The sequence below is a fragment of the Melozone crissalis genome, unplaced genomic scaffold (assembly GCF_028551555.1).
Source record: "Melozone crissalis strain CALT ecotype California unplaced genomic scaffold, PUWL_Pcris_2 ptg000048l_1, whole genome shotgun sequence".
Taxonomy (NCBI): domain Eukaryota; kingdom Metazoa; phylum Chordata; class Aves; order Passeriformes; family Passerellidae; genus Melozone; species Melozone crissalis.
In genome coordinates, this window is record NW_026535826.1 from 1 (window position 1) to 209,313 (window position 209,313).

General features: G+C 55.1%; 8 protein-coding genes and 4 non-coding genes across 18 annotated transcripts; 7 read left to right on the top strand and 5 right to left on the bottom strand.

Moving 5' to 3' along the window:
• The first annotated feature begins 59,700 nt into the window (after positions 1-59,700).
• Positions 59,701-59,772, top strand: TRNAC-GCA (transfer RNA cysteine (anticodon GCA)). Its single transcript has one exon. It is a non-coding gene; the product is annotated as a tRNA-Cys (tRNA).
• Positions 59,773-60,175: 403 nt separating this feature from the next.
• Positions 60,176-60,247, top strand: TRNAC-GCA (transfer RNA cysteine (anticodon GCA)). Its single transcript has one exon. It is a non-coding gene; the product is annotated as a tRNA-Cys (tRNA).
• An 896-nt stretch (positions 60,248-61,143) lies between these two features.
• On the top strand, positions 61,144-61,215 carry TRNAC-GCA (transfer RNA cysteine (anticodon GCA)). The gene has a single exon. It is a non-coding gene; the product is annotated as a tRNA-Cys (tRNA).
• A 1,384-nt stretch (positions 61,216-62,599) lies between these two features.
• CWC25 (CWC25 spliceosome associated protein homolog) lies at positions 62,600-69,826 on the top strand. Its single transcript, XM_054286483.1, has 10 exons — positions 62,600-62,643; positions 63,260-63,432; positions 64,288-64,518; positions 65,231-65,300; positions 65,819-65,946; positions 66,158-66,227; positions 66,657-66,784; positions 67,529-67,615; positions 68,632-68,793; positions 69,161-69,826. The coding sequence occupies exons 1-10, from the start codon at positions 62,626-62,628 to the stop codon at positions 69,273-69,275; spliced, it is 1,182 nt and encodes a 393-aa protein (XP_054142458.1). The 5' UTR covers positions 62,600-62,625; the 3' UTR covers positions 69,276-69,826.
• An 839-nt stretch (positions 69,827-70,665) lies between these two features.
• PIP4K2B (phosphatidylinositol-5-phosphate 4-kinase type 2 beta) lies at positions 70,666-88,169 on the top strand. Its single transcript, XM_054286471.1, has 10 exons — positions 70,666-70,853; positions 78,392-78,489; positions 79,670-79,766; positions 82,234-82,386; positions 83,178-83,324; positions 83,698-83,736; positions 84,882-84,995; positions 85,757-86,015; positions 86,504-86,607; positions 87,415-88,169. Exons 1-10 carry the CDS (start codon positions 70,674-70,676, stop codon positions 87,493-87,495), a joined length of 1,272 nt encoding a protein of 423 aa, XP_054142446.1. The 5' UTR covers positions 70,666-70,673; the 3' UTR covers positions 87,496-88,169.
• A 4,293-nt stretch (positions 88,170-92,462) lies between these two features.
• On the bottom strand, positions 92,463-95,533 carry PSMB3 (proteasome 20S subunit beta 3). Its single transcript, XM_054286472.1, has 6 exons — positions 95,395-95,533; positions 94,940-95,124; positions 94,311-94,418; positions 93,563-93,740; positions 93,155-93,249; positions 92,463-92,568 (listed from the first exon to the last, which is right to left on the bottom strand). The coding sequence occupies exons 1-6, from the start codon at positions 95,395-95,397 to the stop codon at positions 92,520-92,522; spliced, it is 618 nt and encodes a 205-aa protein (XP_054142447.1). The 5' UTR covers positions 95,398-95,533; the 3' UTR covers positions 92,463-92,519.
• Positions 95,534-96,771: 1,238 nt separating this feature from the next.
• On the bottom strand, positions 96,772-96,845 carry TRNAN-GUU (transfer RNA asparagine (anticodon GUU)). Its single transcript has one exon. It is a non-coding gene; the product is annotated as a tRNA-Asn (tRNA).
• Positions 96,846-98,813: 1,968 nt separating this feature from the next.
• Positions 98,814-106,888, top strand: PCGF2 (polycomb group ring finger 2). The gene is made up of 10 exons (XM_054286473.1): positions 98,814-98,861; positions 101,325-101,511; positions 101,706-101,802; positions 102,613-102,668; positions 103,134-103,184; positions 103,397-103,505; positions 103,677-103,725; positions 104,277-104,393; positions 104,967-105,047; positions 105,411-106,888. Exons 2-10 carry the CDS (start codon positions 101,400-101,402, stop codon positions 105,735-105,737), a joined length of 999 nt encoding a protein of 332 aa, XP_054142448.1. The 5' UTR covers positions 98,814-98,861; positions 101,325-101,399; the 3' UTR covers positions 105,738-106,888.
• Positions 106,889-107,444: 556 nt separating this feature from the next.
• Positions 107,445-108,798, bottom strand: CISD3 (CDGSH iron sulfur domain 3). Its single transcript, XM_054286499.1, has 2 exons — positions 108,558-108,798; positions 107,445-108,218 (listed from the first exon to the last, which is right to left on the bottom strand). Exons 1-2 carry the CDS (start codon positions 108,768-108,770, stop codon positions 108,039-108,041), a joined length of 393 nt encoding a protein of 130 aa, XP_054142474.1. The 5' UTR covers positions 108,771-108,798; the 3' UTR covers positions 107,445-108,038.
• Positions 108,799-110,267: 1,469 nt separating this feature from the next.
• Positions 110,268-130,165, bottom strand: MLLT6 (MLLT6, PHD finger containing). 2 transcript variants are annotated; one of them, XM_054286476.1, is made up of 20 exons: positions 130,038-130,165; positions 127,378-127,457; positions 126,420-126,474; positions 125,728-125,837; positions 124,942-125,045; positions 124,460-124,553; positions 123,872-123,976; positions 123,597-123,695; positions 122,055-122,229; positions 121,002-121,592; positions 120,519-120,697; positions 119,989-120,106; positions 117,428-117,494; positions 116,962-117,104; positions 116,515-116,703; positions 116,268-116,356; positions 115,606-115,943; positions 115,113-115,221; positions 113,402-113,719; positions 110,268-113,112 (listed from the first exon to the last, which is right to left on the bottom strand). In XM_054286476.1, exons 1-20 carry the CDS (start codon positions 130,144-130,146, stop codon positions 113,068-113,070), a joined length of 3,117 nt encoding a protein of 1,038 aa, XP_054142451.1. In that variant the 5' UTR covers positions 130,147-130,165; the 3' UTR covers positions 110,268-113,067. The 2 variants fall into 2 exon arrangements, with proteins under 2 accessions (XP_054142451.1, XP_054142450.1); XM_054286475.1 differs by having other exon boundaries at positions 123,872-123,979.
• A 6,716-nt stretch (positions 130,166-136,881) lies between these two features.
• EPOP (elongin BC and polycomb repressive complex 2 associated protein) lies at positions 136,882-139,940 on the bottom strand. Its single transcript, XM_054286474.1, has one exon. The coding sequence runs from the start codon at positions 139,938-139,940 to the stop codon at positions 137,979-137,981; it is 1,962 nt and encodes a 653-aa protein (XP_054142449.1). The 3' UTR covers positions 136,882-137,978.
• A 10,659-nt stretch (positions 139,941-150,599) lies between these two features.
• SRCIN1 (SRC kinase signaling inhibitor 1) lies at positions 150,600-208,639 on the top strand. 6 transcript variants are annotated; one of them, XM_054286469.1, is made up of 20 exons: positions 150,600-150,804; positions 155,959-156,021; positions 174,050-174,333; positions 183,468-183,491; positions 192,210-192,402; positions 192,744-192,942; positions 193,288-193,381; positions 193,727-194,535; positions 195,019-195,111; positions 195,223-195,266; positions 195,941-196,119; positions 196,768-196,943; positions 197,367-197,497; positions 197,924-198,071; positions 199,025-199,319; positions 199,970-200,219; positions 200,342-200,496; positions 200,668-200,820; positions 205,255-205,392; positions 208,100-208,639. In XM_054286469.1, exons 3-20 carry the CDS (start codon positions 174,073-174,075, stop codon positions 208,223-208,225), a joined length of 3,468 nt encoding a protein of 1,155 aa, XP_054142444.1. In that variant the 5' UTR covers positions 150,600-150,804; positions 155,959-156,021; positions 174,050-174,072; the 3' UTR covers positions 208,226-208,639. The 6 variants fall into 6 exon arrangements, with proteins under 6 accessions (XP_054142444.1, XP_054142442.1, XP_054142445.1 ...); XM_054286467.1 differs by having other exon boundaries at positions 150,600-150,763; XM_054286465.1 differs by lacking the exons at positions 150,600-150,804; positions 155,959-156,021 and adding exons at positions 165,116-165,182; positions 165,386-165,555.
• The last annotated feature ends 674 nt before the right edge of the window (positions 208,640-209,313 follow it).

Sequence of the window (209,313 nt, forward strand, 5' to 3'; positions counted from 1 at the left end):
ACCCCCACCCCTCACCCCCCACCCTCCCCACCCCACCCCCACCCCCACGCCCTCCCCCTCCCTCACCCTCCCCCACCCCCTCACCCTACCCTCACCCTCACCCTACCCCCTCACCCCCTACCCCCTCACCCACACCCACCCCCACACCACTCCCCTCCCCCTCCCCCACCCCACCCCCTCCCCCTCCCCCTCCCCCCTACCCTCACCCTACCCCTACCCCTCACCCCACCCCCAACCCCTAACCCTCACCCTACCCTACCCTACCCCTAACCCTTCCCCCACCCCCTAACCCTAACCCTAACCCCTACCCTCACCCCTAACCACCCTAACCCTAACCCCTGAACCCTAACCCTAACCCTACCTACCCTCACCCTAACCCCTAACCCTAACCCTAACCCTACCCCTAACCCTCACCCTAACCCTAACCCTAACCCTAACCCTAACCCTAACCCTAACCCTAACCCTAACCCTAACCCTAACCCTAACCCTAACCCTAACCCTAACCCTAACCCTAACCCTAACCCTAACCCTAACCCTAACCCTAACCCTAACCCTAACCCTAACCCTAACCCTAACCCTAACCCTAACCCTAACCCTAACCCTAACCCTAACCCTAACCCTAACCCTAACCCTAACCCTAACCCTAACCCTAACCCTAACCCTAACCCTAACCCTAACCCTAACCCTAACCCTAACCCTAACCCTAACCCTAACCCTAACCCTAACCCTAACCCTAACCCTAACCCTAACCCTAACCCTAACCCTAACCCTAACCCTAACCCTAACCCTAACCCTAACCCTAACCCTAACCCTAACCCTAACCCTAACCCTAACCCTAACCCTAACCCTAACCCTAACCCTAACCCTAACCCTAACCCTAACCCTAACCCTAACCCTAACCCTAACCCTAACCCTAACCCTAACCCTAACCCTAACCCTAACCCTAACCCTAACCCTAACCCTAACCCTAACCCTAACCCTAACCCTAACCCTAACCCTAACCCTAACCCTAACCCTAACCCTAACCCTAACCCTAACCCTAACCCTAACCCTAACCCTAACCCTAACCCTAACCCTAACCCTAACCCTAACCCTAACCCTAACCCTAACCCTAACCCTAACCCTAACCCTAACCCTAACCCTAACCCTAACCCTAACCCTAACCCTAACCCTAACCCTAACCCTAACCCTAACCCTAACCCTAACCCTAACCCTAACCCTAACCCTAACCCTAACCCTAACCCTAACCCTAACCCTAACCCTAACCCTAACCCTAACCCTAACCCTAACCCTAACCCTAACCCTAACCCTAACCCTAACCCTAACCCTAACCCTAACCCTAACCCTAACCCTAACCCTAACCCTAACCCTAACCCTAACCCTAACCCTAACCCTAACCCTAACCCTAACCCTAACCCTAACCCTAACCCTAACCCTAACCCTAACCCTAACCCTAACCCTAACCCTAACCCTAACCCTAACCCTAACCCTAACCCTAACCCTAACCCTAACCCTAACCCTAACCCTAACCCTAACCCTAACCCTAACCCTAACCCTAACCCTAACCCTAACCCTAACCCTAACCCTAACCCTAACCCTAACCCTAACCCTAACCCTAACCCTAACCCTAACCCTAACCCTAACCCTAACCCTAACCCTAACCCTAACCCTAACCCTAACCCTAACCCTAACCCTAACCCTAACCCTAACCCTAACCCTAACCCTAACCCTAACCCTAACCCTAACCCTAACCCTAACCCTAACCCTAACCCTAACCCTAACCCTAACCCTAACCCTAACCCTAACCCTAACCCTAACCCTAACCCTAACCCTAACCCTAACCCTAACCCTAACCCTAACCCTAACCCTAACCCTAACCCTAACCCTAACCCTAACCCTAACCCTAACCCTAACCCTAACCCTAACCCTAACCCTAACCCTAACCCTAACCCTAACCCTAACCCTAACCCTAACCCTAACCCTAACCCTAACCCTAACCCTAACCCTAACCCTAACCCTAACCCTAACCCTAACCCTAACCCTAACCCTAACCCTAACCCTAACCCTAACCCTAACCCTAACCCTAACCCTAACCCTAACCCTAACCCTAACCCTAACCCTAACCCTAACCCTAACCCTAACCCTAACCCTAACCCTAACCCTAACCCTAACCCTAACCCTAACCCTAACCCTAACCCTAACCCTAACCCTAACCCTAACCCTAACCCTAACCCTAACCCTAACCCTAACCCTAACCCTAACCCTAACCCTAACCCTAACCCTAACCCTAACCCTAACCCTAACCCTAACCCTAACCCTAACCCTAACCCTAACCCTAACCCTAACCCTAACCCTAACCCTAACCCTAACCCTAACCCTAACCCTAACCCTAACCCTAACCCTAACCCTAACCCTAACCCTAACCCTAACCCTAACCCTAACCCTAACCCTAACCCTAACCCTAACCCTAACCCTAACCCTAACCCTAACCCTAACCCTAACCCTAACCCTAACCCTAACCCTAACCCTAACCCTAACCCTAACCCTAACCCTAACCCTAACCCTAACCCTAACCCTAACCCTAACCCTAACCCTAACCCTAACCCTAACCCTAACCCTAACCCTAACCCTAACCCTAACCCTAACCCTAACCCTAACCCTAACCCTAACCCTAACCCTAACCCTAACCCTAACCCTAACCCTAACCCTAACCCTAACCCTAACCCTAACCCTAACCCTAACCCTAACCCTAACCCTAACCCTAACCCTAACCCTAACCCTAACCCTAACCCTAACCCTAACCCTAACCCTAACCCTAACCCTAACCCTAACCCTAACCCTAACCCTAACCCTAACCCTAACCCTAACCCTAACCCTAACCCTAACCCTAACCCTAACCCTAACCCTAACCCTAACCCTAACCCTAACCCTAACCCTAACCCTAACCCTAACCCTAACCCTAACCCTAACCCTAACCCTAACCCTAACCCTAACCCTAACCCTAACCCTAACCCTAACCCTAACCCTAACCCTAACCCTAACCCTAACCCTAACCCTAACCCTAACCCTAACCCTAACCCTAACCCTAACCCTAACCCTAACCCTAACCCTAACCCTAACCCTAACCCTAACCCTAACCCTAACCCTAACCCTAACCCTAACCCTAACCCTAACCCTAACCCTAACCCTAACCCTAACCCTAACCCTAACCCTAACCCTAACCCTAACCCTAACCCTAACCCTAACCCTAACCCTAACCCTAACCCTAACCCTAACCCTAACCCTAACCCTAACCCTAACCCTAACCCTAACCCTAACCCTAACCCTAACCCTAACCCTAACCCTAACCCTAACCCTAACCCTAACCCTAACCCTAACCCTAACCCTAACCCTAACCCTAACCCTAACCCTAACCCTAACCCTAACCCTAACCCTAACCCTAACCCTAACCCTAACCCTAACCCTAACCCTAACCCTAACCCTAACCCTAACCCTAACCCTAACCCTAACCCTAACCCTAACCCTAACCCTAACCCTAACCCTAACCCTAACCCTAACCCTAACCCTAACCCTAACCCTAACCCTAACCCTAACCCTAACCCTAACCCTAACCCTAACCCTAACCCTAACCCTAACCCTAACCCTAACCCTAACCCTAACCCTAACCCTAACCCTAACCCTAACCCTAACCCTAACCCTAACCCTAACCCTAACCCTAACCCTAACCCTAACCCTAACCCTAACCCTAACCCTAACCCTAACCCTAACCCTAACCCTAACCCTAACCCTAACCCTAACCCTAACCCTAACCCTAACCCTAACCCTAACCCTAACCCTAACCCTAACCCTAACCCTAACCCTAACCCTAACCCTAACCCTAACCCTAACCCTAACCCTAACCCTAACCCTAACCCTAACCCTAACCCTAACCCTAACCCTAACCCTAACCCTAACCCTAACCCTAACCCTAACCCTAACCCTAACCCTAACCCTAACCCTAACCCTAACCCTAACCCTAACCCTAACCCTAACCCTAACCCTAACCCTAACCCTAACCCTAACCCTAACCCTAACCCTAACCCTAACCCTAACCCTAACCCTAACCCTAACCCTAACCCTAACCCTAACCCTAACCCTAACCCTAACCCTAACCCTAACCCTAACCCTAACCCTAACCCTAACCCTAACCCTAACCCTAACCCTAACCCTAACCCTAACCCTAACCCTAACCCTAACCCTAACCCTAACCCTAACCCTAACCCTAACCCTAACCCTAACCCTAACCCTAACCCTAACCCTAACCCTAACCCTAACCCTAACCCTAACCCTAACCCTAACCCTAACCCTAACCCTAACCCTAACCCTAACCCTAACCCTAACCCTAACCCTAACCCTAACCCTAACCCTAACCCTAACCCTAACCCTAACCCTAACCCTAACCCTAACCCTAACCCTAACCCTAACCCTAACCCTAACCCTAACCCTAACCCTAACCCTAACCCTAACCCTAACCCTAACCCTAACCCTAACCCTAACCCTAACCCTAACCCTAACCCTAACCCTAACCCTAACCCTAACCCTAACCCTAACCCTAACCCTAACCCTAACCCTAACCCTAACCCTAACCCTAACCCTAACCCTAACCCTAACCCTAACCCTAACCCTAACCCTAACCCTAACCCTAACCCTAACCCTAACCCTAACCCTAACCCTAACCCTAACCCTAACCCTAACCCTAACCCTAACCCTAACCCTAACCCTAACCCTAACCCTAACCCTAACCCTAACCCTAACCCTAACCCTAACCCTAACCCTAACCCTAACCCTAACCCTAACCCTAACCCTAACCCTAACCCTAACCCTAACCCTAACCCTAACCCTAACCCTAACCCTAACCCTAACCCTAACCCTAACCCTAACCCTAACCCTAACCCTAACCCTAACCCTAACCCTAACCCTAACCCTAACCCTAACCCTAACCCTAACCCTAACCCTAACCCTAACCCTAACCCTAACCCTAACCCTAACCCTAACCCTAACCCTAACCCTAACCCTAACCCTAACCCTAACCCTAACCCTAACCCTAACCCTAACCCTAACCCTAACCCTAACCCTAACCCTAACCCTAACCCTAACCCTAACCCTAACCCTAACCCTAACCCTAACCCTAACCCTAACCCTAACCCTAACCCTAACCCTAACCCTAACCCTAACCCTAACCCTAACCCTAACCCTAACCCTAACCCTAACCCTAACCCTAACCCTAACCCTAACCCTAACCCTAACCCTAACCCTAACCCTAACCCTAACCCTAACCCTAACCCTAACCCTAACCCTAACCCTAACCCTAACCCTAACCCTAACCCTAACCCTAACCCTAACCCTAACCCTAACCCTAACCCTAACCCTAACCCTAACCCTAACCCTAACCCTAACCCTAACCCTAACCCTAACCCTAACCCTAACCCTAACCCTAACCCTAACCCTAACCCTAACCCTAACCCTAACCCTAACCCTAACCCTAACCCTAACCCTAACCCTAACCCTAACCCTAACCCTAACCCTAACCCTAACCCTAACCCTAACCCTAACCCTAACCCTAACCCTAACCCTAACCCTAACCCTAACCCTAACCCTAACCCTAACCCTAACCCTAACCCTAACCCTAACCCTAACCCTAACCCTAACCCTAACCCTAACCCTAACCCTAACCCTAACCCTAACCCTAACCCTAACCCTAACCCTAACCCTAACCCTAACCCTAACCCTAACCCTAACCCTAACCCTAACCCTAACCCTAACCCTAACCCTAACCCTAACCCTAACCCTAACCCTAACCCTAACCCTAACCCTAACCCTAACCCTAACCCTAACCCTAACCCTAACCCTAACCCTAACCCTAACCCTAACCCTAACCCTAACCCTAACCCTAACCCTAACCCTAACCCTAACCCTAACCCTAACCCTAACCCTAACCCTAACCCTAACCCTAACCCTAACCCTAACCCTAACCCTAACCCTAACCCTAACCCTAACCCTAACCCTAACCCTAACCCTAACCCTAACCCTAACCCTAACCCTAACCCTAACCCTAACCCTAACCCTAACCCTAACCCTAACCCTAACCCTAACCCTAACCCTAACCCTAACCCTAACCCTAACCCTAACCCTAACCCTAACCCTAACCCTAACCCTAACCCTAACCCTAACCCTAACCCTAACCCTAACCCTAACCCTAACCCTAACCCTAACCCTAACCCTAACCCTAACCCTAACCCTAACCCTAACCCTAACCCTAACCCTAACCCTAACCCTAACCCTAACCCTAACCCTAACCCTAACCCTAACCCTAACCCTAACCCTAACCCTAACCCTAACCCTAACCCTAACCCTAACCCTAACCCTAACCCTAACCCTAACCCTAACCCTAACCCTAACCCTAACCCTAACCCTAACCCTAACCCTAACCCTAACCCTAACCCTAACCCTAACCCTAACCCTAACCCTAACCCTAACCCTAACCCTAACCCTAACCCTAACCCTAACCCTAACCCTAACCCTAACCCTAACCCTAACCCTAACCCTAACCCTAACCCTAACCCTAACCCTAACCCTAACCCTAACCCTAACCCTAACCCTAACCCTAACCCTAACCCTAACCCTAACCCTAACCCTAACCCTAACCCTAACCCTAACCCTAACCCTAACCCTAACCCTAACCCTAACCCTAACCCTAACCCTAACCCTAACCCTAACCCTAACCCTAACCCTAACCCTAACCCTAACCCTAACCCTAACCCTAACCCTAACCCTAACCCTAACCCTAACCCTAACCCTAACCCTAACCCTAACCCTAACCCTAACCCTAACCCTAACCCTAACCCTAACCCTAACCCTAACCCTAACCCTAACCCTAACCCTAACCCTAACCCTAACCCTAACCCTAACCCTAACCCTAACCCTAACCCTAACCCTAACCCTAACCCTAACCCTAACCCTAACCCTAACCCTAACCCTAACCCTAACCCTAACCCTAACCCTAACCCTAACCCTAACCCTAACCCTAACCCTAACCCTAACCCTAACCCTAACCCTAACCCTAACCCTAACCCTAACCCTAACCCTAACCCTAACCCTAACCCTAACCCTAACCCTAACCCTAACCCTAACCCTAACCCTAACCCTAACCCTAACCCTAACCCTAACCCTAACCCTAACCCTAACCCTAACCCTAACCCTAACCCTAACCCTAACCCTAACCCTAACCCTAACCCTAACCCTAACCCTAACCCTAACCCTAACCCTAACCCTAACCCTAACCCTAACCCTAACCCTAACCCTAACCCTAACCCTAACCCTAACCCTAACCCTAACCCTAACCCTAACCCTAACCCTAACCCTAACCCTAACCCTAACCCTAACCCTAACCCTAACCCTAACCCTAACCCTAACCCTAACCCTAACCCTAACCCTAACCCTAACCCTAACCCTAACCCTAACCCTAACCCTAACCCTAACCCTAACCCTAACCCTAACCCTAACCCTAACCCTAACCCTAACCCTAACCCTAACCCTAACCCTAACCCTAACCCTAACCCTAACCCTAACCCTAACCCTAACCCTAACCCTAACCCTAACCCTAACCCTAACCCTAACCCTAACCCTAACCCTAACCCTAACCCTAACCCTAACCCTAACCCTAACCCTAACCCTAACCCTAACCCTAACCCTAACCCTAACCCTAACCCTAACCCTAACCCTAACCCTAACCCTAACCCTAACCCTAACCCTAACCCTAACCCTAACCCTAACCCTAACCCTAACCCTAACCCTAACCCTAACCCTAACCCTAACCCTAACCCTAACCCTAACCCTAACCCTAACCCTAACCCTAACCCTAACCCTAACCCTAACCCTAACCCTAACCCTAACCCTAACCCTAACCCTAACCCTAACCCTAACCCTAACCCTAACCCTAACCCTAACCCTAACCCTAACCCTAACCCTAACCCTAACCCTAACCCTAACCCTAACCCTAACCCTAACCCTAACCCTAACCCTAACCCTAACCCTAACCCTAACCCTAACCCTAACCCTAACCCTAACCCTAACCCTAACCCTAACCCTAACCCTAACCCTAACCCTAACCCTAACCCTAACCCTAACCCTAACCCTAACCCTAACCCTAACCCTAACCCTAACCCTAACCCTAACCCTAACCCTAACCCTAACCCTAACCCTAACCCTAACCCTAACCCTAACCCTAACCCTAACCCTAACCCTAACCCTAACCCTAACCCTAACCCTAACCCTAACCCTAACCCTAACCCTAACCCTAACCCTAACCCTAACCCTAACCCTAACCCTAACCCTAACCCTAACCCTAACCCTAACCCTAACCCTAACCCTAACCCTAACCCTAACCCTAACCCTAACCCTAACCCTAACCCTAACCCTAACCCTAACCCTAACCCTAACCCTAACCCTAACCCTAACCCTAACCCTAACCCTAACCCTAACCCTAACCCTAACCCTAACCCTAACCCTAACCCTAACCCTAACCCTAACCCTAACCCTAACCCTAACCCTAACCCTAACCCTAACCCTAACCCTAACCCTAACCCTAACCCTAACCCTAACCCTAACCCTAACCCTAACCCTAACCCTAACCCTAACCCTAACCCTAACCCTAACCCTAACCCTAACCCTAACCCTAACCCTAACCCTAACCCTAACCCTAACCCTAACCCTAACCCTAACCCTAACCCTAACCCTAACCCTAACCCTAACCCTAACCCTAACCCTAACCCTAACCCTAACCCTAACCCTAACCCTAACCCTAACCCTAACCCTAACCCTAACCCTAACCCTAACCCTAACCCTAACCCTAACCCTAACCCTAACCCTAACCCTAACCCTAACCCTAACCCTAACCCTAACCCTAACCCTAACCCTAACCCTAACCCTAACCCTAACCCTAACCCTAACCCTAACCCTAACCCTAACCCTAACCCTAACCCTAACCCTAACCCTAACCCTAACCCTAACCCTAACCCTAACCCTAACCCTAACCCTAACCCTAACCCTAACCCTAACCCTAACCCTAACCCTAACCCTAACCCTAACCCTAACCCTAACCCTAACCCTAACCCTAACCCTAACCCTAACCCTAACCCTAACCCTAACCCTAACCCTAACCCTAACCCTAACCCTAACCCTAACCCTAACCCTAACCCTAACCCTAACCCTAACCCTAACCCTAACCCTAACCCTAACCCTAACCCTAACCCTAACCCTAACCCTAACCCTAACCCTAACCCTAACCCTAACCCTAACCCTAACCCTAACCCTAACCCTAACCCTAACCCTAACCCTAACCCTAACCCTAACCCTAACCCTAACCCTAACCCTAACCCTAACCCTAACCCTAACCCTAACCCTAACCCTAACCCTAACCCTAACCCTAACCCTAACCCTAACCCTAACCCTAACCCTAACCCTAACCCTAACCCTAACCCTAACCCTAACCCTAACCCTAACCCTAACCCTAACCCTAACCCTAACCCTAACCCTAACCCTAACCCTAACCCTAACCCTAACCCTAACCCTAACCCTAACCCTAACCCTAACCCTAACCCTAACCCTAACCCTAACCCTAACCCTAACCCTAACCCTAACCCTAACCCTAACCCTAACCCTAACCCTAACCCTAACCCTAACCCTAACCCTAACCCTAACCCTAACCCTAACCCTAACCCTAACCCTAACCCTAACCCTAACCCTAACCCTAACCCTAACCCTAACCCTAACCCTAACCCTAACCCTAACCCTAACCCTAACCCTAACCCTAACCCTAACCCTAACCCTAACCCTAACCCTAACCCTAACCCTAACCCTAACCCTAACCCTAACCCTAACCCTAACCCTAACCCTAACCCTAACCCTAACCCTAACCCTAACCCTAACCCTAACCCTAACCCTAACCCTAACCCTAACCCTAACCCTAACCCTAACCCTAACCCTAACCCTAACCCTAACCCTAACCCTAACCCTAACCCTAACCCTAACCCTAACCCTAACCCTAACCCTAACCCTAACCCTAACCCTAACCCTAACCCTAACCCTAACCCTAACCCTAACCCTAACCCTAACCCTAACCCTAACCCTAACCCTAACCCTAACCCTAACCCTAACCCTAACCCTAACCCTAACCCTAACCCTAACCCTAACCCTAACCCTAACCCTAACCCTAACCCTAACCCTAACCCTAACCCTAACCCTAACCCTAACCCTAACCCTAACCCTAACCCTAACCCTAACCCTAACCCTAACCCTAACCCTAACCCTAACCCTAACCCTAACCCTAACCCTAACCCTAACCCTAACCCTAACCCTAACCCTAACCCTAACCCTAACCCTAACCCTAACCCTAACCCTAACCCTAACCCTAACCCTAACCCTAACCCTAACCCTAACCCTAACCCTAACCCTAACCCTAACCCTAACCCTAACCCTAACCCTAACCCTAACCCTAACCCTAACCCTAACCCTAACCCTAACCCTAACCCTAACCCTAACCCTAACCCTAACCCTAACCCTAACCCTAACCCTAACCCTAACCCTAACCCTAACCCTAACCCTAACCCTAACCCTAACCCTAACCCTAACCCTAACCCTAACCCTAACCCTAACCCTAACCCTAACCCTAACCCTAACCCTAACCCTAACCCTAACCCTAACCCTAACCCTAACCCTAACCCTAACCCTAACCCTAACCCTAACCCTAACCCTAACCCTAACCCTAACCCTAACCCTAACCCTAACCCTAACCCTAACCCTAACCCTAACCCTAACCCTAACCCTAACCCTAACCCTAACCCTAACCCTAACCCTAACCCTAACCCTAACCCTAACCCTAACCCTAACCCTAACCCTAACCCTAACCCTAACCCTAACCCTAACCCTAACCCCTAACCCTAACCCTAACCCCTAACCCTAACCCCTAACCCTAACCCTAACCCTAACCCTAACCCTAACCCTAACCCTAACCCTAACCCTAACCCTAACCCTAACCTGGTACCCCAACCCTAACCCGGTACCCCAACCCTAACCCGGTACCCCAACCCTAACCCTAGTACTCCTGAAAAAATTAATACTCCCCAAAAAATTAATACTCCTGAAAAAAGCAGTACTCTTGGAAAACAAAGTACTCCTGGAAAACTAGTACTCCTGAAAAAAAGGGTACTCCTGAGAAAAAGGTACTCCCGAAAAAAAGGTACTCTGGAGAAAATGGTACTCCTGGAAAAATGGTACTCCAGGAAAAGGGGTACTCTGCAAAAAATGGTACTCTTGAAAACCCTAGTACTTAGGGTTAGGGTTAGGGATTGGGGCTGGGGTTAGGGTTAGGGTAGGGGATTGGGGATGGGGTTAGGGTACTAATTAGGGTTAGGGTAGGGAAATGGGCAGGGGGGGTCGCATTGAGTTCGGGTCCTAATTAGGGTTAGGATAGGGAATGGGGAATGGGGATAGCTACTCTGCGTACTAATTAGGGTTAGGTAAGGGAAATGGGGTTGGGGATGGCATTAACTAGGGGGTGGACCCCACCCCCTAATTAATTAGGGGGTGTGCTCCACCCCCTAATTAGTTAGGGGGTGGGGTCCACCCCCTAATTAACTGGGGGGTGGGGTCCACCCCCTAGTTAAATGCAACCCTAGTTGTTAAAATTAATCGGTAAAATTAACCCCGATCCAAGATGGCGGCCCCCATGTCGTCACGTGACGTTTTTCTAAGATGGCGGCGGTCACGTGAGAAGGAGCAACATGGCTGCGCCCATGTTGTCACGTGGGTTCCGGTTACAAGATGGCCGCGCCCGGGTCTGGTTTCCGGCAACAACATGGCGGCGCCCAGGCGACCACGTGGTGGGGGGGACAAGATGGCGGCGCCCATGCTGTCATGTGGTTTCCGGTGGCAAGATGGCGGCGCCTTGGTGTTGGTTCCGGCAACAACATGGCCGCGCCCGGAAGGTTGCTTCCGGCAACAACAACATGGCGGCGCCCAGGGAAGCACGTGGTTTCCGGGGACAAGATGGCTGCGCCCAGGATCAATTTCGTCACTTCCGGTAACATGGCGGCCGGCCGGGACCGGGGGGTTTTTTTCGGGGTTTGGGGGATTTTTGGGGGTTTTGGGGGTGCGCGCGGGGCGCGGAACGCTGTTCCGGTGCGGGCCCGGCCTGCGGCGTGGCGGGGAGGGGCTTCCGGGGCGCGGGGTGGGTGTCGGGGTTTCGGTCAGGCACTGGGAGGGACGGCTATTGCGCGGGGGGGTCCTTCCTGGGGGTGTGTCGCTCTCGTGACGTCACGCGGGGGCGCTGTGTAGTGCAATGCGGTGCGGTGGACGGCAGGGGGCGCTGTATTGGGGGGCGCTGCAATTGCAGTAGCAGGAGCACAACAGCAGGGGGCGCTGAAACAGCAGGGGGCGCTCAAACAGCGGGGCGGGGGGCAACAGGCGCCGGGGGGGGATCGGCGACGGCGGGCAATGCCTCGGGGTGGGTGCTTGGGTACGGGGGAGTGGCGTGCAGGGGGAGTGGCAACAGGGGGGTGGCAGCTAGGGGTGGGGGGGGAACAACAGGGGGTGGGGGGGTGCAATACCCCAGGGGGGGATAGGGGCCCGGGCGCACAAGGGGGAGGGGGTGCCGGGGCGGGGTGCAACACGTGCCGGGGGGGGCTCAGCGACGGAGGGCAATGCCTCGGGGTGGGTGCTCGGGTACTGGGGAGTGGCGTGCAGGGGGAGTGGCAGCTAGGGGCGGGGGGACAACAGGGGGGTGGGTGCTTGGTACTGGGGGTGGTCTGTAGGGGTGCCTGATGAGGCTTGAGTGGCAGCACCTGGGTGGGGGTGCTAATTAGGAGGGGGTGCAGTTTCTATATACTGTATATAGTAAAAAGAAGAAAAACTATATGTCTGGTGCAGCAGTAGAAAATTTCAGGCTCCCGGGGAGTAAATGCTTTGCTTTATAATTTTTTTTTTTTTGCTTTACTCCCAGGGAGCCTGAAAGTTTCTACTGCTGCTTTTTTAAACTAAAGCTAGAAAGGAAAACAAAGTTAGAAAAAGAGAGAAGAGAGAAAAGAGAGAGAGAAGAGGAGAGAGAGGGAGAAGAGGAGAGAGGGAGAAGAGAGAAGAGAGAGAAGGAGAGAGAAAAGAAAGAGAGACAGAAAAGAAAAAGAGCGAAGAGAGAGAATACAGGAAAAAAAAAAGAGAAGAGACAGAAAATAAGACAGAGGAGAGAGAGACAGAAGAGAGAAAGGAAAGAGAGAGAGAGAGAAGAGGGAGAGAGAAAGAAAGAAGAGAGAGAAAAGAGAAGAGACAGAAAAAAAAGAGAGAAGAGAGACAGAAATGAGAGAGAAGACAGAAAAGAAAGAGAGAAAAGAAAAATAGATACAAGAGAGGGAAAAGAAAGAAAGAAAGGACAAAGAGAAAAGTAAGAGAGAGAAGAGAGACAGAAGAGTAGACAGAGAGAGAAAGAAAAAGAGAGACACAGAAGAGAAGACAGAGACAAAGGAGAAGAAAACACAGACAGAGAAACCAAGACAGAGACAGAAAACAAAAAGAGTTACAGGGAAAAAAAGTGGTTAGGGTTAGAGTTAAAGTGAAAACTCAGGGGAGAGTGAAAAAGGAAAAGACTAAGAGCAAAAAAAGACAAACTGAGGCAAAGAACACAGAGAGAAAAAGAAGCAAGAAGAGCAAGGGTGAAAGTTATAAAGGAAAAGAAATAAGGTGCAAAGCAATAGAGAGAAAAATAAAACAGGGTTACAGAAGCAGAAACAAAGGGTTAGAGACAGATGGAAGTTAAGTGAGAAATAGAAAGCAAAGTGAGGAGCAAAAGGAAGAAATACAGCAGAAAGAAATTACAAAAAAAGACAGGAGCCACGGGGGGGGGGGGATAGGGAAGGGCAGGGGTATCTTTATTAGGGGTGATTCAACTTTATTACATGAATGTTCTTATTTACACATCAGCAAAAGACATAGAAACAGCGTACACAAATGCAAGCACAAATACAATGCATAGACACACTGATAAAATCTACATGCAATACAAAGCAATACAAAGCAATACAAAGCAATACAAAGCAATACAAAGCAATACAAAGATTAACACAAACTGATAACCTTTTGCTATTTCCAGGACATTTTAAATTTATGGTTACAGGAAACCCAAAACAACAAAACCACAGAGAAAACAACACTCACCTACCACAGAACACTCCCTTCAAATAGCACACAAACCCACCGGCCCTCTCATCACAACTACTAAATTACACCCCAGCAAGCATTGGTCCTGGGGAACATGGTTCCCGGGACCCTCCAGAAAAATCCTCCTGCCTGACGAAAACCCCGGTCCCTGGACGGTCTGCGCCCAAACTTTGGCGATGAACGTCGCCTCGCGGACCGACCGGGACCGAGGAAAAAAAAACCCAGCCGGGGGGAAAAAAAAAAAAAACCCCCCGGCTGGGGATTTTTTATTCTAAATTTAAAAATGAATTGAAAAACCTGAAAAGCAAAACTCATACAAGGTTACAACCCTACAGCCCTTCAACACACACACACACACACTTCATTCAGCTTACACACAAACCCACACCGATTCACACCTCAACCGCTCTGCTAACGCTCGGCACGCGTTCACGCCGCTCCTCGGGAACGTGGTTCCCGGGAGCCCTCAAAAAAATCCTCCTGCCTGACGAAAACCCCGGTCCCTGGATGGTCCGCGCCCAAACTCTGGCGATGAACGTCGCCTCGCGGACCGACCGGGACCGAGGAAAAAAAAAACCCAGCCGGGGGGAAAAAAAAAAAAACCCCCCGGCTGGGGATTTTTTATTCTAAATTTAAAAATGAATTGAAAAACCTGAAAAGCAAAACTCATACAAGGTTACAACCCTACAGCCCTTCAACACACACACACACACACTTCATTCAGCTTACACACAAACCCACACCGATTCACACCTCAACCGCTCTGCTAACGCTCGGCACGCGTTCACGCCGCTCCTCGGGAACGTGGTTCCCGGGAGCCCTCAAAAAAATCCTCCTGCCTGACGAAAACCCCGGTCCCTGGACGGTCCGCGCCCAAACTTTGGCGATGAACGTCGCCTCGCGGACCGACCGGGACCGAGGAAAAAAAAAAACCCAGCCGGGGGGAAAAAAAAAAAAACCCCCCGGCTGGGGATTTTTTATTCTAAATTTAAAAATGAGTTGAAAAACCTGAAAAGCAAAAGCCACACACACAAGGTTAAATCAACTCACCATGTGCTCACACAGTCACACACGAGCAGACACAGACAGACACAACCACAAGCTGTCACACATGCTCACGCACTCTTCCCGCTTACACGCTCGCTGCGGCCCTTACCTCAGACGCTGAAGATTGTGCTTCAAGACATCTTCTGGCTGCCCCTCTCTGACATCAAATGGTAGATTGGGGAAATCGGGAGCCTCGGGGACCTGTGAGACAACAGGAAGTAGTCAACAAGTGGCTTGCTGACCCAAAACTTGTCCCCGCTCTGAATTGATAAATTTTCTACCCAAAATCCCACAAAAGACAGATGAACGGGAAAATTTCTATAACAGTTCTACCTAACTGTGACTACCTGCCAGGGCAGGGCAGCTCCGACCGTAAGTGGTACGACATAAGTACGCACACTATAAGCCACTGCATACGGCGCAAGTACAGACAATATAAGGCAATGCACTTACATACATTATAAGTACATACAGTATAAGGCAACACAGGTACATACAATATAAGCCAACACAGGTACATGCAAGGTAAGTACATACAGTATAAGCCAACATAGGTACATGCAACATAAGCACATACAGTATAAGCTGACGCAGGTACACACAATATAAGCCAAGACAGGTACATGCAACGTAAGTACATACAGTATAATCCGACACAGGTACATACAATATAAGACAACACAAGTACATGCCATGTAATAACATACAGTATACCCCAACATAGATACACACAACATAAGTACATACAGTATAAGCCAACACAAGTACATACAATATAAGCCAGGACAAGTACATGCAGTATAAGCCAACATAGGTACATGCAACATAAGTACATACAGTATAAGCCAACACAGGTACACGCAACCTAAGTACATACAGTAAAAGCTGACACGAGTACATACAATATAAGCCAACACAGGTACATGCAATGTAACTACATACGGTATAACCCGACACAGGTACATGCAATATAAGCCAACACAGGTACATACAGTATAAGTACATACAATTTAAGCCAACACAGGTACATGCAATATAGGTAGATAGAGACAATATAAAACGGGACTTAACATAACTCTGGAAGATGAATTCCTGAGACCTACACCCTTTCAGAAGATGGAACCTATAGAACTACTGCAGTCACGTGAGGAGGGTATAAGACACCGCTCTAGAAGTCCAAGAAAATGTCGTGGGAAAAAAGGCACTACCGAAGCTGGTAGTGAGAAGGAAGACAGATGAGAACATCTTCTGTAATCCTACCTGGCTCCAAGAGTAAAAATACAAAGAGGGCAGAATAAGGAAGATCCAGAAAGGCACATGAGTAGAATATAAGCGATATGGCACAGAATACTGCCGATAAAGCATCGAGATGTAAGAAAGGCCTACGACGTGAAAGACAATGGACACAGACTACGTAACACAGACACGGACAAGGTAACGCAGACGCAGATGACCTACCACAAAGACGAGTGGGAACTTTCCCCTTCGAGATCTGAGATTGCTAGCACAAGATGAGCCAGAAGCTGACGATGCCAAAGGAAAGGAAGCCCTATGATGATGGCACGTGATGATGAAATGTAGCTCACGAAAAGAAGTTAGTGTCAAACTAGTTAGGAAGTTAGGAAGACGCTCGAGAGGCTCGGCAAGCCTAGAGAAGGAAGCGGACTGCGGGATGACTGCGGCGATAGATCCGGACCCGAAGGCGAGCCCCTCGGGGGAAAGAGCCGTGACGATGCCGAGTCGAGGAAGGCAGATGACGCAAAGTTCACAAGAATATGGAGATGGGTCGGAACTGCCCTGCCCGGCAAAGGCTCTGATGAGGCTGAGGACAGACCCTCTCTCTTTACTTGCAGAGGGCCTGTCCCGCTACAGACCTCTCCGCTAAGCTGACGTGAAACTGCCCCCTGTGATAGTAAAGGCTTTTCCCCTTCTCCCGACCGCTGGCCCCGATACTTAGCTTTTGGAAGACGAGCGGACAAAATCCAGCCTCGGTCGGACATGGACGTTGAGATGTTCCCAATGCGTGTCCTTCGGTGCTGCCGCTTCCAAGCTGTGGCTACGAGCCTCCTCAGAGTACCTAAGACACAACAGAAAATGTGACTATTGCCCTCAAAAACGCTAATCGCCAGGACTCCTCCGCACCGCTGCCTCAGCTCACCTCAAAACTTGATTTGACTCCAGAGGCTGCCCAGAAGACACCTGCAAAAAGAAAATGTACACGCTTAGCATGCTGCTGCATAATGCTAGCCTATGAGTCAGCCTGCCTAAACACCGACTCACCTGCCCTCCTCTGTTCCTTGGTCACGCTTAGGGCAGCAACAGCACCTGCAAAGACACAAAGCAAAAAAGCATGCTGAGATACTATGAAAACACAAGCTCCCTACCGTGACAAGTATGCCACACTGATACCTTAAGGTTGCACCAACCTGGCATGGGCATGCTCAGCCAAGATAGATCACAAGTGGACCACCTAAAATAATAATAAAAAAAAAAAAAACCACAAGAGGAGATAGTTAGAGCTGCACCAGAAACTGAGACCTCAGCAATAAAACTGCTTCTGTACACTACGCAACACTCACCTTGCCCACTGGCCTGGACTGCTGCTCTCTGCCTTGACTTCCTAAAAGCAAAGGCAACAGAGCTGTGACAGCAATCATTTATGCTTCCTCTACCAAAGAAAACAGTGACTGACCTGCTTGTGGGAACCCCCTCATCCAGAATGAGCTACTCTGCCACGAATGCAATGCATCTGCACCTGAAAAAAAGTTACAACATACGTCAAACACCCGCACGATAACTCAAAAGCTGTAAACGCCTTATGACAATCTAGGAATAGCATCTAGAGTTCAGCTACACCCCACATTACAAATTCCAAGTCCCTGGGACTTCTCCTACTGCAGCAGGCTATGGAGCAGGGCAGAGCAGCTCCGGCACAAATGTGTGCTGACACCCGTGACACAGGACAGACCGGACGTGACAAACAAAGGGCACAAGACACAGACAGAAATCTCTTAGCAAGGAAAATGACTGCAAGGACTGAGAGAATGCAAAAGGAGATGACCGAGCTGAGATCGATGGTGAGCTGATGAGGCTCAGAGAACCCTGCAGGAAGAAGACACTAACTGAAAGATTTATTCGACGAACAGCAAAGATGGATGCCTAGGAACCCTACAATCAGAATCCTCTACCTAACCTCATATTATTACAAGTCCTAATCCACCATAATGGATCCAGGTGGGACATAGCTGTCCATACAGCTCAGAACAAGACCTGAAAAGACATCTGACTGCATGCTTCTAAAGAGAGAAGAGAGTCTGACGCCTGTCTGAGCTCCCGAATCAAAAGTTCTATGGCCTGGGTGCCAGGCCAAGGAATGCAGACATCACAGATGCTAACGCTGATGCCAGGGTTCCGACAGGCCCCCCAAAGGGCTAAGGTAAAAGACATAACACATAAGGCACAATAGACAAGTGACACGATACACACCGGGACTGCTCTGCCCGGCTGCACACCTCAGCACTGTCATCAAAAGTGAGACTTTGCTTTCATGGGGCCTAAGGGGCCACGTCATGAACACCGGCCACCTCCAATGCGGACTCAAAAACCTCTCCCAGTAATTCCCAAACCAGCACCCTGCCTCCATCCCCTCTGTGGGTCATGGCCCTCAACTTATCTCTCAGACATCGGGGGATGCTGGTCCACGTCAGGTGCAAAAAAAGGCCGCCTCGTCAGCTGGGAAGGTGTCACCTCGTCACCATGCTGGTGTCTCTCAGACAGCTGTATTAAAGAGAAAACAAAACATCAGTCCCTGAGCTTGGCACCGCATCACCCAAAACCCCACCAGTCTGCTACTCACCGTCCTCCTATGAAGGCCCAGCACATCCTAACTCTGACCCTCTGCCACACATGCAATGCATCTGCACCTGAAAGAAAGTGAGAACATATGTCAAACACCTGCAGGACAACTCACAAGCTGCAAACACCTTATACCAACCTAGGAATAGCATCTAGAGCCCAAGTACACCCCACATTACTAATTCCAACTCCCCAGGCTTGTCCTATTGCAGCAGGCCATGCGGCAGGGCAGAGCAGCTCCGGCACAAACGTGTGCAGACACCCGTGACACAGAACGTGACAAACAGGGGGACGTGAAACACGACACACCATGCTTGATCTGAGGGGTTGGAGGGGGGAAGGCAAAAGGGACCCCAAAGACACACCAGGGAACACGGCACACCGGACACCACCAGAAAGACCAGAGCTGTTCTGCACTGCATGCCTGAAAGCTGCCATCAAAAGTAGAGCCTCTCCCTTTAGCTGTCCTAACAGGCCCTTGCAGAAGAACGCTTTTCCGTTTGCTAATTTTTAAGTCTGGCCCAAGAACTCCCAACTCCCTACCCTCCCATCATCCCAGCCCCAAGCCATGGCCCCCGACTTATCTTTTGCATGATTGGTGATGGGAATCCACGTTGCACCTGAAATGAGTCTGCCTCGGAGGGCCCCGTGATGGCCTGTGAGCCTCTCGTTCAGCTACAATAAAGAAAACCAAAACCAAAGTATGAGCACAGACTTATGTGGGCCAAATCCCACCAAGGCAGCTACTTGCCCTCTCCTGACCTTGCCTGGCTCCTTCAGGCTCCAGCTTCATCCTGATTCCAAGGCTGTGGCCTTTATTAGGAGTGGCACCTGGGTTAGAGAAGGACAAAGCTAAATGGCATTGCTGTGAGTGCAGTGCATGACCTTGCGTGCTGTAAGACATGGCAATGCCTCTGCTAGGCTTCTGAACAGCCTTGTGTGGGGGGAGGTCCTCAAATAAACAAATAAACACCCTTTCTCACCCTGCTGCCTTCAAACCTCCCCCCACCCACAATAACTCCCAACTGGATACCTGCTCACCCTCCCTCTCCCAGTCACAATCCTCAACTCACCTGAAGCCTCAACCTCAAACAGCATCCTTGACACTGGGCAGATCCCTCTTGTGACATGATGAACCTGCAGAAAAATTGTTCTGCTTGAGACGTGAGCAATAACAACCACTTCTCTCCACTGCTCACCTTGGCTGCTGGTATCCACATTTACTTCCTAAAAAGAAAGACAAAGAACAGAGCTGTAACAGAGTTGCCATAACACTTCTGCCGCAGAGACAAATGGGGCCTCACCTGCTAGGGGCAATCCCCTCACCTGGGATGGGGCCCTCTGGCAGAAATTTAAGCCATCTGAATCTGAAAAGAAAGTTAGGACAACAGTCAAACGCTTGCAGGATAACTTAAGAGCTCCAGAGACCCTATGTCCATCTAAAAATCCCATCTAGATTCCAGCTACACCCCACATTACAAATTCCAAGTCCCTGGGACTTCTCCTATTGCAGCAGGCTATGCGGCAGGGCAGGGCAGAGCAGCTCCGGCACAAATGTGTGCTGACACCCGTGACACAGGACAGGACGTGACAAACAAAGGGCACAAGACACAGACAGAAATCTCTTGGCAAGAAAAACGGCTGCAAGGACTGAGAGGATGCAAAAGGAGATGACCGAGTTGAGACCGACGGTGAGCTGATGAGGCTCAGAGAAGCCTGGAAGATGAAGATGCTAAACTGAATGATTCATTCCAAGAACTACAAAGATGGATAACCACGAATCCTACAGTTAGAAGCCTCTACCTAACCTCACATTCTTGCAAGTCCTAACCCGCCACAATGGATCCTGGTGGGCCATAGCGGTCCATACAGCTCAGAACAAGACCTGAAAAGACATCTGACTGGATGCTCCCAAAGAGAGAAGAGAGTCTGATACCTGACTGAGCTCCCGAGTCAAAAGTTCTATGGCCTGGGTGCCAGGCCAAGGAATGCAGACATCACAGATGCTAACAACGGTGCCAGGGTTTCTGACAGGACCCTCAAAGGGCTAAGGCAAAGAACAGGAGACACACAAACAACACATAACACACAACAGACAAGTGACACGATACACACCGGGACTGCTCTGCCCTGTTGCACACCTCAGCACTGTCATCAAAAGTGAGACTTTGCTTTCATGGGGCCTAAGGGGCCACTTCTTGGACACCCTCCAAACTGGACTCAAAAACCCCTCCCAGTAATTCCCAAACCAGCACTCTGCTTTCATCCCCTCAGTGGGTGGTCATGGCCCACTACTTATCTCTCAGACATCAGGGGATGCTGGTCCACGTCAGGTGCAAAGAAAGGCCATCTCGTCACCTGGGAAGGTCCTGCTGGCACCCGGCTGGTGTCTCTCAGAGAGCTGTATTAAAGAGAACCAAACATCAGGGCCTGAGCTTGGCACCGCATCGGCCAAAACCCCACCAGTCTGCTACTCACCGCGCTCCTAAGAAGGCCCGGCACCTCCTAACACTGACCCTCTGCCACACATGCAATGCATCTGCACCTGAAAGAAAGTTAGAACATATGTCAAACACCACCAGGACAACTCACAAGCTGCAAACACCTGATGTCAATCTAGGAACAGCATCTAGAGCCCAAGTACAGCCCACATTACTAATTCCAACTCCCCAGGCCTGTCCCCATTGCAGCAGGCCATGCGGCAGGGCAGAACAGCTCCGGCACAAACGTGTGCAGACACCCGTGACACAGAACGTGACAAACAGGGGGACGTGAAACACGACACATCATGCGTGTGGTGAGGGCCTCGAGGGGAGAAGGCAAAAGGGACCCCAAAGACACACCAGGGAACACGGCACACCGGACAACAAGACACAGACCGGAGCTGTTCTGCACTGCCCGCCTGAAAGCTGCCATCAAAAGTAGAGCCTCTCCCTTTAGCTGTCCTAAGAAGCCCTCGGAGAAGATTGCTTTTCCCTCTGCTAAATTTTAAATCTGTCCCAAGAACTCCCAACCCTCTACTCTCCCATTATCCCATCTCCAGGCCGTGGCCCCCGACTTATCTTTTGGATGACTGGTGATGTGGATCCACGTTGCACCTGAAATGAGTCTGCCTCAGAGGGCCCCGTGATGGCCTGTGAGCCTCTGGGTCAGCTACAATAAAGAAAACCAAAACCAAAGTGTGAGTCCAGAGTTATGGGGGCCAAATCCCACCAAGGCAGCTACTTGCCCTCTCCTGAGTGTGCCTGGCTCCTTCAGCCTCCAGCTTCATCCTGATTCCAAGGCTGTGGCCTTTATTAGGAATGGCACCTGGGGTAGAGAAAGGCAAAGTTAAATGGCATTCCTGTGAGTGCAGTGGATGACCTTGTGTGCTCTAAGACATGGCAATGCCTCTGCTAGGCTTCTGAGAAGCCTTCATGTGGGGGGTCCTCAAATAAACACCCTTTCTCACCCTGCTGCCAGCACATCCCCTCCCAATAACTCCCAACTGGATACCGGCTCACCCTCCTTCTCCCAGTCACAATCCTCAACTCACCTGAAGCCTCAATCTCAAACACCATCTTTGACACTGGGCAGATCCCTCTTGTGACATGATGAACCTGCTGAAAAATTGTTCTGCTTGAGACCTGGGCAATAACAACCACTTCTCTCCACTGCTCACCTTGACTGCTGGTATCCACATTTACTTCCTAAAAAGAAAGACAAAGAACAGAGCTGTAACACAGTCACCATATACACTTCTGTTGCAGAGACAAATGGGGCCTCACCTGCTCGGGGGAAACCCCTCAGCCGGGATGGGACCCTCTGGCAGAAATTTAAGCCATCTGAATCTGAAAAGAAAGTTAGGACAACAGTCAAACGCTTGCAGGATAACTTAAGAGCTCCAGAGATCCTATGTGCATCTAAAAATCCCATCTAGAGTCCAGCTACACCCCACATTACAAATTCCAAGTCCCTGGGACTTCTCCTATTGCACCAGGCTATGCGGCAGGGCAGAGCAGCTGCGGCACAAATGTGTGCTGACACCCGTGACACAGGACAGACCGGACGTGACAAACAAAGGACACAAGACACAGACAGAAATCTCTTGGCAAGGAAAACGGCTGCAAGGACTGAGAGAATGCAAAAGGAAATGACCGAGCTGAGACCGATGGTGAGCTGATGAGGCTCAGAGAGCCCTGGAGGAAGAAGATGCTAAACTGAATGATTTTTTCCAAGAACTGCAAAGATGGATGCCTAGGAATCCTACAATCAGAAGCCTCTACCTAACCTCATAGTATTACAAGTCCTAATCCACCATAATGGATCCTAGTGGGGCATAGCTGTCCATACAGCTCAGAACAAGACCTGAAAAGACATCTGACTGGATGCTTCTAAAGAGAGAACTTTTGACTGGGGAGCTCAGACAGGTATCAGAATCGCATCTATGGCCTGGGTGCCAGGCCAAGGAATGCAGACATCACAGATGTTAACAATGGTGCCAAGGTTTCTGACAGGACCCTCAAAGGGCTAAGGAAAAAGACATGAGATACACAAACAACACATAATGCACAATAGACAAGAGACACGAGACACACCGGGACTGCTCTGCCCTGCTGCACACCTCAACACTGTCATCAAAAGTGAGACTTGGCTTTTACGGGGCCTAAGGGGCCACTTCATGGACACCCCCATCTCCAAAGGGACTCCAAAACCCCTCCCAGTAATTCCCAAACCAGCACTCTGCTTTCATCCCCTCAGTGGGTGGTCATGGCCCACTACTTATCTCTCAGACATCAGGGGATGCTGGTCTCAGGTGCAAAGAAAGGCCACCTCGTCAGCTGGGAAAGTCCTGCTGTCACCGCGCTGGTGTCTCTCAGACAGCTGTATTAAAGAGAAAACTAAACATCAGGGCCTGATCTTGGCACCACATCACCCAAAACCCCACCAGTCTGCTACTCACCGCGCTCCTAAGAAGGCCCGGCACCTCCTACTCCTAACCCTGACCCTCTGCCAGGGATGCAAGGCATCTGCACCTGAAAGAAAGTGAGAACATATGTCAAACACCTGCAGGACAACTCACAAGCTGCAAACACCTTATACCAACCTAGGAATAGCATCTAGAGCCCAAGTACACCCCACATTACTAATTCCAACTCCCCAGGCTTGTCCTATTGCAGCAGGCCACGCGGCAGGGAAGAACAGCTCCGGCACAAACGCGTGCAGACACCCGTGACACAGAACGTGACAAACAGGGGGACGTGAAACACGACACACCATGCTTGATGTGAGGGGATGGAGGGGAGAAGGCAAAAGGGACCCCAAAGACACACTAGGTAACACGGTACACCGGACAACACGACACACACTGGAGCTGTTCTGCACTGCCCGCCTGAAAGCTGCCATCAAAAGTAGAGCCTCTCCCTTTAGCTGTTCTAAGAGGCCCTTGAGAAGATTGCTTTTCCCTCTGCTCATTTTTAAATCTGGCCCAAGAACTCTGAACCTGCTACTCTCCCATCATCCCATCTCCAAGCTATAGTCCCCAACTTATCTTTTGGTTGATTGGTGATGTGGATCCGCGTTGCACCTGAAATGAGTCTGCCTCGGAGGGCCTCGTGGTGGCCTGTTAGCTTCTCGGTCAGCTAAAATAAAGAAAACCAAAACCAAAGTATGAGTCCAGAGTTATGTGGGCCAAATCCCACCAAGGCAGCTACTTGCCCTCTCCTGAGTGTGCCTGGCGCCTTCAGGCTCCAGCTTCACCCTGATTACAAGGCTGTGGCCTTTATGAGGAATGGCACCTGGGTTAGAGAAAGGCAAAGTTGAATGGCATTCCTATGAGTGCAGTAGATAACCTTGTGTGCTGTAGGACATGGGAATACCTGTGCTAGGCTTCTGAGAAGACTTAGGGGGGTCCTCAAATAAACATCCTTTTTCACCCTGCTGCCTTCAAACCTCCCCCCACCCACAATAATTCCTAACTGTATACCTGCTCACCCTCCCTCTCCTAATCACAATCCTTAAGTCACCTGAAACCTCAATCTCAAACATCATCCTTGACACTGGGCAGATCCCTCTTGTGACATGACGAATCTGCTGAAAAAAGCATTGTACTTGACAAAGCCAGGAATCTCTGGAAGCTGCACTCCTTCTAAAAAAAAAACAGAAAACAAAACAAAACAATAACTAAACCAGAAATTACAAATGCACTTTACCACCCCTGAACACAAAACCCAAAATCATGAATCTAAATACTCCCTGTATTCCATGCTGGTTACTTCACAGAATCTTCAAAGCCTCTGTTCTTTAGATGCCCAGAAACACCCGCTGAAAAGAAGCTGAGATAAGCTGAAAGTGCCTCTTCACTGAAATGAGAGGAGAGCTCTTACCCCAGCACATCCCAGAGAGGGAATGAAGCCCCTCAGCCAAGGCTGGGGTTAATATACCCCTGATTGTGCCCGCCCCTCGTTCCCATGGCACCTGGGAAAAGGGAGGGGGCAACTCCCACTGGGTATAAAAGCCCTCCGAGCAGCTGCAGCTGCTTGGCCCCTCTGACTTGAATTCAAGGGGAGTGAAGGGCTTGTTCTAGAAGAAAACTCTTCAGAAAAATAACAGCACTTTCTTTTTTGCAACAACAACTTGGAGCACAAGTGAAGAAAACTGGTAAGAAATAAAACTTTCTGTTTAGGCAGCATAACTAGATAAATTGGGGAATTTGCTGTTAACTTACATAGCTATTCCTTAGTGGCTACTAAGTAGTACTTCCCATGTGATTAAGCTGGGTGGAGAAAAATACTAATGATATGAATAGTCTAAGTCTCCTTGGGACCTCTAATTTAGGCTATCTACATTATAAGTAAAAATAAGAAAAATAAAAGCCTCCCAGGCAGTGTAAGGGTTAAGTGCATGCCAGGCTCATCCTTTTCTGAGATACTTGGTCCTACGGCACAGAAAGAAGTGCCCTGAAATGGAGTTTTAAACCCTTAAAATGCTGAAAAAGGCACAGCTTCCTTCCAGTGAACTCCTTAAAAAGAGGAAACGGGGCAGTTACCTCTACTGAAGGTAATACAATGGCAAATAAATAGTTTCTGCTGTTTAATTTGCTCTCCTTAAATACTGGGAAAAGAGGGACTTTCCACACTTTAAATCTCTCCAGTGAGGAAAAAAGGATTTTTCCCTCAGTTCAAACCCTTAGGATGGAGGGATAGCTGGGCTTCTCCCTCAATTTGGGCCTCAGGACAACAAAAAGGGGGTGGCTACCTTTAATTCAAACCCATAAGAAACATTGTAAAGATTTTCCCCTTCTTTTTAAACGGCCAAATAATACAAAATGGGGACTCACTGTCAATTAACACCCCTAACAGCATAGAAAAGGCAGGGATTCTTTCAACTGAGACCATTAAAATTGCAGGGGAATCCGAGTCCCTACCAGTTTGAACACAACAAGTAATGGAAAAGGAAGCTTTTTCCCTTTTCTCTAAACCCTTTTTCTCCTAATAACCCTTCTCCTTTCTGGGAGTGCTCTGGAGGGTCTGGGGCTTTGGAGAGGGACTGACACAGTAAAAGGGGAAAGTTGCAAGCCCTCTCCTGGAACCCCACATGCTGCCTGGCCTGCTCAGATGCTGCCCCTTGGCAAAAGGGCTCTTCCCTTGGCGTTTTCTCAAAGTGATGCTCTGTGCCCGGGTGGGTCTGGCTGCTCCCTAGTCTGTGCTGGATGCTCCGACCATAGTTCCTGAAGCGACACTTGGGATACCCCTGTTAGCCCCTCTGGCCTAGCAGCTCCCTGTGCGAGTGTGCCCGGGTAACCCTCTGAAAGCAGCTGGTCGCACGGGGGGCTGCTAGACCTTGGAGTGGGTGTTGAGATGAAGAAAGGTCCTGTCAGGAGCTCCTTCCCCTACACAGCCCTTTGTCTGCCCCTTAAACCATGGGCTGCCAGACTTGCCTTTCTAAGGAAATTAACAGCCTTTCCTCTCCGTGTGCCCGTGGCTGAAACTGCGATTCGGCCTCCAAAACTGCAGAGAACAATTTCTCACAGCCCGCAGCTGCCGACACCAAGAACTCTGGCTGCCCTTGCAGTGCCACGTGCCTCCTGCGGATGGACGTCGACACGCAGCAGGGGTGAGTTTGGTTTTCCAGGGAAGACGGCCGGCGCAGGATTTCTCCAGGAGCAAAGCTGCCCCCACCGAGAACTCGGGCTGCCCTGGCAGTGCCAAGCACCTCCTAGTGCAAACTGGCATCAGGAAACTCAGGGGGTGAGTTTTTCTGTGCAGAAATTCTCCCAGACCAAACCTGAGAGCATCTAACCCTAACCACAACAACTTAAGTGGGTCTAAAACTTACAACCTTTGGACTGGCAGTGTGGGACCCGACCCGCTGTGCCACCGCTGGCCCCTTTCTAAAGCATTCCACTGCAGTGCTAAAACTCTGCCTTTTCAGAGGGTGTTTCCTCTGACCCTGACCATAATCTTCAAAATATGCTAAAAAATCATAGAATGGCTTTGAAAAAGCCCCAACAATACCCTGAAAAGTCCCTTCCAAAATCTCCTAAATACCTTTAAAAGTCCTAGAAAAAAACTCAAAAAGACGTGCTCCGTCTCCGAACTCCACCTCTCGCTGTCTAGCCCACAGTCGTCACCCCTACCTTTTTGCAGTGGGTCTGTTTTTCTCTGAGGGTTCTGTCATTGACCTGGTGTGTGAAGGTTGCTGTCTGGTCTCGCTGTTAGGGTTGCTGTGTTGTGCTGCTGCTGTTGGGGGGAAAGGCCGTTTTTAGGGGGGCTGGTTAGGCTGAGGTTAGGGCTGTCTCCGTCTAGCCGCCTGGCCCGCGGCTGCTCCGCTGGCCGTGCCGGGGGGGGGGGGGGGGGGGGGGGCGTTCCTGCCGTGTGCACCGTGGTCACCGCACGGAGCGGGGTCCCGTCTGTCCTCACTCTGCTCAGCTCCCTCCGCTGCAGCCGGGGTCAGTCCCGGCTTTGTCTCTGCCGGATCAGCCGCCGTGAGCCAGGCGGGAGCCATGCACGCTCCACCTCGGTCTCCACCAGGACGGCCCCTCCGCCCACCCCGGCTGCAGATCCCGCGTCTGGAGGACCGAAACCTGAGCTGTGCCGATCCCCTCGGGCCATCCCGGCTGCAGATCCCGCCTTTGGAGGACCGAAACCTGAGCTGTGCCGAGTTCCCCCGTCCCGCCCTGAGCTCCGTTCCCTTGGTAACCACAGCTCCGGCTGCTCAGGGGAACTTTCTAAAGGAATCACCTTCTCGAAACACTGCAAGTTCAGTTAAAAGAAAGCCCTCTCTTGCTTCTTCCTAAAAATACGGGAGAAAAGCTATAGAGGATAAAAATCAAAAAAGAATGGGATAAAGGAATTGGTCTATTTCCATTAAAAGAGCTTCCCATAGGAGGGGGCGGACCAGGTAAGCAACACTCAGCCCCCCATGTTCCTTGTTGCGATTTCTGGAGCCATTTGGGACCCTAAAACCAGGCTGACTTTACGGTGGTGGCAGCTTGGGTCAGCGAGGCATCCTGCACAATGCGGAATTTCTGCAGGCTGATGGCCACGAAGGGCCCCTGGGCCCTGAACGTGAATACCAGCCCTTTTCTAAGGTAAGCCTGACTCAGCTTACCAGGTTCCTGATGGGAGATAGCAGGAGACACGTGCCGAGGCCAAAGCAGCTGGAGTTGGGATAGGTGCCAACTGGGTCTGGGAGGCAGATTGGGAAATGCAGAATTTCAGAAGGCAAACAACGGGCCACTCCGGGCCACAGGCCCCTGAACACTAGTGCTGACCCTTTTCCCAGGTAAAGAAAACTCAGCAACCCCGGTTCCTGATTTCAAATTGCTGGAGGCGCTTGGGAGTCTGAAACCAGCTCGACTCAGCACAAATGGCAACTTGGATGTGGGAGGCATCCTGAGCAATGGGGAATTTCAGGACCTAGCCGTCCACTAAGGGCCCCTGGCCCCTGAACATGGAGGCCAGCCCTTTTCTCAAGAAAGCGTAACTCGGACACCCTGGTTCCTGATGGCAGGTAGCAGGAGACACGTGGCGAGGCAAAAGCAGCTGGAGTGGGAACTGGTGCCAGCTTGGGTCTGGGAGGCACATTTGGCAATGCAGAAATATCAGCAGGCAGCCAGCCAGTCCAGGCGAGGCCTCCTGAACACCAATGCCAGCCCTTTCCCAGAAGAAGAAAACTCAGGAGCCCCAGGTTCCTGATGGCAGATTGCTGGAGCCCTTTGAGACCCTCAAACCAGCCTGACTTTGCAGTGGTGGCAGCTTGGGTCCGCGAGGCATCCTGCGCAATGGAGAACTCCAGCAGGCAGACGGCCGGCTGCTCGGGCCACAGGCCCCTCAACATTAGGGCTGACCTTTTTCCCAGGTAAGCAAAACTCAGCAGCCCAAGTTCCTGGTGGCATATTGCTCAAGGTGCTTGAGACTATCAAACGAGCTCAACTCGGCTGAGGTGGCAGCTTGGGTCTGGGAGGCATCCTGTGCAATGTGGAATTTCAGAAGGCACACAGACAGCCACTCCAGGCCACAGGCTCCTGAAAACTAATGCTGACCCATTCCCCAGGTGAGCAAAACTCAGCGCCGCAGGTTCCTTGTTGCAGATTGCTGGTGGCGCTAGGACTCTCAAACGAGCTCAACTCGGCTGAGGTGGCAGCTTGGATCCGGGAGGCATCCTGCGCAATGAAGAATTTCAGCAGGCAGCCGGCCACGAAGGGCTCTGGGCTCTGAACAGAAATGCTGCCCTTGACACAGGTAAGTGTAACTCACCAGCTCAGGTTCCTGATGGCAGGTTGCTGGACTGATTTGGAACCCTCAAAGCAGCCTGACTCTGCGGTGGTGGGAGCTTGGGTCCGGGAGGCAATGCATAATTTCAGCAGGCAGACATCTGGCCACTCAGGGCCACAGGCTCCTGAACAATAGTGCTGACCCTTTCCCCAGTTAAGCAAAACTCAGCAGCCCAGGTTCCTGGTGGCATATTGCTTCAGGGGCTTGGGACTCTCAAACAAGCTCGACTCAGCACAGGCAGCAGCTTGGGGCTGGGAGGCATCCTGCACAGTGCAGAATCTCATGAGCCAGCCGTCCACTAAGGGCCCCTGGACACCAATGCCGCCCTTTACACAGGTAAGTGTAACTCACCTGCTCAGGTTCCTGATGGCAGATTGCTGGAGCCCTTTGGGACCCTCAAACCAGCCTGACTTTGCGGTGGTGGCAGCTTGGGTCCGGGAGACATCCTGCACAATGGAGAATTTAGCAGGCAGCCGGCCACTAAGGGCCCCTGACCTCTGAACAGAAATGCTGCCCTTAACACAGGTAAGTGTAACTCACCAGCTCAGGTTCGTGATGGAATATTGCTGGGGCCATTTGGGACCCTGAAACCAGACAGATCCTGCGGTGGCGGCAGCTTGGGTCTGGGAGGCATCCTGCGCAATGCAGAATTTCAGCAGGCAGCCTGCCACTAAGGGCCCCTGATTCCTGGACACCAATGCCGCCCTTTACACAGGGAAGTGTAACTCAGCAGCTCAAATTCCTGATGGCAGATTGCTGGACACATTTGGGGCCCTCAAAGCAGCCTAACTGTGCAGTGCTGGCAGCTTGGGTCTGGGAGGCATCCTGCGCAATGTGGAATTTCAGCAGGCAGACGGCTGGCCACTCCGGGCCACGGGCTCCTGAACACTGGTGCTGTCCCTTTTCTCAGCTAAGCAAAACTCAGCCGCCCAAGTTCCTGCTGGCATATTGCTCGAGGTGCTTGGGACTCTCAAACGAGCTCGACTCGGCTGAGGTAGCAGCTGGGGTCTGGGAGGCATCCTGCACAATGCGGAATGTTAGAAGGCAAACAGACAGCCACTCCGGGCCACGTGCTCCTGAAAACTAATGCTGACCCATTCCCCAGGTAAGCAAAACTCAGCCCTCCAGGTTCCTTGTTGCAGATTGCTGGAGGCACCTGGGGCTCACAAACGAGCTCGACTCGGCTGAGGCGGCAGCTTGGGTCCAGGAGGCATCCTGTGCAATGAGGAATTTCAGCAGCGAGCTGGCCAGTAAGGGCCCCTGGGCCCTGGACACCAATGCTGCCCATTACACAGGGAAGTGTAACTCAGCAGCTCAGGTTCCTGATGGCAGATGGCAGGAGACACGTGGCGAGGCAAAAGCAGCTGGAGTGGGAACTGGTGCCAGCTTGGGTCTGGGAGGCACATTTGGCAATGCAGAAATATCAGCAGGCAGCCAGCCAGTCCAGGCGAGGCCTCCTGAACACCAATGCCAGCCCTTTCCCAGAAGAAGAAAACTCAGGAGCCCCAGGTTCCTGATGGCAGATTTCTGGAGCCCTTTGGGACCCTCAAACCAGCCTGACTTTGCAGTGGTGGCAGTTTGGGTCCGTGAGGCATCCTGCGCAATGGAGAACTCCAGCAGGCAGACGGTCGGCTGCTCGGGCCACAGGCCCCTCAACATTAGGGCTGACCTTTTTCCCAGGTAAGCAAAACTCAGCAGCCCAAGTTCTTGGTGGCATATTGCTCAAGGCGCTTGGGACTCTCAAACGAGCTCGACTCGGCTGAGGTGGCAGCTGGGGTCTGGGAGGCATCCTGCGGAATTTCACCAGACAGCCTGCCACGAAGGGCCCCTATGTCCTGAACACCAATGCTGACCTTTCCCAGAAGAAGAAAACTCAGCAGCCCAGCTTCCTGATGGGAGATCGCTGGACACATTTGGGGGCCCTCAAACCAGCCTGACTTTGCGGTGGTGGCAGCTTGGGTCTGGGAGACATCCTGCGCAATGGAGAATTTAGCAGGCAGCCGGCCACGAAGGGCCCCTGACCTCTGAACAGAAATGCTGCCCTTAACACAGGTAAGTGTAACTCACCAGCTCAGGTTCGTGATGGAATATTGCTGGGGCCATTTGGGACCCTGAAACCAGACAGATCCTGCGGTGGCGGCAGCTTGGGTCTGGGAGGCATCCTGCGCAATGCAGAATTTCAGCAGGCAGCCTGCCACTAAGGGCCCCTGATTCCCGGACACCAATGCCGCCCTTTATACAGGGAAGTGTAACTCAGCAGCTCAGGTTCCTGATAGCAGATTGCTGGACACATTTGGGGCCCTCAAAGCAGCCTAACTGTGCAGTGCTGGCAGCTTGGGTCTGGGAGGCATCCTGCGCAATGCGGAATTTCAGCAGGCAGACGGCTGGCCACTCCGGGCCACAGGCTCCTGAACACTGGTGCTGTCCCTTTTCTCAGCTAAGCAAAACTCAGCCGCCCAAGTTCCTGCTGGCATATTGCTCGAGGTGCTTGGGACTCTCAAACGAGCTCGACTCGGCTGAGGTAGCAGCTGGGGTCTGGGAGGCATCCTGCGCAATGCGGAATGTTAGAAGGCAAACAGACAGCCACTCCGGACCACGTGCTCCTGAAAACTAATGCTGACCCATTCCCCAGGTAAGCAAAACTCAGCCCTCCAGGTTCCTTGTTGCAGATAGCTGGAGGCGCCTGGGACGCACAAACGAGCCAGACTCGGCAGAGGTAGCAGCTGGGGTCCCGGAGGCATCCGGTGCAATGCAGAATTTCAGATGACCGACAGCCGGCCCCTCTGGACCAGAGGCTCCTAAACACTTGTGCTGTCCCTTTTCCCAGGTAAGCAAAACTCATCAGTCCAGGTTCCTCATTTCAGATTGCTGGAAGTGCTTGGGAGTCTCAAACAAGATCAACTAGGCACAGGTGGCAGCTTGGGGCTGGGAGGGATCATGAGCAATGCAGAATTTCAGCAGACAGCAGGCCACTACGGGCCACTCAGGGCCGTGGACACCAATGCTGCCCTTTACACAGGTAAGTGTAACTCACCAGCTCCAGTTCCTGATGGCAGATTAATGGGCCCATTTGGGACCCTCACAGCAGCCTGACTCTGCGGTGGTGAGAGCTTGGGTCTGGGAGGCATCCTGCGCAATGCAGAATTTCAGCAGGCAGCCAGCCACAAAAGGCCCCTGGGCTCTGAACCGAAATGCTGCCCTTTACACAGGGAAGTGTAACTCACCAGCTCAGATTCCTGATGGCAGGTGGCTGGAGCCACTTGGGACTCTCAAACCTGCCTGACTTTACAGAGGTGGCAGCTTGGGTCTGGGAGGCATCCTGCACAATGCGGAAATTCTGCAGGCAGCCGTCCACTAAGGGCCCTTGGGCCTGAAGACCAAGGCTAGTCCTTTAAAAAGGTAAGTGTAACTCAGCGGCCCAGGCTCCTGATGGCAGGTAGCAGGGGACACGTGCCGAGGACGAAGCAGCGGGAGTTTGAACTGGTGCCAGCTTGGCCCTGGGAGGCATCCTGCGCAATACAGAATTTCAGCAGGCAGCCAGCCAGTCCAGGCGAGGCCTCCTGAACACCAATGCCAGCCCTTTCCCAGAAGAAGAAAACTCAGGAGCCCCAGGTTCCTGATAGAAGATTGCTGGAGCCCTTTGGGACCCTCAAACCAGCCTGACTTTGCAGTGGTGGCAGCTTGGGTCCGGAAGGCCTCCTGCACAATGCAGAGTTTCAGCAGAGAGCCGGCCGCTCCGGGCCACAGGTTCCTGAACACTAGTGCTGACCCTTTTACCAGGTAAGCAAAACTCAGCCCCCCAGATTCCGTGTTGCAGACTGCTCAACTCAGCTGAGGTGGCAGCGTGGTTCTGGGAGGCATCCTGCACAATGCAGAAGTTCAGATGGCAGCCAGCCAGCCCCTCTTGGCCAGAGGCTCCTAAACACTAGTGCTGTCCCTTTTCCCAGGTAAGCAAAACTCATCAACCCAAGTTCCTGGTGGCATATTGCTCGAGGCGCTTGGGACTCTCAAACGAGCTCAACTCGGCTGAGGTGGCAGCTTGGATCCGGGAGGCATCCTGCGCAATGGAGAATTTCAGCAGGCAGCCGGCCACGAAGGGCCCCTGGGCTCTGAACAGAAATGCTGCCCTTAACACAGGTAAGTGTAACTCACCAGCTCAGGTTCTTGATGCAAGATTGCTGGGGCCATTTGGGACCCTCACAGCAGCCTGACTCTGCGGTGGTGGCAGCTTGGGTTGGGGAGGCATCCTGCGCAATGCAGAATTTGAGCAGGCAGCTGGCCAGTGAGGGCCCCTGGGCCCTGGGCACCAATGCTGCCCATTACACAGGGAAGTGTAACTCAGCAGCTCAGGTTCCTGATGGCAGATGGCAGGAGACACGTGGCGAGGCAAAAGCAGCTGGAGTGGGAACTGGTGCCAGCTTGGGTCTGGGAGGCACATTTGGCAATGCAGAAATATCAGCAGGCTGCCAGCCAGTCCAGGCGAGGCCTCCTGAACACCAATGCCAGCCCTTTCCCAGAAGAAGAAAACTCAGGAGCCCCAGGTTCCTGATAGAAGATTGCTGGAGCCCTTTGGGACCCTCAAACCAGCCTGACTTTGCAGTGGTGGCAGCTTGGGTCCGGAAGGCCTCCTGCACAATGCAGAGTTTCAGCAGAGAGCTGGCCGCTCCGGGCCACAGGTTCCTGAACACTAGTGCTGACCCTTTTACCAGGTAAGCAAAACTCAGTCCCCCAGATTCCTTGTTGCAGATTGCTTGACTCGGCTGAGGTGGCAGCTTGGGTCTGGGAGGCATCCTCTAACCCAGTAAGAACCAAAAAAAACCCCAACCCTTTCTTCTAAAAAATATTTAAAAATATATATCCTTATGTTTTCATATTTACATTCACAGTAATATGCATTATAAATATAAATGTATATTGCTTACTTATACGTTTATCTTTATCAATGTCAATGTATAAATAAATTTTTATTCTATATTATATCTACTGCAAGCACTTATTTATCTATTTCATACATATTTTTATATATTGATTATCTATTCCCCTGTCAAGATTTTTACTTCTGTAACACTTAGGTTTTATTTTAAATAACATTTGCCTCTACTTAATTAAAAGCCTAAAAATTCCCTTTCCTTTGAAATATATTTACTTATATTTATATTTATATTCCTATTTATAATTTATAGTGCCGTATAATGTTATTTATATTCTATATTACAAATCTGCATTTTACTTACTTATGTTTATATTTAAATTTATATTCGTAGTTTAGCAATTTCTCTTTATATAATTATTATATATTTCTTAAGATTCACATTTTTATAAGACTTATAGTATTTAAAATAAAACTCCTGCCTCTAACCAAACAAAAACCGAGGACACCCCTTGATTTAAACAATAGTTAAAATTCTATTCACATCTACATTTATAATATTTATTTATTATATTTATAGATATATATTAGATAGAATACCTTTTATTATAATAATAGATGTATTATTTTTATATTATGTATTTCTTTTACTTATATTTATTCATATTAAATATTTATAGATATCGGTATATAAATTATATATTTGTATATCTGGATTTCTACTTTTATATTATTTCTATTTATATTATTTATTTAAAAAAAAGCCTATAACCTAAAAAAAATGAAAAAAATCTCCAATGTATTTTAACCTTTTTATATTTACATTCTATGTTTATATATCTTTCTTAATATATATAAATTATACTCCACTCTATATATAATGTTACAATTATATGCCATATATTATACTTTTATGTATGTATCTGTTATCTATATTTATGTCTACCACTCTAATTTCATATTTATTTTTTAATTCATATTTATTTCTGTTTTCATGTATATGTTAGACCATATAAGTTCATTAACCCGACACATCAGAACCACAACAATACTGTACCTTTGTCAGCACCTGTACGCAGCCCGCGCTCATCCCATTGCAGCACATCAAAACAAAACCTATTTCTATTACTAACGGAACAAACATTCCACAACATTGAACCCTAATAAAAACTCAAATAAACCTAACTGTAAATAAATTTTAAATCCCACTATAAGCAGCCCAAAGCCTCCACACATTCTCATCATAAACTTCCTCCTAAACCAATATCTCAAACACCCAAAAAACTCAAATACACCTTGAAAATGACACAACTACTAATAAAAACAAACACCCATTAAAAATTAAATCAAACCAACTCACTAGACTCAAAACTGTACAACTGACCCAAAACAGTACTAACACAAAAAAGCTCTACGTTTATGCACACATAATAACCAATAATCTGGAAAAGTTATTTGAAAAAATTTTACAAATTAATTAAAAGCATGAAAATAAAAAAATCTAAACTATTAAAATACTACAAAATATCACTAACTAAATTTAAAAAATATTGTCTATAAAAACCCACCATATAAATGCCCCTCTCCCCAACAATAAAACTAAAAACACCTAACGAACCAGAAAGAAATCAGAACTTACGAACACTAAAACCATAGCGTTCAAGAAGTCACACCACATCCCTTATCATACACCAACTACAAACAACAGAAAACAATACAATGAATTCTTAAAAACCACCTTAAAACCACTACATTGAAAAACATTTCAAAAATGAAAAACTGCATTTAACAAAAGCCATCTAATAAATTCACACCCAAAACTCCAGCAGCCCAGCTGGCCCTACCAAAGCTGTATGTTTATACATACATTAAACAAAACCAAAATGCCAGTAATACCTATCAGAAGTCTATGAAAGAAACCCCTTGAAATTAATCCTACCTCAAATACAAACCAACCCATCCAGAAAGTCAGCTTCACTCAAAAACCAACTTACACAGAGTTAATAATACCAAGAAATAAAACAACACACCATATACCACCAATGAATATAATAGTGAAGGAAAAAAAATACTCCACATTTTTTTCTTTTTTTTATTTAAACTAACTTCTTTTATTAGCTAGAACAAAAGCTTTTGCCAAGACTGTAACAACAACTTCTTTTTCTTCTTCTCCTTCTGAAATATCCCTTCTCACTCCCAAATTCCTCACGACTTCTGAGTTTAAATCCAAGCAAAAAGCAAAATTCGTGCACTTGTGCGTTCGATGCTCCTGCCAGATTCTCTGTTTCCCTCCACATCTTCTTACACTTTAATGTCTTCAGGCTGTCCTGCCGTGATGAGTTTGTCGGAAGAATTGGTAAAGGTAAAGAGAGGATTTCCCTGCCTCCCTCCCCAGAGCTGGTTTCCTCAGCCATTTCCCTCCATCCCAAGCCGGCAATGATGCACGCTCACCTGAAGCAGGGGAATAAATCTCTAAATGTCACTGAATACATAAAATGTACATAAATAAAAATACATAAATGTCACTATATACATAAAAGCGCATCCCCATTGCTCCAACACTCAGCAGCCCATGCGGCCAAGGTCAGAACTCTCTGACCCCCGAGGACACGGCAACCAGCAGGGCCCTTTGTCCCACTCTCCAGCATGGACCTGTGAAGCCAGAGAGGAGTTTACAGAGACCGGGAGGCGGCGGGACGGGGCGCGCGCCCGGCCCGACCTTCCAAAGCTGGCGGCAGCGAGGGCGGGGAGCGCCACGGCCCCGCTCCGCCGCCTGCCCGCCGCCCCGGGGCCGCCCCGCCGGGATTGTCCGGCCCGCGGTCGCTCCCAGCGCCTGGAGCGGGGCGGGCGCGGGCTCGGGGGCTGCCGCCCTGTTCCGACGCCGCTCGCCCGCCCCCGCCCGCTGCCCCGGCCCGCGGAGCGCTGCGACGGCGCCTCCGCCGCCCGCCGAAACCGGCCCCGCCCGGCCGCCCCTGCCGCGGCCGTTCTTCTCGGCCATCGCGTCCCTTTGCCCTACCGAATGTCCTTCACCCGTCCCCGCCATTTACAGACCCTGGCCCGACCGCCGCTGGCTCCCGCCCCTCGCCCTTCCCTCGCTCGGCAGCCGCGTCCTTGCCCCGCCCCCGGCACTCAGCGGCGAGGGGCAGGGCGCTGGCTCGGGGGGGTGCGGTCCCGCTCTGTGGCCACAGGGGGAGGAGATTTATCGGGGTGTGCTATTTCCCCCGCCCATTTCGCCGCCATCTTGAGAAGGTCAAAGAAAGTCCGCGACATTTGCGACGCGCCCTTCCCAAGATGGCGGCCGAGCAGGACCCTCGGAAGAAATAGGGGTTTACGCAGATGCCTCTCAGCAACCCGCCTAAATATGCCCGCCCGCAGCGCCGCTGACCACATAGTCCGTGTCTTATACACTTAAAATGCCACATAAAAATCCGTCGGGGCCGCCATGGCGTTGGTGTTCCATGCAGGCAGCCGATTAAAACCGAGGCGGGCCCTCGACTTCCCCGCCCTTCTCGCTGCCATGTTGAGAAGGTCAAGGAAAAGTCCGCGACACCCGCGACTCGCCACTCCCAAGATGGCGGCCTGGCGGCTGCCGGTAGCGACAGAGCTGCAGTACCGCGCTCTGCCCACAAGGCGGCAGCACTGCCGCCCGCCCCGGCCGGGGGCGCAGCGCGCCTCGGGGCTGCGGGCAGGGAAGACAGCAAAAAAGAACAGGGGCGACCCCCGCCGAAAACTGCTCTGAAATAAATGCCAAAAACCTGCCTCTTACCCCACCAGAACCAAACAAGCCCCCTTGATTTAAAGCCATGTTTAAATAAATTTTTTATTTCTATTTTCATATTTATATTCACATGCATATCTATAGTGGACAGTGATGTAGCATGTAATTTATATAATATATTCTGTGTATTTCTATTATTTATATTTACTTATACAATCAATATAGAAAGATATTTATAAAAGCACAAAATATATTTCTATGTTTAAAATTACATTTCTATCATGCTTTCATTATTTAAAATAAAAATCCCATCCTAACTAAATAAATACAAAAAAGCTCTATTCTTTTAAACTATATTGAAATATTTTTATATTTATAGCTCGCATGACTATATTCACATTTATATTTATAGTTTATATTTAAGCATTATATTAATCATTATATATAATATGTATCCTATTCAAATAATAGAGATAAATTTTTTTTAAATTATGTACCATATCTACTGCTACAACTTATTTTTTCTTACATTTTTAATTTTTATATTAACCTTTAGCTATTTATGATCTATTTCTATTCTTAGATTTCTACCTTTAAAAATTATAAATACGAATAATGTACACTAAAACACCTGCTGTTGCCAAATAAAAAACAAAACTCCTCTTTATTTTAAACTACTTAAAAAAACCTAGAGTATATCAATATGGTGTAACATATAACAAACGATAGATATGATAGATGTAAAATTGATATAAATATTGTAGTGTATTATAGGAAATAAACATAAATCAATACGATCCATAATACAAGTAATACTGTATATATCTTATATAAAGATTTGTTAAAATATTTTAAATATAAAATAACATAAATATATCTGCATATACTTGAAAAACATTTCTATATTTATACTTTGGTTGCGATTTCTTTCTGGGTGTTTTCTGGGTCTTTTCCTGCCCTTCTTGGAATTTTTTTCTGGGTTATTTCTTGTCCATCTTGGGGTTTTTTTCCGGGTTTTTTCTTGCCCATCTTCAGACTTTTTTCTGGGTTTTTCCTTGCCCATCTCAGGGTTTTTTTCTTGGGGTTTTTTCTGGGTTTTTTTCTTGCCCATCTTGGATTATTTTCTGGGGTTTTTTTCTCATTTCTTTCTTGCCCATCCTGGGCTTTTTCTGGGTTTTTCCTTGTCCACCATGGGTTTTTTTTCTGGGATATTTCCTGCTCATCTTCATATGTTTTTCTGGGTTTTAAGCCAACATAGGTACATACCATGTCAGTTCATGCAATACAACCCGGCTGGGGATTTTTTATTCTAAATTTAACAAGGAGTCGCAAAACCTGGAAAGCAAAAGCCACACACACAACGTTAAATCCAGTCAGCATGCGCTCACACACGCTGAGGCGAGCAGACAAAGACAGACACAGTCACGTGCCCTCACACACGCTCACACACTCTTCCCACTTACACGCTCACTGCGGCCCTTAGTCGAGACGCTGAAGAACGTGCTGTGACACATCTTCTGGCTGCTGCTCCCTGACGTCAAATGGTAGATTCTGGAAAAATCAGCAGCCTCGGGGACCCGTGAGACAACAGGAAGGGTCAACGAGTGGCTATCTGACAGCTAGGACTTGTCCCCACTCTGGACTGATAAATTTTCTACCCAAAATCCAATAGAAAACAGATGTATAGGTATATACAACATAAGCCACCATAGGCAGATACAATACAAGCCAGGACTTGCAATAATTCCCTGGAAGATGAATTCTTGAGCCCTATTCCCTTTGAGAAGAAGGAACCTAAAGAACTACTGCAGTCATCTGAGGAGGTGCATCTGAAAAAAAAGTTAGGACAAGAGTCAGACTGTTGCATGATAACTGAAGAGCTCCAGATATCCTGTGTCCATCTACAAATCCCATCTAGAGTCCAACTACACTCCGCAGTACACATTCCAAGTCCCCAGGACTTCCCCTATTGCACCAGGCTGTGCGGCAAGGCAGAGCAGATCTGGCACAAATGCGTGCAGACACCCGTGACACAGGACAGACAGGACAGGACAGACAGGACAGACAATGGGGACACAACACAGACAGAAACCTCTAGGCAAGGAAAATGGCTGCCAGGACTGAGAGAATGCAAAAGGAAATGACCGAGCTGAGACCGATGGTGAGCTGATGAGGCTCAGAGAAGCCTGGAGGAAGGAGATGCTAACTGAAGGATTTATTCCAAGGACAGCAAAGATGGATGCCTAGGAATGCTATAGTCAGAATCCTCTACCTAACCTCATATTATTACAAGTCCTAATCCACCACAATGGATCCAGGTGGGGCAGAGCTGTCCATACAGCTCAGAACAAGACCTGACAAGACATCTGACTGGATGCTTCCAAAGAGAGAAGTGAGTCTGATGCCCGTCTGAGCTCCTGAGTCAAAAGTTCTGTGGCCTGGGTGCCAGGCCAAGGAATGCAGAGATCACAGATGCTAACAATGATGCCAAGGTTTCTGACAGGCCCCCCCTAATGTAAAACACATGGGATACACAAACAACACATAATGCACAACAGACAAGTGGCACGATGTACACCGGGACTGCTCTGCCCTGCTGCACACCTCAACACTGTGATCAAAAGTGAGACTTGGCTTTTACGGGGCCTAAGGGGCCACTTCATGAACAACCCCCCACCTCCAAACTGGACTCAAAAACCCCTCCCAGTAATTGCCAAACCAGCACCCTGCTTTCATCCCCTCTGTGGGTCACAGCCCTCTCTCTCTCAGACATCTGGGGATGCCAGTCTGTCTCAGGTGCAAAGAAAGGCCACCTTGTCACCTGGGAAGGTCCTGCTGGCACCCGGCTGGTGTCTCTCAGTCAGCTGTATTAAAGAGAACCAAACATCAGTGCCTGATCTTGGCACCGCATGGGCCAAAACCCCACCACTCTGCTACTCACCGCGCTCCTAAGAAGGCCCGGCACCTCCTAACCCAGACCCTCTGCCACGGATGCAATGCATCTGCACCTGAAAGAAAGTTAGAACATATGTCAAACACCTGCAGGAAAACTTACAAGCTGCAAACACCTTACGTCAATCTAGGAATAGCATCTAGAGCCCAAGTACACCCCACATTACTAATTCCAATGCCCCATGGTTTGTCCTGCTGCAGCAGGCCATGCGGCAGGGCAGAACAGCTCCGGCACAAACGTGTGCAGACACCCGTGACACAGAACGTGACAAACAGGGGGACATTAAACACGACACATCATGCTTGTGGTGAGGGCCTGTCCTGGTTTAGGGCAAATTTGTTGAAGAATCTGGAAAGGAGGGCCCCTCCAGAAAGCAAAACCCACACGGCCCCTCCCCCCAACCGGTTCGGGAAAAAATTCCTTGGAGAGAGGTGGAAAGAACCTGTTTATTTGACTGGCACAGCACCCCCCGCACACTAAATGAACAATACCAGCTGACACCGCTCTGAGAAAGATGACAAAATCAGAAAGTCTCTTTTGGGGGTGGTTGCTCTGTTCTCAGTCCCTCCGGCGCTGGGCAGCTGCTGCAGCCGAACGGTGTTCCCGGGTCCCAGTCCAGAGCAGGTTCGAGATGGTCACAGGAACAGGAGAGGAGAAACAGTCCGGGAAGGAATTTGGACTGTTTAGCTAAACTAGCTAACAAGCAGAAGCAAAAGCGAGAGCAGAAGCAAGAGCAGAAAAGCAAGCAAGCAAAGCAGCAACCTGCAAGCTAGAAGTGTTGTAGTTGAAGTACATACAGCCCTATGTACTGCTCATTTCTGTGTCCCTGATAAGGAAAACCCAAACAAAATTTCCACTCTTCAGAGTCGGTCTTAAAGGCACAGAACAGATAAATGGGAATACAAGCATCATAACGTCACCCCAGGACAGGGCCTCGAGGGGAGAAGGCAGAAGAGACCCCAAAGACACACCAGGGAACACGGTACACCAGACAACAGGACACAGACCAGAGCTGTTCTGCACTGCCCGCCTGAAAGCTGCCATCAAAAGTAGAGCCTCTCCCTTTAGCTGTCCTAACAGGCCCTCGGAGAAGAATGCTTTTCCCTCTGCTCATTTTTCAATCGGTCCCAAGAACTCCCAGTCTGCTACTCTCCCATCTCCAGGCTGTGGCCCCCAACTTATCTTTTGGATGATCGGTGATGGGAATCCATGTTGCACCTGAAATGAGTCTGCCTCAGAAGGTCTCGTGATCACCTGTGAGCCTCTCGGTCAGCTACAATAAAGAAAACCAAAACCAAAGTATGAGTCCAGAGTTACGTGGGCCAAATCCCACCAAGGCAGCTACTTGCCCTCTCCTGAGTGTGCCTGGCTCCTTCAGCCTCCAGCTTCATCCTGATTCCAAGGCTGTGGCCTTCATTACAGGTGGCACCTGGGTTAGAGAAAGGCAAAGTTAAATGGCATTCCTGTGAGTGCAGTGGATGACCTTGTGTGCTGTAAGACATGGCAATGCCTCTGCTAGGCTTCTGAACAGCCTTGTGTCAGGGGTCCTCAAATAAATAAATAAACATCCTTTCTCACCCTGCTGGCTGCAAACCCCCTCCCAAGAACTTCTAACTGGATACCTGCTCACCCTCCCTCTCCCAGTCACAATCCTCAACTCACCTGAAGCATCAATCTCAAACATCATCCTTGACACTGGGCAGATCCCTCTTGTGACATGATCAATCTGCTGAAAAATTGTTGCGCTTGAGAGCTGAGCAATAACAACCACTTCTCTCCGCTGCTCACCTTGGCTGCTGGTATCCAGATTTACTTCCTAAAAAGAAAGACAAAGAACAGTGCTGTAACAGAGTCACCATATACAGTTCTGCTGCAGACACAAATGGGGCCTCACCAGCTCGGTGCAATCCCCTCACCAAGGATGGGGCCCTCTGGCACAGATTTAATCCATCTGAATCTGAAAAGAAAGTTAGGACAAGAGTCAAACTGTTGCAGGATAACTCAAGAGCTCCAGATATCCTTTGTCCATCTACATATCCCATGTAGAGTCCAACTACGCCCCACATTACAAATTCAAATTTCTCAACTCACCTGAAGCCTCAATCTCAAACATCATTTGGGACACTGGGCAGATCCCTCTTGCGATATGATGTATCTGCTGAAAAAAATGTTGTGCTTGACACAGCTTGGAATTTCAGGGAGTTGCATTCCTCAATTTAAGAAAAAAAAAAAATAAACCCCCAAAAAACCAAAACCAACCCCAAAAACAAGCAAGCAAAAAAAAGCAAACAAAAAAACCCCAGAAAAACAACAACCAAAAAAACCCCCAAAACACCTAAATCACCACAAAATCAAAAAAACCCCACAGAAACCACCAAAAAATCCAAAAAAACCAACTAAAACCAACCAAAAACCACAAAAAGAAGCCAAAAAACCAGAAAGTATTTACGGCACCTTTTACGACAGTCGCGCTTTACGGCCCCTTTTACGACAGTCGCGCTTTACGGCACCTTTTACGACAGTCGCGCTTTACGGCCGGTTTTACGACAGTCGCGCTTTACGGCCCCTTTTACGACAGTCGCGCTTTACGGCACCTTTTACGACATTCGCGCTTTACGACACCTTTTACGACAATCGCGCTTTACGACACCTTTTACGACAGTCGCGCTTTACGGCCCCTTTTACGACAGTCGCGCTTTACGACCCCTTTTACGACAGTCGCGCTTTACGGCACCTTTTACGACAGTCGCGCTTTACGACACCTTTTACGACAGTCGCGGTTTACGGCCGGTTTTACGACAGTCGCGCTTTACGGCACCTTTTACGACAGTCGCGCTTTACGACACCTTTTACGACAGTCGCGCTTTACGGCACCTTTTACGACAGTCGCGCTTTACGGCCCCTTTTACGACAGTCGCGCTTTACGGCACCTTTTACGACAGTCGCGCTTTACGGCCGGTTTTACGACAGTCGCGCTTTACGGCCCCTTTTACGACAGTCGCGCTTTACGGCCGGTTTTACGACAGTCGCGCTTTACGGCCCCTTTTACGACAGTCGCGCTTTACGACCCCTTTTACGACAGTCGCGCTTTACGGCACCGTTTACGACAGTCGCGCTTTACGGCCGGTTTTACGACAGTCGCGCTTTACGGCACCTTTTACGACAGTCGCGCTTTACGGCCGGTTTTACGACAGTCGCGCTTTACGGCCGGTTTTACGACAGTCGCGCTTTACGGCACATTTTACGACAGTCGCGCTTTACGACACCTTTTTACGACAGTCGCGCTTTACGGCACCTTTTACGACAGTCGCGCTTTACGGCACCTTTTACGACAGTCGCGCTTTACGACCCCTTTTACGACAGTCGCGCTTTACGACCCCTTTTACGACAGTCGCGCTTTACGGCACCTTTTACGACAGTCGCGCTTTACGGCACCTTTTACGACAGTCGCGCTTTACGGCACCTTTTACGACAGTCGCGCTTTACGACACCTTTTTACGACAGTCGCGCTTTACGGCACCTTTTACGACAGTCGCGCTTTACGGCACCTTTTTACGACAGTCGCGCTTTGCGGCACCTTTTACGACAGTCGCGCTTTACGGCACCTTTTACGACAGTCGCGCTTTACGGCCGGTTTTACGACAGTCGCGCTTTACGGCACCTTTTTACGACAGTCGCGCTTTACGGCCGGTTTTACGACAGTCGCGCTTTACGGCACCTTTTTACGACAGTCGCGCTTTACGGCCGGTTTTACGACAGTCGCGCTTTACGGCCGGTTTTACGACAGTCGCGCTTTACGGCACCTTTTACGACAGTCGCGCTTTACGGCCCCTTTTACGACAGTCGCGCTTTACGACACCTTTTACGGCAGTCGTGCTTTACGATACCTTTTTTGCGACAGTCGCGCTTTGCGGCACCAGAACATACCTAGAACTGCGCCTAGAACATGATCTAGAAGTTCCCTAGAACGTACCTAGAACGTGATCTGGAACCTACCTAGAACATGATCTAGAACGTACCTAGACCATGACCTATAGCTTACCTAGGACGTACGTAGAGCATGGTCTAGAACGCACCTAGAGCATGATCTAGAGCGTACCTGGAACATGACCTAGAGCTTACCTAGAACATGATCCGGAACATGATCCGGAACGCACCTAGAACATGATCTAGGATGCGATCTGGGATGTACCTAGAACGTGATCTGGAACGTGTCTAGAACGTTGTCTGCCAACTACCTAGAGCATGATCTGGAGCTTACCTAGAACGTACCTAGACCGTGATCTAGATCATACCTAGAACGTGATCTTGAACGCACCTAGAGCTCTATCTAGAACTGTATCTAGAACATACCTTGAACCACACCTGGAACCTTTTACAACAGTCGTGCTTTACGGCACCTTTTGCAACAGTCGCGCTTTACGGCTGGTTATACGACAGGTATTTCTTGCCCATCTTGAGGTTTTTTCCTGTGGTTTTTTCTGGGTTTTTTCTTACCCATCTTGGGATTTTTTTCAGGCTTTTTTCCCTGTTTTTTTTTTTTTTCCTGGTTTTTTCTGGGTTTTTTCCAGTCCATCTTGGGGTTTTTTTTCTGGGATGCTTCTTGCCTATCTTGGGGGTTTTTTTCTTGGTTTTCTGTGGGTGTTTTCTGGGTTTTTCTTGCCCATCTTGAGGTTTTTTTCCCTGGGATTGTTCTGGGTCTTTTCTTGCCCATCTTGAAGTTTTTTTCCTGGGTTTTTGTGGGGTTTTTTTGTTGCCCATCTTGGTGGTTTTTCTGCATTTTTTCTGGGTTTTTCTTGCCCATCTTGGGGTTTTTTAGCTTTTTTTCCTGGGTTTGCTCTTGCCCCTCTTGAGGTTTTTTCCCTGGGATTGTTCTGGTTTTTTTCTTGCCCATCTTGAAGTTTTTTTCCTGGGTTTTTGTGGGGTTTTTTTGTTGTCCATCTTGGTGGTTTTTCTGCATTTTTTCTGGGTTTTTCTTGCCCATCTTGGGGTTTTTTGGGTCTTTTCTAACTTATCTTGGGGTATTTTTCTGGGTTTTTTCTTGGCCGGGACCAAAAAAAAAAAAAAAAACCAGCCAGGGTGGAAGGCAGCTGGGGATTTTTTATTCTCAATTTAACAATGAGCTGCAAAACCTGAAAAGCAAAAGTCATGTACACAAGGTTAAATCCAGTCAGCATGCGCTCACACACGCAGAGATGAGCAGACAGACACAGCCACGTGCTCTCACACACACTCAAACACTCCTTCCACTTACACGCTCGCTGTGGCCCTTACCGGAGATGCTGAAGAAGGTGCTTTGACACATATTCTGGCTGCCGCTCCTTGAGGTAAATGGCAGATCCTGGGGAAATCAGCAGCCTCGGAGACCTGTGAGACGACAGGAAGGGTCAACAAGTGGCTATCTGCCAGCTAGGACTTGTCCCCACTCTGGACTGATAAATTTTCCACCCAAAATCCCACAAAAGGCAGATGAACAGTAAAGTTGTTATAACTGTTCTACCTAACTGTGACTACAGGCCAGGGCAGGGTAGCTCCGATCATAAGTGGTACAGTGTAAGTACACACAATATAAGCTGACGCATATAGTGCAAGTGTACATAGAGTGTAAGTACACACAATATAAGGCGACACGCTTACATACACTGTAAGTACAGACAATATAAGGTGACGCACTTACATACAGTATAAGTACATACAGTATAAGCCAACATAGGAACATAGAATATAAACCACGACTTAAGATAACTCTCTGGAAGATTACTTATTGAGCCCTATACCCTTGGAGAAGATGGAACCTGTAGAACTACTGCAGTCACGTGAGGAGGGTGTAAGATGCTCCCTCTAGAAGTCCAAGAAAATGGAAAAAAAGGCACTACCAAAGCTGATAGTGAGAAGGAAGATGGATGAGAACATCTTGTCCCTGTGAGACATTCCTGTCTCAACGAGTAAAAATGTAAAGATGCTGGAATAAGGGATATCTGGAAAGGAATGTGAGTAGAACACGGCCTATGTGGCACAGAAGAGTGCCGATAAAGCATCGAGATGTAACAAAGGCCTGTGACGTGGAAGATAATGGACACAGACTACGTAACACAGACACCATAACATAGACACAGATGACATAACACAGAGACAAGTTGCTACTGCTTGGCACTTTCCCCTTAGGGACCCGAGAGTCCTAGCACAAGATGAGCCAGAGGCCGATGAGGCCAAGGGAAAGGAAGCCCTATGATGACAGCACGTGATGATGAAATGTAGCTCATTAAAGGAAGTTAGGGCCAAAGCAGTTAAGAGGATGCCCTAGAGGCTCGGCAAGCCTAGAGAAGGAAGCGGACTGCCGGGTGACCGTGGCTATAGCTCTGGACCTGAAGGCGAGGTCCTCGGGGGAAAGAGCCTTGACGATGCCGAGTTGAGGAAGGCTGACAACGCAAAGTTCATGACACTGTGGAGATGGGTCGGAACTGCCCTGCCCGGCAAAGGCTCTGGTGAGGCTGAGGAGAAACCCTCTCCCTTTACTTCCAGGGAGCCTGTCCCACTACAGACCTCTCCTCTAAGCTGACATCAGATTGCCTCCTGTGATAGGAAAGGCTTCTCCCCTTCTCCCAACCACTGGCCCCGACATTTAGCTTCTGGAGGACGAGCGGACAAAAGCCATCGTCGGTCAGACAGGGACGTTGAGATGTTCTCAATGTGTGTGCTTCGGTGCTGCCGCTTCCAAGCTGCGGCTACGAGCCTCCTCAGGGTACCTAAGGCAAAACAGAAAAGGTGACTATTGCCCTCAAAAAGAGTAATCCCCGGGACTCCTCCGCACCCCTGCCCCAGCTCACCTCAAGTCTTGATTTGACTCTGGAGGCTGCCCAGAAGGTACCTGCAAAAAGAAAAGGGACACGCTCAGCATGCTGCTGCATAACGCTCGCCTATGAGTCAGCCTGCCTAAACACCGACTCACCTGCCCTCCTCTGTTCCTTGGCATGCCTAGGGCAGCGACAGTACCTGCAAAGAACAAAGCAGAAAAGCATGATGAGATACTGTGAAAACACAACCTCCCAACCCTGACAAGTATGCCACACCAATACCTTAAGCTTGAACCCACCTGGAACAGGCATGCTGGGCTAGGATAGATGGCAAGCAGACCATCTAAAATAAAAAGAAGAATAATACATACTTAGAGCCGCACCACAAACTGAGACCTCAGAAATAACAACAGCTTCGGTACCCTACTCAATGCTCACCTTGCCCACTCAGCCTTGACAGCTGCTCTCTGCCTTGACTTCCTAAAAAGAAAGACAAAGAGCAGAGCTGTAACAGCCACCATTTATGCTTCCTCTGCAGAGACAAACAGTGACTGACCTGCACGGGGGAATCCCCTCACCCAGGATGGGTGGCTCTGCCCTGGATTTTATCCTTCTGCAACTAAAAGAAAGTTAGGATGAAAGTCAAAGGGCTGCAGCATAACTTATGGGCTCCAGATATCCTGTGTCCATCGACAAATCCCATCTAGAGTCCACCTGCACCCCACATTACAAATCCCAAGTCCCCAGGACTTCTCCTATTGCACCAGACTATGCGGCAGGGCAGAGCAGCTCCGGCACAAATGTGGGCACACACCCGTGACACAGGACAGACACGATGTGACAAAAAAAGGGCACGAGACACAGACAGAAATCTCTTTGCAAGAAAAAGGGCTACCAGGACTGAGAGAATGCAAAAGGAGATGACCAAGCTGAGACCGACGGTGAGATGAGGCTCAGAGAACCCTGGTGGAAGAAGATGCTAACTGAAGGATCTCTTCCAAGAACTGCAAAGATTGATGCCTACGAATCCTACAGTCAGAAGCCTCTACCGAAACTCACATTCTTACAAGTCCTAGTCCACCATAATGGATCCAGGTTGGGCACAGCTGTCCATACAGCTCAGAACAAGACCTGAAAAGACATCTGACTGGATGCTTCCAAAGACAGATGGAAGTCTGATACCTGTCTGAGCTCCCAAGTCAAAAGTTCTATGGCCTGGGTGCCAGGCCAAGGAATGCAGAGATCACAGATGCTAACAATGATGCCAAGGTTTCTGACAGACCCCTCAAAGGGCTAAGGTAAAACACATGAGACACACAAACAACACATAATGCACAAAAGACAAGTGACATGAGACACACCGGGACTGCTCTGCCCTGCTGCACACCTCAGCACTGTGATCAAAAGTGAGACTTGGTTTTTATGGGGCCACTTCATGAAAAACCCCCCCCTCAAAATCAGACTCAAAAACCCCTCCCAGTAATTCCGAAACCAGCACCCCGCATCAATCCCCTCTGTGGGTCACAGCCCTCTACTTATCTCTCAGAAATCTGGGGATGCCAGTCTGTCTCAGGTGCAAAAAAAGGCCACCTCATCACCTGGGAAGGTCCTGCTGGCACCGCGCTGGTGTCTCTCAGACAGCTGTATTAAAGAAAACCAAACATCAGTGCCTGAGCTTGGCGCCACATGGGCCAAATGCCCACCAGTCTGCTACTCACCGTGCTCCTAAGAAGGCCCGGCACCTCCTAACCCTGACCCTCTGCCACACATGGAATGCATCTGCACCTGAAAGAAAGTTAGAATATACGTCAAACACCACCAGGATAACTCACAAGCTGCAAACACCTGATGTCAATCTAGGAACAGCATCCAGAGCCCAAGTACACCCCACATTACTAATTCCCACTCCCCAAGGCTTGTCCCATTGCAGCAGGCCATGCGGCAGGGCAGAACAGCTCCGGCACAAATGTGTGCAGATACCCGTGACACAGAACGTGACAAACAGGGGGACGTGAAACAAGACACATCATGCGTGTGGTGAGGGGTTTGAGGGAAGAAGGCGAAAGGGACCCCAAAGACACACCAGGGAACACGGCACACCAGAAAACATGACACAGACCAGAGCTGTTCTGCACTGCCCGTCTGAAAGCTGCCATCAAAAGTAGAGCCTCTCCCTTTAGCTGTCCTAACAGGCCCTTAGACAAGAACGCTTTTCCCTCTGGTCATTTTTAAATCTGGCCCAAGAACTCCCATCCTGCTACTCTCCCAACTCCAGGCCGTGGACTCCAACTTATCTTTTGGATGATTGGTGATGTGGATCCACGTTGCAGCTGAAATGAGTCTGCCTCGGAGGGCCCTGTGATGGCCTGTGAGCCTCAGGGTCAGCTACAATAAAGAAAACCAAAACCAAAGTGTGAGTCCAGATTTATGTGGGCCAAATCCCACCAAGGCAGCTACTTGCCCTCTCCTGAGTGTGCCTGGCTCCTTCAGGCTCCAGCTTCATCCTGATTCCAAGGCTGTGGCCTTCATTACAGGTGGCACCTGGGTTAGAGACAGGCAAAGTTAAATGGCATTCCGGTGAGTGCAGTGGATGACCTTGTGTGCTGTAAGACATGGCAATGCCTCTGCTAGGCTTCTGAACAGCCTTGTGTGGGGTGGGGGTCCTCAAATAAACAAATGAACACCCTTTCCCACCCTGCTGCCTGCAAACGCCCTCCCAAGCACTCCTAACTGGATACCTGCTCACCCTCCCTCTCCCAGTCACAATCCTCAACTCACCTGAAGCATCAATCTCAAACATCATCCTTGACACTGGGCAGATCCCTCTTGTGACATGATAAATCCGCTGAAAAATTGTTGTGCTTGAGAGCTGAGCACTAACAACCACTTCTCACCGCTGCTCACCTTGGCTGCTGGCATCCAGATTTACTTCCTAAAAGGAACGACAAAAAACAGAGCTGTAACACAGTCACCATATACACTTCTGCTGCAGAGACAAATGGGGCCTCACCTGTTTGAGGGAATCCCCTCACCCGGGATGGGGCCCTCTGGCACAGATTTAATCCATCTCAATCTGAAAAAAAAGTTAGGACAAGAGTCAAACTGTTGCAGGATAACTGAGGAGCTCCAGATATCCTGTGTCCATCTACAAATCCCATCTAGAGTCCAACTACACCACACATTACACATTCCAAGTCCCCAGACCCTCTCCAATCGCACCAGGTTATGCGGCAGGGCAGAGCAGCTCCGGCACAAATGTGTGCAGGCACCCGTGACACAGGACAGACAGGACAGGACAGACACTGGGGACACAACAGGAACAGAAACCTCTAGGCAAGGAAAATGGCTGCCAGGACTGAGAGAATGCAAAAGGAAATGACTGAGCTAAGACCGATGGTGAGATGATGAGGCTCAGAGAAGCCCGGAGGAAGAAGATGCTAACTGAAGGATTTATTCCAAGAACAGCAAAGATGGATGCCTACGAATCCTACGGTCAGAATGCTGTACCTAACCTCATATTATTACAAGTCCTAATCCACCACAATGGATCCAGGTGGGGCAGAGCTGTCCATACAGCTCAGAACAAGACCTGACAAGACATCTGACTGGATGCTTCCAAAGAGAGAGGGAAGTCTGATACCTGTCTGAGCTCCCAAGTCAAAAGTTCTATGGCCTGGGTGCCAGGCCAAGGAATGCAGAGATCACAGATGCTAACAATGATGCCAAGGTTTCTGACAGGCCCCCCCTAAGGTAAAAGACATGGGATACACAAACAACACATAATGCACAACAGACAAGTGACACGAGACACACCGGGACTGCTCTGCCCTGCTGTACACCTCAGCACTGTGATCTAAAGTGAGACTTGGCTTTTATGGGGCCTAAGGAGCCATTTAATGAACAACCCCCCCTCCAAATTGCACTTAAAAACCCCTCCCAGTAATTCCCAAACATGCAGCACGCCTCTTCATCCCCTCTGTAGGTCGTAGCCCTCTACTTATCTCTCAGACATCTGGGGATGCCGGTCCAAGGCAGGTGCAAAGAAAGGCCACCTCATCAGCTGGGAAGGTCCTGCTGGCACCGCGCTGGTGTCTCTCAGACAGCTGTATTAAAGAGAAAACTAAACATCAGTGCCTGAGCTTGGCACCACATCACCCAAAAACCCCACCAGTCTGCTACTCACCGCGCTCCTAAGAAGGCCCGGCACCTCCTACTCCCTACCCAGACCCTCTACCATGGATGCAATGCATCTACGCCTGAAAGAAAGTGAAAAACATATGTCAAACACCACCAGGATAACTCACAAGCTGCAAACACCTTATGTCAACCTAGGAACAGCATCTAGAGCCCAAGTACAGCCCACATTACTAATTCCAACTCCCCATGGTTTGTCCCATTGCAGCAGGCCATGCAGCAGGGCAGAACAGCTCCGGCACAAATGTGTGCAGACACCCGTGACACAGAACGTGACAAACAGGGGGACGTGAAACACGACACATCATGCGTGTGGTGAGGGCCTCGAGGGAAGAAGGCGAAAGGGACCCCAAAGACACACCAGGGAACACGGCACACCAGAAAACACGACACAGACCAGAGCTGTTCTGCACTGCCCGCCTGAAAACTGCCATCAAAAGTAGAGCCTCTCCCTTTAGCTGTCCTAACAGGCCCTTGGACAAGAATGCTTTTCCCTCTGCTATTTTTAAAATCTGTCCCAAGAACTCCCAACCCGCTACTCTCCCATCTCCAGGTCGTGGACCCCTGACTTATCTTTTGGATGATTGGTGATGTGGATCCACGTTGCAGCTGAAATGAGTCTGCCTCGGAGGGCCCTGTGATGGCCTGTGAGCCTCAGGGTCAGCTACAATAAAGAAAACCAAAACCAAAGTGTGAGTCCAGATTTATGTGGGCCAAATCCCACCAAGGCAGCTACTTGCCCTCTCCTGAGTGTGCCGGGCGCCTTCAGGCTCCAGCTTCATCCTGATTCCAAGGCTGTGGCCTTTATTAGGAGTGGCACCTGGGTTAGAGAAAGGCAAAGTTAAATGGCATTCCTGTGAGTGCAGTGGATGACCTTGTGTGCTGTAAGACATGGCAATGCCTCTGCCAGGCTTCTGAACAGCCTTGTGTGGGGGGGGTCCTCAAATAAACAAATGAACACCCTTTCTCACACTGCTGCCTGCAAACCCCCTCCCAAGCACTCCTAACTGGATACCTGCTCACCCTCCCTCTCCCAGTCACAATCCTCAACTCACCTGAAGCATCAATCTCAAACATCATCCTTGACACTGGGAAGATCCCTCTTGTGACATGATCAATCTGCTGAAAAATTGTTGTTCTTGAGAGCTGAGCAATAACAACTACTACTCTGCACTGCTCACCTTGACTGCTGGTATCCAGATTTACTTCCTAAAAAGAAAGACAAAGAACAGTGCTGTAACACAGTCACCATACACACTTCTGCTGCAGAGACAAATGGGGCCTCACCTGTTTGAGGGAATCCCCTCACCCGGGATGGGGCCCTCTGGCACAGATTTAATCCATCTCAATCTGAAAAAAAAGTTAGGACAAGAGTCAAACTGTTGCAGGATAACTGAGGAGCTCCAGATATCCTGTGTCCATCTACAGAGCCCATCTAGAGTCCAACTACACCACACATTACACATTCCAAGTCCCCGGGCCCTCTCCTATTGCACCAGGCTGTGCGGCAGGGCAGAGCAGCTCCGGCACAAATGTGTGCAGACACCCGTGACACAGAACAGACAGGACAGGACAGACAATGGGGACACAACACAGACAGAAACCACTAGGCAAGGAAAATGGCTGCAAGGACTGAGAGAATGCAAAAGGAAATGACCGAGCTGAGACCGATGGTGAGCTGATGAGGCTCAGAGAACCCTGGAGGAAGAAGATGCTAACTGAAGGATTTATTCCAAGAACAGCAAAGATGGATGCCTACGAATCCTACGGTCAGAATGCGGTACCTAACCTCACATTATTAAAAGTCCTAATCCACCACAATGGATCCAGGTGGGGCAGAGCTGTCCATACAGCTCAGAACAAGACCTGACAAGACATCTGACTGGATGCTTCTAGAGCGATAACTTTTGACTGGGGAGCTCAGACAGGTATCAGAATCGCATCTATGGCCTGGGTGCCAGGCCAAGGAATGCAGAGATCACAGATGCTAACAATGATGCCAAGGTTTCTGACAGACCCCTCAAAGGGCTAAGGGAAAGGACAGGAGATACACAATAGACAAGAGACACACCGGGACTGCTCTGCCCTGCTGCACACCTCAGCACTGTGATCTAAAGTGAGACTTTGCTTTTATGGGGCCTAAGGGGCCACTTCATGAACACCCCCCACCTCCAAAGCGGATTCAGAAACCCCTCCCAGTAATTCCCAAACCAGCACCCCGCTTTCATCGCCTCTGTGGATCGTAGCCCTCTACTTATCTCTCAGACATCTGGGGATGCCAGTCTGTCTCAGGTGCAAAGAAAGGCCACCTCGTCAGCTGGGAAGGTCCTGCTGGCACCCGGCTGGTGTCTCTCAGACAGCTGTATTAAAGAAAACCAAACATCAGTGCCTGAGCTTGGCACCGCATCGGCCAAAACCCCACCACTCTGCTACTCACCGCGCTCCTAAGTAAGCCCAGAACCTCCTAACCCTGACCCTCTGCCACACATGGAATGCATCTGCACCTAAAAGAAAGTCAGAACATATGTCAAACACCACCAGGACAACTCACAAGCTGCAAACACCCTATGTCAACCTAGGAACAGCATCTAGAACCCAAGTACAACCCACATTACTAATTCCAACTCCCCAGGCTTGTCCCATTGCAGCAGGCCATGTGGCAGGGCAGAACAGCTCCGGCACAAATGTGTGCAGATACCCGTGACACAGAACGTGACAAACAGGGGGACATGAAACACAACACATCATGCTTGTGGTGAGGGCCTCGAGGGGAGAAGGCAAAAGGGACCCCAAAGACACACCAGGGAACACGGCACACCGGAAAACACGACACAGACCAGAGCTGTTCTGCACTGCCCGCCTGATAGCTGCCATCAAAAGTAGAGCCTCTCCCTTTAGCTGTCCTAACAGGCCCTTGGACAAGAACGCTTTTCCCTCTGCTATTTTTTAAATCTGTCCCAAGAACTCCCAACCCGCTACTCTCCCATCTCCAGGTCGTGGACCCTGACTTATCTTTTGGATGATTGGTGATGTGGATCCACGTTGCACCTGAAATGAGTCTGCCTCAGAGGGCCCTGTGATGGCCTGTGAGCCTCAGGGTCAGCTACAATAAAGAAAACCAAAACCAGAGTGTGAGTCCAGAGTTATGTGGGACAAATCCCACCAAGGCAGCTACTTACCCTCTCCTGAGTGTGCCTGGCTCCTTCAGGCTCCAGCTTCATCCTGATTCCAAGGCTGTGGCCTTCATTGGGGTGGGACCTGGGTTAGAGAAAGGCAAAGTTAAATGGCATTCCTGTGCGTGCAGTGGATGACCTTGTGTGCTTTAAGACATGGCAATGCCTCTGCTAGGCTTCTGAACAGCCTTGTGTGGGGGGGTCCTCAAATAAACAAATGAACACCCTTTCTCACACTGCTGCCTGCAAACCCCCTCCCAGGAACTCCTAACTGGATACCTGCTCACCCTCCCTCTCCCAGTCACAATCCTCAACTCATCTGAAGCATCAATCTCAAACATCATCCTTGACACTGGGAAGATCCCTCTTGTGACATGATCAATCTGCTGAAAAATTGTTGTTCTTGAGAGCTGAGCACTAACAACCACTTCTCACCGCTGCTCACCTTGGCTGCTGGCATCCAGATTTACTTCCTAAAAGGAACGACAAAAAACAGAGCTGTAACACAGTCACCATATACACTTCTGCTGCAGAGACAAATGGGGCCTCAGCTGCTCGGGGCATTCCCTGACCCGGGACGGGGCCCTCTGGCGCAGATTTAATCCATCTCAATCTGAAAAAAAAGGACAAGAGTCAAACTGTTGCAGGATAACTGATGAGCACCAGATATCCTGTGTCCATCTACAAATCCCATCTAGAGTCCAACTACACCCCACATTACAAATTCCAAGTCCCCGGGCCCTCTCCTATCGCACCAGGTTATGCGGCAGGGCAGAGCAGCTGCGGCACAAATGTGTGCAGACACCCGTGACACAGAACAGACAGGACAGGACAGACAATGGGGACACAACACAGACAGAAACCACTAGGCAAGGAAAATGGCTGCAAGGACTGAGAGAATGCAAAAGGAAATGACCGAGCTGAGACCGATGGTGAGCTGATGAGGCTCAGAGAACCCTGGAGGAAGAAGATGCTAACTGAAGGATTTATTCCAAGAACAGCAAAGATGGATGCCTAGGAATCCTATGGTCAGACTCCTCTCCCTGCCCTCACACTCTTTCAAGTCCTAATCCACCATAATGGATCCAGGTGGGGCAAAGCTGTCCATACAGCTCAGAACAAGACCTGATAAGACATCTGACTGGATGCTTCTAGAGCGATAACTTTTGACTGGGGAGCTCAGACAGGTATCAGAATCGCATCTATGGCCTGGGTGCCAGGCCAAGGAATGCAGAGATCACAGATGCTAACAATGATGCCAAGGTTTCTGACAGGCTCCTCAAAGGAGTAAGGTAAAAGACATGAGATACACAAACAACACATAATGCACAACAGACAAATGACACAATACACACCGAGACTGCTCTGCCCTACTGCACACCTCAGCACCTTAATCAAAAGCGAGACTTGGCTTCTATGGGGCCTAAGGGGCCATGTCTTGGCTACCCTCATCTCCAGAGCCAACTCAAACCCGTCCACCCATCCCAGGGAGTCCTGACCCAGCACCCTGCTTCCATCCCCTCTGTGGGTCACAGCCCTCTATTTATCTCTCAGACAACTGAGGATGCTGGTCTCAGTTGCAAAGAAAGGCCACCTCATCACCTGGGAAGGTCCTGCTGGCACCGCGCTGGTGTCCCTCTGACAGCTGTATTAAAGAAAACCAAACATCAGTGCCTGAGCTTGGCACCACATCACCCAAAACCCCACCAGTCTGCTACTCACCGCGCCCCTAAGAAGGCCCAACACCTCCTAACGCGGACCCTCTGCCACACATGGAATGTATCTGCACCTGAAAGAAAGTGAGAACATATGTCAAACATCTCCAGGACAACTCACAAGCTGCCAACACCTTATGTCAACCTAGGAATAGCATCTAGAGCCCAAGTACACCCCACATTACTAATTCCAACTCCCCAGGCTTGTCCCATTGCAGCAGGCCATGCGGCAGGGCAGAACAGCTCCGGCACAAATATGTGCAGACACCTGTGACACAGAATGTGACAAACAGGGGGACATGAAACACGACACATCATGCGTGTGGTGAGGGGTTTGAGGGGAGAAGGCAAAAGGGACCCCAAAGACACACCAGGGAACACAGTACACCAGAGAACATGACACAAACCAGAGCTGTTCTGCACTGCCTGCCTGACAGCTGCCATCAAGGCTAGAGCCTCTCCCTTTAGCTGTCCTAAGGGGCCCTTGGAGAAGATTGCTTTTCCCGCTACTAGTTTTTAAAACTGTCTCATGAACTCCCAACCCACTACTCTCCCATCATCCCATCTCCAGGCCATGGCCCCTGACTTATCTTTTGGATGATTGGTGATGGGAATCCACATTGCACCTGAAATGAGTCTGCCTCGGAGGGCCTCGTGATGGCCTGTGAACCTCAGGGTCAGCTACAATGAAGAAAACCAAAACCAAAGTATGAGTCCAGAGTTATGTGGCCAAATCCCACCAAGGCAGCTACTTGCCCTCCCCTGAGTGTGCCTGGTGCCTTCAGGCTCCAGCTTCACCCTGATTACAAGGCTGTGGCCTTTATTAGGAGTGGCACCTGGGTTAGAGAAAGGCAAAGTTGAATAGCATTCCTATGAGTGCAGTAGATAACCTTGTGTGCTGTAGGACATGGGAATACCTCTGCTAGGCTTCTGAGAAGCCTTAGAGGGGGGCCTCAAATAAACATCCTTTTTCACCCTGCTACCTTCAAACCTCCCCCCCCCCCAATAATTCGTAACTGTATACCTGCTCACCCTCCCTCTCCTAATCACAATCCTCAACTCACCTGAAGCCTCAATCTCAAACATCATCCTTGACACTGGGCAGATCCCTCTTGTGACATGATCAATCTGCTGAAAAAAAGCATTGTATTTGACACAACCAGGAATCTCTGGAAGTGCACTCCTTCTAAAAAATAGTACAAAACAAAACAAGAAGAAAACCAGAAATTACAAATGCACTTTACCACCTCTAAACACAAAACCCAAAATCACGAATCTAAATACTCCCTGTATTCCATGCTGTTTACTTTACAGAATCTTCAAAGCCTCTGTACTTTAGATGCCCAGAAACACCTGCTGAAAAGAAGCTGAGATCAGCTGCAAGAGCCTCTTCACTGAAATGAGAGGAGAGCTCTTACCCCAGCACATCCCAGAGAGGGAATGAAGCCCCTCAGCCAAGGCTGGGGTTAATATACCCCTGATTGTGCCCGCCTCTCGTTCCCATGGCACCCGGGAAAAGGGAGGGGGCGACTCCCACTGGGTATAAAAGCCCTCCGAGCAGCTGCAGCTATTTGGCCTTTCTGACTCAAATTCAAGGGGATTAAAGGGCTTGTTATAGAAGAAAACTCTTCAGAAAAACAACAGCGCTTTCCTTTTTGCAACAACTACTTAGCACAGAAGACCAGAAAACTGGTAAGACATAAAAAATTTTTTAAAAGTTTCTAAAAATACCCTCAGTAGTCTTAAAGGGCCTCTGAAATTACCCTAAAAATCCTCAAAGTGCCCTGATAAGACCCAAAAAATACTCTACTGTCTCTGGGCTGGAATCCAGAATGGGGAATAACCGGGACAGGATTAGAGGCAGGATCCCAAAACCCAGACTGGATCGGGGTCAGGAAATGGAAGAGAGGAACACTTGGACAGGATTTGGATGTGATAGGAATAGAAGAAAACCCAGACTGGATCGGGGCAGAGACCTGGAAAACCTGCACTGGATCATGCCTGGAATATGGAGTTTTTGGTGAAAACCTGGACTGAATTGCAGCCGATAGATGGAATGGGTGAAAACCTGGATTAGATTAGCGTGGGATATGGTCAGGAGGAAAACCCGGACTGGATAATAGCCAGTATACAGAATGGGAGGAAACCTGAGCTTGATCCGGGCAGGAGATGGAATGGGGGAAGTCCTGGACTGGATCAGGAATGGGAAATGGAATGAAAGGAAACACACTCGCCATCTTTTATCCCATTTAACTCCCTTCACCAGGGACATTGGGCTGCACAGGGGCTGTCAAGGACAGGGATCCAACCTACATAAGGAAAGACTTCCTCTCTTTCCCAGGAAATGCTTTTTAATCTTTCTGATGACCCCTCAGCCATAGGGGGTATAGCTCAGTGGTAGAGCATTTGACTGCAGATCAAGAGGTCCCTGGTTCAACTCCAGGTGCCCCCTTGTTTTCTTCCTTCTTTCCACCTGTCTTTTGCCAAAAATTTGCCACAGGAAAAATCGATGGAAAGCTCTGAGCTTGTGCTGTGCGCTCCGAGTTGGTTCTGAGCTCCAGCATGTAAGGAAGGAGGCCCTGAGTGTTGGGTGAGGGCAGGGGTTGCTCTATGTCTGAGTGACCACTCACTGTCTGTGTGAGTTTTGCTGGTCTTTAATTCTCTACAGACACCAGATCTACCAGAATTTCTCATTTTTACCACCATTTCTCACATTTAACTCCATGTACAGCCTTTGGTAGGTACATTAAGGTGCACAGGGGGGTGTCAAGGAAAGAAATCCAATTTGTGGACAATAGAAGACTTTTCTTTCCCAAGAAACATTTTATAATCTCCCAAGAACACATGCTGCATCAGGGGGTGTAGCTCAGTGGTAGAGCATTTGACTGCAGATCAAGAGGTCCCTGGTTCAACTCCAGGTGCCCCCTATCCCTTTTGCTGCTTTTCCCTGGGGATTTTGGGGGTGTGGTCGCTGGAATGGCAGCTCAGCGTCTTCTCCTGCTCATTCTTTTCCCTGTTGCAGACTGAAATGAAATCTGGGGGAAAATGTCAGGGACTCCAAGGTTCAGAGCACTCAGGGGACAGACTGGGACTGGGAAGGTATCGGAATAAACCACTCAGGACTCCATTTTCTTAATGATGGAAAATGCCCATTCTTTATTCACATAACTAATAAAGTTATGTTTTTATACATTTTATACATTTTTATACTCTTTTATGTATTTAATACCGTTTTTATACAGTTTTACAGATCTCATGTGTGACTCTAACTGGTCAGCAGCTCTTTTGCCAATTATTGGTTAGTATCAAGTTGTTATTCTGTATTGATTGGTAACTTAAACCCCCAGTGGGTACATGCAGGAAAAGCTGTTTGTGAGACATAATTTTCATTTTTCTAACAGTGTAAAAACAGTTTATTCAGGTGTAGGTTGTTTTTCCACCCAGGAATAGGTTGTTATGGTAAACAACTACTCACAGAGGATTGCTTTGACATGGGAACCTGCAAGGTGCAGGCTTTCCTTAGAAGAAATTACAACATAACAGAGCAGACCTGATTTTATGAGACCATTTTCTTATAATTTTTCCCCTTTTTTTCTACTTCTTATAATTTTTGCCCTTATTTTTCATTGTTTCTTATATTTTTTCCCAGGAAGAGAAGGCGCTAGGAAGGAACTGGGCCAAGGACCCACGCTGGAATGCAGTGACTCTGTGGCTGCTGCTGCCCTACAGGTTCTGCAGCATGAACCAAATCCTCAGGCATAGAAAACTCAGGGATTTGGGGGAAAACATCCTTGGAGTGTTTTATTCTGGCAAAAAGGGAACAGGGGGTATAGCTCAGTGGTAGAGCATTTGACTGCAGATCAAGAGGTCCCTGGTTCAACTCCAGGTGCCCCCTTTCTCTTTTGCTGCCTTTTCACCCTTTTTTCTGCCACAATTTTCTCATTCACAAAGCACAGAGGGCTTTTCTTACCCCCCCCTCTGAAGTGTTGGATATTACTTGGCAATGTTTTGCCAAGCCTGAACTCCCATTTTTCCATTCTGTTCGCCTGAGTTCTGCAGGAAACACACAAACTCAACAGCTGCAGTTCGAGTTTTTCCTGTAGGAGTAATTACCCTTAATTTACACAGTGAATGATGTGCATAACGCGTTCCTAGCAGTCACAGCCGCGCTGAGCTGTTTCCTCCAGGCTCTGAGCTCCAGGCCAGGCCGCTTGGGCGGCTACGATGCCACAGCTCAACATCTAGGCAGCCCCGGGGCTCGAACTAGAGGTTCGAGCTGCCCCTGAGCCACGCCCCGGCCGCGGAGATGGGGGCGTGGCGGGGGGCGCGCCGCGAGGACGGCGCAGGGACAGCGCTCTGGGCCGGGAACCTCAGAGTTACAGGTTCGAGCCCCGCCTGGCTCCAGAATGGTAAATGGCAATTCTGTCGCAGGAGATCACAAACTCCAAACTGGGAGATCACGGCTGTCACCCCAGGAAATCAGTGCTGTTGTCCTGGGGGCTTACTGCTGTTATCCCAGGCGATCACAAGTTCCAAACTGGGAGATCACAGCTGTTATCCCGAGAGAATACTGCCGGTATCCTGGGGGATCACTGGCTCTATCTAGAGGTTCGCCAGCTCTGTCCAGGGAAATCGCCAGCTCTGACCCGCCCCGGCACAGGAAATCCTTCCTTGCGCCCGACCACGGACTGGGAGGTGCCAGATTCCGACCCAGCCGGGCACCACCGCAGTTGACGGCACCGGCCGGGCTCTGCCCCGGAGCAAGCTGTGCGTAACTGGACTCGGGGCCGGAACGCTTCGACCCTGAAGATCCGACCCAAAGGCGCTGCTCTCCCGCTCCGCGCGTCGCCGTGACGGGCACAGCCGGACAGACTCGTCCCGTGGCTTTAAGTGCTTTTCAAATTACTCACTTCATCATTTCCAGGCGTTTCTTTGGTATTGCTGTAACCAGCCTCATTTGAAACAGGCTCAGATCTTGTCTGAATTCCCTGGCAGCGTCCAAGGCCAGGTAGATGGGGCAACCTGGGACAGTGGAAGGTGTCCCGTCCCTAACTATGGCAGAGGTGGAAATGGAGAGCTTTGGGGTCCCTTCCCACCCAAACCATTCTGGATTCCATACACGGAATGAAAACATTGTGCCAGGCTCGGCACGGAGGGGCATCTCCGCCGCTTCTTTCTCTTCCCCCCCCCCCCCACCCGTGACGCACTGAGGAGGAAGCGGCGCAGAAACCCGAGCGGCGGCGCGTGTCGGTGACGTATTTCCTGTCCCGGTAGCGGCGGGGGACGCGCTCGCCCGGCGGCCGCGATGGGGGGGGGAGACCTGGTGAGGGGAACCGGGGAGATTCGGACGGAACCTGAGGACGCAGAGGGAAAAATGAGGGGTGACGAGGGAGCTGAGAGGGGCCGGGTGATGTGAGGGGGAATGAAGGAACCGGGGGGGGTTCACAGGGGCCGGGGGAGCGTGAAGGGGGTCGAGGGGCTGACAGAAGGCGGGCGGTGAGAAGGCACTGAGGAGTCTGAGGGAGGCCGGGGGGGCTTACAGGGTTCGGGTGGCCTGAGGGGAACTGAGCCTGAAGGGGGTTGGGCCGGTGACGGGGAGGGAGAGGGCCTGGAAGGGCTGAGAGGAGCTGGGGAGGGGAGAGGGGTCGGGAGGAGGGCGTGGGTCTTCTGAGGGGGGGAGACTGAGAGGGGTCAGTGGATGCTGAAGGGGCCGGGGCTGTGGCAGGGGTCAGAGGGGGGGAGTTTGGAGGGGTCCTGGGGGGCTAAGGAGGGGCTGCAGGGCCAGGATGTGCCGCTGCCCCGGGACTGAGGCCGCTCGCGGGGCCAGTGGGAGCCGCGGGTCCGTTCTCTGGGCCCAGCTGCCGGCATCGCTGGGCTGCCCTGGCCCCTCGGTGCCGGTCCTGGTACCAATCCCCTGTGCCAATCCCCTCTTTCCACAGAACCTGAAAAAGAGCTGGCACCCACAGACACTGCGCAATGTGGAGAAGGTGTGGAAGGCAGAGCAGAAGCATGAGGCCGAGAGGAGGAAGATCGAGGAGCTGCAGCGGGAGCTGCAGGAGGAGCGGGCACGGGAGGAGATGCAGCGCTATGCCGAGGACATGGGCACCGTGCGGTGAGGGCACAGGGACAGGGGCACCGACCGTGTGGTGAGGGTGCAGGGATATGGGCACAGGGACAGGGGCACCGTGCGGTGAGGGCACCGGGACATGGGCACAGGGACTCCGTGCGGTGAGGGCACTGGGACAGGGGCACGGGGACAGGGGCACCGTGCAGTGAGGGCACGAGTACAGAGGCACCATGTGGTGAGAGCATGGGAACACAGGCACAGGGACATGGGCTGGGCACCATGTGGTGAGGGCACGGGGACACGGCCACCGTGCAGCGAGCAGGGACACGGGGACATTGGCACAGGGACATGGGCAGTGTGTGTGACAGCACAGGGGCACGGGCACCGTGCTGTGAGCCAGGGGACAGCATAGGGACTGCATGGGGACAGTACAGGGAGAGCGTGGGGAGAGCATGAGGACAGCACAAAGGTTGGGGTGGAAGGGACAACAAAGCCCCTCCAGTGCCTCCCCTGCCATGGCAGGGACATCTCCCAGTGTCCCAGTGCTCCAAGCCCCAGTGTCCAACCTGGCCTTGGGCACTGCTAGGAATCCAGGGGCAACCACAGCTGCTCTGGGGTTTCTGTTCCATCCCCTCCCCTCCTTGCCGGGGAGGAATTCCTTCCTAAAATGTTATCCCACCCTGCCCTCTGTCAATTCAAATCCATTCCCCCATTCCCAAATCCTTCTCCAGTTCTCCTGGAGCCCCAGTCAGGCACTGAACAACCCCAAAACTTTCCCAGGCTGAACAATCCCATCCTTGGGGCCATGTCCCACAGTCCAACCCCAAACTGTCCCTGCTCACCTTCCAGCCAAGCCCTGGAGGCAGCAGGAGGAGGAATGAAAGTTTCTTTTTGGCACAGGAAGCGTGAGGAGAAGCTGGAGTGGATGTACCAGGGCCCCGGGGGGATGGTGAACAGGGACGAGTACCTGCTGGGTCGCCCCGTGGATAAGTTCATCCTGGACAAGGTTGGGGACAAGGACAGCACTGGGGACACGGGGCTGCTGCCCGGCTCCATCTTCGCCAGGGCAGGGGCCAGCTCCGTGCTGGACATGGCCACCAAGATCCGTGAGGACCCCCTCTTCATGATCAGGTGTGCAGAGACGAGGGCACTCAAAAACTACAAATTAGCCTGTATCAAAAGCACTTAAATTGACATTATGTATTATATTATCCTGTGTATATATATATATATCCTTTAATATATATGTCCTATTAATATATATACTGTCCTGTATCAAAAACAGTTGAATTGATTAGAAATATCATATCCTGTATATATATATCTTTTAATATATATCTATCCTATGAATGTTCTAATATATATGTCTCCTATATATCATATAAATATATATATATTATCCTGTATGAAAAACAATTGATTATAAATATTATACTGTCCTATACATATATATCCTATAATCTATAAATATCCTAATATATATATCCTATAAACACATATATTATCCTATATCAAAAGCAATCCAATTGATTATAAATATTATCCTATAAATATATATCCGATTTTATATATATCCTATAAATATCCCAATATATATATATATCTTATATATCCTATAAATATATGTATATTCCTATATCAGTAGCAGTTGAATTGATTAGAAATGTTCCTATATCAAAAGCAGTTCAATTGATTATAAGAAAAGGGGCAACTCCTCTTCAGTTTTGCTAAATACACAACATTTCTCTTTGTTCCTGCTTTCTCTGTTTTTAGAGCTTGCACTTGCTGTATCCTCTTTGTGCAAATGTGATTGAAAAAACTGATTTTCTTTTTCCTGCTTTAGGAAGAGGGAGGAGGAAAAGAAAAGAGAAGTTTTAAACAACCCGGTGAAAATGAAGAAAATCAAAGCCTTGGTAGGTGTGAGGCAGGGGAGGAGCAAAAGTCAGAATTTTTATTGTCAAGGACAAGGAGCCAAGCTCTGTTTGCTCCTTACACTCCTCAATTCTGAGAGAAAATCTTCATTAAACGAGATTTATATGCCTATTAATTTAAATTTATATATCCATACATTTAAATTTATGTATCTGTAGATTGCAATTTATAAATGGCTATAAAGATGAGTTTCCCCTTTTCTTATAATCAAAAATTCCCATTTATAAATTGCTGTAAATTTATAAATCTCATTAAATGAGATTTTCTGGCTTGAAATTTATAAATGGCTGTAAGTTTTTATAAGCATCTCTACATTTCTATAAAGACATTTCTCTTGTAAATACTGCAAAAACATTTTTACACCTTTAAATATGAAAAAATAATTTTTAGAGATTTGTTTGGCTTCAGGTTTTGTGCTTTTCCACACATTGGAAATGTGTGGAAAATGTGGAATTGTGGTGTTCTCCGTGTGGTCCCGAGGGAATTTTTGGCTTTGCAGCTGCAGAACAGTTTGGATAAAAAGGAGAGGAAGAAGAAGAAGGCGAAGAAGAAGAAGCACAAGAAGCACCGGCGGCACAGCTCCAGCGTGTCCAGCTCCAGCTCTGAGGAGGAGAGGCCCAGAAATAAGTGAGTTTTACTTTTTTTTTTTTTTTTTTCTAAAACCGCCCCCATTCCTGCTGGTTTTTCACCTGCTCTCAGATTTTTCTATCTAATTAATGCTTTTAACTAAGTATTTCATTAAATTGTTGCTTCATTGGTTTTGCATCATTAATGTGTGGTAAAAATGGATTTATTCTTTCCATTTGCTTGCTTCAAAAGGGCTTTATTTTCTTTCTAGGTCTCAGAAGAGGGTGGATAATTCCTCCTGGAAGGCTGCTCCTTCCAAAATCCCGGGATACGGCTTACAGGTACACCCTGGGGAGGGGGGAGAACCAGGGGTTTTGGGAATAGCTGCAGCAGCTGGAACAGGAATGAATAAATTTTAAATTCAATTTCAGGCCATCTAAGCCTTGAAATTCAAATTATTCCAAGCTCAGCCAGACTTTTGCTTGGAATTTGGGATAAGGAATTCAGGATGAGGTTGTTCAGATGCTCCTCATTATCCATGGAATGGGTGGGAAGGGACATCAAAACCCATCCTGTCCCATGGGCTCCCACTGTCCCAGGCTGCTCCAGCCTGTCCTGGGCCACTTCCAGGCATCCAGGAGCCGCCACAGCTCTTCTGAGAATGCCACCCCAGGGAGGAATTCCCTCCCTCAGCTGTGCCGGCCACAAACTTCACCCCCTGTGCCCTGTGTGGGGGCTGCTTCCACCCCTGTGTTCCCTCTGGATTCCAGGTGAGGGACCCCGAGGCGGGGCCACGCCCCCGGGAGCGCTCCCGGAGCCCATCCCGCTCTCCCCAGAGCCATTCCAGCAGGAGGAAACCCCAGAGGAGCTCAGCATCCCCCTCCAGGCACAGCAAACAGTGAGTGGGTGAAAGCACGGGAGTTCCCTGCAATCCTGTGGCGTCTCTGCTCCCCTTTTCTGTCTCTGTCGGGGTCGGGATTGAAGGCACTTGAGACAATGGTTCATGTTCAGACTCAGGAGTTTATTGTTTATTATCAATGTTACAGTCTCACAGCAGGGAGTTCTGCAGTCTCTCATTAACTAGGCACAAAATGGCCAACTATCTCTTGTTACAAGGTCTTTTAAGGCTAAACTATCCAATTAAGAAATTACACCTAGATTATTTTCACTCCTAACCCAATAACTGGTCACTCGAAGCCCGCAGTGTGGACGTTTCTGTCCAATTACAAAATACCGCCCAAACCCATGAAGAAAGAAAAAGGTGAAGAACAGCTTGCTTCTGCCCTAAAACAACCATCTTGCTTCATATTGATTACTACATTCTAAAACCCCAAACTCTAATTTTTCCCCCTGTGATGTTACACACTTCTAACCAACTCCACACCCATAATCCCAGTGCTATCTATCAGTTTTGGAAGCCTTCACAGTCTCAGGTCAAATGCAGTGCTCTCTTGGGAGACAGAGTCTGTCAGTTTAGGATTGTTCCCTAGAGTGGCCAGGTAACAGCCCTGCAGCTGTGGGAGCCACCTCAGCCTCAGGATGTGTTAAAACCCCCAGGAATGTTTATAAATGTTTATAAATGTGATCAAGATCTAGTCAAATGTGGATTTTGGTGTTAATGAGGGTAATTCTGGGGTTGCAGGCACAGCAGCCGTGAGGAGAAGGGCAGAGCCAGGAGCCCTTCCCCCAAAAAGAGCTTCCGGCGCCAGCACCCCCCGGGCTACACCAGGTCAGTGGCACCCTGTCCTGTCCCCTCTCCCTGTGCTGGGGGACAGACCCCTGGGAGGCACCTGGGCACCAGATATCCTCTGGTGGTTGGAGTGGGACAGGGGCCTCATGGCTCACCTGGCGCTGCTGGCTGGTGGGTGGCACCTTCCCACAGCAGTGCTCGTGGTGCTGCTTCTCCTGCAGGGCGGGAATGGGAATTGGTTAATTGGTGGAGTCACCATCCCTGGGAGTGTTTAACAAAGCCTGGATGTGGCAGTGGGTGCCAGGGTTTATTGAGGTGTTGGGCTTGGGTCGGACTCAATGATCTTGAAGGTCTCTTCCAACCCAGTGTTTCTGTGAATTCTCTAATTAGGAGGTTCTGTTCCGTCAGGCGAGAAAAGGATCCTGACAGCATCATCTTGGAATTAAAACCAATTAGGAGATCAATTAAATCAAAGAGGGATTAAAATTAAGTTCAAGAGAGAGAAAAGAGCCTCCTGCTGGGATGTGGGGAGGTGGAATATTTTAAAAAAGAGGGAAATTTTTAAAATGTCCTCACAAGCTCGGCTGCCAAAGGCAAACCTGTGTTAAATCCCCCTCTGAGGAATGTGAACCAGCTTTGGTTGATCTGAGCCTTTTCCAACATGAACAATTCTTCCTCACAAAGTGAGGAAGATGAGGGGCCTGGGGTGCTGCTGCTTCACAGAAAAATATCTCCAGAAATGTTTTCCTGTATAGATTATGTCCTATAACCTTTGGCCTCTTTTGTGGCTACCGTCAATTGCTCTTTTATTTTGATATTTACATCAAAATAAATCCCGTTCTCATTAGGATATTAAAGGGTGGTGGAAATTCTCTATGTGATGGTTCTGCTCCCTCTCAGAATCTAACTAAACAATCACTAATTTTCCTTTTTTAATTAATCTTACTCCAGCAGGTGCCTTACTTCAATTTATAGCTTGGCAGAATTTTGTCTCTGCCAAACTCTGGTCGTTGTGAAAATGGTTTTATGAAGTGTGTCTCTCTCTCTCCAAACAGAAAGATCTCTCCTGAGGAGCTGGAGCGAAAACGTCAGGAAATGATGGAAAATGCCAAGTGGAGGGAAGAGGAGAGAGCAAACAACCTCAGGAAGCACCGCAAGGAGGAGGAGCTGGAGAAGGAGCTGGAGAAACTCGACTCCAGGGATGGGAAATTCTTCCAGTGAGTCTTTTACCCCCTCCTCATCCAAGGGGAATTCAGTTTCTGAGGGATGGCCTCAGTGTTCAGATCATGGGATTGCATATCTCCCCTGTGGATGACAGAGCTGCTGTTCCCGAATTTTCCCCTCCGCCCAAAAAATGGCTCTTGCTGATTGGGAGTCAGACCCAAGCTGGGCATTGCTGATGTTCTGCCACTCTGGGAGTGTTTTATATGCAGATAATAATTCAGAAATAATATAAAAATTATATATTATGTTTATTTAAATATATTTATTATTATATTTATAAATTATTAAGAATAACGTAGAAATTGTGTGCTCTCCTTCAGTCAGGGTTGTGATTTCTGTCTCTGCTCCTGTTCCGTGCAGCCGTTTGAAGCTGGAGAGTGCGTCCACCTCCAGCCTGGAGGATCGGGTCAAGCGCAACATCCACTCCCTGCAGAGGACTCCTGCTGCCCTGGAAAAGAACTTTATGCAGAGGTGAAGCCTGTCCTGGTCCTACCCTGGGCAGGAGCTCAGTGGATGTTTGTTCCCAGAGGTGAGAGCTCTCCGGGAACAATTCCAGCTCCCTCAGACGATCCCGGAGCTGAGCCCTTGGAGCCCTCTGCATTTGGGGCCTTTGTGTTCCATTTCTAACCTATTGCCAGAGCTTCTCCTCCTCTCCCCATCCCGACTGATGTCACTTTTGTACATCATTACCAAGCTCTGCTTCCTCCTGTGCCAGAGCTGAAGATCTACTTTTGCTAATCCTTAAAATCCAGAGCAGAACCGATGCACATGTGAGGTAGTCCCATGGAATTTGACAGAACTACACCAACCCTGTTCCACACTCACCCTTTGCACCCACACTTCACAGTGGGGTGTCTGTGGCTGGCATTTGGTGGCTCACAGATTTATTTCATTGATCTCTGACCCAAAAGAAGCAGTTTCTGAGGGGGAAAAAGGGAATGAGCAGAGCGTAGCTGACACAGCAAACATTTCTCTGGGATTTTTTAATGTAAGTAATGTGTATATGTACAGCAGTGTAGATTTATTTTACCTTTTTAATTAAGAAACTTCACTGTCGTTTGTTAAATGTCCTTTGTGGTCTGGGGGAGGTGGGAGGGGCAGGGGTGGATTGGCTGTGGGAGGGAAGGATCGATGAGGGTTCGGGAGGCCGCAGCAGCCCCTTCCCGGGTATGTCCAGCCCGCAGGCCGCGCCCCGGGGCCGGGGGTGTCCCCGTTGTCCCCCCGAGGGTCCCGGCGGGGACCCCAAGCGGCTGCGGGCCCTTTAAACGGCGGCGCATGACGTTGTAACACTCCATTCATAATTCCAGCCGCCTCGCTGCTGAGTGGTCCGTTCCCAGAGGGGCGTGGCGTTGGCCGGCGCGTCACGTCGACTGGGCGAGACCATCTCCGGGAGCGGGAGGAGGAAATAGGGCTTTTTCCCCTCTGTCTCCTCCGTCCGCTATCCCTCTCCGTTGTTCCTTCTCATAGCCCAGTGCGTGCCGCGTCTCTCCCCGCTCCTGCCGCAGCCCAAGCCGAGGGGCTCCCGCCGCCAGCTCCCGCCGTTCCCCCAGCTCGGGCGGGACATGGCACCTCCCGCTCCCCACCCCCTCAGCCCGGCGCCATCTTGGTGCCTCCTCGGCGCGGGGCCGGAGCGGGCTCGGCCGGCCACGGCGGAGCGAACCACGGCGGGGGGGGGGGGGGGGGGGGGCAAGGACCGAACCACCGTGGCAGCGGCGGGGGGGGGCGGGGGCAGAGCCGGCGAGGAGAAAGCTTAAGGGGCCGGGGCTGACGGGGCCGGGCGGTACCACTGCGGGAGGGGGGGCGAGCCGGGCCGGGCGGAACCATGCGGAGGCGCTGGTAGGGGGGCGCGGGGAGGGGGTCGGTCGGGTCCGCCATGGCCGCGAACTGCGCGGGGGCCGCGGGGACGGCGGCGGGAGCCGTCGCCGCCGTGGGCTCGGCCCTGAGCGCCAGCAAGACCAAGACCAAGAAGAAACACTTCGTGTGCCAGAAGGTGAAGCTGTTCCGGGCCTCGGAGCCGCTGCTCAGCGTCCTTATGTGGGGGGCGAACCACACGGTGAGAGCGAGCGGCGCGGCCCCCCAGCCCACCCCAAACCCCCGCCCCTCAGAGCACCCCGGGAGCGGGGCCTCGCCCTCTCATCCCCCTTAGCAATGCTCGACTCCCTCAGATCCGACCCTTCCCCGCTCCCCCTCGGTCTGGGCCTTTTCCCTCTCAACCCCGCTGAATCCCAGCCTGCCTTCCCTTTGCATCCCAGCCCTGATCCAGCCCTCTTTGGGCTCTATGGTCCCTTTTTGCTGGCTCTGTGTCTCCAGGCGGTTTGGGGATCCCCAGGTCGGGGTGTCCCTGCCAGGCACGTCCCTGTGTCCCCACCCCGACACCTTTTCCACACCCATTTTCTCGGACTGGGCAGGGGGACTGATACCTTTTTGTGTGATGTTGCTGTGGCACAGTCTCCCCTCTGGCACTGGGGTGGATGCGAATTTGGCACCCACAGCCCTGTCCCCCTGCTCCAACCCCCGGGTGTCCACCAGGACTGTCCCTATGGCTGTCCCAGTGAGGGATTCCCCTGTGTCACAGCCCAGAGAACATTGGACAATGTGTCTCCCGTCTCCGTCCCCCAAAATGAGGGGTTTGGCCCGCGTTTGTCCCCTTTGATTGCAGGACTCGGGCCATGCGTGTCCTCTTGGCCTCAGTTCCTCTGGGACCGAGTTGTGAGAGGATCCCTTGGGAATGTCTGTGATGGCTCAGTTCTGATCCACCTCCTTTGGGAATTCCTAAGACCATCCCTGTCTTTTCTCTGGAAACTTCTCCCGGGTTTATGATGGCAGGCACGAGGATTGATCTTCGGATGTGGCTGCTGGGTGCCGTTCTTGGCCAAAGAAGCCAGAAGCCTCATCCCTTCCTCAATTAATCCACTTTTAGGGCTCAGACACACCTATTTCTCCAGTGGATTAGTGAATGTTTCCTAGAGAGTGAAAGGATTCAGGCTCTTTTTTTTCCCCAAAACACATAACACATCAAGAATTAAAAAAAAAAAAGTCCTCCTGGCCTGCCTGGCTGGAGTGAAAGCTTCCAAATGTGGTTCAGCACCGTGCTGGCTTTGAGGCAAAGGATGTTGCAAGTGCTCCCAGCCTTGCCCAGGAAGCAGGATAATGACTTTAATCGGCCTTTGATCAGTGGTGCCATTAGCAGCCCTGAAGAAATGGAAATTGTGGGATTTTTCCGAGTTTAATTTGTGGCCTCGTTGTGACGGTTTACTTGCTGGTAATTGGCCTTTTGCGGGGGGCTGGGGGTGTGTTTTTCTTTGTTGTAGCTGTCTGGGCAGTAGGAGCCTGGCAGGAATTTGAGGCCCCGGATAAGGACAGAGTAACTTTGGGAGCATTTGTCTGTGAGATATTTGGGCAAAGGGAGGAAGGCAAGCTGACACTAAGCTGGTAATGAGATTATATCGGATGTGTATTAGGAAGAAATTGCTGCCAGGAAGGAGCTGAGGGGCTGGGAAAGGGGGTGAGAAAAGTTCAGCTGTGACCTCCTGACCTTTGGGAAGGCGTTTAGGATTTCCCAGTAAATCCCTCCACCTCTCTGCCACATTGGGGTGAGAGTTTGGTGGCAGCTGTGGATGGGAGATGATTCAAGTGCCTTGCTTAGGTGGGAATTGGAATTAGGTGCCTCCAGCTAAGGGGTTTGGAATACCTTTTCGGGAATACCTTTAAGCTTTGTTGGAAATCCTTGAATTTGTTTAATATTTGGCTGCTTTGGACAAGGAGGGATGGGTGAGTGAGGAGACTGTAGGCTGTGTCCGTGGAGTTCTGCCCTGGGATCCTTGCAGTGGGAGGAGGGGAAAACAGTTCTCAGCACAAGCCCGGGGCTGTGCCAGGAGGATCCTGTCAGAATTGTTTGGATATGGGGTGAACTTTTTCACAGAGAAATCAAACAAACAACCATTTTGTGCAATGTGCTGCAGAAATCCCCGTGGGCCCTTCTCCCAGTCTGGAAGAGCCTTAAAGAGGCTGCTGAGCACAGGCAGGGCTGGCTCTGGAGAGGATCCAGGAGTACCCCAAGAGCAGGAGCTGCCTTCTGGAATACCACTTTGGAGCGTTTCAGTAACCGTGTCCTGGTGGTCCCAGCCAGGGGTGGGATTGGGGTGGGGCTGCTGTGAGCAGGGCCAGACAGGAGTAGTATGATGCAAACAATTTGAATTTTGGACCAGAAAACCACGGAGGGGAGGGGAGAACTTGTGTAAAAGTGGAGCCACCATGGCTCAGCCTCGATTTCTGAGTTTTCTGTTAGACCCTTAATCCAGCAGATGTGGGGATGGTTCCTGGGGAAGCTTCTCCTGCTGTTGTCATGGCACTGGGAGAGGAGCTGCAGCTCCTGGGGGTAGGGTCTGTGTGTGGTGCTCCAGGTGTGTTTTCCATGCCCTGGATGGATCCATGTGCACAGGATGGGAAAGTTGGGACGGTTCTGGAAGGGAGCAGCCACCTCCCAGCCAGAGAGATGAACAGAGTGTTGTGTGATGCTCTGGGAACCATGGAAACAGTTGTAAGGTGCTGCTGATGAAAGGCTCTGGGATCCCAGGGAGGGGATTGAGGATCTGTGTCTGTAGGGATGGAAGGCTCTGGGATCCCAAAGAGGTGTTTGGGATCTGTGTCTGTAGGGCTGCCAGTTCCTAAGCTGCAAAAGATTCCAGTGGCTCTGGCAGGGGAAAGGCACAAACGTCCTGTTCTTGTGGGAACAGGGAGATCTGTTGGCTGCATGGATCTTGCTCGAGGCAGCTCCAGAGGCTCTAGTTCCTGGCTGGAGCAGCAGCCATCTCCCAGGCCCTCAGGAGCACTGCCAGCAGGAGCAGAGCTTGTTAGTATTCCAGGGAAACAGCAGTGCTGGGAGTGGAGCATGGCGCTCCCTGCTTTGCAGCCTTGCCTTCTGTGCTGCCAGAGCAGCATCTGCCACATATCAAACACTCAGATCCCAGAAATTGCTCCTGGCATGGTGGGAACAGCCTGGATCTCTCCCTTCCCAGCCTAGCTCTAATTGACCTCTGGAAAGAGCAGCATATGGCCAGGGCTGTGCCAGCCCCTGGAATGACCGAGGGCCTGGCTGCCAACTGCTCATTCAGGAGCCCTTTCCTGTTCAAATCCCCATTGCAGGAGCCCTTTCCTGTTCAAATCCCCATTCCAGGAGCCCTTTTCCTTTTTGGGGGACAAAGGAGGATTTTCCTGGGCGGTTCAGTGAGGAGAACAGGGCTCATTTCTGCTGACTGCCATGACCATGGGTTGGTTGTTGAATTTTCCCATTTCTCAGCTTTTTTGGACCAAGGGATGCATCAGCTCTGCCCACCTGTGAGAGAACTGGGAGCATGGATGCTTCCCAGTGACCCTGAGGCTGACAGGACTGGGGACAGGAGAGTGGCACTGCCTGATCCCTGTCATGCAGCCAGGAATCCTTTCCAGCAGCTTTCCAAGTACTTTTTTTTCAGGAATACATGGGTTTGCTCTCACCAGGGGATGCTTTTTTTTTTCCCATCTTAAAGCATCCTGGTGTCCCCAGAGGAATTATTGACTGCAAGATTCACTCTTCCCTCGCTTTGCACAGGGGGTTGTTAGCATGGATACTGATTAATCATGCTCTAATTCATGGAAAACAGGGTTTTTTTTGCTCTGTGCTAAGCAGCAGTGAAGTTTTGCCACAGCTGTGGGTTTGTCTCCATGCTAAAGTGATTTTCCCATGTGTCTTTCACCTCCTTCCACAGTCCATAATAAAGTTTAACTAATACTTACCGAGATGCCTAATAGGAAAGCTTTGAGGGGAACAAAGTATCTTTATTTTCCTGAGCAAATTCCTGTTGCTGAGAATCCCTGAGAGTGGGCTCACACACTCCATCAGCTGCATCTTGTTAGTAAACAAATCGCATTTTCCCATCAATTTACTAATGCTAATTGCCACTTTGAGGCTACAGTCAGGTTTTGAAACAAAATTATGCCTGTCCTGTTCCTCCCAACAGCTGTCCCTGAATGACACAGAATATTGATGTGGCTTTTATTGGGAAAGGAATTGGCTTTGGTGGTGAAGAGAAATCTTCAGCCTAGAATCCTGAGTGGTACTGCTGGGCCACAAAGTGAAGTGGGTTTAAGAGCAGATCAGAACCCATTCTGTCCACACTTTGGGGACCTGTGATGTGGTAGAGGTGTGGCACAGCCTGCTGCTCCTGCGCCTTGCAGTGTCTGTGATGCCCAATACAGCCTGTCAGGGTCCATATATGTTTGTGGTGCTGCTGCATCTCTGCCCTCTGTCCCTGTCTCCTCCAGAACCACACCCAGCATCTCCCTGGTACCCACAGCCCCAGAGATCCTGCTCCAGGCAGAGTTCCTCCTCTTTTTGGCCACAGATCCCTGGGAATGTGCTCCCCAGGAGCTGAGCACCTCCCTGCCATGCACCTTGCTGTGACCTTGCCTCCTGGAGCATAAATACCCCGGGACACACACTCACACACACTCTGCTATATATAATTTGCTGCTCCACGCCTCTCCCTGGGGAGAAGGTGAGAGAGCAAACATGTGCCTGGTGTTTGTCACGTTGCTCCCTCCAGGAGGCTGCTCAGATTCCCCCAGGAGGAGCCTGAGGAGAGGATCCCTCTGGAGAGGTGATAGGTGCTGCTGGCCAGGCTTTCCTTTGGGAAGGACTCCTGGTGTTTCAGGATTTGGCTGGATAATCCTTGGGAAGGGGGCTGGATGCTGAGGCTTGTGCTGTGAGAAGGGAGGGGTTGGGATATCCCTTTCCCGAGGTGTGTGGGGGCTTTTTGTTCCTCTCCCTTGGGAAAGTGTCAGGCATGGGTGTTGCTGTGGGAGCACACAGTGCTGAAACAACAAAAAATTTAAATTTAAAAAACCTGATGGAGCAACAAAACTAAACTAAATAAATCTGTGTTTTCTTCCAGACTGGTGCCAGGAGCAGAGGCCCAGTGACCACTGGCCCAGAGCTAACATGGGGGAGGGTAGGTGGGGAGTGCTGGGTCTAAAAATGAGCAGTCCAGCCCTTCATCCACATCTTGGTGCCCAGCACACCCCCCTTCCTTTTCCCTGTCTCCTCCAAAGCCAGATCCCAAAGCATCCAGCCAGCTCTGCTGGAAAGGGGGAAAGGCTTCCACAGGGAGGATTTTTTGGGCTCTTTTATCTTGTGAGGAGTGATGGCACCTCTGAAACGATTCAGAGCTATCCTGGTGCACCATTTCTGCCACTCAGGAGCCTCGCAACAGGTCCCACACTCGCTTTGAGGTTTGTGCCGTTGCAGAAACGAGGGCACCCAGCGAGGCCTCAGGACATTTGTGTCGGAATTGCTGCCAGCGAGGAGGCAGCCTCCAAATCGCTGTTCCCTCTCAGCCGTCAGCACCCTTCCTCCGCTCGGCAAGGAACTGATAATGGCTTGTTTGTGCCTTCCCCACGGCGGGAAGAGGGCTGGGAGCAGGCTGGGATGGGAGCAGGCCTGTGGCAGGAGCTGTCAGGCTTCCCCTCCTGGCAGACAGCAATAATTAGTGGCTGGAGGCAGCGCCTCTGTCTCAGTGCAGAATGAGTTGTTTTCTCCTCTCCCCGAGGGGAAATCTCTGCGTGGGACTCTGATGCAGTTCCCTGCAGTGGCTGCGAGCTGGGAGATCCCTTCCTCACCTGGAGTCTGTTCCCTTTTCCCTCCCCTCTGGCTCAGGGGTTGGCTCCGTGCAGGATTGAGCCAAACCCGGGGAGGCGTCGGGCTCTCCCTGCTCGGGGATGCTGCCGGTGGGGGATATGTGCCATTATTTATTCATTCATTCGTCTGTGCAGCCTTTTCCATACATCCCACAGGGTTTGTGGCAGTGCTGTGATGCCTTGGGCTGGATACCTAGAACAGAGGCTAGACAGAGTTGGAGAATAAAGTAGGTATTTATTGAAGGCTTTTACAGATACACCTTGGGCAGTGCAGAGGCTACACCTGAGATGGATGACAGTCAGGAGTTTTTTTGGATATCAGGGGTTAATTGTCCAATTACAGCTTCAGGTAATGAAGTCACAGTCCCCCAGTTTGCTCTCCCCCTCTCCCATTAATTCCTGTTCATACTTTTCAGGCCTGAGGCTGTGATGGTGGCTTTGGTTCTCAGGCCTGGAAGGATTGTTTTATCTGATCAAACTGTGATGAGAGCTTACACTCTGTATGGAGTTCAGAATCATACCCCAATCTAGCACAGGATCTGAAAAATATAAAAGCTAAACCTTAAGGCATCAGCTGTGTGCTACAGAGCAGGGCTCTGCAGAGCTGCAGCTCCGCTCCCTCCAGGAGCCGCGGCTGCTTCGCTTCCCGCTTCTGTCTGTTGTGTGGGATGGCTGGCTCTGAAAATAGCCACCTTCCCTCCTGTCACTGGGATGTCTCTTTCTTCCCAGTCTGACGTGTGTTAAATCTGGTCTGGATTTTCGTGGTAACGATGGAGAAAGGGCGGGATAAATATGGGCTGCATGGAATTGGCTCATGGCACGTCCCCGGGGCTGAACCCTGCAGAGCCCAGCAGGGATGTGGCAGCACTTTGGGCAGTGCTGTGTGTCCTGCTGCACGCAGGGAGCAAGGAATCCCAGAGCTGGATCCTTTTCCTGAGCCTGGCCCCTGCTCCCAGCCAGCAGGGAAGTTTTCCAGCAGCTTTCCCAGTGTGCTGGGAGTCACTTGACCTGCTGGAGGTTTTGGTGCTGGGAACAGCCCCCAGAGCTGACTTGGAGCCAACCCCCGCTGGTGTCAGCGTTGTCCACCTCCCTCTCCTGCACTACCTGCTTGGCACAGCAGTCATGGGAACAGAGCTGGAATGGAATTGTTTCCTGAATCCAGGCTGTTAACAGGAGTTCAGTGAGATGGGGCTGTGGGGAGTCCCTGGGGGAGGTGACACTAGGCCATCTTCAGAAAAGGCAGCTCAGAAACTTCTTGATTCTGGCATAGTCTTCCCAGTGACTGGAGCAGGGCAGCCAGACACAGTCCAGAGGTGGATCTTTATTATTATTATGTTGTTATTATTATTATTATTAATGCTGGCACTACTGGGTGCTGCAGTATGAGCCTCCCTGTACAATAGTAGCTGAGCATTCATTCTTCTGCTACCCCGTGTTCCTGTGGCTGCCACACATGACTAAGGAGCAAAAACAATCTAGTGAGTGACTCATCCCTCCAGAGAAGGTGGGATGGGAGCAACAGGAGACAGCCAGCATGGAAACAGCATCCACGGGGAGCTGTGCTGGGCTGCAGCAAAGGCTTTGGTCATCCTGGTTTGTAGCAGGAATAATTAAAATTGGAACATTTTCTCAGTGAGGTGGTTAAGTTAAAACATGAAATCTGGTTCTTGGCCTGTGGGTTTGTCTGGGTTCTCAGCTGTGTCTTGGATGGTCAGTGGAGGGGGAAAGGTGGTCTCAGGAGGATTGACCGTGTTGTGGAACGAGGTGCTGCTGTGGCCTGTCACCACAGTGTTCCCCAGCTGTTTCTGTCTGATGGGTCATAGTGCCCCAAACCCATCCCCTGAGGTGTTGGACATCCCTGCAGGTCCCCTGGGCAGTGGGACCTGGGTTTGAGTCTCCCTTTCCTCTCTCTTGCAGATCAATGAGCTCAGCAATGTTCCCGTCCCCGTCATGTTAATGCCCGATGACTTCAAAGCCTACAGTAAGATTAAGGTGGACAATCATCTATTCAACAAGTAAGTAGGAGCTTCCCAACCTCTCTGTGGTCAGAGCTCTGTGCTGTGAGGCAAACTGGCCTCGGGGAGGCCTTCTGGGTTGTTCCCAGCTCTACGGCCAGGAGGATCCATGCCCTGTACCCTGCCCAGACCCTGGACAGGCCATGGTGTGGTCAGTCTGTCACTGAGATACTCTGTGGTGGTTGGTTTGCATCCTTTGAGGGATTAAACTGTTCACAGGAGGCAGCTCTGTAGCTGTGCTGTGCTCATGGAGTCTCTCTGGAGTTGCCCCTGTCTCCTTTTCCCAAAAAATCCATTTTTGGAAGCTTTTTTGAAGTCGTGGTTGTGGCTGGTGCTCAGAGCTGTGTTCTCTCTCTATCCCTGCTCTGCAGGGCTGCAGTGTTCCCTGATTAATCCTTCGTTTTCCCCAAGCTTCACAGGGATCAGCTTTGCAGAGTGGGAGGTGATTGGGAAGTTTGTCTCTCCTGGCACGTCCAACATGCAGGATCTGCTGTCTCCCTTCTCCTCCAGAGAAGATCTGAGCTCTCCACCTGTCACTGCCTGGGTTTCTCATTGAGAAGGAGCTGCCAAATTCTCCCACTGTGTCCAAGCAGGACCAAACTCTGCTTCTCTCCCTGTGCAGGTTCAGGGCTGTGGGAGGAGCAGATGCAGCTCCCTCAGTGACAGGGAATGCTGTCATTGTCCCCTGTCTGTGCCTGGGGGCAGCAGAGCCAGGCTGGAGCTGATCCCCCCACTCCTGGGTGCTGCGGCTGAGCTGCTCTCTGGGGCCTTGACCCTTCTGGTGCTGTGGTGGGAGCTGAAGCCAGCCCCTCTGCTCCTGCAGCTCTGCCTAGTGTGCCGGGACAGTGTGTGCGGGGACAGCTCTGTGACAGTGGTGACAGCATGTACAGGGACAGCTGTGTGCCAGTGTGCCAAAGCCACCGAGGAGGGCACAAGCAGGATGGCTCCCTCAGAGTTGCCTGTGGCAGGGTTGCCCTGGCAGCCACACGAGCTCCACACTCCCATCCCATCCCTGTTAGCCAGGATCCTGCAGAGTTCCCTGGGAGAGATGGGTTTTGTGGACATCCAAAGCAAGGAGCTGCCCTGCCGAGGGCAAGGCTGGGGTATCCTGGGGGGCTGGCAGGGAGGGGGAGCCAGCGTGGCATTGGGTGGCACTACTGACATCTCTGCCCTGCCCTAGGGAGAACCTGCCCAGCCGCTTCAAATTCAAGGAGTATTGTCCCCTGGTGTTCCGGAACCTCCGGGAGAGATTTGGGATCGATGACCAGGACTACCAGGTACCCTATCTTCTCTTCTAGGACAAAGCAGCCATCCTGGCAGAGAAACCATGCTGCATATGTTGCTGCCAGCAGCTTTTCTGGGTTTATAATTGGTGTTTGAGTGGCTCCACCAGAACCACAGCAGTGCAGTGCATCTTGCTGTGCCAAGCACAGGGCAGTAGGAGGAGATGGTGATCCCTGCTCCCAAGGCATGAAATGGGGGCACAGGTGGCTGTGGACCAGCAGGAGGTGGAGAATAACAATGATCCAGCCTGGAATAGCTGCAAGGAAAATGAGTCTGTAGTGTTTGTACAGATTCAGATGAATCTGCTGCTCTCAATCAAGTGTGTGTTGTTGAATTGGGTGTATCAAGGTGACTCGTGCTTTGGGATCCATCCCCTAATGCCAGAGGGGCTGATTTTCTTGGAGAGGAGTCTGCTGTTAACACTGCTGGGCTCAGCTCTTAGGACTCTGGGGATGTCACAACTCTGGCTGCTGCAGCAGGGCCACCCTTCCTCAGCCAGCTCTGAGCCCTGAGCACAAGGAGCTGAGCAGAGGCAGCTCAGGGTTGGGAGATCACCCGGAGCAGGGCCAGGGAGGCCAGCCCTGGGCAGCAGGGGCAGCTCAGGGCTGGGAGATCACACGGCGCAGGGCCAGCGGGGCAGTGGTGGCCACGTAGCCCTGAGCAGGCTGGGTGTCAGGGAGCTGGAGTGTCCCCAGCAAGTGGTGACAGAGCGGGAACAGTGCCAGGGGCATCCCCTGGAACACTGACTGCAGAGGCACGTGGGGGAGTGCTGCAGCCTCCCTGTTCCCTCCACATGCTCCCTGCCTGGTGGAGAGAGCAGCTGGAGCAGGGCTGGTCCCACACTGCCTCCCCCTGTGCACGTGTCACAGCCCTTTGTGATGACACCCTCCCCAGATGTGACCCACACTCTCTGTAGTTCATCATTTACACTCCCCGTCTTGTTCTGAGGAATTGCTTACCCCATCTCTGGGCTGCTTTGGCTTTTTTGAAAGTGTTTTCTGTTCAGCTGGGACAGAAAATGTTAATTGAGCTAAATTCAGGTGGGTAAAGTGTGATGGTTCGAGTGGGAACAGAGCCAGGAGGCTGAACTTAACACCCCAACTGTGGGAAAAGTGGGAGTGACAGGAAGGGAGCTGAAGGCTGTGAGTTTGGTAATGCTCTGTGTGGTCACGATTTCTGCTTCCCAGCTCCAGAAGAAAAGCTCTGTGGTTTTGACATGAGGGCTGATTAAACTGCCTGGCACAGACCCCTTTGCAAATGTCAGCAAGCAGCAAAGGGGATTTTTCTGTTTGCCTTTATTTTCCTGATGCTCTCTAAAGCTGTTGGCAGCAGCAGAGTTTTTCCCCTGCTTCATTAAAGTTTTACAAGCTTTAAATGCTTCATTCTGAAAGGAAACCTCTAGGCTCACTTGCAGCATGACGTGGTAAATCTCTCTCTCGGAGCAGGCTCTGCTGCAGGCTCCCTCTGCTGCCAGAGCTGAGCAAGGGGGACACGGCAGTGCCACTGCCACCTAAAAAAACTAAATAATCCAGCCTGAAACACAATGTCCAGCGCAGAAATGCTGGAAAACTTAAGGACCAGTGTTGGTGCTGCTGTGTTTCATAGCCCTCCCCAACAGGAAATGCTGATGAGCGGTTGCTGGTTGATAAAATGACTTGTGGGCAGGTGGAGAGGACAGACAGGGGACAGGTGACAGTTCGAGGTGTGAGCAGCAGTGACTGGGGCTGAGGGAGAAGCTCGCAGCAGGCCCTGCTACCTGGGGAGAGGCATTAGAACAAAGAGCTGGTGTTGTGACTCAGGGAATTGATCCCTGCTCTGCTGTTTTCCTGGGATTTTCCAGCCCTGCTGCACTGTCTGGTTGCTATGGGTGGAGACAGGGATCTAAAGGCAGATGCTGCTGGTTGTCAGAAGAACAACCAAGCTATTTATACTCATCTTGTATGTCCAGGAGTAAGAATAGCAGAGCCTGAGGGTGGCTTTTGATGCAGGATGACCTGTGAAGAATCCCCAAACACTGAGGTTTTGGCCAGACTAAGCTGCTTTTTGAGGGGAATTTCAGTTTGTTTTGGTCTGGTTTTCCTTAAGCCTTAGGAATATCCTGACTGTTCTTAAATCCCTGAGAGGAAATGCTGAGAGCTCTTGGCCTATGTATCCTACACCTGTAAAAAACCTTCTGTAAAAAACACCTTCCAAAAACACACCCCAGGTGTTGGAGTAAAACCTGCCAGCAAATCAGAGGGCCATCTGGAAGCCCTAAAAATACGTCCAGACTTTTAAACAATTGGATTTTACCCTCAGCAGCACCAAATCTGGAGTTCACAGCCAGAGTGGATGGTTGAGCTGGTCCTGTGGGGCTGGCCCCGCTTCCCAGAGCTGCTCAGGGGTTCCTGTGGGGCTGACCCTGCTGCTGAGGGAGGTGACAGCTCCTGGCACCATCCCCACACCATGTCTGTCCCCCAGAACTCGGTGACACGCAGCGCCCCGGTGAACAGCGACAGCCAGGGCCGCTGCGGCGCGCGCTTCCTCACCACCTACGACAGGAGGTTTGTCATCAAGGCCGTGTCCAGCGAGGACGTGGCAGAGATGCACAACATCCTCAAGAAGTACCACCAGGTACGGTGAGTCTGGAGCCCCCCGTGCGCACCTGGGGATCTGCTCGGGGTCCGAAGCTTGGATTCACAGCTGGCAGAGCTTGAATGCAGGTTTTGTGGGAAAAATGGTCTTTAGGGTCTGAGGGACAAAAGTCTGAGGGACAACCCAGCAGCTGTTTGTGGTGCTGAGCCCCTTCCCAGCTCATCCTGGCCCTTGTGTCAATAAATTATAGATCCCTGGTAGATCAGAGCTGCAAACAGGCTCCTCATTTGTTGCCTCAGACCTTCCAGAGAGGCTGGAGGGAAGTGGGGTCACAGTGGGACAGCTTGAAATGTCCTGGTCCAGGTGCTGGTTTCCAGCCCATCTGCTCTGCAGGGGTTCCGAGCAGGGGGTGTTTAACAGGCCCTGAGTTCCAGGCACAGCGAGGTAACCACGAGAAGTGAAGCCGGGCAGTGCCAGTGCACACCTGCCTGTCACAGCAGGCTGGACACACACAGGATCACAGGATCCCAGGATTGGGAGGAGCCTTGGAGATCTCCCAGCTCCATACACAGAGTCACAGAATCCCAGGATTGAGAAATGCCTTAGAGATGTCCCAGCTCCCTGCCATGGGCAGGCTGGCACTCCCTGGAGCAGCTTGCTCAGGGAATGGGATTCTCACATCCTCACTCCTTTCCTGGAGACCCCAGGAGCTGTTCCAATCCTGCTTTCCTTTCCCATGGGTGCCTTGGCTGCAGCACCTCAGTGAGTTTGTGTCCTGTCAGAGCTGGGCTTTGTGTGACAGAGCTCTGTCCTTCCCTGCTGTCCCCCAGTTCATTGTGGAGTGCCATGGGAACACACTGCTGCCCCAGTTCCTGGGCATGTACCGGCTCACCGTGGACGGCGTGGAGACCTACATGGTGGTCACCAGAAACGTCTTCAGCCACAGGCTGACCGTGCACAGGAAGTACGACCTGAAGGTGAGGCCCTGGGGGGCTGGGGTGAGGCCTTATCCAGCCTGACCTACAGCAGAGGCCAGGCAGAGTTACAGAATGGAGAAGGAATTCTTTTGTCTCCCTGCTCTGTGAAGAGAGCTTACCATCCCATAATATGGAGCACAGACCCACACACTAAAGCATAACAAAATCTGAAAAATATAAAAACTAAAACCTGAGGTATCAGAACTCTGGGGGTTGGACTTGGAACTCGCCTTGTCAGGGTTCCAGGCTTTGGGGTCTGCTCAGGGGATCAGGTCTAAGGGGGGCTGTGCATGGAGGTTCAATGTTGGTCCATTGAGAGTGTGACCCAGAGTGCAGTAATGATATTTTCTTTTTTTTTTTTTTTCTTTATTAGGGCTCAACAGTATCCAGGGAAGCAAGTGATAAAGAGAAGGTATGGAGGCATCCCTGGCCAGCCTTTCCTTTCTCCTGGTGCTTGGAAGCAGACAGATCCAACTGAGTTCCCTTTTCCATTTCCTTTTCCTGGGGTATTGAGCAGGGGAGGTTCCTCAGGCCCTGAGTTCCCCCTGTCTCTGTCCCCCCTTTCAGGCTGGGAGGGAGCTGGCTCTGCCTGCTCTACTGTGTTCTGGTGGCACTACCAGGGCTGGGGGACAGTCCCAGCAGAACCAACCCCCACCTGAGGGCAGTGCTGTCCCTGAGGAAGGGTTTCCTCACAGCACCCTAGCTACCAACCCCAGGCAGGTCAGGGGTAGATCTTCCACCAGAAGATTTATAAACTAGATCCTTGGCACATTCCTAAAACTGGCTTGAGTGGGGGAATTTAGGGCTAAGCTTCCTTCCCCTGCAGGACTTCTATGCTGCTGCCTTGTAATCCCTGTGGAAATCCCAGCAGTGCCCCGTGCTGGTCCATGTTCTGCAGGTAGGATTTTCAGGGTTGGAGTCTGCTCCAGCCTGCCCTAAAAGATGCCAGCCAGCAGCCAAGGAACTCCCATTTGCCCTAAACCCCCTGATAACTCCTTGACCCATGCAGTTGGGTGGTTCATGTGAGCTCACAGAGACACCCCACCCTCCTGTGTCACTAAAGAATTGAAACCCTGAGGCACTAAGGGGCTCTAAGTTCTCCCACATGCCCAGAATCCTTAGGGCCTGCTGCAGGCAGATCCTTCAAAAAACCATGGCTTGAATGCTTTCCTCAAATCTTTAGGAAGAGAAAATTTGTTTGGTTTTTTTTTTCCCCCCAAGCCTTCACCGCTTTCCCCCTGCAGCCAGAAACCAAGAAAGTGAATTTATTTCATGAATTTCATTTCAATTCCGGGAGCTGCTTGGACCATCCCTGGCCCAGCTATGCAGTTTTTGAAGCTGACTTGCTCCACGTCTCCCTCGAGCTTCCCTGTAGGTCCAGCTGAGCCCACAGATTCCCTGACACTTCCTGTGCTCTGCCTGATGCCCTTTCCATCCTCAGTGGACTTGGGGCACCCTAAAAGCCCAGACTGAGCAAGGGCTTTTGCAGCCACACCTATGTGCCAGCCCTCCCCTGGCAGCGGGCTGGGGAATTTCACCTCAGGCTTTTTGTTGCAGGCCAAGGACCTCCCAACCTTCAAGGACAACGACTTCTTGAATGAGGGTCAGAAGCTGCATGTTGGAGAAGACAGTAAAAAGAACTTCCTTGAGAAGCTGAAGCGGGATGTGGAGGTAATTTCCTGGGGGACAGCTCTGCTCTGTCTCCCCTCACTCCCTGAGCTTCAGAAAAGTCTATCTAGCAAGATGTTAGGAAGTTCTAAGATTAATAATGGAGCTCTGTGCATTGTGTTGGAAGGCTTACAAGCAGGTATTGTATTCAAAATAAGCAGGCATTATTTAACCAAAGGTATGTGTGCTTATAGTGGTTGGATAGAACTACTGTCAATGTGCTTTTGCTTTGTGTGATTGGTCAAAAAACTTTTAAAGTAAGTTTTTACATTGAGTTCTTCATCTACTACCAAAAATGTGAACTGCTGGCATCTTCCCATTGTCATAACCATGTAATGAAACTGATGCTGGAAAATACAACAGCTTGAGAGGCGTTCCACAGCAGTTCCACCCCATTTGTGATTTGTACAGACCCCCAGCCAACAGTACACAACAACCGGTGGAACAAGTGAAGATAAGAATTATTTACCATTCTTTTCTCTAATCTTCTGGCAGCCTTTCCCCAGAAAGGCCTGGGAAAGTTGTCTGCTACTCTCTGTGGCCAGAGAGCTGCTGCCACGTGTATCGTCACTGCTGGCTCAGGGCTGCAGAGTGACTCCTCCTGCACCAGCCTTGTCCTGCTGAGGGCGGGGGGCCTGTGCAGCTCCTCTGGAGTCTCAGGAGAGTTTAGCTCTCAATGCCAGCCCTAGGGAGGCACTGCAGGGTAGGGCTGAGCCTCCCCCACCCCGTGTGGGTGTCAGCTCTCACTGCTGCCTCTCTCCCAGTTTTTAGCCCAGCTGAAGATCATGGATTACAGTCTGCTGGTAGGCATCCACGATGTGGACCGGGCCGAACAGGAGGAGATGGAGGTGGAGGAGCGGGCAGAGGATGAGGAGTGTGAGAATGATGGGCTGGGGGGGAACCCCATCTCCTCCTATGGGACCCCCCCCGACAGCCCCGGCAACCTCCTCAACTACCCCCGGTTCTTCGGACCCGGGGAGTTCGACCCCTCCGTGGATGTGTATGCCATGAAGAGCCACGACAGTGAGTGTGGGGAGCTGGGGAGGGCAAAGAAGGTGTGATGGAGCTGTGGAAGGTAGAGAGGATGTGAATGAACTATGGAGGAAGGATGGAGGGCAGGGAGGGTTGAGAGAACTGTGGAGGAAGGATGGAGGGCAGGGAAAGGGGAGGTGTCCCAGGCTAAGTGAGGTGGTTCAGTCCTGGCAGCCAGGGTGACACCCCTGAGGCCATTCCTGTGTCCTGGCAGCCACCCTGAGCTTTCCAGCTGGCCTTGGGAAAAGCCCAGCCTAGCAGGACAAGGAATCAGCTCATTGCTGAGGTTGGAAAAGACCTTTAAGGTGGAGTCCAGGAGACAGGAGGACTGTCCCTGCTTTGCTGGGCAGTCCCTTGTGTTGGCTGGAAGGGGGTGTTTTTGGAGGAGGGGGATGAAGCTGGATGTGCCCAGGGGTTTTTTTGGAGGAGGGGGTGCAGTTGACTGTTCCCAGGGGACTGAGCCCCTGCCGTGCCCCCAGGTGCCCCCAGGAAGGAGGTTTATTTCATGGCCATCATCGACATCCTCACACCCTACGACACCAAGAAGAAAGCTGCACACGCTGCCAAGACAGTGAAACATGGGGTGAGCCTGGCCCAGGGGGACTCTTGGATCTGGGGCTTCTGCTCTGCAGCATCTCCTGGGGTGGAAGGTGTCCCCAGCACTGATCTTCCTGCCAGGGTGGGAATTCTCCAGCCCCGGGGTTAACACTTCCCTCCATATCGCCTCAGGGTTAGGTTTTCCCTCTGCTTGATTGGGGTAATTTGTATTTTCATCCCAATTTGGGAGGTGCTGGAGGGATGGACTGCATGAAGGGTGACACCCCTGGGTCACCTCTGTGTCCTGGCAGTCCCCCTGGGCTCCCAGCAGGGCTTGGGAAAGCCCAGGCTAGCAGGACATGGAATCAGGGCGTTGCTGAGGTTGGAATTATCTTTAAGGAGGAGTCCAGCCCAGCCAGCACCCCGGGGAGTTTGTGTGGAATGCTGGAATGTGCTGGGGTGGAGGGGACCCATCACAGACTCCAAATCCCACCCTGGCAGCCCTGAGGCCAGACCATTCCCTGGGGAGCTGTTCCAGTGCTCAGACCCCCTCTGTCTGAAAAACCTTTTTCCTGAAATCTTTCCTCACCCTCCCTGACTCAGCTCTGGGAGCTCTCATGCTCCTAAACCTGTGAGCCATGAAGGTTCACAGTGCCCTGACCGGACATGCAGCTGGAGGCGAAGTCATTTTCCTTGGAGAAAATGGTCCTCCCTCCAGACCTGCTGGGTTTTCCCTTAGCCGTGGGTCCTCCCCCACAGAGGGGCTGTGCAGCTGCCCCCTCCCTACCCCTCTGACCCTTTCCTGACCCCTCCTTGACCCCCCGCTACCTTCTGACCCGCTGTCTCTCTGCAGGCCGGGGCAGAGATCTCCACGGTGAACCCGGAGCAGTACTCGAAGCGCTTCAACGAGTTCATCTCCAGCATCCTGACATAGGGGCACATCCTGCTGCAGGGCTGCAGGCAGGCCTGGGGGCTGCTCCTGCAGCCTGAGACAGCACAGACACTGCAGCAGCACCGGGGCACACCTGTGGCACCATGTGGGGCACGTGTGGCACCATGTGACAAAACCCATTCTCATCCTTGCTGCGCCCGCTGCACCTCTGGGTTTGGCGTTCCAGAAGTGCCCAGATCTCAGATTTGAGGGCTTTTCCAAACAAGCCAAGTGCATTGTTCCAGCACTGCTCTTTCTGCCCAGTGACGTTTTTTCCTCTCTGCTGAGGGGCTGGGACACGTGTGGCACTGTCCCCAAGGGGTCACATTCAGCAGTGCCTGACTCACAAACCACTCCTTGTTTTTTGTGTTGTTGTTGTTGTTGTTTTGTTGGACTGGCTTGGCCAGAAAAAGAAAAAAAAAAAAAAAAAACCTTTATTTCCCTCTCAGTAGGAATTGGAAGGAAAATAGCTCACCATTTCAAGGATGGAAAATATAACCGATAAAAAGGAGGAGTCGCTAAACTTTAGGTAAATTCAGACTTTATATTTTTTTGGTTAATTTAAGTAACGAAAAAGAAAAGGAAAAAAAAAAAAAAACACTTTTTTGTAACTGCACTTGATTTACAAGAAAGGTGAGGGAAATGAACATCTACCAAAGATGATGTCTGAAAAAAAAGGTATAACTCCTGAAAGCTAAAAACAGGTAGAGAACTGAGAGAGGCATTGACCAACCTCAGCTCATTATGTGCTCGGACTTGGGGTGATTTTAATTGGCCAGCTCTGAAGATTTTCTTAAAAGAAGAGGAAAAAAAAATATTTTAAAAAAGGCATTTTTGTACCTGTAGATCCAGGCTAAGATTTTGGGCCACTTCCTCAGCCAGGAATGGCTCTGAGGTCACCATCACAATCCTGCCAGTGTTAATTAGCTAACTAATTATTCAGTCTTCCTTCCCCACTTCACCTGCAACAGGTACTTGAATCTGTGTCCTGACAGAGGTTGCTGGGTTGGTTTTTTTGTGTTTTATTTTTAAAAAATGTGACTTGCACAGAAGGAATTGGCCTGGCTGCCAGGGGGGAGTGCTGGAGGCTAGGCTCATCCTGCTCCCAACCCCCTGAGTGACCCTCCAGGAGTGGAAATGGTTGAACTCTCACACCAGATTTCTTTTCCAGCCCCCCCTGAAGGATTTTGGGACTGATTGGAGTGACTGAAATCGTCCTGTTTGTCTCCTTTAACCCTTTCACAGCCAAGCTCGGCAGCCTCGCTGTGGGTTTCGTTAGCTCTGCTGCACAACAAAACTTTTGGTTCTTTGTTTTGGGATTTGTTGTTTGGATTTTTAATTTTAATTTCCTTTCTCTTTTTAAGCAGGATTTAGAGTCTCGAACAAACCTCTTTGCAGTTGAAACATGTTGCTTAATCTGCCTTGGAACTGTTTTTCACACATGCCTTTGTTTGGGGAATAAGCTGTTGGGAGTGTCTGTCCTGTGCTGTAACAGTTCTTGCTGTGTGGAATTTTGGTCCTTTTTGAGACATAACTGGTGCTCATCACACCCTGGTAATTCCCCTAAATTAACCCTGCCTCTGGCTGGATTCTGAATGTGGGGTTTGGGGGAATTTTTTGGTTTTTATTTCCTCATCACCCCCTCCCCATTTCCCCTCCTGATGTGAATCCCCCCACAGGTCTCACCTTGGGAGGGGCTGAAATTAAAGCCCCTGAGGGTGCACTGTAAATAGAATTTTGGAGAAATGAAAAATTAGAGGTCCTGATGGGATTTGAGGATTTTTGGTCCTTCCCTTTGGCGTGGCACAAATTTCTGCTGCCCCTTTGGTGTGGGAGGCTGGAGGGGTTTTAAGCTGTGGAGCTGGAAAAGCCACGACCCAAATGCAGCTAAAAAATACTTTAAAAGAAAAGAAAAAAAGGGGAGGACTTGGAGGGCATCATCAGCTTCATTTTGTGGGCATTATATTGGTTGCTTCTCTCTTAATAAGCACTTAAGTTAACTGCTAATTAGGAATTAAACACCAATCACTTTTTATTCCTGACAGTTAAAAAAAAAAAAACTGCATTGAATCTGCAACTTTGACCTGGTAAGTTTGCCCTTCTCCTTTTGGGGAGAGTAGCTTGGAAGTTGTTTTATCTTGAAATCATCTATTAAAAAAAAAAAAAAAAAACAAACATAAATAAATAAAGAGGAGAAAAAGGGGAGAGGAAGAGAGCAGGAGGTGGGTGAACACCACAGAGCAAACCCAGAGAAAGGGGAGTGAAGATGGCAAAAAAATCTCCTTTTTTGAATTCCAGAATAATGAATAAGGAATCCAATCAAAAACCAGGGAATTCCTGCAGAAATCCTTACAGAGTTCTGAGAAAAATTGAGAGCAGGAAATAATTTCTTACTTCAAACTCCTGCTGGGATTAAATTTGGCTGTTCCAGGTGAATGTGGGGGTGTCCCACAAAGATTCTGCCCCTTCTGTCCAGTTGCCATATTGTATATTAAAGTGATTAAATGCAATTTTCTCACCTAATGATGTATTACCCAGGTATGTAACTTCGTTTAACAGAAGCATTTTTGTATATTGTTTACATTTGCAGAAGTAGCATTACCTTAAAAATGCTAAATTTTGTTTCTAGACAGTATTTTTTATTACCAGAACAAGAAGTGAAGCTGCAAATATTTTGATTTGTTTTTAAAAGGGACTTTTTCTTTCTGTTTGTTTCGTTTTCTTTTTGCTTTGCTTTGTTTTGTTGGGTTTTTCTTTTTCTTTTAAATCTTTTTAGGTCACTTTTTTAACTCAAGTATTTAAAAAACAAAAAAAAAAAAAGGAAAACCCAGCCCTTTCAGTTCTGGTTTTACAACTGCTTGTGCTAGTTTGTTGTCTGTTTTTGGTGTGGATTTAATTCTAGTTTTTGCTGAATGTAGATGTCCCTATCCTTAGCATGAACCCTGCAGAACACATTTAACTGACAGGATTTGCAGCATAATTCAGGATTTTTTTTGGCCAAAATAAAGCAAAATTTGGTCGAGTGGAGCTCCAAATAATCAGTGAGCAGCATCTCCCCCTCTGCAGTGCCTGAGGCAGGAGGAGCTGCAGGATCCACATTCCTAAGGGATTTAAAACCCCCAAAATATGCTTTGAATTGGGAATTCCCATCTTCCCTGCTGGGACAGCCACGAAATCAGAGTGGGAGACGGGGGACGGGAGGCAGAGCCAGCTGTGCTCCAGGAGTGCAGTAAATGCACTGCAGAGCTGCTGGGCTGGGAACTGGGAGTTCCAGGGGCTCCCCAGGGCTGGGATTTGGGGAACAGCCCCAGGAGCTGTGGGAGCCTTCCCTTGGTCCCTCCTCATCCCTGCCTGGCCCGGGCTCCATCCTGAGCCACAATCATGGAATTAATTGGGAATTTACCCCATGGGGATGGAGTTCATCCTGTGGGGATAAAATTTACCCCACTGGAGACAGAAGTCATCCCATGGGGACCGAATTAACCATGTGGGGTTGGAATTCACCATGTGGGGATGGAATTCCTTCTGTGGGGATGGAATTGATCCTGTGGGGACAGAATTCATCCTATGGAGGTGGAATTCATCCTGCTGGGATGGAATTTATCCCACGGGCATGGAATTCACTCCACTGGGGACAGAGTTCAGCCCGTGGGGCAGCAGGGGGAGGCCATACTCCCACAGTCCCAGCTTGGAATCTGGATCAGCACAATCAGCAAGGAAATCGGAACCACTTTGAGTCTTATTTCCTTTTTTTGGTTTTTTTGGGGTTTTTTTGAGTATTTTGTTTGTTTGGATGGTTTTTTGTTTATTTGTTTTTGTTACTTTGGTATTTTGGGAGGAAATCCCTGCTTTCCCAGCCGGGGCAGGCTCAGGGAGGTGAGGAGCTTGTGGTGGTGGATATTCCCAATCCATGACTACTCTGCAGTCCTTTCCCAGGCCTCCCTTCCAGCTGCACCTGGAATTTCACCCCCAGATGAAGAATTTTCCCCCAAAACCAGGGGAGTGTCCCCAGCATGGCCACAGCCCCAAATTCCCAATTGTCCCCTTCCTGCAGAGCCACTCCCAGTGTCCCCCTCAGCCCCCGCCCCTTGTCCTGGCTCTGTGGTATGGATCCCATGGATAACTGGGATGGCAGAGCTCTGGACACATCGTTTTTAGTGGAAACCACTCAAAATTTCTGCTGCTCTGGGGCTGCCTAAGCAGCTGAATGGGAGTGGAGAGAGCAGATTCCATACACAGGTCACGAGGGTGGGCAGGGCTAATCAGTGCAACTGAATTGAAAAGAAAAAAAATGTGAATAAATTAAGTTTAATCTAAAAACTAAACAAAATAAAAACCTAAAAAAACTAAAAAAAAATATTTAAAAGTTAAAAAAAAAGAACATTCTAGGTTTTTTCACTGCTGTTTTTTAAATAGGAATTTGAAGTCCTCTGTGCTTGTCTGTTTGCTAGGAGCAGTTTGAGACACTGTTACTGTTTTGAAATGCATGCATGTTACAAGATGAGTCTCCAACCAGAGAAAAAAAAAAAAAAAATTAAAACTTTGTGTACATCTGGGTCCTCCCTGCTGTGCTCTTTGAGGGGTCACCCTCAGCTGCTCCTCCAGCATGGGGAGGCCTGGGGGGAGGCAGGATGGGGGAAAACTGGGAGAGGGGCAGGGTTTGAATGGGATTTTGGGAAGGAATTCCCCACCTGGGAGGGGCTGGGATGGAATTCCCAGAGCAGCTGTGGCTGATCCATCCCTGGAAGTATCCCAGGCCAGGCTGGAGCACCCTGGGACAGTCAAGGTGTCCCTGTCACTGGACAGGGTTAGGTTTTCCCTCTGCTTGCTTGGGATAATTTGTATTTCCATCCAAATTTGGGAGGTGCTGAAGGGATGGACTGGATGAAGGGTGACACTCCTGGAGCCACCTCTGTATCCTGGCAGCCAGGGTGACATCCTGACCCTGCTCAAAGGCACCAAAAGGGAAGTTGAGGGCAGAGTTTTATTTTAAAAAGTCCCAAGTGGCACAGAGCAGCTAGGCTGGGCTAATCCATGCGAGCTTTCAGGGTCCTGGTGGTGATCTTGTCTTTCTCTCTGGAAAGAGAAAAAGATGAGATTATTTACTGATAAACCCAGGTTTAAACCCTTCCTAGAGCTTGTCCTGCCTTGAGAAGTCTCAGGTTCACAGGCAGGAGCTCACGTGATTGTGACAACAATAAATAAACCCTTCATTGTGGGGAGCTCCCAGGGTTGGGTTGCTGCAGGGGCAAAATGGGATTTTCCAAAGGCAGCTGGTGACAGAGGTGAGAGTTAATGCTGTATTAATGAGGGGCAGAGCTCCTCATTCCCATGGGAATGCAGCCACAGAATCCCTGAGCAGCAGGACTCAAAATTCCAGGATTCCATCCTCAATCCCATGGGAATGCAGCCAGGGAATTGAGCAGAGGGACTCAAACTCCAGGAGTCATTTCTTGGCTCCAGCAAGGAACTGCTCCAGCAAAATCAAACCCTAGGAAGGAACAGAGCCTAGCTGAGGAGGGGCAGGATTTGGGGGATCCCTGAGGGAAGGGAAGGGTTTGGGGATCCCTGAGGGAAGGGATGACAGTGCCCAGGCCCTGGATTTGGGGATCCCTGAGGGAAGGGAAGGCAGTGCCCAGCCCCCAGGAGCCCCAGCACTCACATGACGTGCACCACCACGCCCATCCCAGAGATGGCGTCTCTGTCCACGGCGTTGAGCATGGCCTGCGAGATGGTCTCGAAGAGGTGCTCGGGCTCCTGGGGCACAGAGGGAGTACAGGGCTTCACCTGGGCTGCACATCCCCCCAGAAATTTCACCCAAACCCCCCAAAACCCTGCAAGCTTCCTCTCTCAGGCCGCACAAGGCACAGCTGGAATGAAGCCTCTCCCCAGCTCAGCGTCTCCAGTGAGCACAGGAGGGAGAACTCCTGAATCCACGGACCCCAGGAGACCCCAGGTGACTCCAGGCTATCCCAAGTGATCCCAGGAGATGCCAGGTAGGGGACCCTAGGTGACCGCAGGCTATCCCAGCTGACCCCAGGCTATCCCAGGTGACCCCAGCCCCACTGACCATGTCGGGTTCCCACAGGGACTCGCACATCCCATACATCTGCTCGGAGCAGGTGCCACTGACCACGAAGTCGTCAGTGACCATGGGGCAGCCGATGAGGTCCAGGGAGCAGATGAAGGGCTCGTGGCTGAGCGGGTCCAGCCCCGCGATCACCGGCTCCGTGTAGTAGGGACCAAACCTGGGAACACAGCTGAGCTCAGGACAGCCCTGGGGACAGGGACAGCCCAGGAGGAACCACAAGGATCACCTTGCTCTTCTGGGACCACAGGGATCATCCCAGCACAGGACAATCCCCAAAATACCAGCCTGTGCCCAGCAGCAGTGTCCAAACACTCCTGGAGCTCTGGCTCTGGAGCTTTGGGATCACCATTCCCAGAGCTCACCCTCTCTTCCCTGAATTTCCAACCCAGCCATTCCCTCCAGTCCCCAGAGCTGTCCCCAGTCCAAGCCCTGGTGCAGTCCCACATCCTCAGAAATGTTTTCCCGGCACAGAAACCATCCCACAGCTCCTTTCAGGGAGAGCCCTGCAATGGTTTTGGCATAGCAGACCACCCTGAAGCAGCAGGAGTTCGTTCTGCTTTGACAACTGATTCTGTTTTAATTTGGGGAGGAAATGTCACCCCAAGAGAACAAAAACCTGCTCAGGGAGGGGGTGGTGACAGCAGGAAATGATCCAGGCTCCTCTGGCCACCCCAGCACCCTCAGCCCTCCCTGGCACCACACAGATATTGCAGCTTTGCAGTTTTACCTCCTCTCGTAGAGCAGGTTGGACACCATGCTCATGAAGGTCTGGGGCTTGATCTGCCTCCCCTCCTTCAGCTCGTAGAGGTTCAGCCTAAACTTCAGCCTCTGGGCCCTGCAAGAGATCAGAGCTGGGCTTAAAGCAAAGCAGGGTCCTGCTGCTTCCCCTCAGCCAGGCCTGGCTGCTTCTGCTGCTAACAGACACCAGCACCAAAGGCTGCACACACAGCTGCTGCTGCAGCTGAGCTGGAACTGTGAGAGGAAAAGCTGAATTTCAGGGGTGAAAGTGGAATTTTAGCAGTGAGAGTTCAACTTTAGGAGTTAAAATTGAATTTTAGCAGTGAAAGGTGAATTTTAGCAGTTAAAGTTGAATTTTAGTAGTGAAAGTTCTGTTTTAGCAGTAAAAGTTTCGTTTCTGCGGTGCAAGTTGAATTTTTGCAGTGAAATCCCAACTCCAGCCGCAAAATCCCAAGTCTAGCAGTGAAATCCCAACTCCAGCACCGATGTGATCCCAATCACGCTGCTTTATTTTCAAACCTCTCCCAGCAGCAGAACCAGGCACAGCAGCACCGGCACCGTTAATTCCCATTATTTCCCATTAACTCAAATCCCCAGCCCTGCCGGGCCCTCACTTACACGGTCTGCACGTCCGTGGCCAGCCCGGCCAGGCCGATGTAGAGCCTCTGGCCCATGGGGAAAATCTTCTGGAAGTCGGTGGTTACGGTCTGCGCCTGCACGCCGAAGCGCCGGTCCGCGGCGATGGCCACGCAGCCCCGGCCCCGCATGGCCATCACGGCCCCGCCGTTGTACGACATGATCGACTGCACAGAGCGGCGGCTCAGGGCACCGGAGCGGCCTCCGGGGTGTCCCGGTATCGCCACCCCGAGCTGGGGTTCAGCCCCCGCCGCTCCTTGTCCGGCTCCCCACGGTCCTCCCCTCACTGAGCGGCCCCCGGGACACCTCCGGTACCGCCACCCCGAGCTGATGTTCAGTCCCAGCCGCTCCTTGCCCCGCTGCCCACGGGCCTTCCCTCACGGAGCGGCCTCGCCCCGCGCTGTGCTGGGCCCCGGAGGTACCGTCCCGAGTCTCACCATGGCTGCGGCTGTTCGATCACCCCTCGGTCACCGTTCTGTTACCGCTCTGTAACTGCTGTGTCACCGCCGTGTCCCCGCACCGCCCCCGCTCCGCTCCCGGCCCGGTCTCTGCCCAGGCCCCGCTCCGGCCGCGCCGCGCCGCCGCCGCTCCCGCCCTCACCGCTTCCCATTGGTCACTGCCACTGCCACTCTCACCCCAACGCTTTCCATTGGTGGCTGCCCCCAGTGATTTCGCCTTCCACGCTCACCATTGGCCTCCGCCGCCGCCTGGAGCCGGAGGCTGCTGGGGATTGGCGGGAGAGGCTGGGCGCTCAGGTGATTGGCTGAGGCAGGGGGGTGGGCGGGGCGGGAAAGTGACGAGTCACAGTGAGCGCGCGAGGCATGACGGGAGTGCGGGAGGGGTAACATCAGGAAAAAGGGGGAAACAGCTGGAAAAATGGGAAAAACTGGAAAAAAATGGGAATGTCTGGATAAACGGGAACGGCTGGAAAATGGGGAAACAGCTGGTAAATGGGAACAGCCGGAAAAATGGGGAAACAGCTGGATCGGGGCAGGACTGAATAAATGAGGGCACATCTGGATCAGTGAGGGAACAACTGGAGCAATGGGGAGCAAATGGATCAATGGATGCACAGCTGGACTGGGGAACAGCTGGATCAATCGGGGCACAGCTGGATGCGGGGCATAGCCGCATCTCCAAGGGTGGGGACACAGCCCCGAGCTCGCCGATCCAAAGGGGATTCTCCCAAAAATCTCCTCGGGAAGCGCCGGCACGGGGAGGGGGGGTTGGGGTCACTCTGGGGTCACGGCACATCCCGGCCCCGATGTGCAGGAGGAGCCCGGCCCGTGCCCGCTGCAGTTTTAAATCTCATTTTTAAATCCTAGTTTTAAAGTTCATTTTTGAGGGGTTTTCCGTCACAAAAAGTACCTGGCGGGAGCCGGAGCCCGCGTTCCACCCGGAGGGAGCAGCCCCGGGCAGAGCCAGGGGAGAATCCTCGGGATCGATCCCACCATGGCCTCGTGCCCGGGGTTTAACAGGAATTCTGGCAGTTCGGGAATTCCATCGTCTCAGGGCAGAGAAATGGAACTTACTGGAGTTTTAAGAGAGAGGAAGCTCGATCCGGCACCCTTGGGACCCCCTTCAGTTTAATTTTGAGGCAAATACGGGATTTGGATGGAAACAGAAAACCAGGCGCGATTTTAATGTCCCAAAACGTCCTCGTGGAAGCACAACGGGGATGGTCTGGCGACACCGTGAGCTGCTTCTGCAGCTCGGAGGGAGCACCGGGAGCGGATCCCTGGCAAGGGAACGTTCTCCGTGTCCGGTTCCGTCCCTCCCGAGAAAAGGAGCGGCGGGGGCAAAACGAGCGACTCCGTCCCTGGGTGGGCTCGAACCACCAACCTTTCGGTTAACAGCCGAACGCGCTAACCGATTGCGCCACAGAGACCGCGCTAAAAAATCGCTTTGCGCGCACGGCTCTCACTGTAGGAACTGGAACAAAACCTTGGGAACGGAAACGAAATACCGAGAACGGGACACCGGGAATACCGGGACACCGGGAATGGAAACGGGATACCGGGAACGGGGACGGAATACCGGGAATACCGGGACCTGGACACTGGGAATGGGAACGGGACACCGGGAACGAGACCACGACAGCGGGAAAGGAACGGGACACTGGGAACGGGACACCAGGAATGGGACACCAGGAACGGGACACCGAGAATGGAAACGGGATACCAGGGACGGGAATGGAACAGCGAGAATATCGGGACACAAGGAACGGGACACCGGGAACAGGAACGAAATACCGGGAACACCGGGAACGGGACACCAGGAATACCGGGAAAGGGAACAGAACATTGGGAATGGGACATTGGGAATGGGAACGGGACACCGATAATGGAATCAGGACACCGAGAACGGGATACGGGGACAGGATACAGGGAAAGGAAGAGCGGGAATGGGGAACAGGCACCGGCAAGGGACAGCGGGAACAGGACATCAGACACCGGCCCCAAGCACAGGGACACTCGACGCCGGCACTGGGACACCGGAACCGGGGCAACCGAGCACTGAGACCGGCACCGGTAACAGCTCCAGCAGGCACCGACCCCGCGATCCCGGGACCGAGACAGCGGCACGGAGAGCGGCTCACCGGGAACCCCGGGCACGGGGCCACCAGGAGGGGGCCGGGCTGCGAGCGCCGGCAGCGGGCGGGGAGGGGAGCTGCCGGTAATCCCGGGCGTGCGGGAGCCGCCGGTGATCCCGGGCATGTGAGAGCCGCGCTCGCTCAGCGCCTCCCGCTCCTCCTCCTGCCCCTTTCCCCTCCTTTATTTCCTTCCCGGCTTTTCCAGTTTCTTTTTTTTTCACTCTTCTCTTTTCCTGCCTTTTTTCTCTCCCTCCTTCCTGTTCTTCCCTCTTTTTTCCTTTCCTTTTCTCTTGTTCTTTTTTCTTCTTTTCCTTTTTTTTTTCTCTCATTTTCCCAGTTTTCTTCCCTTCCTTCTCCCTATCGTTTTCCATGTTTCTCTAATTTCCCTCAATTTTTTACCTTCCTTTTTTTCCATTCCTTTTCCCCGATTTTCCCGTTTTCCCTTTCTTTCCCTATTTTTTATTTTCCTTGGTTTTTTCATCTTCCTTTCCCCCCTTCTTGTCCATTTCTCCCTTTTTTCTAATTTCCCTGTTTTTCTTCTTTTCCCCTCCTTCTTTTCCATTTTTTACCTTTTCTCTAATTTCCCTCTATTTTTCTTCCCTTTCTTTTATTTCCTCTCTTTTCCCCCTCTCAATTTCCCTTTTCCTTTTCTTTCTTTCATTTCCCCCCTATTTTTTTCCTTTTTTCCCCCCTTTTTTTCTGTCCCCTTCCTCCAATTTTCCATTTTCCCTCTTGAAATTCCTTTTATTTTTTTTTTCTTTCTTTCTTTTTTCTCCTCTTCCCTTTCCTTCCCCCGAGGGTCCCGCAGAGGATCCCGCTCATCCCGGGTCACAATTTGGGGCCAAAACGGGGTTCCCGGTAAGGGGGGCACCGCGCCCGGAGCTTCCACCGGGGACCGCATTTTGGGGCCGTTCCAGCGGTTTTTGGGGCTTTCTCTTTTCCCCCCCGGGGGTCTCTGCGATGACTGGGAATGGGGGGTTCCTGGGGGGTCTCCCCAGTCTCGGCCCCTCGCTCCCTCCTCCGCAGCCCCCCAAAGGAATGAGGTCACGTGAGGCGGGCGGGGCCTGGAGGCGGCTGGAGGTGGGAAAAAATAAAAAAAAAAATAAAAAAAGAGGAAAAAATTAAAAAAAAAAAAAGGAGGAGGAAGGAGGGGAAAAAAAAAAGGAGAAAAAAAAAAAAAAAAAAAGGAGAGGGAGAGTGGAGGGGGAAAAAATAAAAAAGAGCCGCGGCCGCAGCGCCGCCCGAGCCTTGCCGAGCCGAGCCGCGGGAGCGGAGGGGCGGCCTCGGGGCCGCCGCTGCCGCCGCCACCAGGTAGGGACCGGCCTCGGTGCCCCCCCCCCCGGCCCGGGCCCCGCCGCGGCCCCCACGCCCCGCCAGCCCCAAAGATGGCGATGGCCGCCGCCGCCCCCGCTTTGTGCCCCGGGACGCCCCGGGCCGCACCGGCGGCGGCTGCGGAGCCCCGACAGCCCCGAGGGGGGCCCGCGCCGCCTCCGCACCGCGCCCGGCGCGCCGAGGCCGCTGCGGAGCCGGGGGGGCGCGGCGGGACCCCCTCGGGGAGGGCGGAGGGGCCGGGCCGCGCTGACAGCCGGCCCCGAGTACAAAGGGGACGCCCCGGGGCTACCGGGGCCGCCCCACCCCCGGCCCCACCACGGCCGTGCGGCCCCGGAGGCGGCGGGAGCTGCCGGGGGCGCGGCCGGGCACCTCCGGGCACAGCGCGGGGCACGCGTGGCCGAGGCCACCCCGTGTTTGTGTCCCCTGTGTGTCAGTGTCATCCCTGGTGTGCGTGTCTTCCGGGTGTCCGTGTTCCCCCCCCGGTGTTCCTGTCCCCCTCGGTGTCCGTGTCCCCCCCCCCCGTGTCCGTGTCCTCCGGGTGTCACGCCCCGCGGTCCCGTCCCGCCACCGCTCCCGGTGCCGTTTAGCGTGTCCTTGTCCCCACACGCTCTGTGGTCACTCGTGTCCAGCGGGGCTCCCTCCCCATCCCCGCAGCTCCGGTGCCGCGTCCCGCACGCCGGGACTGGAGGGGGGTCCCGGCGGGCGCTGCCGGGGGTGGCGGGGCCGCCCTCCGGGGCTGTCCCCTCGTGTTCCCGGGACTGTGCCCTCGGCTTCCCGGCGCTCCGGGTCCCGTGGGCGCCGTGCGAGGCCCGGGCCGTGCCGGGGGAGCCGTCCCGGGGCATTTCCTCAGTCCCGCGCTCGCCGCCCTCGGGGGTCCCGCGGGTTGGGTCCCGAGTTGGCGGTGACTTTGAAACGCCCTTCCTCGCCCGTGCCCGGCCCGGGGGCTTCGAGGAGGGGGGGGACACCGCGCCGGGCCACCGCCCACGGAGACAAAAGAGCCCGAAAGTCGCGGCCGGGGATGCGGGAGCCACCGGCGGAACGCGACGGCCCTGGGCGCTGCGGCGGGGCCGGGGTTCCGGGGGCTCTGGGGCTTTGTTCCCCCTCTCCCTGGCACGGGAAAGCGCGGCCGTTATCGTCCGGGTTATTAGAACCGGTTCGCGCCGGTGGCTCCGGCTCCCCCCTCCCGCCGAGCCCCGGGTCCGCCATTGGCGGCTGCGAGCGCCGAAAGCGGCGAAATCCCCCCAAAATACAGCCGTGGCTTCCCGCTGCCTGACGAGGCTGCCCAGTCCCGTGCGGGGGGGACTGAGACAGGGCACCGCGGGACCCCCGACATGGGGAGGGGCTGGCAGCGCCCCCCTCCATCCCCAGGGGCTGGGAGCAGCACCCGGAGGAGGGGGGCTGGGCTGGGAGGGGGTTCTGAAGCTCCCCAACGCCTCCGGGGCTCCTGGGCCCCCTTGGCTGCTGCCCCTCCAGCACGGTGATGTCCCCATCCCGGTCTCAGTGGTGTCCCCATCCCTGTGGCACCTCCATCCCAGTCCCAAAGGTGTCCCTGTAGTGTGCCCACTCCTGCAATACCTCCATCCCAGTGCCAATGGTGTCCCTGTCCCTGTGGCACCCCAATCCCAGTCCCAGTGACATCCTGCCCCTGAAACATCCCAGCAGTGTCTCCATCCCTGGTGCTGGTATCCTTATGCATGTGTACTGTAGCCCATACGTGTCCTTGTGTGTCACACGTGTGTCCCTGTGTGTCACACACATGTCCCTGGGTGTCACACGTGTGTCACTGTGTATCCCACTGTGTCACATGCATGTCCCTGTGTGTCACATGTGTGTCACTGTGTGTCCCTCTCTGTGTCTCCGTGTGTCACACGCGTGTCCCCGCAGCCGTGCGGTGCCACCGCCGGTGCTACGGCCCTGCCGCCGCCGTGTCCCGCTCATCTCCACGACCCCGGGGCTCCTCGCCGCCTGTCGCCTGGCCTCGGGTGGCAGTGACAATATCCCAACTGCTCTCCAAGTGTCGAGGTTACCATGGAAACAACGAAACTACGGCGATCCCGCGCTCCGGCGGCTCCCGCTGGAACCGGCAAAGCGCCGGCGGCTCCCACCGGGCCCCGCTGGGCGTCCCTGCCCGGGGGAGGTGCCAGACACAGGGCTTGGGGATTTTCTGTAGGAAAACCCATGGAATTTTGGCTGGAAATGCCTTTTCCATGGAAGCAACCCAAAATGCACTTTTTTGGGGATGTGTGTGCACAGCCACAGGTCGGGATTTGCTAACAGGGAGGATTTGTCACTACTCGGAGATGTCCCAGCGTGTTGGGGACCAACTTGGGGGCACCCAGGGACAGCCAGGGATGAGGCAGAGGGGGCTGGGCAGCTCCTGGAGCCAGGGGTGGCTGCAGGACTGGGAGTGACAAGTGACAGTCCCCACCGTGTCCCCTCCAGCGGTCCCTGCAGGTCCCACCCGGGGGGACCGCAGGGGTTTCCCGCAGGGAAGATCCGCCCTGGGGCTGCTCCAAGATGCACAGGACCACCCGGATAAAGATCACGGAGCTGAACCCGCACCTGATGTGCGCCCTCTGCGGCGGCTACTTCATCGACGCCACCACCATCGTGGAGTGCCTGCACTCCTGTGAGTGTCCCGCGTGTCCCCAAGGACCCTCTGGGCGTCCCAAAGCCCCTCTCACAGTGCCCACCCTGTGCCAGGCCCTGTGGAGCTGCAGGGGGCTGCACTGGGCAGGGATCTTGTCCCCACGCTGGTGTGGGGGTCCCAGGGGCTCTGTCCCCTTGTCCCCCCACTCACAGAGGGTCCCTCTGTCCCCACAGTCTGTAAAACCTGCATCGTTCGTTACCTGGAGACCAACAAGTACTGCCCCATGTGCGACGTGCAGGTGCACAAAACCCGGCCCCTGCTCAGCATCCGGTGAGCCCGGGGGGGCTCCTCTGGGGGAGCTTGGGGGGCTCCTTTGGGGGGCCTTGGGGGGCTCAGGAGGCTCGGGGGACTCAGAGGGCTCACAGGGCCACTCACTCCTTGTCCCTGCTCCAGGGGACAGCCCCAAGCACTTGGAGCAGGGGGACCCTGGGGCTCTGCTGCCAGCCCAGGAGCAGTTCCATCCTGGTCCTACTGGTGTCCCCATCCCTGTGACACCTCCGTCCCAGTCCCATTTGTGTCCCGGTGGGAGGGGAGTAGGGACAGGGGGAGATACCACCACAGAGAGAACAGCACTTGGGGACATCTGTGTGGCAGCAGAAAGATGGTGGGATGGGTGCCCTGTGTCCATTCCTGAGATCCTGGACCCCACTGATCCATCCGTCCGTCCATCCATCCATCCATCCATGCATCTATCCATCCTTTTTTGCCTTTTTTCCCCATTTTCTCTGGCTTGCTATAATATTTACATTCCCATGGCTCCTCTGGAGTCTCTATCTCCTCCTGCAGGGACAGAGCCACCACTGTTCCCGAGTCCTGGGGGGTGGTGGCACCTCCACATGGTCCCAACGTGGGCAAAAATGTGCGAAAACTGGGAAAAAGTGGGGAAAACTTGGAGATTTGAGGCTTTGGGGCGAGAAAGTGGGGATTTGGGGTTTGGGGGATTTTGAATGGGGAATTGAGGATTTAGGGTTTGGGATGGGAAACCCAGAGGGGAGCTGGGGGGAGTTTGTGCCCAGAGGAACACAAACTGCTCCTGAATCCCACTGATTTCTCCCACTTTTCCTGCTTCCCCCCGTCCAGGTCGGACAAAACCCTCCAGGACATCGTGTACAAGCTGGTCCCGGGGCTTTTCAAAGGTACAGCCAAGGATGGGGAGAATTTGGGAATTTGGGGTGTTTGTAACTCATTCCCATTCCCCTGAATTCCCGGGATCTTCCCAGGGATTTCCCATTCCCACAGGGACAGCAGGACACATGGACATGGCACCCATCCCAAACTTTGGGACAGTCTGGGAGCAGGAGCTGTGGATTTGCTCCGAGTGCCTTAGGAATGGGAAAAAGTTCAGGATTTGGGGTGTGGGGACCCAAAATCCCTCAGGATTGAGTGCCACTCCAGGGTTTATGGGATGGCTCCTGCTGGAGCTCCCACAGGAATTTCCTGGGCATTCTGGGGTGTCCTCTGTGCCCCCTTGCTGTCATCCTCCCCAGGGACAGCTGTCCCCACTCATGTCCCTGTCCCCATCCCTGTTCCTGTCCCTGTCCCTGTCTCCATCCCTGTCCCTGTCCCTGTCCCCATACCTGTCCCTGTCTCTGTCACCACAGATGAGATGAAGAGGAGGCGTGATTTCTACGCTGCGTACCCGGTGGCCGAGGGTGAGTGTCACATGTCTCAGTGTCAGTGTCACATGTCACAGGGTCACAGGGTCACAATGTCAAGTGTGAGTGTCAATCTCACAGTGTCAGTGTCACAGTATCTGTGTCAATGTCACACTGTCAGTGTCGGTGTCACAGGGTCAGTGTCAGTGTCACACTCTAGGTGTCAGTGTCAATGTCCCCGTATCCCAGCCTGTGTCCCTGTCCCGCAGTTCCCCTGGGCTCACAGGAGGTGCGTGGCGAGGTGGCTGAGCGGGACCAGGGCGTGGGGCCCGAGGATGAGATCGTCAGTCTGTCCATTGAGTTCCACCGGGACTGCAGGTATGGCCAGCTCCAGTACCACCCGGGGCTCTGGGTACTGCCCGGAGCCCTGGAACCGCCTACGGCTCCCTGTCCCCAGCAGTGCCATCCCTGATCCCAGTGTGATCCAGATCACAGCAGTGCCATCCCTCATCCCCCTTTCCCCAATCCCTGTCCTGTGTCCCGCTCCAGGGAAGAGCAGAAAGGCGCCGTGGAGAACGGGGACCTGGACAAGGACAAGGTGAGCAAGAGGTGGCACCTCGGTGGCACTGTGGTGGCACAGAGCCATTGGTGCCCAGCTGCCTTGGAGGGGTCCTGCGGGGCACAGGGGGACAGCCCAAACCCAGGACACCCCAAACCCCACATACCCCAAACCCAGGTCTCCCCAAGCCCCAGGACTTTCCAAACCTGGGACACCACAAACTCTAGACACTCCAAACTGGGACTTCCCAAACCTGGGTCACCCCAAACCCAGCACTCCCCGAATCGTGGACACCCCAAACCTTGGACCCCCCAATCCCCAGGACTCCCCAAACCTGGGACATCCCAAACCCGGGTCACCCCAAACTCGGATCACCCCAAACCCAAGACTCCCCCAAATCCTGGACTCTCCAAACCTGGGTCATCCGAAACCTGGGACACCCTAAACCCGGTGCTCCTCAGGCCCCGCCATGCCCGCTGAGCCCTGGGACACGCCGAACCCGGATCCCCCCAAACCCAGGACATCCCAAACCCGGGTCCTCCTAAGCCGGGTCCCCCCAGACCCGGTCCCCCAGAGCCGTCCCTCCCCAGGTGCTGCCGTGCCTGCCCAGCCCTGGGCTGCGGTTCCTGCGCTGCCCCGCGGCCATGACCGTGCTGCACCTGGCCAAGTTCCTGCGCAACAAGATGGACGTGCCCAGCAAGTACCGGGTGAGCAGCACTCTGGAACCTTCCAAAATAGTCAGAAATGTTCAGGAACACTCAGGAACATTCTGGAATGTGTGTTTGGGAATGGTCGCAAATGGTCAGGAATGTTCCGGAATGTTCCAGAATGGTCAGGAACGTTCAGAAATGATCAGGAATGTTTGGGAGTGCTTCTGAATGTTTGGGAATGTTTGGGAATGGTCGGGAATGCTCAGGAATGATTGGGAATGCTTTGGAGCGCTTGGGAATGCTTTGGAGTGCTCAGGAATGCTCGGGGGGGCATTGCCTGGATTCTGCCATGCTCAGCTCAGCTCAGAGGGGCCGTTTTGTCTCCTCAGTGTTGCCTCCACTGCTGATTCCTGCTTGTCCCAAATATTCCTGCTGGGCTGTCCCTTCCCTGGGGCTGGAGCCTTCTTTTTCCCATGGCCAGATCCATCCTTTCCCTGAGTCTGGATCTTTCGTTTCCCTGGGTTTGGATCCCTAATTTCTGGGGGTTTGGATCCCTCCTTTCCCGGGGTCTGGATCCATCCTTTCTTGGAGTTTTTCCTGGGGTTTGGATCCATCCTTTCCTGTCTCCAGGTGGAGGTGCTGTATGAGGATGAGCCCCTGAAGGAATATTACACCCTGATGGACATCACCTACATCTACCCCTGGAGGAGGGTGAGTAAATGGGGAAACTGGGAAAACCAGGAAAAGCTGTGCTGGGAATACTGGGAAAACCTGTACTGGGGAAACTGGGAATATCTAGACTGGGAAAACTGGGAAAATCTGGTTTGGGGGGATAAAACAGGGAACCTGTCCTGGAAAAATCTGTCCTAGAGGAAAAGTGGGAAAATTGGTCCCGGGGAGCTTTTCCCATAACAAATCCCAGAGGGGGGGGGAATTGGTGGCAGTGCAAGCGTTCCCAGGGCATTGGCGGTGGCAGTGCTGGTGTTCCCACGGTGTCCCCAGGGAATGGGGGGTGGCAGTGCCAGTGTCTCCACGGTGTCCCCGCGCACTGCCAGTCGTACCCCGTGTCCCCAGAGTGGTCCCCTGGCACTCAAGTACCGCGTCCAGCCTTCCTGCAAGCGGCTCAAGCTGTGCCCGGCGCTGCCATCCGAGGGCACCAACACTAGCGGCGCCTCCGAGTGCGAGTCGGGCAGTGATAAAGCGCAGAGCCCCGGGCTGGCGTCGCCCTCCGGGCTGGCGTCGCCCCCTGCCCTGCCCAGCCCCGGGCACGGCCCCCCTAGGCCTGCCCTGAACGGCTCCGCCTCGAACTGTCACCAGCTGCCACCCAGCTGCCACCCGGTGCCACCCGCCCGCGGCCGCAAAACAGCCCTGAACGGCAGCGCGGGCTCGGCCCTGAGCTAAAAATCTCTGGGCGCTGCTGGAAACCCTCCTGGAACTCTGGAAAATCATCCTGGGATTCTGAAAATCCTCCTGGGACTCTGGAAAATCTTCCTGAGACTCTCAAAACCCTCCTGGACTCTGGAAAATCCTCCAGGGACTCCTACAACCCCTCCAGGGACTCTGAAAAACCCTGCAGGGGCTGCTAAAAATCCTCCTGGAACTACTAAAAATCTTCCTGGAACTCCTGCAGACCCTCCAGGGACTGCTAAGAACCCCCAGGGATTCCTAAAAATCCTCCTGGGATTCTTAAAACCCCTCCAGGGATTCCTGAAACCCCCTGCAGACCTCTATAAATGTGGGTGTGTACATAGGGACAGAGCAGAGTTCTACAGAATTATTTTCTAATTTAAAAACGTAGAGAAGATGCAGAAATGGCAGCACATATTTTTAAATGTGCTTTGGGTTGGTTTTGTTTGGTTTTTTTGTTTGGTTTTGTGGGTATTTTTTGTGGGGCTTTAAGGTTTGTGTTTGACTTGTGGAAGCTGCAGGCCCCTCCCTCATCCCACCCCAGGAGCTGGGAGCTGACATACTCCCAAATTCCCACATTCCCAAATTCCTAAATTCCCACATTCCCATGTTCCTCCATTCCCACATTCCCACTTTTCCCAGAGGTTTTTCCCTCTCCTCCTCCTCCCTCTCCACCAGGGCCATGGCTGCACAGGTGAGGGCCAAGCACAGAACCCAAAACCCCAAAAGCCCCAAAAACCCAAAACCCCAAAAACCCCAACCACCTCCCCAGCCTCCCTGGACTCTGCTGCAGGGTTCTATTTCCCAATTTTGGGTTTTTTTTGTTTTTTTCATGGGCTTTCACACCCCACCTTGGAGCTCCCAGCTCCAGCAGCTCCAGCTGTTCCCAGATCTCATCCTGGGTATTTTTGGGGGGATTTCTTTGTTTTCCCTGTGGGCTCTGCCCTTCTGCACAGTAAATTCGGGGGTTTTGGGGATATTTTCCTCCAGCTTGGTGGTGGCAGCACAAATCCCCTAGATTATTTTCTCTTCCCAAAGTCCTGATGGCTCCAGGAAAATTTGGGGGCACCCAAAGGTTGGGATGGAGCTGCTCCCTGTTTCCCATGATATCAATTTTCTTTTTTTTTTTTTTAATTTTGTTTTGTTTTGTTGGGGTTTTTTTTGTGGTTTTTTTTTGTTGTTGTTGTTTTTGTTTTTTGTTTTGTTTTGTTTTTGGTTTTTGTTTGGTTGGTTTTTTTTGTTTTTTTTTTTTGTTTTTTTTTGTGTGTATCGCCCTTCTCAGCCTTTCCTCCTGTCCTCACGGTGCGTTTGTAATAAAAGAAAATAAAAATAAAAATCAGGTTTCAGCACCTTTGGCCAGGAGGCTCCAGAGAGGGGCGAGCATAGGAAGGGAGCAAATTCCTGCAGGGAATGAAGCAATTCCTACGTGGAATTAAACAATTTCTCTGCGAAATTCAACAATTCCTGTGTCTAGTTCAACAATTCCTGCAGGGAATTCAACAATTCCTCTGTGGAATTCAACAATTCTTCCAAGGAATTCATCAATTCCTCTGTGAAATTAAACAATTCCTGTGTGGAATTCAGCCATTCCACTGCCCGGCCCGGGGACACTGCCCGGGCTGGGCAGGGCCATGATTTGGGTTTGGGTTAGGGGGCGTTTTGGTGTCGGGTTTCCCTCTCAGTACATCCCAGACTGCTCGGTGTGTTCAGGTCACGTTTATTGTCTTGGTGATGATCCCAATCTCCGGGAACGATCCCAATCCCTGGGAATAACCCCGTTCTCCAGGGCTTGTCTTCGGTTCAACCTTTGCAAACCGGCTTTGGAAATGAACAAACACCACAGGGGCAGCTGCCCAGAGCCTCCTGAAAGATCCCACAGAGCCTCCTGCCAAACCGCACAGAGCCTCCTGCCAAATCCCACTGGCGTCTCCATTCCAAATCCCACAGATCCCACAGAGCCCAAATCCCACAGAGCCTCCTGCCAAACCCTACGTCCTGCAGGTCCCCTCATCTCAAACCCCACAGGCTCCTCCTGCCCAAATCCCATTGGCCTCTGCATCCCAAATCCCACAGGTTCCTCCATTCCAAACCCCACAGGTGCCCCACCCCAGGGCTCTCACACCTCCAGGCCCCTCCCTCCAATCCCACTGTCCAGGGGCTGATTTGGGGTCCGGGGCGGCTCCCGGCGTTCCAGAATCAGGATTTCATTGGGGTTTGGAGCCTCTCCTCCCCCCCGTGCGGCCGTGACGAGGTCGGGATGGGGATCCCGGTGCTGCCGGTGCTGCCGAGCCCCGCTCAGGAGCGGGGGGGCAGCGGCGCCGCCTGCACCGCGTCCTCCCGGTGGGAGCCGTCGCAGTACGGGGGCCTCCGGGTGCGTTTGCAGCCGCAGAGCAGCGCGGGGCCGGTTTGGGTGGGGGTGAAGAGCAGCGAGGACAGCCCCGGGGCCTCCTTCTTGTGGGAACCATCACAGAAGGGCTGCGGACAAACGGGAACGGCGTCAAGCAGGGGTTTGGGGGTGGGCGGATGCTCCCGCGGGGCCACTGTGACCATCCCATCCCATACCCGGAGCCCCCGGACCCGCCAGAGCCCCCCGGGGGTTCCCAATCCCAGATCCCCCGGAGCCCCCCGGGAGCCACCGCGGAGTCCCCGACCCGAGAACGCCCTGGAACCTCCCGGGATCCCAGTTCTCCTGTCCCCCCCACCCCGGTTCTCCTAGACCCCCCGATTCTCCTGGACCCCCCCCAGTTCTTCTACCCCCCTCCCCCCCCGCGGTTCTCCCGGTCCCCCCGGTTCTCCCGAGTCTCCCCGCCCGACCTGGCGCTTGCTGTGCCCGCAGGCGCACCAGCCGTAGGTTTTCCCCGCCTGCAGCTCCACCGGGAACGGCTCCTTGGCGGCGATCACCGGCTGCGGGGGGGGCGCGGAGCAGAGCGACGGGACCCGCGCCCCCCTCGAGGGGTCCCGGTACCGGCGGCCGCCCCCTGCCGCCCTCATCAGCGAAAGGAGCGCGGCCGCTCTGGGCCGCAGCATGGTCCCGGCGCCGCTCCCGGTGACCTTCCCCGTGCGGCTCCTCCTCCTCCTCCCGGCGCCACCGGAAGAGCCGGGCGGGCCCGGCGGGAGCGCGGCTGCTCCGTGTGGGGCCGTTCCGAGCCAGGCTTGGTACCGCTGCCTCTGCGGGCGAGTGGTCCCGGGGCTCGGTACCGCCGCCCCCCCACGTCACCCGCCTCCGGTGCCGGTCCCGGTCCCGCTGCTCCATCTCAGTGCCCGGTCCCGGTTCCCAGTGCCGGTCCCGGTTCCCGCTCTCAGTCACGGTGCCCGATCCCACTCCGGTACTCGCTCCCAGTAAGCGATCCTGATTCCCGTTCCCATCACCGGTCCCTGTCCCGCTGCTCCATCCAAGTGCTGATCCCGATTCCCGATCCCGGTCCCAGTCACGATTCCCGATCCCTCTGCACGGTCCCGGTGCCCGGTCCCCCCCTGCCCAATCCTGTTACCCACTCCCAGGGCCCCAGTCCCCGTCCAGATCTCAATCCCAGTGCAGGGTCCCAGTTCCCATTCCCGATGCCCACTCCCACTGCCCCATATCCCAGTCTGTCCTGATCCCGGTGCGGCTCCCTTTCCCAGGCATAACACCTGGCTCAGGAGCACATCCCTCCCTCTCTGTGCCTCAGTTTCCTCCCTGAAGCCCCTCGGGCCTTCAGCCTCGGCCCTGGGAATTCCCGGAATCCTGGCTGGGAGAGCTTTTCCAGTGGGAATTCCCGGAATCCTGGCTGGGAGGGCTTTTTCAATGGGAATTCCCAGAATTCTGTCTGAGAGTGGCTTTTCCAGTGGGAATTCCCGGAATCCTGACATGGGAGTGGCTTATTCCATGGCTCCAGACCCGATTTTGGGCAAGAAAGGGGCCAAAGCAGGGGCAGGACAAGCCTGTGGATTTGGGGCTTCCAAGGAATAAATCCTTGGAAAAGAGGAGGATTCAGGAGCTGCTCACCAGCACAGCAAGAGGATTTGGGATTTAATGGGGGCAATCATTGGGGTTTCTTTGGGAAAACTCCTCCTTTTTGCACTCATTTCTGCCTGGGTACCATCCCTGACTTGGGATTCCTTCACACATTCCCAGCACCAGGCAGGGGATTCCCATTCCCATTTAAATTTGCCCCCTTTATCCTTATTAAAAACCAACTCGCAATTAATATTAATATTAATATTAATATTAATATTAATATTATTTATTATAATAAAGACCAGTCAAGCAGAGTGAAAAAAATATATCTTGGCTACATTACCTTAAATTCACAAAAATATACACATTTTTCTCTTTCATTTAATATTAAAAAACCACCAAACAACCTAAAAATGAATAAAATAAAGAAAAAACACAAAAGGATACATGCAACAATCCTAAATGAGAGCATCAAAACGGGTAAAGAAACGTACCCCAGTGCAACTGAAACACAGATCATCTTTAGCTTTTCCTTTTTTCCTTTCCCTTCCCCCTGCTATCCCGTTTTTGTTTTTTTTTTCCACAGGGATTCACCTGGAATTTCCCAGCTCCCCCTTCTCACTCTGCCCAAGGGACATTTGGGGTGGCTGGAGGTGACAATTCCCGGGGTTTGGGAGCCTTTGGAAGGTTGGGCACAGGGAGAGGTGTAAGTGCTTTCTGTCCCTGATCCCCGAATCCCAGAATTCCTGGGGAGCCAGAGGGATCCAGCTCTGGGAACTCCTGGATCCAGCTCTGGGAATTCCTGGAGAACCAAGAGGGATCCAGCTCCCCGGGTTGTGATCCTGCCTAAAAAACCCCAAATTCCCAGCTTTCCTTCCTCTTCCAAAGCCTGGGCTCCCCAGCATTCCCGCAGGAGCCAATTCCAGCATTTCCAGACTCTGCGGAAATGTGCCCTAAGTGCCTCTCACTGACCCCTTTGGTGCCTTGGGCTTGTCCAGGGATTTGGGCACCGACCCGAAATCGGGGATGATCCCAACTCGGATTTTGGGTGTCCTGGGGGAACAATTCCCTTCCCAGCCCTCCCTCCCTGCTCCTCACAGGGATCTCTAAACTCCCGGGGCTGGATTTTGCAAGAACTGGGACATATGGGCACAACTTTGGGGTTATTTGGGCTGCAGATGGGGCTGGAGGCTGTGGGCAGCACTCCAGGGATTTGGGATTCCAGAGCAATGCGGGGATTTGGGATTTGTGATAAAAAGCAAAAAATAAATTAAAATAAACCCCAACTCCTGGCTACACCCAGCTGGCAGAGCCCCCTGCCCATCCTCCTGCTGGCCCAAAGCTGGGATTTGGCTGTCCCCAAATCCCGAGGATCTGCCGGATGGCAGGCACAGCTACCCCACACCAAAACAGGCTGGGGGACAGCCCCAAAATTCCACATTTTAGCCCCAGTTTGTGACTTAATTTGCTTTCATCATCACTGCCAAGCCCGAGGCTCCTCAGGAGGGAGGTGGAGGGGACCTGGGGTCCCCGTGCCAGGGGTGTCCCTTTACCAGGGGTGTCCCCATGCCAGGAGGATTTTGGGTGGCACCTCCAGGGGTGCCAAGGAAAGGGGAATGACCCAGCACAGGGTGGGGGGAAAAAGAGAAAAATCCAAAGGAATTTCAAAGTGCAAGAAGGGAATTGTGCCGGAGCAGGTTTGGGGACGGGGATCCCAAAGGATGGGGCTCCCCAACAGCTTCCAAAGCTTGTTATAACCTCTGGATAGATAAATCCCATTATATATTTAATGTATATTTCTATTTCTGAGCAGCCAGCAGCTCTGTCCTGTTCAGAGCTCCAAGCTGGGAGCAGAAAGGGTTTGGTATTATTTTTTTCTCTGGTTTTTTTTTTTTTTTTTTCTTTTTTAAGACAACCCTTGTGGTGTGAATCTTAGAGAAAAAAAACAAATAAAACAAAATAAACGTTTAAAAAAGGAAATTCAGTGGAGGATTTCGCCTGGGGCGAGCTTTGCCAGCACCATCAGCGCAGCCCCACTGCTGATAACAGGAATAGTGCAAAGCAGGAAGGGCAGTGGGGATGTGCTAAACATGCATGAAGGTCCAAAATTTGGGATTTGGGGCTCTCCCAAAGGAGTTTCCGTCAGCTGGAGCATTCCCAGGAGTCCTGGATTTACTAGGGATGAATGAAGGAGGGGCATTGGTGCATTTGGTGTTGGTGTTCCCCTTCCCAGAGCTGCTCTGACTGTCCTTCCTTCCTTCCTTCCTTCCTTCCTTCCTTCCTTCCTTCCTTCCTTCCTTCCTTCCTTCCTTCCACCCATCCATCCATCCATCCATCCCAGCTCAGAGGAAGCCGATCCCCAGTAGATATTCCAGGCTGGAGATGGAATCAAGGTCAAAAGGTGGAGAACAATGGAACTTCTGCCATCCCAGGCTCAGGACTGTGGTCACTGTCCCATTCCTTGGAGATCCCTCTTCCCAGGATCAGTGGAAGAACGTGGTTTTGTGGGAATGATTTGTGGTGGGTGGGAAAACGCAGGGACCGCATTTGGGATTCTCCTCCCCACAAAGATTTTCATCTCCAAACTCTGGTCCAGGAATCCTCTCCCAGGTCCAGGAGCTCCTGACCTTAGACAATTCCAGCTGTGGCCCCAGCTGAGATGTTGGCCTTCGGGAATTCCAGGAGGGAAGGACAGCCCCGTCCCTCCGGCAGCTGGCACAGGTGACAACATCCTCCCAGGTGGTGCCACCTCCTTCCCACCTCTGTCCATCCTCATCCATCTGTCCTTCCAGGCTGGATCGTCTTCCAGCTGGAGCAAAGCCCAGTGGGAAAAGCAGGGAAACCTCAGCTTGGGAATTCATCTGGATGTCCCCATCTGGGCATGGCCACCATGTCCTCCCTTGGCAGTGCCACATCCAGGGCCACATCCTTGGACACCGCCAGGTGACATCACATCCTTGCCCAGCAGTGCAACATCCAGTGTTGGCTCTTGGGACATTGCCGGGTGCCACCATGTCCCTTCTCCAGCAGTGCACATCCTTGGGCACCTCCAGGTGCCACCACATCCTTCCCTGGCAGTGCCACATTGAGAGTCCCATTCTTGGGCACCTCCAGGTGCCACCACGTCCTTCCCCGAGGCTCTGGGGGGTCTCTGTTACCGTGGGCGCTCCCCACGCTCCTGGCAGGATCCACTGGAGTCCCCTCCAGCACATGGAGCAGGGGACAGGTGACCCCACCTTCACTCCTGGTGGCACTGGGGCGGTGACAGCCGCTGTGGCTCCCAAGGCTCCTCCTGGGCCATTCCTGGAGCTCTGGGCTCTGCTGGTGCCGCGGGGAAGCCGCGGTCCCCGGGAGAGGATTGGCTGCGGGCTCGGGGCCGGGGGACTCCTAGCCCTTGTCCTGCGCCAGGGGAGCGCCCTTGTCACCCAGGGGCTGTGGGGACAAACGGGGACACGGCTGGATCAGAGGGGACATGGACTGGCGGGACGGGGACTGGGGGAGGAAGGAATTGCAGGGACAGGAATCAGGGCAAGGGGACAGGGATTGGGGGACAGGGACTGAGGGACAGGGGTTGAGGGTCAGGGACTGGAGAAGGAAGGAATTGCATCCTTCCCCAGCTGTTCCCATGCTGTCCCCAGGGCTGTCCCCAGACTATCCCCACACTGTCCCCACCCTGTCCCAGCCTGTCCCCAGCCCCAGCCCATGCCAGCCCCCTACCCACCGTTCCTTTCGGGGCACTGCCGTCGGGCTGCAGGCTCAGGAAGGGGTTGGGGGCCATGGCCGGCCCCGAGCCCAGCGGGGGGGTGGCCTGGGGGGCCAGCAGGGTCCCGCCGGGGTTCAGCTGCTGCGGGGACAGCGAGGCCAGCAGGGAGCTCCCGCTGGGCGCGGCCGAGGTCAGCAGCGTGCTGGGGCTGGGGTGCAGCGGGGCCGAGGTGGCGGCCAGCAGGGACAGCTGGGACGAGCCCGACATCTGCAGCCGCTGCAGCTCCCGCTTCTGCTGGATCTGCTGCATCATCTGGAACACCAGCGCCTGCTGCTCCTGTGGGAACAGCCGGGACACGGCTCAGAGCAGGGATAGAGCGGGGATAGCACGGGGACAGAGTGGGGACAGAGCGGGGACAGAGCAGAGATAGAGCGGGGATAGAGCAGGGACAGAGCAGGGACAGAGTGGAGACAGAGTGGGGATAGAGCGGGAACAGAGCGGGGACAGAGCAGGGACAGAGAGGACACAGTGGAGACAGAGTGCTCTGACACAAATCCTCTACAATTCAAACCCATCAATGCAGCAATTTCAAATCTGTGGAATTCACCGTCCCGAAATCCCAAACTGGCTCTGAATTCCTTCCTGAATTCCAGGTGAGCGGGACCCAGGGGAAGCAGGCTCAGAGCTCACGTGCATCCCAAGGGATGCCCTGAAATCCAGGAAAACCTCCCTGAAATCCGGGAAAACCACAGGAATCACTATGGCAACCATCGACCCTCGTGGCAGCTGGAGCTGCCATTGTCCTGTCCCTGTGGGTGACACGGTGACATCAGCTGCCCTCGGAAATTGGCTTTTCCTGGGATATAAAAATAGCCTGACCCAGAAATGCATCCAGAGCAGCAAGCTGGGCTCCTGGGTGGAACGGGCACAGCCCAGCCCTGGTGATAGCGCTAGTGGCACTCCCGTGTCACCCCAGGCAGGGTGGGGACAGCGCCAAGGTCTCTGCAAGGCCAGGGGCTGGGGTTTGCCACCTCAGGGACCTGTTGTCACCTCTCCATCTCCATTCCCAGGACAGGGGGTGCAGGCAGGGAGCCAAGAACCCCAGAGCAGTCACCTTTTGGAGGCCTTTCAGTAACCCCAAAACCCTGAGCCAGCTGTGGAGCCCCCTGGGCACCTCCAGCTCTCTGTGTGGATGTGTTCACACACGGCTGAGCTGCCTGGGATTGAAACAATTCAGGTTTTATCTCTCTCTAACCCCCAGCAGGGTCCTTGGCATGTTCTGCCTCTCCTGTTGGCCCACGACACCTGGGAGCCCGGGGCCAGCCTGGGATCCAGTAGGATTTGCATCCTGGGATGCATCTCCAGGGGGGAACGGCTCTCCCAGTTTCCCCTTCTCGGTTTCCCGGAGCTCCCACCTTCTCACCCCCTCAGGATGTGGCAAACTCAGATTAAACTTCTTTCCTTTGGTATAAAAAGAGCCCAAATCCCACCTCCCTGGGAGCTGCCACACCCCCAGCCCGGAGCTTTGATCCTCAGGATTTGGGATGCTTCCTCATCCTAAATTCCCAAACCAGCTCTGAATTCCCTCACCCAGCCCATAGTGGGTTCAGACTCAAAAGGCTCAGAGGATTCAAGGACAGGAGAGAACCTCCAGTTTATATTTCAGATTTTCCTCTCTGTTCTGAGTTTTTCCCAGCACCACCAGCCTCCCCTCCCCTCCGTCCCTTACCGGGTTAAGCGGCTGGGAAGTCAGGAGCTGCTGCAGCTGCTGGAGCTGCTGCTCGTGCTGCTGCAGGACGTGCCGCTGCTGCTCCGTCAGGGGGCTCAGGCTGGCCACGCTGCGGGAAGACAGAGAGACACAGCAGCTGAAAAGACTTCCTTCCATGCCCAGCAGCATCCCAGGTGCAGGAGTGAGGGAGGATCGTATTTGTGAGAAGCAACATTTGGCAAGAGCTGGGAAACGCCTTGGCTGAGCTCTCCAGCTCTCTGCGGGACCACGTGCAGGTAAATTCACCAGGGATACATGGATAATTCCGCAGCTTGTGAAGGACCAGGGGTCCAATTTAGTGGCTGCTAAAATTCCTGCTGGTCCACTCCCTATGGACACAATGGCTGGTGAACATGGGGCACTAAGCCAGGCTCTCCAGCGCGGCCAGAACCGCTCCCTCCCTCCCTCCCCGGAGCTGAGCTGGGCTGCAGAGGGCAGCGCCGTCCGTCCTCACCTGCTCAGGCTGGTGGAGAGCTGCAGGGCCGGGGCCGCGCTCAGAGGCGGGGCGGGCTGCGCTCCGTTCAGGCTCCCCAGGATCCCGTTGAGCGGCATCTGCTGGGCTCCGGCCAGGCTGCCCAGCAGGCCGTCCACCATGGGCACCGCCGAGAGGCCGTGGCTGCCCCCCGAGGCTCCGGCCAGCCCCCCGCCCGCCGCCCTGGCCAGGCCGTTCACCTGCTGCGCCCCGGGCAGGGGCAGCGAGGCGGGGCTGGGCTGCAGCATGGGCAGGGGCGGGGGGGTGCTGTGGAAGGACAGGGAGGAGCTGCTCCTGCTGGGACAGCCCGAGTGAGGGTCCTGGGGGAGAAACGGACACAGAGCATCGGGCTGGGGCGGCTGCCCCGGGGCAGCTCGGGGTGGGAAGGGGGAAGCTCGGGTGGCTCGAGTGTGAGGGGTCCCAGAACTCAGAGGGGTCCCAGAGCCCTGCTGGATGTCCAGGATCACCTGGAAGCGCTCTCACCTGGCGCTCCAGCTCTCAGCTACTCTATCCGCTGCATGGAGAACCTGATCTCTGAGCCTGGGCTAGCAGGATTTACCAGCTGGCTACTGAGCCCTGGGGCTGCTGCGCTGCCCCTGCCCGAGGCCCTGCCCGGCCGCCGGTGCCCGCAGGGGCCGCTGTACCTCGGAGGACGTGGAGAGCGAGTTCTCGATGCCGAAGCTATTCTTGCACGGGGGGCTCTTGCTGATGCTCAGGGAGTCACCGCCGCAGACTGGGAGGGGAGAGGGGCGAGGCAGCAGAGTCAGGGCTGGACCCTGAGGTGGCCGTGGGACAGATCCTGCCCTCTGTGACCCTTCGGCCACCCCCGGGGCACAAGAACACGTCCCTGGGTGCCCTCAGTTTCGGTGCCCTCAGCCCTGGTGCCCTCACCATTGGCGGGCAGGATGTACTGGGACTGGCTGCCCGGGCCGTTGCTGCTGGTGACTACGGGGAAGGGGACGGACAGCTGGACATTGAGCAGCTGCAGCCGCTCCTTCTTGGCCGTCAGCGTCATGATCTGCTCCTGCAGCCGCTGGTTCTCCTTCTGCAGCGAGTGCAGTGCCTTCAGCATCTCCACAACTGTGGGGGACGGAGGGAGGGCAGGAACAAATGGAGGAGAGGGAAGGGAGGAAAGAGGAAAGGGGATCACAGGATTCCCAATCAAACCCCAGAGCAGGAGGGACTGGCCCCACAGCGCTGCACCCCATCTTACCCCTGGCACACACTGGGGCTTTGTCGACGCCCAGCTCCGCTGCCCTCGGGCACAACCCCAAAATCCCAGCGGCTCCCACCCCGAGAGCCCCAGGAGCTGCCCCGCCGCCCCCCGGCCACACTCACTGTTCACCCCGGCCTCGCCGTTGCCCTGCTTCTCCAGGAGCTGCTCGATGTTGGGGGTGGCCTGCGGGACATTGTCCAGCTGCCCGCTGCTGCTGCACGACACGGTCTGGTCGAAGAGGGTCGGCAGGCTGCTGATGGGGGACCTGGGGGGGCCGGGGGCGTCAGGGGGACCCTGCTCCACTCCCGGCTCCATTCCTATTGAATTCCCGCTCCATTCCTGTTCCATTCCCTGCTCCCATGGCTCCTCAGCCTGGCGCCGAGTGGCCGCAGCCCTCCGGGTCCTGCCATCCCATCCCATCCCATCCCACCCCGTCCCGTCCCGTCCCGTCCCGTCCCGTCCCGTCCCATCCTATCCCATCCCATCCCACACCCCAAGGAGCGGGGCAGGAGCTGTTTCAGTCCCCCCCAGGCTGTGCCCTGTCCCCGCTGTCCCCATGGTATCCCCGCTGTCCCCAGGGACACTCACATGGAGGACAGGCTCTCCTGCGGGGACGTCCCTCGGCAGCCGAAGCCGCAATCCTCCAGGTCAGGCTCTGCGCGGGGACAGGGACAGAGGGCCCGGGGTCAGCGGCGCCCGGTGCCCGGTGAGTGCTCGGTGTGTGCCCGGTGAGTGCCCGCTGGGGGGCACCGGGTGGTGCCGAGCGGCATCAGAACCCAGCAGTCCCGGGAAGTACCGAACTGCACCGAGCAGCACCGAGCAGCACCGGTACCAAGCCTCACCGAGCAGCCCCGGGCAGCACCGAGCGGCCCCGGGCAGCATCGCACCGAGCAGCGCCGGCCCCGCGCTGCGCAGGGCGGCCCCGCCGGCGCCTCCCCCGGGGAGGAGCCGCTGGCACCGCCTGGCACCTCGGCACGGTCGGGGCGGTCACCCCGGCAAGGTCACCCCGGCGCCGCTCTGCGCCCGGCCAGGCGGAGCTCTGCAAAGCCTGGAGCCGGTTTTGCCGGAGCCGCCGGGGGACGGGGCCGCAGGGAGGGAAGGAGGGACAAATCCCGTGCCAGGCCCTGCCCCCGGCCCCTGGCCCCGGCTGGATGCGGTAATCCCAGGGGATCGGCTGTCAGTCTCCAGGGAGTGACAGAATCAGGTTGGAGCAGAGCTTTAATGTCAGCCGGGATTGAGGATCCTTCCCCCAGAGCCGGCCCGGGTTCCTGGAGGTTTCCAAGTGCTCCCTAAGGAGCTTCAAGGGAATCATGGAATGGTTCGGGTTGGAAAAGCCCTCCAAGGTCAGGAGGGCAATCATTAACCCAGCCCAGCCCTACTCCCACTCAGCCTGTTCCCAAGTGCCACATCCACGCAGTTTGGAACACTTCCAGGGACGGGGACTTGTTCCAATGCCTGACCACCCTTCCCATGAGGAAATTCCCCAATATCCAACCTAAACGTCCCCTGGCCCAGCCTGAGGCCATTCCCTCTCCTTCTGTCCCCATTCCCTGGGAGCAGACCCCAGCCTCCATGGCTGTCTCCTCCTGTCAGGGACTTGTGGTGATCCAGAAGGTCTCTCCTGACCCTCCTTTTCTCCAGGATAAACATTCCCAGCTCCCTCAGCCACTCCTGGCACTTCAAACCCTTCCCTGGCCACGCTCCAGTCCCTCCATGCCCTTTTTGGGAGGATCCTAAAACTGCCCCCAGGATCTGAGCTGTGCCCTCAGCAGTGCCCAGCTCAGCTTTGGCATCCAGAACCTTCCTCCAGAGCCATCCCTGTGCCCCAGGAAATCTGGGATGGGGCTGCTGTGCACATGTGCAGGATATCTGCCATTCCAAGGGTAATCCAGGATAAATCCCATTTTTATCTTCCTATCCCTGGAACGCTCACTCCCCTTTTCCCTGGGCCCTGTCAGATGTGGTGGCTCCAGCCTCAGCTGCCTCCCTGCCCCTCCTCTCCTTTCCCACACATTCCCACGTGCAGGAATCCGGGAAATCTCCTGCAGGGAATGCCGGGATTCCTAACAGGATACCCAGAGCAGGGATTTCCTACTGCTGCTGGGAATGAGCAAACCCAGCTGGGGCTGGGCAGCTCCTCCAGACAGGGCTAGGGGATCCTGGCTCTTTGGGAATGTTCTACTGAGACACTCTTCCAGGCAGGAATAATCCATGTTATATCCATAATTCCTGGATGTGGCCAGAATCTCCCAGTGCAAGATCCTGGAGCAGCTTCCAGTGCTGGAATTGGCTCCAGGAGAGCTGGAGAGGGGTTTGGGACAAGGGAGGGATGAATAGGACATAGGGAATGGGTTTATACTGGAATAGGGCAGGGATAGATGGGGTTTTGGGAAGGAATTCCTCCCGGTGAGGGTGGGGAGGGGCTGGGATGGAGTTCCCAGAGAAACTGTGGCTGATCCATCCCTGAAAGTGTCCCAGGCCAGCTTGGAGCACCCTGGGGTAATGGGAGGTGTCCCCACCCATCTTTAACCCAACCCAAACCACGGGCACGCATTCCCCAGGAACACCCAATTCTCCAGGGACATTCATTTTCCAGGGTTACTCGTTATCCAGGGATATCCATTCTCCTGGGCCACTCAGTTATCCTGGGACATGCATCATTATCTACGGACACTCATTATCCAGGGCCACCCAATTCTCCAGGGCCACCTATTGTCCATGGACATTCATTCTCCTGAGACATTCATTTTCCAGAGATATCCATTCTCCAGGGATATCCATTCTCCAGGGTCACCCATCATCATCCAGGGCCACTCATTATCCAGGGACATCCAATTATCCTGGGACAGCCATTATCATCCAGGGACACTCATGATCCAGGGACACCCATTTTCCAGGGACACTTGTTATCCATGGACATTCATTCTCCAGGGACACCCATTTTCCAGGGGGCACCCATTCTCCAGGGACGCTCCCGAGGTGCAGTTGGCAAAGACACCATCCCTGTCCCCCCATGGCAGCTCTGGCTGTCACCCCGAGGGACAGCAGCTGGAAAAGCTGGGAATGCAGCGGCGGCCTCCTGTCCTGTCCTGTCCTGGTGGGAGAGCCCTTGGGAATGCCAACCCGGACATACCTGGGAGTTCACATACCTGCCCGGCTGCTCTCCGGCTGGCTGAGGAGGGGGTTCAGGGACAGCCCGGACGTCAGCGGGCTCCCAAAAATGTGCGAGGAAGGGAGGCTGAAGGTGGAACCCGCCAGGGAAAACACCTGCACGGGAAGCAGGAAAGTATCCTCATTATTGCAGCTCTTCCCAGCTCCCGTGTTAAAAATATCTCCTGGAAGTCTGGTGAGAGGCTTGGCACATTCCCAGAGCTGGCTGGGAGCCAGGAGCCCTGGGAATGGTGTGGATCCAATTGCTCTTCCCAGTGGAAGTGTTCCCAATCCTGAGTGTTCCCTGTCCCAATTGTTCCCATTCCCAAATGTTCCCTGTCCTGAGTATTCCCATTCCCAACTGTTCCCAGTCCTGACTGTTCACTGTCCCGACTGTCCCCATTCCCGACTGTCCCCAATCCTGACTGTTCCCAATCCCGACTATTCCCCGTCCCAATTGTCCCCAATCCCGACTGTCACCATTCCCGCGTGCCCCCAGTCCCGAGCCCCTGCCCGTCCCAGGCTTCACCTGCGTGGTGGATCCGGCGGAGGAGGAGGCGGGGATGGAGCTGGCGAAGGGCGAGCGGCTGAGCTGGGGCAGGGCGGAGCCGCCCTGGTGCGGGAGCAGCCCCGAGGGCAGCGGCGTGCTGCACACCGCCCGCAGCGCCGCGCCCAGCGGGATCGGGTCCTTGTTGCTCGTGTAGATCCCTGCGGGACACAGATTCCAATTTATCCCGCTAATCCCCAGGGAGAGATCCCTTCTGATCCCGCCTCTTCCCAGGGAGAGATTCCTTTTGATACGGCTTCTCCCAAGGGAGAGGAGATTCCTCAACTTTTGGGAAGCTGATCCAAGGGAGATTCCAGGGTGAAGGAAGAGGATGTGGATTTTTATGGATTCAGGAGACAGAACCCTGTGCAGGCAGGTCTGGACATGGCTAAACGCACTGGAAAATTCTGGAAAAGGAGGGAAAAGGGATCTGAGCACACCTGAATCCCTCAAGGGGGGACCCACCTGAGCCCAGCAGTGGCGACTCCATGCTGAGGCTGGGCAGACTCCCGGGGTGGCTGAAGCTCCGGGAAGAATTCCCGACGCTGGAGCTGACGAGGGATCCCCCGGAGAAGGGAGAGGAGGAGGTGGAGGTGGACCCAGCCAGCTGGGCCCCCAAAACCTCTTTGCCTTTGCCCGCCTTGGGCCTGCCGGGGCCGTGCTTGTTCTTCTTGCTGCCCTTGTGCTTCTTCTCCTTGAGCACCTCTCCCTCCTCGGCGCCCAGCGACGGCATCCGCTTGTGGCCACTCCCGGCGGCGCCAGCCGTGCCACCCGTGCCACCCGCGGGGCCACCAAGGGTGCTGGAGGCTTTGTAGTCCACGGGCGAGGCGTCGCGGGCTCGCGGCTGGCCCACAGCCGAGGTGGAGAAGCGCATGATGGAGCCGAAGCCGGAGAAGATGACCTTCTGCTCGAAGACGTCGGCCTTGGGGCCCTCAGAGAGCGGTGAGCAGTGCGAGGAGGAGCTGGAGCTGGCGGCCTTGCGGAACTTCTCGTCCTCCTGCTCCAGCTTGGGGAAGGGCGCGAAGTCCTGAGAGCCGGGCAGGCCGCAGGAGGAGCCTGGGGACACGTGGGGTCAGCCCGAGGGGCTGGGGAGGGGTCCTGGTGCTTCATTGCTCTCCTCCTTCTCCCTCATCCCTCTGCTTTTCTCCTTCATCCCTTGCCTCCTGTACTTCATCACTGTCTTCTTCCTCCTCCATCCCTCTCCTTTTCTCCATTCCTCCCCTCTTCCTTCCTCTCCTCTCCCATCTCTCCTCTCCCACCTTTCCCTCTCCCTCCTTCTTCTCCTTTTCCTCCATATTCATCCTTCCCCTCTTCTCCATCACTCCTCTTCCTCCTTCATCCCTCTCCTTTTCCTCCTCCATCCTTCTCCCTTTGTCCTTCATCCCTCCCCTCTTCCTCCCTCCCCTCTCTCCTTTCTTCTCCTTCCTCTCCCTCCTCCTTCTCCTCTTCCTCCTCCTCCATCCCCCTCCTTCCTCCTTCCTCCCTCTCCCTCTCCCTTCTCCTCCTCCTGCCCCTCACCAGCTGTCTGGAAGGTTCCCCCAGCTGGGGCAGATCCAAAGCCTGCGGAGCTTTTGCCGCTTCCCGTCTTCTTGCCCTTGTGGCTGCTGCCGTGGCTCGAGGATTTCCTGCCCTTGGCCTCTGCCCTGGCCACCTCTGAGCTCTCCTTGGTGGCCTCGTGGTGGCTGCTGGAGCCCTGGGAGGGGACAGACACTGGGGTGACCCCAGGGACCAGAGCTGGCTGCAGCCGGGGCTCCTTTTTTCCCCATTTTCCTGATTTTCCCATTTTTCCCAAATTTCCCGATTTCCACAATTTCTCCCCTCTGAAGTGGGAATTGCCCCCTCTGCCCACCCAGGGCTACTCAGCTCGGGTCGCTCCCCGCACAAAAGGGACTTTGGGACATCTCCTGCTGCTCAGTGGCGCCGAGAATTCCATCCCAGGGATTGGGCTCATCCCAGGAAACCGCAGGGGATTAAAGGGGGAAGGGAGCAGAGTCTCCAGCTCCAAAAACCTCTGGATTTTGGAAACCTCCCAGTTCCATTGGGGATTTCAGATTCCTGCCTCAGGTGTGCTGCTCCCACCACTCCCATCCCACCTGGGGGATTTCCTTGGGAATAGGGTGGGATCAGAGATTCCCTGGGGGAATTTCCTCATCCTTGGCATGGGACAGGAGATTCCCTGGGATACCCGCGGCCATCCCAAAGGTCCGGCTGGGAATATTCCCAGGGGTTGGAGCAACACCAGATGTTCCCAAATTCCAGCTGAGCTGCAGGAGCCAGGGGAGACAGGAGGGTGAAGAACCTGGGCAGATGCCAGGAAATCCAGAATTTTGGGATGAGAGGGAGAATTATGGGAATTCAGCTGGAGGGAAAGAGGGATGAACCCGCAACCAGATCCCTCAAATCCCAATTCCCTTCAAATCCAGACCCAAGGGCTCCAAAGTCACCCATTTTAGGTAACATTACAACCAAAATTAAAAATATTCCTGTAATTATGGGATAGCCCAAAATGTGGGACCTTCCTGACATCCCTGACCCTGACCGAGCCCTTTTTGGGATGATTCCTGGGATCCAAGTCCATCCCTGGATTTAATCCCTCGACAGCTGCAGGCGCCAGATGTGCCCGGAATTTGAAGGGATGAGAACGGGGGAATTCCGGGGAGAGAGAATTGGGATTTTCTACTGCCAGCCCCAGATGCGGGAATTAAACCCTCCTGGATTTATGGGCTCAGCAGGAAAAATCGTCCGGATTTTTCCTCAGGAAGGGAAGGGGAGAGGGGCCTGGGGGTGGGAATGGCCTGGTGAGAATGCCCTTTTCCCAGTTTTCGGGGTAGATTTCCTGCCCCTTTTCCCTGGTTTTTTTTGGGTGGATTTTCCTGCCCTTTTCCCAGTTTTCTGGGCGGACTTTCCTGTCCCCTTTCCCTGGGTTTTTGGGTGCATTTTCCTGGCCTTCCCTATTTTCTGGGTGGATTTTCCTGCTCCTTTCCCCATTTTTTTGGCTGGATTTTCTGGGTGGATTTTCCCGCCCCTTTTCCCATTTTCCTGGGGGATTTTCCCCAGTACCTTCTCAGCAGCCACGGCCACAGGTGCTGGGGGAAGGCTGCTGGGGGACTCCGGCCGCTTTTTGTGCTTCTGCTTCGGCCTCTCCTTGTCCTTGCGGCTCTGGAAAAAAAACCAGGAACCTCTGGAATGCCGGAATTCCCAACACTGGGAAGGGCAGAGCCAGATCCCATAAAGAAATTTTAATAAATCCCCATTCCAGCAGTTTTCCAGCACCTGATCCCATAAACAAATCCTGTGAATTTGGGGGATTTTGGGAGTTTTGGAGATTTTCTCACCTTTTTTGGCCGCTCGTGGTGGGACAGGTGCTTTTCCTGGGCTGGGGATGCTGAGCGGCTCCTCCTGCCCGGGAGGAAGGAGCTGCTCCCGGAATGGCGCGAGGTCTTCTGGGGGAAAACAGGAGGAAAATGGGGAAAAAGGGGGGAAAACAGGAAAAAAAAACAGAGGGAAAGGGGGAAAGGAAAGAAGGGAAAGGGGAAAAAATAGAGGGAAAAGGGGGAAAATGAGGAAAAAGGGAAAAAAAGGGGGAAGGGGGAAAGAAAAGAGGGAAAGGGGAAAAAAAGAAGGAAAAGGGGGAAGAAGATGAAAAAGGATGAAAAAAGATTGAAAAGGAGAAGAGAGAAAAGGGCAAGAAAAATAAACTATTTTTTTTTTAATAAATGAAAGTTCCCTAAATAAATAAAATTCCCTAAATAAATCAAACCCACCAAATAAAATAAAAATTCCTGAAATACATGAAAATTTCCAAAATAAATAAAAAATGTCCTCAAGAAATGAAATTCCTAAAACAAATGAAATTCCCTGAATAAATAAAAGTTCTCTAAATAATTGGGAAGCCCAGAATCCCTGGAATTCCTGGATCTCACCATTTTGTTGAAGTGGTATTTGCAGTAGCCGCAGTATTTGACATTGTCAACCTCCAGCACCTCCTCCTCACACAGGAGCCCGGCCATCTGTGCACTGATCCCAGGAAAAACAGGGAAAATCCAGGAAAATCGGAGGGAAAACAGGGAAAAAATGGGAAAATTGGTAGGAAAACAGGGGAAACTCGAGAAAATCAGCAGGAAAATGGAGGAAAAAAAAGAAAAATCAGCAGGGAAAAAAAAAAAAAAGAAAAATCCATCAGATTCCACAGGTTCCGATGGAATTCCTGAACTTTGGGAACTTCCTGGAAAAACCTGGAAAAATCTCCAGGGTGAGGAGGAAGAAGGGGCAATTCCAGTCCTAAATAACCCCATGGGGGGGATCAACCCCAAACCCCACAACCCTGAGGGAACGAGCCCCCCGAGCCAGGGCAGGGAAGGAGCAGCTGGGGGCACATTCCAGAGGGAATTCCCGGGGATCTCACCAGGTGACGTGGAAAGCCTGGCGGCAGCCGTGGCGGTTGCAGGCCATGCAGGCCCCCGAGGCCGCCTTGCTCTCCCGCCCTTGCTCCTCGCAGATGTAGCAGGTCTGGGAAGGGGGAAAAAAAACAGGAAAAAACCACATTTTCCAAGAGGAAAAGCCTCCAGGGATTCCCAAATCTCATGGAATGTGTTGGGTCGGGAGGGGTTTTGAAGCTTGGTGAGTGCCAACCTTTCCCACCTTCCACTCCTGTCAAGGAATTTCTGGGGCATCGAGGAAATTTTGAGGGATTTCTATGAATCCAGGATACTCCCCGGTGGGATACACAAAACTTTTCCTTTTTCCCCAAAATCCCAACCATCCCATTGGAATCAACATGGAATTCCATGGATTCCTTTGGTTCCAGTTGTTCCACCATGAAATTCCTCAAATTCCCATTTTCTCCCCCAAAACCCATCCAAATATGGAGGATCTAACACAGAATTCCATAGATTCAGTTGGCTCAAGTCGTCCCACCAAGAAATTCCTGAAATTCCCATTTTCTCCCCAAAAATACGGAGGATCCAACAACGAATTCCATGGATCCAACTGATTCCCATCGTTCCACAAAGAAATTCCTCAAATTCCATCAATTTGGGGAAGATAGATGGGGAAGACCAAAAATTTCCTAGCAAATCCAGGGATTTCCTTGGTTTTTAATGGAATCTGAGCAGCTGTGGGGTCAGGATAATCCGGGAAGGAGCTGTGGGGAGACGGGATGATCCCAAAATCCCGAAATCCCAGATTTTACCTTGTTGAAGCGGTCATGGGGGACGTACTGGAGCACGATGGGCTCCATGGTGAGCACGTTGGCAAACTGCACCTCGGGGATGTACAGGGCACACACCACATGGGCCCAGCCTGGAAAAGGAAGGGAAAATGGGAATTCAGTCTGGGAACCCCCCCAAAAAAAAAATTCCATGCCAGAAAAATCTTCTGTCCCCAAAAACCCCATGCCAAAAAAACTACACATCAAAAACATCTCTGTTGCAAAAAATATCCTCCATCCTAAAAAAAGTTCCATGCCAAAATAGCCTCTATTTTGGCATGGAACCCAAAAATTCTTCACCCGCCCAAAAAAATCTCAATCCTTAAAAGCTTCTGTGCCTAAAAAACCTCCATCCCAAAAATTCCCGTCCCAAAAAACCTCTGTCTCCATAAAAAACTCCATCTCAAAAAATTCCATCCCCAAAAACCTGCAGGAAAATCCTGCATGGAAAATCCTCTGGGATGGGGCCTGGATCCCACCGTGATCCCACAGATTGGGAAATTCCTGTGGGATCAACCCCAAAATCCCACAATTTTGGGCTCATTTTGATTCCAATCCAAGCTCAGGCAGGGAAAAAACCACCTCCTTTGGTGGAGGCTCCAAAAAGGGAATTTTGTGGGCAAAAGGGGGAGGGTGGATTTTGGGATTTTCCAGGTGGGAATTCCATGGCTCACCCCCATTGTCCGTGCGCTTCAGGGCTCCATCCTTGTGGGGACACAGCTCACACCTCTGGAAGGGAGATAAAACACCAAAATTCACCCAATTTCATTGATAAAATTCAAATTTCATCAGCTGTAATTGATAAAATTTAAATTTAATAAATAAAATTTGTCAGATTTCAGCTATAAAATTCAGATTCCGTCAGGTTTAACTAGGTTTAATTGATGACATTGAAATTTCATCAATAAAATTCAAATTTCATGGAAAAAATTGAAATTTAATCAATAAAACTTGAATTTCAATCCAAATTTAATCAATAAAACTGAAATTTAATCCCAAAAATGCAAATTTCATCAATAAAATTCAAATTAAATAAAGTTTAATCTATAAAATTCAAATTAAATCTATAAAATTCAAATTGAATAAAAATTAATCAATAAAATTCAAATTTCATCCATTTAATTCCAAGTTTAGGACCAGAAAATCCCTATTTTTGCCCCAAAAAGGAGCTGCTGCCAGAACAGGGCTGTGGGAATGAGGACTGAGGAGGTTATGGGGAACAAACACCTCAAAAAAAGCCCTAAAAATTTGATTTAAATGCCCAGGGCAAAGTTTTGCTTTTGGGGCTTTTTTAGGGCCAGTTTTAGGGGCTGTGGTTGAGGAGTAAAACCAAAAGCGGCAACTCAGAGTAAAAAAGAAATTGAGTTTTTATCTCTCTCTGCTCCTTCTTTCCGCCTCTCATGAGGTTTTCTCCCTCCAGTTTTCGGGAGAAGTTTTGGTTGTATGGTCGTGATTGAGTTTGGTGTCACCCCAAATCCAGGCTGAGAGGGTGTGGCATTGTTTTTGGGGTGCCCCAAAATCTGGTGTAGGAAAATCTCTCCTGTGATTTCTTTTTGGGGGTTTTTGAATTTTTAAACAGGCCCCACACCCAAAAATCTTGGAGAACTCCATCCATTATTTTTCCCTACTCACCACTCGGGCGGCTCTTTCCTGGGATTCGCATTTCCGGCAGAACCAGGGGCCGGTGGGAACCTGGACAATTCCATAACAAGCTGGAGGAAAAGGCAAAAAACCCCAAATTAAACAATTTTAAATCCATTCATTTCTGATTTCTTGGGGGTTTAAAGATGCTTGGAGCAGGCTGGAAATAAACAGGAGGAAAATCAGGGAGAAAAACAAGCTCAGCACCAAGAAATCTTGAGAGAAAAAAAAGCAAAATAAACAAAATAAAATTAAAAAAAAAAAGTAAAATATTGAGGAAACCATGAGTGGTAAATGGAGGCCCCTAAAAAGGATTAAGAGCATTTATAAATTGTATTTTTTGCTCATTTTTGACCTTTTTTTCCCCTTGTTTTGGGGATTTTCTCCTCTTTGGAACACAACTTTTCATTAAAAATTCAGGATATTCATGGAACTATCTGATGGAAAACAAGAGCTCTATAAAGGAGTTAACGCCATTAATAATTTTTATTTTCAGCTCATATTCTGCATTTTCCCCTTGTTTTTCCCTGTTTTCCCCTGGCAGCCCCTACTGGCTCCAGCTGAGCTCGTTCTTGGCTCTCAGCCTGGGCTAAAGATGGACCCGGGGCTTCCCGGGAATTTCACTCTCCCTGTTTACTTCCCACTTTTCTTCCCAGTTTTACCCCATTTTCCCCTGCTTTTTCCCTGTTTTTTACCATTTATCCCTGTTTTTTCCTCTTTTTTCTCGCTGTTTATTTCCCGTTTTCTTCCCTGTTTTTCTCTGAGTCCCCAGGGTTCCTTTTTGGGGTTTGAGTTATTTGGGGAATAAAAACCTCCCCAAAGCCGCAGGGGCTGGGCTGGGCTCCAAAAGGGGAATCACCACATCCTGCAGGGCCCCCAAAAACCCCAAATAAACTCCTTGAACTTCCCACAGGCACAGACTGAGACTCAAACCAGGCTCAGAGACTTTTCCTGATCCTCTGGAGCTGGTCCTGCACTTCTGAAACTCTTCTTGAAAATCTGAAATTTTTCTTGAAAATCTGAAACTCTTCTTGATGGTCTGAAACTGTTTTTGAAAATCTGATACTGTTCCTGACCCTTAAAAGCTGTTATTGAATATTTGGAACTCAGCCCGACACTCTGGAACTGCTCCCGACCCCTAAAAACTGTTCCTGACCCCCTGAAATTCCTCCTGTGCTTCTGGAACTCTTCTTGAAAATCTGAAACTCTTAGTGATGCTCTGGCACTGTTCTTGAAAATCTGAAACTGTTCCTGACCCTCTGGAGCTGCTCCTGCACTTCTGAAACTCTTCTTGAAAATCCAAAACTCTTCCTGACCCTCTGGATCTAGTTTTGAAAATCCCAAACTCTTCCTAATGCTCTAGAACAGTTCTTGAAAATTTGAAACTGCTCCTGATCCTTAAAAACTGTTCCTGACCCTCTGGAACTTCTCCTGTGCTTCTAAAACTCTTCTTGAGAATCCAAAACTGTTCCTGATGCTCCGGAACTGTTCTTGAAAATCTGAACCTGTTCCTGCCCCTCTGGATCTGGTTTGGAAAATCCACAACTCCTCCTAAGACTCTGGAACAGCTCTTGCTTCTCTCAAACTGTTCCTGACCCTCTGAAGCTGTTCTGGACACAGGATCACAGACAGGGCTGGACACAGGGACAGGGACAGAGCTGGACACAGGGACAGGGATGGACAGAAGGACAGGGACAGGGCTGGACACAGGGACAGGGGTAGGGCTGGACCCACGGACACCCAGAACCAGAAGCGAGCACAGGGAATGGACGAGAGTGAGCAGGAGGAGCTGGAGATGCACCGGGACGGGAATGGGATAAAAGCAACAACCGGGACAGGGATGGGCAAACAACAACCGGGATATTGATGGGAAAAAACAACAACTGGGAAATTGATGGGATAAAACGACAACTGGGAAATTGACAGGCTAAAACAACAACCGGGACAGGGATGGGACAACAACAACCGGGACAGGAACGGGATAACATCAGCCGGGAAAACAGCGCGGCCCGAGCAGCCCGGAACCCTGGGCGCGTTCCAAACAAACCGAGCAGGGATCGCCACTCCTCCGCTGCCTCGAATACCGATTTTAATCCGGATTTGTTTTGTTCACCGAGCCGACGACAAACTTTCCGGGCCCGCTACCGAGCGCTGGGGGCGGGCTCGGAGTCATTTAAAATGCAAATCGCCCGTGTCGCCGGGAGCAGCGGGCGGAGGAGGCGGAGGCGGAGGAGGAGGAGGAGGGAGGCTGCCTTCCTCCCTCCCTACCCTCGCAGGAGGCAGCTCCGGGCCCCGCCGCCCCCTCCGGTTTTTCCCCGCGCCCCCCGGCACCCCCGGGCCGGGCTGGGGGCGGCAGCGCCTCTTCCCCCCCTTCCCCTCCCCGCTAAACCGGGGGGGCAGCGGAGAAATCCCCCCGCTCGCCACCCCCGGGGCGGCTCCGCTGCTGCCCCAACTCCTGCCCGGCCGTGTCCCCGCCGCGTCCCCCCCTCCGCGGCCGCGCCACCTCGGCGGCGACACCGTTATTTGGAACAATAGCGCTAAAACAAAGCGCGCCCCCCCCGCCGCCGCCGCCCCCATCCTCACCCCGCCCCGTCCCCGGGGGGTTTCGGGGGGCTCGGGGAGGGGCTCGGGGGGGGCCGTGCCGGGCTCACCTTGGTGCACGGCCACATTGCAGCCGTGGCCGTCGCAGTAGACGAGCGGGTTCTCCGCCCAGCCGCGCTCGTCGGAACACACACAGCAGCCTCCCACCATCTCCTTCATACTTCCAGGAGGGTTTCCTGCCCCCCCGCCTCCCTCTGCGCGCTCCTCCTCCTCCTCCTCCTCCTCCTCCTCCTCCTCCTCCGTGCTGCCCCCTCCCCGCCTCTCCCGGGGGGACCGCCGGGGGGGACAGCGGGGACAGCGAGAAGCCGCAAGAGCGGGCGGGGCGAGGGGCTGATGAAGGGACCGGGGGACAGCGCGGGGACAGCGGGGGGTGACGGATGTGGCCCCGCACCACGCAGGTCCCCCCCTCCCTTTCTGCCTGTCCCCCTCTTTCTGCTCGTTCCCCTCCCGTTTATTCCCGTCCCCCCCGTTTATCCCGGTCCCCCCTCTTGTCCCCGTCCCCCCCGGTTCGTCCCCATCGCCCCCAGTTTGTCCCAGTCCCCCCCAGTTTGTCCCCGTGTCCCCGTCCCCCCCCTCCCCGGTACAATCATGGCGGCGCCGCCCGCACGCTCCGGTAAAATTTGCGGTTCACGGATCTCGGCGCGGCCGGGCGGGCGGGTTTGCGCGCGGGTGATATTTTGGATTTTTTGGGGATTTTTTGAACCATTCCCCAAGGCTTTGGGATGAGGGTTTTGGGGTTTTTTCCCCCTCCAGCCTCCTGTGCCCGGCTGGCATCGCGCTGAGGATGCGTTCCCCATGGAGCGCTCCGCAGGGATGAGCCGGCAGCGCTCCGTAAATCCCATTATCCCGAAATTCCCGGATCCCGGCTCCGCCAGCGCCACCGGCTGTCCTGGCCCGAGACTCCTCTAGAAAAGGGATTTAACCCCTTGGCACCTTGGGAACAAGAAAAATGTTCCTTCCCCCCTTGGGGGTTTGTGAGAGGCAGGAGGGGCGGTGGGAATCAGCGGGAAAGCAGGGAAATTATCCTGGAATATCGGGAATATTTATTTATGGGATTGTGTGAGCAGGGAATGAGTGAAGAGAAAGGATCTTGAAATATTGGGAATATTCATTTAGGGGATAGCACCTGTATGAAAGGAGTCGAGAGAAATTATCCTGAAATATTGGGAATATTTATTTAGGGAATTACACATGCTGGAAATGAGTGAAAAGATCCTAAATATTTGGAATATTTCTTTTCTGGGCTCTTTTATCCCCCCACCCCTTATACTCCTGGAGAGTTTTGGGATGGATTTCCTGGCACAACATTCTCCCCCAAACACTCCAATCCCAAATCAGCCACAATTCCTGAGGAGTTATAGGGTTTTCACACCATTCATCCTTCCTGCTCTGAATATTCTATAATTTTAACATTTCCAACATAATCCTGAGCCTCCTTTTCCTCATCCCAAAAAACTTTGGGATCTCAGCCTGGCCCATCCTGCGATTTCTTTCAACCCAAGCCCAAAAATTCTGATTTTTTGAGCACCCCTCAAGCATTCCACCCACGATTTTCCCTTTATCCCAATCCCTGAAAATCCATGCAGGGGCGGGAATTCACTCAGCCTGAACTCCCTTTTTTCCAAGGATTTCCCCCCTTTCCCCCCCCCCCCCCCTTTTTCCCCTTTTCCTTTTATCTTTTGTGTTTAAGAAATTCTGGCCTTTGTATCCTGAAGATTTGGGATTGTCCTGGTATCAGATTCGGGATTTCCTCCCTTCCCTTGTCCGTGGAGATCCTTGGACTTGAACTTTGAAAGGATTAAATTCCTATTTAATGGAAATTAAATTCCAATGAATTCTATTTAAATTCCATTTAAATTCCAGTGCCCAATGTCTGCTGCCTCTTGCCCAGTGCCCAGCACCCAGTCACCACTTTGCCCACTTTGCTGTGGCCAGTACCCAGTACCTGGTGCCCAACACCTCCTGCCTGGTGTCCAGTCCCCAGTGTCCACTGCCCACTGCCCGGTGCCCACTGCCCGGTGCCCTGTGCCACTGCCAGGTCTCTGGTGTCCTGTGCCCTGTGCCCGGTGTCCTGTGCCTGGTGCCCAGTGCCCGGTGCCCTGTGCCCGTTGCCCGGTCCCCGGTGCCCTGTGCCCGGTGTCCTGTGCCCGTTGCCAGGTCTCTGGTGTCCTGTGCCCTGTGCCCAGTGTTCTGTGTCCTGTGCCCTGTGTCCTGTGCCCGGTGCCCGGTCCCTGGTGCCCTGTGCCCTGTGCCCGGTGCCCTGTGCCCGGTACCCGGTCCCTGGTGCCCTGTGCCCTGTGCCCGGTACCCGGTCCCTGGTGCCCTGTGCCCTGTGCCCGGTGCCCAGTCCCCGGTGCCCGCTGTGCACGGGGCGGGCCCGGGGCGGCGGCGGGGGCGGGCAGGAAGCGCCCGCGGCCCCTCGGGCTCGGAGCCGCATCCGGCCGGGGGCTGCGGAGGCGCAGGAAACGGGGAGGGGAACGGGGAGAGGGGGGAGTGGAGCAGGGAGGAGGGGGGAGAGGGGGGAGAGAGGAGCAGCCCTGGGCAGTGGAGGGACACAGGGGAACCTCCAAGAGGCACATCTGGATCCTCACACATCCATCCCTCCATCATCCCTCCATCCATCCATCCATCCATCCATCCATCCATCCCTCCATCCCTCCATCCATCATCCATCCATCCATCCATCCATCCATCCCTCCATCCCTCCATCCATCCATCCATCCATCATCCATCCATCCATCCATCCATCATCCCTCCATCCATCCATCCATCCATCCATCCCTCCATCCCTCCATCCATCATCCATCCATCCATCCATCCATCCATGCATCCATCCATCCATCCATCCATCATCCATCCATCAAACCATCCATCCATCCATCCATCATCCATCCATCCATGGATCCCATCCCTCCTCTCTCAGGACAAGTTGGAGATTTGGGATTCTCCAGTCTGGCAAGGAGAAGTTCCAAGGACACCCCAGAGCCTTTCCAGGGCCTCAAGGAGATCCAGGAGAGCTGCAGAGGGGACAGGACACAGGGATGGAGGAACAGGACACAGGGAATGGCTTCCACTCCCGCAGGGCAGGGATGGATGGAATTTTGGGCAGGAATTCCTGGCTGGGAATTTCAAAAGCAGCTGTGGCTGCTCCATCCCTGGAAGTGTCCCAGGCCAGGTGTGACAGGGTTTAGGCCATCCTGGGACATGGGGAGGTGGCCCTGCCATGGCGGGGATGGCACTGGAGGGAATTTCAGGTCCTGTCCTACCCAAACCGTCCAAGATCCTTCAGTTCCTCAGATCTAGAAAATTCCCAACTCGGAGCCCGCCCAAAGCCCTGAGGGACCAGCAGGAGGGGACAGGGTGGGGACAAGGTGGGACAGATTTTGGATGAGTTGGAATTTTCCACTCCCCTCAGTTGCTCATTAGGAATTCTGGGGCTGTGACCCGGGAATTAATAATTGCTGAGTGATTAACTGATTAATTAATTAATTAATTAATCATGACTAGGCCTTTGGCAGACAAAAAGCAGCCAGATTCTGGCATCTTCGAGGTTTCCCCCCAAAAATATGTGGAAGAAGTCACTGACACTGCTCCAGCATGGATCAGAACAAACTAATGAGTCATTAACGAGTAATTAATGAGTGACACCAATCAGCTCAGCCCTGACTCACATCCGTCCCGAGGCTGAAATATATTTTGCGGCTTTGCATGTCCCAGGAATGGGAAATTTTGATGAAACTACCCAAAATGGATGTGAAGGGGTTTGGGATGGGTTTGAGGATTTCCCACGGGTGCTAAAACCAGCTCTAATTAAGCTTCACATTAATTTCATTAGTGGATAAATTGAAACCATCAGTCCCGAGCAGGGCGTGGAGCAGCTGTGGCCCTGTTCTGCAGATTTTTGGGGTGATTTCCTAATTTAGACAAACCCCACTCTCCCCTTCCTCTGCTCCGCCCTGCCTTGGTGACAGCGGCAACACCAAAATAGCGACGGGACCTGAAACTGAAACTGAGATTAGCGGCACCAAAGCTCGGCTTAAAGGGATCTGTGAAGGGTCCGCTCTGCCAGGATGGATTTGGGGGTTTTGGGGGCATTTTCTCCTTTTCTGCTGCTGAGTTATGGTGTTGGGGTGGGGCATTCTCCCCCACGAGGGTTCTGTCACTTCAGTAACCTCAGGTGTCTTCGCCAAATTTTAAAACAAATAAATTTATTTCTTTCATTTCCTTCCCAAATAAAGGATGTGAAGTGGCAAATCCCTGAATCCCGGGACAGGGAATGTTTATTTATGGGGCTGCACCTGCAGGAAAGGAGTAGAGAGAAATTATCCTGAAATATTTTGAATATTTATTTATGGGATTACACTTTCAGGGAATGAGTGAAGTGGAATAATCCTGAAATATTGGGAAAATTTTTGTTTGAGATTGGACCTGCAGATCCCAAAATCTGTGTCCTGACACCTTTGGGATATCCCAGGAAACTCCCCTTGCCTTGGACCCAGAAGAAAACCCAGGAGCAGTTTCCTGGCCGCATTCCTCTTTCTCTTGGGAATAAATTTTGAGGATAAATTCTAATTTATCGGGAATTAAAAATTCCCCTGGGAATTCCATTCCAGCCCCTCGGGCCGGAGGATTCCCCCGAGACCCGGGGCAGGCAGCCAGGGACTTCTGCTGGGAGAAGCTTAAAAATGCCCTTTTTTCCCGCAAAATCGCGGCCGGGCAGGCGGTGGGAGGGAGCCCTGCGGAGGGTGCCAGCAGCTCGGGTGTCCCCACAGCCCCCTGGGACAGCCCCCCTGTTCCCCACCGCATCCCAATGGGATCCCCATCCTGGAGCTCACCTCAATGGGATCCTGCAGCTCATCCCACGAGGATCATCATTCCTGCACCTCATCCTTCTGGGATCATCATTCCCGCAGCTCATCCAAGATTGCCACTCCTCACCACATCCCATTGGGATTCCCAGCCTGGAGCTCACCCCAATGGGATCCTACAGCTCTTGCCTTTGCGATCATCATTTTCCAGCTCATCCCGATCCCTCCCTGCATCCGAGATTGGAGCTGGGAATTCCCTCAAAAAAAGGGAAATTTTCAATTAACAAAAAAAGAAGAAGAATTTTTAACCCAGAGCAATGGGAATTTTTAATTCAAACATGGGAATTTTAAACTCAAAGAAATGGGAATTTTTAATCCAAAGGAATGAGAATTTTTTACCCCAAAGAAATGGGAATTTCCACTCCAGAGGAGCAAAGTTGGGGTTTTCCATTATTTTTCCCATCTTTGTTTTGCTTTCCTCCGACCCCAACCAAAAATGAACACAAGAATGGATTTTATGACAAAAAAAAATCCGATTTTTTGCTCCTTTCTCCCACTCAATGAAAATTCCCCTCCCTTTGGCTCTCCTGGAAGTGAAATTTTACCCCCAAACCACCCCAGATTTGCTGATTTTCACCCCAAACCAAGCGATTCCAGGCCAAAAATTGTATTTTCTTTTATTTTTAAATTTATACTTCTTTTATTCTGTTTATTTCCACTGCCACTTCATCCCCCTCACTCTATCTCATTTAAAGTTTATTTTTTTTCATTCTTTGGTAGCTTAAATTCCCTTAAACACCTCAAAACCAAAGCAAGAATTATCATAATTAACATCAGGATGATAATTCTTATTTTAATGATTATTGTTTGGGCAATTCTGCTGCTCCAGGGGCCTTTTTAATGAAAACTTTGAGGTATTTTGAATTTTTTTTTCTCAGCCCCTCGAATATTTAAAGAACATTTACAGAGAATTTATTGAGATTTACAGAATATTTACAAATATTCAGAAATATTCATAATAATTTACATCCGAACCCCATGCACGAACAGAGAAATGAACAAAATCTCTGCCAAAATATTTTTTGAATTTTTAATAGAAAAACTGAATTTTTAGCCGTATTTACTGGGATAAAAATCTGGGCCACTCCCCCCACAATTCCCGAGGTGATTTTATCCCTTGGAAAAATATTCCTGAGTTTTTTTGGGGGGAAGCTGCGGGGTGTGAAGGTTGCTGGATTTAAATATTTATATTTATATATTTATATTTATACTCATATAGGATTCTTAATATAGTTATATTATTTATAATATATATTTATATGATTTTATAGGATTATAAATATAAATATAAATATTCATTCCCAGCGCGCATCCCGGAATTTGTTTTCCAACCCCACCCTCAAATTATTTTAAATTCCTTTTTTTTTTTAATAGAAAATACATTTTTAACCCCACACGGAATTCCATGGGAATTCCATGGAAAACCTCCCCTAAAATCTTCTTTTCTCGCCACGTTTTCAGTTTGTTTGGGGGATTTTTTTGGGGGGAATAACTGCTCGAAAATCCCAATATTTTGCCGAGGGAATTTCCCGCTACTCTGCTAAGGGGGACGGGGCGAAATAAACAACCAAAAAACCCCTATTTAACCCCAAAAAAACCACTAAAACCCCAAATTAAACAAACACCGCTTTTAGCACCAATTCGCCACTTCCAGAGAAAACGGCGCCCAGCAGATCCTAAACATTCCTGGCCTTTAAAATCCCTTTCCCCCCGCCGGCCCTTTCGCCCTTATTTTCCTTATATTTTAAGGCGCTGATGGAATTTAAAAAGGAAATTAAAAATAGGAATAAATCCAGCAGGCCGCGTGTGAAGATTTTCCTTTCAATCCTTCCCTTTTCCCTCGCAGCGATTTTTAATTTTGAAATAATTTTTGTTTTGTTTTTTGTTTTTCGGCCTAAATTTTGCAGAGAAAAGTAAGAATTTTCCGAGCGGGACCCCCGGAGAGAGCCGGGAATTTTTTTTCCTCCTGAAAAAAAAAAAAAAACAGTCCAAGGAAAAAACAAAACAAAGAACCCCAAAATAGCTTTGATTTTGGGGGGTTTTTTAAGTTCCCAAAGCAGAGATTTGTGGGCCTTGATGGACTGAAAATTCCATCGGGAATTTCCAAAGGTTTGGAAAAGTTCAAGCAGGGGAGGGAGGGAAATTCCAGCGAGGATCAAATCCTTTCGTTCCCGATTTTCCCGGATTTTCTTCCCGGGATTCAAACCTTTTCCAGGGATGATTATCACACAAATTCCTCGCATTTTTCCCCTTTTCCACCACTTTTAAAAAAGATTCTTTAGATTTCCATGGAGCAGCTTCAAGTTACCCCCTCTCCACCTCTCCCGCTTTCTCCTGACCTCTCGAAATTCCCTATTTTTTTTTAAGTTGGCGTTTCCTCCCTGCCCCTCCACCACAAAAACCCCGCTGGAAAACCGGGATTTTCCGGATTTCCAAATTTTCCCCGGGATCCACTCGGCCCTGAAAGGAACGGGAATTTTCCCTTTCCTGCGTGGAATTTTTATTGTTTTAATCCAATTTTTATGGAGGAAAAAGGAGAAATGAGGTCTGGGGTTTGGGACTTGTTATTTTTTGGAGTAGGGTCGGGAGGTCAGGGCGGCGGGAGCTCCTTCCCAGTTTTCCCAGCTCATTCCCAGTTCTCCCAGCAGCCGTTTCATCCCAAAATCCCTTTCCTGGGAATCACTCCCTCCTTTCCAGCGGCGCGTGGAGTTTTTGAGAAATTGTTTGGGTTCCATTGCGCGCTTTAACCTCCCCCTAAAACTCCTCCCAAACCCAACATCCCGCAGCGCACGCGGCCCAAATCGACCCCAGTCAGCTCCAAATTAGCCCCAAATCGGACCCAAATCGTCCCGAAATCAGGCCAAAATCAGCCCCAAATGAGCCCCAAGTGGCACCCAAACTAGCCCCATATCAGCTCCAAATCGGGCCCAAATCAGCTCCAAATAGGCCCCAAATCAGACCCAAATGCGCCCCAAATGGAGCCAAAATCAGCTCCAAATCGCCCCAAATCAGCCCCGAATCCCCGCGCGGCTCCTCCGGGCAGCCCCTTCCCCACGGGGGGCTGGGCTGACCCCGCTCCCGTCCCGGGCACCTCCCGCGATCCTGGGATTTTTCCTGCGCTGTTCAGGGATCCTCCAGGCTGGCGCAGCCGCGGAATTTGAGGCTGGGGGGCACGGGGATGGCGCTGCCCCCCAGGTGCCACCGCCACAGCGGGTGCGTCTTGGACAGCGCCCAGGAGTTTTTGCCACCCAGCGACGAGGCCGGGCACAGGTCCCCGTCCTCGCCCACCACCAGCGAGGGCGTGCAGGGGAAGTTGCCCATCAAGCTGAAGGAATTCCGAGGCGGGCTGGCTTTGCAGGGAGCGTTTCCCTTCCTGGAATTCTTCCGGGGAGTTTTTGGCTGCCTGGCTTTGGAGGGGCCGCGCTGCCTCTCGCTGACCCTGGCCAGGCGCCGCCGTTTGGCGTTGCCGTCCTGGCGACCCCGCAGCGCCGCGGGGCTCTCGGTTCCTCCGCGGGGCTGGAAGCGCAGCTCCGCTCCCCTCCAGGGCTCCGGGCTGCCCCGGCCGTGCCGCAAACCTTTCCCGTCCACGTTGAATCCCTTGGCGTAGCACCACAGCTTGGACTGGCGGATCAAGCGGTCGAAATGCTCCGGCCGGGGCTCGCCGAGGGCAGCGGGGCTCGCCCGCAGCTCCGGGGCCGGTTCGGGGGAAGGCGCCGGCCCCGGGGAGGCTCCACCGGGCGGCTCTAACGAGGAGCTTTTGTTCGAGGCATCTTTGTGCAAATCCTTCCCTCCGGCGTCCCCAAAGCCGCGCTCCTTTTGTGGCGGGGCCCCCCCGGGGGTGCTGCTGCTGCTCGGGGAGGGAGGAGGCGACGAGGAGGAGGAGGAAGAGGAGGAGGAGGAGGAGGCAGGGGAGGCCTCGTGCCTCGCGTACAGCCCCGGCTGAGCCCCCGGCCCTGCGGCCGCGCTCAAACTTTCCAAAGTTGACGCTCGCAGGGTGCGGGCCCAGAGGTGCTGCGAGAGGAAGAGGAGCTCGGGGTCGGGGCGCAGCGCTTTGCTCGGGGGGGGCTCCGCCGGCCGCTCCTCACCGAGCGGCTCCCGGGGGGGCTGGAAGCGGGGCAGGGCTGCCTGCCGGTACCGCGTGCTCTGCACCGAGTCCCCGCTGCACAGCGAGCTGCTCTCCGACTCCGAGGAGCTGCCCTCCTCGCTGCTGCACGAGCTGTCCCCTTCCTCCTCCTCCTCCTCTTCCTCCTCCTCCTCCTCCGAGGAGTCGCTGGAGGTGGCGGGGCTGGACGCGGCGAGGTCCAGGCTGGAGTCCGAGTCGCTGGAGTAGCCGGCGGACGTTCCCTGGCGCTTGGAGGCGGGGAAGCCGCGGCACCGGCCCTTCCTGGCGGCCGCGGGCCCCGCTCCGTGCGGGAGCAGCCCCCGGGGCCAGCCCGGGCCCCGCCGGTGCCGGCCCGCGGGCACCGGGAGCGCGCAGGGCTGCGCGGCCGCGGGGCCCAGCAGCGCCAGCTCCCGGGGGGAGCCGGCCAGGACCCCCGCAAAGAAGCCCCCCCGGGCGGGCTGGAGCTGCTGCGGGCCGGGGGGCGGCATGGCCCGGCCGGGGGCACCGCAGCAGCCGCCGGCTCGGCAGGGCGGGGGCCGCGGGCAGGGGAAGAACTCCCCGGGGCCCGGCAGCAGCAGCTGCTCCCTTCTCCTGCTCTTCCTCCTCCTCTTCCTCCTGCGGAGGCTCTTGCAGGAGGTGCAGAGAGCCTCCAGGTCCGCCTTGGAGATGAGCGAGCACTTCACGGCGCGCGTGGGCACCGAGTTGATGGCCTTGAGGGTCCGCAGCTCGGCCAGGTCGCAGCGGCGGCTCTTGATCTTTAAGGTTTCCATCTTCTTGCTGATGGTGGTCCTGGGGATGTCCTTGAACAGGCCGCTGAGCACCTGGGCCAGCGCGAACATCTGGGTGCCGTTGATCTGTAAGTAGCCCAAGTTGATGCCTTCGATCTGTTGGTAGCCAGCGTGGAAATGGCCCGGCCGGGCTTGCACGTTGTAGTCCATGGTGGCCGGAACGATCCCCAGGGTCCCCTCGCAGGTCAGGAACATTTTTGCGAGGTTGGTTTTTTTTGTTTTTTACTTTGTCCCTTTCAAAGAGGGGCAGGGAAAATCAGGAAAATCAGGACATTTGTGTTTCCACTCGCTGATCACACACATCCCTCCAGAGAGGGGCCAGAGGGGGAGGGGAGGTGAAAAAAAAACAGGGAAAAGAGGGGGAAAAAACCCAAAAAAACCCCAAAAAATCCGATCTCGCTTTCAAACGCTCCGGCTGGGGACTGGCAACATCTCCCGAACACCCAATTCCTGCTCCGGGGCTCGGCTCCTCGTCTGCCCCCTCCCCGGCGAGGAAAAAAAAGAGAAAAAAATCAAGAAGTCAAACATCTCTCATCGCCCGGGCCAGCCCCGCACCCACCTCCGCCTCCCAAATAATCCCTTTTTTTGGGGCGGGGGGGGATCGGTGTAAATCAACCGAGAGCTGGAGCGGACAAAGCTCGGGGGGCGCGGGGGGGTCCCGCTTTCCCTCCGGGGGCACCCCCGGGAACGCCCCCGGCTCCATCGGGTGTCCCCAAACCCCAAATTTCCCCCGCGCCCCCTCCCAAACCCCGCGCACACAATGGGGACCCCCCCGCACCGCTGTTCCCCCCTCGAAAAACCCCAAATGAAAACCCCAAATCACCGAGGTTCCGAGGTGGCGGCAGCGCGGGCGCCTCCGCTTTGTTTCCGCGGTTTAAATGGATTTTTCGATGGTTTTTTGGGTTGGTTGAAGAGGTCGCTGCGCCTTCCCAAATGTGGATTCCTCTGGGATGGGTGTGTGGAGGAATATTTTTAATAAAGCGTGAAAAATGTTCCTTCTAGGCGGCTTGTTCGAAGTCATCGCCTGGGCCACAATTCATCCTGCAGCTTATTAATTAATTGCTAATTAATTGTATTTATTAGCTGGCGTCCACAGTAACAGCGGTGGAGAAAAAGAGAGTTAGGAGAGAGTTGTATTCTTCTTTTTTTTCCCTTTTTTGTATTTTACTCCCACATCGTCTTTATTCACTTCGTGTCTTTTTATTCGAATTCTTTGTTAAAAGGAAAAAAAAGGTAAAAAGAAGAAAAAAAAAACAAAAGGAGAAAAAAAAAAAAAAAAGAAAATAAAAATTTGGAAAAAATACCCCAAAAAGGAAAAAAAAAAAAAAAGAAGAAAAATAAAATTAGGGAAGGGAAAATAAATTTTCGAAATGGGAAATAATAGAGGGAAAAAACAGGGAATTCTCTCTCACACCTCGGAGCTGCTAAACTTTATTTCCAACTTTAAATCCCAAGGTTCCTTTGGTGTTTAGCAACTCTCCCGCGGTGCTTTCCCAAAAAAAAAAAAAAAAAAAAAAATCCCGAAAAGAAAAGAAACCCAAACAAAAATCCCTGCAACAACCCCAGGCTGCAGATTCCTCTTTGCAAAAGGGGTGAAAATGGGAAAAAATAATTTAAAAAATCCAATTTTAAGCGCTGGGCTCCATTGTGGCGGGTCCCTCCGAACCTGAGGCCGCTGGAGCGGGGTCTGAGCTCCTGCTCAGGAGGCGAATTTTGGGGAAACTGTTCCCAGGGAAACCTTCCTGGGGGCAGGGAAGCGGCGGCTCCGCTCCCTCCCCAGCCCCTTTTTTGTCTCCTGCATGAAAAGTTGGGTTTGTTCTTCTCCTTCTGGGCTTTTTTTGGGTTGTTTGGGTTTGGGTTTTTTTTTTAAATTTTAATCTGAAATTTGATGATAATGATTTTTTGGAGCACGAGAGATCCCAAATTAGCAACGATCCCGGAGGAGGAGGAGAAAAGGAGGAGGAGGAGGAAAAGAGGAGGAGGAAGCGCATTCCTGAGCGAGAGTGTAAAAAAAGAAAATTAAAAAAAAAAATTAAATAACTCCAATCCGCCAGCGGGGATCACCTGATCGCTTTTCCCGCTGATCCCAGAGGGATCCCTGTGGGATGGATCTCCCCCTTTTTCCAGCACCCATGGTGCTCCCCTGCACCAAAAAAATCCCAATTTTCCACCCAATCCCCCACATTTCCCCCCGGTATCGCACAGGAGAGAATTTCCTGAAAGGAATTTTTCAACAAAAAACCCCAAATCCTTCTTTGTTCGGGAAAAAGGGGTGTGGGGGCCACCAAGATGAAAAATTCCCGAAATTTTCAGCGGCGCTGGAGCTTTTCTGGGAATCCTGGGGTTAAATTCCCTTTTCCACACCGAGCCAGAGCCATTTTACCTTTGGGCTGAGCTCGGCCGGGAGGGAGGGGCGGAGCGGGGAGGAAAATTCGGGAATTCTGCCCCTCACAGGGGATCCCGAAGGGCTCCGGGAAAACCCCAAATCGCAGGGAATTCTCCCCAAACTCCCGAGGGGGAATCTGGGGGAGCAGCCGGAGCCCCCCGAGCGGAAGGGGGCTGGGGGATGAGTGGAGACGTCATTTCCCAGGAAATCTGGGAGCGCCAGGAGGGGATTTTTTGGGAAAAGGGTGAAATTCCGCTCGGGATTCCACGCGGGGTGTGTCTGTAGGGACGCCTTTTGGGACATGGAAATGCTTTCTATTTATAAATATATCTATTTTTAATTCATGTATTCTATTTATATTGCAGTGGGCAGGGTACGGGCGGGAGGTGCTTCCCGAATAAACTCATTTTAATCCCAAATAAACTCATTTTAATCCCAAATAAACTAATTTTATTCCCAAATAATCTCGTTTTTATCCCAAATAAACTTATTTTAATATCAAATAAACTCATTTTATGTCAAATTCCCGGCGTTGCGGCCCCAGGACTCTTCCGTGTCCCCTGCACCTCCCGTTATCAATGCACGGCTCACTCTTGGCTGGGGTTTTTTACTCTTTTAGGGGTTTTTTTGGAGATGGGAACAGACAAGGACTGGGATCTTCCAGGATCCCACTGAGGGATCCCTGGGGTGGACTTTTTTGGGGAACGAACTTGGCCAGAAAACCTGGAAGTGTCTGTACTGGAATATCCCAATATCTGAATATGGGAATATTCGAATATTGGAATATCTGAATACCCAAATATCCCAATATCTGAATATCGCAGTATCTGAATATCCAAATATCCAAATGTCTGAATATCAGAATATTGGAATATCAAAACATTGGAATATTCAAATATCCGAATATCCAAATATTCAAATATTTGAATATCTGAATATCCGAATATCCAAATGTTTGAATATCCAAATATTGGAATATCCAAGTATTTGTGTTTATTTATGCATGTAATTGCGTATTTATTGGTGTGAGCATCTGGGTGTTTCTGAACTTCTGCATTTGTATATTTGTTTATATATTTATATATAAGTTTATATATTTGTATGTAATTTATTTTTATTTATTTTAAAATCTAATATGTAATTTATTTTATATATATGCTTATGCTTTTATACATTATTTATTTTTATATGCATTTATTTATATATACATTTATGCGAATGCATACATTATGTGAATACATTCTGTATTCACACATTCCCAACCCTCCCAGGCCACAAGAAAACCCCTGAAATATTCCCAGGACAATCCTCACCTGGGAAATTCGCCCCTTAGCCATTTGGATCCCAGGAAAGAGGAAATTCATGGAAATTGCCCCAAATCCAGGGGTGCTGGCATTCCCTTCCCACCCTCGAGGGGGAAATGAGAGATTTGGGATAAAAAAGGGAGAGAAATCCTGGAGGATACACGGATTTGCCAGGAAAACCCCCGGAAACTGGATTAGAAATTAATTAGTCCCATCCCAGTTGAATTATTCCTCTTACAGGAAATGGTTTTGTCCACTCCCTTTCCTTGTGGGAAGCAAAAAAATATCCCTAAAAATATTTGGGGTAAAACAGAAAACTTTGGGATAAAACAGAAAGATTTGGGATAAATTTAAAACCCCCTTGGGACGTTTTTAAACCGCAGCGAATTTGGTGCTACCAAACCCTAAAAGGGTGGGAAAAATCCCCCCTTTTCGGTTTTTTTTTTTTTTTAACCTTTTCCCAAGTATTTCCGGTGATTGAGGAGTTTATTCGGGATGAGAACGGATCCTCCCGAATTCCCGGGATTTTCCAGGGGATTGAGAGCGGAGCAGCTGCTCCGTGACCCGTGGTGACCCCGCTGACCCCAGAGCGACCCCGGCCCCACCCCGGAGCGCTCAGAAATGCAAAGTTGAAGTTTTCGGGAATTTGGGAAGAGCAGGAAGGGCAGGCAAGCGAGGGGGGTGGGGGGGAGTTGTTGTCCAAAATGGGGGGTTTGGGGATAAAAAAGGGAAAATCCTATTTGGAGAGACTCGGCCCTAAAAGGATCACGGATTGCCTTGGGATGGGAAGCCTTGGAAAGGTTTGGATCCCAAAAACCAACGGATTGGGTACAAAAAAAAGGGAGCGGTGACGAACGCTTCTGCCTGGGAATGCTCAGGGAGCAGAGATTCATCCCAAAATTCCTGGACTTGCCTGAATTCCCCATTTTCCTTTTGGGGTGACACAAGGGAATCCTGTGGGAAGATCCCTCTTTTTGGGGAAAAACCTGGAAATCCTATGGAAAGGCCTCTCCTTTTGAGCTGGGATAGATGGGAATCCTGGAAAAGGTGTCTCACTTTAGGGGGAAAATATGGGAATGCTCTGGAAATGCCCCTCTTTTTTTGGGGAAAACTGGGAATTCAGTGGAAATTCTCTTCCTTTTGGGGAAAAACCTGAAATCCTATGGAAAGACCTCTCATTTTAGGGGAAATATGGGAATCCTGTTGAAAAGTTGCTCTTTTGGGGGAAAAATATGAGAATCCTGTGGGAAAGCCCATCTGTTCTTGTTGAAAGGGACATAAAAACCCATAAAATCCCATCCCATCCCAGGCATCATCCCGGGGTTATTTTATCCTAAAACAATCCAAATTTGGGACTTTCGTACTCCCCGGCGCTGCCGCCCTGTCCCCACACGGTGGCAATGTCAGCCTGACTGCTCCAGGAATTCCCACAAAACTTTGGGAATTTTTCCTTGGAGGAGCTTCAGGTCGGATTTTAGGGATAATTCCTGCCCTGGAGGGCGCTGGGAGGGCAGTGGGGGAGGGAGAATTCCTGGGAAGGTTCAGGATGTGGCGCTTGGGGACGCGGGACCAGGAAAGGGTCGGGCTCGGGGGTCTTGGGGGGCTTTTCCAAGGGAATAATTCCAGGATTTCGGGATTCCATGGAGCCTTTCACCCCGGAAGTGAAAGGGGGTGACCCTGGGGGTCTCTCCCGCCCCATTCCCAATCCCAGAATGTGCCGCTGGATCTCCTTGGAACGAGCCGCGAGCTGGACCCAGAGGGACCCTCGGGCACAGAATCCAGAGGGGAAAATCCTGGAGAATCCTGGAAAATCCTCATCCAGGCCCCACACTGCCCCTCCAGGGTGGCCGATCCAGAGGGGGATCCCGATCACCCCAAACCTGTCCCTGCCCCCACCCCGGACCCCAAACTCGGATCGGCCCCTTGGGCTGCGAACACGGAATAAAAACCGGGAATAAAAACCGAGAATAAAAACCGGGAATAAAAACCGAGAATAAAACCAGGAGTAAGACACGGGAATTCAACCGAGAGGGGGAGCGAGGATCGCAAAGAGCGCCGGAGCTCCAAATTGCGTCTCCATGGCAACGCCGGGCGATGCCGCGGCTCCGCCGCTCTCCTGGGGTTGGGGCCGGCCCTTCCCGCCTTCATCTCTCCTCTTCCATCCTTTTCCCCCCCTTTTTCATCCCCCTTTTACCCTTCTGAAATTTGCCTTGGTGACTCAGCGCGGGCAGAGGGATCGGCGCCCTCTGTTTGTCCTCAGCGCCCTCCCAAATCCTGCCTGGAGCTGGTTCCTTCCCAGGATGGAATTTTGGGCGGCACCAGGAAGGACCCTTAGCACATCCCGAGCTCTCCTCTGCTCCCGGCTGCAGCTGGACCCAAATGTGCCTTAAAAAACCCCAATCCCACAAAATTCAGGAGGGATCCAGGGCCCAGGAGGGATCCCAGGGCCAGGAGGGCTCCGAGCCGCGGCTGTGGCGGGTCCCGCTCTGTCGCTGTCCCCGATGTGACCCGGGGTGGCCTCAGCGCCGTGTCCCGGTGCCAGTCCGGGCCCTCAGCCGCGGTGAGGAACGCTTCGTCCCCGCCCGAGCGCTCCATCCTCCTCTTTTTTTCCTTTTTTTTCCCTTTTCCCCCTTTTTCCGGCAGCGAGGTGTGAGCCGTGACTCAGCTCCCTCCTCCCGACGCGGCTCGAGCTGCACATCCCCGCCTCGGCTGGGCACGGAAAATCCCCCAAACCCTTCTCTCTTCCCCATTCAGATCCCATCTCCCGCAATTCCGGAGCTGTCCCTGTCCCATCCCTGTCCCTGTCCCATCCCTGTCCCCGTCCCCGCCCCCATCCCTGTCCCTGTCCTATCCTTGTCCCCGTCCCCATCCCTGTCCCTGTCCCATGGAGCCGTGCCCAGGAAATCATGGAATTCTGGGGGGATTTAGGGATCAAAGTGTCACGGAGCACAAAAATGTGACTAATCCGGTGTGGAAAGGGACATTTAACCATCCTGACCCCTTTCCTGCCCATCCTCTTCCTCCTTCGTTGTGCACCAACAATTTCCACGTCAGGGAAGTTTTATTCCCATACAATTCCTATAAATTCCCTTTTATTCCCATAAAACTCTTCCTCCTGAGCTTCTGGAGAAGCCCCTGGAATTTCCCAGGAATTTTGCTCCCCAAACCCTTGGGGTTGGGGGGTGACCAATGAATTTAAGCCACTCCCATGTCCCTGCCGTGTCCTTGTCACTGTCCCTGCTGTCACAGGGGTGTCCCATGACACCATCCAGGTGCATTTTCCAACCTTTCGGCCTTTCCCAAAATATCCTGAGGCCATTTCAGGGGTTTTGAGGGGATCTGTTGCATGGATGATCCCACAATTCCTGCCTGTTCCTGAGGGAATCCTGGGAAGGAGAGGAAAGGAGCGATCGAGCCCAGCATGCCAGCCCCAGTTTGGGGTCAGCGCAGGATTTCCTGTGGGATCATGGAAATCTCGGTCACCCCCCCAAAGCTGCTCCTTCCCCCGGGAAAATCCTCTTAGGGTGGATGGGAGGAATCCCAAAGCCTTGGGAAGCAGCTGGGGTCCCTTCCCGGCTCTGTCCCCATTAATGGCCAGGATTTGTCCCCATTTAGGGCCAGTTCTGTCCCCATTAATACCCAGGATCTGTCCCCATTTAGGGCCAACTCTGTCTCCATTTATGGTCAGGATCTGTCCCCATTCATTCTCAGACTCTGGGGGCCACCCCTGGAGTGGCCAAAACCCCATGGAGCAGAGGGAAATAATGGAATTCTGTGGGGATTTAGGGATCAAGGTGTAACAGGGAGCACAGAGAGGTGACAAATCCAGGGTGGAAAGGGACATTTGACCCTCCCGACCCCTTTTCCACCCCTTTCCTGTCCATCCTCTTGCTCCTCCATAGTGCTCCAACAGTTCCTTGCCCACACCACATTTTGGGATGAAAAACCCGGATTTTGTCTGCAGAAGGATAATTCCTCCCCCTTATCCCAGCCCAGGAATGTGACCTGGAAACCTGGGACCACTCCCATCCCGTCGTCCTCCTCCTGGGGGGGTTAAAATCCATAAAAATTCCCAGTTTTCCGGGAAATTTGGGAATTCGAGACCAAGGCCATCCCCCCGAGGGCTGGCAGCGCCCAGCTCAGGGGACCCAAAGCTGCGGCTCTGGTCCCGGTCCCTGTCCCGGCTGTCCCCGGTTGCCATGGAGATTTTCCCTCTTCCTGATGCCCGCAGGGAAGCAGCGGGGACAGGGAGGGGACAGGGAGGGGACACTGCTGAGCGCTGCCACCGCGGGGGTGCTGTCACCAGCAGGGCATTGCCACCAGCAGGGCACTGTCACCATCATAGCGCTGTCACTAGCAGAGCACTGCCACCACCAGGGTACTGCCACTATCAGGGCATTGTCACCACCAGAGCGCTGCCACCACCAGGGTGCTGTCACCACCGGGGCACTGTCACCGTCAGGGTGTTGCCATCATCAGGGCACTGCCACTACCAGGGTACTGCCACTATCAGGGCACTGCCACCATCAGGGCACTGTCACCACCACAGCACCCCAGAGATTCCCAGGAGCGGGGTTGGGTGGTGACACCACAAATTTAGGGGATTGTGAGGGAAATGTCCTGGCTTTTCCCAGGATTCCAAGTGGATTTTTTTCCAAGATTCCAGGTGGGTTTTGGGAATACGAGCAAGGAATAGGAGGAATTTTGGAGATAGGACTGAGGAACATGAGGAATTTTGGGAATATGAGGATGGAAAAGGCTCATTCTCGATCCAGCATCACAGACAGGACCCCAGAGGAGCAGGGCTGGGTGGTGACCCCACAGATTTAGGGGATTGGGAAGGGAATATTCCCAATATTCCTGCAGGATTCCAGGCGGGTTTGGGGTTGGAAAAGGCGAATTCCCAGGATGGGCTGCGAGGGCCGGAGCGTGACTGGGAGCGGTAAAAACGGGAGCGGGGGCGCGGGGCCGGGCCCGGCTGGGACACGGAGCCGCTGCCAAGGGACAGATGGCGGTGGGAGGGATCCGTGAGGAGCTGCGGCAAAAATCCCAGTGAGAACAGCTCGGGAGAGGATCGGGATTGGCTCGGGAAACTCCTCCCGGGAGAGGGAGGGTGAGGAGCGAGAGGAGGGCTGAGCCTGGGGAGCAGAAATTCTCTCCTGGTTGTGGATTTGGGGTGGGATGGACAGGACTGCAGCCCTGAATTCCCGGGAATCCCAGTGGATGGCTCTCAGTGGCACTGGTGGCACTGGGAATGTCCCAGCGCTGTTGGAGTGGCACTTCCCTGCCCTGTGTGCACCCCAAAAAAAAAAACCCAACTCTGCTCTGTGGCAGCGTTTGGTGCCCCTGGTTTTGGGATTCTGGGACAGTGCTGCCTCCACAGGGATGGAATCCCACTGGACCCAGGGAGAGATCCGGGATCAGCCCTGGGACAGCCCAAAGCCTGGGAGGGGGATGCACCCAGGGATGGGGCATGGGGTGTGGGATGGATCCATGGGATTTGGGATGCACCCATGGGGTGTGGGATGTGGGGTGTGGGATGGATCCATGGGATTTGGGATGCACCCATGGGGTGTGGGATGTGGGGTGTGGGATGGATCCATGGGATTTGGGTTGCACCCATGGGGTGTGGGGAGTGGGATGGGTCCATGGGATTTGGGATGCACCCATGGGGTGTGGGATGTGGGATGGGTCCATGGGATGGCCTCATAAGATGGGGGATGGCCCCTGGCACCAGGAGGCCCCAGATTCCCTGGTGGCACTTCCAGGAGAGCAGGATTTGGGGTTAATGAGGGGTTTTTAAGGCGCGGGGTGGAACTTCATCTCCACACCAAGACAGGGGCACTGGGAGATGATGGGGAGCACTGGGAGGTTGTGAGGTCACCCAGGATCACAGGAGGAGCCGCCCGTGCCCATCCCAGGGCAGGGATAGGGGGACACGTTGCGGCGGGTGCTGTCCCCGTGCCAGATCCACCCCCCCTCCCCATGTCCCCCGTGTCCCCCCCGGCTGGCTGTGGCTCCATGGGGATGCGCTGGGCCGGAAAAGGCCCCGGTTCTTGCACGATCCCATAATGGAGCCCTGGGGGCGGCTCGGCCGTTAATGCAGCCATGGGGCGGGAGGGCTCCGGGGGGGACTCCTGACCCTGCCCTGACCCCGCTCCGCCCCCCCCGGGCCCCCCCGACTCCTCTCTGAGCCCTTCTGAGCCCCCCTCTACACCCCCTGAGCCCCTGAGCCCCAGGGTTGGGTCCCCACTGGGCGGGTGGCACTGGGTGTGTCCCCAAGGCACGGCCAGGCAGAGGTTGAGCCCCCTGTCACTGTGCCCCACCGCGGTGGCATCAAGGGCCGGGACCCCATGGCTGTGTCCTCACCGTGGTGACATCAAGGGCTGAGCTGTGTCCCCGCGGTGGTGGGTGACACTGGGCGACACTGGGTGACACTGGGTGTGTCCCCACGGTGGTGGGCGCCGCCAGGCAGAGCCCGAGCCCCCCTCAGGGTGTCCCCACGGCTCTCGGTCACCGCTGTCCCGGCTGGCACCCGCTGTCCCCGGTGCCACCGTTGCCAGGACCCGCGGGCAGCCGGCCCAGCCCTGTCCCCGTCCCTGCGCCAGCCGCGCGCTGCCCCTCCCACTTGCCCAGGTGGGCTCGCACCACAAATCCGCCCTCTTTTCCCCCCAAAATCCACCCCTCAGCCTGTGTCACCTCCGGGGACATGCCCGAGCGCTGTCCCCACCCCACCAACAACATCCCCTTCCCTCCCTCACCCCCCTGACGACCCCAAACCTCCGGGGACGACTCCTCCCCTCCCTCCCTCCCTCCCTCCCTCCCCGTGCGCGCTCCCGCGGGTCCCCGCTGTCACCCGGCGACAGCGACAGCGACGCGCGCGTGCCAGCGCTGCCGGCAAATCAGCGGAGAAAGGGAAAAAAAAACCAAAACAGCAACACCAGGAAAGAAAACCTTTTAAGAGGGAGAGAGAGGCCTTTAAGAGGCAGCGAGGGGCCGGGGGCAGCCGTGCCCCCCTCCCCGCGCGGATCCATCATGAGCTAATGTGTTTGTGCCTCTCGTTCGTTCGTTCGTTCGCTCCCTTTTGTACCTCGCGGGGCCGCGCGCTCTCCCACGCGCAGCCGGGCGCGCTCCCGGCGCGCTCCCCGCGCCCACTCCCCGCCGCCGCCGCCGCCGCCGCTCCTGCCGAGCCCGGCCGGGCCTGAAGCCCCTTCTCCCCGCAGGAAAGGAGAGGAGGAAAAATAAAAATAGAGGAAAAGCCGCCCCAAAAATCCCAAAAGCGCAGCAGCAGCCTCGGCGAGCAGCAATGGGGAATACACCCTCTCAAGGCATGTCACTCTCACTATGTGCATCCATTCTTAAGTAGCAGGTATTTTTTTTTATTTGTGTGGTTTTTTTGCCTCCCTTTCCTCCCTCTTCCCCAGCCCTGCTTTTCTCGGTGATGCCCGGGGTGGGGTGAGGGGGGCACAAGATGCTGCCGGAGTTTTGGTGGCCGCCCAGCTGTGGCGGGGCTGTGGCGCTCCGGAGGGGCGTGTGACAAGCGCCGGGACGCGGTGACCCCCCCGCCCCTCTGGGGACAGCAGGGCCGCGGGTGTGGGGTCGGTGCCGGCGGCGGGGCCGCGTTTTGGGGGCGATGTTGCCCCACCGGAGATGGGGAGCTCTGCGGGCTCTGGGGGTGCTCGGAGGGGGCGGCTTTGCTCCGATGGCCGCTCCAGCCGCCCTGGCCGGGGTTTAACCGGGATGTTTTGGTGGCCGAGCCTCGCTGGGAGAGGCCGGGCTCAGGATTTGTTCCCAGCTGGGCGCGGAGGGAGCCGTGGGCTCTCCCTCACCTGCTGCGTTCGCTTTTCCTCCTCGCTGCCTCTGCCGAGACACAAAGGCCAGCGCGAGCCACCGGGTGGCCCCCGGGGCGACATTTTCAGCATCCTCACAGGAAAAAAAAAATCATTTAAAAAAATATATAAATAAATAAATCCGGCGCATCCCGGGCTGGGCTGGGGCGTGGGGGGAGGAGGCGCGGAGGGAAACTTAAAATAACTCCGGAGGTGGCCAGCCCTGAGCTGGCGGAGCCTCCGCGGGGTCCGGGTGCCGCCCTGCCCCGCGCCAGCCCCGCGAGGTGGCAGCGACACGGGCGGGGGTCCCTTTGTCTGCGCTGGCCGCGGGCAGCTCCGCGCTCCCTCCGCTCTCTTTGTTCTCGCCGTGGCACCGGGGCTGGCGAGCGGCGATGCCGCCGTGCCCACCCAGCCTGGCACCCCCCCGGGGGGCACCCAACTCCCCGGGAAGTTGGGCTGGGAGCCGGGAGCGCGGCCGGAACGGGCGGCGGGGCCCTCGGGAGCTGAGCCCCTTCCCGGCGCCCCCAGGGATGACACGGGGGTCACAGCTCAGGGGAGGGGTCCCGCACCGGGAGGGGCGTTCAGCCCTTCCCAGGAACCCCAAAGCCGGACCCTGGGATCCCCAAAACCCCAAGCCCGCGTTCTGGGGGTGGGGGTGTTCCCCAGCCCCCCATCCTGGGGGTGCAGGTGCCCCCACGTCTTCTCCATCTTTGGGGTGCAGGTGCTCCCCAGCCACCCCTTTTGGGGGTGCAGGCACCATCTCAAGGGTTCAGGTGCTTCCCAGTCCCCATCATTGGGGTTCAGGTGCTTTCCAATCCCCATCCTGGAGGTGCAAGTGCTCCCACGGCTTCCCCATCTTTGGGGTGCAGGTGTTCCCCAGCCCCTCTGGATGCCCCACGGATTTCCCAGCGCTGGCAAAATGGGCGGGGGGGCCCTGTAAGGCCCCTCCTGTCCCCCCCAAACCCAGCCGGCGTTCAGGGCAGCGCAGCCCCGGGGCTGTTCCAGCCCCAGCGGCGGCTGCTGCCGGGTTTTAATGAGGAATTCATTTCCAACGCGTTAATTATCTCCCACCAGGCTGCCCCCGGCAACGCTCGGCCGCCCCTGGGAAGGGCTCGGTGCCCCCGGCAGGAGCCCCCTCCCCACTGGGAGCTGCTGGGCGGGACTGGGACCCCCTCGGGGGGAGGCATTGAGGAGCCCCCGGCCGCGGCAGGGCGGTCACAGCGGGTTTTGGTGGCTTTGTGCAGAAGGAGCTGCGGGCTTTGTCCCCTCCCAGCAGGGTGGGATGGGCAGGGACGGATGCCCACCCCCTTTTTTTGGAAATGTTGGTTTTTATGGAACGTCCTGGTCACAGTCTGGGGGTGCTGGTGCCCCTCCTGGGACAGGACAGGGTGGGGACAGCCCTGGCTGGGGACTGGCACTGACTGGGAGCTGTGGGGCACTGGTGGGGTGTGGGTGTCGGTGACAGGCTCAGCTCTGCTCCCTCACTCAGGAAAACCGCGGATTTCCCCCCAAAATGTGGCTTTGCCTTTAGGAAAAGAGGAGTAAAGGCACGTCCCTGCTGGGCTGCGGGTGAGCCTGGGGCCCCATCCAATCTGGCTGGACACCCTGGTGAGGGTGACACCTCTGTCCCCTCACATTGTCCCTCCCCTTCCCTTCCCTTCCCTTCCCTTCCCTTCCCTTCCCTTCCCTTCCCTTCCCTTCCCTTCCCTTCCCTTCCCTTCCTCTCTCCAAAATTCCCCCAAAATTCCCCAAATTTCCCCAAAATTCCCATATTCCCACCCTTCCCATGGCAGCGGGGTGCCCTTGGCTCCGGAGTGTCACCCGCGGTCCCCAGGGGCCACCTCGGCGGGGCAGAGCCATCAGGGCAGGGTTTAATTAGAGCCATCGATTGTGGCCATCGATCCCGCGCGCCCTGGGGACAGTGGCGACACGTGGCAGCAGCACCCCATGGCAGGGGCTGGCGGGGAGGAGACAGGGCCAGGGTGGCACCGTCCCTGTCCCTGTCCCTGTGACAGGATGTGGGAGTGATCCTGGGAAGGGGCAGGAGCTCCTGAGGGAGAGGAAATGTTCATCTTGGAGAAAAGGGGGATCAGGAGGGACCTTCTGAGGTCCCTGACAGGAGGGGACAGCCAGAGGGGCTGGGCTGTGATCCCAAGGGACAGGAGGAGAGGGAATGGCCACAGTTGGGATGAGAGGATCCTGAATGGTTGGGATGAGAGGGTCCCACAGGGCTGGGATGAGAGGATCCTCCAGGTCCTTGCAGCGCTAATCATTCCATGACCCCATGAAAGTCCATAATCCCATGATATTCCATGATCCCACAAAACTCGAGCTCCCCAGGGTGAAGAGCTGAAGCTGCTTCCCCAGACTCTGTGGGATTGTCCCATTCCAAACCCCCAAATCGGGGCTCTGACCCCCCGAGCCAGCTCCCCCATTCCCCCAGGCTTTGGCGACATCCCAAATCCATCCCTGGGAGGATTCTCAGCGCTCTGAGACCCCTCCCTTCCCCTCCCTCTCCTCCCTCCCCTCCCTCCCCGTGCCAGCTGCAGGTGCTGCGGGACTCGAGGGCTCTTCAGGCTGAGCCCTCCCCGATCACAGCTCGGGGACAATGAAACTTTGCTGTCAGCTGGTTTTATTTTATTTTTATTTTATCCCTCCCCCCGCTCGCTTTCCACTTTCAGAATCCATGCAAATGATGGGGTTTGGGTTTGTTCTCAAATTTTTAAAGATTTTTTTTTTTGAGATTCATCTCCAGCAGATGATGGAGAGGGTGGGAGGAAAAGGAAGGGAAGGGAAAGGAGGGGGACAAAAACACTTCGGGGTTGTTTGTGTTGTTCTCTCACTGCTCAAATGTTCTGATTGCGGAGGCAGAGGAGGAGTTCAGTGATCTGGGAACAGCGAAAAGCTGGGAAATGTGGGAGCTGCATCCCAGCCCCAAACTGGGAAATGTGGGAGCTGCATCCGAGCCCCAAACTGGGAAATGTGGGAGCTGAATTCCCGCTGTAAACTGGGAACTGTGGGAGCTGCATCCGAGCCCCAAACTGGGAAATGAGGGACATGAATTCCCGCTGCAAACTGGTCCTGTCGGGGTGTGTCGCTGTCCCCAGGTCCTGTCGGGGTGTGGCGCTGTGCCCTCCAAAGGTGCCCAGGTCCTGTCAGGGTGTGGCGCTGTCCCCTCCTTCCCCCACTCCTGCTCCGTCCCTCCCTCTCTCGGTCCCTCCCCGCGGTCCCCGCCATCAAATCCAGGAGCTCTCGGGGATTTTCAGCCCTTCCCGAGCCGCGAGAGCCTCCAAAGGACTCTCAAGGACACCGCCATGGAGCCTTCCCTGCCTTCTCCTCCTCTTCCTCCCCCCCCCGCCAAGCCCCTCTCCTTCCCCCGGAATCTCCCAAATCCATCCCCGTCCCCGCAGGTGACACAGCTCCGTCCCCACCCCCGAGGGTCTCAGGTGGGCTCTGGGCTCCTCCGCCCCCCCTCCAAATCCCGTAAAATTCTCTGCAGAATCCCAGGAATTGGCGCTCATGGGGAGCTTGGGGCAGGATGGATTCTCCATGGGGTCACATTCCTGGAATTTGAGGGAATTTTTGCCTGCCCCATACCAGGAGAAATAACTCAGGAGAGTGAAAATTGGGAGATTTTCCCAGCTTTTATCTCTCTTCCATCCAAACTTCGGGAAACCTGGGTGTTCCCAGGGCAGGTCCCAGCCCTGAGGTCATGCAGGTGAGGCCAAGATCAAAGCTTGGGAATTCCCAGGCTTTGGAATTCCAGCTGGGAATTCATTATTCCAGTCAGGAATTCATTATTCCAGCTGGAAATTCAGGATCCCAGTTGGGAATTCATGGTTCCAGCAGGAAATTCACGATTCCAGTTGGGAATTCACGATCCCAGTTGGGAATTCATTATCCCAGCTGGGAACCCAAGCTGGGAGCACCCCCGGCCTTCCCCCCAAAATCCCAAGGACAGGATTGAAGAGTTCCGTTCTCCCTGGAAAACCGAAGGAGCCACTTTTGGCCTCCTCCTTTCTCTTTTCCCCCTAAAATTCCCAAATTTTCACCTCTCAGGTGTCACTAGGGAGAGGAAGGAGATTCCCGCAGATTTTCCTGGCAGGTTGCAAAACACAGCATAAATAATTCATCCCCTCCTCAATTATCAAAACAAAGGAATGAAGCGAATTTCCGAATTTCCGAAGGATTTTCCACTCACATTCTATGGTTTTTATTGGTTTTTTGTTTCCCTGCTTTTCTTACGCCTCGGAGATGATTTACTCACGGAGTGGCTGTGAAATTCCTTCCCAGTTTTCAGATCCATCGCCAGGAACCTCCAAAATCTCTCTTTTTGGGGGTGAAACTGCCCCAAAAATCCAGGGGAAATGGGGATAAAAGGGCTTGGCCAGGTTTTTCATCCTCTGGGGGGGTTTTGGGGTGTAGGAAAGGTAGTGGATCCCTTTCCCACCCTATTCCTGGCAGAAAAAGGGATTTTTGTGGAGCGTGTGTCCCCTCTTGCCCTGTCCTGGTCACCCCTTTCCCACCACTCTTTTATTTCGGATTTTTTCTCTGTGTTTCGCTTGCTCTGATTAATTTCTTTCTTTCCCTCCATCTGAATTCCCGGGGGAAAAAAAGCCAAACAACAATAATAAAAATTTCCCAGCTGGAATTTCCCAAATTCATGAATCTCCTCCTTTCCTGTCCCTACCCAGGGCTCCATGGAATTGCGGGCGGGAAGAAGCCAGGACTGTGTTCCCTTTGTTTAAAGTCTCCAGGTCAGTACCGGGGGCCGACAGAGTCCTCCCCTTTTCCCTGGATTTCCCACAATTCCATGATTTTCACTCTTTCCCTGCTCCTCTCCCAGGAGCTGGGCCCGTGGTGGGTGAGGGCAGCACCCAGAGCCCCAATTTTGGGATGTTTTAAAGGGCCCCGCTCATTTTTGGGATGTTTTAGAATGTTGTGCCCGGATTTTGGGATGTTTTTAGGAGGCTCCTGCCTGGATTTTGGTTGACATCCATGGTTGAGGCGTCGCTTCCCAAACTTTTGGTGGACGACAAGATGGATTTGTGGAGTTTTATGGTCCTGGAGGATCCTTGGTGCTCCTGGAAGGATCCCTGGTGATCCTGGAGAGATTTTGGGTGTTGCTAAAGGGATTCCTGGTGTTTCTGGAGGGGTCCTGGTGATCCTAAAAGGATCCTTGGTGCTCTGCCTTTTTTTATTATTTTTGGGATTGTTTTTGGGATTCAGTGGCTACTTTTTTTGAGATTCAACAGTGATTTATTTTGGAATTCAGTGGTGCTGCTTGTTTGGGATTCAGCTGTAGTGTTTTGGGGAATTCAATCATGATTTTGGGGGGGATTGAGTGATGATGGGTCTTTGGGATTCAGTGGTGACTTTTTGGGGGTTCAACTGCAATGCTCTCTTGGGATTCAACGGTGATGCTCCTTTGGGATTCAGTGCTGACTTTTTTGGGACTCAGTGGTGATTCTTTGGGATCCAGTGGCGATGGGTTTTTGGGATTCAGTGCAATCCTAAGGGATCCAGTGGTTGAATGGCTCAGGCAGCTCCTGGAGGTGCCAAACCCATCACAAGGAACCACGGCAGAGAATTTGTAGGATCTGTGGGATTTGGGGAATCTTTTCCAACCAGGAAGGCGCCTCCCGACCCCTCTTTCCCCACCAGCTCTGAACCAGGGCCCACAAACCCTTGGTGACACCTCCCGAGTCACGAGCGCCAGGGTGACATCCCGAAGGACGTTGATGTGGGATCAGGAACGAGAATTATGGAAAAAACCACATTTTCCCGACCCTTTGGAACATTTTCCCTGCCTCCCGTCTGCTTTTCCGCCTCTGTCTGGGGGGATGAAAGCGCCGCCGCGTCCTGGCGGAGGTGACAGCGCCAGCGAGGCCACCGCTAATGGGGACATTAATGAGTTTTGTCTCCCGGCCCCAAAGCGCCTCCTGACCCTTCCCGAGGGTTGCGAACACCTGGAGGAAACCGGCGTCGCTTTCATCCAGCCCGGAAAAACCCTGGAGCGGCCAGGGAGGGGGGGTGGAGGTGGCTTTTGTCCCCAAAAGTCCCCGGGTTTTGTCACCAAAATCCTGCTGAAGGTGACAGGAGGCGGCTGGGATGGGATGAGCCGGGAATTCTGTGTGGGAATGGTGGGAATGCTCAGGGGGAAAAGGGGTGGTGGCCAAAAGTGTCCTAGAGCAGGGGACAGGCGAAGGGACCCGTGGGACAGGGGAAAGTGTCCCCATCCCATAGAGACAGATTGTCCCCAACCCTGTGGGACAGGGGAAGGGATTGTCCTCACCATCCTGGGACAGGGGAAGGTTTGTCCCCATCCCACTGGGAGAAAGTAAAATATTGTCCCCAACCCCGTGGGACAGAGGAAGTTTGTCACCATCCCAGTGGGACACAGAAGGGGTGTCCCCAACACCGTGGGACAAGGAAGGGTTGTCTCCAACCCCGTGGGACAGAGGAAGTTTGTCCCCATCCCAGTGGGACAGGGAAATGTCCCCATCCCCCGGTCCCCACTGCCCTCCCCTGTTCCCCGGCCACCGTTTGCCTTTTAATTACAATTATCCAATTATTGCTCCTCCCCCACGGGCTTCTTCCTCCCCTCCTTGTAAAATTGGGACACAACCAGTGGCATCTTCATCCTCCTCATCCTCCTCATCCTCATCCGCCCTGTCCTCATCCTTCTTCTCCTCATCCTCCTCATTCTCATCCTCCTCATCCTGTGCATTCTCATCATCCTCCTCCTTATCCTCACCATCCTCATCCTCCTTATCCTCATTCTCCTCTTCCTCCTCCTTCTCCCCATCCTCCTCCTCCTCCTCCTCCCTGGAGCTGTCTGAGCTCCCCGTTCCCTCGCTGGCTCCTGGCCCCGGTTGCCACCTGGCCACCCTCGCTGCAGAAGCTCCAGACGCTTCCCCCTGGGAATTCCGGGGTGCATCCACAGGTGATCCACCCCAGGAGAAGGTCGGGGTGCAGTGAAATCAATTTCCCGGTAAAAATCCCCCGGTGGAAACAATTCCCGGTGGAAATTCCCTGGGATCCGTGGCCTGGAGCTGCTTTTCCATCAGGGAGAGCAGGCTGGGGCCGGCGCCCGCCCTGGGGGATGAGCAGGTGTCCGGGGGCCGGGGCAGCGCCGAGAGCTCCCCAAAATAGAGCCGGGAGCGGGGGGAGAGGATGCGGCCCCGGCTCCCCGCGGCTGCTCCTGCCAGAGCCGCCTGACGGCTGCAGCGTCGTCAGAGCTGTACCTATAATTACTGCACCTATAATTACCGTCTGATGTGCCGCAATTAGAGCCCCCGCCGGCAGAGGAGTTGGAGCAGACAGGAGCGGCCTTGGCCGCCTGAGAGGGCTTCCAGCCCTTACTGGAGCCTTCCAGCCGTTCCCGGTTCCTGCCATCCTCTCCCGGAGCCTTCCAGCCTTCCCAGAGCCTTCCAGCCATTCCTGGAGCCTTCCTGGTGCTTTCCAGCCCTTCCCACAGCCTTCCAGCCCTTCATGGAGCCTTCCAACCCTTCATGGTGCTTTCCATCCTCTCCCGGAGCCTTCCAGCCCTTCCCGGAGCCTTCCAGCTGTTCCTGGTTCCATCCAAGCCCTCCGGTTCCTTCCAGCCCTTCCCGGTTCCTTCCAGCCCTTCCGCTGCTCTCCAGCCCCTCCTGGTGCCTCTTTCCAGTTCCTTCCATCCCCTCCCTGTCCCTTCCATCCCCTCCAGGTGCCTCCACCTCTTCTGCCCTGCCGGGAGATGAATTTTGGGAAAGGCGCAAAACCCAAGGGCTCAGCCCCGTACCCGGGATCTGCGGTGTTGGTGGGGAATGGGATCTTTAGGGGGTCTTTCTGGGATCTTTATGGGATCTTTGTGGGATCAGGGAACGGTTTAGGATGGGAGGACCTTCAATCCCACCAGGCGCGGCCACCTCCCACCATCCCAGGTGCTCCAAGCCGCAATGTCCAGCCTGGCCTCGGACACTCCCAGGGATCCAGGAGCACCTACAGCTGCTCTGGGAACTCCATCCCCGCCCCTCCCCACCCAAAATCCCCTCCCGAGTCCCTGTCTCCATCTGTGATCCCTGGCTCTGTAAAGTTCTGCAATCCCAGAAGGGTTTGGGCTGGAAGGGACCCCCAAGCCCACCCATTCTCACCCCTGCCTTGGACAGGGCCGCCTCCCACCATCCCAGCCGCTCCAAGCCCTGTCCAAACTCCTGTTTCATCCCTCAAACCCCAAATCCCCACTCTCAGCAGGGATCCCTCATCCCAAACCACAGGGCTGAGCCTCCCCTCCCTCCAAACACCCCAAATTTTATTTTTATCAGTGCAAAATCTTTACACAAAGCCACAGAAATTCCCCAGGAGTGCTGTGAGCATCCCCCAACTCCCTCATTTCCTTCTTCCCTCTCCTATTTTTCCCCCAATTCTCGTTTCCTCACCCCCACCTGCCCGTGCCCAGTTTAAACCGCAACTCCCTGTCCAGTTTAAGCCACAACTCCCAGCCCTAGGCGAGGTTTCAAAGCTTTTATCGGAGCCCAGGGTCTGAAATTCACAATAAAACCCAACAAATAGCAATGATTCAGAACCTCTCCGCTGCAGAGAGCCAGACCAGGACCTCAATTAAGCCATTTGCAAATCGTTAATTTAAGAATTGCTCTCGGATGCCTTTAAACCGCTCCCTCCTGCCGCTTCCAAACGGGTAAAGAGCGCGGGGATATAAACTGAGAGGTCGGGAAATGCTGATTTAACGGCGGATTTTGGCACCGGCAGCAGCTCCGGACGCGATTGAAATCCCGGGGCGGCCTTGGGAGGAAGAGCAGAGGTTCCCAGGTGAGGTGAGGGCTGCTGGGGCGTCCCCAGGGGATGGAGCTGAAGAGCCAAACCTCACCTGCCTTGAAAACTTCAATTTATTTCCTCTGGACTTAACCATTTCCAAACCCCCAGCGATGCCAGGGCTTTTGCAGGTGTGTTGGGGCTTTGGAAATGGTTAAATCCAGAGGGAATAAATTGAATTTTTCAAGGCAGGTGAGGTTTGGCTCTCCAGCAGCATCCCTGGAGTGGGATGGTCCCAGAGTGACCCTGGATTTATCCCATCCTGCAGATTGTCCCCTGTGAGCAGGGGCAGCCTGGCAGTGCCACAGCCAGGAGCTTTGAGACCTCTCCTGTGGCATTTTGGGATCTTGCTGCACGAAAAGGGGAGAAAATCTGCGGCTGCCTCATCCCTGGGAGTGTCCAAGGCCAGGCTGGAGCAGCCTGGGATGGTGGGAGATGTCCCCAACCATGGCAGGAGGAGAACCTTAGGGTTCCCTCCATCCCAAACCCTCCTGGGATCCTTCCAACGACCCCAAAGCTCCGTGAGTAGAGGATTTGTGCCCCCAAACCTGTTGCTGGGGCTTTTCCCTCTGCCCTCTCCCCAAATCTGGGCTCTCCTGTCCCGTACCCGGCTCCCAGCGCTGCTGCAGCCGCTCCTGGCACTTGTCCCTTCCCCTTCCCCCTCCCACGGGTGGATTTTGGGATATTTTAAGGCAGAACCGGGCGCATCTCCCGATCCTGCGGCCGCTCCGAGCGAAGTGAGCAAAGGAAACGGGGAAGAGGTTCTGGAGCAGCGGGGCTTGGGGCCGTGCCAGGGCGCCGGGTGCAGGGGTGGGCGCCGGGCGCCGGGCGCCAGCCGGGCCCCGGAGGTGTTGCTGCAGCCCCGGGAGGCCGTGCCAGGCTGCGCTCGGCTCCGGAGAACGAATTCTCGCTTCTCCAGGAGGGGCTGGATTCTGCCACCAGCTGGGGAGCAAAACCCCAAATCCACAAAATCCACAAATCCACGGGCTGATCCAGAGGGTGCCGCGGGAACAGCTTGGGACGAGAGGCCCGTGGGAGGCTGGAGGGGACCTGCGGGTGCCAAAATTCCCTCGGCTCCACCTGGCACCGCTTGGCAGCTCCTGCCTGGGAGCGGCGCCGGGCGCTGCCAGCGCCGAGGGCGATGCCAGGCTCGGCAGATGTTGCCCGCGGATCCGAGCAGGCTGAGCCGTCCCCGCCACACCTCCGGCTGCTTCTGCTCGGGCTTTGAGGAGTTTTTGGTGTGATTTGAGAACTCTGCAGCCGTCACTTGGCTGGGTTTGATCAGGAGCCGCATTTCCGGGCCCTTCAGCTGTGAAAGGCTCGGAGCTGCGCGGTGCCAAGAGGTCTTTAAGGGTTTTTTCACTGCTTAACTCTGTTTCCTCCCGATCCGATACCTCACCGGCACTCGCAGCCTCCTTTCTGAGTGGAAAAGGTTTTTCTGTCGGCCTGGAGAGGGGTTTTTGCTCATTCGAGATCCCCCGAGGGTTGGGGTTGGGTCTGGCGTGTCCTGCCTGTGCTGCTGTCGCTGTCCCTGCGGCCTCCAGCGCTGCCACCCCTGCCTGGGGGCACAGCTCAGGGATTGGGGTTGTGGTGCGAGGAGTGGGAATTTGGGGATTTGGGGATTTAGAGATTTGGGGAAGTGCTTCCTGACCAGGCTCTTACATGGCACCGCCCAAGGGAATGGGCAAATCCCTCCTCACGTGGAACCGGTACCCATGAAAGGGACACATCCATCCCCACCTGGCACTGCCCAAGGGAATGGGGCACATCCATCCCTACCTGGCACTGCCCAAGGGAATGGGGCACATCCATCCCTACCTGGCACTGCCCAAGGGAATGGGCACATCCACCCCCACCCGGCAATGCCTAAGGGAGTGGGGCACATCCATCCCCACCTGGCACTGCCCAAGGGAATGGGCACATCCATCCCTACCTGGCACTGCCCAAGGGAATGGGCACATCCATCCCTACCTGGCACCCCCAGCCCGCCCTAAGCCATGCTGGGCACGGGCTGATCCAGCCACGGGCCGAGCTTTGTTGGCCTCCCAGTGTCCCTGCCCTCCTGGGTAACCCCTCTGTCCCTCTGTGCCATCCCCGATCCTCCCCCCCCAGGGCTCTGTTTGTCCCCATCTCTGGTGGCCGTGCTGGTGACACAAAGGCCCCTCTGTGCCACTGTGAGGGCACCGCCTGTGTGAATATTGCTCTATAGACTGGGAGAGGGCACAAAGCCCCGCTGTCTGTGCCAGCTCTGGGAGGGGGCCTGCATTCCTGATCCGTGACTGTCCCACTGTTCCCACCCCAGCTCTGGTCTGTGACTGTCCCACTGAGTAAAGCAGCACAGAATCTGAAAAATATAAAAGCTAAAACTTAGGGCATGGTGAGGAGCTCCGGGATTCACCGAGGGATGGGCCGGGAGCGGGAAAGGAGCGGGAATGGAATGAATGGAGCATCCAGCGGCTCCCCAGGAGCTGCTGAGAGCGAAATCGTGTCCTGGAGCGCAGGTGTGAATGCGGATGTCTCACCCCGACGTGTCAGAGCTGCTTTTAGCAGCTTTTTCCCGGGAATTGCCTCCTGGTCACGCTGCTGCTCCAGCGGTGTCACCAGCAGTGGGTGACACCTTTGTCACCACTCTGCCAGCTCAGGGTTGTGCGGCAGGGAAGTCACCGCCTTGGGAGAGCCCGAAGTGGGGGGAAAATGGGATTTTGGATTTAAATCCAGGCCTTTCCCTCCTTTCCAGGGGGTTTCAAGGTGCAGGGAATGGTGGCACTTCCCCTGGGGACAGCTGGACCCTGCTGGGGACTGTCCCTGTGTTGGCACAGCAATGCCAGGCACGGGTGATGCTGGCTGGGATCTATCCCGGGATAAACCTGGGTGCTGGAGCTGCCCCTGGCTCCTTCCTCCATCCCGTGGCATTTGTATAATGCATTATTTTACAATTTTTATATTTCTGTCTATGTGTAAATAAGAGGAAATGAATCGCAGTCTTGTTTTGTAACCTTTTGATTGGAGCGTGGCAGCTCCCATCCCTGTGGAATGGGGGACGGCGGGGACAGTGGGTGACAGCGAGGTGGCAACTCATTAACCCCTCATCAGCAGCGCCATCACAATCAAAAGGTCACCACATCCTCCCAGCAGGGTTTACAGGGATCATCGGGAAGGACAATTAATCCTCGTCGCGTTTGTCTGCCAGCATTTTCCCGGTAAAATCTCCGCTGTTCCCGATTTTTTCCAGGGACAGGGAGCGCCTTCCCTGGAGCTGCGGGTCCTGAGAAACGTCCCGGCCCTGTCCCTGGCCCTGGCCCTGTCCCGGCCCTGGCCCTGGCCCTGTCTCTGCTACGTGTCCTTGGTCACCTCTCCTCGCCATTTGTGCATCCAACCTTTTTTTCCCTTTTTTTTAGTTTTTTTGTGAGCAATTCCCGCCTCTCCTCCAGGCAGGAATCAACCTCACGTGGATGATATTGGATATTAACAGAGGAATGATCCCCTCGGCCCCAAAGTGAGGGAGAGAAGGGGGGAAAATCCCCCGCGGTGCGTGTGGGGTGCGGGAACCGGCCCAGAGCGCTCAGCTGCGAGGAGAAGGAATTTTTTGGGAAGGTTCCTGGTGTCGTGAGTGCCGCCTGTGCCAGCTGTGACTCACGGCCGCGGCTGCTGCGGAGCCTGGAGGGACTCCAGGAGGAGCTCAGGGCTCTGGAGTTTGTCCCTTCTTGCCCTGAGCTGGGAATGGGGAGCGCTCCTGGGCCTGCCCCGTCAGTGCCTCAGTTTCCCCCGTGTCAAAAATCGGGAAAATCCAAGGCGGTGTGAGCATTCCTGAATTCCCAGCTCCTTCCACCTGGAGCCACCTGAGCTGCCCAGGGACGTGCTGAGTCACCGTCCCTGCAAGGGGTTAAAGGTCACGTGCAGGTGGCACCTGGGGACACGGTGACACATCAGCCCTGGGGAATGCTTGCAGAGCTTTTCCAGCTATTGATCCCAAATTCCAAGACTTTTAATCCTGTGGCATCAGCATTTGGATTGAAAGAACACTGGGGGGGGGGGGGGGGTGGTCACAGCCCTATGGGGTGGGCTGAGGTTGGGTTTGGGGTCCCTTTGGCTGGGGCAGCATCTCCCCGGAACCCTGGGGGTGGCACCGAGTGAAACCCTCCCCCCCAAAATGTGGGGACAGGGATGGTTTTATGGGTTTGGGAGGAGCGGGAGGAGCAGGCTGTGTCTCTCAGGTGCTCACTGCTCCTCCTGCCTTCGGGATCATCCCCTCACCCTGAGAATTTGGGAATGGTCAATTCCGTCCGTGGAGGTTGTGGCCTGACCCTGCCTGTAGTGACCAGCGCCGTGTCCTGGGGACAAACCTGGAAAATCACTGGGGACAAACCCAGAAAACCGCTGGGGACAAACCCGTAAAAATGCTGGAATTCCTTCCCCGAGCTCCCCGGAGCATCAGCCACGGGCTGGCAGCGGGGACATTTCAGGGTGTCTGTGCCCAGGGGTGGGCAGCTCGGTGCCGTCAGGGACACCCTGGCTCCCTGGACCCTCGGGGCTGGCTCCTGGCGGTGGCGGCAGCTCGGGCAGAGCCCCGCGAGTGTCACCGGCGGGACCACGGGGAGAGCAGCGCGACAATCCGGGCGCTGATGGCCCTGCCCGGCTGCTGGCACTGCCCGGCCCATGTGATGCGTTTGAGGGGGCACGCTGACATTTCCAGGGGAAGGAGGGGGAGAAAAAAAATCCCGGGGGGACCCGCAGGGAGCTCCGGAGCGGCGGAAAACAGAGCGAGAACCGTCCGCGCCCAGCGGAGCGAGCGGAGGGACAAAAGCAGGGGGAAAGTTGCCAGGGCAGGGCCAGGATGTGAGGGGAAGCGATGGGAGCCGGCGGAGCAGCGGGAGCGGGGAACGCCGACCGTGGAGGCGGCCCTGGGAGCCCTCGGTAGCGCGGGGAGCGGAGCGGGGAGCGCTCGGCAGCAGCGCGGCCTCGCTGCGGCTCCGCTCCCCGGCGCGGAGGACCCGGCGCTGGGTGTGAGCCGGCGGTGGCGGCGCTGGGTTTGAGGTGACGGTGGCGGCGCTGGATGCGAGGTGACAGCCGCCGCACGCCCGCGAGGTCAGAGCTGCGCGATCAGGTCGGTGCCACCACCCTCCCCTCGCTCGGTAACGAGCCCACCCCGCGTTTAATTCGCACCGGCAGCCAGCGCCGCCCGATCCGGCTGCTCGGAGCCGACCCCGCCGGGCCCGGAGCGCGGCTTTAAATGCCAAAAATGCTCACGGAGCCCGTGCCCGGCCCGGGTTAAGCAGATGCGATGAGCTGCGTGTGTTTGTCGCGCAGATCGGCGAGCCGCGCTCCGAGCCGAGCCGAGCCGCCTGCCGCTGCCCCCGCGATGCTGCCCCGCTGGGCAAAGCAGCCCCCTGGAGCCTCCCCCCGAGCCGCGGCCAGGCTGCGGGAGCCGGGCAGAGCCAGCGAGCCCGGGGACTACCGGCTGCCAGCGCTGCTCGTGGGTATGGACCGGGGGGACGTGGGCATGGGGGGAGCGCGGGGTCCGCAGGATCCAGGGATGAGCTGTGCCCTGGGAGTGATGGATGGGGTGGGTGGGGTGGTCCCAAACCCTCACAGGGGGCTCTGGAGTGGCCTGGGGGTGGTCCTAGACCCTCACAGTGGTCTGGGGTGGTCCCACACCCTCAGAGGGGTCTCTGGAGTGGCCTGGGCAATGTCCCGGCCCCTCACAGGTGGACACTGCCCGGGGAAGTGATGGATGGTGGCCCCAGCCCCTCGCAGATGGGTCCTGCCCCAGGAAGGGACAGAAGGCCCAGCCTGGGGGCAGTGCCAGCCCCTCACAGGTGGGCCCTGGGTGGCCTGAGGATCCCAGTCCCACACAGGCGGGCTCTGCCCAGCAGCTGATGGATGGTGTGGGCTGGGGGATGCCCCAGCCCCTCACAGGTGGGCTCTAGGATGGCCTGGGGGTGGTCCCAGCCCCTCACAGGTGGGCACAGATGGCGTGGGCTGTGCCGTGCCCGGCTCTGAAGGGAGAAGGAGGAGGAGGAGGAGGAGGCGCAGGGCTGCAGGCAGCTGCTGATGCCCTCCTTTTGCTTGACTAAACTCCGCTGCCTGGCCAGCTCTGGCTACCGCTGGTGGGAGGCGGCGGGCGGGGGGGACGCGGCTGCGCCCCCGATGTGCCCGGTGGGGCAGGAGGGGACAGCAGGGTGCGCTCAGCGGGCCGAGGGGTGGCACGGCGCGCCGGCCTTGTTCTCGTGTCACCCGCAGCGTCTCGAGGCGGGCTGTGCCACCACGCTGCGAGGGACCGGCTCGATGTCACCGTGCCCTGCGGCCAGGGGGATGTGTCACATGTCCCCGCAGCGTCCCTGTCCCGTGGCCGCTCGGGCTGACAGCGGATCCTTGCAGGATTTCAACCCGTGTTTTCCATCCCTGAGCACGTTTTGCTGCCTCTCGGAGGCCTCAGCCGAGGCTCTGAGATATTTTTTTCCCAGCTTTTCTGATTTTTAACGAGCTGTGACTAACCGGGCTGGCACGGCAGGCGGTGACCAAGCACCAACGTGCTACCTGTGCGCCCAGAAATAGGGGCTGCTCTCCACACTCCCGCCGGGAGCATTCCCGGCCACCCCGGGACACCCACCCAGCCTTTCCCACGCCTGGCAGTGCCCAGCTGCCAGCAGGAGTCACCCAAAGGGGCAGTGCCACCCAAATCCTGCCTGGAGGGTGCGGGATCGCGGCTCGGTGCTGTGGATGGAGGTGCTGAGCTCCAGGGTGGGCTCCGAGCCCATTGTGGGGGTGGCAGAGCCAAGATTTGGGCGAGTTGGGTCTCCTGTGCCAAGGATGGAGCTGGCTGTGGGATTGCCGTGGTCCCAAAGCCTCTGAGCCAGGAAAAATCCCCTCCCCGAGTGCTCCCTGGTGGAATTGAGCCCTCTGGAGATCCAGCCTGGTGGGCAAAGGGTGGGAAATGCCCTGGGCTTGGCTTGGGCCCCTCGCCTCCTGGCTTCCCTGCGAGGATTCATTCCTCATGGAGAGAGATTTGGGATGCCAAGGACCCCGTGCCCGGCTGTGGGCTTTGCCCTGGCAGCTGCTGGTGGCCGCAGGCCAGGCTGGAGGGTCACAGTCCCTTCTGCTGCTCCCTCCCATTCTGTCATGGAGGTTTGGATGGGATTTTTGGGAAGGAATTCCTCCCTGGTAGAGCAGGGAGGGGATGGGGTGGAATTCCCTGAGCAGCTGTGGCTGCCCCTGGATCCCTGGGAGCGTCCCAGGAGCAGCCTGGGGCAGGGGGAGTTGGCTCTACTTCCCCAACAGAACTGGCACGGCTGAGTCACAGCCCCACATCCTCGCCTGCCCCACACAGAGCCTGTCAGGACCCAAAATCCTGGGAAAATCCTTTCAATTCCGATGGCGTTTCCCCCTGCTCCCACTCCGGCTTTGACCCCCTCCCCTCTCATCAGCCGGACCCGTGTCACTCCATTCCGTGCCTCAGTTTCCCCGCGACAAGGGAGGTCCCCGGGCCATTCCCATGGCAGCTGCCAGGCTGCGGCTGTGCCGCGGGGGTGGGGACGAGCCCACAAAGCTCCTTCTGTGGGAGCCGCCAGGAGCTGGCCAGCCTCGCCTCGCCTTTATTTTTATCCCGCGTCCCCAAGCTGCTGGCACGTCCCCAGCCCTGCCAGCCGAGGATGTCACCCTTGCCAGGGCACGCAGGGCTCCGTCCTCTTCCTCCTCGCGGCTCTGGCCCGGGCAGGGATGTTTTCCATCCGCCTGGAATGCCACTGGCTCTGTCTCCAGCCAGCGGCCGGACACGGAGCCGAGGGCAGCGGGAAGATTTTTCCCATCTCTCACAGCTGGATTTTCTCCTTCCCTCTGCCCCTTATCTTTCCTTGGCTTTCCAAGGGAAACAGGAAGATTTTCCCCGGCTTTCCCAGCTGGAATTTGCCCTTCTCTCTGCCCCTCATCTTTCCTTGCCTTTCTGAGGGCACTGGGAAGATACTCCCAACTCTCCCAGCTGGAATTTGCCCTTCCCACCACCCTCTGCCCCTCATTTTCCCTTGGCTTGCTCCTTGCTGCACAGCTCCAAGGGAGCATCCAGGTGTGCCAGCCCTTCCCTTGGCACTGGATCCCCGGGATTTTGGGAGGTGAACTCATCTCCCGTCTCCATGTGGGCGCGTGGGCGCCATCACACCCGGCGAGGTGGGAAAAAGTGGCGGCTGCTTTTTCCAGGGCCGGCCAGATGGGATTTCTCCCTTCTCTCCGGGCTCTGACAAGTGACATGCAGGATCTATCCGCCTGGCAGGGCAGCGCCACGAGGCGATGCCAGCTGAGCTCCGAGGAGCTGCAGCCTCGGCCCGAGCTCCGTGTCCCGCCGCAGCTCCGGGGTGGGAATTTGCGGGATGCAGGCGGTGCCCGGGGCTGGGAACGGGCACGATCCCAGGATTTCACACGGAGAATCCGGACTGGCACCGTGAGCGGGCACGGTGCCCCTGCCCAAAGCCAAGCGGGATCGGTGGGGTCCCGTCTGAGAAGTTCCCAGTGGAACTCTGTGTTTGCGGAGCGAGGGGGTGTTTAATTTTCCGCCGTTCCAGTGGAATTTGGGAGTGAAAGGCGCGGCGGGGAGCCCGCTGAGCCCCGGCAGGGATCCTTGGGAAGGGGGAATGAGATGGGAGAACAATTCCCGCATGCCGGGGGATATCACGGCAGGTTTGTCCCCTGCTGGGTGCTCACGGTCCCCTGCGGGTGGCCTTGGCGTCACCTGGCTCTTCCCAGGGGATTTGGTGGCTGCTCCAGGAGCCCGGCAGCGAGGGCAGGGTGGGGGATTTTCATCCCGGTCGCCACCAGCTTTGGCTCCTGTGTTGCTGTGAAAGGGACAAGGACACCCTGCAGTCCCCTCACTTTCACATCCCTGTCCTGGGATGGACGCTGGGTCTGCCCCGCTCCAAGGCTGGAATTCCCTGGGAATTGGCATTAAGTGGCCAGACCTGGCCAGGGCTGGCCCTGTCGGGGACATGGCGGTGGCAGGAGAGGGGACACCGGTGTCCCCCACTGTCACCTGCCGTGTCCCTGCTCCTGGGAATGGGTTTGCTGGGAGAACTTGAGCATCTGGGCAGCTCCCAGCACTTTTTGGGTGTGAGGAGGGGTCCTGGAAGGCGCTTGACCATCCCAAAATGAGTGGACACCACGGTGGCCGAGCCAGAGACAGGGACAGCAAGGCTTGGGCGGTGACTCTGAGCCACCTGGCGTGGTGGAATCTCCCTGGCCATGGCAGGGCTGGGATCTGGCTGATTTTCCCACCTCAAACCACTCCATAATTCCCTGATTTCCCACAGGCCTGACTCTGTCGGTGAGCGCATCTCCAGGGCCGGCTCTGCAGCACCACACGAGTTAAACCGCGCGGCGCAGGAGCTCCCCCCGCTCTCCCCACGCCTCCTCCCACCCCCGGCAGCGCGGCACGGAAGGGGTTAGCGCCGGGCAGGGCCCCGGGAGCCGGGCAGGCTCGCTGGGCGCCGGGCAGTGCGGCAGTGCAGCCTCCGGGAGGAAGCGGGAGCATCCCGCTCTTCCGGCCGCGCTAATGGCCGGGCGCGGGGGAGCCGCATCGCTCCGAGGGGCGGCCGCGCTCCCGGCTGCCTCTCTCCCCAAATGCACTCCCCGCGTCCCCTCCCCTCGCCCCTTTTTGTGCGAGCGCTTTCTCGGGCGATTCTGCACGCTCCGCTGATCGCTCGCCGCGACCCGCGCGAGGTTTCGCTGCCTCATGAAGATTTATGGGACTGCAGTAATAAACTGGGTTTGAGACGTTCCTCCGGATGGTAAAACCCCGCCGAGCCGCTGCTAAAGGGGGGATCCCAGCCGGATCCCGCAGCCGCTCCGCTTTTTGGGGGCCTTTCCCTGCCCTGTCGCTCAGCAGCTCCCGCCAACGTCGTTCCTGAAGATTTCCACCCAAACCGGTCGCTCCGGTCTCGTTGTTTTCCCGGGAAGGACGCGATGGCCGTGCCCTGCTAGCAGCCCGGGGCTCCGGCCCCGGCACGGGTGACGCCTCTGCTGGCAGGTGGGGACGATGGGTGGATGAATCGGCAAAGAGAACCGCGTTCCCTCAACCTCCCTCTGCTCGGAGAGGGGCTGGCCAGGATCTACCGCGGCATCCTGGCCGTGGTGGGAGCCCTGCGCCCGGCCAAGGAGCCGCCCGCAGCCCCGGCCGAGCGGAGCGCTGCCCCCTCCGTGCCCCCGGAGCCGCTGCCCGGCCGCCGTGGGAGCCGCGCTGCGCCCGCGGGTAAGCGAGGGACGGTGCCGGTGCGGGGACGCGGCCCGCGGGGTGTCCCCATGGGCTGGGCTGGGCTGGGCTGGGCAGCGCAGGCAGGCTCCGGACAGGCTCTGCCACCCCAGTGACCTACTTGGAAGCAGCCTCGGGAAGCACTTTCCAGGGATCTGCTGCGCCCGTGTGGGGACTGCTGCATTCCTGAACTGCTGCAGGAGGAGGGGAAAAACTTTGTGGGGGATTTGAGGTGGAATTGCCCCCAGGAGGGAAGGATTAACAGCTGTTCCTTCAGCCTGGCCCTGAGGGTTTTCAGGTTAATTTCCCCAAACGAGGGCCCCAGGCAGTTTCCTTGCGGGACCATTCCTGCCCGCTGCGGGTGGCATCTCTGGAGCGCTGACACGAGGCCAGCGCACGTGGCTGTGGCGACTTTTTCTCCCCTCGCCCTGGCTGGGCTCACGGATCAGAACCTTTGCGATGCTGCGGGGTCGGGGCAGCCTCATCCTCGCTGTTCCGCTCCTCCGCGCTCCTGTCCAGATCATCCCTCGGAGCGGGCGAGCGGGGCTGGCGCGTTCCGCTCCCGGAGCGTGTAATTAGGGAGCGGGGAGCTGCATGCTGATTGCGGGGCGGGAGGGGCCGGGAAGGAGCTGCGAACGCGGCCTCAGCCCGGCGCTGCCGCAGCGGGGCTAGAGCAGGGACCGGGAGGTGGTGGCGGGGAACAAACCCTCTCTGTCACCCCAAAAATCCCCGTCCCTGCTGCTCCCTCCGGCTCCGGGAGGAAGAGGAGCTGCAGCTCCTACTGCCGCAGCTGCGGCCGGAGGGGTTTGCCTTCATCCCCATCCCCGGGCACAGAATTCCCGTGGGACGGGAGGAATCCGGGAGTTCTGCGGCGCTCGGGACCCGGCGCTCCCCAGCGATGGTTTTGCTGTGCTTGGAGCACAGCGGGGCCGGCCCCGGGTCCGATCCCCCACCCCGAGCAGGCTCCTGGCTGCTCCCGAGGGTGCTCCAGAGCTTTCCAAGGGCTCCGAGGCCGTGGCTGCGCTGGGTGTCGGGTGCTGGGTGCAGCTCCTGCCCAAATTTCTGCTCTGGGGTCGCGGAGCCGGTGCTGGGGAGAGCGGCCGAGGCAGGGGAGGAGTTTTCCAGTTTGGATTTGCGTTTCCCGGTCAGGACCGCGCGTTGTGGGGCTGTGACGAGAGCGGGGAGAGGGGCAGGCGGCTCCTGGGGGTCCCGGGGCGGTCAGGACGAGCTGCTCCAGCGGGATTGCCCAGCAGGGCTGGAGCTGGGCAGCCGCTGGGAGCCCGGGGCGATGCCCTGCCCGCGTCCCCTCGGCCATCAGGGTCCCCTCGGGCCGCTTCCCCCGCGGGAGTTTGGGGTGTTTGGCGTGGTGGAGGTGCCGCCGTCAGCTCCCCGGTGCCACCGTGACCTCCCCGGTGCCACCATGACCTCCCTGGTGTCGCTGTGACCTCACCGGTGCCACCATGACCTCCCCGGTGCCACCATGACCTCCGCAGTGCCACTGTCACCTCCCCACTGCCACCGTGACCTCCGCAGTGCCACTGCGACCTTCCTGGTGCCAGCTTGTCCTCCCCGGTGCCACCGTGACCTCCCTGGTGCCACCGTGACCTCCCCAGTGCCAGGGGGACCCTGCAGAGCGAGGGAGGGACAGGATCTTAAGCCCTTGCCACATTCCAGCTCCGTTTTCTGGGAAAAGGAGGGGACAGCCCGGCCAAGGTGACATTCGGTGACAGAGCTGGGAGGGACGGAGCTGCACCGGTGGATTTTGGAGGAGGGAAGGCTTTGGGATGTCCCCGTGGCGTTTGTGAGCGCGTGATGTCCCCGCTGGGCTGGTGACAAAGCCGCTCGTGCGACCTTGAGTGGAGGAATCGCGGCCGTGGCCCCGCTGATAATGCTTTCTTATCAGTTTGATATCAAACCGATCTGCCGGGCTGATAGATAATTGAGGGTAAAGGCAAAAAAAAAAAAAAAAAAAAACACAAAAAAAGGAAAAAGGAAAAAAACCCTCGCTGTGATTTGTTTACCGGGAGCTGGGGGGGAAAAGCAGGAGATGAATTAGATGAATTATGCATCAAGGTTAAAAGGGGAGCAGGAGGGGGAGGCTGAGCCCCGCGGAACGAGCTGCGGAATTCACCAGTGGTGGCAAAGCAAGCCCCGCGGCCTCGGGCCAGGCTGGCACTGCTCCAGACTTGGGGACAGTGGCTCCCAGACGGCGTGAGACCCCCCCCAAAGTGGCTTTTTGGGATGCTGGAGCCTCCCCGCAGCGGGCACGGGGCTGGGCAGGGGCCGGGGGCTGCGGGGTGGCCTCGAGATGCGGGCACCGAGCGGTGCCAGGCGCTGGCAGCGTGCGGGGACTTCCAGGCATCCATCGGCTCCGCAGCTTCCCTGGAAGGCAGATCCCAGGCAGATCCCATTCCGTGCTCGGAATGAGTTATTAGAGAAAGGACCAGTCCCTGCCACCTCTCAGCGCCTGGGACCCTCTGTCTGTCCCCCCCGTGCCCTCTCCTGCCTGCCCGGGCTGGGCTGAGCCCCGGGAACGGCTGGGATAGGGCAGAGCATCCCAGGGATGCCGGGATTGGTGTTCCCGAGCACCGGAAAGGGGCTGGGATAAGGGAGAGCATCCCGGGAATCCCGGATTTGGTGCACAGGGCTGGGCTGAGCTAAGGGAAGGGCTGGGATGGGGCACAACATCCAGGAGAACCCAAATCTGGTACCCTCGGGCACCGGGAAGGGCTGGAATGGGGCAGAGCATCCCAAAGATCCCGGGATTGGTGCCCGCGGGCCGGGCTGGCCCCTGTGAGCTGTGGCTGCAGGATGGGCACTGAGCCCCCGCTGGGGTCTTTGAGGGGACATGGGGGTCCTGTCCCCCCTCCCCAGTGCCCGCACACACAACCCTCCCCCCACCCTGCCTGATTTCATTTTCTTTTCGCTCTGTCCTGTGTCCGTGTGCCTCCGTGTGTCCGTGTGCCTCCGTGTGTCCGTGTGTCCGTGCTCCGGAGCTGTGTCCGTGTCCCCGTGTCCCCCGTGTGTCCGTGTCCCTGTCCCGTGTCCCGTCCGTGCTGTTTTCAGTCACCCAGCGCTGTTTCATTCCTGTTTCGCTCCGACCATCGCGGCTTTGGTGGGATCCCAGCCCCGCACCCCCGGCCCCTCTGTGCCCGCTGTCCCCTCATCTCCTGCCGCGTGTCCGGGAGCGGGGACAGCGCTGCCACCGCAGGGGGATGGACCCGGCACCCACCCCCTTCCCCGGCACCCCACTGAGGGGGATCCCACTGTCTGCACCCCACTGATCCCACTGTGGGCACCCCACTGAGGGGTGATCCCAGTGTGTGCACCCCACTGATCCCACTCTGGGCACCCACTGAAACCTCTTTGAGCACCCCACTGAGGGGGATCCCACTGTCTGCACCCCATTGATCCCACTGTGGGCACCCACTGATCCCCCTTTGATCACCCCACTGAGGGGTGATCCCACTATGTGCACCCCACTGATCCCACTCTGGGCACCCCACTGAGGCATGATCCCACTGTGGGCACCCCACTGAGTGATGATCCCACTCCCAGCGAGGCTCTGCCATCTCTCCTCGCTGAAATCCCCCTCCCCAACTCCAAATCTCAACCTTCAACCTCTGCCCCATGGCCGGGGACTGTCCCTATCCCTGCCCCACGGCCGGGGACTGTCCCCCATTGTGCCCCACGGCCGGGGTCCCTCCCTGACCCCGCTGTGCTCTCCCGGACCCGCACAGATCCCGACAGGACGAGCTCGCACATGATCTCCGCGGACGATGCCGAGTACCCGCGCGAGTACCGCACGCTGGGCAACGGCACCCGGCGCTTCTCCAACGTGGGGCTGGTGCACACCTCGGAGCGCCGGCACACCGTGATCGCCGCCCAGAGCCTGGAGGCGCTCACCGGCCTCCAGAAGACGGAGATGGAGCGCAAGCGGGACGCCTTCATGGACCACCTGAAGAGCAAGTACCCGCAGCACGCCCTGGCGCTGCGCGGTCAGCAGGAGCGCCTGCGGGACCAGGTGGGAGCCATGGCCCGGGATTGGGGGCGGGAGCGCTGGGAGGGGCTGGATGGAGGGGACGGGAGCGAGGGGGCGGTGGGTGTGCGTGAAAAGGGGGTGGGTGCGGCAGTGATGGGGGAGCGTCCTCCGGGGGTGAGGAAGGGAATATTCCTGCGGGGAGAGAGGGAATATTGCAGGGGTGAGCGAGAGATTATTGCAGGGGTGAGGAAGGGAATCCTACAGGAATGAGGAAGGGAATCCTACAGGTGTGAGGAAAGGATTCTCCAGGCGTGACGGAGACAGTATTCCAGGTGTAAGAAGGACAATATTGCAGGGGTGAGAAAGAGAATATTTCAGGGGTGTGGAAGAGAATCTTACAGGGGTGAGGAAGAGAATTCGCCAGGGGTGAAGGAGAGAATTCCTCAACCCTGAGGGAAGAATCCCCCAGGTGTGACAGAGAGCGCTGAGTGTGGGGAGCAGAAGCCCCCGGGTGTGGGGAACCGGTGCCATCGGAGCTGCTGCACCCCCCAAATGCCTCCAAACCTCCAAATTTTGGGGAGGGGACAATAATTGATGGTGGCTTTGCTGTCACAATCCATATTTGGGGCATGTCCAGGCACGGAGCGCTGCTTCCCGGTAAATAAATGGGATTTTTTTCCCTATTATTACAGGGATTTAAAGACTTTCCTTTTTTTAAATAAGCAGCAGCTCTAAAAAGAAAAAAAAAAAGGGAAAAAAATCCAGCTGGGGTTGGCTCAGGTCTGATAAACTGCTAAGGATTTTTATAGGTGAAGGAATGATCTGGATTTGGGAATTATCTCCTTTATTCCCAAACCCAACCTGGATTTTATGGCTTGGTTGCAGCTCATTCCCCACCCAAACACCCCAAAATTCTACCAAACTCTATTTTTTTTTCCTTTTCCTCCCTTCTTTTCCTTCATTACCTTGGCAGGCAGTAAACAATAATATGAATCCAGAAATCCTGGGAAGTTCAGGTGCCAACCTTTAAATGACATTGAGATCCAGCCCTGCCTGGAATGTTTGAAAATCACTTTGGTATTCCAGAGGAGCCTGGAAGGGATTTCAGAATCCGAGGCGTTGCTGTTTCATTGGGTTTAAAAAAAAAAAAAAAAAAAAAAAAGAAAGAGAGAGAGAGAGAGAAAGGAAAAAAAAATTAAAATGAAGAAAAGGAAAAAAAAAAAAAGACATTTGAGGGAGTTTGGAACACCAGAGGTGAAAAGGGACATTCCATAAATGTCAACATTCCTTCCAGCCTGGCAAAAATCCGTTGCTCCTGGGAATCCTCTGCCTTTCCTGATGGCGCCGTCGGCTCTGGGCTGTGAGGGCCGTGCAGGGGGCACAGGTGGCACCGGGCACAGGTGGCACCGGGCACAGGTGGCAGCAGGGTCCCGCAGGGGGGTCCTGCAGAGCCCGGGCACAGGGGGAGCCCGCTGGGTCTGTGCTGGGGAGTGATGGAGTGTGGGAATCCAGCTGTGAATCCAGCTGTGTGCGAATCCCCGTGTACATCCATGTGCACATCCGAGTGTGCACATCCCTGCATGTGTCCATGTGTGTTTCCATGAGTGTATCCCTGTGTTATCCCTGTCCCTATCCATGTCCACATTCCTCTATTTCCATGCCCATATCCATGGCCATATCCATGTCCATAAACATGGCCATATGCCTGTGTTATCCCTGTCCACATCCCTATCCCCATCCCTGTATTTCCCTGTCCCCATCCCCATCCCTGTATTTCCCTGTCCATATCCATATCCATATCCTTGTCCCCGTCCCTGTCCCCGTCCCTGTCCCTGTCCCCGTCCCTGTCCCTGTCCCTGTCCCTGTCCCCGTCCGCGTCCCTGTCCCTGTCCCTGTCCCTGTCCCTGTCCCTGTCCCCGTCCCTGTCCCTGTCCCCATCTCCGTTATTCCCCCGTTATTCCCCCGTTATTTCCCCGTTATTCCCTCACGTGCCCCCCAGGCCCCGCCCCCCGCGCTCTCAGCGCCCCCTGCCGGCGGCGCGGAGGGGGCGGGGCGCAGCCGCGGTTGCCATGGTGACGGCGCCGCGGGCGGGGCGGGGCGGGCCCGGCGGCGGGAGGGGCGGCGGGAGCCGAGCGGGGCCGAGCGGGGCCGAGCGGGGCCGAGCCGAGCCGAGCGGGGCCGAGCGGCGCTGCGGATCCCGACCCGCAGCGCTCACCTGCCGCAGGTACCGGGCGGGAACGCGCGGGATGGAGCGGGCGCATCCCTCCGGGCGGTGACGGAGCCGGTGTCCGCCACCCGCTGCTGCCGTTCCCTCGGCCGATCTCCCCTGCCCCAGCTGTCCTGCTGTCGCTCCTGCCCACCGCAGTGCCCCCCTCCCCAGAATTCCCACCCCGAGCTCCTGGTTCCCTGCGGCAGCCGGGGATATCCGTACCCCGGCCCCAGACCGGGGGCAGCCCCTCCAGCGTCCCCTTTCCTTTAGCCCCCCTCTTCCCCAGCCCCCCTTTCCCTTCAGCCTCTCCCCCATTCCGGGGGTCCCCCCCTTCCCCGGTGTCGCGGCGGGGAGGGGGTGGCACTTTGTGGCTGCCATCGTGCCTGCGCTGCCCTTCCGTGCCGCAGCTGGGGGGGCTCCCTGTGTCCCCTCGGGGTCCACGGGGGGGTCGTGCAAAGCCCTGGCGGTGCCCGTGCCACCCCCCTGCCCACCCCCCGCTGTCCCACGGCCGCTCGGCGTCGTCACCCGTGCCCCGGGAGGGGACACCGGTTCCCTGTGCCCCCATCGGGCAGCGGAGCGGGGCAGATGGCGGCCGGGGCACGGCGCTCCTGCCGCCCGCAGCTCACCTGGCCCAGCGTCCTTCCCGCAGGCTGCACCCAAAGCGGAGCCCTGCGGCGGCAGGAAAGGTTTGACCTCACCTCCAAACCCCTCCGAGAGGCGGCACACGGCCCTGGCACCTCGGGGTGCCCGCCTGGGCTGGGTTTGGGCACGGGCAGGTTTGGGGGTACCGGGGCGCTCGGTGGGGACGGGGAGCGCCGGCTGAGGTGACGCGGGAGGCGGCAGCGTGGTGGCGGAGGGGACGCGGGATCCCTCGGGGCTCTCCCCCCGGTGTCATCTTGGTCTCCAGAGGTGGAGAGTGACGGGAGGCGCTGGGAAGCGCTGAAATGGAGGAGCGCGGCTGCCGGGAGTAACACGAGCGCTGTGTGTGTGTCCCTGGGACTGCACCGGAGCCGGCCCTATCGATTCCCTCATTCCCCCCCCGCCCGGCAACGATTCCCGGCTCGTTCCAGCAGGGCTGGCTGGGAATGGGGGCTCTGGAATCAGGCGGAACTCCGCGGGGCACCCCACTTCTCCTTGTTTGGGGTTTTTATGGAAGTGGTCTTTTTACCCGGGATGTGGGTGAAAACCAGGTTGGGGACAATGATGACAGCTCGGGGGGGGGGCAGAATGGGTTCGTGGGAGTCGGGCAGGGAGGTGCCCACCAGGAATTGGAGGGGGGATGCTCCCCTTGGCAAGGCAGTGCTCCCCCTGGAAGGGCTGTGAGCATTCCTGTTCTCCCCGGCACACTGGGGCAGTGTGAATGTGCCCATGCCTCCATCCATCCATCCATCCATCCATCCATCCATCCATCCATCCCTCCATCCATCCATCCCTCCATCCATCCATCCATCCATTCATCCATCCATCCCTCCATCCATCCATCCATCCCTCCATCCATCCATCCATCCATCCATCCATCCATCCATCCATCCATCCCTCCATCCATCCATCCATCCATCCATCCATCCATCCATCCATCCATCCATCCCTCCATCCATCCATCCATCCATCCATCCATCCATCCATCCATCCATCATCCATCCATCATCCATCTCTCTCTCTCTCCCTCCCTCCCTCCCTGCCCTGAAGTTTCCCGCCGTTCCCAGCCCGAATTTCTCTCCTTCCCCCGTGATCCCGGGGCCGGTGCCGAGCCGGTGCCGCCGTGTTGGGGGTGGCTTTTCGGGGAGGGGACGCCCGAGCCCTGCAGCAGCCGGAGCGGCGGCTCCGCTGTCCCTGCGGCTCCGCGAGGGGACGGAGGAAGGGCAGGGCGGGCTCCGGCGGTGGCTGCGTGCCGGAGTCTTCCTCACCCCCATCTGTGCCGGGAACGGGGGTGCTCAGCCCCCTCCGCGCTGCCGCGACCCCCTCGGGGACCCCCCTCTCCAGGCTGCTGTGACCCCCCCCCCCGGGAACCCCATCCCTTGTCCTTGGCGTTTCTCAAGGATTTATCCATCTTTGCCGGTTTGGGGGTGCGGGATGGGCCGGGGGGGTCCCCCCGGAGCTGCCGGGGTCGGACACGGTGCGGAGCGCGGCGGGAGCGGAGCCGCTTTACCTTGCGCCTCCCTATTGTGTTTGGTCCACCTACGCCGTGCCGTTGCCATGGCCACCGTGCCATCTGATCTGCCCAGCTCCTGCCAGCTCCCCCTGCCCTCCCCTGCCCCGAAAGCTCCGCGGTGCCGCCCCAGGGCCGCCCTGACCCCGCCGCGGGGCTCGGGCAGCGATGGATCCGAGCCCCCGCTCCGCCGGTGAGGGTGCGCGGAGAGCGGAATGCGGCCCCGGGGCACTTGCGGCGGGCACGGCGCTGACCTTGGCCGGGGCTGCTGCAGGAGGGAGATTTTGGAGCCCCAGCATGGCTGCTCCTCGGCACAGCACGTCCTGATGCACTGCTCCGAGCCGGCGCTGCGGATTCGCGGCCTCGCACCGGCAGAGGAGGGGGCTGGAGCCGGGGCCGGGGGAGAAAGGCGCCCCTCGGGCTCCGGTGTCACCTGCGCTGTCCCCAGGGGCCGCGGAGGAGGTCACGGCTGTGGTTAGCGCTGATGGGCTCGCGCGGGAGGAGGTGCGGGGGCAGCTGGAGGGGCCTGGAGGGGAAAATTGGAGCTGAGGGGTCTGTGGGGGAATTCTGATGTTGAGTCGCCGCGACAGGCGGCGGTGGCATCTCTGATGTCGCCTCGATGGCCGTCAGAGCCCTCTCTGGGTGGAGGGGTTGCAGAGCCCAAGGCTCTGCCTGAAAGGGGAGAGCAGAACCTCGTGGTGGGCTCTGGGAGGTGCCCAGATGTGACAGGAATGAGCCCCAGCCCTCCCGCATCCCATCCTGTCCCCGCTGTCCCCTCCCCTGGTCACGTTTGAGAGGTCCCTGCAATAATTGTGACACCTCAGGTGACAAAATCTGCAGCCCCCGCTCTGTCTGGTCACTGTTTGCATTCTTCTCCCTGTCTTGTCATGCTGCTATTTCCACTTTAGTTCACTTTCGCTGGCGCTGAAAAGCATTTTAAAAAAACCCCAAAACCCAAACAAAACAAAAAAAACCCAGCAACCGAAAAACTTTAATAAGCAGAAACAGATTAAATTCACTCGGCTGTTATTTTTCAAGGAGATTTTTGTTTGTCAAGACGCGGTGCCTGAGGGTGGGGGACTCGATCGGAAGCTGGAACTCCTGGAAATGAGTTAATTAAAAAGCCGATGAAGCTGCCTCTGTCCTCCCTGGGAGTGCAGCGTGCCGGGGCGGCGGCTGCCGCTGCTGCCCTTTCGAGAGGGACACGGTCGTGCCTCGTTAGTCACCAACAGATTTGTGATTTAATTGCCATTCAGGGGAAGTCCCCCTCGGTCAAGGCGCTGACTCACTTGGATTTCATTTCATTTACCTCCCGTCTCCTCCTGGGACAGCCGCAACCATTTAATTTATTTTATTTTTTCAAACTTTAATCCCAAAATATTCCTGATTACATCACTCCAGCCCTGCTTTCCTGCCTGTCTGTGTGTCCATCCCTCCGAGGGCTCGCGGCAGCATCTCCGCCCTCCTCCCCGCGCTTTGGGGACCCTGAGCTCCTCGTTATTCCCTCGTTTGGCAGCACCGCGGACATGACTCTCATTGTAATTATAAATCACAGCCTCTGTAATTCCCCGCACCTTTTGCAGGGTTGCTGCTGCAAGGAGCCGCCTGCTTTATGGCTCGGAACGCGGCTGTCGCTTCCAATCCTCTCCCGGCCCATTATCTCCCTTTGATGCTTTTGAAGAGCCAGCGAAATGTTAATTCCAGCTCGGCCCTCCCCTCTCCTCCCCCCTCTTTGGGCAAATCCAGCCTGGAAGGGGCTGCAGGTGATGCCTCAGTTTCAGTTTTTGTATTTTTTGGGTTCTGTGCTGCTTTAGTCTGTGGGTCTGGGCCCCATGTTATGGGATGGTGAGCTCTGTGCACAGAGCAGGGAGACAAAACAATTCCTGCTCCAGCTGGGCACCAAGGACAAATGATCCAAATCTCAGCCCAGGAGCACAAACACCGTGGCTGGAGAGGAAAACAAGGATGCGACTGCATGGGCTAAAGCTGGAATTGGACAATAAACTGCAAGATGCAAATGGAGCAGAACTTATAAAGGTGAGAGACCCCATGAGTGGTTGTACATTTTGGGACCATTTTGTTCATTTTCAGTTCATTTTGTGACCATTTTGGTCCATCGTGGGTGCAGCCGTGGCTGGGCTCTTGTGCTGCCCAAGGTGGATCCATGGAGGAGATGCTTTTCATAAATCCCTGCTTTATTCTGTAACTCCATCCAGCCTCTGCTCCAGCTCAGCCTTCCCAAGGCATCACAGGGACCTGGACACTGCCCTGGGTTTGGTTGTCCCCGCTCTGTCCCCAGGTTTGGGAAGGTTGGGGGTGAGGCCTTATCCAGCCTGACCTAGAGCAGAGGCCAGAGTTATAGAATAAAGCAGGGATTTGTTAAAAAGATCTCCTCAATGGATCCACCTTGGGCAGCGCAAGAGCCCAGCCAGGGCTGCACCAAGGTGAACCAAAACGGTCACAAAATGGTCACAAAATGAACACAAATGGTCACAGGCTCTGTCACTTTGATAAGTTCTGCTCCATTTGCATCTTGCAGTTCATTGTCCAGTTCCAGCTTTAACCCATCCAGTCCCATCCTTCTTGTTTTTCTCCTTCCAGCCCATGTTGTTTGTGCTCTTGGGGCTGAGATTTGGATCATTTGTCCGTGGTCCCCAGCTAGAGAAGGAATTTTGTGTCCCTGATCTGTGCAGAGCTCACCACCCCATAATATGGGGCTCAGAACTCCACACTAAAGCGCACAGATTCTAAAAATTATAAAAACTAAAACCTGAGCGATGTGGCTGTGCTGACCCTCCCAGGGCTTCACCCTCTGTGGTTTTGGACATTTGGGGTGGGCAGCGGACGGGCAGGGCGGGCGCTGGGGTGGCAGCAGTGCCAGCGGGGACAGATGGAGCCGCAAAGTGCCACGAGGTGCTGGGCACAGCCCGCCTGGCACTGCCACCAGCGCCAGATTGTCAGCCCTGGATGGCCCTGGAGCCCAGCAGGGGATGGGCAGCGTGTCCCTGTCCCCCTGGGCAGTGCCACATCCCCAGGGCTGCCAGGGAAAGGTATAGATACGCATTATAATATTATACATATTGTGTTATGGTACATGTTATAATATTGGCTTTCCACAAATATTAAATTATTTTAAAATACTATGAATTTTAAATACTCTAAAACATTTAAAAATATAAAAATATTTAAACATCTAAATTTTTTAAAATACTTAAAATATTTAAAAATATAAAATACAATAAATATATAATATATAAATATATGTGTTACAAATATATTATTTATTATATATTATTTCATACATAAAAGTATATATAATAAATATGCAACAAGGTAATACAATAGAAATAAATATATTGAAAGTGTTTTAAAATATATATATATATATATAAAATGTTTCCAAAATAGCAAATGTGCTCTTGGCTGAATGCCAATCTTTGCTTTATTGTCTTTATCTCTTATTGTCCTTTATTAAACTTTTAAATTGTTACAAGAGGGTTAAAAAACGGGGTTAAACCCCTGTTTTTCCCAGCTGGATCATCTGAGCTGGAACAGGGACGGGTGCTGTGCCACCCTGTGCCCACAGGTCATGGCACCCACCCCAAATGGTGCCAGAACATTCTGGATTTGGCTGTGATTTATGGGCTTGGTGAGGAGCTTGTCCAGTCATCCCGAAATAATAAATAAAATCCACACTGTCATCCCAAAATAATAAATAAAACTCACAGCCGGCGCTGGCAGCAGATAGCATCAGCAATATCAGGAGAGGGAAAATTACTGAGGGTCCTCGAGAGAAAAATCAGGAGAGAGAGGGAGAGAGGGAAAAGTTGGGGAAGGGAAAAAGAGAAAAGTTGGGGAAGGGAAAAGTCAGGAGACCCATCATTTTCACGGTGATTTCTCCTTCCAGACAGGTGGATCCCACCCCTTGTCCCTGGATCCCATTCCTTCTCCCTAAATCCCATTACTTGTCCCTAAATCCAATTCCTTGTCCCTGGATCCCACCCCTTGATCCCATCCCTTGTCCCTAAATCCCACTCCTCACCCCTGGACCCACCTTCCCTCCTGCAGGGGGTTGATTGGGCTGGGAACAGCCTGGAATATCGGGATCCCCTTGGAATAAAAACGCCTTTCAATCCCTTCCCACCCCAACTCTTCCAGAACTCTGCAGTCCCCCTGCCCCTGGCACCCTCCAGGACCCCAGGCTCCCATCCCATCCCATCCCATCCCATCCCATCCCATCCCATCCCACCCCATCCCATGGATCCCACCCCATCTCATCCCACCTCATCCCATCCCATCCCACCCCACCCCATCCCATCCCATCCCATCCCATCCCATCCCATGGATCCCATCCCATCCCAGCCCGGGAAGGGGAGCTCGGGAGCGGTGCCAGCTCCTGTCACCGGCGGTGCCACATCGCTGTGACAGCGGCGACACCAGCACAGGGAGGGGGCGGGCACAGCCGGGCAGGGCTGGAAAATCCCGTGGAAAATGAACATTGCTGTGACTTCCAGCGCCTCGGCAGTGCCAGGAGGGGCTGGGCGCACCAGTGACACCAGTAGCCATGCTGGGCTGCTGTGCCAACCCCTTTTCCCTCCTTTCTCACCCCAATTTGCTTCAATCCTCACCCCCTGCTTGCTCCCTGAAACTCCAGCCACCCTTTGGGAGGGGCAGGAACCAGAGCAGGTTTAAATCCGAGCTCAGAGATTCTCAAAGGGAAAAACCAAAAGTCAAACCAAGAATCTTAATGGTATTTTTTTGTTTGTGTGTGTGTGTGTGTGTGTGTTTTCTTCTGTTTTATCTTCTTTTTGTTGTTAGCAACCCAACTACTGGAGCTTTAAGGTCAGTATTTTGGATTTTTCCTGCTTTCTCTCTGAAATGCATGTGCTTGGCTGTGGCTCTGGAGGGGGGTGGGAGCCCGGGGTGGGATTTTTTTGGATGAGGATTCCTGAGCTGAAGTCGTTTGGTCTCAGCTGAGCTGAAGCTGAAGGTGGTGAGGGGGAATTTTGGGATTTGGGGCGAGCTGTGAGTTGTTCTGTGAGGCCTTGTTCTGGGCATTCACCCCACGGCCAAATCCTGCTGCTCTGGAGCTATTTCTGAGACAGAATTCTGGGAAAAGGATGGGAAAAGGCCGGTTCTGGATGGGATTGGAAGCTCAGAGTGGCTGCTCGCAGCAGGGATACAGGGATTGCTCTGGTTTCCATCCTCCTCCTCCTCCTCCTCGCCCAGGGACTCCCTGGCTGCCCTTCAAGGTCACCGCCTTGCTGGGTGACCTTGGCGCGTTGTCCCCGGTGGATTCGCTCTTCTCGTGGTAAAAAAACCCCAAAAACCCAGGGAATGTGGGGCTGGGAAATGCGGGACACGAAAATTTGTCCCGAGTTTTCATTCCCGGAGTGAAACGGGGGTGGAGCCGCGGCTCCGGGAGGTTCAGCCGGCCCGGGTCCCACGGGGCATTCCCGGCACTGTCGGGGGAGGGAAGGCGCGAAATCCTCACTTTTTAAATCTTTTTTGCCGGATTTTTTATCTTTTACCCCGATTTTTTTGCGACTAAGAAATAAGAATATAAGAAATAAAACAAGGCTGAACTTTAGGACCTTCCTGGTGCTTTGAGGGGAGGGAAGGCAAAAAATCCTCACTTTTAAAATATTTTCCCGATTTTTTGCGCCATTCTCCCGGGACGTGCCCTCGATCTGCCACCCCCGTGCCACTGTCACCTCTGTGCCACTGTCACGCTGCTGCCAGCCCAGGCTCACGGCAGATTCCCGATTCTCCAGGACACGCCAGTCTGTCTCCAGGACATCCCCGTCTGTCTCCAGTACATCCTAATCCTCCCCACACTTTCCATCCCCTCATTCCCGCCCTCCCTGCCCGAAAATCCCGGCCGGCGCCATCCCAAAGGCTCGCGGTGTTTTTGGGACATCCAGGGCCACATCCAAGGGGGAAAATCCCGCGGGGAAGGTCAGTGGAGAGGGCCGGGGGCTCCCGCAGCGCTGATGCGAGGGGTGGGGTAGAATTTGGATTCCCGGAGGAACGGGAAGATCCAAAGGCTTGGCAGAGCTCCTTTGGAGCCGGGACTTTAAAGGAACATCAAAGGCAGCCCAGTAAAAGATCCAGAAGGGCAAAAACCGGCGGGGGACACACAAAAGACGCGTTTGTCTTTAAAACGAGAGTCAGGAGCAGCTTTATGCGCGCCGCGCTCCCGCTTCGGCCACGGGGCCGCGGCTGCGGCTTCCCGGGGGCCCCGCGCCTCCTGCGGGAAGCCATTTCCACCTCGGCGGCGCTCGGCCAGCCGCAGTGAGAGGCAGGAGATGAGTATTTACTCGCAGGAGATGAGCAAATAGCAGGCAGCGAGTCCTGGGCTGCTCTAATCCCGCTGCTCCCGCTCCCGCCCGCCCCGGCTCGGCCGCGCTCCCGGGGGCCGCGGGTGGGTTGTTCCCGGGGGTTGTTGCCGGTGGGTTGTTCCCGGGCGTTGTTCCCGGTAATTGTTCCTGGTGGTTGTTCCCGGTGGGTTGTTCCTGGTGGTTGTTCCCGGGGGTTGTTCCCGGTGTTGTTCCCGGTGTTGTTCCCGGTGGGTTGTTCCCAATGGTTGTTCCCGGTGGGTTGTTCCCAGAGGTTGTTCCGGGTGGTTGTTCCCAAGGGTTGTTCCCGGTGGGTTGTTCCCAGAGGTTGTTCCGGGTGGTTGTTCCCAAGGGTTGTTCCCGGTGGGTTGTTCCCGGTGGGTTGTTGCCGGTGGTTGTTCCCGGTGGGTTGTTCCCGGTGGGTTGTTGCCGGTGGTTGTTGCCGGTGGGTTGTTGCCGGTGGTTGTTGCCGGTGGGTTGTTCCCGGTGGGTTGTTGCCGGTGGTTGTTCCCGGTGGGTTGTTCCCAGTGGTTGTTCCCGATGGTTGTTCCCAGTGGGTTGTTCCCGGTGGTTGTTCCTGGTGGTTGTTCCCAGTGGTTGTTCCCCGTGGGTTGTTCCCGGTGGTTGTTCCCGGTGGGTTGTTCCCGGTGGTTGTTCCCAGTGGGTTGTTCCTGGTGGTTGTTCCTGGTGGTTGTTCCCAGTGGTTGTTCCCCGTGGGTTGTTCCCGGTGGTTGTTCCCGGGGGTTGTTCCCGGTGGTTGTTCCCAGTGGGTTGCTCCCGGTGGTTGTTCCCGGTTGTTGTTCCCGGTGGGTTGTTCCCGGTGGGTTGTTCCCGGTGCGTTGTTCCTGGTGGGTTGTTCCCCGTGGTTGTTCCCCATGGTTGTTCCCGGTGGGAAGGGGGATTTGGGGTGGGTAAACAGTGGGGAGAGGCTGTTCCGACCTCCTCGCTGTGGTTTTTGGCGTCCTCGCTGGTTTTGTGGCATCGCCGGGAGATGCTGCCCGTTGTTGTCCATCGATCCCGGGGTTGTCGATATTTATGGATGGGTTGGGTGGGAAAAGCGATTAAAGCTCTCCTGATCCCACCCCCCTGCCACCGGCGGGGGTGGCACCCACCCCACCGGAGATGGGAGAGGCATCCTCAGCGCAGGAACGGGGAAACTGAGGCACGGCGGGAATGGACGGGGTTGGGGAAGGTGTGGGGCGAGCAGCAGCGTCAATATTCATGAGGCTGCAGAGGATCCAGGCTTTTAAATATTCATCAGCACGCGGAGCCTCTGCTGCCAGCAGGAAAATCGGGGAGAGGGGACGAGCAGCCCCTCTTCTTCCTTTCCTTTTTCCTTTCCTTTTTCTTTTCCCTTTTCCCTTTTCCCTTTTCCCTTTTCCCTTTTCCCTTTTCCCTTTTCCCTCTCCCCGTTCCCCTTTTCCTTTTCCCTTTTCCCTTTTCCCTTTTCCCTTTTCCCTTTTCCCTTTTCCCTTTCCCCTTTTCCCCTCTCCCTTTTCCCCCTCCCTCTGCAGGGACAGAGGGGTGGCTTTACCTCAGGGACATCCAGGTGCTGTCACCCGCAGAGTGTCGGGGGTTTCTGGGATCGGGGCCAGGGGTTGGGAATGGCCCATCCCGGAGCCCATCTCAGGGCAGGGAGTCCCGCTCACTCCGGAGGGGGCGGCCCCTTCCTTTAGTCAAGGGGTCCGGTTTAAAAACCCTAATCCGATTTGAACGCTAATCCTGTTAACATTGAGATCGGGATTAATTCTGCCTTAATCGGGATAATCCTGACAAAATGTTCAGCATTAGACGTGGGATGAGTTATTGCTGCCGGCAGCGGCAACAATTTTAATTTGGGGGCGGGGGGAGAGGCCAGGGGGCTGGGAGGGCGGCGCTGGAGAGGCCACAACCCCTTGGATGGGGGAGACTCCTGGAAAAACCCTTTGGATGGTGCCCGAAGCACCCTGGGCCTCTCATTCCTTCCCCTTCTGCCCCAAATTTCCTCCATTTTTCCTCCCAGCTGGGCATCTCCCGGCTCCTCCAGCGGCAGGAGCTGGGATGTTGGAATTCCTTCCCGAGCGGAATCCATCGCTCCTGGCTGGTGCAGCTGAGCTAAAAGGCGGAGCGGAGGGGTTCGGTTTCACCGGCCGGGATCAGGTGTCCGAGCGGGGCGGCACCACAGCCGGGAATGTCGGGCGCTGGGGGAGGACAGCCAGGCTCGGGATGCTGGATTTCCCTTGGGAATGCTGGGTTCTGCTCAAGGATGGCATATTCCAGCTGGGAATGCTGGGTTCTGGTCAGGGATGCTCCATTCCAATTGGGAATTATAGTTTCTCATCAGGGATGCTGGTTTTTGGTCAGGGATCTTCAATTCCAGCTGGGAATGCTGATTTTTGTTCAGGGATGCCAGTGTTTGTTTGAGGACACTGCATCCCAGTTGGGAAAGCCGGGTTCTGGTCAGGGATGTTCTATTCCAGTTGGGAATGCTGGGTTCTGGTCAGGGATGCTCTATTTGAATTGGGAATTATGGTTTATCATCAGGGATGCTGGTTTCTGGTCAGGGATGTTCTATTCCAATCGGGTATGCCCACCCCATGGATCCCTTCCCATCCCATCCCATCCCATCCCACCCCACGGATCCCACCCCACGGATCCATCCCAGGGCTCAGCACCAGATGGGGTCTGGGCGGGACTCCAGGATTAAGGATGAGAGGGGGATCAGCAGGGATTAATCCCAATCCATGTCCAGCCAGGGGCCGGAGCCTCGGTAAATAACCGTGCCCGGGGCGGTGCCAGCTGTGCCAGCTGTTTTCCAGGGATTTCAGGGCTCCCTCGCCTTTATCCCCATCCTGCCGAGGAGCTGCAGAGGGCAAGGAGCTGCCAGGACCTGCCAGGACCCGCCAGAACCTGCCAGGACCCGCCAGGCCCCGCCAGGGCCATGCCCGGCCGCGCTCCGGAGCACCCTCGGAGCCCATGGGGCGCGATTTGGGGGGCTCTGGGGGCTCCTGGAGGGCGCGGCCCCCACCCCGGAGCTGCCCAGCCCAGCCCGGGAGGCTCCTCCCGGTGACGGGAGGGGAGGAGAGGCTGAGCCCGGGGACAGGCGCCGCCGGTGGCACTGGGAGAGCGAGGGTTTGTCCATCCCAGGTCGGTTTTGGGGCTGGTCTCGGCGGCTTTGGGGTGCGAGGGGGTGCGGAGCTGGGGATGGGGTGGGAATTGCAGCTCTGAGTGTCCCGGGGGCGTCAGAAGGGGACGGAGCCGCTTCTCCTCCTGCTGTCCCAGTCACCAGTCATGGCCTGGAGGCCCCTCGGGTGTGGGATGGGCGGAGGCGTCGGGCAGGACCCGTTTTTCCCTCAGGAGGCGTCGGGCAGGACCCGTTTTCCCTCGGGAGGGCTCGGGCACAGCCCTGGGAGCCTGTGGGGCTGGGACAAACCCGGTGTCCCCTCCCCGAGGCCCCTGGCAGGGTCGCAGGGTGGAAATCTGCAGCTGTGGGGTCGCTCCGGGTGCTGTTGGGAGCAGCTGCTCCATCCCGGGGCAGGATTCCTTCCCCACGCATTTTTCCCTCGGTTTTTCGGGTTTTTTTCCCCTCCTATCTACCTGCGGGAGGTCCAGGGCTGCTCCTGTCACCTCTGTCCCCCTCCTGACCCCTCTCGCCCTCTCCATCCAAGCAGCTCCACAGCTTTTCCCCATCCCGAGGGGTGACCCCGCTCCTTTCACGGATTCCCAAAAATCCGCCGGGTCCTTTGATCCTTCCCCGCTCCTCTCCGAGCATTCCGCCCTCCCAGCTGGGCCGGGGAATGTGGGAGACGGGTGTGGAGGATGAGGATGAGGCAGGAATGAGGAGCATCCTTATCTCCAGGCAGAGATAATGGAGCTGCTTCCGCAGGGATGATCGGGGCTTTTTAGGAGCTCAAAGAATCCCTTAATTGTGGCTTTTTTTAGCTCTGGGGAGACAAAAGAGGAAAAAAAAAATCCGACATTAAAAAACTCCCTCCATTCCCCATCCCACCGTTTTTATATAAAACTCCAGGGGACGGGGGAGGGGATGGGGACGTTCCTGGCCATGATGGAATTGGGGATTTTTCCCATTTCCTTCTCCAGAGGCTCTGGGGGCGCTCCTGGCCCTGCTGGAATTGGGGATTTTTCCCAATTCCTCCTCCAGAGGGGTTTTTTGGGGTCGGTTTTCCCCAGGGCCATCACCACGAGGGCACTGCTAGGGGTCCGAGCTTTGCTCCATCGGGATTCCCTCGGCTCGGGAGGCTCCCGGGGGGCTCCATCCGAGCAGGTTTAATCCCGGGGGGAGCTCTGGGCATCCCGAGCTCGGTGCCCTTTGCCCAGCCCCCTCTGCCCCGAAATTCCTCATTTTTCCCGGCGCAGCCTCCCCGTGGCCTTGAGCCGCTTTTGTTGTGGCTGCCGTTCCGAGCGTTCCCCGCTGGAATTCCCGCAGGGACCAGCCGGGAATTCCGGGATGCAGCTCCGGGATCGCCGCTCTGGGGCTGGCTCGGCAGGAAATGGGTCATTTCCCAGCTGGGGACAGGAGCAGGGGGGCGATGTCCCCTCCTTCCCTCCCTCCATCCCTTCCCGCCACCAGCCGGGTGGGCTCGGATCCCGCAGGGAATTTTCTCAGTGGCCACGGGGAATTTGGGGCTGCAGAAGCCCCTGGGGAGAGGTCTGGGTGTGGATAAAAGGGTCACATGTGGGGCAGGACAGAGAAATGGGGGGGAGCACAAGGTTTTTATGGCCACGCTGGGTGTTTTAGGGTGGTCTTTGGGGTTTGTCCTGAGCCTTTCCCAGGTGGGAGATGCCCCCTGCATGCCCTGGTGGGGCAGGGGTGGCAGGGGACATCCAGACTGGCACACCTGGCACCCTGAGGGAAGGGTCAGGACCTCCCAAAACATCTGGAATTCCACAGGGCTGGGCAAAGCTGCACCGAGGTGCCACCCTTGGGGTGACCATGGGCAGGTACCCCCTGGCCTGGGGGGTTCTGTTCCCATTGGTGAGGGTTCTGTGCCCATCTCGGGGGGCTCTGTGCCCATCTGGGGGGTTTCTGTTCCCATCTCGAGGGTTTCTGTGCCCATTTGGGATGGTCCCGTGCCTACAGGGGTGCCCTGAGTTTAGGGAAGGGGGGCAGGAGTGGCTCTGCCCCAGTGCCAGGGACAGTTTTGGGGGTTGGGGACAGCACATTGTGCAGAGCATCAGGGCAGAACGGTCCCTTCCGGGCTAAAAACCCATTAACTCCCATCTCGCCTGGCTTGGTTGGGGTTTTTTTTGAGGTTTGACTGATTCCATGAATTATCCACAGCGGGGAGGCTTCGGTGCCCGGGGGCAGCTGCAGGGCCGGGAGGGGGCTGGGCTCACCTGGAGCAGGGAAATGTCCCTGTCACCCCCGGGGGTGGGGATGGGGGGATTTGGGTGGGGAGTGGAAAGGATGGGTGGATGGATGGATGGATGGATGGATGGATGGATGGATGGAGGGATGGATGCAGGGATGGATTTAGGTGAGATCCCAGAGAACGGGAAAAGGGCAGGGACGGGGGGTGTTGGGCTCCGCTGGGACAGGGAAGGTGTCTCTGACACCCCCGAGGGTGGGGATGGGGGGCATTTGGGGTGGGGAGTGGAAAGGGTGGATGCAGGGATGGATTTAGAGCAGGGTGAGATCCCGGAGAACAGGAACAGGACAGGGGCAGGATCCAGGAAGGCAGAGCCAGGCAGAGCTGCAGCCCCGGCTCGCATCCCCACCAGGAGCTCCAGGCCCATCCCTGTGCTTCCCTAAGGATCCATCCCAGGCTGGGATCTGTGTCAGCACCACCCCAAACCCCGAGCAGGGTACCCAGAAACCACAACCTTGAGGGCGGGGAGCCCCAAAATCCCCCTTTTCCACCCGAAAACCACCCCCACGAGGGGTCAGAGCTGCATCCCACGGCCCCGGGGATGGGAGCAAGGAATGTTTCCCTCCATCCCTGCATCCCTTCCTGGCTGTGAGGCTCTGCCAGGGCTCTTTGTGCTCCAACAACAACAACCCAGCCCAGCAGTCAATTTTCCAGCAATTAACTATGAGCGAGAACATTTCAAGTCCTCCCAAACCCCGCCTTGCAGGATTAATTAAATCTTCCAATTAATGTCTCATTTAAATGGCGATGATGGCTGTTATCATTTCATATTGATTTCTTTCTTTTTTTTTTCCCTTTTTCCCCCATCTTAAAATAGAGCTGTTGTCCCTTTCCAGTGCCGCCTTTTCCACACCCTGGGAGCTGTTGGTTCCCTCTGTTGGCTTTGCCAACCTTCAACAAGTGTCTGGAAAATCCAGGCTTGGGTTTTTGGGGTTGTTAACACACAAAAACACACACAGCAGTGCTGGGAATGGCCACAAATTTGGGGCTATTTGTGGATATTTGTGGGTATCTGTGGATATTTGGGATATTTCTGGATATTTGTAGATATTTGTGGATATGTGGGGATATTGGGGATATTTGGGATATTGGAAAATCCACATTTTCCATATCCTTGGTGGGAACTTTCTGGCAGCAGGCTCCTGTGAAATGGGGATCCTGGAAAATGAAATCCTCCCGGCTCCCAGAGCCATAAACCTTCCCAATGCTTTGCTTCCAGAAGGATCTGGGCATTTAGGATTCCTGGGAGTGGAGTAATGGATGTGTAACCTCCGGGAGCAGCCAAGGTTATTCCAGCGCTCGGCTCTGGCAGCCTCAGCTCCTTCCTGCAGGGTTAAATTCCGGGGTTTAATTCCAGGGTTAGATTCCAGGGGTTTGCCGGTGTGGGAGCCCAGAGGCACCGGGATGGAGCTGGGAAGGTTTATCCTGGAGCAGGGTGGGATTGGGAATGGGGTCTGTGCTGGGAGCAGGAGGTGGAGCTGGGGTGGGAATGTGGAATGGAGCATCCCTGGATGAGGATGGATCATCCTTGGATATGGGATGGAACATCTCTGGATGTGGATGGAGGATCCCTGGATTCGGGATGGAGCCCCCTGGGTTTGGGATGGAGCCCCCTGGATGCGGCCCAGCCCCACCCTCAGGCACAGGGAGGGATTTTTGGGGGTGTCCCAGGGGTTGCACTCGCCGACCTTCGTGTCTCCCCCCCATCCCAGGACATTCCACAATCCCACATACACTCCAGCCTCTCCATCCCGGCACCCCATTCCCGAGGAAAAGCAGGACCAGCCTCACCAGGGCTGCTGGGCCACCCATCCCTGTCCCCCTGACCTGTCCCTGTCCCTGTCCCGTTGCAGACCAGGAGCTCCCGGCACTCCCAGGGCTCCCAGCCTGGCCTGGCCGACCAAGCCAAGCTCTCCTTTGCCTCGGCCGAGTCCCTGGAGACCATGTCGGAGGCGGAGCTGCCGCTGGCCTTCAACAGGATGAACCGGTTCCGGCAGAGCCTGCCCCTGTCCCGCTCGGCCAGCCAGACCAAGCTGCGCTCCCCAGGTACCCCTGGAGGCCCCAAAACCCCCGTGGTGGAGGGTGGGGCTGGTCTCCATCTGCCCAAAATTCCAGACCAAGCTGCTCTTGGCCAGAAGTTCCCCATGTCATTTTTTTGGGTGCCCCAGAGCTCTCTAGGAACACCTTCCTTCACCAGGGCAAGACTGGGTGGCCAAACATTCCCCAACCCATTTTTTTGGTTGCCCTGGACCCTTCCACCTTCACCAGAGCAGTTTTGGGTGGTCAGAGCTCCCCCAACCCCTTTTTATTGGCTGGGAAGACCCTGTGAGCTCTGTGGAGAAGGAGCACAGTCAGAGCTGACTCCGGCGTGCCTCCTGTGCTCCCAGGGGTGCTGTTCCTGCAGTTTGGGGACGAGACGAGGCGCGTGCACATCACGCACGAGATCAGCAGCATGGACACCCTGCACGCCCTCATCGTGCACATGTTCCCGCAGAAGCTCACCATGGGCATGCTCAAGTCCCCCAACACCGCCATCCTCATCAAGGATGAGTCCCGCAACGTCTTCTACGAGCTAGAGGATGTCCGGTGAGCAGGGAGGGATCAAATCCCACCCCGGGCTGGTTTCCTGTCCTTTAAATCCATCACAAACTGGGAAATCTGTGGGATTGTCCTGGTTTGAAAAGTCAGGTGTCTGCCAAGGAAGGCAGGAGCTTCCCTTAAAATGGAAAATGTCAAACCCCCCTCCCTCCAGATTGTTGTAATTTTAAAATTAAAATGTTCTCAAGCAAACTGCCTCACCTCTAACAGATAATAGAACACACTCATATCCTACAACCCAGGAGAGGGATGAAGGACAAAGGGGGACAGGGGGGGCTCTGCTGGGGTTTTGGGGGGTCTGTGCAGGTGTTCAGGCTCTGCCTCTGCTTCCAGAGACATCCAGGACAGAAGCATCATTAAAATCTACCGGAAAGAGCCGCTCTACGCCTCGTTCCCAGCCTCACACATCACCAACGGCGACCTGAGGGTGAGAGGGGACACGGGGACAGCCCGGGGGGTGGCGGAGCCTGGTGGAGTGGGAGCAGTAGGGAGAGAAAGCAGCAGAGATTGGGAATCGGGAACTGCGTGTGGTTGGGATTCATCCTGCCTGCTGCCAGCGCTGGGTGGGAGCTGACAGCGGGGTTGTAAATATGGTTTGTAGGGAATTAAATCATGGGGATAATTCATTAGGATAAATCATCAGGATAAATCAGCCCACTGCTGACTGGGAATCACAGAATCACAGAATCACAGAATCACCAGTCCTTGGTTGGCTGGAGGGCCCAGCAGGATGGGGCTCACTCTGTGCTGACCCCCACACCCCATTCCACAGCGAGACATGGTCTACACCTCCCGAGAATCCTCTCCCACCCGCCGGCTCAACAACATCTCCCCAGCGTCCCACCTGGCCTCGGGCTCCCCACCACCCGTGCTGCAGTCCTCGTCGCCGTCGCGCTCCCGCATGTCCTACAGTGGCGGCCGCCCGCCCTCGTACGCCGGCAGCCCCGTGCACCACGGCGAGCGCCTGTCCAGCCTGCCCCCCGCCCAGGGCGTGTCCCCCAGCCCCAGTGCCATCCTGGAGCGCCGCGACGTCAAACCCGACGAGGACCTGGCGGGCAAGAACGTGGTGCTGGTGAAGAACGAGGGGCTCTACGCTGACCCCTACGGGATGGTGCACGAGGGCCGGCTCAGCATCACCTCCACGCAGTCGCTGGCGGGCATGGGGGACCCCTTTGGCTACTCGGGGGGGCTCTACAAGCGGGGCTCGGTGCGGTCACTCAGCACCTACTCGGCGGCCGCGCTGCAGACAGAGCTGGAGGACAGTTTGTACAAGCCCAACGCGCCCATCTACAGCGACACGTACGGCCCCGGGCTGGGCTTCCGCATGCCGCCCTCGTCCCCGCAGAAGATGGTGGAGCCTGGGCAGAGCCCGCACAGCCCCTACTCGGGCCCGCCCAGCCGCTCCTCGCCCGTCCGTCAGTCCTTCCGCAAGGATTCCTGCTCCTCCGTCTTCATGGACAGCCCCGTGGGCAAAACGCGCAATCCCAGCTCGTCCGGGCCCCCCGAGCTGTTCCCTGGCCCTGCAGAGCGGCCGCTCTCGGGCTTTGGATCGCCCGGACCGGCCAAGGACACGGAGACCAGGTGAGAGAAGGGGTGGTGGGCTTGCATCTGGGGTGCTCCGGGTTGTTCTGGATTTGTGATTGGACCTGGGATATTCCAAGATCTCCTGGATTGGGGTATTGGCACCTGGGATGCTCCCAGTTTCTTTGGACTTGTGTTTGTACCTGGGATGTTCCAGGTTTTCCGTTGCCTTCGGATTTGGGATCCCCGGTGGGTTTGAGCTTTGCTACAGGGGGATTTTGTATCGACCAGAAGGGGAGGAGGAGTGGATGGGAAGGAGGAGGAGGAGCAGAGGAAGGTGCTGCCCTGTCCCCGCTGCGGTGCTGGGATGGGGAATAGGGCAGCACAGACAGGGAATGAGGAGCGTGGCTGCAGCTGGTGACAGCCGTGTCCCCAACTGCCCGGGTGGCAGGGACGGGCTGTGAGCAGGGCCAGGAGCAGCCGGGGGGTGGCCGTGGTGGCAGACACAGCCCGTGACCTGTCCCCGTCCCTCTCCCGGCGCAGGGAGCGGATGGAGGCCATGGAGAAGCAGATCGCCAGCCTGACGGGGCTGGTGCAGAGCGCGCTGCTCCGTGGCTCCGAGGCCGAGACCCCCAGGTGAGGGCAGCTCTGGGACCCTGGGGGCTGGATGTCCCTCCTGGGGTTTGTCCCCCTCCCAGGGGACATCAAGCCCATCCACACTCAGCCCCCTCCTCTCTTTGGTTTCAGTGAGAAGACAGAAGCCACCAACGGCGGGACACCCCCATCAGCGTGTGAGTGACCCCCAGCCCTGCAGGACCCCCGTGGGTATCCCAGGGTGGGCTCTGCAGCCCCTCATGTGCTGGTGATGCCTTTTTCAGGCTTACCTAAAACCAGAGTTAAGAGAATTAAAGTTAATCTATTCAATGAAGGGCCTCCAGGTACGTTAAGGGCAGACAAAGCCTCCCCAAGGGGCTACACCCAAAATGGAAGATGGTCACGAGTTTTTCAGACAATTATAAGTTTGGTCCACCTATGTATCAATTAATTGATATTAATTGATGTAATTTGGGTTAATCCTCTAATTACAGATTCAGGTAATGAAGCAATTTACTCCCAGTTTTGTTCCCCCCTGCAATTCACTTTTTAAATATTTTTGGGGGCTGAGGTAGTGAGGTGTCCTTGAGTTACAGGCCTGGAGAGGAGTTGCTTGTCTGAATAAAACACGAGAGCAGCAGGTGACTGGAGTTTCAGAATTATTCCCTAAAGCAGTACAGGATTTGAAAAATATAAAAGCTAAAATCCTATGGCATCACTGGCAACCAGTGGGGCCCCTCATTCTGCTCTGGGGTGGCCTCAGGGTGGGCTTAGCATGGAGGGGGAAATTATGGAGACCACCAGAGATGAAGGATTGGGTGGGGAAAGAAAAGAACCAAAACCCCTCAGCAGCCTCTGCTTGCCCCCCCAGCCACCAGCCGCAGTGGCATGGGCACCCCAGTGCCCGCGCCGCCACCGCCCTCGGCCACCAGCACCCCGGCGGGGCAGCCCACGGCCATCACCCGCCTGCACATGCAGCTGCACCTGCACGACCTGCAGCAGAACGCCAGTGACCTCCGCAACCAGCTGCAGCAGCTCAAGAAGCTGCAGGTGGGCGCCTGAGGAGGGGGGACCCCGGATCTGAGCCAGCTCTTACTGGGTTGGGATGGGAAAATCCCCTTTGTGCGCTGGGGTTGGTGTGGGAGAGCTCGGGGATCTGTTCTGGAGATGAGCTCGGGGAACCTCCCCAAAGCCAAGCTCAGGGATCCCTTCCAAATCTGAGCTCAGGAATCCCCTCATATTCCAACCCTAGGGATCCTTCCTGAATCCAAGCCCAGGGATCCTTCCCAAACCCAAGCTCAGTGATCCTTCCCAAACACAAGCTCAGGGATCCCTCTCCACTCCAACCCCAGGGATCCTTCCTGCATCCAGCTCTAGGGATCTTTTCCAAATTCAACCCCAGAGATCTTTTCCAAATTCAACCCCAGAGATCTTTTCCAAATCCAATCCCAGGGATCCTTCCCCTCTCCAATCCCAGGGATGCAACCCCAGGGATCCCTCCCCACTCCAGTCGCAGGGATCCTTCCCAAATCCAGTCCCAGGGATCCCTCCCCATGCCCAGCCCAGGGATCTTTCCCAATTTCAGGCTCAGGGATCCCTCTCCTCGCCCATCTCAGGGCTGCTCCCTCATCAGGACCCGTTTCCCCTCTGAGGGATCTCTCCCAGCCTGACCCCTCCTCCTCCTGCTCCTCCCCGCAGCTGCAGAACCAGGAGACGGTGAAGTCGCTGCTGCGGCGGACGGAGACGGAGCTGAGCGTGCGGGTGACGGACACGATGCGCAAGCACGAGGACCCTCTGCAGCGCCAGCGCAGCTTGGTGGAGGAGGAGCGGCTGCGCTACCTCAACGAGGAGGAGCTCATCACCCAGCAGCTCAAGTGAGCCCGCATGGGAGAGACAGACGGGGGGCACAGAGCAGCTCTGCACTGCCCAGGGCGTGGCACCGAGATGGGGGTCCCTATGCAATGACCACATCCTCAAATCAAGGAGTCCCCATGCAGTGGCCATGTCCCTGAGTGAGGAGGGGTCCCCATGCAGTGACCACATCCCTACAAGAGGAGGGGTCCCCAGGCAGTGACCATGTCCCCAGATGAGGGGGTCCCCAGGCAGTGACCATGTCCCCAGATGAGGGGGTCCCTATGCAGTAACCATGTCCCTACATGAGGATGGGTCCCCAGCCCAGCCTGAGGAGGGGTCCCCATCCCAGTGTTCCCCTCTCCTGCTGCCACCTCGGGGCTCTCCACCCTCCTGACCCAGCAGTGACCCCCCCAGTGACCCCCTGCCCTCCCCTGCCCTCCCAGTGACCTGGAGAAGTCCGTGGAGAAGATCCAGAAGGATCTGGCGCACAACCACCGGCTGATCCCGGCGCAGGAGCTGGAGGAGAAGGCCGTGGTGCTCAAGCAGCTGGGGGAGACCCTGACGGACCTGAAGGGTGAGGAGGGGCTGGGGAGCAAACAGAACCTTCCGGAGTTTCCCTGCTCCATCCCTGGATTAGTGTTTGCACCTGGGATATTCCAGGTTTTCCTTGCCCCGGAATTTGAGTGTTTGTACCTGAGGTTCTCCAGGATTTCCCAGATTTGTGTTTTCCCCTGGGATTCCCCAGGTTCTCCCTATGGGTTTGCCCCTGCCAGGGTGGTCCCCTGCCCTCCCAGGTGCCCATCACTGCCACACCCAGTGCCCACAGCTGCAGAGGGGACACATCCACCCTAAAATCGGGCTGGACCCATCAATCCAGACTTTCCCTGGATCCATCCCACCCCACCTGGCAGGACACCCATGGCACGGGGTCCTGGCTGCCCTGGCAGTGCCAGCTGGGCAGCAGGAGGGTCACAGGGGTGACAGCGGTGTCCCCTGGCAGCCCAGTTCCCCAGCCTGCAGAGCAAGATGCGGGTGGTGCTGCGGGTGGAGGTGGAGGCTGTCAAGTTCCTCAAGGAGGAGCCCAACCGCCTGGACGGGCTCCTCAAGCGCTGCAAGACCGTCACCGACACGCTGGCCCAGATCCGCAGGTGAGCCCCGAGGGCACAGCCACGCCCTCGGTGTCCCTTTGTCCCCACTGTGCCGCCTCTGTCCCCTTTGTGCCACCTCTGTCTCCACTGTGCTGCCTCTGTCCCCTTTGTGCCACCTCTGTCCCCACTGTGCCACCTCCTCTCTGCGCATCCCAAACTCTCAGGGCGGGAGGGCATCCGAGGGGTGCGCACAAAATGATCATTTTTCTGCTGAAGGACCCTAAAAAGAGGACCCCAAAATTACCTTCAGTCCTTTCCAGGGCCCCCCTCTTTTCATAAGAGCCTCCTTTTTCTACTAAAGCACCCCAAAAACACCCTCACGTCCTCTCCAGGAGTGGATGGGAACCCTTTTTGGTAAAAGCCTCCTTTTTCTGCTAAAGCACCCCAAAAATACCCTCAGCCCTTTCCAGGTGTGCGTGGGACCCCCTCCTTTTATAAAAATCTCATTCTTCCTTGGGAATAAAGCAGGATTTTACATCAGGACAGACGCACAGCCCTTGGCGTGAGCAGAAACCTCTTTCCCGAGGAGCAGGGAGCTGCTCTGTGGTGGAAAAATCCTCAGCCAGAGAAAAATCCTCTCCTGGGGCCGCTGCGGGGTGGATTTCACCTGCCTGATCCCATTAGGATCCTATTAGGATCCCATTAGGATCCCATTAGGGACGGCTCTCAGCCCGGCCGCCCTCTGGGATGGCCCCGGGCTCTGCTCTAGCCCGGTTTCCCAGGGAAACGAGCCTGTAGGATCCCGCAGCGCCCTCATCTCGAATAAATCCTCGATCCCAAGGGCAGCTCCAGCCGGACCTGGAGCAGGGGAAGCGTTTCGAGGGATCCCCATTCCGGACAGGCCCCCACAAACCAGCACCGAGCCCAGCCCAGAGCACCTCAGCCTTGAGGAAATGAGGATTTTGTGCCCTCCCCGTGCCCCCCGGCCCCTCAGTGCCTCCGCTCTGCCCTAGACAAGTGGAGGAGGGCGTGTGGAGCTCGCCCAGCAGCCTGAGCCAGTCGCCCAAGAAGGTGGCCCCGGAGACGGATTTCAGCAAAGGGCTGGAGCTGGAGATGCCCACAAGCCCTCCCGTGAGCCTGCACCACCTGACGGGCACCCCCGAGCCCCTGGGCTTCACCCCACAGCCCCAGAGCCACCCCGGCAAGAGCAATAACCCCTCACGGGCCCCGGAGATGGTGCCTGCCAAGACGCAGACGGGGCCCGAGACCCCCAGCAAGAAGAGCACGGACAAAGCCGTGTCTGTGGAGGTGAGAGCCTGATATGGGGGGCTCAGCTCAGGGGGCTCCTCAGGAGGGTCTGGGAAGGTGAAAATGGGCATGGGAGCAGTGCCCACCCTGCTGCTCCTCGGTGGAGGAGCGCTGGCATCACCTTTGCTGCAGAGGGGTTGGATGAGAGCTGGGGGTGCCCACCTGGAGAAAAGGAGACTCAGGGGTGCCCACCTGGAGAAAAGGAGACTCAGGGGTGCCCTCATCACCCTGCACAGCTCCTGAAAGGTGCCTGTGCTCAGGTGAGGCTGGGCTCTTTCTCCAGGAAGTGACAGAACCAGAGGACACAGCTGCACCAAGGGAAATTTGGGGTTAATATTGGGAAAATGTTTTTTACAGAAAGGTGTAAAGTTCTGGAATGTTCTGCCCAAGGAGGTGGTGGAGTCACCATCCCTGGGGGTGTTTAACAACGCCTGGATGTGGCACTGGGTGCCAGGGTTTATTGAGGTGTTGGGGCTGGGTGGGACTCGATGATCTTGGAGGTCTCTTCCAACCGGGTCATTCTGTGAAATTTGGGGATTGGGTAAAAATCCGCCCCCCAGCTCCTCGCAGCCGGTCTGGGGGTGTCAGGGGGCTCTGGGGTCGCGTCCTGCCCGCCAGGGACGGGGCTGGAGCCGGCTCTGTGTCCGCAGGCGGCCGAGCGCGACTGGGAGGAGAAGCGGGCGGCGCTCACCCAGTACAGCGCCAAGGACATCAACCGGCTCCTGGAGGAGACGCAGGCCGAGCTCATGAAGGCCATCCCCGACCTGGAATTCGCAGCCAAGCACAAACAAACCCCGGGCAGCGGCAGCGCCGCCTCCACGCCCGAGCACAAACCCTCCAAGCCACAGCACACCCCCAAATCGGGGGGCAAAGGGGACCCCAACGGCCGCCGGGGCTCAGGTACGAGGTGGGGAGGGACGGGGTCGCCTCCAGAGGCGAGGCTGGGGGTGCGCGGTGCTGTCCCCGAGGTGCGGGGGTTGGATGAGAGGGGCAGGGCCCCTCAGAGCCCCCTTTGTGCCCAGACGAGCTGACGGTGCCGCGGTACCGCACCGAGAAACCCTCCAAGTCGCCGCCGCCTCCCCCGCCCCGCCGGAGCTTCCCCTCCTCACACGGGCTGACCACGACCCGCAGCGGAGAGGTCATCGTCACCAGCAAGAAGGAGCCCGGCTTTATGAAGGTGAGGGTGGTGGCCGGGCTGGGATGAGCAGCGCGGGTGTCCCCCGGTGTCCCTCCGTGTCCCCCGGTGCCTCTCTGTGTCCTTCGGTGCCTCTTGGTGCCTCCCGGTGCCTCTCGGTGCCTCCCGGTGCCCCCCGGTGCCCCCGGCCCTCACGGCGCGCTCCCCCCGCAGAAGGCAGAGTCGGAGGAGCTGGAGACGCCGAAGCCGCAGGTGAAGCTGAGGCGGGCGGTGTCCGAGGTGGTCCGGCCCGCATCCACCCCGCCCATCATCGCCTCGGCCGTCAAGGACGACGACGACGAGGACCGGATCATCGCCGAGCTGGAGGTGAGCGCGGGAGGGGGGCGGGACCCCGGGACCCCGCCCGCAGGTGGCACCGCCCGCAGGTGACACCGCCCCACCCTTCTGCTCGGGGGAGAGCTCGGGGGGGGGGGTGGTTCGGGGTGACATCCCCGGCACCGGAACCGCACCGGGGTCCCTGCTGTGCCCAGGGCCGCGAGGACAGAGCAGTGTCACTGCTGGGGACAGGTGTGTCACACCTGGCTGCTGCACAGCTGGATGCTCCTTCTGCACTTCCCTCCCACCCTGAGATTTAAGCCAGACTCACCTGGGTTTGAGCACAGCACAGGTGCCGCAGTGGGGAGGGAGTGGTATTTTCTTGGATGGCTTTTCCTGGGATGGTTTTCCTCCAGAAGGGAGGAGAACTGGGCATGGTGCAGGTGTGGGACAGGTGATGACGCTGCAGGCAGGGGAACTGACCAGTGATGCTGCCAGACTGGACCAGTGACCCTCCTGGCCAGAGGACCAGTGACACTGCTGGCCAGGGCTCTGATGGCACAGCTGGCCAGGTGACAGGTGGCGCTGCCAGCAGCAGAGGGGGCAGGTGACCCTGCCAGCAGCACAGGGGACAATGCTCCCTCTGTCCCTGCCAGCCGCCACGACCCCTCCTGCTGCGAGCCCCGCTCAGGCCGTGACCCCGCTGCAGACCCAGGTCGCCCCTCCCTCGCTCCAACGGCCGTGTTTGACTCCCCAGGTGTTTCAGCGGAGCTCGGCCTCCCCTTTCCTCCCCGTGCCCCGCTGTGAGCCCCTTGAGGCCGTGTCCCCGGGCCACTCCGAGCCGTGGGGAGCCGCGGTGGCAGCAGAAGGATGGAAGGTAACGGCTCCACGGGCTGCGCTCTCACCTTCCTCCTCTGCCTCCTCTCAGCTCACTTCTGCTGCTTTTCTCTGATTTAACCGACTAATCACCACCTTCTGTCCTCACCGCCTCGCTCCTGGCACTGACACGGCACCGGAGCCAGCACTAACCCACGGCCGCGCCTCAGGGAGGCTCCCGGGCCACCCTGCACGGCACCGGGCACGGCACGGGCGGCGCCCGCCGCTCTCACGGCACCGGGGGCGGGTGGTGCAGGGGAGACCCCGCCCTGAGCGCACGGAAAGGGAAGGGTTGGAGCAGAGCCCGGTGTTTGGGTTTTGCTTTGAAGCTTTTTGCTCCAATGGGATGTCAGGGCTGGACAGGAGGGAACTGAGCTTCCCCTCCATTCCCTGTCTGTGCTCTGGGTCCTGGTGGATGTGTGGGAATTGTACATCCTTTTCCAGCTCGTGCCCATGCTGTGGGTCCCACTGGGACATCAGGGCTGGAGAAGGGAGCTGAACATCCCCTTCCATTCCCTGTCCATGCTCTGGGTCCCTGTGGGGTGTCAGGGCTGGGCAGGAGGGAATTGAACATCCCTTTTCAGCCCTGTCCATGCTGTGGATCCCTGTGGGATGTCAGGGCTGGAGGAGGGAGCTGAGCAATCCCCTCCAGCCCCTGACCATGCCGTGAATCCCGCTGGGATATTTGGGATGAGCAGGAGGGAGCTGAGCCTCCCTTCCTTCCCAAACTCCCACCTGGAGCTCTGCCATGCCCAGAGGTGCCAGCGTGGGGGGACCCCAATAATTTGCGGCGCCCCGTGGTGCCTCCCGAGGCAAACCCCGCGGCCTCCTGGCCCCTAACCTGTCTGAATTCTCTACCTAGGAGCCGCTGGCGCCGGCAGCCCCGGCCAGCCGGGCGTTCTCCCTGCCCCAGATCGTGCTCACCGAGTGGGTGTCGGAGCCGCCGAGCCCCGAAGCCGAGCCAGAGTTGTGGGTGGCACCGGGCAGTGCAGCACCGGCAGGGCAGCTGCCCCCCGAGGGCACCAGGAGAGGCCACGTGGCGGCTCCTGGCGGCTCCCCAAAGTCCCCGCTGGCACAGGAGCCCCCTCCGGCCCCGCAGCCCCCCGGCAGCGCATCCCGGGCGTTTCCCGTGGCAGCCCCGCCTTTCCCGAGCGATAAAATGGGGGGACAAAGAGGGGACGCGGCTCTGGACGCTGCCGGCAGGCCAGGAGGCGGTGACAAGTCTTGTCCCCAAAATCCCGAGGCTGTGCAGCCTCCTCGGAGCCGCGGGGAAGGTTCTGGAGCTGCGGAGGCCGCGCTGCCCTCCATTGGTGCCGGGATCATTCCCCAAATTCCCGCTGGCCATGAGGACTCCCAAAGAGGAGCCAGGCTCGCTCCTGGACACTCACCTGGGGCGCCCAAAGCCGCATGGAGGGAGCAGAGCCCTCCGGCCCATCCAGGGGCACATCCCGGGGTGCCCGCAGGCAGGGACCCCGCCCCGAGGGCAGCGGGACCTTCCCGGGCGGAGCAGCCGCCCCCGGAGCGGAGCCCGGCCCGGTGCAGCCCCGCCGCGGCGCCGCCGGCACGGGACGGAGCGGCTGCGGCCCCCGGGGGCGGCCCCGGAGCGGCGGGGAAAGCGGCAGAGGGGCTCTGCAGAGGCCACCTGAACCCCGCGGGCCCGGGCAAAAAGGAGATTTACGAGGACACCTACCAGAGACTGGACAGCCTGGAGGAAACCATCCGCGAGCTGGAGATGACCATCAGCGAGATCAGCAGCCACCCCGCCGTGGAATTCGCGTTCCCCAGGGACGCGCCGGGACCGGAGGAGGCCGGGAGGAGCCTGGGGGACCTCGGGCACGGAGGCTGCGACGGCGACACCGCGCTGGACCTCAGCCAGGCCAAGGATGGCGCTGCCCAGAGTCCCTTTGCGAGCAGGACCAAGCCAGCGCTGCTCCCCAAGCCGCAGCTGCCCCCCGGAACGCCCCAGGTTCATTTTCTCTTCTCCCCCGTGCCCTGCTCTGCCCTGGATTCACTCTGATGTCTCTTCCTCTGCCTGCTCCCTCTCTGTGACTCCACCTCCAGGCAGAGCCGAGCTGGAGAACGAATCTTCCTCTTCTCCCTGACTCTTGGAGGGGTTTGGGAAGGGCAGGAGTGAGCCAGGCAGGAGCTGGAAGGGACACAGTGCCGGGTGGTGCTGACTGATCCCGTACTGGAATTAGACCCTGGATGAGGGGGATTATTCTGCCCTGGCAGGATTTTGGAGCACCAGGTCCAGGATGGGCATCCCATGGGATCCATGAGAATCCCATGGGATCCATGAGCATCCCACGGGGTCCAAGAGCATCCCACAGGATCCACAAGTGTCCCACAGGGTCCATGGGCATCCCGTAGGATCCAAGAGCATCCCATGGGATCCAAGAGCATCCCACAGGGTCCATGGGCATCCCACGGGATCCAAGAGCATCCCACGGGGTCCATGGGCATCCCACAGGGTCAGCCAGGGCTGGTGCCGGAGCACCGCTCTCAGTTTCACCATTTTCCATAAAATCCCTCTCCTAACGAGCAGCAGCCGGAGCCTGGCAGATGTTTCTCCTAATTAAAGCACAGCACGAGCTCCCTGAAGCCATCCCAAATTGCTTTCTGCTGGAATCCAGCTGAATATCTGAGAAAAACAGGGAGGAGAAAAATGCCCTGAGCTCCACTGCGACAACAACCTGCTCCTTTATTAACAGCCAGCGCTGGGGAATAAATCTCCTTTTCCATTTGGAGCCGTTCGCTCCCTCCTCGGGGGCTCTCGCTGGGTGAACGGGGCTGTAGCTGCAATTTTTCCCAGTTTTTTTTTCCCGGGAAACAGGAAGTGGAGCTGCGGGACGGATTTACGGCTGGGGCAAAGCCAGGCTCAGGGTTAGGCTGAGATGGGAGGGGCTGTGACGGGTCAGTCCTAAAGCAGGGCAGGGCAGGGCGGGGCTGGTGTCACATCCAGGGAAGATTCCCAGTGCAGGAATGCCGGGGGTGGTGTGGCGCAGGCGCTCGTGGGGCTCTCCAGGGCTGGCATTTGGACTCTGCTCCTCGAGGGTCCCTTCCAGCTCAGGATATTCCATCCTTTGGTGATTTCCTCGTGCTGGGGGTGCGGGAATCCCCCGTGTCCCCCCCGGGAGGATCCCAGGGCTTCACCTGAGCCAGGGATTCCCCAGCCTGGGCTGGAGCAGGACAGGCAGGAGGGGACCTTGTCACGGGCGGGGACACGGGGGGTGTGTGGCACTGCCGTCTGTGTATCCTCGCCTGTGCGCAGCAAATAAACTCCTCTGTACTCCCACTGCCGCCGTTCCCACCTGGAATCTGCTTCTGCCTGCCGCCGCCTCTTTCCCCCTCTCTCGGCCCCGCGGGCTGTCCCGTCCCGCCCTCGGTGTCCCGGTGTTTGCCGTGTGTCCCTAAACTCCCTCTCGGGTGCCTCCCGGTAAGTCCCGGCGGGGTTCGGAGCTCGGGGCGAGCCGCTGACCCGGTCCCGGCCCGGCCTTGTCCCCTCGGGCAGCGCCGGCAGGGGTGGCGCAGCTCCGGGCACCCAGCGGTGCCGGCCAGGGCTCCACCGGCCGATTTTAACCCTTTCCCCCGGATTTTGTGTCCCGGCAGAGCGGCGGCGTCTCCATCCCGGCCATGAAGGTGGTGAATCCGGCGTCGCGGCTGAAGCAGGGCCAGCAGGGCAGCCCCGACAAGGGCAAGCACATCAAGCAGCGCATGGAGTACGTGCGGATCCAGGGCCAGCAGCAGGTACTCCACCCCTAGAGCCGCCCCGGGGCTGCCCGCAGCCCTGGCACCACCCAGGGCACGGCCCGAGCGGGGCACACCCGAGCCGAGCACAGCCTGAGTTGGATATGGCCCGAGCCGGGCACACCTGAGCTGGGCACACCCGAGTCGGGCACACCCGAGCCGGGCGCAGCCCGAGCTGGACATGGCCCGAGCCGGGCACACCTGAGCCGGGCACACCTGAGCCGGGCACAGCCCGAGCTGGACATGGCCCGAGCCGGGCACAGCCCGAGCCGGGCACACCCGAGCCGGGCACGGCCCGAGCTGGACATGGCCCGAGCCGGGCACGGCCCGAGCCGGGCACAGCCCGAGCCGGGCACACCCGAGCCGGGCACACCTGAGCCGGGCACAGCCCGAGCTGGACATGGCCCGAGCCGGGCACACCTGAGCCGGGCACACCTGAGCCGGGCACAGCCCGAGCTGGACATGGCCCGAGCCGGGCACAGCCCGAGCCGGGCACACCCGAGCCGGGCACGGCCCGAGCTGGACATGGCCCGAGCCGGGCACGGCCCGAGCCGGGCACAGCCCGAGCCGGGCACACCCGAGCCGGGCACACCTGAGCCGGGCACAGCCCGAGCTGGACATGGCCCGAGCCGGGCACAGCCCGAGCCGGGCACACCCGAGCCGGGCACGGCCCGAGCTGGACATGGCCCGAGCCGGGCACGGCCCGAGCCGGGCACAGCCCGAGCCGGGCACACCCGAGCCGGGCACACCTGAGCCGGGCACAGCCCGAGCTGGACATGGCCCGAGCCGGGCACACCTGAGCCGGGCACAGCCCAAGCCGGGCACACCTGAGCCGGGGATGAGTTCTGGGACTGCGTCCTCCCTTCCTTGGTGCCTTCTTGGCTTCGGCTGAGCCCGGCGGGGTTGGGGACAGAGGGACTCGGTGGTGGCGGTGCGGGAGGGGCTCTTGTCACACTCTGTGCCCGCCCTGGGTCTGGGGACAGGGACAAGAGAGAGTCACGAACTCATCCTAGCCGTGGGGTGAGGCTGAAGCTGCGTTTGTCTCCACCCCTGAGGGGGTGGCTGAGCCCCGGCGTTGTCCCCTCACCCCGGGGGACAGGGCCACCTCCTTGATGAGCGTGGCAGAGCCCCGTGGGGATGGGGATTCCCTGCCTGGGGAGGTTTTGGGGAGCCGGGACCCCCCCGTGCCCCCACAGAAGCAGCTTGGGGTGTCCCAGGCGGGGTGGTGGCACTGTGGGGCAGGGTGAGCGGGCCACAGCAGCTGGAAGCAAAGCATTTTGGGGCGCCATGGAGCATCTCCAGCAGCCAGCAGCCAGCACTGACCCCTCCCCACCCACCCGGGGGCAGCTCCAGGCTCCCCGCTCTGTCCCTGCTGTCACCCCAGTGCTGGCCGTGCATTCCCAGCTGGCCCGGGGATCACGGCCGCTTGGGTGGCCTCCCTCCGTCCCTCCCTCCCTGCTGGCCTGTCCCCCTCCCAGCACCCCCTCACCCCTGCTGGGCAGCAGCACCACGGGCGGGCTCGCCCTGAGCCCAGCTCTGCCCCTGCTCTGTGTCTTGGCCCCTTTTCCACCCCCAAACCGTGCAATAAACCCAATTCTGCTCATCCTCGTGCATCCCTCAGCCCCGCCGGACAATCCAAAAGATTTCCCAGCTCCTCACATCAGGGTTTGGGGGGAAAAATGCGGAATGAGCAAAACGGGCACCTGTTGGCAAACAGGGTGAAACCCCCCTCGACTGCTCCATTCCCAGTGGAAAAACCTCCCCATGGAGGTTTTTGGAGGGTTTTTGGGGTCTTTTTGAGGTCCTCGAGCTCGGGGTGTCCCCAAGTGTCCCATCTGGCGTGCGGGGTTGTCCCACCCCATGGAATCAGGGAGGGGCAGGGGTTCCCTCTGGATTCCCCCTGCACTGGACACCGGACAAACCTGAGGGGCCGGGAAGCATCTCCATGAGGCCACCAGGTCCCCTCCCCTGGAGGCCACCCGCAGCACAGCCCCGCCTGTTCGGTGTCACCGCCTTGGCAACGCCTCTGTCCCACGTGGCCCTCGCTGGGGTGGCCTCAACAGGACTTTCTGTGTCACTTCTGTCCCCGTGCAGGATTTGGGGGTGTCCCCCCGCAGCCCAGCCCCTCACTGGGGGCGAGGTGGGGCTGGAGGATCCCAAATCCCTCTCCCCATCCCTGGGGGTTCTCGGTGTCACTCCCGAGCCGGTTCGGGCCGTGCCCGTGCCCCCCGGCACGGCGGGGACAGGGACAGGGACAGGGACAGGGTGGGCACGGCCGCCCTTGGGCACTGCGCCCGCTCTAACGCTGCCCTTCTTGTCCCCCCTGTGCCTCCCCCGTGTCCCCTGTGCCCCCCCGGCTGTGTGTGCCTGTGTCCGCGTGCCCGTCCGTCCGTCCGTCCGTCCGTCCTTTCCCCTCGGGGCCGTCCCCTGCCCGTGCAGTGACACGTGGGACCCGCTCTTGTCGTGCTCTTTGTGGTGGCCCTTTTCCAGTTGCTTGACCTCAGGCCTGACTCAGTGCTGCTTCTGAACCAATTCCCTTGGCTTCTCGGTTGTTTTTGGGTTTTTCCTGTCCTTGTTTTTGTTGGTTTTTCCCCTCTTTTTTATTCCTTTCTTTCGTCTTTTTTTTTTTTAAAGCTTTATTTTTCTTCGGGCTTTCCACCCCTTTCTCCTCGTCCTCGTCCTCCTTGAATCTTGCTTTTCTTTCCAGGCCACTAGACCATCTAAAGAGGCCAGTGAGACCTCCCCCACGGTCTCAGAAAAACCCGCAGCTGGCAGAACATCCATCCCCGTATTGACTTCCTTTGGGGCCAGGAACTCCTCCATCTCATTCTGAGCGCCCCTGCCAGCTCCGCCCGGCCGCTCTCCTGCTCCGGGGGGCTCCTCCTCTCTTCCTCGGGCTCCTCTTCCTCCCTGGGACTTGGCTTCTCCCTGAGGCGCTCTGGAGGGAATCGCCACCTGTGTCCCCTCCTCTTTCTGTTTGATCCATGTTCTTGTCGCCTCCGCTCCGCCAAACGAACTTTTGTTGTCTCGCCTGTGCCGCGCCTCGGCCCGACCTCTGTGTCCCCTCCCGCTCCGCCATGGCCAACCAGCCACTTTCTGTTTCTCTCTCTCTCTTTTTTTGGTTTTTCCTCCTTTTCTCCTTTTTCCCCCTCCCCTTTGGATCGCTGTTGGTTTGGTCCCCCCCTCTCTTTTGCCCCCTTTCCCCTCCCCTCCTTTTTTGGGTTTTTTTTTGGTTTTTTTCTGTTTATTTAAGAGCTCTCAGAGCTTGCCCCCACCAGCGTCCAGCCAGGAGCAGCTTCCAGCTCCCACCGGGCGGAAAACCGGGAAGCAGCGGCGGCCGAGGACACCCCCGGAGCGGCCCCCGGAGCGGCCCCCGGAGCGACCCCCGGAGCGAGCGCCGGAGCGGCCCCCGAGCGCCCCGGGAGCGGCGGCCGCGTCCCCGCAGGAGGAGAGCGCAGCTCCGGCCAGGGCTCGCCGGTGGGTGGCCGGCGGGGCCGAGGGCTCGGGGACACCGCGGGGCTCGGGGACATCGCGCGCTGCTGTCGCCGCCGCCGCCGCCGCGTCCCCTCGAGGGGGGCCGGGGGGTCCCCGGGAGTGCCGGAGGGGCCGCAGGGCGCGGGTGTGAATTGGAGGGGGGTCCGGGATCCAGCGGGGCGCGGTGATGCCGGGGTGGGGCGCACCCGGCCGCGGCTCGTCCCCTCCCGGTGGGGACGGGCGGGCGGGACGGGGGCCCGGAGCCCCGGGGGAGCAGCCCCGGCGCGGCCCGGCCTGGGGGGGAGCGGGCGGGGGGCCCGTGGGCACCTCCCTGCAGCGGGGCTGGGCCAGGTGTGCCCAGGTGGGCCTCAGGTGTGCCACAGGTGGGCCCAGGTAGGCCCCAGGTACACCGCCGGTGTGCCCAGGTGGGCTCCAGGTGTGCCGAGG

What these genes read in the sequence shown, in the direction of transcription:
- CWC25 (XM_054286483.1), top strand. An exon ending in GAGGAGAGGCCCAGAAATAA is followed by an intron (nt 65,947 to 66,157) that starts GTGAGTTTTACT and finishes TTTTCTTTCTAG; the next exon opens with GTCTCAGAAGAGGGTGGATA. An exon ending in AGGGATGGGAAATTCTTCCA is followed by an intron (nt 68,794 to 69,160) that starts GTGAGTCTTTTA and finishes TGTTCCGTGCAG; the next exon opens with CCGTTTGAAGCTGGAGAGTG.
- PIP4K2B (XM_054286471.1), top strand. Translation starts at nt 70,674, where the DNA reads ATGGCCGCGAACTGCGCGGGGGCCGCGGGGACGGCGGCGGGAGCCGTC. An exon ending in GACAATCATCTATTCAACAA is followed by an intron (nt 78,490 to 79,669) that starts GTAAGTAGGAGC and finishes GCCCTGCCCTAG; the next exon opens with GGAGAACCTGCCCAGCCGCT. An exon ending in TCCTCAAGAAGTACCACCAG is followed by an intron (nt 82,387 to 83,177) that starts GTACGGTGAGTC and finishes GCTGTCCCCCAG; the next exon opens with TTCATTGTGGAGTGCCATGG.
- PSMB3 (XM_054286472.1), bottom strand. An exon ending in GCCACGGACGTGCAGACCGT is followed by an intron (nt 94,419 to 94,939) that starts GTAAGTGAGGGC and finishes GATCTCTTGCAG; the next exon opens with GGCCCAGAGGCTGAAGTTTA. An exon ending in CCCTGTGGGAACCCGACATG is followed by an intron (nt 93,250 to 93,562) that starts GTCAGTGGGGCT and finishes TCTGTGCCCCAG; the next exon opens with GAGCCCGAGCACCTCTTCGA.
- PCGF2 (XM_054286473.1), top strand. Translation starts at nt 101,400, where the DNA reads ATGCACAGGACCACCCGGATAAAGATCACGGAGCTGAACCCGCACCTG. An exon ending in GGGACCTGGACAAGGACAAG is followed by an intron (nt 103,726 to 104,276) that starts GTGAGCAAGAGG and finishes GTCCCTCCCCAG; the next exon opens with GTGCTGCCGTGCCTGCCCAG. An exon ending in ACATCTACCCCTGGAGGAGG is followed by an intron (nt 105,048 to 105,410) that starts GTGAGTAAATGG and finishes CCGTGTCCCCAG; the next exon opens with AGTGGTCCCCTGGCACTCAA.
- CISD3 (XM_054286499.1), bottom strand. Translation starts at nt 108,770, where the DNA reads ATGCTGCGGCCCAGAGCGGCCGCGCTCCTTTCGCTGATGAGGGCGGCA. An exon ending in GCGGGCACAGCAAGCGCCAG is followed by an intron (nt 108,219 to 108,557) that starts GTCGGGCGGGGA and finishes GTTTGTCCGCAG; the next exon opens with CCCTTCTGTGATGGTTCCCA.
- MLLT6 (XM_054286475.1), bottom strand. Translation starts at nt 130,146, where the DNA reads ATGAAGGAGATGGTGGGAGGCTGCTGTGTGTGTTCCGACGAGCGCGGC. An exon ending in CGCTCTCCACGTCCTCCGAG is followed by an intron (nt 115,944 to 116,267) that starts GTACAGCGGCCC and finishes TTTCTCCCCCAG; the next exon opens with GACCCTCACTCGGGCTGTCC. An exon ending in CTCTCCACCAGCCTGAGCAG is followed by an intron (nt 115,222 to 115,605) that starts GTGAGGACGGAC and finishes GTCTTCCCGCAG; the next exon opens with CGTGGCCAGCCTGAGCCCCC.
- EPOP (XM_054286474.1), bottom strand. Translation starts at nt 139,940, where the DNA reads ATGTTCCTGACCTGCGAGGGGACCCTGGGGATCGTTCCGGCCACCATG.
- SRCIN1 (XM_054286464.1), top strand. Translation starts at nt 170,105, where the DNA reads ATGAATCGGCAAAGAGAACCGCGTTCCCTCAACCTCCCTCTGCTCGGA. An exon ending in AGGAGCGCCTGCGGGACCAG is followed by an intron (nt 174,334 to 183,467) that starts GTGGGAGCCATG and finishes TTTTGTTGTTAG; the next exon opens with CAACCCAACTACTGGAGCTT. An exon ending in GGATCATCGCCGAGCTGGAG is followed by an intron (nt 200,821 to 205,254) that starts GTGAGCGCGGGA and finishes GTGTCCCGGCAG; the next exon opens with AGCGGCGGCGTCTCCATCCC.